The sequence below is a fragment of the Lissotriton helveticus genome, chromosome 7 (genome assembly GCF_964261635.1).
Source record: "Lissotriton helveticus chromosome 7, aLisHel1.1, whole genome shotgun sequence".
NCBI classification, from domain to species: Eukaryota; Metazoa; Chordata; class Amphibia; order Caudata; family Salamandridae; genus Lissotriton; species Lissotriton helveticus.
Window position 1 is genome coordinate 1003771550 of NC_136068.1, and position 288358 is coordinate 1004059907.

General features: G+C 45.4%; 1 protein-coding gene across 2 annotated transcripts; it reads right to left on the reverse strand.

Annotated features, from left to right (window-relative positions):
• Positions 1–45061: 45061 nt before the first annotated feature.
• Positions 45062–217120, reverse strand: LOC144769512 (LON peptidase N-terminal domain and RING finger protein 1-like). Of its 2 annotated transcripts, none has more exons than XM_078653646.1 (12): positions 215850–217120; positions 181298–181416; positions 156092–156214; positions 150405–150563; positions 149227–149338; positions 143131–143230; positions 130848–130962; positions 97355–97476; positions 96638–96796; positions 75665–75827; positions 74583–74732; positions 45062–46151 (listed from the first exon to the last, which is right to left on the reverse strand). In XM_078653646.1, the coding sequence occupies exons 1-12, from the start codon at positions 216151–216153 to the stop codon at positions 45996–45998; spliced, it is 1782 nt and encodes a 593-aa protein (XP_078509772.1). In that variant the 5' UTR covers positions 216154–217120; the 3' UTR covers positions 45062–45995. The 2 variants fall into 2 exon arrangements, with proteins under 2 accessions (XP_078509772.1, XP_078509773.1); XM_078653647.1 differs by having other exon boundaries at positions 149248–149338; positions 215850–217023.
• Positions 217121–288358: the final 71238 nt, after the last annotated feature.

Consider the following 288358-nt stretch of genomic DNA (forward strand, 5'->3'; position numbering starts at 1 on the left):
TACTTATGCAGGGGACTTACAAACTTGAGAGCTTGCCATATGGTCTGCTGCAGTCCCCAGACAGACCCAAAAACGTTTTTGGTAACCAGTCAAACATTTGTTTTTATATGAAAAATAAGTATTTTATTTCTGACTCTATGCATTCAAAACAATAAAGACATTCATAAGCAACAACACAATCCCCTTGAGGTCAAGGGCTCTACTGTTTATGTGGCAATTCTGTCCCACCCTCTTCCTTGCAATGTGGTCAGGGTTATTCCCCATTCACTGGTGGCCGCATCCAGGGAATGCTCACTAGTATGCCATACTTAAGAGTTCCCTTTGACTCAAGGAATTAGTCAAAAGTGTCTAGGTGCAGCAGCACCTTCAGCAGTGAGTACCCCGAGGCCCCACAGGCCCGATTCAAGACTGATTCAAGTCATACCCGCCCCTGCAGCACGGAAGCGTTCAGCGTTTCAGCAGGTGTCCTGACCACAGGCAGCCGCACGCTCCTGTTCTGAGAAGTCAGGCTGATTGTGGTACACACGGCATCACCCGGCAGGTACAGGGTCTCTCCCGAGCCATGCTGCCAGTGGCTGGAGATGCTCTTTGCCTGCAAATGCACAGTAAATCAGTCTTCCCCATATGGGGGAGATGGATTTTGATCTTCCAGCTCCCAACCGGAGTCCAAGAATAGTGAGATGTCTTCCTTGTAGGCCTGGGCGAAGCTCGTATTCCACGGAGTTGCCTAAGAACTCTGGCGAATTCCACGGAGTTCTGTGAGCGGGCGGAGTATTGCTCGGCCACCCCTATTGACAGAAGGGTCCTTACCATAGGCATTTGCCCTCTACTTCGTGTCATCTTTCCAATTGGGGTAGCAGTCCCTGTCATGGAATACCCATGTCGACGACACTTCCACTCAGGGCCGGACTGAGAACCAAAACCGGCCCTGGCAAAGTGCTCGGCCGGGGACGGTTTTCGGCCATTTTTGTTACAGGGCCGATTTTGCAGCTGTGCTGCAAAAACGGCCCTGTAACAAAAACGGCCCCAAGGGCCCAAAACCGGCCCCCACTCTTGCGGCACACTGGGGGATTGCCCGGTGCCCGCAACTGCCAGTCCGGGCCTGCTTCCACTTGGAAATCTCATCAACAGATGAGGCTAGGGTGTCCGTGTATCCCAAAGCACCACGCTCACCCAAAACACAAGGATAACAATTATGCAAAGACAGCACAAGTTTGCAAGTACCACAGAGCGCGGCAGTTATTCTCACACATGTCTGGCAACTTAGGAGGAGAGGTGTGGCGCCGTGGCCAGGGCGACTGATGTTGGAATCTGGGGATCACGGTTCGATCGCCAGCAGCAGATTAGCCCAGCACCATGTGACTCTGGGCAATAGCTTGCTTAATCTTCCCAACGGCCCCCAGCGCCTAGAGACCCTTACGGGTGATTGTTCGCGCTTTACAAATGTGGAATATTATTATTATTATTATTTGCATTCCAAACCTCTCCCTGGCTTCAGCCCCAGCCTCGATTTGTGGTTTTTGACATTACACGGTTCAACATAGCAAACCTCTTCATTGAATGTACCGCCACTGGGCGCCAAGCTGCTAAATAAAATAAAACAAGAGCACTTCACTTTTATATGTGGAAATGTAGGTTTGCTGATAAGCAGGTAATGCTGCTGTTAGGAGAAATAGCCTTTACAACTGGTCTGTTTAGAGCACAATTGTACAGCGAAATACTTGTTCAAGAACAGGAATATTTTATCTCTTTGTAAAATAACCGCCCACATATGCATTTTACGGATGAACTTTAAATTATGGCTGGTGTAATAATAAGCCCAATTTGAGCGTGAGTCATCATTTCACAAAGCTGACTAGCTAGAGCACCAAAGTAAACATGTTTAATGCTGTATTTTACATGCATTCAGGCAACTCCTCGGTACAGACACATCGAGCAATGCTCCCTCCCACCTCTAAGTGTTCCACTGGGTGTCACACACTTCTTTACACTGATATTCATCCTGTTTCGACGTCACTGGTGCTTGCACCTATAACTATTCCCAAGATACTCACGGAAGTCATATGAAGGTGTGGCTGCTGTGATGGTTCTGAAAAAGGTTAGTAAAATTGTATTGAACACACAATAGTCTAATTTGCCTAACTCTCCCACTCATTCCAAGCTTAGCTTTGTGAGCATGTGATCACGTTTGGACATTTTATGTTGGTAATTGCTTCTTTAATCGCGGTTTTGTTGGGTGAGCAACGCCAGTGCCAGTAAATTCCGCTCCCGCAGCAGTTGGCGGAGTAGCGGAGCGCGGAGCAGCAAAACTCCTCAAACTGCCAGAGGAGCAGAGTTTACCGCCCACCCCTGCTTCCTTGGCGTCCTCCACAGTCCTTGGAGGGTGGTCAGGGGCAGATGTCCATGCACAGGCTCGACTCACTGGTTGCAGCCTCTATCTTTTCCTGGGCAGCGGCCTGAACTCTTGGCAATGTTACTACCAGCAGTCCTTCCTGGCATACAGAGTTGTGTGGCATTTAAGGACATGGCACAGACTCCTCCGGTTCAATCACCTACACTACGGCAGACCCTCCCATTATACTGGGTTTGCCACTAAAGTGGTCACATTTCTTTGGCATGCTTGTCGCACTATCACTTCATTGTTGGCCCCCTATTGCATACGGGGTCACCGCAACGAGGCAGTACGGTTATGGTGCTCCCTGCCCGGCACTCGATGCATGGTTCAGTCCACGGCAGCTCTCTCCTGGCAGATGGGCCTTGCCAAAACAATCCTGCACACAGGCAACTACCTGCTCGGTGCACAGCAGTATCTTTACACCTCGGACTGGGAGTCCTCTCGGTAAGGCTCCCCTCTGGACCTTGCTCCATCCAGCACTCTCCTCTTCCCAACAGGGTACACTGGTCTTGGCAAGCAGGCAGGTGCTGGTGCTGCAGGGTGGGTGGTCTTGGTTTCCCTAGGTGATGTCCCCTCACCAAGCAGGGAAGCTAGCAGTCCTTGCCCCCCGTCCTTGTCATGAGCAGACGTCTTGCAGAGCTTCCTCTCCTCACACAACTTGTCTGGCTGCTTGGTGGATGACAAATTTGGGGTCTCAACCTCACTTTCTTATGGCACATTTCCAGACAACAAGTTTGATTTAGGGTCTGAGTCTTTGAAGTTTTATGTTGGGGTTCTGCTTCTTTCCTCTTGAAAGGCTGTCTGTCACAGTACGAGAAACTTCGAAGCTTATAGACCTACAAAACAGGCTATGTGCATGACTAGTTCACACCTGGGTGTCAGCCACATTGATATGTGCATTAAAAATGTAATCCCGGGCTCACAGCCCTACTCTTTATTCTTCACTTATCAGTCCCATCTGCTTCCTGAGATGTGTCCAGGCCCCTTCCTTGTGATATCTCACTGAATCAAAGAGCATCCTTTTGAAGTGTAAATAGGGAGTCCCTTCCTTACTTCCTCCAGTGTGTTCCACCCAGCTCACAGGAATGCAGCAATACACAATTCTGTCGGGGGGGATTCCTCTATTCCTCATGTCTTCACCAGGCAGGTCTGGGGTTCCCAAAAATGGCACCAGGGTCCATTATGTAATTCACAATTACAGGCCCATTTGCACTCAGTGTACATATACAGCACATCTACTGTCCTGTACTGTCACCTCCATGTATTGTGCCACCACGGACATGCATACATTCAGTACAAACATTCAATCTGCTTGCACTGTTCAGGACTACCAAGGTGTGCTATTTGCAAACACACATACTGCCAGCATATGGCCCGGCCCCCTTCCCTACTTAGCTGGGAGGTAGGCGCAGACGCGCGCAGCGGCACCCTGATCAAGAGGGCGAGCCGTTTTTGGAAAGGCTAACCATCTTTTGGTGGGCGATCAAATTCTATGTTATTCATGTGCTCAGAGCTGAATTGTGCACCAATCTTTTAATATTTTGTGTTCTTGTGAATTTTAGTTGCGCCGCAACGTTTTCTTGATATATTTTTAAAGTGTTCACTTCATTGATCTAGCAACAGTAAATTCCTGCCTAGACCCCGGTCCGCCACGGCATATGCCGCTTGTTGCGGAGGGTCGCATAGGATAATACTCACTTCCGTTTGGTCCAACACGGATGCGATTGTCAGCGCACTAGTTGTTCCGGCCCCCTTCCCTACTTAGCTGGGAGGTAGGCGCGGATGCGCACAACGGCGAGCCGGCGGCACGCCGAAGGCAAGCCCGTCTGCGCCCGTCCGCGCCAGAACGCTGCCAGCTGCCACACCACCATCGTAATTTTGCGGGCCCCCCTCTCTGGTCATTACTGCACTTGGAAAATGGCTGTTATTACATCACCTCTCATCAGGTATGCACGGAAATAACTTTTAGATTTAAATTCTCCCTTCATTGTGGCATCAGAGGCATTGTTAGCCGACATTCGGATGACCCCTTGTGTCTTTGACACAGTGCCACTAGTGGAGAGGCAGACTGAGAGGGGTGAAGTTCCGGCTGATCCCATCAGCCCAGCACAGGTGAAATATACGGCTGTATATTTCAATGGAAGATCTATTCCAAGGTATGCCCTAGAGATATGGAGCCTTCTTGACTCTGAAAACCCGGATTTGTGCTTCATATCTGAGCCATGGCTGCATGAGCATGCTATTCCCGACCTTCATATAGCTTTCCCTCAGCAGTATGCTATAGTTAGATCGGATAGAATACGAGGAAGGGGTGGAGGAGTACTGATAGCAGCGAAGGAGAAGTTAAATGTTCATATTATAGAAAGCATCGTGGTTAATGAGTCAGAGATCATAGTATTTAGAATGAATGGTCTGGGAAAAGAGGTATGGAAGGGAGCATTGTTAAATCGACCCCCGGGGTATAAAGGAGAGTTCGCAAATATTTTATTAGAAGATATAGCCCCCCATGTATTGACGGCGGACAGTTTTCTGTTACTGGGTGATTTTAATTATCACGTTGATGACCAGTCAGACGTAGAGACAGAAAAACGAATTACTTCTATGAGTACCCTTAACTTGAATTAAAAGATCACAGGTCCTACCCACCAAGCAGGCCACACGCTGGATCTCTTATTCACTAATTCTCCTCATATTAGGATGGACCCTCCCATCCCATTATTGTGGACTGACCACTACTTGGTGGAATTCACCATAAACAACTGTATGTTGGAAATGTCGGGTAGTAAAGATAAAAGGGCATGCAGGAATATGAAAAAGATCACTCTTGCGGCCTTTTTGGATAATTTTCATATAGATTCAATAGACCTGAAGGCAAATGTTAATTTAGCAGCAATTCATCTGGAGTCAGCTGTCGGCAGGACATTGGATAGGATTGCGCCTTTACGAATGGTTAAATGCAGGGAGAATTTTTCAACCTGGTTTACTGACCAATTAAAAGATCTTAAGACCTTGACTAGAAATGCCGAGAAAATCTGGCGGAAAAGTAAAAACTTAAATGACCGTAAAACCTATCAAACCCGCACACTAAATATATGAGGGAAATTAGAACTGTCAAGAGAATGCACTTAGCTGAACGGATAACCAAAGCTGAAAACTCTTCTAAGGAGCTCTATCACATTCTAAAGGAATTTACTTCCTTTAAAAGTCCACATTTAACACCAAATACTGAAGAATGGACGGAGGAACTCTCTAAATTCCTAGAGGATAAAATCATAAATATATGTAATTCCTTCGGACCGGATACTACATCAATTGAGTATTTAGATCAGGACTTATATATAAATGAATCTTCTTAAACAGACGAATCCTCCTCGAGGTGGGCCACTTTTGAATTGCTGGATAATGAAAAAACCATGCTAGTAGGGCGGAAAATTAAATCAGGCTCCCCTAATGATCAATTAACTTCTAAATTATTTGCCACCCTTGCCCCTGCGCTAGTGGATTGTCTCTCTAGCCTCTTAAATAAATCATTGAAAGAAGCGGAGGTTCCTAAAATCTGGAAAGCGGCAAGAGTTAGATCGATATTGAAAAAACCTGCCGCAGATGCAAATGCTTTTATAAACTATCGTCCCATTTCCCTGCTGCCATATTCAGGGAAAGTGTTGGAAGCATTTGTAAATGAACAACTGGTCAACTACTTGGACACTAATAACCTACTCGATCCATCACAGTCAGGTTTCCGTGCTGCCCACCGCACGGAAACAGCATTGATCGAGGTTGCTGACAATATTAGGCTTGCTTTGGACAAACGCCAATCTTCGATTCTTGTCCTTTTAGATTTGTCAGCCGCCTTTGACACCATCTCCCACCAGATCCTGATTAGAAGGCTGTGGGAGTGTGGTGTCAGAGGGCAGGTATTGAGATGGTTTGTCAGTTATTTGACCAACCGGACGACTACTGTACAGGTAGACACAACCTTGGCCAGTACTCGGCCCGTCAAAAGAGGGGTGCCTCAGGGCTCTATTTTGAGCCCCTCGCTTTTTAATGTTTACATGGCCCCCTTGGCCAAGGTGATCAGGGCATGCGGCTTTGACGTGCAGTCGTACGCTGATGATACGCAGGTACTGGTCACACTTGGCCCTGACATAAATGAGACTAAAAGGCGCTTTAGAAATTGCATGCTAGAAGTAAAAAACTGGATGGGTCAAAACCATCTTCAGCTTAACAGCAGTAAGTCTGAGGTTATGTTATTCGGGAGAGCGAGCGAGCACTGGACCCAGGACTGGTGGCCTTCAGAACTGGGGAAGTGTCCTGTTCCAAAGGAATCAGTCCGAAATTTAGGTTTCCACATGGACAACAAGTTGTCCATGAGGAACCAAGTTAATCATACTGTGGGCACCTGTTTTGGAATTATGCGGAGTCTACGAAGGGTTTTTAAATAGATGCCAGCTGAAGCATGTAAAATTCTGGTTCAGGGCCTGACTGTAAACAGACTAGATTATGGCAATTCACTACTTCTTGCCATAAACGAGTGCCACATTCAGAAACTGCAGCTCTTACAGAATATGGCTGCTCGTCTGGTCTTAGGCCTGCCTCGAAGATCTCCCTCACTGCCTTGTTTGAAAACCTTACATTGGCTCCCTGTAAAAAAAAGAATCACTTTTAAGATCTTATGTTTGGTTCATAAATACATGTATGGATGGGGACCAAAATACTGGACCCAAAAACTTACATGGTACTTGCCTGGAAGGCAGTTGAGATCAAGCACTAAGTATCTGCTCACGCCTTTCAGAGCTCAAACAGCCAGAAATGGCGGTCGTGACTTTTCTTTTATGGCACCATCCCTTTGGAACAAATTACCCCTGAGTCTTCGTACTATCGTAGAACATATGAACTTTCGGAAAAAATTTAAAATCTGTCTGTTCTGCTAAGATCTTTCTTCGGCTCATTCTCACTTCAGGACTGTCTGCATGCGCCATGAGACTCATTTGGACGTGATATGTGCGCAATACAAATATCCAGACTAGACTAGACTAGCATACACACTCCCTATATGCACGTTGCACAACCCTTCACCTTTCATGTATTGTACTTCTCGCAAGCACACATACACCCATCACATGTTTTTCACTGCGCACTCACTGCACAGTACTACATCTCTCACGTAATATATTCTTACATTCAGTACATGCACTAACCATACATGTACTGCACAGCACTGCTCTATCACTGTTCTATCGCTTTACTGTACCTTTCTCAGGCCCACATACATCCAGTGCAGTCACTACTCCAGCAGTGGAACTTTTAAAAATTGTGAGTGTGCCTGTAGGCCTCACTCTAGTGACACAGGGTAAAAAGGTGCTGTTCACCACTACTGATCACCACATGGTATGCTGCCACCACCACACTCATTCTGCTTATCCCCTGGTGAAGGCAGCAGCCTTCCATCACTATGAAGGTAGCACTTTGGGTGCCTTCTTCCGGTCCAAGAAGACCACAATCCCGGAGATAGCCTATGGAATGTAGCATATGCATGATGCACGTTTGCCTGTGACAACAAAAATCAGCATTAGGGATCCAGACAACAGTACAGTTGGGCTCTCAGGGCAGGGGTACACATCCTTCACCATGCAGAAGACTTTTCCAACCCATCACCTGGAATAAAAGAGAGAAGATAATCACACTTTCAAGTTCAATCTGTATTTTATAATCCACAGATATCGAACAGCCCAAACAGCACACTACTTTCTGTATGCAGGTAATCTAAGAACCACTAGCCTATGGTTAGCCTGGGTATTATATAGTAATATCAATTCATATATTACCCTTCTGTCCCACACTACTGCTAACAACATAACACTCCGCTGGGCGTGGTGTACTCCTCTCCTAAATCCTCTGTTGTTCACACAGCTTTTTCTTCCTGCCTGTCGTCCTTTTCTCCCTGCTCTCATAATGAAATCAACAAGCTTAAGCTTGCAATCAAGTCTGTCTCGCCACTCAACAAGTCCCCATCCCACATATTACATTTTTTTCTACTTCAGTCAGACCTGTTTTCCCTTATGACTGCAATCTCTCTTATCTCTAGTTCATCCCTATGCTTGGAAACAAGTTCTTGTCATTCCACTCTTAAAATAGCCTTCCGCTGACCTAGCCAGCCGAAGTAATTCTGGACCCATACCTCTACTAACCTTTCCCAATTAAAATTCCAAAACAAGAAATCAATTCTCAGCTGTCCACTTTTTGGAATCCAACTACATGCCTGATTTTACTGAATCCGGCTTCTATCCATTGCATAGCAGGTAAACTGCTCTCATCCCTGTCCTTTATGACCTCTGCTTAGCACTAGACCAAGGGGGTTCCGCAGCCATGATTTTATTCGACAGTCTGCACCTTCAGCATCGCAGTACACATATTGCTATTGTGTCTAATGCAAGCCAGAGTCCTAGACAATGACTTGACCTGGAATGCTGTCTCTCCCAAAGACTGCTACCAGGGCATCCATCTTCCACTTTTTCACTCTGCATTCAGAGTCCAGCAGGGTGTTCCTGAGGGCCCTTCACGTAGTCCTACTCTTTTTAATGTTTATATCTTCTCTCTTGCCAAATGTATTTGTTCTTGTAGTTTCTCTTTTGTGCCTTATGCAGATGACATAAATTCTGATGTGGCTGAACACTAAATAATATGGGGCAGATTTATGATAACTGGCGCATCCCCAGGGATGTGCCAGTTATTTTGCGCCGTTGCTCCGCCACCCAAGGTGCGCCGCATTTACAATGCGGCGCACCATGGGGCAAAAACGGCACAGATGTGTGACGCATCTGTGCCGTAAAGGTGGCACATTGCTGGAGTTGCGTCGCAAGTGCGACGCAGCTCCGGCAAGGCTCGGGGGTGCCCCATCTTTACAATGCTGCGTCAAGACCTACGCCTGCTTCAAGCAGGCGCAGGGTTTTGACGCAGCATTGGCCTGAAAGTGACTGAGTGAAATCTTATAGATTTCACTCAGCCACTTTTGCGAGGTGCACCTGCCCCGGAACGCCCACCCTGCGCCGGAACGCCCACAAGTGGCGCAGGGCTTTACAACGTGACGCATCTGCCTAGATGCGTCACATTGTAAATGGGTCATAGGAATGCGCCACGTTTACGCCGCAGTTGCGTGACGCAAACGTGGCGGATTCCCAACATAAATCTGCCCCTATGTGCTTTGATATGGAGTGTTGAACAAAGAGTGCCCTCTAAACGCACATCGAACTAATGTCCATGTCCTGGGTTTTTGACATGAAGTGGTAGTGACAGTATACCACTTTTTGGCGATTAATCATACGAGTCAAAAGGAGTCCAGTGCAAGCAGCCCCAATTGTGAAAACGTCTGCTTATATGTGATACCAAGAACATGCGCAAACATCATGCGTGTGTGTGTTGAATGCTTGTATGTAAGCTATTTAGAGTAGCAAGACTCAATATTGTAGTGAGAATATAATTGCTAGGACCAGTGTGATCAATTTGGATAGCCCCGAATTTGATGTGGTTGCTCGCGGGGAGTAAGGGTGATTCTGTTGTTAACCCCTTAATTGCTGCCGTCGGCCAACGGTCGTCACGGCCACTACCTCCCCAGTGCTGCGTGCGACCGCTGGACGTCCAGTTCAGCACCGGATAATGGACAGCGCAGCACTGGGGAGGAATTTACAACGCTCCTAAGGAGTTAAAAGTAAGGTTTGCATGCAGGGAGTAGGGGTGATTCTGTTGTTATGGGTGAGGAGGTTTCTAGGCAGGGCCTGCCCTTTTGTTTTTCCCTAATAGCTACTTCAGGAAGGCTGATTGGCGCCTGGTACTGACTCTCTGCACTTCACTGTGCCATGTTTTAAAAGCGCCTGTTTGGAGCCAGAATCATCACCACCTGTTGTAAGAGCCATCACCCTGCTCAAAGGCTGTGTCTGAACTACAGCCAGAAAATGGAATCTGGAAAGTAACCCCCTCAAAACGAGGGAACTGCATAAAGCACTAATAAGCTTCAGAGAAACCTACAGGGAGTGGTGTGGCGCCGCCGCCAGGGCGACTGACGCTGGAATCTGGGGATCACGGTTCGATCGCCGGCAGCAGATAAGCCCAGCACCATGTGACTCTGGGCAATAGCTTGCTTAATGTTCCCGACGGCCCCCAGCGCCTAGAGACCCTTACGGGTGATTGTTTGCGCTTTACAAATGTGGATTATTATTATTACAGTGGCCTGGAGGCTGCGACTACCAAAGATGTGCAACCTGCATATGGCTTCCTACCCGTAGTACCTGCAACCCCTGCCCCCAGCTACTGAACTCACCTTGAAATGCCCCTTCCCTTGCATCAATGCAGTTCATGTCTAGCCGTGGGATCCTTCCTTTTACAATGGTTCTTCATTTACTTCTCTGTTCCCATAAACTATGAAGTGCCCTGTCCATAGAGACTCCCCCATCCGTGGTGCCTTTGCCCTCTTACCTCAGCTCCCATCTTGTAAAGGAAGATATTTGTACAAGTTGCACTGTTGGTCTGTGAGAAGCATAATGATTCCTCCAGAGTGCCCCCATGTGAATGTGGAAGCCAACACTTCTTCCCATTCTGTCTTGCCTCTGTTCATTTGTGGTGAAGCTCCAGCCTGTGATCAGGCCTCTGTCCTGGATGCGTCAGGGCAGGGATTCTCATGGTGTGGCATTTGATCTTTGGCTGTGTCACTGTAGCTCTGAATTGCCTGCTGATCATTCCCATGGGGTTTCTGGAGGGCCCTTCACTATTGGCTTGAACGGTAGAACAGTCTCAAAGGGAGGTGTAACGCCTCTGGAAGGGTGAGTATGTCCAGGTGGGTTTCTTGCCCGGTACAACCTATCCCATGCTTATATTTCTCACTGGAACATTGAATTAATGGTCAATCCTTTATGCAGCTGAATTCACTGGTGGTGTTGTCGTGGACAATCATTACCACCAGTTGCATTCCCTAATCTTCCCGAATCGACTGCGCAGGCAGTGCGTAGGAAGTGGGTGCGGTGGGTGCAGGCCGCCCCGGGTGTCATCACTGAGGGGGTGACAAAATGGCAAAAAAAATGTGTTTTAAAGACATATTTTTGCCATTTTGTCAAGCCGGGGGTGACAAGAAATTTTCCGCACCAAGTAGCACCTGACCTTGCTACGCCACTGTGCGCAGGGAGGCACCAAAGTGCAGCTTTCAGGGTATAGAGTCCGAAGATGTCTTTGCTGCTGGTCGTCTGCTGGAATCACTGATCCATCTGAAGGTCAGCCTTTCCTGTGTGTTTGGATTTTCTTAGAGAGCTTTTATTAACGATTCATGGAATCCATGCCGGAGTAACTTATCTTCCTGGAGGGTCGTGCTTTCATGGGTGGCAGTGATGGTATCCTTCCTTATTGGCGCTGACCTGGTTGCAAATGTGGATGGTATAGGTTCTGGCTAAATTGTGGATACAGGTTTTGGTACTAAGATTATGTAGGGGAAAGCTGTTGATGATGTTGCGTACAGATGGGTTCTTCTCGTGTTGTAGTGCACTCCCCTCCTGAGTAAGTTTTGTCTCAGTACATAAATTTAAAGGTTCAGAAGCCCTTGCCTTCCCTCCGTGTAGCACTTCATTTTTGCTACAGGTTAAGGGGCAGATTTACGAGCCCCCTGCGCCACCAGTACGTCACCTTTTGTGACGTACTGGAGGCGCCTTTCACTACTCCATATTTACAAGGAGAGGAAAATCCAGCCTGCGTGACTTTTCCTCTCCTTGTAAATATGGCCCCATCACACGCAGCACTTTGCGTGAAAGGGGCGTTCCATGTGTGTTGCTGTGGGTGTTCACACACAACACCCATGGAACGAGACACATTTCCAGATTTACGAGGAATCGTAAATCTGGAAATGCGTGTCAATGCTACACCTCCCCAGGGCAGGTGTAGCGAGGCGCAACCGGGAGAAATGTTTTCATTTCTCCTCGTTTTTTCCTCTGTCAAAGCGTGCTGCATCAGGGCTTTAAGTGGGATGAAAAAACTAGGGGGTCTCACAGGGGCGTGGCTAGTGTCATTAGGGGCATGGCTTTAAATTACTTACGCTAAAAATCTGTTTAGTATTGTGTGCCACCCGACTTGTATTTTGCTGTTTCTGTAATTGCATCTAGATATGTGATACAAAAAGTAACATCATACCTACAATCCTTGAGGACTATTGACTTTGTCAATGGTTATTAGTTGCATAAGATAAATAAGCTGCAACTATGGTTTGTTACATATAATATTGAAAAAAGTTTCCAATTAAAGCCCTGGTGAATCTACCACAATGTTGCTGCTCTTGCGTTTTGAGAAGTGAAATCCAGAAAGAAAATGACTCACTAAAGGATTTCCCTTCCCCCACAACGCTGACTTGGCATGACGTCATGCCATAACTTCTCCACTAGTGAGAAGTGACCAGTGTGGGCATAGTACATTGATGTGCCTGCTGTCTTGAAACGGGCCTCTATCGGGCTCTGTTTTGTGCCCAGGCACTTTTTTTCTGGACTGCAGTGAAAGCAAACTGCTGTCACTGCAGTCCGGAAAAAAAATCAGACCACCTGTGCCAGGGCTCAAAACAGAGCCCGATAGAGACCCGTTTCGAGCCCCCCTTAAAAAAACTGCCGATGCTCAGACCCCTTGAGACCCGGCCCACTTAAAGCCCTGTGCTGCATTCTATAGCACGCATTGAAAGAGGAAAATGGCTTTAGTGATTGTTTTTGTGCAGGAAGGTGCCCCTTCCTGCACAAAAACAATCTCCCCATGACACAGGCATCGTTGCACCATGGTGCAAGGGTGCCTGTGCCGGCGCATGGCTGCAGTTTGTGCGCCAGCGCTGAGGAGAGCACAGGAATGCGACATATTATTGTAAAATGTCGCATCCCTGTTCTTCGGAAGTGCCGCAGCGTGGTGCAGTCAAAGGGCGTGCGTTGCCGCGCTGCGGCACTTACTTGTAGATCTGGCCCTTAGTTCCTACAGTCATCCAGGTGTATGGCTGAGTTTTATGGTTGAAATTGTTAGCAGGGGTGTCCTCTTGTAGCCCACGGCACAGTACGATGATCAGCAGGTAAGTGGTCGTTTGTAACAAGACACATGGTGGACGTTCCATCAAGCAGGATGGTTAGATATTGTGAAGTGCACATGATATGTATGTATCCTCGTGGCTGAACCCTCCCTCGTGTGGCACTTAGTGAATTGTGTATGATAATTCTGTCTTTGCACCAACCATGCTGTGCGTGCTTTTCATGTTGGTAGGTGTATGCTTCTTGAATGTGAGCACTGCGCATGCCGTGTGAAATGAAAGCTATTTTAGCCTCGCGTGTCAGCAATGTGTATGAGGTGGCATGCAATTCGTTTCCTGTTTGGTAGGCTTCCTGACAATGACTTGGGTCGCATTGCTGGAGGAGCATTCATTTGGTCACATTGCTTTCGGTGCACAGTGTATACATATGTGTTTGCCTGAGCACCGCGTTTTGTAGTGTGTTGCTTGTTGTACTGCCTTTATATGTCTGGTAAGTGTAATAGTCTTGTTTGTGCTCCTATATCGAGGTCCACAGTTGTGCGTGCAGGTCTCTAAGTTATTCTTTAAATTGTGCTTGTGGCTCTGACATTGCCGCCATTGGTTGGGTCTCGCTGTCTTCTAGCGATGCTCGTGCGGTCCTTGCGTGAGTTTTGTGGTGTGCCTCTTTGCTTGAATGCTGCATGCCAGTTTATAGATTCGGGTTTGTATTTGGAAAGATAATCTCCGTCATTATCGGGTGTTCCTGGATGCAGTCTTTTTTTCATTTCACACTCGCGCGTAAAATGTATGGGGGCATTGCAAGAGTCGAGTCCACAACATGTAGCCATAGGGTTGGAAGAGCTGCTCTCTCACAAGCTAATGGAAGTACTGGCTCGAGCGCGGCCCTGGCATTTGCACACAGACCTCCTGCCCGCAGCGCCGCACTGGCTTGGCAGGCTCACGCTGCCAGGGAGCATGGCCCAGCTCCGGTGAAAGCCAGCGCCCTGTACATAACCGAAAGAATAAACAAGCAGCAATCCATCTTTAATGAGATTCAGGCTTTGCTTTTCCCCTGGCGGAGCGACTTTTCCACTCGCTGCGCGGCTTGTACGATATAACATGCCCCACTTAATGCAAAACGAGCTCGCTAATTGACCACAAAGGATCTTCCGCCTTTTAACATTCTGGTATTTTTGCGCCGTGTCAAGGAACAGGCTGGTGTTCGGGCGGGCTCGGGGGCGAGCAAAGGAGCCGCGGCCTGGTCCCGTCATGCACTGCTTTGGGAATTAGCCAGGAGTGCTCCTGGTGCGCGCCTGTGGCCCTGGCACACCAGTGCAGCATCCTTGTTGGAACATTATGGAGTTCGTCTGCTGTGCTCCTGTAGTGATGCTGTGAGTGTTTCTATGACAACACAGATGCCTTGCACATTGTAGAGCCGTCTTACTACTGTTACAGAATGTGTATCTGGTACATTCTACTTCCGTTTTCTTGCGGTATTGTTATCTGTGTGGCACTGAGCTCTACTGCTACGGATCCGCATGAGACACAAAAGAGTCAAGTTTTTTTTTTTTACCGAAACGCGGGGCACTTTCTTATTATGTAGTAGAATTCCTACGGTAAAACTACGAAGTTGACACCTTAGACAACTGCTGCCTACAGTACTGCTGTGTGTTATACGCACTCCTTCCTGCCCGGCTACGCCTCACTTCTGCCCACTCTGGCCTGTGACTCATTGTTCCTAGAACAAGGCACTAGAATTATCAGATTGTATTCGTTTAGTGCATGGACCTGCTACATACTTCCCTCACCATAGCTCACTCACTATTGGTAATCCCCCCTGGAGATATGGTCTAGCCGCTAACTGAGGCACTTCGGATTCGAATCCCTTTTCCCGCACTTACTTTCCAGCACTGACTTAACCACAATTTGTGACAATGACTTTGGCTTCCTGTGCATTAGGTTGTAAGTACTTGCAATATACAGTGACTGTGTGCTCCCTCAATCTCGCCACCAGTGATCTAATGTGCTACAACGTTATTATTTTCGACGTTTCTGGGTTAAGTGCTTCATTCATAAGTAAACACAAACATGTCATCGTAATCTACGTCAAAAGTATCAATCCAACTACTTTAATGCTTTTCTCTAAAGTGGTGTTAATTGGTTAAGGCCTCTCCCGACTCATATGGTATATATTGCATAATTTATTGCTTAAACCCTATGCCAGATAAAAAATACACTAGAAAGTTCTAAGTAAGATGTTGCTGTGGGTCTGATGGACTGAACTGGAAAAGTATTCCACGTAAACTAGGAGTGCCCCAGAATCTGTTTCCCGGGTTGCAAGAACGATGACGCAACCTGACCACCTACATGGCAGTCTGGTATTTCCCCCTATATCTGGTGCCACTGCCAGCACCCTCCTCTTCGACTGCAGTGCATTTCTGAAACACCATGTCAACTAAAGCACGCAAATGCAAGCTGAGCCCTTCAACACCCGAGCTTGTGGACAGTTACAATCTGCTCTCCGATCCTTTCCCATCATGGAAACAGCTGGAGATTTGCTCTAACAAAGGGCTGGAGTATGTCCCATTCCAGGATGGGAAGAGGAACGGAAAACCCACAAACACTGGGAGTACTGTGGAAGATGTGTGACAAGACTATTGTGTCAAAAATATTGTCACAACAAAAAGTGAGGAGCAGAATATAGAAGCTTAGAATATTGTTTTTATGAATATAATAGCGTTTTAAAAAGTATTGTTGTACAAATGTTTTACTTTAATACCATTGTTGTTTAATCATTTTAACACCTTCCATGCTGGTGACGAAACCGCTCCGTCACCAGCCTCGGTCGCGCTGTGCTGGTGACGGAGCGGTTCCGTCACGGCGCGCCTGGGCGGCGCTGATTTTGCGCCTGCGCGGCGCGTTCTATTGAGCGGGCGGGGCTGTGACGGAACCGCTCCGTCACAAGCACAGCGCTCCCGAGGCTCGTGATGGAGCGGTTCCATCACGAGCATGGGAGCACCACGCGACCCCCCCTCCTCCCTAGCGCTAATGTATATTAGTTAGTCTATTACTTTAAGGTGTTATGAGTGTAGCTGCTCAAAAAAATTTGAACAGTTTGTACTTTTTCCATGAGTAGTTATAATTTTCTTCAATTTTATTAGTAATTTATAATTTAGTGGCGTGTAGTAGGGTATTTTGGGGATTAGAGTGGAAAGTTATTTAAATGATGAATTGTTTTCTATTTCCGGTTAATTATGCTAATTAAATATTAAATTGGTGATTAATTTTGTAAATTGATTCGGCGATTAAATGTTATTTTAATTATTTAAGTGCCGTTTGTGATTCTTAATGTAGATTTTACTTTTGTACATTTATAGTTTAGTAATTTATATTTTAGTCAAGGTTGTTGGGTTTGTAGGGGAGTAGGGTGGGGAGTTATTTAAATTATGTGTTTAATTCAATATTTTTAAGTTAAATATTTGATTGATAATGATGAACATTTTAATTAAATATTTGTTACATAAATGATTTGTGTTTTCAATTAATTGTACATTGATTAATAAGTATACTAATTAAAATTACTTTTATATTTACTATTGGTTTTCTTTTTATTTGTATTTCATTATTATTTTAATGTCTTTCTTGTTCGCTTTAGTATTTATTATCATTTATTTTTGGGAGTTTGTTTTTGGTAGTTGGGAGGGAACTGCATTAATTAGAAATTGTTTTATTTTGTGAAATAACTTGTGCAATAGTATTTGTAATATGTTTACATTTAATTTTATTTATTTTTATACTGCATAATTTTAAATATGTTTTAATAAATACATGTTTTCAGTATTTAGGGAAGGAGTATGACTTTGGAGGTGCTGATGCAAAACAACAAATTTCCTTTTCCAAAATCTTTGAGGGGTGGAAAATCCTTACAGATCGCTAATTTATATAGCGACCAGCCTATGGGTGTGAGAAAAAATCTTTACACAGGTTACCAAATTTACAGAACTACTTTTGTCAAATAACAATTGTTGGACAAGGGCACACTTTCACACATGAGCTTCGATATGTATTATTTGTTAATAATCTTGTTAAAATATCAGTACAGTACTGAAGTCACTTTATCCAATTTAAAACAAATGATCACAATATTTAAAAACATAATTGATGAGAACTTTCAAATTCACAATTAAAAAAAAAAATTCTTTGCAACACTACATTTATTAGCAAACAAACAAATTGTCGACGCAGCGTTTCGGTGATCTACACAATCTGCACCTTCTTCAGGACATTGTTGTTCATTACAAACACATCTATTGGGTCTGCACGGAATCTCCAATAGTCTGTGCGAATAAAAACTTGGGAGCTTTCAGATAAATCAGGCTAGGGAATATTTCCTTCCTGGGAAGTTTGTTCTGGTATCCACGCGTATTATTTTCCTGTATTATTTTACTTAAAACATGGTCTTGAAGCTTCTCCCGAGTTATTTATGGAGAGGCGGTATGTTCTCCGCTATTAATCTTTTAGAGAGTGTGGGGAGGATGTATTTCCACTAAAGATCATGGATTCCCTCTTTTATATCTTAGGTATTTCCCAAAAGTGTTTTCTATGGGGTCTTCTCTGTCATTACTTCCTTCTATTAAAGTGAAGTGTGAAGTCCATGTCATGCTGGAACTTGTGGTGCATGCAAACAAGGGGGAGCATGTTGTGCCCCCCTGAAAGCATCCCTGTGAGACTTGGCCATTTTTGGCTAAAGTTTCCTAAACTTTTTTCCTTTTCCCCTAGACCTTTTTTCTGACATGTGTTGCCAACTTAGATCCTTTGGACACTTTGCCACTGCTAAATAGTGTTAAAGTGCAAGTGCTCCCTGTGTACAGCGTAATGGTAATTGGTTGTCCATAATTTGTATGTTGTATTACTAGTGAAGTCACTAGTAAAGTACACTATGTGTGCCAGGGCTGGTAATGCAAATGCTACTAGTGGGCCTGCAGCACTTATTGTGCCACCCACTCAAGTCGCCTTAAAAAGGTAACTCAGGCCTGCCATTCCAGGGCCTGCTTGCAGTTTGTGAAACTGCCATGTTGTTCTTTCAAGTGCACTCACTTGCCAGACCTTACCGGTCCCTTTCTGTGCACCTAAGACACCCCTATGGTAGGTCTAGGGTCCCCACTGGACGGGGTGTAGTGCATGTGAAAGGTAGGACATGTACTAAGGTGTGTGTCATGTCCTGACAGTGAAATAATCACCATTTCGTTTTTTCACTGTTGAAAGGCCTTCTTGCCCGTTGGGGGGGCGTGGCTTGGCAGCCGATGGAGGTAGACGCGTGAGCGCTGAGCTCCGCCGTGGCCTCCTCCATTAATCCTGGCGCTGGTGATCCTGATGACCTTGGAGCCCTGAGCTTGCCCGCATCTCCTCCTATGTGCCTGGGGGCCTGACCGGAGACGGCGGGGACGGATCCCTGACAGCGCGGCGCCCGCGCTGCGCCCGGTGTTCAGTGGGCCGAGCCGGCCCTCTTGCGGCCTTGACGCTCGGCCGCATCCCCGGTCTCGAGTACTCCAGTGGCCGGCCCGCGGCGATACCTAGCCGGCCGCCGGCCGCCACGGGGCCCGGAGCCCGGGATTTTTGAGCCTGCCGCGGCGGCGGGGCTCGGACTCCCTCACTGCGGAGCATCAGCGGGGACACAGCGGGGGCCCCTGCCGGTGAGCGGTTCTGATACCAACTCGGCCCGGGGGGGGCCTGCTGCTGGCTGGACAGGGAGCGTGAGGCTGCGCTTGGACTTGGGCCTCTCTCCGCGTGGCCTGACGGGGTCGCGGCTGCCCGGCACTGCCCCTGCCAGCCTGACTTTGGGAGTTTCTACCGTGCGCCTTCTGTGGAGCGCGGGCTTGGGGTGCAGACCAGCCCTGCGCGACCCAGGATTGAGCTGGGTCCGGACCCTGTGCAACCGGCCTGAGTGGGGGTGATCCTGCGCTGCTCCCTGGCCACCTACTATTGAGGGACTCTGCCACCGCCGGGGAACCTGGTGCTCGGCTCTGGGGACTGTTTCTTGGCGCCCGGGCGCGCCTTTCCCTGCCCCTGCATCATTGACACCCTGGAGAGCCGCCCCTGCCGCCATTTTGGGCTGGTGGCCTTGTACTCTGCCTGCAGACTTTGGAGAGCGGAGCACTCAGAGGGGCTCCGTGTGCTTGGTGGACCGCGAGGCGGCGAGCGACCCCGAGGACTGCGGCCTGGTGAGTTGGACGCGGGAGAAGGCGCCGACCCTGTTGCTGCGAGGGCGAGACGTGGCCACCCCCATGGGGAAGCGCCCCCTAAAACCCCCGCCGGAGGCTGCTGGGGGGCCGGCGGATGGTCGGGACCCCACTCTGGAAGCCATCCCGGCGGCGGGCCTACCGCAGAGCCAACTGGAGCAGATCCTGAAGGCCATTGCTGACACCAGGGAGGCCCTACATCATGACATCGGGCAGGTGTCCACGAGCCTGGGCCTATTGCGTGCAGACCACGGCAAGTTGGCGGATCGGGTCAAGGAGACCGAGACCCGGATTGCTGAGCTGGAACCTTCGTCGAAAGCGGCGGACGCCTTGCTGGGGGAGCTGCAGCAGAGGGTGCACATTCTGGAGCAGCGGGCGGAGGATGCGGAAGGGCGCAACCGCCGCAACAACGTTCGTGTGGTGGGCCTGCCGGAGAAAATTGAGGGGACCGACATGTTGGGCTATCTGGAGGCCTGGCTGCGAGATGTGGTTGTTCCGGAAGGGCTCTCGCCGTTCTACACCCTAGAACGTGCTCACCGCGTGCCGGCTCGTCCCCCGGCCGAGGGCCGGCCTCCCCGCCCGGTGGTGGCACGGTTGCTGCATTACAGAGACCGGGACCTCATTCTGCAGAGGGCGCGAGCTCTGGGACCCTATCGAGTGGACAATGCCCAGGTGTCCATATATCCTGATTACTCCTTGGAAGTCCAGAGGCAGCGGTCGACTTTTCTGGCGGTCAAGAAGGCGCTCCGGGAGGAGGGCATCCGCTACTCTCTCCTATTCCCGGCCCGCCTACGGATCATGCTAGATGGCAAGTCTTCCTTCTACGACACTCCCGACGACGTTTGGAGCTGGCTGGAGCTCTACAAGACCGGCGCGGATGCTCTTCATGCGACCGGGGAGCAGCGGCGGGCGCCGCCACGGCCCAGGCGGGGTAGGAGGCGCAAGAAACGACCACCCAAAGTTCGGACACCCACGGTCTCACAAACTGAGCTGGAGCGCAGAGATGCCCTCCGGGCGGTCTCTGACATCTCCCAGACATTGGACGCCGCGACGGCTGGGGAGTCGGGATCTCGAGGTGGCACCGGCGGGGGGTCCTCGGAGGAGTCGGTGATTGGAGACCCCGCGCCACCCCATGTCACGCCTGGAACTGCTGATGGTTTGCTGGACGAGTGTGGCTAATGCACCCCTGCAGTGGTATCGTATAGACTGCTGTGTTCCTGACCGGGGTTTGGGGCTGGGGCGGTATTGACCTGTTGGGCCTGGAACTGGTGTTGGGCGGCCGACCTCTGTGGTGATGGTCGCCTTCCTTATGGAGGGGATGCGGGACACTTGGGGCACGAGGGGGAGGCCTAACTGGCCTGAAAGAGTGAGCTGTTTGCGGTCTGCTGAGGAAGGCGACAGGCCACCCCCTCTTCTCCCACACCTACTGTGGGACTCTGGTAGTTGCCAGAGACTGTTACTGTTGGGAATTGCTCATTTGGATGGGTTTCTGCTGTTGGGGACCTATTCTGGGGAGGGGTGGGACATGGGGTTGTTGGGGACTGTCGGGGTTTATTTTTTGGGGAGTAGCCAGTGTGTGTGCGAATGCTGCTTTCTTTGGGGTTGTGTTTGTCGTGAGGAATGGGGACCCTCCTTGAACTGAAATGTGTGACCTGGAATGTGAGGGGCCTGAATTCCATGCTGAAACGCCACAGGGTTCATGCCCATCTTGTTCGCAGGGGGGTTCAGATTGCCTTCCTGCAGGAAACCCACATTGATCTACCTGAGGGGCGGGCTCTGCAGCGCAGGTGGCGGGGGCATATGTTTTACACCACCTACTCGGCCTTTGCGCGGGGGGCTTTGATATGGGTCCGGGCGGGGGTTCCTTTCCAGCCTCTGGTGACGATAGTTGACCCCGAGGGGAGGTTTGTTGCTGTGCAGGGCCGCCTAGATGGGAGGGACGTGACGCTCTGCAGCGTATACGCCCCTAACGTAGACCAGCCTGCCTTCTTTGCGCGACTTTCCGGGAAGCTGGCGACTGTCCTGGCTGGTACGGTCCTGCTTGGGGGGGATTTTAACTCAGTACTGGACGTGGAACTGGATCGCTCACACCCGCCCCTAGCGCAGGCAGCGGCTCACAAGTTGGCGCAGAGTAGGAGAACGTGGCAGAGTAGCTGGGGCCTAGTCGATGCGTGGAGGACCCACCACCCAACGGCAAGGGATTTCTCCTTTTACTCCCCCCCACACGGTCTGCATGTTCGCTTAGACAGCATTCTGTGCTCACTGGACATCCAGAGCCTGGTCCGCCACAGTGAGTACTTAACTAAGACGGTGTCTGACCACAACCCTTGCCTGGTGACGATACAGTGGATGAGGCGACGCCAAGCTATCCCGACGTGGCGGTTGAACCCACTGACGCTGGAGGACCCGGCGTTTAAAGCCAGTGTACGTAGCGGGGTGGAGGGATACTTTGACACCAATGTGGGCACGGCCTCCAGCCGGGCGCTGGAATGGGACGCCTTTAAGGCGGTGGTTCGGGGCGTCTGTATTTCGGCTACTGCGGGTGTCCGAAAAACCCTACTGCAGGATGTAGAGCGCAGTGAGGACCGATTGCGCGCTGAGGAGAGGCGCAGCCACGCGGACCCTGAGGCTCATGGAGCGGTCTCCGAGGCTCGAGAGGTAGTGGCGGCAGCGCTGGAAAAACTGCGCTGCTTTGATTATAAGGAGTTCCTGGTCCGGGCTCACGCCGAACGCGACAAAGTGGGTTCGCTACTGGCGTGGTTGGCCAGCCCTGGAACCCGAGGCTCTCCTATAGTGGCGCTCGCTACTCCGGAGGGGCGCATGGTCTACACGCAACTGGACATTAACGACCAATTCCATCGGTATTACGAACATCTTTATAGGAGTAGGATGCCGGACCCCCCGGCGGAGCTGGAGGAGTTCCTGGCGGAGGCGCAGCTGCCCAGGCTCGATCCGGAGCACGCGAAACAGCTGGGCGGCGATATCTCCGTGGGAGAAATCAGGGTGGCCATCAAACACATGGCCCGCCGCAAGACTCCGGGTACGGACGGGCTCCCGATCGAATTTTATGTGGCCTATGCGGATGTGCTGGTCCCGCGACTGCAGGAGGTTTATCAAGAGGCCTGGGACACGGGGCGCTTGCCGGCGTCTACACGCGAAGCCTTAGTGATACCCTTACTGAAGCGTGAAGGTGATGCGGGCTGCCGCTCGGCGTACCGCCCGCTCTCCATGCTCACCACGGATTACAAGATCCTGAGCCGGATCCTCGCGACGCGGCTCCTCACCCACATGCGTTCCTTGGTGCATGGCGACCAGGCGGGCTTTATTCCTCAACGCACCACCGCCACTTGTGTGCGCCGGTTGCTCCGGATCATGGGAGGGGAGGCCGCTGACTTTCCGAGTGCCGCGGTCCTCTCGATTGACATCGAGAAAGCTTTTGACAGCGTCGAGTGGTCGTACCTGCTCCGTGTCCTGGAGGCCTTTGGACTGGGCGAACGCTTTGTGAAATGGACTGCCTTGCTCTACGCCGCGGCCACGGCCCGTGTCAAAACGGGGTCCACCATATCAGCCTCTTACACGGTGGGTAGGGGGACCCGACAGGGGTGCTCTCTATCCCCCTTGTTATTTGCACTGGCCATAGAGCCACTGGCTGCGCACGCCCGGCTGGGCAGAGCATATGCAGGGCTCCCGCTGAGAGCCGACACCCACTACATCTCGCTCTATGCGGACGACTGTCTGTTGTTTCTGGCAGACACGGGCGACTCCCTGCGCGGGGCCGAACGGCTCCTGGCGGATTTTGGTCATCTTTCAGGGCTGAGAGTCAACTGGGGGAAGTCTTGCCTCTTTCCGCTGACTCCGGGGGCCGGTGACGCCCAGCCGGAGGGTGCCCTGCGATGGGAACACCATTGCCTCCCCTATCTGGGCACTTTCATCTACCACTCACCTGCGGTTCTCCTAGACGGTAACGTCAACAGGGCAATTCGGAATCTTCAGGGTTGCATGGGTTTCTGGCGGACACTGCCGCTCTCAGTCGCGGGACGAGTCGCGTTGTTGAAGATGGTGGCACTTCCCCGACTGCTGTACTTGTTTCGCACCCTGCCGGTCTGGATCCCCGCGTCAGTTTTCACCAGACTCCGCTCCCTAATGACGGGGTTCATCTGGGGTTCGGGTAGAAGACGGGTTGCGCTGACCACATTGATGCGCCCCAGAGCGGACGGGGGCCTTGCTGCCCCGGATTTTGAGTGGTACTACCTGGCGGCTCAACTGCAGTGGCTCACCCAGGCGGTGGCCTTGGAGTTCCGCGGCCCGGACGATATGTCGGGCGGAGTGCTCCCGAGACACTTCCTCTCCTTTCTAGTCTTGGGCCAGAAACTGGACCTGACTCTGCTCACCCTGGAGGAACGGACGATTCGCAGCTGTTGGCTTCGGGCCAACAAGCGCTCCGGTGCCGTTCGCCCTTATGCCCCGGAAATTCCGCTCGGGATGTGCACAGCCTTCCCGCATGGCGGGGACTGGTCGGCACTGGCGATCTGGGAGGAGCTTGGCCTGCTGATGGTCGGCGATCTGTACAAGGATGGCTCGCTGATTCCGTTTCAGGAACTCCGAGACTCTTACGATCTACCGAGAGGTGGATATTTGCTACACGCTGCATTGGTGGCGGGTATTCGCCGCTACTGGAAGTGTGGGCTCACTGAACCGCAGACTTCGGAGTGTTGCCAATATGTAGTGACGGCCGCTGGCACCTACAAGGCTGTCACGTGCCTTTATCGACGGCTGTCGACTACTGCCCTGCGACCCTTGGATGGGCTGCGAGCCAAATGGGAGGGGGACGTCGGGCGGTCTATTCCTGACACGGCGTGGACACAGCTACTGCGCAGGGCATGGAAGGGCACGAGGAACGCCAGGTTCCAACTGGTCCAGTTTTTTACCCTGCACCGGGCGTACCTGACGCCGACGAAAATCTCGCAGTACTTCGAGGGTGCGTCTTCGCTTTGTCCCCGGTGTGGGACTGCGGATGCGGACTTCGCCCACATGTTTTGGACTTGCATCAAGCTGACGGGTTACTGGGAGGCGGTAATGTCCTGCCTGAATGCTGTCACGGACCGGCAGATCGCTCCTGACATGGGTACATGCCTTTTACTGTGGTTCCCGCACACCCCCCGCACTCGAGTCACCAGCAAATTCTGTGACTTGGGTTTGATTTTAGCTAAACGTGAAATCTCCATGCACTGGAAATCTACTCAAGGCCCCAGCTACGCGCGTTGGAAGACCACTTTAGAGCGCTGGGCGAGAGCGGAGAGTACATTGCGGCTGCGACAGGCTAGGAGCCTAGATAATGACAAGGCGCTGGAGGTGGCCAGGGCGTGGGAGGCCTTGGTGGTGGCGCTCCAGCAGCCGGATGGAGACCAGAGTGAAGATGAGGGAGGGACTCCAGGGTGAGGGCACTGGGACCGGGATTTCTCGCACACCAAGGCGCACACTACTTACTATTACTGATAGCAACCTTGGGGGTCTTGACACTCCGTTGTATGACACCATTTACCCTTTACTGTGGTCCCTGTCCAGGGCGGGCGGGGGTACCATGTTAATGACTGGAAGGGAAGGAAGCGGCACACTGGCTACCGGGGGGGGACTACGGGGTGGGGTGGGCAAGTTGGGGTCAGTTCTATAAAAAAGGTGTCTTGCTTGAGCTGAGTTGATTTACCGCATCAGTCACTGATGTCTGAGTTGCTTTTATGCTGTAATGTATCCTCGGCACTTGATTACCAATAAAAAATGTTTTTACAAAAAAAAAAAAAAAGAAAGGCCTTCTTGCCCGTTAGAATAGAATGGGAAGGCTGTGTAATATGTTTTCCAGCCTATCTTCCCAAAGGCTTAAAATGGAAAGGTGAAGTTTAGTATGCCTGAACTCACCCTGCAATAACACATCTTTTTAGGAAGATGGTTTTTGCATTATGTGTTGGTAAGCAACTCTTTCAGAGTGGCTGGGTGTTTTTGCCTTAAACATTTCTGTGCGTCTCTGCCTGGCTGTGGATTGACTGTGTGGATTTGAAAGCAATATGATCTGGGGAATGTCTTGACCCAGGGGAAGAGGAGAGACAGCACAGGCTGACCCGCATCTGGAGTGTAGGGGGAAGAAAAGCCCCTAGAGGTGGCAAGGCCTGGGCTGGTGCTATAAAACAATTGTCCCATCTCCCACTGAGTGATTGAGAATCCAGACCCCTACTAATCAAAGGAAGAAGGTGTCACTGGTAGGGAGGCACTCAGAACTGGTTTGAGCAGGGGTCAGTGCCCCCTGAACACAAAGCCTTCGAAGCCATTGAGGGGTATAACTATGGGAGCTGAAGCACCTGAACTTTGGAGAATGGCTTGATCAAGTGTGAAGAAGACTGGAGCTACTTCGTAGCCAGGATGACCTTTACCAAGGAAGAAACAACTGAAGAGACTGATGGATAGGACTGCTCTTGCTGTGTGATCTGGGGCTGGCCTGCAGTTTGCTGTTTCAACCAAGGAAAGGCTAAAGGGATTTTGCTGTGTGCTGTGTCCCCCTTCTTGAAGGACTTTATGGTGTGCTCAGTGGTTAATTTGTAATATAAAAAGTGCCAGGGCTCTCTAACAGGAGAAATGTGCTGGTGCAAACTGCCTCATGACCAGAGCCCCAGCACTTATTATTCTGGAGAGGACTTGACTTGGCCTAATGGCTAGAGCTGCAGATTTCGAAGTTGTCTCAGCATGGCTCAACATTCTGTGATTATGGGGGAAATCGCCCTCCTTCCCAATGGGTGTGCCCACTTCCTGTGGAATTCGCGTGCCCCCGTGGCACCACTCCTCTAAGCATGAATTCATCCACCCTGCTGGCCTTCTTCCAAAGACCCCTCACCTTACTGAGAGACCTCCAAAATGTACACAACAGTGCACTGAAGCCAGCCGGACGGAGGCATCACCCAGCGCGCCACTGGCACCGAGGAAGAAACAGCTGCAGCTCGTGCCAGCGCCCTCCACGCAAGCTATTCCAGCCTCCCCCCAACCCCAATCATAGTGTGTGCGGCGCCATCTGCACGAGCTCATATGTAACATTAGTAGTCGCCTCTGCACAGCTTCTCTGACAGTAATGTGCAGAAGTCAAAACTCAATTAGCATATATTAATTTGGAAGAGAAGTGCCGCCTGTAAGCCTGCATCTCCCCGAGCTCTAAAGCATCCACCGCCTTTCTTGCTCTCCGGAAGCCGCTCAGACAAAGACTCATTCAAACCTGGCAATGGCCACGTATCTAAACATGAAGATTTTTATGTGCCGTGCCTTTCCACGCACTCCCACTTAATGATTCCTGTCGCTGTCTGCCCTTTTACGTCTTGGTGCACCGACTGTTCTCACCTATGCTATGGGCAGAATTTCTGATCGAGAAACTTACGAAATAAATACAGCCGAGCACATCCGAGTGGCACGATGAAGAATAAAGGTCACAGAACATCTTCCAGAAGTGATGCTTTGATGACACCTAGCGAACGCCCAAGGAATAGCGAGTTACATAAGCTGTACAAACTAACAGTCAACATAGAAGCGGAAAACTTCTGAGGTAATTCAGAAAAAAAAGGTACTAAGGTGGCTGGGCGAAGAAAATGTATTTTAGCTGTAAAAGTGGGTATTCAAGCCCCTCTTTTAAACCACTACTACTAACCAGGCCGTCATCGTTCATCACCCAGTCACAAAACAATAGAGATGCTGTCCCCTCTGCAGACCAATCTGCCGCTTTGACTTCAACGCCTAAGAGAAACCACTCCGATCTGCCTCGTTCAAGACCTCTTCTCCACTATATACGGCTCCAGGACAGCTCTGCAAGGCGTCATATCTCAACAGGAGCCCATAGGGATGGCTCCTGGCATCCCTGCTAGTTATTAAATATATGTATATGCAGCTGTGAAGACTATAACATGATTTTTAATACCATCCTTGAGTGTTGGGAGGGGTCATGACCCAAAAAGTGTTGGGCCACGTTTATGGCCGAGTCACACAGTGCAGTGAGTCACCCTGCTGCGCTCTGCTGCGTGACAGGGAAAGGACAGGAATGTGCCGTTTTTAAGTCAATACAGCAGACTCCTGCTTTTTTTCCTCTGCACTGGCAACGCAGGCACCCGGCTTCATCACTGTAAGGATTATTTTTGTGCAAGAAGGGGTACCTTCCTGCACAAAAACTACCCCTGGGGCTTTTCTTCTTTCTATGTGTGCTGCACACATAGAAAGAAGAAACAACAAGAAATAAAGATATTTCTCATCCTTACGACTTACCTGAGGTGTAGGTTTATGGCCCATTCCCAGGTCTACCACTTCTTGTAAATCTGGAAATGCATCAAAATCCATGGATATTGTGTGGGAACACCCACAACGCCCATTGCAACACCTCTCTGGCAGAGAGTAATGCGACGCAGTGATTTGTGCTGTGTTGCATTACTCGAGATTTATGGAGCCACTCAGGACCACCAAGGTGGCCTTACAAGGCTTCATTATTCGAATTTTTAGGTTGCGTTACTCGTGCTCCATGTTGAGAGATGGAAGAGTGATTCAAAGGGGCCCGTAAACAGGCCCCAATATGTCTCCTTGGTTAATTACAACACGTTTATTATGAAAAATGATGTCAAAGGCAATCGTCTGACTTACAGAGAAAAACTTTTTAAAATGTCAATAGACTTTTATGGGTGAATTGTTACTACATTAGGTTGACAAATATTTTATTACATGGAATCTCAATATTACTGTACTAAAAAGTGTCTTGGAGATGAATGCCCCTCTGGCAAAGCATGCAGGTAGACGATACGGACGATACGCTGTGTAATAAAACTAGTAAGGCCTATTAGTAGGATTTGTGCAATGTTTTAGCAACTATAATTCTGGGCATATTTGTAATATTATGCATAGTGTTTTGTATTAAAATACTCTTTCATAAAGGTTTGTCAACCTTTTCTGTCTAGCAGGCTCTAGTAATAAAGAAAACTTGAAAATTTAAAGACACATTTCCAAACATGGAGGAGCTTTATTTAGTTCATCCCACTTCAGCCATAGGTCTGTTCAAGGGTCGCTCATATTCGGTTCTTGTCAACGTCAGCATATAACGTGGAGCAGCTTAGTTTAACCACTGGCTCAGAGAGTGGCAACAGTTTGTCTACTCACATGTGAACATCCACCTTGAATTAAGTGATCTTCCGTGCCAGGGGTGGGAGGCCAGTTGTTTAGTTTTCTATTTTCAAGGTTCTCTTTTATTTCTTCTTTCTCACTGCCGCTCCGAAGACAGTGCTTCTGGGCGGTGTGCTTACCAAATCTTTATTCTGGAGGGTGCTACATTCCACATGACCACTACTTGTAAACTGTGTGGCCACCTTGAAACGGTATTCATAATAGCACATCATTGTTTCACTGTAGCAAGAGGGCTGCCTCATTTATAAGCAACAAGTCATCCATCTTGGATCGTTATTATAATGAGCCACTCGCACCCTTCCAAGATGGGGGTCGTTCTGTGGATAGCTATCAAGACGGGTTACCAAGCTGAGTGCTCTTTGCTGATATCTGGTAAGACATGCAGACCACAAGGTTGAATTACAGAGGGTAACCCTACCAATGCCTCATACTGAGGTCAATAAACTATTACTAATAATTGTTTAAGAGTAACATCTATTTGCATCTTTTAAAAATGGCAACAAATGTGGCAAGAAAGCCTAGGTAGAAAACAAACGATCAGTTTGGGAGTGGTCAAAAAACATACACACCCCACGAAACATACGCGCACAGCAACAATGTGCTAATAAATCGCTTAATGCACATTTGTGGATTGAAATAATGGGTATTACCTTAATATAAAGGCAATGAGTTTTATCAGCCTCAGAAGGCATGCTGGCTGAATTTATCCCAATAGGAGTCCAGCAAGTAGCGTGTAGGTTAAATTGATCTCAGTGGCAAGTGGTCAACCATCCATACCAACTAATTGTGGTAATGAATAATAAAAACAGCAGAAAGCTCCAAGCCTTCTCACAGTCTCGATGGGCAGTGGTGGCAGCAAAGGCAGGGATGTTTCTGTCTCGGGGAAGGATTGTGCTCACCCATTTGTAGGGTTAACTGGAAGTTGTCTGCCTAAAACTCTTCCCCAGTCACCTGCTGTACATTATTCTGCCATCAGAAATATTCTTAAAAAAACAGAAAACTTTCAGTTTTGGGAGTGGGCTCTAGGTGGAACCAGTAGGACAGTGACTGAAGCCCACCATGACGCAGTAGGGGACCACCCTTTTTAGATTCCTTTCCCCCCCCCGTAAGTTTAAATTGCACGGTCTCCATTTTCAGTGTCCTTTGTCTAACATGCACTAATCCCCTGCAACAAGGGAGGCGGGAGGGTCATATGGAATTTTAGAAAGTTTCAATTTGCAAAACTAGTGTTTGAAGTAATGAACATTTTTTGCAGCCTTAACAAATGTTATATTGACATGCTATGCAGCAACTGTATCGCAGCATATCCCCTTTAATGCGAAGGGAGTGAATGCTGAGAAGTAGAACAAATGCTGTAATACAGCGCCCTGAACTCTAATTCTGGCTTGAAAAGGCACACAATCATGGTTTATAAAAGTAAATACCTTACTCCATATTGCAGCTGTGTAAATGTCATTAGGTAATACATCTCCAATGAAAGCTTTCTTATTTTGTGTGCTTTAAACCTCATCATATATGGCTTGCTTGCCAAAATGTTACATACCTTGATTCAATTCATATGCAATTCATATTGCATTTTAAGGGGGGGTGGGGTGTGAGTGTCTGAATTTAGGTTACATGATGGAGTAGTTAGTTGGTGTGGAAAAAGTAGCATTTGTTCCTTGTATGAATGATTGTATCACCGGGATACATAAAGTGTATTTACCATTAGGTACCTTGAATTAGTTGATAAATGTACCTTAAGTGAAGTTTTAGTAAGTTCTAGGAAGCATTCTGTATGTCACAATCCCTCCCTCTACTGAGTCTTGTGTGCGACAGATACTACAATGACACTGTCAATCAATCCGCATTTGTAACGCCCACCACTGCCATCCTGGGGGTATCTGGGTGCTGTTTCTCCATCGAAAAGCCAGGTTTTGCGTCTCTGTCTGAAGTCTGCCAGCGAGGAGGCTGTACCATCATACAGATATTTTCCATTTTGCCACATAACATAGCCATGTTGCAGGTCTTTTTGCTTCTTTTAAAATCACCAGTCATTTATCTGTATATGTAAATGTATATTTAAATGTCCAAGTTGAATGAAATTAGAATAAGTGGCCAAAGCCAGGCAGTTGTTCAATGGCTGTTGATTCTCTGTAACCGTGGGAATGTTGAAATCTTTCACAACCTCTATCGCAACATATTACATGCGAGTACAAGAACTGTCTTGCCCACTGTAGTGCTATTAGAACTAAGGTCATGCATGATGTTATGCAGTTGTGTGTAACAGAAAAATGAGTGGTATTTGGGGGGATGGGGTAAACCAAGCAACTGCCACATACCAATTCAGGAACCGTGCATTCCCTTGGACGGAGGTTGTAGTTGCCTTGACGCAAAGTTTTGACAGTTTGCATTTAGACTTGATGAGAGTAAGTCTATATTGTGCTTCTGATAGTTCTGGGGGTCTCTAGCTGGCAGAGGTAGGGACCACTGTCCAAATAGGGACCCTTGCTTCTGGTCAGGGCAAGGAGATAACCCCTGCTCACCCTCTAGGTAGCTTGGCACAAGCAGTCTAGGCTAACCAGAGGCAATACGTAAAGTATTTGTACCAACACTCACAGTAACACAGTGAAAACCCTACAAACTGACTCCACAACAGTTTAGAAAAATAAAGGTATTTTTAATCTAAACTACACAAGACCAAAACGACAAAAATCCAACATACACAGTTCAAGAATATGATTTCAAACGAGTTCTTAAGGTTGCGTTAAAATTCTTTAGGTTGCGATAGAAGTAAGTAAGTAAGTAAATATAAGCTTTATTCGATTTCAATGTAAAATCATGAAAGCACAGCAAATACATCAATTGGAATTTCACATTAAATATTATTAGCACAAGTATTATAAAACGTGTACAAATAATCAATGGCTTTAAAAATTAAAAAGAAATCGTAATAAGACATCAATTGTTCTTAGTTTAGAGCTCAATTCATCAGACAACAGTGTATAACAGGGTACCAGGAAAAGAAATCTTTTACCACATTGAATTACGGTACTTTATAACTGTACTTAAAAAACTTGAGACGGCAAAAATCACATGGTCATTTTCTAGCCGCAACATTCTCTGAAATGCTGGTCTACAATTCCTCAGACCCCAAAGATTTAATAGAGGTTTTAAAAATTGTTGTCTTGGATAGCTGTACAGTTTACAAAAGAACATTATGTGTATATTAGATTGCACAGCAATATTATCGCATGGGCAAACCAGCTTACTTGGTGACCAGGTGTTCACGTCAGGTAGGGTGACCATGCGAAAGAAAGTACCAAGGCGCAAGCGGGACAAAAGCATACGCTGAAACTGACTAGGGACAGTAGTCAAGTAAGTTTGTAAGCCTTCGTCCGGGGTAATTTCCTGAAAGTTTAAAACTGAATGTTTATGTTTTTCACAATTCCATCTCTTAGTTTCCAGGTGATTAATTAGCATTTTTTTAAGAGCTGATCTTGAAATACCCTCCATGGTACTTGGGTCCTCAAAAAATTCTGGGTGTCCCAACTCAGACAGGATTGATCTTACATATGAAAGCCATCTGAAATTGGCAACCCTATCTAAAGATAAACAATCTGCTATAAGGTCCCTGTTAAAGCTGGCTTCGGGGGTTACCCACACTTTGTGCCACAGAATAATTGGGGACATCTTAATAGTATCACCGAGGTATTTAACTCCCGCCTCAATATGCGCCATGAATGTTGAGGTGCTTTTTGGCACTCCCAGTAAATAACATAAAAATTTATTTTCACAGCCCTGCAGAGAGTAGTCATTCTCGGATCCCCATAAGCCCGCCCCATAAGTAGCTGTTGACACACACTTGGCCTGGTAGATCTGTAGAAGCTCCTTAGGTGGCTTACCACCAAGTCTAGCTGAGAACGTGCGCAGAGCGCCTATGGTGCGGGTGAAAGCCAGCTTTCTTGCTGCAATCGCCGGCTTCCAACAACACCTTCTATCAAATAAAACTCCTAGATAACTAAAATGATCAGTTGTTGCTATTTTCTGTTTATCTAAGAATATATTACAAGGGGCTCTATTAATCTTTCTAGTACATGGCATGGTGAACGTTTTAGATATGTTCACTCTAAGTCCTCTGTCCTTCATGTAACTAGCAAAGTTATTTACCGCCCTCTGTAGACCGACTTGGGTCTGGGACATTATGGCCGCATCGTCGGCGTACAGTAAAATTGGGACTGGTAAGCCTTTCACTGTAGGGTAATCATTTGGAGCAATTGAAAGGTTTTGTCCGACTGAATTAATATAATAATTAAAAAGCCGTGGGGCCAGGATGCAGCCTTGCCTCACCCCTCTTGAGATTGGAAATTTTTCAGTACATTTCCCCTGAATACCATACCTTACTCTAGCACCTGAGTTATTGTAAAGCTCTTTGATGAAGGTGATTAAGCGAGCATCAATACCCAGTTCAGCCAGCGTGGTCCATAATAACATATGGTCCACGCAATCGAAAGCAGAGCTTAAATCGATAAAAGTTATAAATAAGGCTCAGCTTCTGGCTTTAGTATATTTGGAAATGAGGAGAGATAAGTTTAGGCACTGTTCGGTTGTCCCGATGCCTTTCCTAAACCCATACTGCAAGTGTGATACTACTTTGTGGTCCTCCTCCCAGAATTGTAATCTTTTTAAAATGACTCTACCTGCTACTTTCATGAGGCCATCCAATAAGGATATTGGCCTATAGCAGGTAGGGTCGTCCCTATTGCCTTTCTTGAATATGGGGACCACTATGGCATCAGACCATGTTTTAATAAACCCACTTCGGTTTCCCTGATTTAAAACATTTGTGAGAAGTGGTGCCCAGAAGTCTGGTTCAGCTTTATACACATCTACTGGAGTGCAGTCTGGCCCTGGTGCCTTGCCTGATGCGCTTTCCTTTATTGCCGCAGTAACTTCTTCTAAAGAAAAGGTTAGGTCTATTGGAAATGAGTGACGAGAGGGATGTTCACGGCCACTATTGACTATAGTATTGTCTGCAGCAGGAACCCCCCCTGTTGGAAGTGTCAAGTCTTCTCTCCTTGTGTGATTATATAATTGGCTAAAGTGGGTTAACCATCTTTCCCCAGTTATAGCGAGATCAATTGTGTTGCCTCTTTCCCTCGGTTGATATAGTGATTTCACCAACTTCCAAAAGAGGGAACTATCTTTCTGTCTAGAGGCCTCCAACAGTGAATCCCATGCAGATTTTTTTAAAGCCAATCTTCTTTCTTTAATGGCCAGTTTATATAGTTTCCTGGCTTCTCGTATATTGGACGGATTTCTTGGTTTCAATTTCAAGGCCCTTTTTAAGGCTTTCAACGCTTTTGTACATTTCCCATTAAACCACCCCTCAGGATTCGTAAAGTTATTTTTAGGCATGCGAATCAACAAATTTTTAATGTGATATTGAATATTAGCAAAGGCTGCCATAGTGTTTATGGGCTCCTCGAATTCCTCTAAACAAACATTAATATCACTAACACAATGAGAAAAAAGATTCTTTAGGAACGTGCTAGGTACAATTTTTTCCCATTTGACCACGTAACCGTTAGTTTTGGCTAAATCAATCTTAAATGGGTACAAGCGGGAAGTTTCCATTTTGTCAGGGCGCCCTTTTACATTTAGCCCAATTCTTAAAGGGTAGTGGTCACTAAATATGTCTTTGCCTACTTCCCAGGAAGATATGAACCCTGGATTGGGATAAGTTGTGAGTGCAAAGTCAATGACCGTATTACATCCTCTACCAAAAAAGGTTGGCTCGAAAGGGATAGGTGGTAAACAGGTCTGATTCACAAAGAATAAATCAAAATTAAAAACAATGCCATTTAAAAGTGACCCCATCTTTGTGTGAGAAAAGTGGATAGGACCCTCCACCCCATAATCAGACAAGCCACACAAATCTGTTTCGATGGACGGGCAGATAGTACAATTGAAGTCCCCGACCCAGATTATCTTTGCCCCCTTTGAGTATTCAACAAATCGGGTCATATGAGACAGCATGTTTGACATAGTAGATTCCATTTCGCTATTAGGGATGTTGTTATAGAAATTCACCAATAATATTTTCTCATTAAAGCCCCATTTAAGTAATAAAATTTGAAAGTACAAAGTAGAAAAGAATTTATGGACCTTAACATCCGCAATGGTAGAAACATAAACACAGAGCCCACCCTTATTGTGTCCCTGTGTCGACAACACTGCCGGAGAGTGAAAGGTCTGATACCCCTGCAGATGAATTTCCTCTAACAGCCATGTTTCTTGAAAACACAAGATACCATGCCTTTGTATAACTGCTAACCATGCTTTATTTACAACTTTACTCCCTAGACCTGCCACATTCCATGATAAGAGGGAATTAAAATACGATACCGTAGTGGTGGATACATCTGAGCAGAGGGTGGTCCCCGTGAGATTTCTCAGGGGTTGGGAAGATGTAATAACAGGGTCATGAGAAGACGTGACACTAAGAGCACAGGAATCCTCAAAAGTTGGTTGGGAACGATGAGGGACGGGGCTATTTTCCAGAACAGGTCCTGTTGGCATATCCCCCTCTCGCTCCTTGAGCTGTTGCTCAATCAGTGGACTGATAAGAGTATTTCGTACGAAAATACGTTGTCGCACCCCCTGCCCCTCACACGTATTGTTTCTGTTGCTTTGCTCAGTAAGTCATTCATTCTCATCCAACCCAGAAAGAGGATGGAATAAATTAGTCAATGGTATGTTCCAAACTTCCTTGGGATTATAAGTTTGAAAGTAGTCCCATTGGTTCGAGTGAATAGGATTTTTGAAGGTTGGTGGCAGTTGATTAGACTGCCATGGTGGAAAAAAAGGATTGCTATTAGTGTTGTGGTGAGTGTGGGCCTTGGAAGTCATTGGAGACTGTAAGTGATACGAGAAATGGGATAAGTGCCTAGGGTATTGGGAATGAGTAGACGTTGATTGGGAGAAAGTAGGGACATTTCGAGTATGATGTCTTTGGTCCAACCGCCAAGGCATCTTAGGTCCCGACAGGACTTCCAGTTTCCGAGCATTCATGTGGTTTTGGGTTTTGTTCCCTAATAATGATATGTTAGGGGACGGAGGTTTCATCAAAGATTCCGGGTAAAAGTAACTTAAATTGTGCGTGGTAATCCCCCCCTCACCTCTCCCAGGGAACCAATCACTAAGGTAAGGGACCAGTCTATGGTCTTTAAAATTGATTATGATTACAACACCCTCGATGTCCTTCGGTCTAGTGCCGACCCACTTACAACGCCTCACCGAAACGATCTCACAATTTAGATGCTTCGGGGGTGGCCTATTTCTCCTCAACCAGTAGATAACCTTATTTTTTAAGTTAGAATGATACTCTGGGTTGCCCACTGGCAGGGGAGGTACACCTGTTAGTACGATGACATAGTTTAGGCATTCAGGTGGTAGGTCGACAGTATTTCTTGGACTTGATCTTAATGTGGGGTGAGAAGTTGTATTACCCAGCGGTTTAGTATTATTGGGGCGTCTGTTTAGGGTCCGTGTGTTCGGGTTAGGGTTATCTTTGATGGTGGTGTTATTAGTTGAGCTAGGTTTTGTGGTTAGTTTAGTGTCTAGCACATGTTTACAAGTCCCATCTATGGGTTTTTTAGTTGTTAAAGAGGTACCAGGCGCTAGTTTAGGTTGGATAGAGTGTTTGTTAGGCTGTGTTAAATTGTCACTTTCATCCGGTATGTAACAAAGTAAACCCTTCTGCCCTTGAAGAATTTGGTCGAGTTTCTCCCCTAAACTTACAATCCTTTCTGTGAGAGGTAAAATGAGAGCCTTTATAAGAGAATTAATATCATCTAATAACCCTGAATAACTAAGGACAGATATAGGTTTAGGAATCGTGTGCTCCGTTGAGTCCACTCTCCCTTCCTTTAGTGGAGTCGTATGTAGAGTATGCAAAGGATTAGTAAAGGTACTAATTCCACTCTGGGGTGCCTTTTTCCTTCTCCTCTTCCTCGGGGGAGCACCCGAGGGAGTATTAGAACACTTGTTAATAGCCTTGGAAGCTATGTTTTTAGGTGAGTCTATGGGCTTCCCGGCAGGAGTGTTGGAAAGGAGTCGAATTGGTCCAGTTGGGGTAAATATGGGCGAGGGTATATTTATATTGTACAATGGGGCTGGATCATTGAGGGGAGTACATAAGTCTATTGGTTGACTATCCGCTACTTGAGAGGGAATATTGTCCGGGATAGTTATAGGGTCTATCTGATCAGATAGTTTGTTCTGAAAAATGAGGGGAATATCCTCTGTAGAAAGGGAGTCGTTGTCATGCTCAATTGGGTCTGTGAGATCTATTAAAAGACCTGTAGCTACATCCGGGCACGGAAGGGGTCTTTGTTTGAGCAATTCGATAGAGAGACGTCGACCGGCTCTCTTCTCTGCAAGTGTAATGTCCTTATCAACCTCACTTTTAATTTTTGCAAAAAATTTATCCAGGGGTCCTAAGATAGTAGTCCCTGACGTTCCTGGGGCAGGATTTACCTCGGGTGAGGACATCTCCTAACCAGGGCAAATTGAGAACCAAGGAAACAAATACCTCTAAAGCGTATCTATGACAATGGTGACACTACTCTGTCTACGTTATCGCTAATAGCGTGGAAATCTCACACAAAAAGCATATGGCAAAATATACAAAAGATCTATGACACAAGAAATGGGAGGAAAGGGAGTGGGCCCAGCCCGGCCTCCTTTGGCCCCTGACGGCCACAGACGGTCCTGCCCTTGTCCCGGGCTTCTCCCGGGACGCTCCCGCGCGCTCCCGCGCCGCGGGAGAGCTAGCGGCCAGATATAGTGACTGCAGGCAAGGAGGGGGAGGGGTCGGGGAGAGCGGCCCAGGTGATCGTGATCCGGGCTGGCGGGTGCTCCTGGGAATTGGAGTCCCAGTCCAGCACACGCACTCGCTCGCAGCCCCGCCTCACGCACACACCTCCCTAGGTTCCTCCAGCAATGTCCCCCAGCAGCAATCAGGCACCCTTCACGAAGCGGGACCCGCGGGTACCGCAAGTAGTGGGTAAAAAAGCAGCAGCACAGTCCCAAGGGAAGTGTCCAAAGCAGCAAAGCGATAGAATTCTCTACGTTGCGATAGAATTCTCTACTGATGCGTGAAAAGTTCACAGTTGCGTCACGTTTACTCACAGTACCTTTTAGTTGCAACAAAGTTCCGAAAGCAGAAGCTGGTGCGGTGGAAAACAAGCGATGCGTTGCTCCTGAGACCCTGGGGAGGCGATGTGACAGCCCCGCTGCAGCAGCGGGCGTGTTGCGACATATCCGGTCTGTATGGGGAGGAAGGCCACTTGTATGGATTCCGGTGCGTAGGAAGTCTGTTCTCGCAAAGGCACGATGCGACGATCTCGTAGGGGCTGCGACGAACTCCGGGGCGACGATGGGCGGTCCAGCGGTGATCCTCTCTCTCGCAGCTCCTCGATGCGATGGTTCTGCGACGATGCTCGCAGCGACGTGATGCGGTCCGCAAGCAAGCGGTGCGGCGTTCTCACCCAGCGACGACAGGCTCTGCGACGATACTCGCAGCGATGTTTGATTCTCCCGCACCAGTCTGGTGCATCCCGGAAACGAAGGATGCGACGTCTCTGGCAGCGGCGTCAGGCGCTGCGACGGTCTCGACCTCCGTAGCGGCGGGAAACTTCTCGCACTGTCAGGGATGTGCTCCGCAAGCGAGCGATGCAACACTTTTCAGTTTCAAAAGTCACTCAAGCTTAGTTTCAAGCTTCCCAGCACAGGTACAACCTCCGGAGGCCCCACAACTGGATCAAGCACTCTAGGAAGGAAAGAACTCTCTCAGCAGAGTTCAGGGAAGCTGGGGGTGAAGTCCTTTTGTTCCTGGGACTTTAAAACAGGGAGCCAGCTCTATTCAGGCCCTTGGAGATTCCTTCAAGACAGGGGACACAGCTCAGCAGCAAAGTCCTTCCCCTCTCCTTGGCAGCAAAGCAACAGGTCAGTCCAGCAGAGCAACAGCAGGACAGTCTTCCTTCTTCAGTTCAGCTTTCTCCTTGGCAGAGGTTCCTTCTTGATTTCCAGGATGATCTAATTTTCTGTTGTCAGGGGTCCTGTACTTATACCCCTAAAGTCTTTGTTCTCTTGGTGCATGTGGGCCCTGAGCCCGGTCTAAACCAGTTCTGGGTGGATCCTGAGCACTTTGTTTTGCTGGCTGTATCTTTCCTTTCAGAGTGACGGCAGGGTCCTCAGCCGCCCAGCAGGGGGGTGGAGCCAGCATTGTGGAAGGCAGGCACAGCCCTATTCAGCCCAGGTGCTAACTCCTCCCACCACTCCAGTTGCAACTGCAGTCATTCAGCCTAGTGCGGACTCATCCAGCCTCCTGGGGAATCCCCCAGCCCCTGTCACTCTCAAACCAGACAGTCAATACACAAACAGGCCCAGGCACACAGAAGGGTCAGACAAGAGAACAGCAACTTTCTAAAAGTGCTGTTCTCAAACACAGGATTTAAAAACAACCTTTCCCAAAAGATGTGTTATTAAATTCTGAGTTCAGGGATACTAGATACGTATGTCCTATCTTGTTCCTATGGGAAGAAATGCTGTTAACCACTGTAGCAAGCATCCCCCATATTAACCTATGGAGCAAGATAGCCTTACAGTAGTGAAAAACGAAAATGGCTGCCATTCACTACCAGAGCATGTCACCTGCACTAGTACATGCTCTAACTTTTACATACACTGCACCCTGCCCAGGGGGGGGTACCTTGGGCCTTCCATAGGGGTGACTGATGTGCACAAAAAGGGAAGGGTTAGGCCTGGTCAGTGGGGACACTGACCAGGAGGACATGGCAGTTCTAAACTGCACACAGGCACTGCAGTGTCAGGCCTGAGACATCATTTTGGGGCTACTCCTGTGGGTGGCACAATCAGTGCTGCAGGCCCACTAGTAGCATTTGTGATCACCAGCCCTGGCACACCCAGTGCACTTTACTAGGGACTTCATGGTGATACAAATATGCCAAACATGTATATTCAATCAGAACAACAATTTACACAGGGAGCACTTACACTCTGGCACTGATCAGCAGTGGCAGAGTGTCCAAAGCATCTAAACCAGCAAAAACGAAATCCAGCACAGCATCAAAAAAATACAGGAGGTAGAGGCAAAAAGATAGGGGAAACCACGCCAAAGATGCCAGGTCTAACAGCTTCCATCTCCACATTACAGATGTTTTACAATTTCCTGATCTAGTTCGCACTCCTGAGTAAACACGAGTCTGCTTATTCCATTTTTAATGCTTTTGACTCCCTTGCCAATGAAGTCCAAACAAATGAGCCTAGACTAGAATTGCTCAAACCTCCTTTTCCAATTCTGATAGAGATTAAGGCGATCTCCACCTTGTTGAGTTAAACACTTGCAGTATTGTTAATTTGTGCCTGCACCAGAGGTGCCAGCATCGGTCATTGAAAAGTGCTAATTGTTGTTATGCAGATGTGCACAGCGCACCTTCACCTGGGAGGGCATCCTGGCGCTGAGCAGGAGTGTCAAGCCTAACCTTGGGCCTTCTTGAAAAGCTCGGTCTTCAGCTTCTTGTGGAATTCAAGCAGTGAGGAGACTCATGTGAAGTGGCAGGCCGGTCCACACTTTAGGAGTGATGTAGGGGAATGCTTGACCACTGGACCTGGTTTTCCATTTGTGTGGAAAGTGTGCAAGTATAAGTCAGAATGACGGAGGTGTCTGGAAGGTTTATGAAACTAGATGCGGTTGCGGAGGTGTGCTGGAACAGATTTATGTTGTTCCTGGAAAGTGTGGATGAGGAGTTTGAATTGTGCTTTTTTGTGTGTGGGGAGCCAGTGGAGCTCCTTCAGGTGTGGTATGAAGTTAGTGCAGCATGGAAGGATATGTATAATTCTGGGCGCTGAGTTCTGAATGGTCTGTAGCCTTCTGGTGAGTTTTTTGTTGATTCTAGCATGGAGGGTATTCCCGTAGTCCAGGTTGCTTGTGACAAATGCATGCATGATGGTATTCTGGGTGCTGATTAGGAGCCATTTGAAAACCTTCCTTAGTATCTTCAGGATACGGAAGCATGAGGCGGTGATGGTGTTGACTTAGCAGTACATGTAGAGTTTGCTGTAGATAACTATACTGACGTTCTTGGGATGAGTGGTGGTTGTTGATCCTAGCTCTGTTGGTCGCCAGGTGGAGTCCCATGATGAAGTGCTCTTCCCAAAGATCACAATTTGGGTATTTTCTGTGTTCAGCTTCTGACAGTGAGTCTTCACCCACTGGGCAATATCAGTCATGCAGGCACTGAACTTGATCCAGGTACTGGGGGGCGTCTTGTCCATGAGGTAGGGACAATGAGTTTTGTGGCATAGGAGAAGCTGCTGATGTCATGATGCTGGCTAGAGGGATCATGTATGCATTGAAGAGAGTAGGGCTCAGGGTGGACCCTTGGGGAAATTCTGCAGATTAGGTAATCGGCGTCCAAGGTATACAGTGACAGGCTCACTAACTGGGTCCTTCCATCCAGGAAGGAAGGAACAGATCATCAGAGTGTGTGTCCTTGGATTCCAATGTCATGTAGTAATTGGATGACAATGGGGTGCGAGACTATGTCAAATGCTGCGGAGAGGTCCAGGAGGATAAGACCCTATGTATCCCCTCCATTCAGAACCCTGCAGTTATCATCCATGGCAGCGATGAGGGCAGTTCCTGTTCTGTGGTTGGGTTTGCAACCAGACTGAATGGTGTACAGGAGTTGGTGGTCGTTGAGGTATTCAGTGAGGCACCTGTTCATGATTTTCTCTAAGACCATGGCAGGAATGGTACCAAGGAGATCAATCTGACCCCCAATGACCTATTGCTTCCACGCTATGTACATGCACCTCCACACCTTCCCAATTTTATTGTTACAATGGCAACTAATTGTGTGAATGTCCTTGCCCTATTGTGTGAATGTCCTTGCCCTTACCATGTTCCAGCCACCATTCTTGAGATCTCCACTTTGTTGGCGTCAACCACAATATACTCCTACTTTCTGAATGTTGTGACCACTGAAATGTAGGTCACCTCTATACTGGCCTCATGCGAAACAGGCATGAGGTATTAAGTGGATACATAATACCATAATTCCCCAAAAAGCACCTTTTCCTAGAATATGAAACCTTGCTTTGAAGTGTGCACATGGGGAAAACAGTTTTGTCATCTTTCATCATTCTTTCCAAAGAGGCACACACTAGTTTGTTAAAGAACTGTCCCCATTCATCGGAGCCTCAATTATGATGGTATGAAATATTTGTTTCTTTCCACATACCTGAGCCACACATGTTGTCCTGCCTGAGCCCTCCCACATAGTTCCCCCCATGCTTGAGCTGGATCTTTACCTCATTGTGCTGTGAGCCCAATGTCCCAGGGTTCTCGGTTTCAATCTTAAATACGTACCACACACGTCTGCCTTCTGGTTTCCTGGACATCTTAAATAACATATCAATTGCTTTTTGTTTGATGCAGATTTCAAACAATAAGAAATGTATTAAGCACATCATTCACCCAAAGGCATCCTGTATCTAGGTCATCAAAGCTCTACAGAAGCCCTTATACGCAATGCACGGTCAATCTACAAACGAGCGCCGGAAAACCCATTGGGTAGCTGTCGCGCTCTATAAGCTCAATAAATAAATAAACGAGGTCCTAGCTAGGATAAAGCTCCTGCCCCCTTGCTTTCTTATCTTGGGTGACAACAAATGGATGTAGAGAGGTAGTCTGCATATCTCCAAGATGCACAGTCGGGTAACAGGGATTTCTCTTAGTTTAGGCTACATGGTTTGCTCCACCATGAAAATTTAGAAGAGAAGGGTAAAGAAAAAAAACACAGAGAAAAAAGTAGTTATAAAAAAAGTCATGTTCATAACTGGACCTTATATGGTCTATCACATTGTGGGAAAACACCTTTATGTCAATGCAGTCTGTCGCTACCCAGCTTGATTACACTTCCAAAGCATTAATGAAACCTCCAGCAAAAAAAAAAACTCTGGAAAAGGATATCAGCAGATCTTTTACTCACTTTCAAAACGTATCAGCAGAAAAAAAAGATTCTGAGATAAAAGTCATTTACTGACTGTGGTCGAAGAAAAAAAGTACAACTTGTAAAATTTTTTTCAAATAATATTTCCAAACCCAACTTGTTGGAGATAACGTTTAGCATGTGAATCTGGGGTTCTGGGTGCTGCAGACTTGTAATTTACCTGCAGATGGCTAGCTACAATTTTCAAGGTAGCCGACTTACCATGCAGTCACATTCTGCAAGTTTCAAGAGAAATGAATTAGGAAGCTTCCATCTTACACATTTCTAACAAGCAACCAGGCACGGCCCGTGCAGGGCGTTATACCGGAGCGGTGACGTCAGGCGGGGGAGGGTCAGGTTGGGGGGTTGTAAAATGCGGGATATGGACCACTACAGGTAAGTACCGGGAAAAAAAATGTTGTTGCCCGCGCTGCATCACATTTGGCGATGCAGCGCAGGTAACGAAATTCGTTTTTTTCTTTTCTCTGTATTTACCTGTAATGGTCCATATCCCGAATTTTACAACCCCCCACCCTGACCCTCCCCGCCTGACGTCACCGCCCCGGTATAACGCCCTGCACGGGCCGTGCCTGCAAGCAACACAACACATCAACTCACAGAAAACAACTGACAGCTCACTTGCTCCAACCTCCAACACCAAACAATTCAGCCAATCACAAATGCTGGATTTCACAGTTGAGTGCTTCAGTCTTGTAGAGGTGCCCTAAAGCACACTGCAACAGTGCGCGCACAAGAGATAGCAAGAATAAGACACCTTCGTGGTTCGGTTATTCGTCTGCAAATGCTCCTCTCCAACAGCGGCTTAGCAGGCTCCTAAATTCATTCATCTCCAGTATCCTGGCTCCGGAAACAAGGTTTTCTAGAACGATATTACAGATTCATCCAGGGCACAAGTCCTAAAAAAAGAAGGGGGGGGGGCTCTGTCACCGGAAGTGACGTCACGACGGGAAGTGACGTCACGAAAGGTGCCGAGCTCCTCGTCCCAGAGAGGCCAAAGAGTGAAGTCCAGCGGTTAGGCAGGGGGGACGGCGTCACACCGGTAAAATAAGTGGAGGGACGCAGTCTACCCGCATGGTACCCCGACTCGAGCCCTGGATTCATCTCCCTTCTTCAAAAACCATCTATTTTGAGGGCATTTACCTTTATTCTATGTAATGAAATTGTTACAACATACCTCCATTGTAATGTACCATGAATGTTTTGTTTGCTTGTTTTTTTTGTTAATCCGAGGGCACTACGGAGTCTATACGTCGTTTGAAAGGCTCCAGATTAATTGGCCCATGTGTGTCTTCTTATCAATATTTCTCAAAATGCTTCTTTTGCTCCTGACTCAGGGCCTCGGAGTAATGCAGGCAGCAGAATCTGGGATGCAGACATAGGTTTCTTCAGTAAAGCACATAGCCACCATTAAGCGAGGTACTCACTAGAGTGAGTCCATGAACCCAACATTACATTCAACACCAGCATTACATACTTGTTTGTTTTACTTTAAATATACAAAGACCTCAACTGATTCTATGAAACAAAAAAATATTTTAATTCTGAAGGTGTGGTGTGTCTCTTCCAGAAGGGAAGTCTTCAAGCACTTTATACTTGCCAAACCCAGGTAAGGGTGTAGGTGTAACCTCCACAGGGCACCGGGATGGGGGCTTAGGCTGAGCTCACACATCAATGTGCCATGCGTGAGGTGGTTTGGTCATCATTGCTTTTTGGTAGACCTCACTTTGCATTCTAGCAAATGCAGCTTTAAACTCATAATGGAAACATCAAATTACAAGCACCACTTGGTATAAATCTCCCTCCTACTGAAATAGGTGACAATTCAAAGGGCCAGGAATCAACTTGAAGTAATAGGGCTGTAATCAGAGTAAATTTCACACAAAATTGAAAATGTGCTTTTCGAAACTTAACAGTAAAAATGTTCTCCAATGATGAATCTGTATCATTAGAAATGCAACACACATGGAGCAGGTTAGCACCAAATTAGAAATCATCTGTTTGTTTTTCTAATTTATACTATAGAAATATTCCTTCTGGGTGCACAGAGGAGCCCTTCCTGCCAGGTCTGGGATCTTGGTCAGCATCAAAGTAATCCTGCAACAGAAAACCAATCCATGTTTGCAGGAGGAATATTTTCTCACAAAAGTCAGAGTGGAGGTCAACAATATTTTAATAAACCAAAGAATGTTACCCAAATCCTAGTAGAAAGCTTGAGGTGCAAGCACTTTGGCACATGATTATTTTTGTGGGTAGTCCTAAAGCCACTCACCACTCAGAGTGCCAACAAACGCGGAACTATCATTATCCGAAATAAACAAATGTCCCTCAAGTACACCCAAAAAGCAAGAGTACAGGCAGTAGTCAGTGCACAGAGTGAGGGTATGTTAATATTCCATTTTTCATACACCAGTGACAATCAGTCCATTGCACTAATCTCAGACTGACAGAACTGCCTTCTTTGAACGTGGATGTGCAGGAAGGGCACGATTCTGTACTCAAACTGTGAAAATGGGAGTAGAAACAACAGAGCCCATACAGAGAGAAAATAAAATGAAAAAAAGCAGATTAGTAAGCGTTCCAGTCTGCCAGATTTTAAGACATCTTGGTTTTCTATTTTTGCCAGCTCTCACAATGTACTTCTTGTGTGGCACTGGACCACATCCCACGTGACGCAGCGGTGTTTCATTCACGGCGAGGTACCACCTCACTTCCTGTGTGGTGCTGCATCATTGCCTTATGCAACCTCCTCACTTCATGTGCAGTGCTGCTTTTTCCTTTCTCTTCCCACCCGCCTATGGCTTTCATTGAGATTTCAAAAGTGGCTTTTGATTCAAAACCCTGCTGGCTTATGTTCAGTGCCCAAGAGAGGGTGTACTTAGCTCACCCCACAACAACAGGCTGGACGGTACAACATCGCCATCACCTCTACTGTGCAACTCTTTAAGGTCAATGGCCTGACATTCATGAATTAGAGAATCACATTGATAAACAAACAAAAGCAAATGCAAGGCTTCAACTGATGAGGTTCCAAGTAGCAGTGCTTAGGCCTTGAGTCACTTCCAGGCGGAGGTGAGAGCTGCTGATGCCTAGGTCTGGCTCTGGGTAAAGACAGACAGGATGTGCTTCATGTGCGTCAGCCGGTCCTTCAAGGAAGTCATTGAAAGAATCATCATCTGATATGTTGGATCGAGTGGAAGGATGGCAAGCAACCACCAACACCAGGCAGGTCCATCAGGGGAAGCCTGGAAGAGAGGAACAGCAGCTTTACATTACAAGGAAGAGAAAGGAGCAATAACAGAGCACACACAGGCGCATGCAGGAAAAGCAGTCTGTGGCAGATCGTTCTCCCACCTCGCCGCCAAGACCTGGAACACCCTCCCCATCCACCTACGGCAGACCCAAGACCTGCTGACCTTCAGAAAACTCCTCAAGACCTGGCTTTTCGAGCAGTAGCAGCATTCCCCACCCCAGCGCCCTTGAGACCCTCATGGGTGAGTAGTGCTCTTTACAAATGATATGATATGATTGATTGATTGAGTGATTGAGTGAGTGAGTGTGGGTCTCAGGGCACAAAAAGCAATGGATGCTGCAGAACAGGCTGACTGCCCCAGCAGCAGGAGGTAGTTCCTTCCAACAAGTAGGTGCCTGGCAGAACTGTATGTGGAAACAGTGAAATACTAGGGGTGCTGCAAGTCAGGACTGAGGAGCATCGGCAGAGGTGTTCATGGATCCTTTTGTGGATATTTAAGGATCCTGGAGGTCAGGAGAAGAGTTGTCCTGGCAGCACGGGGAGAGACTTTCAGCACTGAAGCAATGAGGGCGTCAGCCCAGAGTGTGGCACGTGTGAGGTTTAAAATGTGCAGACTTTATTCAGTGGTGCAGCCTGTGCACATGCGCAGACGGACCCCAACATCTCTTCAGCTTTAACACTTTTACTAGTGTAAAGTCAAGGGTGATGAGTGGTGTGTTGAAATGCACTACATGGAAAGTTACACTGAAATGCATCACTCAAAATGGGTCTACTCAAAGGAATAAGATTAATATCATTTTGTAGCACATGAACATAAAGCAAGAATATTACCTTAAGTGACTAAACAGAAATGAACCCAAATTGGTTTTCAATAAAAGAGAGAAAGAAACATTGGTTAATGTTCTGCGGCACAGTCGTGACAGCATCCCTGAATGATAGTATTTTATTCGGAGCGTACTCTTTAATTTGAACTATCTGAAGATATACACAAACATGCATTTGCAATGCAATTGGTCTCGCATTTGCAAAAGTTTAAGCTATTAGCATTGAAGATGACAATGCCTTTTATTTGTTTTGCTAATTAACACATACATGAAAAACATTGTCATTTACAATGCCAATAGCTCAAACTCTTGAAATGCGAGACCTATTCAAAGAAGCAGGCACCATAATCCCAGGCTGCATGGAAAGTGGAAGCCCTTATGGCACGCTGAATGTTGCTGGAAAGCATGTCGTGCCTGAAGTAGAAGAAACTCATTAAAGAAAATAGTGCTTACAGACTAAAACAAGCATTTACAATGCAACGGTTTCGCCTTTGCAAAAGTTAGAGCTATTGGCATTGTAAATTACAACATTTTTATTTATGTGTTGGTTTTTAAAACAGATAAATAAATGGCATTGTCATTTACATTGCCAATAGCTTAATCTCTCGCAAATGGGAGACCTATTGTACCCTACTGGACGAGCTCAGCAGACAGCAATAGTAGTGTGTTTATTGCTAGGTACTAGCAGTATTTGCATTGTGATTCATGTTCATTAAACCAATATTTGAACAGGGGGCTTATTTCACGAATTCCCTAATTTTAATAGAAATTGATTTTATATTATTTGGGCTGGCTGAAAAATTGCTTTATTAAATTCATTATGTTAATAATACGTCGTGAGAGCATGTTGAGCCAGCTTCTTACATCCTTTGTCTGAAATATTTTAGCAAAAAAATATTAGACCGTTTTCTTAGATTTATTTATCAGAATTGCTGACCTTTGACCTAGAGACCTACACCAACTTAACAAAAGTTGTGTAATAGTGCAAAGAATCACTGAAATTGCAAAACGTTTCATGTAGTTGTGCAGAGTAAAAAATAAACTTTGATGGACATATTTCAGAACTCTTGCCTAATGTACACAGTTGTATCTGCCCCTTGTTCAACAAGGGGGGCATGCTTAATGAATATGAATACAATATTTATTAGCGGCAGATGAAGAAATGGTGTTCAGTCAACTCATTGAGTACATCTAACTTTAAGTCTGTTTCATAGAGTGATGTATTCATTGGTTTGTTTCTCTGGGTGTGTGTGGCTCTGGGTGTGTGTGGTTCTGGGTGTGTGTGCCTCTGGGTGTGTGTGGCTGGCTGGGTGTGTGTGGCTTCGGGTGTCTGTGGCTCTGGGTGTGTGTGTGTGGTAGTAATTGCTGTCTGCTGAGCTCGTCCAGTAGGGTAAAATAAGTCTCACATTTGCGAGAGATTAAGCTATTGGCATTGTAAATAACAATGCCATTTATTTATCTGTTTTCAAAACCAACACATAAATAAAAATGTTGTCATTTACAATGCCAACAGCTCTAACTTTTGCAAAGGTGAAACTGTTGCATTGTAAATGCTTGTTTATGTGTTGCTTTTGAAAACAGATAAATAAATGGCATTGTCATTTACAATGCCAATCGCTTAATCTCTCGCAAAGGCCACACACAAACACACAGACCCAGAGCCCCACACACAGACACAGCCCCACACACACAGTATGGAAAGACAACGACAGACAGTGCCCCTTCCTGTGGTGTGACTGAGAAGGTGGTACACTAAGCATAGGCTCAGATAACAACAACGGTGGAGGTCGACCACAGTCTTTAACTGCTCTCGGTAACGATCTCGTGGAGGGCAGTTCTAGCTTTAAATATGTTAAATTCTCCAGGCACTGACCGCTCCACCTTCCCCGGGCCGTACTGACTACAGTACAGCTGTACCCATGACTGACTGTGTACAGTATTCACACATTCAGTGCCACGGCTGGTGCTGTGCTCTTCTAAGCTCTGTGTGTTATTGAGCACACGTGTGCAAATCTGGGTTTTAAAGCGGATAATTTTAGCAGCTGAGTTCAGATTCAGACCTGTGCTTGTGAAGGGGCGCAGCACTGCTGGCGTTGCAAAGGATGCAGTTTGCTGTGCTCTGCCCTTGCTCCTCGGCTCCAGAAACTCCTCACACCAGACATTTTATATGTGTGAGCCCGACGGTGGTTTATTAAATAGATTGTTGACGCTGGAATGTGTCAACAACTTGCGAGTAAGCCTGCCCTCACCTCGCACAATGTACAGTGGATCTAGGCTGGCATGGGCGCACACTTATAAGTGTACATCTGCCAGTAGGACTGCACCATTCCCAAGAGAAAAACGCTAATTGTTGCTGTTTTAACAGTCTGCAAAGGCCCGTTTCTGGTGCTAAAGAGAACTGTAAACGAAATTGAATGCTTCCTCTGATATTTATAGGTTTCATTTTGCTTGCGAGAAAATGTCACTCAGTCGTTGAATGTCTCTGATAATTACACCAGGATTATGAAAATATCACACATAGCAATATGAAACCTTGGCAGCTGTGCTGCAGCTTGCCAGCACCCTCCGGGGACAGTACTCTGCAGTACCGGCTTCAACTGCAGCTTCCATTGCAGTTTATGTAACTGAAGATAGTCGGCGCCCCCTGCCCCCTGCTCGCTGCTCAGCAGCATGTGACAGTGCACTAGCTCCCCTCCCCCAGATCACAGACAAAGCGCCTCGATGCCAGAAGGCCTTGGTGCCACGGGGGGCAGGAGGTAAAAGGGCGAAGCCAGGGCCACGGGAGCGAGGGCCAAGCAGCGGTTAAAGTGCTCAGGAGAAAAATCAGAGTTCAGCATCCATCATTTACTCGGCCGGCCCTCGTGCTGCACGTTGCTTTAGCGTCAACATGTCAAGCACACAAACATCACCTATAGTGTATCGAAGTCGTGCAATTCATATTGTATTTTATTTAATAGACAACAATGTTGATTTCTGGTATTTTGAGCACCACGTGCAGGTTTACATGACAGCTCACTTGCCTTCTTAGTTCACTAATTCTTCACGTTTAACAAGAGACACCGGAACATCATCCATATTAATGCAATGAAATAGAGAAACCTTTTTTCCTTCATCTTTTTAAAGAAGCAACTCCGGTTTCTTAAAGTACCAGTGCTGCTTTAAAAACAAGATGTGTGGCTCTTGCCAAAGGGTCCGGCGGGGACACACGCAAACTCAGGAAAAGCACATTTGTATTATATTTTCACAGGCACGGCTGTCAATAAGTGGCGCTGCCTTCTGGAAGGGCTGACGGTCGGAATCAGTGTTTGATGTTCGCACCGGCGCTCATTTTTGGGGCTTCCTTATCAGACTTTGCCTCACTGATCACACCTCAGGGAGTGTCCTCGTTGGCTGCTCTCACAGATAACCCAGTTCGTTGAGAGTGAGTGGAGGCGCGCGCCGCACCTTGATAACGGTTGTTAAAAACGTTCCTCGGGCGTGAATTAATTGTTGCTGGTGACTTGGCGGCCTGGGCCTTTTGCAGCTTTGCTGTCTGCTGCCGGTGGCTGGTTCCTCTGGTGCATGACACACCTCCACTCCCGCCCGGTGCGGTGGTGCCAGACTGCATCCGGGCCTCGCGCTGCCTCTCGCATCCCTTCTCTGGGTAATTAGCCGCTTCCACCGCCTCCCCCCTTTGTTCCCTGACACTGATTGCCTGTTTCCTCTCGGTAAACCAGTTGGGTGTACAGCATATGCCAGTTGTGATCTCCTGCAGCCCACAGAGACTCCCCGCTGGGACTCCTGGGCCTTAACATCTGAAAACAGCCACCCCGGAGTGTACCGGCCGCACCGCTGCCCCCGGGCACACCGCCCGGCGCAGGGACTCTCGTTAAGTAATCAAGCCCATGATAAACCTGAGCCATTGTGACGGCAACAAACACAGTCGCCGATATCGAAACATTCTTATAAAATTTGACATTTATAACGCAACTAAGCAAAACATTTGCGGTTTTTAAAAATAAAAGTGCAAGCTCACATTCATTGAATATTTTTATGAAATGATTACTGCTTCTAAATTTCGTGGGCAGTCAACAATAGTAGAATATCAGTATGCATAGCTGCCAAGGTTTCAGATAGTGTTTTGCGCGGCACAGCTAACTGCCCGCAGCAATCCATCCTTCATTCCCCCTTCTTGCACCGCGGCGGGTGGCCATGAGAGACACGCGAGTCTCGTGCTGCTTGCAGTGCACTCCACTGACTCGGATTGCTCCGCCGCTTCTACTTTTTTCGGACATGAGGGCACTCTCTAACGCCGGCACATACGGATTTTAATCACAGCCCCTATGGTGCCACGGTGATTGACAGGAGCACAGTATCGACTGAGAGGGCAGCCCCTCCTCCTAATTGGAGCAGTGTGAGTGTGTGTGAAGAGTCTTAAGAGGCGCTGGCGCCGCAGCCACTACTGCCCAAATTAATTGTTTCAGCTACCCGCAGCCACAAACTCACGGCAAACTCCCAGCAGCGGAGGAAGCGGCCGTGCTCTGCTGCTGAGGTAGTCACAAGACTGCAGTCATGTGATGCGCCCCGGCCGACCCATGACGCGAAATGATCCCTGCTCCACCAGCAGCCACACCTCCACGGGGAGGCGGACACCGTGGCATGGCATTGGGGGAAAAAAACCCTTCTCTTAGAGCCAACCTCGCCCCAAGAAAACGTGACCCACTTAAATCCAGAACTGCGTCTTTGCCAAGGGCAGGGATGAACTAGTGCTGCGAGGTGGCCTCCTGGTGATATGCCAGCTTTACAAGACCGATATAAGCACGGATATGAACACCGGAGAGGGAGGAGGAGGGGGGGAGGGAGGGGAATCTAGTCCTTAAACATATTATGTGCCTTCTTTAAAACGCTTGGTACAAAGCCGACAATTATTTTTGTCACACAAGAAAAGAACAAGTCAGGTCCCGGGCCGGCAGCCAATCACAGCGCGGCCCGGGAATGACGTCACGGGGGTGTCCCGGGCCGGCAGCCAATCGCAGCGCGGCCCGGGACAAAGGGGCGGGGCTTAAAAAAAGCACCAGAAACGCCCCCGAATCGCGTTTTCAAGAGAAAGCGCGATTGACAGCCTCTGTCTCCCAATGGCTAGTCTCCATTTATGGAGCTAGCCAATTGGAAACAGAGGCGGTCCAAACATCCCTACTGAAAACAAAAGTTTTCGATCTGGGAGGGGCTGTGCCCCTCGCCAGGTCGAAACCTAAAAAAGAGGTAGCATAAAACATCCGAAGTAAAAGGGCCAGTCCTCATGTGAGGTTACAAATGAAGACATGGCGGTACTAAGGAGGGACCAACAAGCCTATAAACGAATCCGAAGCCAGCATTCATAAAGGGCAAGGACACAAGCAAGTGACAAATAGGGCTGGAGAGTGGGCAGGGCTTCTATTCCATACTTCAATAGAGCATGCCGCAGAGCAGCTGCCCAGGCTTGACCTAAAAATACCAAGGTGCAGACATTAAATTTGAAACACTGAAAAAGGCTTCTTTTACAGAGATATTTTATAGTATATATTTTTGATTTAGAGTATGGCCGGCTTCCCATTAGCCAATCTGATCAGTGAGGCTCTGGCCTCCGCCCTCCAGGCAGACAGCAGCCTGCCATATTTAGAGTTTCTTGCATGTGCGCAGTCATCAGACCTGCTGCTGTAGAATCTCCATTGAGCGCACTGAAGCTGTGCTGAATGGGCACCATGTTTGATTTCCACTTGCAGCAAAGTTGTTACTTTTCTCAAGACAAAAGCCCAAAGTGGGAGTTTGTCTTCAGAAAACAAAAAACAATAGCCCAATGTGAAGGGAGCTTTCTCCATCTGTAATGGGGACATTACGCGTTTTTACATCCCGGGGTCACCATGCCTCACAGATTCCTGGAAACAAAAAACAAGAAAAAGCTACCCTGCCCTAAAGAAGAAGGTACATCGCAATGAACTGATGAACTAAGGTGGATGGGCTTTCCAGTTGGGGGTTTATGGCAAATGAAACTCCAAGTCCACAGGCGTCAATACACTCAGTACCTTCCCACCTCTAAAAAAGGGTGGAGGAACTGTGACACTGGCATGGTGGGAGCACCTCCAGTTTAATGGGGTTCTATGGCTTTGCCAAACTCTTCAATAACCCCCGTAGTGGTTACAAAAAAAAGTGCTGTGTAAAATAGACTCAGAAAATACGCAGGCGTATATTTTAGGAGCAACGTCAATATTACTAAACCATAAACCATTTTGAATCAAATTTTGCACAGACATACTGTGCCTTTTTATTTGACAACTTGTTAATTGAATACGTGTACGCTGTCCTAATATGCTTCCACTGGAAAAGGCCGTCACTTCCAGAAGCCTTTCGCATTTGAAGCATCTATTTTTGGAGGGAATAATTTAGAACTCTTATTTTTAGAGCTGTTAATTTCAAACTACTGAGGTAATACTTTTTGCACACATCGGGATCAGCCACGTAAATGGCTTTATATGGCCTCCATTTCCAGTGCCCCGATGTCAGATGCGATAATTACCACACCCAATAAAATTCAACACTGAGGCGTTTAGGAGCGGTGATTATTTCCGACTCGTTGTTTTGCATGAAATATAGGGCATAGCATGCAATTTCGGTGCTTATCCCACCAAAATCTGCATGTCTCAGAAAAGTATCAGGCATTTTTTTCCTTTAGTGAGGATCAGCCGGTTTGAAAAATTTACGTGGGGAAAATTGCGAGGGTTCAGATTTAACCACAACACTCAGATTTCTGGTATGTGGCAACATAAGTTACAGCACTTACCAGAAGGCACTTGGGTTGGAGACAATGAGATTTCAAAACAGAACTTGAATTCAGGAAGATCCTTCCAACCAGCAACAAAAAAAAGGATCTTCTATAACTGCAGCAGTTTAGAAGTGAACTGGGAAGAACGAGATACGGTCTACATTAAGATACGGCCTTACCTCATTCCAGCCATACACAGAGATCTTAGGCAGTCACTTATCACATCACTCACTATTCCACAGCTGTCCGTCCCAACCCTTCAGAGACGATTCAAATAAAGCAATCTCCATACTTGCCACTGGGCCAGGTCTACCCTGGGCCGCTGGCCTGTTCGGTTTTGCACATCCGAAGTGGACAGCAGCAGCTACAAAACTGTTTTCTTCTTGTGTGATCAGGCAATAGACAACATTTGAGCAATCACTGGGGTAAATTCCAGTTGCAATATTTTGAAATCGGTTTACAAAGACAGTAAGTGTTTTTGGGGCATAGAAGAACATTTTTCCTTTATTCTTTCATCAATTTTATGCATCAAGTGTCATGCATCAGTTTTCTAGTCTCTATGTCATTCAACCAAGACATTCAACTTGGGCGCTAGAGTCAACCCAAGACCACGTTTCTGATCATTTTCAAGGAGTCTAATTTCAAAAGGGTTGGTATCCTATCCTATCACTCACATCCAAGATCTTTGACTAGGTCCCCTGCATGGAACTCAAGAGCACGTTTCGGTGTTTTAAATTCCCTATAGCAAGCGGTAGCTTTTTGGCCCCCACCTCAGCACACACAACAATCATGCATGTGTGCTTTGCGAGATATGATGTGCGACCCAGAACAGGGTTCTGTGGTCAGAGGATCACACCAAGTGCAAACTCCTTTTTATGAGCGTGTTCCTGTACTGTAGAGGACTTGTCACACTAGTGACAAAGACCATGGCTGGATCAGTCTGACTGCGACTAGTTCTAGGCATCTCTATATTTTTCCCCTTTCCAAGCAAACAGCTGGAATACACAAAGTCTGTCATCACCCAGGGTATAAAGTTGGGACAGAAACTTCAAACAGGTGTGCTTAGAATTACTGACCAAAAGACTGGGGTCTCACAACAGTAGCCACCAGGAGACTCCTCTGTGCTCCAGGTTTGGAGTACTGCCCGACACCTTCTCTTGCGATGTTAAGTACCAGTAACCTGGGCACAACTTGCCTACTCTGCCAGGAGATGCTACCAGGCCCTGCTTCGAGGGAGAAGCTGGATTCAACTCAGAAGTTGCATTGGAGGTGCCCTTGAATGAAGAGGGCCCTGCTCTGAAGGAAAAGGGCTGAGAAGGAGCCCAGGCAGGGCAAAGCAAAGCAAATCCACACCACTGACGTGACATGAGCCAAGACATACACCACTGTGCTACGGGTGAGGTCCATGGGCCAGAGGTACCCCACAGACTGGAAGTTATGCTGTGTAATTAGCACAACAAAGTGTCTGTAGTGCTTGGGGACCCCTGACTGCCAACTGTGGTCAAACTGCAATAAAAGGAAACAAGCAGTTTAATTGCAATAGGTCTCGAATTTGCGACCGTTTAAGCTATTTGCATTGAAAATGACAATGCCGATACCACTATAATGGTGGCCACGACCCATTTCTAGACGCTGCTTGCATATTCAGGTTACTGTGAGCAGTGTCTAAACAAAGGGGCGTGGCAACCTTTATAGTAAGGCGCATAAGGTGCTTTCACCCATAGTTTAAAAAAAAAAAATAGGTCATTTCAAAAGCTCTGTAGTGCGGCCACTAAAGTGAAAGCGTACCGCGCTGGTAATTAAATAGGCGCAGCTGCTAAAGTGAATGCGGACCGCGCTGTATATTAAATAAGCCCGGCTGCTATAAAGCGGGCTGCGTTGTAATTTGAATAAAAATATATTACTATTCAAAACAAAGCGGGTGTTACGATGCCGTGGGTGGAATAGGGGAAGAGCATTAAAGAAAATAGTGCTCACCAACTTATAAAGCAGACGTGTAACAACCTAAGTAAAAGGGCCAGTCCTCGTGGGAGGTTACAAGTGAAGACGAGGCGGTACTAAGAAGGGACTAACAAACCTATGTACGAATCAGAAGCCAGCATTTGCGCAGGGCAATGACATAAGCCAATGACAAACATGGGCGGAGAGTGAGCGGGGCCTTCAAGAGCGTACTCAAATACAGCATGCCTCGCAGAGTGTGCAGCGCATGTGCGATGCCCTTAGGCTCGAGCAAAATAAAACAAAAACAAGCATTGGCATAGCCAATAGGTCTCGCCTTTTGACCTTAGAAGTGTTTAGCCATGCAGCACAGTATCCTGGGTGCTGTGCCAATAGGTATTGAAGAGCTATACATTTACTACACACTGGGTATGAATGAAAGAGTGAATAGTTTTTGTGCATGAAAATGGTGCAGGTGAGTGTGAGCAAGAAACAGCAAAAGTGCTGTACCTTAAAGACCTTAACAGTTCCTAAGTCGACAAATCCGTGAAAAAACTAGCAAACACACAACCCATCTGTGGTAGACCACAACCCAGGCAGCCTCGTGCATCACCCTTCCACGAAGCGCCTAGAGGCGACCCAGTTCACAAGCCCTCTCAGTTCTATTCCAGGCCCCCGAGGAGGAGGAAAGTGGCGAGGCATCCAATCCCAAGCAGCGAAGGGCGAGGAGACCGGCACTCCTCTGAAGGCATGCACCTTTAAGTAACGTAAAACAGTACAGATGCCTGTGCTCGCACAACACATCATAACTTCTAAACCTTTCTCTTCTCATTTTCACTCTGTCCCAACCTTTCACACTAGCAAAATGGCGTGTGCAGTTTTTTACTGGGAGAACACGCACTGTATTCAAAGTGGCCCTCAAGGAGAGCACCGATACAGAGTTCATATAGCAGGCACCATGCTTCCCACATGTATTGATGCGCAAGTAGATATGGGTATGTCTTTTCCAGAATATCTACCTTTTAGCGCCTCCGCCTCAAATTAGAAATGCGAAGCAAATGCTTAGGCAAGCTTTAGAACGTTTTGCATAAATAACTGCACCTATGCAGTTTGTGGAATTCCGAGGAGATCGATCAGTGTGCAATTTCTACCCATTCACTTCCCAAATCTCACAGCAGCTCTTTAACCATGTATTCTAAAAACACAATATCCGTGATGTTATGTGACCCCTTAGCCAGACAGAGCAGTGCTGGGCAGGGTTGCCGGGATTTAGTAAGCGGAGGACAGGAAACATCAAAGATGCCGTCGACAGGGGAAGGAAAATAAACTCAAGAGGTGCAGTGCACGTAGGCTCCGGAGGCCAGGGTTTTACATACCGGAATCCTTGCAGGAGTGTCGTGCGTGTAGCATGATAAATAGATGCAAATCCAGTTTGTGTCTGAAAGCTAGATATTTCTTAGAAAGTATATGGAAGTATATTTGCCACAGAATGAAAGTACGATGTGAAAAAATGATGGTATGTATTGTTTGAGTAATGCTGTTTGCATGAATAATGAATAAACAGTGAGGTTGGGTAACATTGTTTTAAAAACATACTTTGTCTAATTCTAAAGTATATTTAAATGGCTACCATACCCAGGTCTCAGTAGGCGACACTTCAGAGACTATCTGCAGTCAGTAAGATAACAAGTGTTTGCGGCTAGTTGTGTCACTCTAGCTCTCTTGCTGCTGCAACTTTCTTGTATAATGAATTGAATAACTCACTGAGCCATACGGTATTCACTAAGCAGTTTAAAGCATCCGAAAGAGGGAAGGAGTGCTGGAAAGGGGCTTCTTAAGCACAAAGGTCAGTGCTGAAGTCGGTGGTAGGATTCCAGACTGTTTATATTGTTAAGCAGAGATTAGTACAAGCATTTTGAGTTGTAGGGTGACGTCGGCATACATCGAGCAGATGATTGGGAGAGGAGAATTCCATCAGGCCTGAGACCCTGCACTCCTTTATTTATTTATTTATGTGTTTTTATATAGCGCGGACTTTACCCGAAGGTGTCAGAGCGCTTCACAATAGGAACAGTAATGATACATGAGGAGAAAATGACAAGTGAACAAATTACAAAAGCAAATGTTAAGTTACATGAGACCAAAGTGACAAATGTGAGCAAACAAAATAACAAGAGGTAGCAAACGATACATTACAGGAGGAAAAAGTGACATGTGTGCAAGTTACAAAGGCATACAAAGTGCAAGTAGGGGTATAATACTGCAATAAATGGCAGACACTCAAACACAAGAACAAACGTTACGTAGGCAATGGTGGCACTTGTGCAAGTATCTAACGAAAACCAAACGTAAGAGGTAGCAAACAGTGGGTTACAAGAGAAAAGTGACGTGTGCATGTTACAAAAGAGTACCAAACACAGGTAGGAGGATAATGCTGCAATACTTGGCAGACACTCAAACCACAAGAACACACTGGGAAGGCACTTCCATAGTCATGGAGAATAGAATTTTCTATAATGGAAGTCTTCCTTCAGAGAATAGAGAGGGCGTTACTTAAATTTGGAAATGTCTTTGAAGGAGGAGAACTTTGAGGTCAGTTTTGAAGGCCTGGGAGGAGGTGGTGGTGGTGGTGGTCCGGAGCTGAGGCGGGAGTTCCAGATTCTCACCGCGTTGCCTGAAAAGGATTATGCCATCGATCTTTCCTTCTTGAAAGTGGGAGGTTCAAGCAGAAACATGTTCCGCATTACGTGATGGTCTAGAGCATCCAGAGAGTTTCAGTTTATTCACCAGGTAGCGAGGAGAGGAGGACTACAGGGCTTTTTGGGTGATACAGGCAGTCTTGTAGATAGATCTTGCCTCGATGGGAAGCCAGCGGAGGGTGGATAATATGGGTGTGATGTGGTCGCTTCTTTTGGCCCCAAAAATGAAACGAGCTGCTGAGTGGAGAACAGATTTAAGGGGGGACAGATGGCATTTGGGGAGGCCAGTAAGAAGAGAATTGGAGTAGTTCAGTCTGGAGAGGACCAACGATTGGACCAGGATTTTAAGGTCTTGCTCCGGGAAGAAGCGACGAATTCCCCAAAGAAGGTGCAGTTGGTATTGAGCAGACTTCGCAATGGAATTGATTTGGGAGATTAGATTGAGTTTTTGTAGAGTATGACACCAAGGATTTTGCGCTATCGACAATGATGGGTTTATTGCTAAGTAGATTCATCTGATCCATCCATAATTGAACCGGGGTAGGAGAAAGGGAGGAGGAGGAATTCAGTTTTGGAGGGATTCAGAATCAGTTGATGAGTTGACATCCAGTTTTGAATGGAGTCGAGAGTAGAGCTTAGGATGGGGAGATCGTGAGTGGAGGCAACCTTGAGGTAGATTTGCATGTCGTCTGCATAGAGATGATAGTGGATCCCGGATTTACTAAGAGATTTCGCAGTGGTTCTAAATAGAGATTGAACAATGTGGGTGCAAGTATAGAGCCTTGACACCTTGACCTACCGCCAAAGGAGATGAAAGACTGTTCGCTATTTTGATAATTTGGGATCTATCAGAGAGAAAAGAAGCAAACCATTTAATCACAGTGCCCTCCATGCCCATTCTCTGTTGGAGAGTGTGGAGGAGGGTGTTGTGATTGACAGTGTCAAAGGCTGCAGACAGGTCAAGGAGAATTAGAAGACAAGACCCCCCCTGAATCGATTATACGCAGCGCGTCATCAATCACTTGCAGCAGGGCTGTGTCAGTGATGCAGTTTTGGATGAAGCCAGACTGAAAATTATCAAGAAGATCATTGTCCTTGATTATGAAGAGAGAGTTGTTTCGCTACACATCTTTCTGTGATCTTCGCAAGAAAGGGTAGGTTAGTGATGGGGCGGAAGTTGAGGTCATTCGCATCCACAGTGGGTATTTTAAGCAGGAAGGGAGCCTTGAGAGAGGGAGAGGTTGACCAGAGTGGTCCAATAGGAAAGGGAATTGGTAGAGAAGTCAATGGCAATGGCACTAGGGATGGGGTCCAGGGAATGGTTGGGGGGCTTTGTTTCGCGGATGCAAATGAGGAGGGCATCTTCAGAGATGGGGTCAAGTTCAGCCAAATGGATAAGGATTAGCACTCCTCTGGAGGGGTAGGATGAACGACCTGATCCACCAGTGATTTCACTTTTTTGTCAAAGAATATAGCGAAATCTGCTGCTTTCTTTGTAGAATTCTCCAGCTTGGAGGTTGGGGGAGAGCAGTTAGGATTCTTGATGAGATGGAATATTTTTTTGGGTCTATTTTTGGCTGAGCCAAGGAGGGTTCTGAAGTGCAACGCTTTCCCAAGGAAGATGTGCTTGTGGAACTTGGATCTTGCTGAACGAAGCGTGGCCAAATTATCGGTGGAGGGCGCTTGCCTCCATTGTTTCTCCAGGAGTCTTAGGTGCTTCCTTTCTTAATAGAGGGATTTGTCGAACCAAGGTGCTGAGGGAGTGGGCTTTTTCTTTTTGCTTTGGAGAGGGGCTACGTTATTGATTTCGACTGCAAGGACTGTGGGGCATTGGGAGGTGAGTTTGTCAACATCTAGGTTCTGGTCTAGCCTTGGAAGTGATAGCAAAGCTGATTCACAGAAGGAACCAATATCAATATTTTTAGTGTCACGGAACCAGGAGGTAGCCCTCTTAGGTTGGCCAAGAGTTATAGAGTGTGATAGGTGAAGAGAGAATGGGATGAGGAAGTGGTCAGACCAGTCTACATGAATAGGGGTAGTGACAGAAAGCATGCCTGCTTTAGAAATCACGACTGCTTTAGAAATCACAAGGTCCAGGATGGAGCCCTTAGAGTGTGTTGATTCTGTGCAGTGTTGGATAAGATCGTTTGCAGAGAGGAAGGTGGCCAGCAAATTTGCAGAAGAGTCTTGCGGTAAGCCCCAGTGTAGATTGAAGTCACCCACGAAGGTCTGATTGTCACTTTGCGAGTATTGGTCGCTGATGAAGTCAGTGAGTTCCTCCATAAATGAAGGGCCGCTACACGGCGGGCGGTTAATGGCATGGAATCTGAGGGGTGAGCGGTGGTGTAATTGAAGCTCAAGAGATAGGCATTCAAAAGTGCGGAAGAAGCTGATAGGAAGAGCCTTAAGTTGAAGGGAGTTTCTAAAGATGACTGCAACACCTCCCCCAACTTTGTCAGTTCTGTCATTCATAAATATAGAATAGCCTGTGGGTAGTAGGAGATCAAACAGAGTGAGATGTATCGTTGAACCAGGTCTCTGTGGGGAAGAGCATGTCTATGATATGAAGGGTGATGGTATTGGAGATTTCAAGTTTGTGTTTAATTGCAGATCTGCAGTTGTGGAGCAGACATCGCATCTCTCTCAAGACTGTTTTGGTGACGGGGGCACTTGGGCTATGAAGGGTGATAGGGATATTATGCTTATACGGGGGTGCTCAGGAGGGGGTTTAGGTGGATGTTTGGTTCTGACAGAGGAGATGGTCGGAATAGTGTAGATAGTAGGGTTACTAGGAGATGCAGGTTGGAGATGGGTGTCATTCAAGGGCTTGTGTGAGTTGACAATATTTGCAGATGACAGGTTATGTTTGGCTATATTGGGGTGAGGGACGAGGTGCATCTCATGGGAAGGTAAGAGTTTTCCAAAGAAGTTTAGGTGAATGAAAAAGAGGAAATCTTGGAGCTTAAAAGTGAAATGGAAGCTACAAGCTGGGAAATAGATTTGATAAGAGAGCCTACCTTATTTTCCAGAGAGAGTAGGGCAGAGCACGGACGGTTGGGTGGCTCGATGGGAGAATGTGGGGGTGAAATTGGTGGTGGAAGGCAGGGAGAGGTGGGGGGACAGGAGGAGAGGTTAGGTATAGGTTCATAGGTGGGGAAAGGTGGAGCTTGAGAGCAGGAGTTGGAGTATCAGAGGTGAGGGGGAGTTGTCTTTGTTGGCATTGCAAGAAGGACAGGAATTAAGGGCACAATAAGGGGGAGATGGGTGCGGATCAGGGCGGAGGGGTGGAAGGAGGTGGGAGGACTGTGTGGAGTCATAGGAATGTAGAAGGTTTGAGAGGAATAGAGGGGAGGTGGTTGGAGAGGTCCTGTCAACTAGGAGAGGTGGCTATGAGGGAACGGGCATCTGGCAGAGTGAGGGGGGTTGGGAGAAAGGGAAGTTGAAGAAAGGAAATGGTTCTGCTGGGCCAGAGGGAGGGAAATGGAAAGGGTTACCAAGTGGGGAGAGTTGGTAGCACAGCAATGCTGGAGGAGTGGGGGGAAGGAGAGAGATGCAATGGGTTTGTGGCGAAATCGGGGTAAAAAGTGAGGGGAGAAGGGGGTAGAGAAGAGAGGGAGAAATGAGGGGAGCATACGGAAGTTAACTGGGGGAGAAGGTTGGATGAGAGGTGGACTAAAAAGGGGGGTGGCAGGTAGGAAAATGGGGGAGGAGATGAGATTGGAGTACCGGGACGGTGCAGATTGATTGAGGAGTGTATTAGCTAGAGGTAAGGCGGAAGTGATGAGGGGGGCATACTGTGAGGGGGGAGGAATGGGAGAGGAGGGCATAGGGGAGGGGGAGGGAAGAGGGCCGACCTGTGCTTCTCAAGGGTGCAGCCTATTGGAGTGTAGGGGGGTCAGGGGAGGAGAAAGGGAGTAGTGGGTGGGGTTAGATGAAGAGTCAGGGGATAACCTAGTCTCAGAGGAGGGGAGTAAGGAGGGGAAGAGGTGGTCAAAGAGAGAGAGACAGGTGTCTTTGCCTTGGATCATGACAGTACCGTTGTTCTAGAGTGAGATAGTGAGGGAGCCGTTGAATCACGCGGTGGGGGACAATTTTAGTGGTTTCCCATGAGGAATAGAGGAGGAGGAGGTGACGTTAAGGGAATTATATAAGCTGTTGGACCAAGAGGGAATGTCGTGAGTGAAGAAAATGAAATCGTTTTGAGCCTCCCAAAATGACTATGAGATTATGAGGTCTGTACGCGTGCGTTTTCGCAGGGTACATTTCAGGCCATATTTGCAGTAAGCATAGAGTCTTCCCAACTAGTAAACACGAGGCGTGGCTGTGTCTCGGCGGTGGTAGACACACTGGCACTACATGTTTAGTTCCAAGCCACTATAAATTAACTGTCTTTGGAGCAAATCCCTGCCTACTATCAAGTGCTAGTGGCCTTTCAGTACACACGTCCGTACACATAATGCGCGACACCGACCCACATCAGAATCTGGCCAACCACTGTCCAGACTCCAGCCTATGCTCACTTCTCCGACCACCACCCTGAGTATCAACTCTCTAAAGATCTGAAATGTAACCAATTACCAATATCAGCAGACCATTTTGGCTGGGCGAACCACTAGGCAGATCCGACAATTGCACTCAGATTTCAAGAGCGCTACGGAACCTTACAAACTGTAGTAACTGCTATTCACAAAAAGGTTGTGGGCGGGAGGGGGGTGGAGTGGGCAGACAGGGTAAGCCAGACATGAGGTCAAAAGTGAAATAGGTTTCTGGGGTTCATTTTACTCCATGTTTGGCTGTATATGGTGACAACATGCTGCTTAAATGGCCTCTAACTGTACTTGTCAGATGTTTTAGAATCCCAGAAACCTCTGGCGGACAGTGGCAACATGTGATCCTCGTTGTTTGTTTAATTCTAAATTTACCTCTGGGTGACTATAGGTCAGATCCAGCTTTGAGGCTGGCTCAAGACATGCCTGAGCTGTAGACCACTGGAGAACTGGAAGGAGGGGGGGGGTAAGAGGGGGGAAGGAGGGAGGGCGGTCTGAACTAAGCAGCCACAGTTGGTGAATTAAGACCCCTGCATTGCAGTGAGCAGCGGGAGTGATGTCTGCATTTCACGCTGAATCAAAAACAAAACTTCGTGGGGCTAGCAGGCGTGTAGGCTCAGTATGTTACTTTTCTGTGTTAGAATCTGAAATTCAGCCTGCTAGCCAGTTTGTCTGTGGCATGCATTTTTTGGATCATTATCCTTTAAGTAGCGACGTAACAAAAATAACCAACAAAAACACAACCAGCATATAAAACAAACAAAAAACCTCCATGGCCATAAAACATTTTAGTAAAATATTGGCAGCTGAGGTGGCCTGTAGCCAACCCAACGTTCTTGCTTTGACAAGGCAAGCAAGTCAAAGGCATGCACAGACACGCAGATGAGGAAAGACAACGACCTACAGCTCAATTCAAACATGCCATAACATGCATATGTGTGAGGTGTGCTTTGGAGCGCGTCTACAGAGGCCTACATTGTGGATGGAGCTTTACCTTGGGAAGCCCTGTACTAGAGTTCTGCTGCTACCGGATCCATGTAGGACAAGATGAATCAGGCCACCCGCTGGACTAACCTGCTCGTGTGTTGCCTGGGATGGTGTAGGCGCCCAGCAATTGCGGGGTGGGAGAGTCGTGCTCTCAGCTCACTAGTCCCCAGGCTTCCCCCAGGCCATGTCCTTCCACATCTCCCTGCGCAGCCGCCTGCTGCCCTCCATCACTCTAACCCCCACTCTGTAACTTCCCGCCTCTGCACCCCTAGCCCTACGTGCAGGCGGCATCAGCCGGCGATGAGGTTTCATCATCCGCCCACCCTGGGAGTTAGGCAAACAACAATTTGCTTTGCAAATTAATCCAGATGTGACTACCCACCCCAGCTCCCCCCACCCGCAGCATCTGTGAGGAAAGAAGGGGCAGAGGAGGCTTCAAGGCACATGATGCATACTATCCAGGTTTGGTTTGTACACAAGGTGTTATATCCAGGTGTGGATTGTGCAGAAGGTGTAATATCGAGGTGCAATTTGTGTAGTATTGAGGGTTAGATTGTATACAAGGTCTTATATCAAGGTGTGGTTTGTACGCAACATGGTTTGTACGCAAGTTGTATTATTGAGGTGTGGTTTGTATGCACAGTGTTATATCGAGGTGTGGTTTGTATACAAGGCGCTATATCAAAATGTGGTTTGTATACAAGGCGCTATATCGAGGTGTGGTTTGTACACACAGTGGTTTATCGAGGTGTGATTTGTATACAAGGTGTATTATCGAGGTGAGGTTTGAATACAAGGCGCTATATCGAGGTGTGGTTTGTACACAAGGTGTAATATCGAGGTGTGGTTTGTATACAAGGCGCTACATATCGAGATGTGGTTTGTTCACAAGGCCCTATATCGAGATATGGTTTGTACACAACGTGTAATAGCGAGGAGTAAAATAGGAGCCCAGATTGTACACATGGTATCACCTACAATAGTAGTATAATTGAGGCAGTGACATGGGTTACTGTGGAAGATGTAAAGTAGAGGCTCTGAAATGAGCCTCAGAAGGCGTAATATGGAGGACAGGAGGGTTCAGTTAGTGGGAGAAAGGGTGTGCGGGGGGGGCAGTGGGCTGAGAACTGTTGGAGTATTTCGACCCATGGAAAAGTTGCAAGACAATGGGGGCACCAAGAATAAACTAGTCTAGAAACGTTCACAATTACTCACCCGGGCACCTAGACAATTAACATGTCTGAACAAATCTGAAAATAATAGATGAGTAAGAAATCACATAGAAACCACCATAATCAGTTGCTACCCACCACACAGACAGAAAACAGATTTGCTGTTTGGCAGGAGTGACAATGCCATCGGCACCTTTTGGACACACATATATCGGGAACCAAGAAAAGCGATAATGTATGGGGACAGGGAACTAAATTAGCCGGAAACGCCCCCTAACTGCTGGCATCTACTGTACTGGCAGCCTTATATGCCAGGCAAACAACAGAACTTTGGAATCATGCTCAGCCGTCATTAGCACGCATAAACGAGATGTGTAGCGTGGCCAGACGTAGGACGAATATAAAGGGATTCAGAAGGAAACAAGGAAGAGTGTTCAACATGGGAAAGCGAGGCAGGACTGAGGAGCAAAGGAGAGCCGACACCAGCATCAAAGAGAGAAGAGCCAGGCGGGAGAGCAGGGAGTGAGGGAAAGAGCAGAGAAGAAAAAGGGGCGCGGCAGCAGGGGGAGCATGCGACCATATGGCGCCACCATATGGGGCCGCGTGCTCCCGCAAGGAAATCACCAGACGTGCACGCGTTGCCATTGCAAGCAATGCAACGCATGCACGTTTTTGCCCTCAAAGCTGTGCCAATGGTATTAGGTCTCTCTCCAATGCAGGGCATGCGCACTGCGTAGGCAAGCCCTAAAAAGACTAAGGCTGAACAATACATTCAAAAGAGACTGCATCTTCACAGTATGTTCACTGACGTAACTCACGGTGGGCATCCAGCTTGTTTGAGTGGAGGCTGTTGTGATTGGGCATGAGGATGGCCTGAATGGCAAGAAAGACCGCCAGTTCAGGGCAACCTACTTTCAACTGGTGCTTGTAGCGTGAAGCAAGATTCCATAGACTAGTCCAGAGGAAGGATAGCAACATCCCACCTGGTGGACCATGTGGAGCTCACACTTCCCGGAGTAGATCTGCTCCGACATACAGCAGTACCTGCATCCTCGTCCTGCTCAAAGGACATTATGAGCTCTACACCAAGGACATAGAGGAAAGAAGGCACTGTACCTAAAATGTAGCAGAAACAGATAGTAAAGAGCAGTCCTTTATCTGAGAGGAGGGGGTTAAGGCCCTTGATCATAGGAGAGATAACACCCATGCCAACTACCACTGACAGTACCACTGAAATCCCGACTTAAGGCCAAAGGCCTATACACAATACTCCAAAACTCTGTCCCCAAATTACTGTGGGTACTGTTCATATTAGCAACCTTGATGACAGTACTACATTTGTTGTCTACAGTAATTGTGCATTGTGTGTATTAGCATAAAATAACTTTTTTCTTTCTAAAGCTAAACTTCTGGCTAGACCTTGTGTTAATAACGGTCACCTTATGCATGTTGAGTGCGTACTCTCCAACACCACACCAACCTCTTGAGTAACCTCGCCCTGTTTGACTTCGCTACTCTGAGGGTTATGTGCTAAATGTGTGTATTTTTGGTATCACTGATAAGGGTAAGCCCCAGGACAGAAAAGGCAAAAGGCTCGGATTGTTGCAATCTGAACCCAGTAACAATTGGCTGCCCCGGGACTCCTGAAAAAGCTCCCACACCATTCATGGACATTTTGTGTCACAAATCCAGCTAAATGGAACACTATACCTAACAGCCCAACAAGACATTAAGTATTACACTAGAAAAACTTCACATAAGGCTGGCAACGTGTATTACTGGCCACACTGGAAGTGCAACTGTTGTGGGAACACTACAGCTCAGGAGGTTTTCACCAAGACAAAACACACCATAAAGCAGAGAAAATGTGTGTGTGTAATACATTCCACAGACGAGAAATATTACATTTGAATTGATGCAAAAATATTGATTCCCACATATTATTCCCCACTTCTAAGGAGCTATCACGTAATGTTACTGGTATTCATCTGCTGCAGGAAAGCTGTGCCTATGGTGTTAATACTTAAGAATGTGAAAATACCAATGCAGTGTTCACACATCCCTGTAGTCTTGTGCGTAAAGGCGAGGCATGCTTGTGGATCTGAAAAGGTCTCACAACGGTGTTTGACACCATAAACCTAAACTCACTATTGTACAGTTTACCATCCAGAATGGCAAATGATGTATGGTTCTAAAATGGCACTAAGATCTCGGTTTTGAAACTGAATTCCTTAGAATCCGTCACTCCTACTCTAACAATTCAATTTGTTCAACCCCAACTGTACAACCTTTGTATGGAAATTCCTGCAACTGTCCTCCAAGATAAAACATCCCCTTATATTAATTTTTAGATGACAGGCCACTATATCTTATAATCTCTGAACTGACCAGCATAACCAACTGACCAGCATAACCAACTTAAACATATTCTTCAATAAATGAACACATTGGTTGAACTAATTCTCCTTAAAAGTAAGTTACTTCTCAACTCCAATGCATCTTACTCCTTCAAGAATGGTTTGACTTTGTCTCCTATCGGGCTCGCTCCCAAGCTGGTCCCCTATGCCAAATCTCCTCGATTTAGAAATTATTAAAATCCAAATAGGACTGAACCGACCACCAAGATGACAAACACTTTCTCGTTCAACTGCATCTTATGACTATGAGAAACCTTCTTTCCTTGCATCAGAGGTGAGGACAGCAATGCTTGCTTTAGTGCAGTCTCACTCGGACAGAGGAAAAGCAGTACTTGGGTGCTTGTAAGTCTTTCCAGCTCATCCACAAAACTCCTAAGAGCCATCCTGGTGCTGCAGCTAGATCTCTCACCAAAACCAAGACATAACACCTTATGACCCCATCTTAAAAGACTTGCACCTACTTCCTCTAGAAGTCAGAATTTTAATTCAAAGTAGCTTCGAACACCCACAATGCCCTTCACTCTGGCTTTGCATCTTATCTAAAGGAAAATCTCCACATGAGGTGTTGCGACAGGTCTATGAAGAACAAAACACACCTAGTATTAGAGATTCCACTAATCAATAAAAATATAAACCATGTGTTTTTGTATTGCACCCATATGGAAAATTTTACTAGAACATTTCAAACTCAATGTGGACCTTACATTCAGAAGAAACATTTAAAAAAAAACCTCATTGCCCTGTCCCCTCTTACTAGCTTCTATTATCCCTAACAAATCTTCTATAATCACCCCCAGTGTTTCTGATGTTTTAAGACTTTCCTATTGTTCAGATAGTTAATGAAAAGTAATCTACTGTCCTTGCAGCTAAGTCCAATAAATGAATACATCCATAAATACAACCCCATCCTCCCACAATTCCCTCCCTACCATTGAGGAATGCCTATCGCTTAGCTGCCTGCTGAAAGTTAGGGTGCCCTGTCAGGAGGCAACCAACCCGAGCAGTTCAGATGGGATTTTTCGGATTGCCCCAACTCGGTGTAATATGAAAGTGTCATGTCATTGCTGAAATTCTTTAAATTCCTCAGTTATCCTTCAGGGTAGTCCTGATCTGACCAATCTCCCCTTCAGTGAGACAGCACAGACAGTCAAGGTATACTCAACCAAAACCCAAACGCCAATCTGAACAAATCCAGGTAGATGATATAGTCCTCGCCACCACATGGTCGGAGGTAATGCTTCCAGACCATGCTGATAGTGGAGTTTGGCAGGAAAAGGAATCTGCACACTCACCCTACTTGAGAGACCCACAGTTTTTCAGTTGCATCAAAGGGAATGCCATGTTGCGAGGTTTACCGAGAAGGGAGAAGTGTTCCTTTTAAATTGGAGATGGCTGTTTTTCTGAAAAACTGAATTCATACTGACTTTTTGAAACAGATGATTGAAGCTCATTAAAAAACAAAAAAAACATTTATTTAATAATTTCATTTGAATGAAACAGGCTATTGAGTCAGTTGGTATATTATTTGATACACTAATTATTTGTAGGCTCCTCAAAAATACTTATGATGTATTCTTTGGGGCAATATTGAGGTTGATAGATCCAAAATAAGGCAGCAACAACTGCACTACAACAAATAGGGCCCAAGAGTGCCTCCCTCAACAGGGGTTGGAACATTGGAGGAGCCATCACCTCCTTAACAAGGACCCTGACTCTGTAAGGGTTTCTTTAGGGTTATCTTCTTCTCCATCCAACCCTAGGGTCAGCGTAAGTGCAGTATGGGCGGAATCACAGAGAGGTGACCTATATAAACCCTTCCAGAGCACCATGAAGTAGGAAAGCTCTCTTAAGGCTAGTTCCAGATGGTGGAAGCTTTTTGTGTGTGATCTCGCTTATTCCAGTGGGTAGGTGCGTGGTGGAAGATTGTGCGACAGAGATGGTCTACCAGATATCTCCCCTTACCACTATGGGAGATGTATGCATATTGTTATGTGAAACCTGCCAGTGGCTTGTACCAATTCTTTTCGCATAGGACTGCCCTTAAAAGACAATCTTCATTTCCTCACTTTCATTCCCTTCCATGGATATCAACCGGTCAGTCTCACTGAAGTAGAAATTCATATTTTTATGTAGCTTCTTCCTAAGGGTTAGGTCCTGTAGGGTACCTGGCTAAGGCCTTCAATTCAGGATCCAAGGCTTCATGTACTACAGAAACTCCACCAACCTACAATAGTCCAACAGGACACTCTCATGGTCACTTATGTTCTCAAAATCATAACCATTTTCTAAAATATTAATCCATCCACATGAAAACTGCATATAGTGGGGGCGATAAGTAAGCACATTCCCCAGCATGGTACCCTCTCCATATATCCACCATGCAGAGATCATGCAGTGCCCTCTTCTGGGTTTTACACGTGTAGTTTGGAGTCTGTTCAGGTGTCGGGCTATCTAGCGTATCCTTCATGACACAATTATCAGCTACAGGGCACAGAGTTTAAGTATCTAGGAAAGAACTGACTGTTTGTTGTCCATGGCATTAACCATACAGCGGTTAGGGCAGATACACAACTGGAAGGTAGTACATAACAAGACCCTGGGTACCACAGATCCTTGCGGCCTACCACATGAAAACAAAATAGTACCTCTACGTACATCTTAATGCTATTTTCAGATTCTTTTTTTTCCATTATGTGGGTTTCCATTAAAAAGATGATCTGTACCTTACACCTTCTTGGGCATGGCCTCACTTGTCACCTCTTCACATTTGACTGCACTCTCAACACTTAATGTAAGGATCTGAAATGTACCCAGCATAGAGAAAGCATGGCACTGTTAACATAAAACATAATATAGTATCTTGTAGGAGAACACCAGTGTGAGCATTTCCACATATTCTCCAGATCAAATAAATCCCAGACCCTCATTTCATGCAAGCTGTCATAAGGGGCCTGTAGAGTCACAGTAGTACGAGAGGCAGGTATTTTAGGCCTTCGGAGGAATAAAAACATAGTATTTCAGATATGCAATTTTGTTATTTTTGTGCCAATAAGGAGATATTCCCATGAATAATTGTTTTGCACTTATTCCAAGATCAGCAGTGGTAAAATCCCAGTTTTGCACCTCAACAAAGATTGAGCGATAATGGTTCCAGTGGATGGAGGCAGAGTGTGATGGTGGAACTATATCCAGAAGTTTAGGACACTTAGGGCACTTATTCACATGTCCAACTGCGACACAATGGCAGTCACCCGAGCTCTATTCAGGATCCTGCACGTCTCTGCTATGGTCCTTAGCCACCTCCCCAGCATCATTTCAGAGCCTGGCTACTGTTAAAACATAGGGGTCAGGTCACCACCAAGTACCCTCTGAACCAAAGTGCTGCATCCCAAATTGAACTGGACACAAGAGTCACCCCCCTCCCCACCCCCAAAAGCCTTTTGTCGACTCCACCTACATTGGGACAAAAAGCAAAGGACAGCGGTCTCTCCCCTTTGTGGGTCCCCAGGCAGGTCAGTTCTCTGGCTGGAGATGTGGAATGTAGCTACTCAGAAAGGCAGGATGAATGTCACTCAGAAAGATCAATTTTGTCTCCAAACTAAACAATGGCCTCTAATCCACACCTCTACCCAAGAAGGTTATGCGGGTTCCTCAGGAATCGGAGTCGCCTGTATTGGAGGTACTTACACCAGGCAATGCAGGATTTTTAATAGGATTTTAGAGATCCTGAAGGGAGCTCTGCCAAAGAGGTCTTCTCTTGCATAGTGTTGGGGTTAGGCCAGGTCCAAAGATTTATATCTGGAGCAAGCACAAATCTTTCTGCCACATTTTATGGGCTGGAAAAAAACGTTGCTAATTCAATTGATTGATTAAAATGTGAGGGTACTTTAGACATCTATCATTATGAAAATGGAATTAAGGCACAAAAGTAACAGATACTTTTTTAGATTTCATAGAATATGGATTGGAACTTATATAGTGCAGAAATGGCCAAAGCTCTTGGGCACTAATTAAGAACAACACATTGGATGACCATTGATCCTGTGAAAACAGATTTTATTATGCTATATTATACTTTGTACATGTGTGAAGAGAAAAGATAATATTCAGTATATTTATAAAAGAAATATGTGAAACCATTACACTATTATACATGTGTACCCTGTGTGTAGCACGAAAGCAATCTTTTCATTCCGATTAGAACCGTTTCATTGCGATTGGAACCGTTGTACTGTATTGAGTTCACTGAAGGTTGCTAGGCCCATTTAGGCATGGGAGTCATTATGTCTTGTGAAGTACATTGCACATTTTAACAAGCGAAACTTTGTGTTTAAACTTGGGAAGGGAATCGAGGTTTTGTGAAAAGAAGAAGGTTCATATTTGTCGATATGAGTGTCAAGTGATACTTGTATAGCGCACTACTCACCCGCAAGGGTCTCAAGGCGCTTGTACGAATACCGCTGTGGAACCCATCCTGGCTTTCCCTGTGAGGTGTCCACTCCTGGGCACCTCCAAGGTGGAGGCCAGGCATCCTTAGCGTTGTGGGGGCCGTTGTGGAGATTAAGCAAGCTATTGCCCAGAGTTGCAGAGTGGGACTCCATGATTGGAATAGGCACCGAGGCGAGAATTATCAGGTCCGTGGAATTTTGAGCCCAAGACCCGCCGAGGCGGGGAATTGAACCCTGGTCCCGGGCTAGACCTCTGCATCAGGGTCTGCCGCTCTAACCATTGAGTGGTATCTTACATCCAAGAACTGCCTTCACAGAGAGTGACCGCAGGTGCAGGACCAGACTCCACACGAAGACCCAAGGTGCCAAAGAAAAGAGGAGAAGTTTCTCCAGCGGAATTTGGGTGTGGGTAAACAGTCCAGAGCCTAGCCTGGTAATTTTAAGAAATATAGCGCTCCGGTCAAACCAAATGTAGGTAAAAGCCCAACAGCACTTGCCACTTGTTCACATCTTGCACGGTTTGTAGTTAATGTAAGTAGTGTATTGTTGAAGGAAAAGAGAAAAACAACTCATCAGGGTAACAGACTAAGGGGAAGAAATAGAGGTTGGGCATGTAGGAATGGGTGCCAATGGGACCCCATAATACAGATCAAGAGGGCTCCATATAAGTGCTGATATGGGAAAAATAAGCAAGAGTATTAGGACTCAAGGAACAGACCCATGAAGAATTACATTTTGGAAGAAACACGCTCTGATCTAACTGCCAGACCCCTCCATGAGCCTTTCCAGGCGTAGACTGAAGGTCTGTCGAACCCAAGGTGAGCTTGGAGTACAACTGCATAATACCATCCTCCCCCGCTCCCTCCATGAGATCAGTTAGATAAACTGAAAGAAACCCTACCCTTGTTCTCGGTTCTCTCCCCCCCCCCTCTTCCCCTCTCCATGGGAGAAGTTTCAGGTACAAGGACTGCAGACCCTTTTTCTTTTATTTTTGAGTGTGAAGAGTTATCAGGAATTAAAATGGGGGCAGATGACCTAAATGTTGTGAGCCCTTACTGAGATGGACTCCTGCCCACACTATGTACCAAAAGTATGTTAATTGCACCTGCAGGTTCTTAAAAGAGTGGGTCTGGCTCACTAACGAAGACAGAAAGAAGCCTTCTGGCACAGGATACCTTCCATATAGAAAGATTAGATCATTTACAGAAAACATTGAAAGACCTTAAAAATAAAAGATATGCCAAACAGTGGCAACGTTTCCCTCCAGTAGCATGAGGAGGCACATAGGACTAAGCATGAATCCCATGTCCAGTGCATGCAATATATACAGGAAAAGTCACAGTAACACAATCAGCCTTTTCAAAGATTATAATTCCAGATTTGTAAACCGCGATTTATCACCTCTAAGGGTATCCAGGCGCTGGAGACTGTCGGGGAGATTAACTTAGCTATTGCCCAGAGTCACATTATGCTGAGCTGAGCTGCCGCCGGCAATCAAACAGCGAGCCCCGCATTCCGGAGTCAGCTGCACTGCCACTGCGCCACATCTCTCACACAAAGATAGGTCGTGGGCTTATGATCCAACAGCTCCTCCCTAAATACTTCCTCAGATATCCTATCAAGAAGAGAAGGAAGAAACAGAGGAATCAAGGTAAGGAGGATCTACTTGACATATTACCCAAGCTGGCTGATAGGACTGGGGGTACGGCCAGAGTTGCCCCTGGAAACAGAGCAGTGTCTATGGCACTGGGGACGAACGGAGCACAAGGAGGTAACAAGTAAGTGAGCATTGCACTACTAGCAATAGGTAGCAGAGCGGGTAGGGCAGAGGTTGGTTCAACTTCGAAAGACCATTCAAGAGCACAAGTGTGTTCAGCCGGGGATTTCCACGTATCGCACCTGTGCGGAAAGTTTTCTCGACTCATCACCCACAGACCAGAACTGTCTTGGAGTGGACGCACCACTTCCCCCTACAGTCCGGAATTGATGCATCACTTTTCCTCCATGCAGCAGAACTGTTGCATCACCTCCCAGAGGACTCGGGAATTGACGCATCGCTGTTCCTCGACGCTTCCCTGCTCTGCGGCTGTTTGGCCTTGTGAGTTTTAACGCATTTACAGGTACTTCGTGTAGAATCACGCAGCCATAGTTTTCTATGGACTAAGTTCCTTGAAACCTTTAAAAAGACCTATTCTTATTACATGTATGTTGGATTTTTGTCATTTTGGTCTTGTTGAGTTTAGGTAAAGAGATTTTATTTTTCTAAACTGGTGGTGTTATCACTGTATTACTGTGTGTTTGGAGTACAAACACTTTACACATTGCCTTTGAGATAAGTCTGTCGGTTCGTGCCAGGCTAATGTGTGTATCCCCCCCCTTACCCAGACCAGAATCAAGGGTCCCTATTTGGTCACATGTACCTACCACAGCCAACTAGAGACCCCTGTATCTAACACCTGGTGTATATCTGAAGAAGAGGCCACTCCACACATTACCAAAAGGTATTTCTCACTTTCTGCCAATCTGACCTTTTCTAGTAGCTACTGGAGAAAGTGGGGAAACAAACACACACAAGCATCTTTTTACAAAAACAAAAAAGTTTCAAGTTGCTACCTGGATATCATCCTCCTTCTTGGGCAGAGGTCCACTCTGCAGAAAGCTTGGCCTGGATAGGTCTGCACGGTCCTCAGATATCCAGCTTTCCACTTGCTGGTAGGTTAGATCATGTAACCTCTGCAGCTCCACTAGTTCATCCCCTTGTACCTAAAGGGGTAAAAGTGTGGAAAGGGAGAGTTCAGGACACAGTGGATGAGTGAATAAAAAAAGCCGGTGCATGAGGCAGAAGGTAGTAGTCTGGGGGGGAAAGGTGAAACAAAGAAGTACATCAAGGAACAAAAGGAAGAATAAGAAAGTGAGAGCGGGGACGAAATTCGTATTTGTTTTAGAGAACAGACGAAAAGACAAGAGTGCAAAAGTAACAGCCAATTGAAGAAGAGAGTACCTGAGGCAGAAGACAGAGAAATTCGTATACAGGTAAAACCGATGGTGGATATTAATACGGGGATAGGTAGGGTTGGAGGGTGTAGTGGGGAAATGGTAAAAAAATTATAATAATCCCGGAAATGAAAAAAGGAAATTAGTAGCATAGCACTAAAGTGGGAGAGAAGGATGACGGCAACCATAACAGAGAAAAGAGGACAGAATGGATGTCAACATGGCACTGTCAGAAAGCGATAAGTGCCGAAGACCAGCGAACTACCTGGAGGAAGTGGCAGTGGCAGCTCAGTCAAGGAGAAAGGAGAGGGGACAGTGGACCAGAGAAAAAATAAACGAGTGAAGTGAGGAATAAGGCAAATTATAAATGAAAGCAGTGATTTAACCAGGTAATTTCTACTTAACAGAAATCGGTTCTCTATTTCTATGTAAGGCATTGAGGCACCATAGTGAAGACACAGGTAGAAAAGCATCAATATTGCAACAGCCAGAGAGCCAGACTACTGAGGAGAGCATACTACGTACAAATTACTTGATTTTTTTATGCACTACTTTAAAGCCTGTCCCTTAGCCCCCACCTCCTCCAATTTAAACTAGGCACTGGGCAAGGCTTTGCCTATTTTCCCAGTGGAAATATTTTCTTCTGATGCATTTTCCATGATGCCTTTTCCCTATATGATAATAAAAACAGCAGTTCTGACCTTTTTATCCTCCAAGTATTCGACATCTGCCGTATGGTACCCATCTCGCTGTCCTCGTTTCAGCACTCTAAAACGTCGCCTTCCCACCGTATCAACAAGGGATCGACCATCGGCCAAATACTCCAACCGAAGAATCTCCAACATACAGCCAAAGTCTGCAAAACTGGTGGAATAAAGAGAGTGGGGGGAACTGAGAAAGAGAGAAAGAAGCAGGGAGGGGACTTAGAAGCACAAGATGGTTCTGAGAAAAGAGGACTAGGAAAGAGAGGAGATAAGAGCGAGAAAGCAAAGAAAGCTGGGAACACAGCAGGTCAAGAGAGTAGTAGAAAGAAGTAGGTGAAGAATGGAGCAGATAGCGAATATGGATTGAGAGCAGATGGGTGATAACCAACAAGAGTTAATGTAAGAGCAGGGGAAGGGAAACAAAGGCGACAGAGGACTATAACGCAGAAAGCAGAGCATTAGAGAAAAGGGGAATAGAACGTTTGGAAATTAATGAGATTAGGTGAAAGAATAAGGGAGCAAGAGGAGAATGAGGGGTGAAGAGAAATTGATTTAAAAAAGTTAACTGAAGAATACTAGGGGGGGGGGATTAGAGAGGAACCTAATGAGGATTAGGGAGGAAGGGAGGAGAGAGGAAAGGAGGGGAGAGGAAAGGAGGGGAGAGGAAAGGAAAGGAGGGGAGAGGAAAGGAGGGGAGAGGAAAGGAGGGGAGAGGAGGGGAGAGGTAAGGAGGGGGGAGGAAAGGTGGGGGGATGGAAAGGGAGCGCAGAGGAAAGTATTAGAAAGAAAGGGAGGAGAGACGAAAGAATTCAGGAGGGAGGGAAATGAGGAGAACAGTAGCAGAGAGGATAAGGAGAAAAACAGAGGACCTCAATTGTGTAGGAATTAGTGGGGTGCAAGATTCAGAGAGGAGGAGACTGACAGAAAGCGAGGGTTAGAGGTGGTAAGAAAGAATTGAGGAATACAGAGGTGGGAGGGAGATGTAAGAGTGGGAAAGCGAGAAATACAGAGTAGGTAAAGATAATATTAGGAAGGGTTTGAGTGTTAGAAAAGTGGGGAGTGGTTGGGAGTAAAGGTGAAAGGGTGTGGGAAGTAGAGATCAGAATGAGTATGAATTAGTGAGACATGGCGGACAAGGCTTGTATATAATGAGGAGAGGGCCAGGAGAGTAATAATGAAAAGAGACTAAAGAAACGGCTAAGGGTGGGATGTAGGAATAATAAGGGGATTGAAAAACTGTGACAAAGAGTCAAGAGTACTGGTGGATCATCAGATAGAGAAATAAATTCAACCCTTAATGGGGCTGATATAGAAGGGAAAGTGTGTGGGTACTCAAGTACTCCTGGTGTTTCCATGAAAAGTCGTGCTGCTTTATATATATATATATCCCTGTTGGACTTGACAGTGCACAGGTCCATTGGAGGTACTCCTTGACGTTTGATAGTAAAGCCTAGACAAAGTCTACTGCACTCAAAGTGGAGGGTAGCAAATGCCCCATGTATCAGGCAATGAGATGACTGTCAGTTGATGGTAGATGAATGATAGGTGTGCAGTCCATTATACCAGTACCTCTGCAGGAGAGAATGCCTACTGTTTATTGGGTCACATTTGGCTATGCCTCCAAAACCATAGTCTTAGCAGTATCTGGACAGTGTGTGGTTTACAATGTGTGGTGGTACATGTGTTTTTCAGTATAAAACCAGGAACCAATGTGCAGAGTACATGTTGCCCATATAAGACACTGTCTATTGGCCTGCATAACAGGATAGTTCCTTTGCAATTACTTTCATACTCTGGATGACTGCATGTCCTTCATTCATGGATACCTGCCCTAAAACGGTAAGTGTCCTGAGGGGATAGGAAGATGTGCATCTATCCATTGCTAAGTCCAATACTGCCCCATCACACTGTTTTGCTCAGGGAAGTCTAGAAAGCAGAGGAACTTAGAAAAGGATGCTTGGGCCCAATTTACAAAACAGCCTGATTAATTTGAACAACCATATGCTTTGGCTGGCTGCAAAAAAGCCCAAAAAGACTACGACCAATCAAGATGCACTTCTTCCTAAATGGAAGAAGGTATCACATCTTTAGAAAAATTTCCCACTGATAAATAGTAGCCTTTTAGAGCCAGTAATGCATATTTTTGGGATGTCAAGAAGCTTCTGGACACCAGGTACAAGAGGTTCAGGAGGGACTGAATCATACTGCTGTGCTCCACTAAAAGCTGAGAACAAGCCCTATTAACTGGAGTCTACCTCTGCTTCTCTTCTACGTGGAAGAAGCTGGAGCTTTACTGCCCAGCCTGAGAACGGCTGCACCCTGACGAGGAAGACCTTGCTGTTATGCTTCCCAGAACAAATCAAGAACTGGAACACCACCAATACAGTAAAGAAGCTGCAATAATCTTTCCAGGACAGTGAAGGTCAATGGGGCTCCACGGTCCATGATTTACCACACCACAAAACAGCTTTATAGGGGGTCCTTTGATCTAAAGTTACAGACCCAAAGGAGCCCAAGAGATGATCCCATTAGCACCACTGGTTTGGGAGTAGATTCCACAGGCTAAAGATTGTTGATTCATCTTTCTAGACTGTACTATTCCCTTCTAAATATGCGGCTCGACCAAAACCTTCACTTCCAGGTACCCATTTGGTGAACTGCTGGGCCTGGTGGGTGTCAGATAATGGTTTCACTCAAGGGTCTGCTGAATTTCTTAACCACAAGCAAGCCTCTAGTGTAATAAAGATCACTCAATTCAAGGTACCCCAGGGTGTTTGTTGTGGGTGTCCTTAACCTAGCACCCAGTACTCCCGCATTTGATACAACTATCACATGAAAAGAAATCCTGCACATCCACTTAAGCCTGGGTCACTAATTGTTATGGCTAATGGTGGTGCTGGAACCTCAGAGACCCTGCGGCCTCAAGGGATACCATAAGACTGCGTTCCAAAAGGAGCCAAAGGGTCACACATTCAACCTCATATCAGGAAAACACACCAAACAGAAGTATTTAACATTGAGACAGTACAACTCGGCACACAAACAAGCAAACAAAGTTATTGAGTCATCTGCGCTGTCCATCAGTTGAATTATCTGAATACAAATGTAATGTGGATCGGTCATGTGTTTTGCCTTTGTGACTTCACAAGGACTTCCTGAAACACAAAGGCAGGGAATTTGGCATATACTCTGTAATCTTAAACTTTTGACAGCAATCAGGGTGATTCAGACTGGAAGAAGTGGTTGCCTACGTGTATAGTAACCCAATTTAGTACCGTCTAGAAAGCAAGGGGAAGTGTTTGCTGTGAATACGTTTGGATCCAGCATCTCAACTTTAAATGTCTATTGTGGGTGACCACTTGTATTTGATGTTGGACTAGTTGGAGCCCCGAGTGGCACCCGATAATCTGCCTCTGTGCTTGTGCACCGTAAGATCCAGAGTAGCCACATATATTCAAGCACAGAGACTCTTGTGAACTTGGCTTTCAAACTTGTGTGAGACACATAGGGGTTTGTGAGGCAAGTTTTAGGTTTTCAAGTAATTATGTTTGGGCCAATTTAATGGGAACACCAGCCACACAGATTCACATGCACCAAGATAAACTGGGAATTACCAAATAAATATATTGTATTTCTTGGTCAGTCACCTCTGCCCCATTGACTGGCAGGACATGTACTACAATGAAGGAAAATGCTACGTACCAGTATGCATCTGTTCTTGGCATGTAGAGCTGTAGATTCGTATACTTGTGCCTAGATCGCCATCTGGTGTTGGGCTCTGAAGTTTGCACTATGTTTTTTTGTCTTCGAAGAAGTCTTTGTTGTCACGAGATACGTGGCGATAGTGCGCATGGGCATCGACTCCATCTCCAGGTTATTTTATGCCATGAAGGGTTATGTGTAATGTATCGAAGTAAGATAGTACTGGAACAGATAGAGGCATCTGGGGAGAAGGGTGGGCGTATACGAATCTACAGCTCTACATGCCCAGAACAGATGCATACTGGTAAGTAGCATTTTCCATTCGAGGCGTAGGAGCTGTAGATCGTATACTTGTGCATAGACTATACAGCAGTTAGCTCCTTAGCGGTGGCTACCTGTATCTGTTGCAGTGGTTTGAAAAAGTGATCTTAATACAGCCTGGCCCACATTACCTTGTTGTTTTGATTGCGCATCTACACAATGGTGTTTTGTGAAAGTGTGGGGTGTAGAACAAGTTGCTGCTTTGCAGATGTCATCTAGGGGAATGTTCCCTAAGAATGCCATAGAAGCCCCTAGTTTACATGTGGAATAAGCTCTAGGGGGAACGGTTAATATGCGTTTGGCTTTAAGATATTTGGATGCATTTATCAATCCACGCTTTCGAAATGGGATCACCCTTAAGAGGTGGGGAGAAATCCACAAAGAGCGGTTTAGTTTTTCTAAAGGATTTTGTCCTTTCAATGTAATAAAGTATTGCTCTTTTAACGTCTAGCGTATGAAGAGCCCGTACTGCCACCAAGTCTGGTTGAGAGAAAAAAACTGGGAGTTCAACAGACTGGTTAAGATGGAAGGCAGAAACGACTTTACGTAAAAAGTTTGGGTTAGTTCTAAGAACCACTTTGTTATGATGTATTTGCAAAAATGGTTCTTGTATGGTTAATGCCTGAAGTTCACCAACTCTTCTAAGAGATGTGATAGCTACTAGGAAGGCTACTTTCCAAGTAAGGAACTGTAATTCGCATTTGTGTAGAGGTTCAAATGGGGGACCCACAAGTCAGGTGAGGACAACATTTAGATTCCACACCGGAGAAGGTGGAACTCTAGGTGGAATTATTCTCTTAAGTCCCTCCATAGATGCTTTGATAGCGGGTCCCCGAAACAAGGATAAGTGTTGCCTGTTTTGGAGATAAGCTGCTATTGCAGCGAGAAGTTGTCTTATAGATGTATATGCTAGGTTACATTGTTGTAGATGCAAGCGATAACAGATAATGTTCTGAATAGAAGCCTCTAGTGGATTAATGTTGTTATTTGTGCAGTAAATCACAAATCGCTTCCACTTTGCTGCGTAGCATGCTCTGGTGGTAGGACGTCTAGCTTCTTTAATGATATTCATGCAGTCTGGTGGGAGATTGAGGTAGCCAAACTCTAAGACTTCAGGTGCCAGAGCGCAAGGTTGAGTTGCCAGTGGGATCTGGATGCCTTATCTCTCCATGGTTCTGAGAAAAAAGATTGGGTGAAAGGCGTAGCTTTTGGTGCCGAACAACTGATAGTTCCAAGAGGGCTGTGGACCATGGTTGTCGGGCCCATGTTGGAGCAACTAGGATCATTGTAAGGGAATGCAGTTTGAGTTTCCGAACCACTAACGGAATGAGCAGGAGAGGCGGAAAAGCATAAGCAAATTTGCCTGACCAGTTCATCCATAGCGCATTGCCTTTGGACAATGGGTGTGGATGCCTGGACTCGAAGCTTGGACATTTTGTGTTTTGCTATGTGGCGAACAGATCTATTTCTGGGTGGTGCCATATCTGAAAGAATAGAAGAAGGACTTGAGGATGAAGTTCCCATTTGTGGATCTGCTGTCTTTGATGACTGAGCAGATCTGCAATCTGGTTGTTTACTCCTAGGAGGTGTTCTGCAAGGAGGTAGATCTTTTAAGTTATGGCCCATCTCCATATGCTTTGAGCTAGGTGTGAAAGCTGCAGAGAGTGTGTTCCCCTCCCCCCCAGTTTGTGTATGTAGTACATTGCTGTCATGTTGTCCATACAGACCAGGACAGCTTTGCCTACTAGATAGAGATGAAAGGATTTTAAAGCTATAAAAATTGCCAACAATTCCAGGTAATTTATGTGTAATTGTTTTAGCTGAGGGGTCCACAAGCCCTGAAGGGTATGGTTCCGAAGATGAGCTTCCCAGCCAGAGAGCGATGAGTCTGTTAGCACTACCTGTGGAACAATTTTCCTGTATAAGGTCATTAGCTTTGTCTTTATGTTGGTCAGGAAGATGTTGCATAAGCTTTTCAAGCTCATCATAGTGAGCTCTGTCATATCTGGCCAGCAAACCTTGAGCATTGGCAATCCCACAATAATTTGTAGCCTCTGACGCGATACGTTTTCTAGATCGTTCTATGAGTTTGGATTCCTTATCAGGAGGAGGGGTGTCGCCTGTGCTTTGTGAATTTGCCCTCTTGCTTGCATTAGACACCACAAGAGAATCTAAATGGACCGGATCATTAATGTACACTGGGTCATTGGGAGCTGCCTTATGTTTTTTTGTCTACCCTGGTGTCAAGAATCCTGGCTCTGACGGGGTCCTTAAAGACTTTCAGTGCATGTTTTAGCATGCCTTTTAACATTGGCAGGGTATGTGTGGACTTTTATGTGGGTGCAAATGTTCCCAATAAAAAGTCTTTCTCTAAAGGATCAGAGTGTAATTGCACCCCGTGGTATTGAGCAGCTCTATTAATTAGTTGCGCAAACCCAATATTGTCATCTGGTGGTGATTGCCTAGACGGAAAGAGGTCCGGTTCATTGTGTGGGTCAGGATCTGTGTTGTAATCATCCCAAGGATCTGGATTGTGTGGGATGGTATGTGCGTCATCATCCCTATCTGGATCTCCATCCCCACCCTCATCAGTATAATCATCTTCATCATCCTGTGGTTGAGGGGAAAATGTATGTTGTGGGGAGTGTGCTGGAGAAATTCGCAGATTTGGATCAGCTGGAGAAGGAGAGAGGTGGAGAAGTATTAGTGCCTATCTCCTTCCGCTTCATGGGTATTTCAGAGTCTTCTGAAGTGTCCAATCTTCTCTTTTTAGGAGGCTTGGTGACAACTTTGCCAGTTTCTGGGTCAATGTAGAGAGTTTTTTGCTTTGGATCCTAAAAATCTGGTAGAGGCTAATGTATGGGTACGAGATCCATTTTTGGTGCCGAAGACTTGGGGTCAGAATGTTGTTTAGACCGTGTCTCTGAAGCATTCTGTGGGGTCTTGGACTCCTTAGCTTTTGGTAGAGGAGTTTGTGGCTCCGAGACCTTTTTCGGCTCCGAATGCTTGTCCATGGTTTGTTTGGACGCCAAGGGCTTCGGCGTCGAGGCTGTTTTCGGTGCAGACGAAGGGCGTGGCACCTCTATGGTTTTGGACTTCGGTGCCGAATGTGATTTTTCGACACCGGAATGGGATTGGCTCGATCCCTAGCTGAAAGGCTCCTTTGGTTTCATAGCGGGGCCCAAGGGCGGGGCATCTGAAATGTATTTCCGGTGTCGACCTGAGCCCAAGGGCGAAGGTGTTACTGGAGCCTTAGGTTTGGTTTTGGTTGGGAGAGGGGTCTCGGTACTCACAGACTGCTGAGCCGGGGTGACTGTCTCGTCTACGGAGTCGTCCGCTTTGGAGACAAAGATGTCTCCTTCATCAGCTTGTTGCTCGGGCTGGAGATTGGGATCAAGCTGCTTCTGCGAGACATTTCGTGACTTCAAGCCAAACGGTCACGGATGGTTTTATGCGACCTGAAAGATGCACAGGCCTCGTAGTTCTGGTCTTCGTGCTCCGGGGAGAGGCAGAGGTTATAAACCTTGTGTAAGTCTGTGTGTGGGCACTTAGCCCCACACCCGGGTAATTTTTTGAAAGAAGTTCTTTCCATGGACTGCTGGCATGGTCGGCGCGGATAGGCCCAACGGCCCGCGTCGAAGATCGAGGATTTTACATTTCTCCAAAATAGACATAGAAAAGGAAACAGGTTCAAGAAAATACCGTAGATTGGTGAGGGATTGCGCGTCGAAAGGGGTTCGAAAACGAGACTGACCCAGAGCGCAGCAAATCACATCTGAACCCGTTGGCGGAAAAAAAACAATCTGGAGATGGAGTCGATGCCCATGCGCACTATCGTCCAAAGGAGGAGTCACCTACCTTGTGACTACAAAGACTTCTTCCAAGACTGTAGTGTAGTTCCTATCTTCCCAATAGGCTCTGCGCATTGGAATAATACCTACAGCAGTAAAGGCCTAGACCAGACGTTAACTAGGTCTACTACTGTCGATACTAGACTTAATTTTTGGGTTTGCCAGCTAAGCTCAGAGTTCGCTAGAAACTTTCTCGAATGTTCAGGAAAGAATTACCTCCCCTGATTAGACAAGAAGGGATTTAGTTTCTGACAACCATAGAACATGACAACTTTGCTCTCCCCTAATCAAGAGTCAATCTCAAGAGTCGTGTGAGCACAAGGCAATTATTTTACTCAGTCAGTACGTGCATTCTTAGTCTCATCAGAATGTAGAGAAAAGGAAGAGACGGGCGTGTTCAATAAAAAGGTGTTATTTATTGATCAGTCTCTTTTCTCATACATGAGAAATGGATCGATATTATTGCAATACTTATAGTTAAGTAAAGTGCATACATTAAAAGCAATAGTATAAAATAATACTGTAAAAACATTGATATGGTTTCTGAGCCATATGATGTTTTAAAATGATTAAGATATATTTACATACACATATACATTTGACTAAACGTACTCAACTGGTGTTTCTAAATACGCCTACCCCGTGTACCTGACCTAAGTCTAATGCGTGGGCGGGAATAGAAAGTTACAGTTTAAGTTAAGTTTGTTTTTGCCAAGTGAATAACTAAAGAATTCTCTGTGAGGGGTTATTCAGTTCTGTACCTGGAATTTAGGATGAATGAGGAATGGTATCTCTTTCTCTGCTCTCGATATTCCAGGCCGCCTGCGAGGGCTGCCCGAAAGCGCCGGTGCTGGGTCTCTCGGCTTGAGATAGCAGCGCGTCAGGAAGGCGGGGCTGCTGCCAGCGGGGTCTGCTTCTGCTCTCGGCTTCGGCAAGTGTGGCTGCTCCGTCTTGTCACCACGCGTGTGTTTGCATAGGGCAAGGTCGGCAATATTTATACCTTAAAGGTGCAGAGATTGACGTAAGGATGGACATAGGTACGTCAATAAAGATGTCATACGACTTGCTCGTTAGCACATTCTTTTGCAAAAGTTCTCTGTGAAATCAAAACAATGGCCGCACGGATTATCCAGGTTGTCATAGGTTTGATTTGTTATGAGAACGTCGTATGCCTTATCAGGGGCTGGAGGAATGTCGCTTGTGTAATTAGATCTCAAGCGTTATGACCTAATCAGATAACACGTTCCTGCGCCGTAGTGGGACTGCGTCAGATAACGGTATCTGCATCATGGGGGCTGTTCTTGCCTGATGGGCTGACTGTTAGTTAACTAGCTAGTTAGTTTAACCAGAATAGGGTCAGGAATAGGGGGATCGATTCAGAACCTATAGAAATACACGACACCCACTCCACGCTAACTATGGTCATATCTACTAATCTATGCATAGTATAACATAGTACAACATACTATAGAGTATAGTGTATACCTTACCACCCCAAAATACATAAATGCATTTTGAAATTTTCAAATATACTGAAAAATTGCAGTCATATATATTGTATGCACTTAAGCTATGAATTAAATGCAAAAGTAAACACGCATTTTTATGCATTATTGCTTATTGGTATATGAGAAATACACATGAAATGGCTCTTAATATGGCTATACAGAAAGGAAGTTCGAGACCATTTCATCACATAATAAAATATATTTGTGAACATACTAGCGGGCAGCTAAAGTCTATAAAGTATCTAAAAATAGAAATCTTAGTTCTCTAGGAATAGTTTCTTACTTTAAGCAGAAGATCAGTGTCCCAGGAAAAAATATGTAGAAAAATATTTTAGGGGCTTGCTGAAAAAAATTGCTGTCCGTGAACTGGATTGTAATTGTTCATGTGACTTTATTTTTAAAGTTGAAGGCCGAATTCAGTGAACGCCGTGTGCGAGTTTACTCAAAAGTCTCTATTTCTGTTCTGGAGAGAACATCATATCATTCAGGCTTTCGAAAAAACTGTCAACAGCTTCATGGGAAAGTTCCTCTAAGTCGGGAATAGGGGTAACCATGCATTCGTGCGCATGATTGTCTCCATTGACATTCTGATTTGCATTGCGGACAGAAGGTCGTACCTGTTCGATGCTGCTTTCATCTTGAACTTCACTACTCTTCAATCGTAGTGGTGAAGATTCCAGGAATGCCGTCATCAGGATTGGCAGCCTTTGAGGGCAGCACAAAGCGTGAACCTTGGTAGGAACCAACAGTGTATCTGCATCCACCGGCGCATCCGATTGTAGCGTCAGACAGGTGTCTAACACGCATTCTTCTCCGCATAGCAGACACCTTAGTACAGGTAAAACACACCTTTGCCACATTGGTCGAAATGATAGAAACCAAGTCATGTTTAGGTCTCTAAGCCGGGAGAGTCCCAGGATTTTTGATATCCGGTCCCGGTATCCAATGGCTAGGATCGTATCTTCCATTGTCGCGAGAGTTTGATCTGTGACATGGGTTGCCATAACGAAAAATAAGGACTAGGAATAGGATTCCTGCAATTAGTCCCAGGATCAAGGGAAGTCCGCCAAAAATCGAATGGACGAAATCTGGAAAAATACCCAGTATGGCTTTGAATGGTGTTAATGCCATCGAAAATACTGTCTTAAATACCCCTGAGATCCCATTGGTATCAGAAATATTTAAGATTTCGCTCAGGATTTCCGCAAAATGTACGGGGGAATTAGTTGATAATAATGTATGTATCTCTGCAGTCGTCCTTGCGACTTGTAGATCATACGTTTCTTTTGATGACGTGAGCCTTGTAGGCGTCTGAAGAAGCACTGTTTTCATTCTGCTTAAAGTATCTATTCGAATAGAAGTAATTTTCAAATTGGGCCATGCCCTTGCCTCCCTGTCTGGAAAGGAGCTGGGGAACAAAGAACGTCCACAGCACTTGACCTTGGCCGTCGTAGTGACTAGATAAGGAGTCCCGGGCATAAGACTACAACATCTGCGGTCTACAATAAGAATGTAACTCCCATTATAGAGTCTTTGAAAGAATGGTTCTATTTCAGTTGCAGGTGCGCCTTGCTGGTGACATGAAAGGTTGTATGAATTCCCTTCACAGGCTCCTTGCAAACTAATACCGTTACACAGAAGCGTGCCGCTTAGTGACATAGCACAATTGTTGCCACTAAGAAACACTTTCTGTCCTTTATTACTGACACATGCATGTGAATAGGGCAGGTTCCAAGTTGTTTTAAGGTACCCCTTTCCCAATTTCTCGTACATGCCAGCCTGTATATATTTTTGGCAGTATTGAAACCTGAAGGTTGAGATTGGAATATTTATTATTCCGTGGATTATCCATTCACTGACAGGTCGTTCTGACATTGTCATTGGTAATCTTTCTATTTTTTCAATGCTCAAGATTGTATAATCAGCACCCTTTTGCGCCATACCGATTTGTCTATCAGTAAGGTTAAAGATTTGGAATAGTGACGTTGTGTTGATTAAACGCCAAGGCACATAGCCTGAACGCAGATTTTGTAACGTCCAGCCAAGTTGTACAATGGAACGCAATTGTGACTGACCATGTTGTAATAACAGTAAGTCTTGCGATAATATATCGATTGCTGAAGACACAATGCTGTCCAAAGAAAAAATTCTGGAGGACAGAGTCATTAACCCATTGTCCACTACAGAAAGTGATTTTTCCAAATTGATACGGTCAATTTCCCGTATTCTCTCTGCTGTTTCAATTTGAGTAACCTTCCAGGCCTCATTGTATGCTGCATATACAGAGGCTGCTATGAAACGCTTTTGACGCTGTTTGCGTGGTCCCAGAATGAAATCACGCAAGTCAGCACCATCAGTAAGTAAAGTTAGGTGTTGCTTAATTTCAGGCAGTGTGGAAGTTTGAAGCCATTGAAGGCATAATTTGCCCACACTGTAGGTTGTTATTATCACTGGGTGATGTCTTTGGGGATATCTTGGGTCTGGCCTGGTCATTTTGAACCCCTGCTGTGTTTTGTTCAGGAATCTGTCTTGACAGTTATTAGTATCTGTTGGCCAGATCAACCACTGTTTCCAATCAGGATGTGTTCTGTTTTGGTTTAATATATGGTTTACGTCTATCTCTTCATCTGTATCAGAGCTATTGCTAAACATTGTTGGATTTGGAATAGACGATTTATTTAAATCTTTGATTTTGGCTAAGCCAAGACAGGTGGTCTGTTGAACAGTGTCATTTAAAAATATCATTTGTTCTGGGATCATGCAGGCTCTAAACGAAGCTTCTATACCCTGTACTTGCCATTCTTTTGTACCCCAAACACTTTTCAAATCAACATTTTTGTCCCAATAATCAAATCCAAAAGTATTCATTTGTTCAAAGAATGAGTCTGAATAAATCAATTTTGTGTTGGTTATCATGGTTTTCATCCCGGTCTTGTTTGACAATTTAAAATAAAATGTTTCAGCATTATTTGTGTTAAAACCTGAAAAATATGAATATTTGTCGTAAACGGTTCTTGAGCTCCCTTTTGGAGGTGTAGCACAATGTTCCCATTGATTATAATTTAAAACATTTCTAGGTTGTGCAGATTTATGCAAGAAATGGTTTCCATAATGGTTATAGCAATACATACTATCATAATTTGTTGAACCTTGCAAATAATCATGTTTTGTAAATTTAGCAGACATTACTAAATCAGACATCATATTGTTAATGCTTTCGAAGTCCCAATCATCAGCAAATGAGTTTGGTTTTGCAAAATCACTCAAGGAGATCTTGATTTGGTGTGGATATTTCAGGATCTCGACCGGACCATAAATTTCATAGTCAGTGTTGTCCCAGGCTACCCCACCAGGTATCGGATTGGCTGTGAAGTTGGCTGAAGAAAGTTCTGGAGAAAGTTCTCTTTTCTCGATGTGTGACGATGTCTGTGGTTTGAGGACCAAGTTGATGTTCTGACTTGCTGTGTCCATTTTAGCATATTTTCCCTCAATGAAGCGTCCCAAAGTAAATACCATGATGAGCCAAAGTATGAGGATAAATGCACCAAAACCCACCCAAAATTCAATCCATGGAGAAATCAGATATGTTTCTTTCAGTTGTTTCAAAAGTTCCTTCGCTTTGTCTTTAAAGGATTTTGATGATGGCTGTGTCTTTGATTCACTGAAGCCGTCAGAGGAATCATTGAAGTTGATGAAGTAACCGGATGCAGTTCTGTCAATTGTTCCAATTGGTTCAGGATTTTTGTTTCTTGCATTTTCACTTGGTACTTCAGTATAGATTGGTGTGTCTCTGCTAAATGTCTTTATTTGGGTTTTCAGAGGTCTGAGTTCTATTGCATTGTTGCATAGTCCTTCTTGTTCTTCTGCAGGCGTTTCGAATGTGATGAGCCTTTTTGATAGGACCTCTGTACTGGTAGCAAACCTTGGTGTTCTGCTACTTATTGGGAGTCCACTTGGCCTACTGTTTGTTATCGGCCACATGTTGTGGTTTTACCAGGTCGATGGATACAACTCGGTTCTCCTTTTTTCCAGCAAGTGGTGGTAGTACAACTGATCTTGTCCCGTTGACAGACAAGACAGGAACTGCTTTTCTGTAAGAAGGCCCAAATTCCTTCTTTACCGCGATCTTCTCCCTGACTAGATCCCCGACTTTTGGAATCCAGACAGGTCTTGCTGGGACAGGTGGTGATTCTTCAGTGGTTGTTGGCTGTTGTTTCAACTGTATGTTGCTCAGGTCTTTTCTTGTTTTGTTTAAGTCCTGCAAAATAGCCAAACGGTCTTTGACATCAAAGGTTTTTCCTATTACCACTGAAGTCTGACTATCAAGGTCAGAGATCAACATCCTAGTTCCGAATAATAGTTCGTACGGACTGAATCCCTTCAGAGAATTTCTTGGCAAGTTATTTAGACTACGTTGGACACTTATTAGATGTTTGACCCACCCAGCTCCCGAACCTAATACCTTTGCCGTTATAGATTGCTTTATGTCACGGTTTTTTCTTTCAACAATTCCGTTCCCCTCAGGGTGAAATGGACAAGAGTACCGCAATTGCACGCCCATGCTGACCATGGCCTCCTTATGAGCCCGAGAGCTAAAAGCAGGACCATTGTCCGAATGCAGCATGCCAATTGCGTATGTGCCGATAAAGACTCGCAAATCTTTTATAACAGTTCTGGCGTCAGCCGTTCGCTGGGGCCACATCCATATGAATCTCGTGCATGAGTCCACTGCGACCAAGATATATTTATAGTTACCATCCCTTTGTAAGGGACCGCAGTGGTCTAGATAAATGCAGGCTAATGGTTTATCCGAGATTAGAAGGGGCGTCTGAGCTGGACGTCTCACTGTTGATACTTTCATTCTTTGACATATTTCACATTCTAGAACATAGTTCCTTGTTTGTCTTCTCATTTGTGGCCACCAGTATCTCTGTTTTAATAATGATACTGTGGCTGAGACGCCAGCATGGATAGAAGCAAGCCCTTCGTGTGCCGCTATTATTAGTCCTATCCTATGTTCCATGTTTGGAATTGCCCTATCCCCCACTCCAGGGATTCGAGCAAAAGGAACATTGTTTGCATCAGTTATGTATGAGTATTTTACTGGAAAGCCTTTAGGGAGTGGTTCTATCGAATCCTTTTCTGAAGCGCTGACAGCTTGTAATATTTCGCTGTCTATTTTTGTTTTTGACCGGGTGACGGCGGCTACGGAAGCCGTTTGCACAGCTGCCTTCGCGGCCTCATCAGCCAATGAATTCCCTGCAACGTGAACGCCATCACGTTGATGACTCAGTGTATGTATCACGTGAGTCTTTGGTAGTTCTTTTTGTAAAAGAGCTACTTGTTCCCAGAGCATTTTGTGCTTGATTGTGCCACCTTTCGCATCCTTGAAACCGTTCTGAAGCCAGATCTGCAAGTATTCATTATAAGACTGAACGCAATAATACGAATCGCACACTATGAGTGTAGGGAATTCTCGATCGGTATTTTCAAGCGCCATCTTGAATGCTAGTAGTTCAGCTCGCTGAGCTGTACAATCTCCTAGAGATTGTGTTTTAGTGAGGGTTGGTTTAAATTTCCCTTCGTGTCAACGACCTTTAACAATCGCGCACGCAGCACTGTAGGCTTGTTTACCCCCTACTGCGGGTTGTGCTGATCCGTCTGTATATATTATACAGCCGTAGTGATCTAGAGGCAGAATTTCGGTTGGCGGAGGACATTCAAATTCATATTGGAGAAATTCTTGTGTTTTTAAGTAAGGATCAAATTCGTACACCACGTCTGTTGCAGCAAGAGAGTTAGCCCATTGTATCCATCTCGGATGGAGTGCTTTAGCATTTGGAATGCTTGCCTTTGTTACCGCCTCTAAGGCTGGTATTGGTGTCACGATTACTATTCGTTTACCTTGTGCCAGGGCTCGTTCTTTTGCTATAGCTGTCTGTGTTGCTGTAAGAATTTTTTCCGTTGGGCTAAATTTCATTTCAGCCTTAGTATACAAGTGTGATTTGAATGCAATTGGTACCTTATCTCCCTCATTAGAGGTTAGGTATGTGAATCCGCATCTCCCTGGGATGACTCGAATCACAAGGTTGCGTGTATTATCACGTGTTTCTAATTTTGTTTTAATTAGCATGTCTGTTTGTAAGGATCTCAAAATTTCTGTGTGTGTTTGAGTCCAACTGGATCTTTTAAAGTCTGGTTTAATTAGATCGTAAAGGGGTTTGACCCTTTCTGCGTAATTTGCAATGTATGTTCTTCCGAAATTTAGGAAGCCTAGAATTGACTATAGGTTTTTTAGTGTTTTAGGAGCTTGGATTACGGCACATTTCTCTAGGAAATTGTCTGCCAGGCTTTTACCTTCACTTGATAACTCATATCCTAAGAATAGGACTGTCAGATGGGCAATTCTGGATTTTTTGAAGTTGAATTTGTAACCCTCTGCAGCGAACCCAAGAATTATGGTGTTCACTCTTTTCAAGTGAGTCTCCAAGTCATCATCTGTTAAGTAAATGTCATCGACATAAGATAATGCTTCATCATCATATAGTTGTAGTAATTCTGTTACTCTCGCTGAGAATACCCCCGGGCTGTTCTTGTACCCCTGGGCTAACCGACAGAATTGTTTTTGAGTGCCATTTACTGAGAATGCAGTTAAATATCTGCTCTCTGGTGCTATGTTTTGACAAAAGAATCCATTGGAGATGTCCAAGGTTGTTTTGTATTTTTTGCGCACTATGTTATTCATTAGTGCAGCACTGTGTGAGTTTTGCACTGCAAAAGTTTTGCAACATGTGTTAAGGTGTCGGTAATCCAAAACTAGACGATATGAGTTGTCTGGTTTGGCGACCGGAAACAAAGGATTGTTCATTTGTGAGGTGCAAGTTTCAATCACCCCCTGGTATTCTAGCTGATCTAGTATTTCATTTACCTGTTTTTTAGCTTCTTGCTTGATTGGGTACTGCCTTTGTGCAGTTGGTTGTGATTTTAACTGGATTTTGTGAGGAGGAGAATCCTCATCCCATCCTACATGATTTTTATATAAAGCAGGTGCTAAGGCCACTGCCCACTTTCTAGCAAGTGTATACTTTTTATGAATCGGGATTTGATTCGAGAAGGCAGGCATAATTACTTCTTCGCCATGAGGGCACTCCCTGACAAACTCTGGTGGCCAGTCTTTTTCAGCTAGAAGGATGTCATAGCCTTTGGATAGGTTATCCCAAAATAGTCCCCTTATTTTCCTAGTCTTATCTCCCTCTATACGTAATGTTATCTCGTATATCTTGTGGGGCTTGCTAACTCTGGTGTCTGCAGTTTCCACTTGAAGGTATTCATTCGTGTCCACTGTCTCCAGATGATTCATAAGGACTTTGCGAGCTATGCTCACCTCTGCTGCGCTGTCTAGCATTGTCTGAGCCCACTCTCCGTTTTTCAGTTGTGTCCTCAGTATTCTCGGCATTGTTAACTACCTTGATACTGGCTACCTTCTTTTTTGGAAATTGTAATTTCTTTTTTAGTTGAGCAGGTTCCTTGTCTTTGGACTTGGCGTGCTCTTCTCTTTGTTCTGATCGTCCTCTTCTTTCCGATTTCTGCGAGGAATTCTGAAAAGATTGAGAGGGACGTGTATCAATGTCTTGATATCTATCAGGTTTTTTAATATTATCCCTATTTCTAAGGTTATATCTATTCCCAGAGGGGTCACTCTGCGGTGACCTCTGTCTTTGGTTCGGAGATTTCTCTCTTCGCCTAGGAGACCTTCCTCGGGACTGGAATTTCTTTTCTTTAGGATTGGATTGTTTGTTTCCATCCCAGTTCTTTTTTGGTGAATTATTATTATTAAAAAATATTTTTTCTGGACTTGTAGTCAGTTGCGGTTTTACTGGTATTCCACCTAGACTATCTCTGCCTAGTTCTTCATAGGATTTTTCTATGATTCTGGCAATTTCAGCTGGTTGGTCTGCTATATCTGTCTCTTTTAACCTCTGGCGGATCGCCACGTTTGCTGCTTCACCTTTTATGTTGGCTAATAATATAGCCGAGACCTGCTTGAAGTCTTTCAGTAATTTCATACCAAGAGTTAAAGCAGGTTCTGGACCGTATTCATCTTGAATTTGTTTTAGCACATCTGGTATCACCGAAATGGATGGGACACCGTGCGTTTTTGTATAGATGGAAGCAAAGACTGTACCCCAAGTGTCACAGTCCTCAATGTGTGGTGCGATTCCCATTGGGAGACATATAGTCAGAATCCTGTGTTTTTCTAATGGGGTGGTGTCAGGAAACACCGCCTCTATTTGGGTGATTTTCTGTGCCAACCAGAATGGTATTTGTTCCCGTTTAGCTGGAACTTTACCTAGGCAGGATTGGATGTTCTGTGGTGTAATTTTATTTGTGTTCCCCTGGTGAGGGGTCAGCTGTGGAAGTTTAATCGCTGGCTGAATTGTTGAAGTCCGCATTACATACTGAACTAATTGTCTGTGAATTTTTAGTAATTGTTTTAGCTGTATTAACAGCTGTGGGGCAGGCATCTCGTCGATGTCTGGATGTGGTGTGTATCCGGCTAAGACCGGCCACGTTGCTCCTGGTCTTCCTAAAGGACCGAGCCTTGTAATGTGATTATTGTGTTTTAGGGCGCCATCAAATAAGAGCAAATGCTCTTGGAATTTGAGTGGTACTTCCACCTCCTCGAAAGGAGTGTATGTTTCAGGAGGTTCCTCTACTTTGTAATAGTGGAAGTACTTTGTTACAGCATTTGCTGCTGGAAAATGTATCAATGTATAGTATACCTCTGCCGATATTCGTGTGCCTCAATTACGAATATGACTGTGCCACCTCTAGGTGTCAGTCCATTTTCTATAAGTTTTAAGGTTATAGATTTCCTTTTAATGACCGGAATGAGTGTTATATTCGGGTCTGCTGCTTGCATGGTAGCATCAGCATCTGCGAGTTCAGTTGCTAATCTAACTGCCTCTCTTTCTTCATCACTGTCTCCCATTTTACAGACAGGATGATATTATGTATTTTTGCAGATCAGGTTTCTTTATGGAACAAAGATTAGATGCACAATATTTTGGAACTGTTTTTATCCTTCAACGTTGACTATACCAAGAACCATACATAGGAGTTCCCTCCTGCGAGGTTTTGGAGGATATTACCTTTCACCCACTCCAGACGTCTTTGGAGTATTTGGGAAAAGGGGTCTGAGTGAGAAAGCACGACTGAGTTACTCTAAATGTCTTACGTTAGTTTTATCGCCCTTTCCAAACGCGTTGGGCGCCATGTAGTGTAGTTCCTATCTTCCCAATAGGCTCTGCGCATTGGAATAATACCTACAGCAGTAAAGGCCTAGACCAGACGTTAACTAGGTCTACTACTGTCGATACTAGACTTAATTTTTGGGTTTGCCAGCTAAGCTCAGAGTTCGCTAGAAACTTTCTCGAATGTTCAGGAAAGAATTACCTCCCCTGATTAGACAAGAAGGGATTTAGTTTCTGACAACCATAGAACATGACAACTTTGCTCTCCCCTAATCAAGAGTCAATCTCAAGAGTCGTGTGAGCACAAGGCAATTATTTTACTCAGTCAGTACGTGCATTCTTAGTCTCATCAGAATGTAGAGAAAAGGAAGAGACGGGCGTGTTCAATAAAAAGGTGTTATTTATTGATCAGTCTCTTTTCTCATACATGAGAAATGGATCGATATTATTGCAATACTTATAGTTAAGTAAAGTGCATACATTAAAAGCAATAGTATAAAATAATACTGTAAAAACATTGATATGGTTTCTGAGCCATATGATGTTTTAAAATGATTAAGATATATTTACATACACATATACATTTGACTAAACGTACTCAACTGGTGTTTCTAAATACGCCTACCCCGTGTACCTGACCTAAGTCTAATGCGTGGGCGGGAATAGAAAGTTACAGTTTAAGTTAAGTTTGTTTTTGCCAAGTGAATAACTAAAGAATTCTCTGTGAGGGGTTATTCAGTTCTGTACCTGGAATTTAGGATGAATGAGGAATGGTATCTCTTTCTCTGCTCTCGATATTCCAGGCCGCCTGCGAGGGCTGCCCGAAAGCGCCGGTGCTGGGTCTCTCGGCTTGAGATAGCAGCGCGTCTCTCAGCGCGTCAGGAAGGCGGGGCTGCTGCCAGCGGGGTCTGCTTCTGCTCTCGGCTTCGGCAAGTGTGGCTGCTCCGTCTTGTCACCACGCGTGTGTTTGCATAGGGCAAGGTCGGCAATATTTATACCTTAAAGGTGCCGAGATTGACGTAAGGATGGACATAGGTACGTCAATAAAGATGTCATACGACTTGCTCGTTAGCACATTCTTTTGCAAAAGTTCTCTGTGAAATCAAAACAATGGCCGCACGGATTATCCAGGTTGTCATAGGTTTGATTTGTTATGAGAACGTCGTATGCCTTATCAGGGGCTGGAGGAATGTCGCTTGTCTAATTAGATCTCAAGCGTTATGACCTAATCAGATAACACGTTCCTGCGCCGTAGTGTGACTGCGTCAGATAACGTTATCTGCATCATGGGGGCTGTTCTTGCCTCATGGGCTGACTATTAGTTAACTAGCTAGTTAGTTTAACCAGAATAGGGTCAGGAATAGGGGGATCGATTCAGAACCTATAGAAATACACGACAAGACGAAAACAAAGTGCACACATCTGAGCCCAACACCAGATGGCGATCTATGCACAAGCATACGATCTACAGCTCATATGCCTCGGACATTAGATTTCGTCAAAAGTATCTGTGGATAAAATACATTTGTTCAGAATACCACAGATTACATAAATCTAATGTCTTGTGCATAAACATTGTTAAATGTGATTGAGATTGCTGGTTCTGGAGTTTACTGTAGTCTATTTACTGTGAAAAACTAGTTCTGAATTTCTAACCCATTACCCCATCCTACAGCAAGCCTTGATTGTTGAATGTCATAGCGCTTGCCTAGATAAATCCACCAGGACGTGTGGCTCTTAGATACTCACAGCAAATGACCTAACCCCACCAAAGATACTGCCAAATGTCAAATTACATCGCAGGTCTCAAATAAATTACTTTGTACAAACATAAAAGGAGTGAAGAAAAGAGTGAGGGGACATAGAATTTCACAAATAAAAGAACAGATCTAGCAAGAAACAAAAGAAAACCAGGAAAATACAACAACAAAAGCCAACAATAGATAGAAAGGCCCAGGAAGATGCTGACAAAGTAGTGCTGAGAGAAAGAAGTGTAGAACAGACTAGACAAGGAAAGAGTTTGGAGAAAGACAGGAAGATTTCAAGATGAGGAATGTAAATAGACACCCAATTTTGATTAAAACAAAGCTGTTTCAATTAGTTCAGAGAAGAAATTTTTTGCGACAAAGGAGGGTACTGAATCAGGGCAGCAGCCACATCGAGTCTGTCTTTTTTTGCAAAGGTGAAGCGGTTGGCTACATTTGGTCATAGTAGGGAGAATGTCTCAACTCCGGAAAATACCATCTACAGGGCACAAAGAATGTATACACCAAGACGAAAGCCATGGGCGTGAGCAGGCTAGAAGATAGAGGTGTGAAAATGGGGACCACTCACCTTTTTCCACGTTCGTAGATGCACATACCGAACCTTTTGGTGCCGGTCTCCTGACAGCGACGCATCATCAGTCGATAGCGGGGCTCAAAGATGTGCAGAGGGCATGCTATGCCAGGGTAGGCCAAGGTGCAAACGAAAATTGGGACATCTGTGGTAAGGCTGTTTGGGTCAAGAATGAAGGGGCAGAGGTAGTTTGTAATCAAGGAAGGATCAATGCAAAAGGCCTAGGACCATGTAACATCACGCTACATATCTATAAAGCAACCAGTGAAAGCAGCATATAGAGATCTGAAGCATGAGAGAGGCATTGCCAGCAACAAACCTCTCACAGCATCCAGACACAACCGCAGTCTACTAAGCGGGATCCTACGTCTAAAAAATCGCACATCTGATCATCCACAGACTCTTGGGTGCCCTAGGTTCTAGGCTGTGGAATACCATTAATTCAAGTCCACTCCAAATCACACTCAAAATGTCTGTTCTGGCTTCCAAATAATGAATCTACAACCAGAACAAGGTAGCGATTGAGACATATCAGAGAGGGAAGCCATGTTCACCAAATGGACTCATTTACCTGCTACCCAAAATAGGATTTTACTGTTCATCCATGGAGCACTTGCATATGAAAGACGGCATGCAACACTTTATAAAACGACTTAATAAATAAACAGTTACATAGAGAATATTGACTGCCCTCCATGCAGGTTCAATACTTACTTAGACAACTCCACCATTTCCAGGTCATGAACTTGTTTTCTTTCAGATAGTTCAACGGGGAAGGTGGTGGCCATGATGTCCTGCAGCACTGCAGTGGGTGTGTACTTCCCATCTTTCAGATACTGGAAGATCCAAAGAGAAAACTTGTTTCATCAGCAACACTGGAGATTTCTAAATGGCAACACCAGGGCGTAGAGACCACCTTTGGCACTACTACTAGCAACCCTAACCCACATCGCTTAGCGTCCCAGATGTACAATAGCACAATGGTTGCAAGAGCAGTGGTGGACCACCAGGCTAGAAAGCAATAGCAGAGTCCTAGCTCCTACATTATCTGATGTACAGTGTGGACAACTAAAAGAAATTTTGTAAACTGTAAGCACATGCTATTTAGTAATAACATTCCCCATAGGGTATATTATATGCCAGTGGGAAAGAGATCAAGTGGTCTTGATGTAGACTCCAGATTTAAGAAGCATCAATGCTTGGAGGTTCATGATGTACGCCAGCTATGCCGGTGTTCGACTCAGGAAATTTACTGATCAAGTCTTTTTAAAGAACAGTCCTTATGGTTGGATACCACCATCGCAAAATGGGTTTGCAAGTCGGTATTAGGAAGAGCAGTGTTAAGGGCCTCCCTTTCTAATAGAAACTTGTGCGAATGTTTTTCAACCGGTTGCAAAACATTTGCATGTTACCGCCTACTTCAAGAAGGTGGTAACTCATTTGTAAACAGGACGGGGTCCCCATGTTTGTAAAGGAATATGCAACTTACCAGTATGCATCTGTTCTTGGCATGTAGAGTTGCACAGTTGTACACTTCGCAATAGATCGCCACCTGGTGTTGGGCTCGGATGATTTCCGGATTGTTGTCTTCTTGTAAGAAGGCTTTGTAGTCACGAGATAGGGGACTCCTCCCTTGGACAATACTGCGCATGGTCATCGACTCCATCCTCAGATTGTTTTTCGCCATGATGGGAAATGATGGAGTTAGTAGAAGTAAAGAGAAAGGATGTCCATGCGTGTGCATCTAAGTAAGATGAGTACTGGAATGGATACAAGTCCCGGGGAGGCGGGAGGGCGTGTACAACTCTGCAGCTCTACATGCCAAGAACAGATGCATACTGGTAAGTAGCATATTCCGTTTGAGGCATATGAGCTGCAGATTGTACACTTCGCAACGATTGTGCAGCAGTGTCTCCCCTAGCGGTGGTCGCTTGTATTCGTTGCAGCATACTGAAATAGTGTTTTAAGGACAGCTTGGCCTACTGCAGCTTGCTGCTTGGCTTGCACGTCAACACAATAGTGTTTAGTGAAGGTGTGTATGGTAGACCATGTCGCTGCCTTACATATGTCCTCTAGTGGTATGTTTCCTAAGAAAGCCATAGAGGCTCCTAGTTTGCGAGTGGAGTGCGCTCTAGGAGGAACTGTTAGTGTACGTTTAGCTTTTTGATAGCATATTTGAATACACTTTACAATCCACCTGGCAATTCCTCCTTTAGATATGGGATTGCCTTTGTGTGGGGAAGAGAAAGATACAAATAGCTGTTTTGTCTTTCTGAAGGATTTAGTCCTGTCTGTGTAGTATAAAAGAGCTCTTCTAACATCTAAGGTGTGTAAAGCCCTTTCTGCAACAGAGTCTGGTTTTTGAAAAAACACTGGTAACTCTACTGATCGGTTAAGGTGAAAAGGAGTAATCACTTTTGGCAGGAATTTTGGATTAGGTCTAAGAACCACTTTGTTAGGTTGTATCTGAAAAAACGGTTCTTCTATTGTGAATGCTTGTATTTCACTAACTCTTCTGAGAGAGGTGATGGCAACAAGGAAGGCAGTCTTCCATGTTAGGAATTGCAATTCACACTTGTGTAAAGGCTCAAAAGGGGGACCCATAAGTCTTGTAAGGACCACGTTTAGGTTCCATACTGGTGCAGGTGGTAACCTAGGTGGGATTATTCGTTTTAATCCTTCCATAAATGCTTTTATCACAGGTACTCTAAAGAGAGATAGATGCTGTCTATTTTGTAAATAGGCTGCAATTGCTGCTAGATGCAGTCATATGGAAGAATAAGCCAGGTTGGACCTTTGTAGGTGTAGAAGGTAACAAATAATATTTTGGATGGAAACATCCAATGGATCAATGTGATTGTTGCTACAGTATGTTGCAAATCTTTTCCACTTAGCAGCATAACATGCTCTGGTAGTGGGTTTTCTAGCTTCTTTAATTATATTCATACATTCTGGTGGTAAATTTAAGTAGCCAAACTCTAAGACTTCAGGAGCCAGATCGCCAAATTCAGTTGGCTTGGTTCTGGGTGCCTTATTTCTCCATGGTTCTGTGCTAACAGGGATGGCGTGAGCCGAATTTCTGATGTGGAACCAGTGAGAGATCTAGTAGTGTGGTGACCACAGCTGACATGCCCATGTGGGGGCCACTAGTATTAGTTTGAGAGACTGTTGTCTGAGCTTGCGTACTACTAGTGGAATGAGTGGGAGAGGGGGAAAAGCGTACGCAAATCTGCCTGACCAATTCATCCATATTGCATTCCCCTCCGACCGTGGGTGTGGAAACCTGGCGGTGAAGGTTGGGCATTTTGCGTTTCGTGGGTGGCAAACAGATCTATCTGTGGATGCCCCCACATTTGGAAGAATGGTTGTAGAACCTGTGGGTGCAACTCCCATTCGAGAATCTGTTGTGATTGACGACTCAACAGATCTGCTATCTGATTGTGAATTCCTGGAAGGTGGTTCTACAGTCAGGTGTATGTTTTGAGGGATGGCCCATCTCCAAATGTTCTGTGCAAGCTGGGACAGTTGCAGAGAGTGTTCCCCCCTGTTTCTGTATGTAATACATAACTGTCATATTGTCCGTCCGGATTAGAACAGCTTTGTTTTGTACTTGTACTTGAAAAGTCTTGAGTGCTAGGAAAATGGCTAGCAGCTCTAAATAATTGATGTGGAACAGTTTTTGTTGGCTGTTCCATTGTCCTTCAGTGGTATAGTGCAGGAGATGGGCTCCCCATCTTGTGAGGGATGCATCTGTTGTCAGCACTATTTGTGGAACAGGGTCTAGGAACGGCCGTCCATTTGTCAAGGTTTTGGTGTTCCACTATTGCAGAGAGCGATATGTACGGCTGTCCACCAACACCAGGTCTGTGAGCTGACCTTGAGCCTGATTCCACTGTTGTGTTAGACATTCTTGTATTGGGCGTATTTGCAGTCTTGCGTAAGGAACTATGAAGATGCAAGACCCAATCATGCCTATCAGTTTCAAGAACACTCTGGCTTGAAGAGAGTGCTGGCATTGAAAAAGGGAGACTAAGCTCTGAATGCTTTGAATCCTGGCTTGACTGGGATACGCTAGAGCTGCTGATGTGTCTATGGTAGCTCCTAGATATTGGTGAACGTGCGAAGGCTCTAGGTGTAGTTTATCGTAAACCCTAAGTCGTGTAATGTTAGTATTGTTTGTTTTGTGTGTTGTACACACTGGTTGAACGATCTTGCTTTTACGAGCCAGTCGTCGAGGTAAGGGACGACATGTATTTGTTGTTTATGTTTATGGGATTTTTATTGCGCACAACTACCCTGGGGTGTCTCGCCGCATATCGAACTTCCTGGGACAGAGAGCAGCCAAATGAATCATTGATTGAATAACCAGGTTTTCAGAAGTTTACGGAAGATGATGAGTGGGACTGGTTTTGACGGACAAAGGGAGAGAGTTCCACAGCCTGGGGGTTGCTACTAATGTCGTGTATTTCTATAGGTTCTGAATCGATCCCCCTATTCCTGACCCTATTCTGGTTAAACTAACTAGCTAGTTAACTAACAGTCAGCCCATGAGGCAAGAACAGCCCCCATGATGCAGATACCGTTATCTGACGCAGTCACACTACGGCGCAGGAACGTGTTATCTGATTAGGTCATAACGCTTGAGATCTAATTAGACAAGAGACATTCCTCCAGCCCCTGATAAGGCATACGACGTTCTCATAACAAATCAAACCTATGACAACCTGGATAATCCGTGCGGCCATTGTTTTGATTTCACAGAGAACTTTTGCAAAAGAATGTGCTAACGAGCAAGTCGTATGACATCTTTATTGACGTACCTATGTCCATCCTTACGTCAATCTCGGCACCTTTAAGGTATAAATATTGCCGACCTTGCCCTATGCAAACACACGCGTGGTGACAAGACGGAGCAGCCACACTTGCCGAAGCCGAGAGCAGAAGCAGACCCCGCTGGCAGCAGCCCCGCCTTCCTGACGCGCTGAGAGACGCGCTGCTACCTCAAGCCGAGAGACCCAGCACCGGCGCTTTCGGGCAGCCCTCGCAGGCGGCCTGGAATATCGAGAGCAGAGAAAGAGATACCATTCCTCATTCATCCTAAATTCCAGGTACAGAACTGAATAACCCCTCACAGAGAATTCTTTAGTTATTCACTTGGCAAAAACAAACTTAACTTAAACTGTAACTTTCTATTCCCGCCCACGCATTAGACTTAGGTCAGGTACACGGGGTAGGCGTATTTAGAAACACCAGTTGAGTACGTTTAGTCAAATGTATATGTGTATGTAAATATATCTTAATCATTTTAAAACATCATATGGCTCAGAAACCATATCAATGTTTTTACAGTATTATTTTATACTATTGCTTTTAATGTATGCACTTTACTTAACTATAAGTATTGCAATAATATCGATCCATTTCTCATGTATGAGAAAAGAGACTGATCAATAAATAACACCTTTTTATTGAACACGCCCGTCTCTTCCTTTTCTCTACATTCTGATGAGACTAAGAATGCACGTACTGACTGAGTAAAATAATTGCCTTGTGCTCACACGACTCTTGAGATTGACTCTTGATTAGGGGAGAGCAAAGTTGTCATGTTCTATGGTTGTCAGAAACTAAATCCCTTCTTGTCTAATCAGGGGAGGTAATTCTTTCCTGAACATTCGAGAAAGTTTCTAGCGAACTCTGAGCTTAGCTGGCAAACCCAAAAATTAAGTCTAGTATCGACAGTAGTAGACCTAGTTAACGTCTGGTCTAGGCCTTTACTGCTGTAGGTATTATTCCAATGCGCAGAGCCTATTGGGAAGATAGGAACTACACTACATGGCGCCCAACGCGTTTGGAAAGGGCGATAAAACTAACGTAAGACATTTAGAGTAACTCAGTCGTGCTTTCTCACTCAGACCCCTTTTCCCAAATACTCCAAAGACGTCTGGAGTGGGTGAAAGGTAATATCCTCCAAAACCTCGCAGGAGGGAACTCCTATGTATGGTTCTTGGTATAGTCAACGTTGAAGGATAAAAACAGTTCCAAAATATTGTGCATCTAATCTTTGTTCCATAAAGAAACCTGATCTGCAAAAATACATAATATCATCCTGTCTGTAAAATGGGAGACAGTGATGAAGAAAGAGAGGCAGTTAGATTAGCAACTGAACTCGCAGATGCTGATGCTACCATGCAAGCAGCAGACCCGAATATAACACTCATTCCGGTCATTAAAAGGAGATCTATAACCTTAAAACTTATAGAAAATGGACTGACACCTAGAGGTGGCACAGTCATATTCGTAATTGAGGCACACGAATATCGGCAGACAGAGGTATACTATACATGGATACATTTTCCAGCAGCAAATGCTGTAACAAAGTACTTCCACTATTACAAAGTAGAGGAACCTCCTGAAACATACACTCCTTTCGAGGAGGTGGAAGTACCACTCAAATTCCAAGAGCATTTGCTCTTATTTGATGGCGCCCTAAAACACAATAATCACATTACAAGGCTCGGTCCTTTAGGAAGACCAGGAGCAACGTGGCCGGTCTTAGCCGGATACACACCACATCCAGACATCGACGAGATGCCTGCCCCACAGCTGTTAATACAGCTAAAACAATTACTAAAAATTCACAGACAATTAGTTCAGTATGTAATGCGGACTTCAACAATTCAGCCAGCGATTAAACTTCCACAGCTGACCCCTCACCAGGGGAACACAAATAAAATTACACCACAGAACATCCAATCCTGCCTAGGTAAAGTTCCAGCTAAACGGGAACAAATACCATTCTGGTTGGCACAGAAAATCACCCAAATAGAGGCGGTGTTTCCTGACACCACCCCATTAGAAAAACACAGGATTCTGACTATATGTCTCCCAATGGGAATCGCACCACACATTGAGGACTGTGACACTTGGGGTACAGTCTTTGCTTCCATCTATACAAAAACGCACGGTGTCCCATCCATTTCGGTGATACCAGATGTGCTAAAACAAATTCAAGATGAATACGGTCCAGAACCTGCTTTAACTCTTGGTATGAAATTACTAAAAGACTTCAAGCAGGTCTCGGCTATATTATTAGCCAACATAAAAGGTGAAGCAGCAAACGTGGCGATCCGCCAGAGGTTAAAAGAGACAGATATAGCAGACCAACCAGCTGAAATTGCCAGAATCATAGAAAAATCCTATGAAGAACTAGGCAGAGATAGTCTAGGTGGAATACCAGTAAAACCGCAACTGACTACAAGTCCAGAAAAAATATTTTTTAATAATAATAATTCACCAAAAAAGAACTGGGATGGAAACAAACAATCCAATCCTAAAGAAAAGAAATTCCAGTCCCGAGGAAGGTCTCCTAGGCGAAGAGAGAAATCTCCGAACCAAAGACAGAGGTCACCGCAGAGTGACCCCTCTGGGAATAGATATAACCTTAGAAATAGGGATAATATTAAAAAACCTGATAGATATCAAGACATTGATACACGTCCCTCTCAATCTTTTCAGAATTCCTCGCAGAAATCGGAAAGAAGAGGACGATCAGAACAAAGAGAAGAGCACGCCAAGTCCAAAGACAAGGAACCTGCTCAACTAAAAAAGAAATTACAATTTCCAAAAAAGAAGGTAGCCAGTATCAAGGTAGTTAACAATGCCGAGAATACTGAGGACACAACTGAAAAACGGAGAGTGGGCTCAGACAATGCTAGACAGCGCAGCAGAGGTGAGCATAGCTCGCAAAGTCCTTATGAATCATCTGGAGACAGTGGACACGAATGAATACCTTCAAGTGGAAACTGCAGACACCAGAGTTAGCAAGCCCCACAAGATATACGAGATAACATTACGTATAGAGGGAGATAAGACTAGGAAAATAAGGGGACTATTTTGGGATAACCTATCCAAAGGCAATGACATCCTTCTAGCTGAAAAAGACTGGCCACCAGAGTTTGTCAGGGAGTGCCCTCATGGCGAAGTAGTAATTATGCCTGCCTTCTCGAATCAAATCCCGATTCATAAAAAATATACACTTGCTAGAAAGTGGGCAGTGGCCTTAGCACCTGCTTTATATAAAAATCATGTAGGATGGGATGAAGATTCTCCTCCTCACAAAATCCAGTTAAAATCACAACCAACTGCACAAAGGCAGTACCCAATCAAGCAAGAAGCTAAAAAACAGGTAAATGAAATACTAGATCAGCTAGAATACCAGGGGGTGATTGAAACTTGCACCTCACAAATGAACAATCCTTTGTTTCCGGTCGCCAAACCAGACAACTCATATCGTCTAGTTTTGGATTACCGACACCTTAACACATGTTGCAAAACTTTTGCAGTGCAAAACTCACACAGTGCTGCACTAATGAATAACATAGTGCGCAAAAAATACAAAACAACCTTGGACATCTCCAATGGATTCTTTTGTCAAAACATAGCACCAGAGAGCAGATATTTAACTGCATTCTCAGTAAATGGCACTCAAAAACAATTCTGTCGGTTAGCCCAGGGGTACAAGAACAGCCCGGGGGTATTCTCAGCGAGAGTAACAGAATTACTACAACTATATGATGATGAAGCATTATCTTATGTCGATGACATTTACTTAACAGATGATGACTTGGAGAATCACTTGAAAAGAGTGAACACCATAATTCTTGGGTTCGCTGCAGAGGGTTACAAATTCAACTTCAAAAAATCCAGAATTGCCCATCTGACAGTCCTATTCTTAGGATATGAGTTATCAAGTGAAGGTAAAAGCCTGGCAGACAATTTCCTAGAGAAATGTGCCGTAATCCAAGCTCCTAAAACACTAAAAAACCTACAGTCAATTCTAGGCTTCCTAAATTTCGGAAGAACATACATTGCAAATTACGCAGAAAGGGTCAAACCCCTTTACGATCTAATTAAACCAGACTTTAAAAGATCCAGTTGGACTCAAACACACACAGAAATTTTGAGATCCTTACAAACAGACATGCTAATTAAAACAAAATTAGAAACACGTGATAATACACGCAACCTTGTGATTCGAGTCATCCCAGGGAGATGCGGATTCACATACCTAACCTCTAATGAGGGAGATAAGGTACCAATTGCATTTAAATCACACATGTACACAGAAGCTGAACCGAAATTCAGTAATACAGAAAAAATCATTCGTGCAGTTCAAACCGCAATAGCTAGAGAAAAAGACATAGCTGACGGTAGACATATCACAGTCAGAACAGCTGAATCAGCCTTTGAGGCATTAACAACACCGTGTAATTTACCATTAACAACATTGGATCCAGAATGGTTACAATGGGTAAATTCAATCACAACGGACAAAGTATACTACTTCTTTGATCCAGAACTAGAAGAAATGGAAAATCTAGAATATAAAAAAACATATCCTCTGCCAATCGACATTCTGCCTCTACGACATTACGCCTGTGTAATCTATACAGACGGACATGCTCAACCCTCCGTTTGGGGAGAACAAGCATACAACCCCACATGTGAGATTACAAAAGAAGTGTGGCGCGGAGGTAAACTAAGACCTCTATTAACAAAATCACACTCAGTAGAAACTAATTCAGAAAAACAAACTGAAATAATAGCTTTGAAAATGGCGCTAGATAATGCGGATCGCAAATTCCCGACACTTATAGTGTCAGATTCATATTACTGCGTCAAATCATACAACAAGGATTTGCAGACATGGATTCAAAACGGTAACAAAGATGACACAGATGCACCAATAAAGCAGAAACTGCTCTGGGAACAAATAGCTCTTTTACAAAAAGAACTACCAAAGACTCACGTGACACACTCACTGAGTCACCAGCGTGATGGCGTTCACGTTGTAGGGAATTCATTGGCTGAAACAGCCGCAGCGGCAGCCACTCAATCGGCTCCCGTAGTTCGAAAAAAGCGTACATTAAAATACATTGACGGTGAAACATTGCTGGCGGTGAAAACGTCATCAAAAGGCGACTGCTCAGCACTACCGATCAACTATCCACTCAATTATACATACATAATCGATGCAAACTCCGTCCCTTTTGCTCGAATCCCTGGAGTGGGGGATAGAGTGATTCCAAACATGGACAGGAGAAACTTGTTAATCGCAGACGCACACATGGGCGAGGGTCTCAGACACCATAAATTAAAAGATTCTCTGGAAGAATTACAATCACGGTACTGGTGGCCAGGCATGAGCCTGCACTACACCATGTTTGTAAAAAACTGCCCAAACTGCAACAGAGATCGCAGTGGGGAGAGAAGCAGTTTAATACCTCGTCGTATCAAGGCAGATAATATTACCAGCAAAAAGAATGGCTTGCGATTAACATATACAGGCTAGTTTCCACTTATAATGTAGATCCTCACCACTCGGCTGACGTCCGGACTATTATACAAGATTTGCGAGTCTAAATGGCATATACGCTAAGAGCATGTTACGTTTGACCATTGTTTTCACTCAGGCACACCAGCCTGGGGGGAAACATGGCCAAATGAGCACAGCCCAGCGGGAATCTTCTCACTTCCTTCCTGAGGGTACGGGATGGTGTAAAGAAAAAACCAAGGCAGAAAGCAATCTATAATAGAAAGGATATTAGGTTCGGGAGCTGGGTGGGTCAAACATCTAATAAGTGTCCAACGTAGTCTAAATAACTTGCCAAGAAATTCTCTGAAGGGATTCAGTCCGTACGAATTATTATTCGGAACTAGGATGTTGATCTCTGACCTTGATAGTCAGACTTCAGTGGTAAAAGAAAAAACCTTTGATGTCAAAGACCGTTTGGCTATTTTGCAGGACTTAAACAAAACAAGAAAAGACCTGAGCAACATACAGTTGAAACAACAGCCAACAACCACTGAAGAATCACCACCTGTCCCAGCAAGACCTGTCTGGATTCCAAAAGTCGGGGATCTAGTCAGGGAGAAGATCGCGGTAAAGAAGGAATTTGGGCCTTCTTACAGAAAAGCAGTTCCTGTCTTGTCTGTCAACGGGACAAGATCAGTTGTACTACCGCCACTTGCTGGAAAAAAGGAGAACCGAGTTGTATCCATCGACCTGGTAAAACCACAACATGTGGCCGATAACAAACAGTAGGCCAAGTGGACTCCCAATAAGTAGCAGAACACCAAGGTTTGCTACCAGTACAGAGGTCCTAACAAAAAGGCTCATCACATTCGAAACGCCTGCAGAAGAACAAGAAGGACTATGCAACAATGCAATAGAACTCAGACCTCTGAAAACCCAAATAAAGACATTTAGCAGAGACACACCAATCTATACTGAAGTACCAAGTGAAAATGCAAGAAACAAAAATCCTGAACCAATTGGAACAATTGACAGAACTGCATCCGGTTACTTCATCAACTTCAATGATTCCTCTGACGGCTTCAGTGAATCAAAGACACAGCCATCATCAAAATCCTTTAACGACAAAGCGAAGGAACTTTTGAAACAACTGAAAGAAACATATCTGATTTCTCCATGGATTGAATTTTGGGTGGGTTTTGGTGCATTTATCCTCATACTTTGGCTCATCATGGTATTAACTTTGGGACGCTTCATTGAGGGAAAATATGCTAAAATGGACACAGCAAGTCAGAACATCAACTTGGTCCTCAAACCACACACATCTTCACACGTCGAGAAAAGAGAACTTTCTCCAGAACTTTCTTCAGCCAACTTCACAGCCAATCCGATACCTGGTGGGGTAGCCTGGGACAACACTGACTATGAAATTTATGGTCCGGTCGAGATCCTGAAATATCCACACCAAATCAAGATCTCCTTGAGTGATTTTGCAAAACCAAACTCATTTGCGGATGATTGGGACTTCGAAAGCATTAACAATATGATGTCTGATTTAGTAATGTCTGCTAAATTTACAAAACATGATTATTTGCAAGGTTCAACAAATTATGATAGTATGTATTGCTATAACCATTATGGAAACCATTTCTTGCATAAATCTGCACAACCTAGAAATGTTTTAAATTATAATCAATGGGAACATTGTGCTACACCTCCAAAAGGGAGCTCAAGAACCGTTTACGACAAATATTCATATTTTTCAGGTTTTAACACAAGTAATGCTGAAACATTTTATTTTAAATTGTCAAACAAGACAGGGATGAAAACCATGATAACCAACACAAAATTGATTTATTCAGACTCATTCTTTGAACAAATGAATACTTTTGGATTTGATTATTGGGACAAAAATGTTGATTTGAAAAGTGTTTGGGGTACAAAAGAATGGCAAGTACAGGGTATAGAAGCTTTGTTTAGAGCCTGCATGATCCCAGAACAAATGATATTTTTAAATGACACTGTTCAACAGACCACCTGTCTTGGCTTAGCCAAAATCAAAGATTTAAATAAACCGTCTATTCCAAATCCAACAATGTTTAGCAATAGCTCTGATACAGATGAAGAGATAGACGTAAACCATATATTAAACCAAAACAGAACACATCCTGATTGGAAACAGTGGTTGATCTGGCCAACAGATACTAATAACTGTCAAGACAGATTCCTGAATAAAACACAGGGTTTCAAAATGACCAGGCCAGACCCTAGATATCCCCAAAGACATCACCCAGGGATAATAACAACCTACAGTGTGGGCAAATTATGCCTTCAATGGCTTCAAACTTCCACATTGCCTGAAATTAAGCAACACCTAACTTTACTTACTGATGGTGCTGACTTGCGTGATTTCATTCTGGGACCACGCAAACAGCGTCAAAAGCGTTTCATAGCAGCCTCTGTATATGCAGCATACAATGAGGCCTGGAAGGTTACTCAAATTGAAACAGCAGAGAGAATACGGGAAATTGACCGTATCAATTTGGAAAAATCACTTTCTGTAGTGGACAATGGGTTAATGACTCTGTCCTCCAGAATTTTTTCATTGGACAGCATTGTGTCTTCAGCAATCGATATATTATCGCAAGACTTACTGTTATTACAACATGGACAGTCACAATTGCGTTCTATTGTACAGCTTGGCTGGACGTTACAAAATCTGCGTTCAGGCTATGTGCCTTGGCGTTTAATCAACACAACGTCACTATTCCAAATCTTTAACCTTACTGATAGACAAATCGGTATGGCGCAAAAGGGTGCTGATTATACAATCTTGAGCATTGAAAAACTAGAAAGATTACCAATGACAATGTCAGAACGACCTGTCAGTGAATGGATAATCCACGGAATCATAAATATTCCTATCTCAACCTTCAGGTTTCAATACTGCCAAAAATATATACAGGCTGGCATGTACGAGAAATTGGGTAAAGGGTACCTTAAAACAACTTGGAACCTGCCCTATTCACATGCATGTGTCAGTAATAAAGGACAGAAAGTGTTTCTTAGTGGCAACAATTGTGCTATGTCACTAAGCGGCACGCTTCTGTGTAACGGTATTAGTTTGCACGGAGCCTGTGAAGGGAATTCATACAACCTTTCATGTCACCAGCAAGGCGCACCTGCAACTGAAATAGAACCATTCTTTCAAAGACTCTATAATGGGAGTTACATTCTTATTGTAGACCGCAGATGTTGTAGTCTTATGCCCGGGACTCCTTATCTAGTCACTACGACGGCCAAGGTCAAGTGCTGTGGACGTTCTTTGTTCCCCAGCTCCTTTCCAGACAGGGAGGCAAGGGCATGGCCCAGTTTGAAAATTACTTCTATTCGAATAGATACTTTAAGCAGAATGAAAACAGTGCTTCTTCAGACGCCTACAAGGCTCACGTCATCAAAAGAAACGTATGATCTACAAGTCGCAAGGACGACTGCAGAGATACATACATTATTATCAACTAATTCCCCCGTACATTTCGCGGAAATCCTGAGCGAAATCTTAAATATTTCTGATACCAATGGGATCTCAGGGGTATTTAAGACAGTATTTTCGATAGCATTAACACCATTCAAAGCCATACTGGGTATTTTTCCAGATTTCGTCCATTCGATTTTTGGCGGACTTCCCTTGATCCTGGGACTAATTGCAGGAATCCTATTCCTAGTCCTTATTTTTCGTTATGGCAACCCATGTCACAGATCAAACTCTCGCGACAATGGAAGATACGATCCTAGCCATTGGATACCGGGACCGGATATCAAAAATCCTGGGACTCTCCCGGCTTAGAGACCTAAACATGACTTGGTTTCTATCATTTCGACCAATGTGGCAAAGGTGTGTTTTACCTGTACTAAGGTGTCTGCTATGCGGAGAAGAATGCGTGTTAGACACCTGTCTGACGCTACAATCGGATGCGCCGGTGGATGCAGATACACTGTTGGTTCCTACCAAGGTTCACGCTTTGTGCTGCCCTCAAAGGCTGCCAATCCTGATGACGGCATTCCTGGAATCTTCACCACTACGATTGAAGAGTAGTGAAGTTCAAGATGAAAGCAGCATCGAACAGGTACGACCTTCTGTCCGCAATGCAAATCAGAATGTCAATGGAGACAATCATGCGCACGAATGCATGGTTACCCCTATTCCCGACTTAGAGGAACTTTCCCATGAAGCTGTTGACAGTTTTTTCGAAAGCCTGAATGATATGATGTTCTCTCCAGAACAGAAATAGAGACTTTTGAGTAAACTCGCACACGGCGTTCCCTGAATTCGGCCTTCAACTTTAAAAATAAAGTCACATGAACAATTTCACTCCAGTTCACGGACAGCAATTTTTCAGCAAAGCCCCTAAAATATTTTCCTTATATTTTTTCCGGGACACTGATCTTCTGCTTAAAGTAAGAAACTATTCCTAGAGAACTAAAATTTCTATTTTTAGATACTTTATAGACTTTATAGACTTAGCTGCCCGCTGGTATGTTCACAAATATATTTTATTATGTGATGAAATGGTCTCGACCTTCCTTTCTGTATAGCCATATTAAGAGCCATTTCATGTGTATTTCTCATATACCAATAAGCAATAATGCATAAAAGATGCGTGTTTACTTTTGCATTTAATTCATAGCTTAAGTGCATACAATATATATGACTGCAATTTTTCAGTATATTTGAAAATTTCAAAATGCATTTATGTATTTTGGGGTGGTAAGGTATACACTATACTCTATAGTATGTTGTACTATGTTATACTATGCATAGATTAGTAGATATGACCATAGTTAGCGTGGAGTGGGTGTCGTGTATTTCTATAGGTTCTGAATCGATCCCCCTATTCCTGACCCTATTCTGGTTAAACTAACTAGCTAGTTAACTAACAGTCAGCCCATGAGGCAAGAACAGCCCCCATGATGCAGATACCGTTATCTGACGCAGTCACACTACGGCGCAGGAACGTGTTATCTGATTAGGTCATAACGCTTGAGATCTAATTAGACAAGCGACATTCCTCCAGCCCCTGATAAGGCATACGACGTTCTCATAACAAATCAAACCTATGACAACCTGGATAATCCGTGCGGCCATTGTTTTGATTTCACAGAGAACTTTTGCAAAAGAATGTGCTAACGAGCAAGTCGTATGACATCTTTATTGACGTACCTATGTCCATCCTTACGTCAATCTCGGCACCTTTAAGGTATAAATATTGCCGACCTTGCCCTATGCAAACACACGCGTGGTGACAAGACGGAGCAGCCACACTTGCCGAAGCCGAGAGCAGAAGCAGACCCCGCTGGCAGCAGCCCCGCCTTCCTGATGCGCTGAGAGACGCGCTGCTATCTCAAGCCGAGAGACCCAGCACCGGCGCTTTCGGGCAGCCCTCGCAGGCGGCCTGGAATATCGAGAGCAGAGAAAGAGATACCATTCCTCATTCATCCTAAATTCCAGGTACAGAACTGAATAACCCCTCACAGAGAATTCTTTAGTTATTCACTTGGCAAAAACAAACTTAACTTAAACTGTAACTTTCTATTCCCGCCCACGCATTAGACTTAGGTCAGGTACACGGGGTAGGCGTATTTAGAAACACCGGTTGAGTACGTTTAGTCAAATGTATATGTGTATGTAAATATATCTTAATCATTTTAAAACATCATATGGCTCAGAAACCATATCAATGTTTTTACAGTATTATTTTATACTATTGCTTTTAATGTATGCACTTTACTTAACTATAAGTATTGCAATAATATCGATCCATTTCTCATGTATGAGAAAAGAGACTGATCAATAAATAACACCTTTTTATTGAACACGCCCGTCTCTTCCTTTTCTCTACATTCTGATGAGACTAAGAATGCACGTACTGACTGAGTAAAATAATTGCCTTGTGCTCACACGACTCTTGAGATTGACTCTTGATTAGGGGAGAGCAAAGTTGTCATGTTCTATGGTTGTCAGAAACTAAATCCCTTCTTGTCTAATCAGGGGAGGTAATTCTTTCCTGAACATTCGAGAAAGTTTCTAGCGAACTCTGAGCTTAGCTGGCAAACCCAAAAATTAAGTCTAGTATCGACAGTAGTAGACCTAGTTAACGTCTGGTCTAGGCCTTTACTGCTGTAGGTATTATTCCAATGCGCAGAGCCTATTGGGAAGATAGGAACTACACTACGTCTATCTCCCCAGGTAGTTGTTCTGGTACGTGGGACAGGGAGGAGGTAGGTGCAGGATGAGCGAAGTGATCTTTTAGGGGCATAGATCCGAAAAGCATCCTTAAGGAACCTGGGTCCTGAGTCATGGATGGCCTTGTAGGCGATACAGAGTGCTTTAAACTTAATCTGACTCTTGACTCTTAGCCAATGCAGGTGACGTATGGCCGAGGAGGTGGGGCGGTGACTGGGGATGCCGAGCATGATTCTAGCTGCCGCATTTTGAACTGATTGCAGTTTGGTTAAAACCTGTTCTTGCGTGCTGAGGAAGAGAGCGTTGCCATAGTCCATCTTAGAAAAAACGAGGGTGGTGATCAGTGTTTTTCCTGCAGCTGGAGGGAGATATGGCAACAGCTTCTTAATCTTCCTCAGCATATAGAAGGAGGATGCGACCACTGCATTCACATGGTGCTTGAATAACAGCTTGTCATCGAACATGACAAGTTGTCTTCTGAGATGTGCTGCTACTACTGCTAAGCACGTTGTAAACACTCGTGGTGCTGTTGTGACCCCGAATGGAAGGACTTTGAACTGATAGTGTTGTCCTTGTATGACAAATCTTAGATACTTCCTGTGCGCAGGATGTATAGGAACATGAAAATAGGCGTCCTTTAGGTCAAGTGTTGTAAGAAAGTCTCCCTGTTCTAGTAACAGGAGTACTTGTTGTAAAGTGATCATGTGAAAATGATCCGACTGTATGTAGTGATTTAGGGGCCTGAGGTCGAGAATCGGTCTTAATGTCCCGTCCTTCTTGGGTATTAGGAAATACAGGGAGTAGACTCCTGTTCCTTGTTCCTGTAAGGGGACCACTTGAATAGCATCTTTTTGTAGAAGTGCTAGAACTTCCTGTTGAAGCAGGGTTATGTGTTCTGTGGACATTGGACGCTGCCTGGGTGGTATGTTTGGGGGGGTTGCTGTGAGTTCTAGGCAGTAACCATGTTGGATAATTTGTCTTACCCACCTGTCTGTTGTGATGGAATTCCAGACAGGTAGGAACTGTGATAGTCTGCCCCCCACAGGAGTGGAATGCTGTAGGGGAGGCTGAGGGAAGTCACTGTTTGGGAGTGGAAGAGGAGCGGTTGTTATTATTACCTCTACCTCTTCCCTTATTGTTGTTGCCTCTGTACCCTCCTCTAAAGTAGCCTTTATTAGAGGGGGTTTGTGTATGTGTTTTAAAAGATGATGTTTGGTCTGCACCGGCCTGCTTGGAGCCTTAGAGGAGCGACGAAAAGAACTTCTAGTCTGGGTGGATTGTAATGCACCCATAGACTTAGCAGTGTCTGTGTCCTTTTTCATCTTCTCTAGAGTGTTATCTACTTCTGGCCCGAACAATTAGTTCTGATTGAAGGGCTGGTTCAGGATGGTAGTTGGTACTTCTGGTTTGAAACCTGAAATGCGTAACCATGCATGACGTCTAAGGATAACACTGGTGTTAACTGCCCTGGATGCTGTGTCAGCTACATCTAGTGCGCATTTAATTAAGGCATTAGATATTAATTTGCCTTCTTGTAAAAGCTCTGCTGCCTGATCTTTGTAGTGATCTGGTAGGTGCTCCATTAATTTTTTTAGTTGGTCGTAGTGAGCCCTGTTGTAGCGTGAGAGTAAGGCTTGTGTGTTTGCTATGCGCCATATGTTTGATGCTTGTGCAGCAATCCGTTTCCCTGACGCATCAATAATCTTTGATTCTTTGTCAGGTGGGGGTGTGTCTCCAGAAGTCTGGAAGTTGGCTCTTTTACGTGCATTTGACACTATCAAAGAGTCTAATGGCAGGTGTCCCTTAATGTATACTGGATCAGCTGGTGCTGGTCTATACTTTTGCTCTATTCTGGGATTTAGTACCCTACACCTTACTGGATCTTTAAAAATCTCTGGAGCATGTTTAATGACCCCTTTGATCATAGGTAGTATTTGAGTAGGCGTTTGTGACTGTTCAAAAGTGTCTAATAAGAAATCCTCCTCAATGGCATCAGAGTGCATTGGAACTCCGTGGTAGAGTGCCGCTCTGTTTAATATATGATTGAACCCAATACTATCCTCTGGAGGGGAAGGTTTGGTTGGGTAGTACTGAGGATCAGGGATGTCTGGTGCATTATTTGGTGGAAAAGTATAGGCATCATCCTCTTTGGGGTATTCTGGATTAACATATTCGTCCTCATCTAAAGGATATGTATGTGGCTCTGGTATACCATCCCCCCCACCTAAGTCATACTCTTCGTCAGTGTGGTGTGATGATGCAGGAGAAGTTATAGGCTCAATATACGGAGTGATAGGAGAGGAAGAAGGTGAAGGAGAGGGAGGGTGCATTGGAGAAGTTGCACAATCCTTTTTGGCAGGAAACACAGTTGGAAGTGGTGTGTCTGTTGGTCTTTTCTTATGAGGAATTGCTTCCACATGTCCAGTTTTTGGATTAATATAGACCTTTTTCTGTTTTGGATCTGGTCTAAAGAGATCTTCCTCTTCTATAATCTTCCTCGGCGTCGATTTCTTCGGTGCCGATGGTGGTTGTTTAGTGTCTTTTGCCTTATGAGGAGAGTTTGAGTCCTGTGGCAATTTCTTCGGTGCCGAAGGTGTTTTAGGCTTGTCTGTATCAGGCCTTGGAGTCTTTGGTACCGGTATTGAAGATTTTGGCGCGGAGACAGGTTTTGTTGGGCCTGCAGCGCCGGAATCTAGCTTCCCTTGTTTGTTTTTGGAACCGGATGGTTTCGGAGTCAAAGCTTTCGGGTCCGACACGGTTCTTGGTTTCGGCACCGATGCCTGTTTAGGTTTGGGTGGCGAAGTGTCTTTGGGCGCTGAAGGGTGTGTTAGCTTCGGTGTCGAAGAGTCCTTTGGTGTCGAAGAGTCCTTCGGTGCCAATGGAGGAGGTGGAATTGGCACATGTGTTTTTTTCGGTGCCGAGGCACCGGAAGGCGTAGTCTTTTTCCTCGGAGCCAGGCCGGAAGGCGGGGCGTCGGAGGGTAAATTTCGGTCTCGACTGGGCCCCATGGGCGGAGTGCTGACCGATGCCTTTGGTTTGGGCAATGTCTGTTGTGCAGGGGCAGAGATACTCACGGGTTTGTCGAGATGGAATCGAATCGTCAGAGTCCTCTGCTCCCGATATGATCTGGAGATCAGGCGAGTCTTCCTCGGCGACGAGTGGAGCCTCGTCTTCGGAGATATCTTCGAGTGGGTTCTCGTCCTCGGAGACGTCTTCTTCGACGATCTCCTCCTCAAAGATGGCCTCCGGTGCTGGCGCTGATCTCCTCATCTCGTGTCGACGGCCCTCCGATCCCGAATGGTCTTTTTCGATCGGAAGGCGGCATAGGTTGTGCAGGTCGACTCGTCGTGTTCCGGCGATAGACAGAGGTTGCAAACCTCGTGATGGTCGCTATGAGGGAATTTTGCTCGACATACCGGGCATCTCTTGAATGGAGTGCTGTCCATGAGGCGTAGGCCGTACGGCGCCGATAGGCCCAACGACCCGCGTCAACGCACCGGGATGTAGCTGGTGATGTCGAAAAGTGTCTTCGATGTTGAAAGTTGTTTGTCTAAAGTTTCACGCTTCGAAAATGGCGAAAAGAGTCTTTTCTAGCCGGAGCGGAAAACTTTCATCCGAACCCAGTGGCGGAAAAAAAAATCTGAAGATTGAGTCGATGACCATGCGCAGTATTGTCCAAGGGAGGAGTCACCTATCTCGTGACGACAAAGACTTCTTCCAAGAAGACAACAACCTGCAATCATCCGAGCCCAACACCAGGTGGCGATCTATTGCTAAGTGTACAATCTGCAGCTCATATGCCTCGAACACCATTTTTTAAGAGCAGGCAGTGGCACCACAGAACACTTCCTACTCTTAAAAAATAAAATGAAGAATAACCTTTTCAATTTTCTTTCAATCAAGTAGTACTTCTATAGCTCTGCTTATTACCCTAAAGGGTTTCCAGGCACTGTGCTGCAGGTATCAGTCAAAGAGGAAGATTTTGAGCCCCTTCCTGAAGAGCGTCAGCGAGAATGCGGTGCGGAGGTAAAGGGGGAGGGCTTTCCAGGCTTTGCCGGCTAGGTGGGAGACGGACTGTTCTCTGGAGCGTGCTATCTGTGCGAGGGAGAGGTGGGTGAATCAAGAGATTCCTGGTCGGTCAGTGAAGTGCAGCTGGTGGTTCATGTATGCAGGTCCTTGGTCATATAGTGCTTTGTAGGCGTGGGTCATAGGCTTTAGCTAGCATCTCTCTTCTGGACAGGGAGCAAGAGAAGGCACTTCAGGTGCTGGGTGATGTGGGTCCTCTTGAGCAGGTTGAGGATCAGTTTGGCAGCTGCATTCTGCAACATCTGGAGTTCTCAGCACAGAGAGTGTTCTGTAGTCTAGTTGGCTGGTGATGAGGGCCTGTGCCACAGTTTTCCTATTGCTGATGGGGAGCCATCTGGAGACTTTGCAGAGCATGTGGAGAGTGTGAAAGCGAGCTACGGACACAGCGAGACCTGACATTTCATAGAGAGTTTGCTGTCCAGGGTGATGCCAAGATTGCGGGAATGTGTTGGCATGGAAGTAAGTCATAGCTCTGCCAGCCACCAGGAGTAGTTCAAGAGAGTGGTGTGACTACCGAAGATCAGAACTTCAGTTTGGTACGTGTTGAGCTTCAAGCACTTGTTCATCATCCAGGCAGTGCCATTCATCATATAGTTGTGGAAGTTGCTCTTCGGCAAGGTGGGGTCCTCCGAGAGAGAGAGAGGACAAGCCGGGTATCGTCAGCCTAGGACATGATGTTGATGGTATATTATCTGGCGAGGTCTGCAAGTGGTGTCTTGTAGAAGTTGAAGAGGGTTGGACTGAGGGATGATCCTTGGGGGACACCGCAGATGGTGTGCTTGGGTTGCAAGGTGAAAGGGGGTGCAGGGCACTTTCTAGATGCGTCCCATAAGAAGGATGCCATCTATCGGAGCGTATAATCTGTGATTCCCATATGGCATAGTTGATTGATGAGTGTGTGGTGGGAGACTGTGTCGCAGGCGATAGAGAGGTCCAGGAGGATAAGGGCGGCAGATTCTCCTCTGGCGAGTATGGTGCGGATGTCATCTGTTACAGAGATCGTGGCTGTCTCGGAGTTGGAGGTTGTTGGCCATTTCCTGGACTTTGGCAGGGAACGGGAGTAGGGAGATGGGACAATAGTTCCTGAGCATGCTGGGACCTGCCGAAGGTTTCTTGAGGAAGGGTCTGATCTCTGCAGGTTTACATGCATCGGGGAAGGTGGCTGTGGTTATGGAGTCGTTGAGAATGGTGTTGAGCTGGTGGCTGATCTCATCTCTTTTGAGGTTGAAGAGTTGGTGGTGGCATGGGTCATTGGGTGCTCCCGAGTGGATTGATTTCATACGAGTGGTTGTGTTTGATGTGCAGAGTAAGCGGGTAGTCGGTGGAAGTGGTGGTGGTAATAGTTGTTGGGTTGCTGAAGAGGTCGGAGGGTTGGGGATCGAAATCTTTGTAGATGGTTGCTATCTTGTTGTGGAAGTGGTCAGCGAGGGCATCACAGAGTTCTTGTGAGGAGGGGATTGAGTTCTCGGTGGCTGACGGGCAGTTGAACTCAAACGATTGTGAAGAGTTCCTTTGTTTGTTGCCGCTAGTTTCGATCCAGTGGATCAGGCCTCCTTTTTTGCCGCTTTGAGCTGGCAGTGGTAGTTGTTGAGAGCTGATTTGTAGGTGGCTTTGTCGATGTGATTCCTGCTGGTGTGCCATCTTCTTTCCAGTTGTTTGTACCAGAGCTTCGACGTGCTGACTTCCCGGATGTACCAGCGGACTTGTTTTACCTTTGGTACAGGGACACTTAACAGAGGCCTTGTTTTGTATAGCTCCCCATTACCCCTCCCCCATCTGTCTCTTCATAGCAGTTGAAAGCAGAGGCAGATGATTTTGAGGGCTATGCATAACCTAGAATTATAGATGGATAAAAAGTGAATTACTGGGATGTTTTTCACTTCGGGGTTCGTGGTCTATTTGATGTCACTCAGATCCCTTCAGTCAAAACATCCCTAGTTCACCAATACCCATCTATAATTCTATAAACTCAACGTAAACGCAGTGTCACACACGAGGCACTGTAATGTCCCACAATAAACACATGAGTCTTCCACGCAGAAGGACAATGAAAACTTAGGACACTGAAACAAACATCTGCATGGTGAAACCGAGTATAGCGACTTGTGTTTTTCAGGGTAAATCAGTCGTTTTATTCACTGCAGCCAATCCGGATGGTGCGACGCATATGGCATTGTGCAGCACAGGTAAAGTCACAGCAATCCTAACCAACCCAAAGAACTAAATAATGGATGGAAAAGTTTTAGAAAAGTAGGTGAACTTTTCTAAATGACTGCAGGATGTGCACAGCACACGCATTGTCAAAAAGCACTACTATATTTGTATGTCTCTTTGACGTAACACAACTGTAGAATTACAGTTAGGAATGAACTTCCTATCCCTCAGATTCTAAAATCCAAATTTTTCATGCAGCTCTGGCATTTTTTAACTTACATGTGTAATTATTTTTAAGTTGGCGAGTAGTTCACAGTTTAAAACGTTTCAAGGCAGCATTTGCCAATTTCTTAGAGCACGCTTCTCGTGTTTTCTCCAAGCATTCAAGTAGACTTAAAGAGACCTTCTCAGCTTCCAGTCCTTCTCCTCTGCCGTCTGACACCTCTCACTACTTCCCTATCCACCCGGGTATCATCTCAAGATCAAGGCATCAAGCCACCTGAACTTTTGGCCGTGCTGCAATTCCATTATAATGGCAGGCCTGCCATATCATGTGGTGCCATTGTGTTTCAAATATCCGCATTTCACGTGGTGTAAGCCGATATCTCCCCGTGAGCTGGTTGGTTTCCAGTTTGTAAGTTCGAGGCTCTGCACATTTGAAGTGTATTATGGCTTTGGCATCCTCCAGTGGATACAAGAGGCAGGTTTCGGAAGACTATTTTTTTCATTTTTTTTTAAAGGGGACAGGAAAGGCATCAAGGACCATGGCAGTTTCTAAGCACCAGCCCCTTCCTATTGCTCGGATTCATCCAATGCTGCTTCATGGCTCTTTAGGCAGTGACAAGTTAAATATGCCCCACCACTGTTTAAGTCGTTCTCCTTTCACACAGTGATGACGTTTTCTAGGTTGGCAGCTCTATGATGGTAAAACACATGTTAAATTAACTTGTCAACTAAAATTGGCATCTCATTTAGAAAATATCTGATTTAGCAGTGGCAAAGTTACTTAACAGGTTCACAATAAAAGACAAATAGCCATCTACATTGGTCATCATGGTGATCTACAAAGCAAAAACAAATTCACAATCAGCAGCCCACAGCACAATATACAGTACAATGTTGTGTTTTGTATCGCACACTGATCTGTTTTTTGAAACTTCACGGCTGATGTATTCATGTACTTATCAGACTGCTTTAGGCCACACTTTGCACCTGCGGATGCACTATCATGGCCACAACTGTCATCCATGCACAGTCCCTTTACCTAGCAGGAACTGGGAATGCGCCTCATTACTGGGAAAAAATGCTATGAGGCAAAGTGGCTAAGCTTGCCCTTTCGGTCTGCAGAATTAGTTGTATGAACCAAACACATATTACATTAACAGTCCACTGCAGTAAGATTGTGTGAGTAAAAATATATTTTAGAATTTTAATGTAGAATGCAAATTAAATTCTCAAAGCAGCACCCTCTCCTTGACCAATATGAAATGAATCTTTCAAAATAGCACATAAGTGCAAGCAACCTTTTTCAAACATTTTTGTTCCAATTCATCCAAAAAAAAGAACAAAGTAGTGATTCAAAAAGAAGTCTTTTTTTACCATGTAATCTGGGATTGCATGTACATAAAGAAATACTGGGGATTAGTTATATGCTGCATGGGAGAGACACTGGGGACTTGACTAGAGCCAGAACTCAAATGGGGTCTCCTAAATATATGGGGAGCCACAGACTTGAATAATAAAGAAAAGTCCTGGGTTACTTTGGAAATTACAATTGCCAAACGGAGCATTGCAAAACAATTGACGGGGGGTGAGGGGGGGCCAAATGCATGCAAGGAATATATGGTCTGGTGTATGATATCAGAAAAGAAAATATATGAAAGCAGGGGCTGCCCGAGAAGGTGGGCACATATATGGGGTAAATGGAACTCTATTAGGGGAAACATATGGGCGTCACCAATATTTAACTCTCAACCCCCTGATAGGAATTAAACGGTCAATGATCAACAGAGGTGGGTTTAAAATGATGATACGGATTGTTGTACTGTAAAACTCATCTTTGGATGCTGTCCCTTCATAGCGAACGTACTGTAATGCTATTGATATACCCTGATTTGTTCATCAATAAAAATATATCTTTTTTTTAAATTAATCTTTCAATATTTGTGATCTCGACAGGCCTATTTCAAGCCCTCCCTGGTATAACAGATGCCATCCTGGCATAATGTTTGGCATCTCCTGCATACTGGTTGCTATCCCTGAAATATTGCTACTCATCCCTGGGATATTTCTGGAAATCCTAAGAATATTATATATACATTGGGGACCAAATTATTGTATTGGTTGGCCATGAAAAGGAAGTATTTAGTGAGACAATGTTCTTTGTCAGGCAATGAGAAGCATTTCTTCTGGAAAACGTTACTTACCCAGTTAGCATCTGTACATAGCGTGTAGTGCTGTAGATTCTTATGCTTTGCATACTCTTACCATCTAGTGTTGAGTTTGGATATTTGTATGAGAAACTGGTCCTTTGTTGCAGTAGTCCTCACACTTTATGCCTGGTATTTGATGCGACTTTGACTGGGGTGCACCTGGTTCCTGCTAACCAGGTCCCCAGTGCTCTTTCCCCAAAACAAGATAACTGGTCAATTGATCTCCAATTGACCAATACCTGTGGTACCAAGGACATAGGTACTAAAGAGGGTCCCTGAGAGCTGCAGCATATATTGTGCAACTCTAAGGGGCCCTGCATCTAACCCATGCAGACTGTCACTGCAGGCTGCATGACAAGGTGCTCTAAAAAGTGATATAACGACACGGCACACACCCTGTATGCTATTCCGCCTAGCACTCCATGCAATATTTGTAAGTCACCCCTACAGCAGGGCTTACAGCCTTAAGGCAGGGTGCATTATATCACACGTAAAGACATATCTGAATGAGCAGATATGCCTCTGTGCTGGCCAGTTAAATTACTGACAGGACAAGTGAATAGGGAAGACATCTTAAAGGTATGTACTGGACACTGGTTAAAACGAGTTTCCTGCTACATTACGGCTTTACTGAAGCCTATCGAGTTTGGTATCAAGCACCGCATATTAATAAACCTACGCTGATTCCACTGATGGATTTATTAATACATACATCCAGAGGGTAGCTTAAGAGATATTATCTGAACCAAACCAGTCCTCTAGCGTGCTGGCTGACTGGTACAGTTCAGACTGCTGGCACAGATGAGTTTCTGAACCCCGTAGGAGGTGAGAGCCCCACTCTCGGAGCACAGAAACAATGCCTGCTCTGGCAGGAGGTGTTAACACCTCCTCCAAGCAAGAGGACTGGCGATCTGAATATCAAGTCAGGAGGTTTCGAAGGCCTCTGCAGCCTTTGATATGTGACCCAAGGCTACCCCAGACAGGGAAAATGCCACCCACTGCCTGGTCCCATTGGGCAACAGGACAGGCAACAAAATTAGCTATGCAGGAGGCATGTTGCACTGCCAGGCTGGGCACACCTCTAGGGTAAACAGCCTGAAGTTAAACACGAAGTTAGGAATTCCACCATCTTGTGTGTGGTGGAATGAGGAATTCTGGGACAGGGCGATGCCCACTCCCCAAAGGAAATGGTCATCTAGGGGGCCCAGGGATAAGGACCCTGCTGGCCACTACCCCTCACTCCCCTTAATTCCCCCGAGTTGAGTATTTAGGGGACTCCCTGGAACCAGAACCGCAAATTTCGATGGCCACAAATAAGGAGTGGACCAAGAAGACTGCTGACAGAGGAGCACAACTAACTTGGTTTCAACCATGCCAGCCTGCCAGCTGCACCCCCACACTTGGGGAGCAACCAACCCATCCTTCCACTGTGCAGACTCCTAGAAAGTCAGAGGGCTGCCAGTGATATGCCAATTGGCAAAGAAAATTCCTTAGAGAAGAGGAATTACTCCCCTGCAGCCACATGCAGCAAAGAAGCAAGGTGCGGTTTACAATCCTGCCACCTACCTGGACTACCAATGCTGAAGCCACCCAAGAAGAGATCACTGGGCTCCTACAGGTCAGATCCATCCTCCGTCCAAGTGTGGGGAAGCCAGTACTGACTGGAGCAGCGCAGTACCAACACCTGGGGTTCTGGACCCCTTGCTGCAACCACGGCTTGTTGTGTCCAGTCCAAACACTAATGCGGAGGAAAAGCAACCTGCACGTTGAGGGACTTCAGGGACAGTGAGGCCCACATCAGGAGTGGTCCAGCTGACCTGTTTGCCCCCTTCTGCAAAACCAAAGACAGAGTGAGTCCCCGATCACCGCCACTCGACACCTCAAAGTGCCTCTGCACCCGCGCCCCAAAGTCCAAGTTGGAGGAAGGTAACTGTGCCCGGAGTCTCCGGAGACCCACAAGAGCCAAGGCCATCCTTGGGTCTGGTCAGACTGGGCACCTGTAGCCTCTTTCTGCAGGCCTCCTCCAAACATGAGTGACCCCATCACCGAACCTGATGCTTAAAGGCACCACTGCACCTGAAGTGGACCAACAGTGTCCCTTTGTGCCCAAGCATCTCAAGGGTCGAGCCCCCCTTTGCTAGGCTGAGGGCGTGTGTTCCCCGGACTGGTCTCCCAGTCCCAGCTTGCAGTCTCTTTCTAACTGGACAGTTCCATGTATGATGTGAATGGGTCACCAATTACCGTAACACACCCTTATACCCAGATGCTCCAGACCCTCCAGAGGTGAACTGTTGTTGTGGCCTTGGAACTTGCTCTATTATCAGCTTACATCCAGAAGGGTACGTTGGTAACAAGTGCCTGACTGCAATACATGTTTTCCCCCATAGGATAACTACCACACCAGAAATTGCACTAAGTCAACTTTTGAAACATGTAAAAATTCAGAAATCGAAGGGTACTTAACCGAATTCAATGATCTGGGTATCTAAATTCACATAAAAGTATGTTATATTTTATAAATTTGTGTTGGATTACTTTGAGTGCGTCTCCCACTTACTGCCTTTGTGTGTGTGCAATAAATGCTTAGCACTACCCTCTGATATGCCTAACTGCTCCCCCACACTACCACAAGAGAGAGAATTTGTGGTGTCAATTGTGCCTCTGTAAACCAGTTGGGGTTTGCCTGGACTCTTTACACAGTGGACCTCTCTTTGGTCCATTATATAAAGAGCCAGCTTCTACAGTTTTTCTTTGAAGGAGTCTTATGAGTCACAAGACGTACTGCAACTCATGTGAATCTGCATCACTGCATGCTACAAACATGTGCTTACATGGTAAGTAGAATTTTCCATTCGTAGCATGTGTGGTTGTAGATACACATCCTCTGCATAGACTATAAAACTATGCCCTCCATAAGCAAGAGGAAGATGCAGATGCAGATGTCTGAAATGAAGTCCTTAAAACTGTCTGGCCAACCACAGACTCCTGATGGACTAAGATACACATATAAAAGTGCTTAGTAAAAGTATGAAGTGTTGACCAGGTGGCGACTTTACAGATGTTAGCTAGCGAAAAGTTTCCCACGAAAGCCATGGATGCACCTTTCTTACTGATGCAGTTTGCCCTGGGATATGGGGGGGGGGGGGCACAGATCAGATTTGCTTAGCTTTATAGTAGCGAGCTTACATGTACTTGTCTATCCGTCTTGCTATACCGGTCTTCTAGATTAGGTGACCTTTGTGAGGCTTTCCAAAGAATACAAAGAGCTGGAAACTCTATAGTCTGATTAAGCTGAAAAGGTGATACTTCCTTGAGAACTTTATGATTGGTTCTGAGAACACTCCCATCTTTGTGAATTTGAATTGAAGGTTCTTGTACGGAGAGTGCTAGCAGCTCACTAATTTGTCTATGGGAATTAATGGCCACCAAGAAAGGAACTCCAGGGGTCATGAGTGTAAAGGCTCAAAGATGGAGTTAATGAGCCCCCTGAGGGCTACATTAAGGTTTAATAGAGGGCAGGAGGTATTATGGAAGGTATGACCCTCTTGCGACCTTCATGAAATCCTTAACTACTGGGATCCAAAATAGGGATGAAGGATTGCCATTTTGCAAGTAGGCTGAAATAGCTTCTGCATTTTCTGCAGAATGGTCATGCATTCCGCTGAGAAGTTTACATACTAAGATTCTAAGACAGCAGGTGCCTAATCCCAAAGCTGAGTTGTCTGGGGGATCAATGTCTCATTAGGCTTTAACTGTGTGTGAAGGTCTAGTCTGTGTGAGACTGGAGTATCATGACTGCAAGGCCCAAGTGGGAGCTACCAGGATGAGCATCAGGAATGTTTGACTTATTTTTCTCATGATGTATGGAAGGAGTGTGAAAAGAGGAAAAGCAAAGTCCAAGATCCCGACGAATTCATCCATAGTGCATTGCCAATGGACTGTGGGAACCTGGAGGTGAGGTCTGGGCATTCTGGTTTATGAGAGTGGGGAACAGATCTATTTGCAGTGTGCCAAAATGTTGGAAGCACCTTTGTAGTACTTGCTGGTGGAGTTCCCACTCCTTTACCTGTTGATTTGTCCTACTGAGAAGGTCTGCAAAGGACATGTCCAAACCTGGAAGATATTCTACTAGAAGGTGTATGTTGTGGTGAATCACACAATATCAGATTTCCTGTGCTAGTGCGGAGAGCTGGTGAGAGCACGTACCACCATCGTTCTGCATGGCAGTCATGTTGTCTCTCATTCCCTGAATGACCTGGAAGAAGGCTTTGAGAGCTTGGCACGTGGCTAGTAGTTCACTGAATTGATGAGAGGGCCTGTTGAGTTGCCTACACCCAGTGTGCAGTAATGGTGTTGAGATGTCCACCCAAGCCTATGAGACCGACGCTTGTGGCAATGGTCAGCAGCAGATTGGGTCTAAGCAAGACCTGTCATGCAGAAAGTTGTCATTTCTGGAACAGCGGCGACCAGGGAGTTCTGGCCTTTACCAAAACTAGACCTTCTCAGTGACAGTCTGCCTGTGACTATTGCCCCAAGAGGCGCTCCAGAAGCACTTCTGTAGAAGGCGCATGTAGAACCTGGCATAGGGCACAATGTTGATGAATGAGGCGGTTATCCCGAAGAGGAGCATCACGGTTCCAACAGAGGTCAGGGCTGGGTTGAAAAAAAAGACAGCTGAAATGGCAGAACTCTGTTGGCTATGGTCGGCTTTTACAGTCACTGTGTTCAACACCAATCTCAAGAAGGGTTCGAATTGCTGAGGTTGGAGCTGGGACTTTGTGGGGTTTATGGTAAATCCCACAGTGTGGAGCATGGAAATTGCTACTCCAGTTTGGGCTAGGCATGGCTTTCAGCTACCACTCTTGATCAGCTAATCACCGAGGTGAGGGAAGACATAAGTGTCACCTCTTTGCAGATGTGGGGCCACCACTGTTAGGCACTTCCTGAACACCCTTGCAGCCATGGTGAAAGAAGGTACTCTGAATTAGTAGCGATGGCCACTTACCACAAAGAGAAGGTAATGGTGGCGGGCAGAGTGGTTGGTGTGTGAAAGTGGGCGTCTTTGATGTGGAGTTCCATCATGTAATCGTTTCAGAGCAGATGGGTGATGTCTTGAAGGATTGCACATGGAAATGCTCCGACAGGATGCAACTGTTTAGGGGCCTGAGGTGCAGGATTGGCCTAAAGGATGCATCCTTTTTGGAAGTAAGGATGGTACAGAGGCACGCTATTGACCCTTTCTGAAGGAACATGTGTACCCCTTTTTCAAGAAGGCAGCTATGGCCTGTCTTGAGGACGTGTCTGAGGGATGGGACGCTGGTACGGCTTGTGAGAGGTTTTAAGCAGTAGCCACGGCAAACTATCAATAAACCCTTCTAGTCTGATGTGATTTCCTCCCAGCAAGAGTGGAAATCTCGTATTGCCCCACCCTCATGACAGCTGATATGTAATCAGTGGGAAGGTGGAGCAAGTCACTGTTTAGAAGTTGAAGCCCCTTGGCCGAGCCGGTAGCCCTGTATGTACCCCTGGTGTATCCTCTGCTGGCCTACAATGAAAGGTTGGCTGCTGTCTCTAGTAGGACTGTGGCTGGTCCGCTCACCCCCCTGGGCAATTGCTTACAGAAGCAGACCGAGATTGCAGGGCACCCACAGACTTTGCCATCACAAGTTCTTTTTAGTTTTCTCAAGCATCTTGTCAACATGGTGGCAAAAAAGATACTCTTCATCAGATGAGTCTTGAGGAGATGCTGCTGGACCTCACAGTATCTGAACCCGGAGATGCAAAGCCAAGCATGCCGTGCAAGGAGGATGTTGATGCTGATCCCTCTGACGGCTGTGTCCACAGCGTTGGGGGTACAATGAATGTTTGCGTTCAGCATGGTTTTGCCCCTGAACAGTATCTCATACGCCCCTTCCTGCCCTTCTCTGGGAGATGGTTGACAGGTTTCTGCATCTCCTCCCACTGGAACAGTCATATCTGGAAACAAGCCCAACAGAGTTGGCTATGCACCAATGCATGGCCGTCCCCACAGCTAACCTTTTGCCCAATGCATCAATTTCTTTTTACTCTCTTTAGGGGGTGGCAAGACATTGCATATGGCTTAGGCAGAGGGTCTGGGTATAGTGGACTGCCAAGGTGTCAGGAGGACCTTGTTTTTCGATGTACATAGGGTCACCAGTGAGAATTTGTATTTGTTCTCATCCCCAGGTGTTACTACCCTTGCTGTAACTGGCTGCTTAAAGTCCTCCGGGGAAGATTGAAGCCTAAACTTGAGCATGGGCAATAATTCACTGAATGGTCAGACTTAAAAAGTGACTCTACAAGAAAGTCTTCTTCGTTCTGAAAGATGTGCAAGTCAACGTTATGCCATGCTGCTGTATTACCTCACTGTAGGCGGTGGGATCATCCGGAGAGTAGGACTGTCTTGCCAGGGGTCATCAGAGGGTGGTCATATGGGTCAATAGGGCTACAAACGTACAGGGGGACCCCTCAGGTGGAGGCAGGGGACTGGTGGGCATGAGCATGATGGTGGAGAAGATGGAGCTGATGCAGAGGTGAGTTATGAGGAGGTGTAACAAAGAGTTTGTGCCCCTATCCCTGTCATTAGTGCGGGTTAAGGAGGAGACTTGAAGAGGGATCTTCCCATTGGCAGAATGAACATAGAGACTCTTCTGCCTGGTGATCACCTCTTCCTGGATCTAGCTGTTGACAAAGCTTTTGGCATTTATGGGATCTTTGGTGCTGACGGGATCTTCGACACCAGCTTCGGTGTGAACGGGCTTGCTTGATGCACTTATAGACTGCAGGGATTGACGGCGGTATGGGTCGACACCCTTCGGCGAAGCTTTAGTCAACTCTTAGGGCCTTTGTGACCGTGAAGCCTCTTGATACCCACCGCTCCGGTGGGTATCAAGAGGCTTCACGGTCACAAAGGCCCTGGAGGCAACAGTGTCTTATATCTGTGCTCAGGGATCAATGCCCAACACCCACTGGAGCAGTACTCTATGCCGTCAAGTGGGCTTTTATTAGACCCTGGCTTGGTGGCATAGTTTTCAGAGGCAGGTGTGGTGTTTACGACCCCGAGCAGCCCCAGGGGTCTTCAGCATAAGCTTGACATCTTCATCTTTCTTGTGCTCCGACACACTATACATTACAGTCTCAAGGCTAAGTGTAGCCTGGGCTGCCAGGATTCTGAATGGCCCTGCATCCTTGTGTCCTTTTTTTGCCAAAGGAATCTTCTTCACTGAAAATATCACCCGTTTCGGAGGATGCCCGTTGGTGCATTTTGTGATGTGCCCACCACCTTTCCCTTCAATCCCATAAAGGACTTCGAGCGGAAAGCAAGGTAGGACTCGCAGAAGGCATTATCAAGGTTGGGGGAAGGACACGTAGCAAAAGATATCTCTCTTCTCTTGAAGAAAAATGACTGGAAGAGGGTGATGGAACAAACCCTCTTCTAACGTTGCCCCCAGTACCAGAGGTCTGGTTGCCGAGGCTTCAGTGTTGGAATTCAAACAAATGGGCTCAAGAAACGTGTGAGAAACACAACAAATTGGGAGCCCACTCTGTGTAAGTCGGAAACCGATGGCAGAAAAAAACAATCTAACAAGGGGTTCGGTGCCCATGCGCATAGTTCACTAAGTTCCAATGCTATTATAATGATTTGAAACTCAAAAAGGTCCGCATAAAATGCAGTTTAATTTTTTCATTAAAAAAAACCAGTACATTTAAATTGATATATATTAAATTCTAACATACAGGAGGAAACCAATGGACATACAATTATACTCTACTTAAGTTAAAATATGCCCCAGGGACAGAAAAAAAGTTCAAATTCTCAAACCAATCAATGAAACATCATAACGCAGTACTAAACAAACTTAATAAATACAAACAACAAGTAGTGCATAATGTTTTACAGTGCAACACTACTAAAGTACTTCCATGTATGCGTTACATCCTTCATTCCAAACAAAATTAATCCAATAATTCTATTTTATACTATGCAAAATGTTATCCTCAAAAACCGTACGCCACAAAATCATAACCAAATACAATGATTATAAAATTGCTAAAATTCATATAATTCTAAAAATTGTCTAAAAAGGTTTTAAATATTTGCGCAAACTATTGCTGACGGTGGTACAAAAAGACAATTTCGGTGGTAGGCTACCGTAATTTAGGAGCCATTGTAGTACATCTTGGAACTCAAAAAACTTCTATGAAGAAAAACAACTTGCAAGCATCAGGGCCCAACACTAGATGGCAGTAGTATGCAGAGCATCTGTATTTACTGCCACATGTGCCAGGAACATAGAATTACTTACTTAAATGAGGATGCAGGGCATGTGTATCATCAGAATTTAAAAATGTCTTTACTGGCAAAATGTGTTCAGTCTCAGGGACTGATAGTCTTACATTAGGGGCAGAATAAGCGAATTTCCAAAACTCCTTCAAAGCTACCCTATGAGTGATAATTCAAACGGAGTTGGGAACACTTGTGGATAGGTTTTCCTTCGCGCCTGTATGTTACTACTGTCACTTTCAGACTTGTGTAGCCAAATTGATACCAAAAAGGATAGGTTTTAAAATCATTTAGAATCCCTCCAGCTGTCTGAGTCCTGAGCCTGTAAGTCTGATGTCAACTAAGGCATGAGCACATTGTCTGGACTTTTATTGTCTCAACCAAGGGTGAATCCTCTGGTTTATAAGTCTGTAGGATCTGTCTAACTCAAGACACTACTCTCTTACCAGTGGCTGAAGATCCCCTGGGCTGTACACCATTCCTTCGCCGATCATGACACTTCAAAGAAAGATTCTTGGGCATTCTGTAGGACTGAGATGTCAAGATGCAGAAATGAAAGGCCAGGTCTTGCTTAGCACACCAAGAAACCCTGGAATATTTCATGGAGTTTCAGAACAGCAAGGATGGGGTTAGGCCATGTGACATGATACCATGTAAATAAGCCCTCTTACCTCTCTTAAGCTCTGCTTGCACAGGGGGCAGCAGGGTCTGTGATCCAGGCATCGCTCCAAGCACTCTTTGCAGAAACTGTGGCCACACGGTGTCGTGACTGGTTCAAAAAACATCCTGGCAAAAAAGTAAAAATGAATAAATGAAGGTGTAACCAGGGAACTAACATTTCATTGAGAGGCATTTGTACTAGCTCTGTGTGCGCCCAGGGCCCTTCTGAAGGGAAGGAGAAAAGGAGGCACTGGAGAACTTCGATAGTGGAGAGGAGACCACAGCCCATTCACCCAGGGTAGCATTCAAAGAAAGAAATGTAGAAAGGGACAAGACGTGGGACACCCGGCACCTAACGGAGAGACCAGCAATTCCTCCTGTTAAAGACTACGCTGAAAGCCTTCCAACCCATCAGAGCAAACGCAATGGGGTCACAATCCAGGAGCCCCGATAAACCTCTTCTCACGGAGCCTCTAAAGTCTCAAGCACAAACCGTACCCATACAAGAACCAGTACCCACCTAACGGGTCTCCTCCAGGCCCCACACATCTAACAAAATCACAAGTACAAAGCCCATGTACCCCACAGCCTTTTCCCTTTTAGTGTTTCAGCCACAGAAAACAAGGTCTTCATCCCACTCCTGATACCATCAATTCGGATAGGAGGCTGGACCTAGAACTATCTGTGAAGGGCTTCATAGCTTACTCACGCCACGGTGCCGTGACCCCAACCCAGCCTAGCAAGTGAAGCGCTGCGGCCACGGAGCCACAGACGGCATTTAGTTCCAGAGTCTGCCAGAGCATTGAATCACCCCTGCCAGGACAGCTTCACACCATGGCCACAGCTCCACCACTATGATCGGGAATCATCCACTGGTTTGCCAAGCCCTCAACCAGCAAATGCTGGAAACCAGCAAACCACGTTCCCCCAAAGCTGAGGGACCGCTCCCAGAAAGCCAACTCGACATTCAAAGGCATTGGGACCCAAGGCAGTTGGCCCTGAGGAGGACCTAGTCACAGAATAAAGTGTAGACTTTATTTATCAAATGATATTGACCAGTAGTTCTTAGAGACAGGGAGAGAGGAGTTGGCCTAACGGCTAGGACGGTCAACCTCGAATCTGGGGAACTGGGTTCGAGTCTCGGCAATGAGGCTGAACATCCTTCGATTCTGGGCAAATCACTTAATCTCCCCGTGCCTAACAAGAATGAATGTGTCCTCATGTAATGCAACTGGTGCTATGTAAAGAGCTTCAATACCCGATTCGGGTCAAGTTTGCGCTAAATAAAACTCTGTAAAAAAAAAACTGTGGTCCGGAGACCCCCGAGGGCCTTCTCCCTAGGATACACGGCTGCTTAAAAAATTAAGTAGTATGAACAGATTAATAAAGTGTATATAAATAAGGAAGCAAAATGTCAAATTAAACCTTTTAAAACGCTCTTCAACTGAGAAGGAATTTGAAATTGGAGGCAAAAATTAAGTTTATATCCTTCTCAAGATTGATTTGTGGAAGCAGCGCACATACATCAAATGGCATGTAGTATGGACGATGAGCGGCCTTAATTACATTAGAAAAGCTCCAACATTCCCAATAAAATTTAGTTTTTTAAATATATTTGTGAATTAAATAAAGTATTTCATAATTTGTGGATTTGTTTGATGATTGCCTGTTCCTTTATTTTTTTGGTATTGTTTTGCGGTTCAAGTCATCAAAAAAGCTTAGCCTGGGTTCCTGCCTTCCATTAAAGACTTACCGGGTGTCCCCGGGTTCCAGTAATAATTAAGTGGAGGTCGACAGAAGTCAAAAGGCTAGGAACTGCTGGTATAGACAGAAGGATCAGGGGCGGCTGAACTATCTAAACAGTTACATATTCCTTGTGCTTTCATTTCCTGCTGTGAACACGCCACAACTCCTTCATTCCAGTACATACCGGTCAGACTGGTTACATGAACATCTTTGAGTTTGTTAGTTATCCGTGTCAGAGACTGCTTCGAATAGTAGGATGCAATGAAAGTAAATCCCAGTCACTTGCCCCTTAACTCATACGTCACCCAGGCATTTTAGCAGGGAGGGCATGTTCAGCCCCATCTATGGGACAGGCACGTGCAGAAAGCTATTAGAGCCATACAAGTCCTCACAATCAGACATGCGCGTGGCTATGATTTTGTCCGGGTGAAGGCTCTCTTCCCACAGCTCCCCTGTTGAGAAGGATTGTTAGAAGGTATCCTGTAACCATTTCTATAGACTGAGTCTGAGGTTGGGCAGGGAGTGTGGTGTAGTCACCTGCACGCAGGGTTTTGGTGTGTATGGTTTCCTCGCCCAGAGAACTAGAAACAAGTGTTGCACACTCCGTGTCTCTACAAGGTGGTCATTACTACCACCAGATGTCTGGAAATAAATAAAGCCAGTTTGATGGCAGATTGCAGTTCCCTCAATCGTTAATGTGCTAAGCACTTTTAAAGTGCTGATACATGAAGTGCTTTGAGAGTCAGGAGAAATGATAGACTAGGTCTGGGAAGATGATTACATCACTAAGGACTTTCTTATTCATGTACTATTATATTTTCCAATGTTACCACTCTAAATGTTTTCCTCTTCTTCGCCTTGTTTAGCGGTCATATATTTGAAATAAGCCTAATTGTGCTGTTCGAATTTAGCATCAGGAGGGCACATCATAGGGTTGTTCTCCATCTTGTGCTAAGGTATGGGTTATACAGCCCCCTCTTCCAGACTATAACCTCTTCTTGCAGTACAGATATGAATTCAAGGTTTATCATTCTGCACTTGGGAGGGTTGCTTTTCACAGCTTGGATTGGTTACAACTGCTAGTTACGTTGTCCAGCAATCCAACTCTTTATAGCAATAGCATACCACGGGTAATGAAAAAAGCACAATCCTTCACTGGCTGGGAGGTCATGGTTGGAAGGCGTGGGTTCACGAGTTCGGTCAGACGTTTGTGACACTCTACCCATCACAACATGCCCCTCTTTTACATGTGCCTGGAGTCCCACATAAAAGTCCACTCTGCGGAGGTCAAATTGCCCGCGTCTACGGACTTTGGGATATCCCCTGTACTGCTCTTTTCGAGCAGCCTGCCTTCTCTCTGTACAGGATTACTGAGAGCCTTGACAAATATTGGGAGCTGCTCCACCCCACACTTTGTGTGGATTTTTTCAACAGACTTGTGTTTATGGTGGCCAAACAAGGCGCTCCAGGGAAAGCCATGTTCTGCATAGGAATTGAACTTAGGTCTGAACCTAAACACTTGTAACAGGGAATTGTGGGGAGGGAAATAGTCTGTAGAGTTCTCATAGTGAAGTCACAGACAATCAATGCACTATTAATACAGGCTATATTTATGGTTCTCAACAGAATGCTGCTCATCAATAAGGTACGAGGCAAAGGAAAATCAAGATCCAGAACAACATTAATTTTGGGCCATCCACTGAAACCCAGGTCATCCCCTTGCAAAGTCGGCAACTTCGCCTCTAGACTTCATCTTAGGACACCTTTCGGTTTCGGACGACGTTGCCGCTACTTCTTTATTTTTGGGAGACAACTGCATTTTTCTAATCTGACCTGTTATGTCTGTAAAGGACTACAGAATCATTGCATCGAGCACGCCGAGCGAGGTAGAGGCAGATCTTTATTTTCCACCACAAGTACTCTATTTTCTTATCAGATGATGCCAAGGTGATATGCTGAATCTGTAGGAAGCTCCTCTAGGCAAGGAAAAATTGAATCGGTACACATATGAAAAGGGTCAGCAGCTGTGACTGTCGTGGTAAATCAGAATTTAACTCGGACTTTGCTGTCGCTGGCTTTTCTGTAGCAAGCGTGAGAAACAGATCCTGGGTGGTCTCCATGAAGTATGCGAGGGTTGGTCATAGGGGTGAGTGCAGATTTGGCAGGCTCAATGTGGTTATTCGCTTTATGTTCGGCGTTCAGTGATAACTGGTGTAAGTTAAAGTGCTGCCTTTTATGTGAGAACAGAAGTAAACTACACAGGAGAGATGGAAGATCCTGTTGATTCGGATGGTGAGCCTTACTTGTATTAATATTTGCAATGTCTTTGCCTATGCACAGCCCTGGCCTTGAAGGTTAAAGTATACCATATAAGTTAATGCTCGTTTTCATGATTGTTTTTTTTCCTGTTTCTTTTCCCTCTTGGTTTGGTTTCTCTCCGCACCTTGGCAGTGTTCTAGAGAAAAGGTTTATCCTTAAATTTCAAACCGAGTACATTGACTTTCAAAAAGACTGTTTCATTTATATTTTAATATTACTCTGGGTTCTCCTACAGCGCGTTCGCCCCCTAAGGTGCTCTCTAAGTGTGTAGTGTAGTCGAGCAGCCTTAGGCTTATCAGAGAGGAGTGTTCGACATCTGCAAAAACACAGTCAATAAACAGTACACATAACTCAATAAGAAGACCCACAGCAATTTTTAAATCTAGCTAATCATTATATACAACTAGCTTCATATCCGCACATGATCAGACAGTTTGGTGAAGGTGAAGAACCAAAACTACAACGGTTACTTGTTCCTAGGATCTTGGCTTTCCCACTACATTTTAATGAGTGAACCTAAAGACTGGGTTCAGTCTTCAAAGACATAATGTCTAATGAGCATGTGTTGGGTTCCAATCCAGTTTTATCACACACTTATAAAAACTCTAAGCCAAATTCTAAATTATTCCAATCTTGTAAAGATAACCAAAGACAGAAAATGAATGTCCAAGATTACACAACTTAGTTCCATTTGGGATCAGGATTAAAAACCATTCCCCCTGGTTCCACAGTTTCCTAAATGCCCACTAGAGTACTGATGTGGGGGTCGTTCTGATAGCGAGATGCAAAGAAGCCTGTCCACAGGGGTATTACACTGTTGGGGGCCAAGCCCAGATTTTAATGCAGCGTTTATTATCAGCATATTTTGTTAAAGTGGTAAAGGTGTGGTTAGATGTAATTTTTTTCTTTTTAAATAAAACTTTCTAGACCCTTCTCACTTCTATCCCTTCACTATCCTTTTCAATTCAAATAACAGACTAAAATGTCCATTGCTCAAATAAATTTCATATTTCCCCTGACGAATTTATAACTAATTATTTTTTGGTTCCGGAATAGCTTGCTCCTCACCTAAAACCTCTTCAGTGGTAGCAAGTGCAACATAAATGCAAACCTTTTGCCTCTTCTTTCCCTCCACTATCCTTCTCAATCCAAATAACAGACTAACATATCTACCGCTCAATTTAATGTCATATTTCACTGTACTTATTCTCCTCTCATCCTTTATAGGTTCTGGAGTAGCGTGCTACTTGCCGAAATAGCACTTTGACGCCTCGTCCAGGGTAGTAAGCGATTTATAAATGCAATTAAGTAAATACCCCGCATATTTACCTGTGCAGAAATTTAGCAGTGTAAACACACAAGGAGACGAAAACAAAGAAAATACACCAGATATAGAATTGGACTGTAAATGCAACACAGAGAAAACCTGCATGTCGCATAGGCACTGGTGACAGTAACTATTCATGCGGCAGCAGCTTTCTTAAGAAGGGTGTAACATGCTGAAATACCACCTTTGAAGGGAGAGGTTGAGGGGTTAAGGTTCTACATACAAGGAGAATCCAAACTGTCCATGTCAGGGCCATCTTAACAGTTATCACATTTAGCTCTACTGTTTTGTGTTTACATCCTGAAGTCTGTGCAACATCTTCCAGTGCAAACAAGTCTATACCAATAAGGATGAGGCTGCAGGCTCTTCTCAGAGTGTCAATATTTGTATGACTGGCACAGGCTGTTACCATGTAAAAGCTGCCTTTGAAGCAGAGCACAGTTTCAATAAAGGTGTCTTAGATGTTTACCGAACTTTCAGCACGAATGGTGGTTGCCCTTTGGCAAGTATAGCTTTCTGCATTGAGCCAGGACACCACCTTTGGTGGTCGGTTGGGATCTACCATTTATCCAGACGCTTTATGCGCGAACAAGAGGTTTTCAGCATCAAAGGCATTACAGGTTTTGGTCCTAAGAAGCGGCTCCATATGGATGGCGCTGTCTGGAATTTTGAGCTCTAGGGTTAACTCTGCATCATGGAGGGCTTCATAAAATCAATGCGCAATGCGATTTGAGGTGCAGGTGAATGCTGTTCTCCAACCACGAAGTGGCAGTCTTATTTAATGTCTCTTTTCAAAGAGTCAAGTTTGATATAAAAGTTGCATTAACCACTTGCTTCGACATCTGCATCATCCTAGTCACTGGACGCAATTAGCAAACCCCTTCCGAAAGCATTATCCCAGACATACCCTTTGAATGGAGGCTGGGGGCTTTAAGAATGAACTCTTGGCAAGACTTTTTATGCTGAGTTTACAGACTTCCTAGCGGTCAGCCTCCAAAAACATGTATTCTCCAAGTCAATCCAAAACATTGGTAAGATTCCAATTACAAACAAAGTTTCACAGAACCAGTCAGTAATGGAAAAAGGCAACAGCACATCTTGACACAACTATGTGGTGAGCTTCCACCAGGGTTGCTTGCATCTTCATCATCTTCATCCCCAGTGCTGCCATTGTGACATTAAGAAGAAACAGGTCTCTGGAAGAAACCTTTGGGATATGCTATGAAAATAACATACTTCAGACTGAACAGCAATTCAGAAAAGGAAAGCTGAAAGGAGGCTGAACTGAGCGGCTATGTTTAAATTCAGATAGCCCTTCCTGTCAAGTCTAAGCGTTCAGTAGTCTTCTTCCGCTCTTTCCTGGTCGGGATACGCTCTCCGCCCTGCACCTCCCATGACGCTAACTGATTACGCGCAATACACCGGACGAACGAGCACAACATGCGAGCACAAGCGGCGAAGCTAAAGACGCGGGAGAGCTGAGCTGAGCCGCGAGCTGCGAAGGCACAACAAGTATAACCTTGCTCCTAAAGGGAGAAGTGCGGACTACGGATCGGAGACCTGGAAGTTTAGGAGAAACTGTTGTATGTTGCTTTAAGAATTGCTATGTAACTAGGAATGTTCTATTCCAGAATTGTTATGATGTGAAAGAGAATGTACAGTTACTTGTATGCTTGTATTTGAAGTTACCGGTGCAGAGTAGCCGGAAGGATATATACGAGCTCCAGACAATAAACCTGTACAAATACTACATGTCTCTGTAATTTGTACATAAGAAATTGGCGACGAGGATGGGATAGAGCTGAACTTACGTGGAATTCGACTGCCTGTCAAGTATTTTTAACAATTACTTAATTTGAATTAATTCGGAATACTCTTAAGGACGAGATTCTTGGATATTCGTCCACAGCTGGGCCCAACAACGGAGGATGGAGCAATGGTGATAAATTGGTAGGAGAGCAGCTTACTTGCTCGCCAACAGGCTCTAGCGGGGCCCAAGCCTGCATTCTCCCAAGTAGAAGCCTGCATTCTCCCAAGTAGACACCCTGGGAGCCCCAGAAAGTACTGGTGCTGCAGGTCTACACCAGTGACTCTGTAGTAGTGGTAGTACGGCAGAGAAGTGGAAGTACTACAGTGGTGCTGGTTTCAGCGGGGAGAGCGTACGGCCATGGAACAGAGGTAAGTGAAATAGGCAAAGCTCTTATGAAAGAGGAAATAAATTAGTCCCAGACAACAAACAAGTAGTTGTTGCTGTTGGAGCTGGCGATAAAGAATATTGAGGGTGAACAAGGAAAATAGACGAAAAAGGACACCTGGTTTTGCCCTTGCTCTGTAACTGAAGAAAGGATCTCAAGGGCAGTGGGGGCCGTGGCAGAAGTAGAAAAAGAAAAACAATGGCCCTAAGGAAAGCTAAAACCCGGAAAACCCCTAAAAAAACACAAAAAAAAATCAGAAAATTAAGGCCTTGGGCCGGTGATTATGGCAGAAACACAGAAAGAATTGGGAGAGGCAAATGGAGGTGTGGCAGCACCGATGGGAAGAAAACAACCCGCACAGAGAAACTCCCAATTACTGAACTCGACCCCACAGACAGTAAAGGCAAGGGGTGTAAAAGGAGGAACCTAGTTTGACCAAGAAATGGAGGTAGAGGAGGAAGAGGAAGTTTTCTCTAGTATAAGACCGAGTAAAGGGGACAATAATCACACAAAATATCGTACCAAGGAGAAGGAAAGACTGGAAAGCTCTGACGTTATTGGAACTGATTTAATGGGCCCATCATTGTATACTTTGGAGGTCACTGGAACATCCAGCGCCCCTATGATTGAGGTTATGCTGATCCTTCTAAAAACTTTGAAAGGTTTATTACAGGTTACAGTTCTGAATAATAAAATCCTAAAAACACAGTATACAGTTTAAAAATATGATTGGAGAACTGACACAATTTAAAAGACTAATGCCCACTTTAGTTGGGCCAGTAGGCGACCCTCAGGAAAAGAATTTTGGGAGGGAGGAAGAAGTGGTAAGGGATATCCAACCACAGAAGGATGAACCAAGTGTATATGTATCAAGACGCCCGATGATTATAAAAAAGACGTTGGGAAAGGAGGTATTACAAGCAATACAGCCCGTGGCCAAGAAAGGGGAGAAACTACCCAAGCAAGGGCAAAACCCCAAGGCAACAGGGTAGTGGGAAGGGAGGAACGATAAAATCTACATCTACAGGTAAAAAAGTGCCCACAGAACTTAATAAGATAAGTATTACAGAAAAAGGAATACATGCTTGTAGCCTTGAACAACAAAGAAGGCGGTTAAAAGCCAAAGGAATCCCAAAGAGTACTAAAGCTATATCAAGGGAACCCCTGGGTGATGAAAAATTGGGTGAAGAGGCAAGAGGGTTGGGTATGCCTATAGGTATAGGACCCAGTAAACCCAACATTAATAGGGACCCTAGGAAGAGAGGCAAGGAAGAGGAAATTAGTAGAAAAAGGGAGAAGATAAAAGACGGGAGCCCACAGGGATCTCAGCTAGAAGGATATCAGGACCGGTGTCTCTTCTTGGAGCCAATAGAGCAGGGAAAAGGTGGGAAAAAAGCTAGGAAACGGAACTCCCTAAATTGTTCCCAATTCCTCTTTTCATTCTCAAAATGTCCAAGCCTACGTTATGTTAGCTCAGAGGACCTCAAAGAAGTAGGGTATATGGCAAACAATACAGGGGGTGAAGTATTTAACATCCTCCTTTACTCAGCATTAGTAAAAGCAGCACTTGAAAAAGCAAAATTGGAACTGCTAAAGGAAGGTATTGGTTTAATAAAAGGGGTGGATATGCGGTCTGATAAGCAGGGGGAAGTCATTTCTTAGAAATCATGCTGGGTTGGGAATACGACAAATAAGAATGAGTAATTCCTGTTGAAATAAAAAGAAAAAGACAGGAAATTACTATATCCCCTAAGGAATTAAGGGATGAGGATACAGAAGTTTTAGCCGGGAATAGACCATGGTTTGATGAGGAATGCCGTTAAGCAAAAGCTTGAATCAGGCAAAAGGAAAGAAGACTTAGAGGAAGGTTCAATGAAGAACTGTTATATAACCTTCGGAATCTAAGGATAAAATATAAATCAATCATTAGTAATAAGAAAAGATCTTATAAAGACAAAAGACAGATGCTGGACAAGGTTGCTAGAGGTAATTGAAGATAAAAACGTGAAAGTCTTATGGCGCTTGGTACAAGAAAGCTCCGGTAAAGTGTTAGGGTCCCTGCAGTGCTCTGTTCGAGGAAAAATGGGTGGATTATCTGGAGGGAATCTATGGAAAGGGGCCAATAAAAGATAAAGTAAGTACAATAGCATGGCTAGGTGTGAGGGAAGAGGTAAAAGAACACTTTACCCCCAGCCACATTAGGAAGATAAGATCTAGCCTAAACCTATCCCATGCAGCTGGCCCAGATAATTTTCCAGCAGTAATTATAAAAACTAAGCCTGAATGGTGGTCAGAGTTTCTTGTGAATATGTTCCAGGGGATTCTTTATACAGGGATTGTGCCAGAAAATTGGACAGGAGCAATTGTAAGGCCAATTCACAAAAAGGTGATGTAAATGCCCCAAAAAACTACAGATTAATAAACCTACTAGACATCGGTGAAAAAGTATTTGCCAAAGTAATCTTGGGATTACTTAAGGACTGGGCAGAAGAAAAACAGATTGTGCCCCCAGAACAGGGAGGGTTTAAAAAAGGGAAACGCAATGGTGGACCACTGTTTTGCTCTCTGGGCAATTGCGCGGAAGTCGATCGAGCAGAGGGGTAGTCTGTTTTGCTGCTTCGTGGACTTCCGAGCAGCATTTGACCTGGTGGACAGAGAGCAGCTGTGGTCAACCTTGATAGAGTACAACATCCCAGGGGATTTATTGTGCTTGATTCGAGCCCTGCATAAGGAAAATTGGGCCCAGATAATTTTGGATGTAGAGGGGAGTTTATCCCGGAAAATCCTAATTGGCAATGGGTTGAGGCAGGGGTGCATACTGGCCCCCCCGGCTTTTTTCCCTGTTTATTGCAGACTTGCCCCTAAAACTAGGAAACACAAGAGGGGCAAGCCCAAAGCAGGTGGTAAACATATCTCATGTCTACTTTACGCGGATGACCTGGTGATTAAGGACCAGACCGAGATTGGTTGACAAAGAAAATTAAACATGTTTAAAGAATACTGCCAGACCAAAAAACTTGCTGTTAACATGGAGAAGACTAAGATCTTATGTTTCGGTAGAAGGAAAACAGGGTTTTCTTGGTATCTGGGCACCGAGAAGCTGGAAAAGGTAACAGAATATAGCTACCTGGGGATGTGGCTCGAGAGAAGCCTGCAATGGCATATCCTTCTCGATGCACTAAAATGGAGGACATCGGCTTCAGTGAAGGGAATAAAAAGATTTAATAATGTTTATGGTGACATGTCCGATAGACTGGTTTTAAAAGCTTATTCAGCAATGGTTCCCCCACAATTTTTGTATGGCGTAGATACTTTGAGTGGTAAAAATAGGTGGGACTTGGAGGAGGGAAACAGTCTGAAAAATCTATTTTCCCTTCCTAAATCATCAAGGGTACAGGCAGCAAGACTAGAATTGGGAATCACCTCATGGGGTAGAACAGCTTGTATGGCACTACTACGATTTTGGCCGCGTTTGGGATCGGGTGAGGAACATAAAATCTCACAATGGTGCAGGAACAAAATTGTAAATATTGAGCTAATTTGGGCAAAAGAGACCAGTGCCACCGTCAACAAAGCATGTTGTATGTTAAAGCTTAAGCTGTGCCCCCAGTCCCTTCAACTCAAGATTGATAAGAGGGAACTTAGGATCCTGGGAAAAGAAATCTCTCGAGTACAGGACCAAGATTACGTCTTGAGGAAAACTCAGTTCTCCATTTGGCCACAGCGTGGCAAAAAGAACTACACTTCCCCTATATTGACAGGCTGCCAAGCTGCCCTTTAAGGCTAGAAGAGTTAAGGCTAAGAATTGGGGTAAACCCATGCTACGCGTACAAAGGGGTAAAAAGTTCCATGATAAATAATAAAGGAAAATGCACCTGCATTTTAGGAACAACATGTGATGTGATATACATATTTTATTGGACTGCCAGAAGTTTTTAGAAATCTGAAGAGTTTTTATGCCCGATTTTTTTACAGTACGATATTAAAAATAGGACGCATGCAGTCAACCTTCTAGTGGAAATGTTTTAGACATAGCTTGCGCCATGGGGAAATATATAAAAAAAAGTTAGAGTTCCTTACATGTAATGAGTATTGAGATGATAAGGTGTTAAGCTTACAAGGAGCATGAGCCATTAAAGGGTAAAAGATATGCGGTAACAAATATACGATGTTTTATGATATTAAAATGAAATGGTGTGTTTTAGAAATGTTAAAATAATTTTAAAAAGACCAGAGGGTTATTGGTTTCAAGAATGTGTATAGGTTATTCTAAAATTCTTATATACTTATCACTAATTGCTATGGTGCCTAATTGTATACTTTTATGGTTGTAAAAGACCGAATAAAGTTTCTACTGAACTGAACTGAACAGTCAAGTGCCAAAGGGAGCCTGTTACAATATTTATGAATCAGTTGTCAGGCCAAAACCTGCATGGCAGTTTAGTTCAAAGAATACCACCAAGTCATTCATACTGCAAAGTTTGGGTTATTCCCCCCACCCCCATCACCTCAGCTTTCCAATGCTTGTTGAGCAAATTTCACAAGATAACGCTAGTGGCTTCATTAAATCTGCCAATGATCAGTGGCCCCAGACCCTCATCACCCAACCTAACTTCAGTCCTGTGTTCCCTTTTGGCTTCTGTGAGGTCAGAATCCCTATACACAGTTGTTGCTTCATACCCCACCAGTTCTTCCTTCCCAGCTCACCTCACACACAGAGAGCATTCAAAATCCGCAGGGGACAGCAGGTCTCGGTGGACCACGTGGCTGAGGTAGGTAGATCCCACAACTTCTTCCTGATGGGTATCTAAGGGCAGAGAGTTCCAGAGAAAGAGTGAGGATGCAGCTTAGCAATGACAAACCCTCCCCCTCATGCAGCTTCATAATCATCACTCTGCAGGTTGGTGTCAAGGTGTAGGGTCTTGGTCTATGCACGCGCTGCTGCACTTTGGATTCATACTATCCTCAAACAGGGAGAGACTTTGAATTCCTGTTCTGAAAGATGAACGGGGAGACTTGACAAAAGGAAGGTGCCTTTGAAAGACCCGTACAGCCGGGGTACAACTAGTCACAGGTCCAGCATTCACACAGGGAACCTCAAAAGCCTGCTACAACTGCGGCATTGAGTCAGTCACTGATTGGGTATTCAGGATGGTGCTTATAAAACATCAAAAGCCAGAATGGATTAGGTAAAGTCCTCAAGGGCCTCACAATAATATCTATATATGTGATTTACAGGGAGGAAGTAATGGTTAGTTTGCTGAAAAGGGAGGAGGTGTATTGTTGCAACCTGTCTGTGAATAACTGTTGAATTACTCTAACAACTGGCCAGATCTGCTGTGGGGATAAATCTGCCCCTAAATATGGTGGATCGGCTGCTTGATCTACAAGGGCTGCGGCGCCACCATATGTGCTGGAGGTATCTTCCTGAAGGTCGCAATTTAAATGATGCAGACTTTCATGGTAAGGAAAGTATAGTGCAATAAACTTGCAGGGTATGAACACTACCTACCCTAGCACAATAAGTCAATTATATATTTGGGCGATGGCGATGTACTCCCCTTCTACGGTTATATAACCCATTTGAACATTTGATAAAGAAAAGTCTACCAGCAGAGACCAGCATTAGCAGATTTTACAAGAGATCTGTGCCTCCAAAGGGCTCCTGTGATTGTGGACTCGGCCACATTAGTGAAAAGTTTCCACAGCCTGGGCCAGGACAGATTTTCTGCTGCTGCCGCCTTCGAGAAGGAGATTAAGGAACTGTATGGGTGGACCGATATTCAGCCAGTTGATGGTCTTAATCAGGCCCTGCGCATCTAAAAAGCTGAGGCAGCTTTTCAGCATCAGCCACAGGCATCTGAACCAGAGACGCTACAAGTACAGTTGGGCTCAGAAAAGTTCAGCAAGTAGTCCAAGATGTGACTACCTGTTTCCCATCCCTACCAGACTTTAAGGCACTTGGTAGGAAATCATCAGGTTCTCGAATAGGTTATGGTGCTTCAATTAGCTTAAAGGAAGACGGGGGATATGAACACGAAATTTAGCAGGGCAATAATACGATCCTCTAGGCATTATTGTTAAGAGGTGCATTATGAACAGAAAATTCTATTCACTCTGCAATTCTGAAGGTACTCTCTCCTGCAGATAAATCTGGGGTAATTGCATTTTGATTATCTATGCTGTAACATTGCAAACATATTTTACAATAATAATATTAGTGGGTAAATAATGTCAAAGAAAATGACACAGCGCTGGAATGTGGTTGCAGCCCCTTTCTTTCCACTGTTCCTTCTGGAGAAAGTAGCGCCAGGGGCGAGTCAAGACATCTTGGGCACTTTAGTGATCACTCTACGCTTTGTTTCCATTTAGCCGTGTCCTCCCATTCATGTTACATTACAAAAACCTTGCAGTTAACATCTTATGCAAACATCTTTCCAGCTTAAAATGGTAAAGGCCCCTTCGAGAGTTACCGCAATAGGCTGACCGCTGCGTGCTACAAGTAGATTTTAAACATTTGTGACAATGGTTTGGAGGTTAGGTGTCTATAAAAGGTTCAAAGTCTGTGCATTATCAGGCCACAGAGTAGTTGGGTCCACAAATAAATAATGTAGCCTTTTTTGATTTAGAAAGATAGTCATGTCAGTTCTGGGCTGTCTGCAATGACACTCTGCTAGGAGGCTGACTGAATGCCACAATGGCAATGTAGCACAGAGACACTCCTTGCACGTAACGTGTGCAGACGTCATTGTGCTGATAACTGTGACTCTTTAACCTCTTGGATGCTATGGGAATTCCCCTGCTGTGCTGGGATTTCGCGATCCTCGCACATTCATGACGAGCTGGGCTCGTCATGAGCGTAGCAGGAGGCTACTGCATGACGAGCCCAGCTCGTCATGAGCGTCGAAGGGGTTAAATAAGGCCATCAGCTCAAAGGTTTACTTTACATAGAAAGTAAAGACGTCTGGTAACTGAGATGCCTTCTTCTACGAAGGATATAATGCTTTGTAAAGCCAAACTCCCTTATTACTGTGCCAGCAGGTCTCCTCATTTCACAATGGAGTAATGTGGATGTGTTGAGTAATGATGCAGACTAACCTGTCTCCACTGAAGATAGAGTTACCATCACTACCCTAACTCAAACGCATTGATGTACAAGTACCCATGGACCTGGTTACACTTCATTTACGTTGTCAGGCCCACTATGCGAGTTTGCCATCTATGTGCGATTATGGTAACTTGGAAATTGGATCTTTTGAGTTCACTCGAGTTCCTTCAACTGATCAGGTTAGTATAAGGTCATTATTAGGGTTCCCCAAAACGTTTGGCACCAAGTACAGGATATCTCAATGCCCAGCTTTCTAAGCCTTCAAAAATCTGCGTGTTGGGACGTGGAAAAAAAATTCTGGAACACTTGTGTTATTAGGCAAAGAGCTTGAAACATCTAGTATGACACGCAGTTCGTTTGAAAATTGTAGTTTAAAAAACATTTGATGGGGCAAGGCCTCTGATTGTTACAGCTTAACAATCAATGACTTGGCTCTAGCGTTTGAACTGGCTAAGACAAACGTTTACAAAAAATAGGCCCGCTTTGACAACATGATCTTTTATGCCAAAGTTAAGGCCAGATCAAAGCTGTTAAATAAAACAAAAGTAACGCTTTGTAATAAACATAATTTTATTTGGTTTGATTTTGCTTGTTTAACAATTTCCAACAGTTTTCTGATTACAAGCTTTTTCCTTAGAAAGTGTAGGTTTTCTAACTAAGATTTTGATCTTTCAACCTACATTCATGAATATACCCTTTCATCCAGGGTGCATACTAACACATAGTTTGGTTGCACTGTCGCCCCAGGAAACTCATTCTACTCTCGGTGTAAGGAGTATTTCTTCAAGGTTTCTGAGAACACAGCACTACGTCTTGTGCACAAGAGGAGTTGTGACGGGGCATAAGCATCCTTCAGTCCATTATTGCCACAAACCCGTGGTTCAGTGGTAGTGAATGCTGCATTGCGCTCCTCCTGCACTTCTGCATTCATACCCGTGTCTTCAATTGGCTGCAGTCTGATACTGGCAGAAGAATACCCTTTCTTTGGGATGAGGAACCATCCAGTAGGTATACAAGTGGTCTCATTTATGCCCTCGGTTCTACTTTAATTCCTCTTTGTCTACCAGCATATTCACTTCCTCCGCAAGTAGGTGAATGTGGCGTTTCTACAGCGCTTTGGGTACTTGGCATTAGTCGTGGGTCTATAATTAATTTACATTTTATATTGGTTATTTTTTATAGCATGAACTTGGCAGTAGGAGAGAGGAAGTTAAAATGTGTGCCAGGATTGTATGGTTACAGTTAGCCTAAGAGGACTTTAGGAGAGCCTAGGTTACTTTTTATGTTGCAAGCGCTTCTATTGCGATGCTTAATAGTGCTGAAAAAAGGTGGCGGAGTGCTGGCGGCAACAAAAGGTTGAAAACTAGGCCTTGGATTTGCAGGCAGAGCTTTGGGGTAAGATAGAGAATTACGTCTGGGATTTCTGTATTTTCCATCAGAAAGGGAAATGTTTTTTCCAGCAATGCCCAATGCTACAGTAACACTTTAGTTTTCAACATGAAAGGTGTGGATATTCACATTTGTTGTGATGCTAATGGAAATGACCCTCACCTGTGAGTTTTCAGCGCTGCAAGTACAGAGTAAGAAGTGTCTGTGGCTTAAATATTTTGAGGAATCATGGAGTTTCTGGCTGACATGGTCTTGCAAGTCTTTAAAGTGAAAGGTTCAGATTGCTTCTTGTCCTTTGTGGGAGTCATTTGTGATTCTTGTAATCTCTGTATTCTGGCCACTTAGCCTCTACACCCCAACCAGTTACCTTTCATTCACTACTATCTCTACTAAGTCCCCGATTGAAGCTAATGGCATCCGTTTATTAAAAATTATCTTTAACCACATATTCCGCTCACAGGTGGATGCCAAATACGTTTATTGTGTACACGTTGTTCAAGCAATCGTAATTATTAGGGTTTCCAGTTTTCATTTTAACGATTGTAATCAATAAAACTCCATCGAAGGGTATACAACCTTTTTAGCACACACTGGAAGAAATTAATTTTGATTTGCTTTAACTGCTCTATATTCCTCCAGTGTTAAACAGTGTCAATAAGCACTTTTCTGTAATGGATAATCCCACTGAGACCTACTCAGGTCGTGTAAGGCACTTAATATGCCCTTATGGCCATTTGTGAATTTACTTGACTACCAGGACCTACTTCCACTTCAATTTTGGGAGCATAGCTGAACTCATATGGCTTCAGCTCACTGTTCATTGCATGTTCCCTCGTAGAGCCAGCAAGTTCGCAGCTGAAATCTGAGCAGTCTCTCAGTGCAAGGCAAACTGCACCTTACGGATGTCATTTCTCTTCAATGACAGAGGGAGGCAGCCCACTTTCTGAAAGCTAATGTATCAGGATTGAGGCAATAAAGATCACTGAGCATATAGAGGTCTTCAGAATTAACACCCTCGCTTAAAACATCGCTCACAGCACTCCTGATCTTAGGTTTACTCTGTGATGATCTGAAAAGCATGTCCGTGGGCGCTGCATCCGTCATAGAAAAGGATCAGGGGCCAGATGTACTAAACTTTTTGCAGGCGCAACTTTTTAGACCGGTTTGTGACCCCAAAAAACATGCAGCCCGTGTACTAATCCTATTTTGCGAGCAGCAAATTAACTTGTGATTCGCAAAATAGGATTAGCAACTAGCTATAAGGAAGGGGCGTTCCAAGCGCGTTCCTTCCTACTAGCAACTCCTTAAGCTATGTATGAAAGTCGCAGTTTACCACCATTCAGAGAAGGGTGGTAAACCACTCGCAAAAGGGGAGGGGTCCCCAGGGGACCCCTTCCCCTTTAAGAGTGGCTCTAAGAATGATTTTTAATCGCAGGCAGTGGTCCCAGGGACCATTGCCTGCCCTTAAATAATGAAACTGAAAAGTTTATTTTTATTTTTTAAATACATCCCGTTGCCCATCATAACAACCATCTCCAGTGCCTAAGCACAATGTAAATAGCTCCATGCTCTGGTTTTGATAAAACAGTGTTGCATTTAGTGCGTCTGTTAACGAAAATGTTGAGTTAGTGTGCTGTACTAGCAGTAGAAAGTACAGCTCAAACATGAAGAGGCAATCACAGCTCTTTGTTTCCTAGTATATGTTGCAGATCATGCATGTTCCACACCTATCATGGCCTAAGGACCAGCTAAAACTTTCTTGTGCACCGCATTCTACTCGGTACTACAAATCTAATGCATCACTGAACTTAGATTTGTGATAATAATGTCGCAAAGTTGGTTTTTATAAAAGTATTTCACTTTTCATTGATTCATAATTGCTCTGTAAATTGATCGTACCAGGCTCCACCCCCCTTTAGTGGCAGTGATTTGGTTTCCCCGCCTCCCACTCCATCCAGACACGATACACCCTTAGGAAGTGCAAAGGTATGTCTACCTGGATTTTGTCAGTGAAATCAAGAGCAAGCCGAGGAGATTTTATTGCTTTTGCCACTCACATCTCTTGTATGTCGTGTCTTGAAGAATATTAAGTGCCCTAGTGATGCAAGTGAGGAAGGTTCACTGATTGTTTTATACTGCTTCTACCCTGTACACTACCAATCACTTCCTCTTCTATTGCTCGGGTACAGGTTTGCTATCTAAAATCAGTTTCATAAATGAATGTGTTGGTCATGAGCAAACTCTTAAACGCTTAATTTGCAGTGTACCTATTTGCAAAGTACTTCACAATGGGCGTCATTACTAACCTTCAGTCTTAAAATGCTTACTTATTCTTTGTTCCCCAGAGTCTTCGCCACATTCACGCTCCTTGCGTTTAGTAGGCTCGCCACTCGGGGCTCCTTGCAGTCGTGGATCAGGCTGGCAGAACAAGAGCAGAACCTAGATATCACTACGCACAATCTTTACTGCCATGCTCAACAGCTTGTGCACAATTTTAAGATACAGAGTTACAGAACAGCCCAGTTTAATTATAGTAGACAGGACAACACAGCCAAAAGCACAAACTATCTGATCAGACAAAAGGCTGACACCTACCAACATGGTTGAAACCAATGTGCATCCCCGGACACCTGCAATGTAAGCATACAACCACGTAACAAACTGCACATCCACATGGCTGACCAACGCCAAGACTGCTGATGCACTTACCCACCCATACACTTGCGAGGCACACTTAACTGGTGTGCATACGTATACATACACACAGCGGAGATAAACAATTTCGAAACAAGCCAGAGAGAGAGAGAGCCAGAGAGGGAGAGCCAGAGAGGGAGAGCCAGAGAGGGAGAGCCAGAGAGAGAGAGCCAGAGAGAGAGAGCCAGAGAGAGAGAGCCAGAGAGAGAGAGCCAGAGAGAGAGAGCCAGAGAGAGAGAGCCAGAGAGAGAGAGCCAGAGAGAGAGAGCCAGAGAGACAGACAGAGAGACAGAGAGACAGAGGGACAGAGAGACAGAGAGACAGAGAGACAGAGAGACAGAGAGACAGAGAGACAGAGAGACAGAGAGACAGAGAGACAGAGAGACAGAGAGACAGAGAGACAGAGAGACAGAGAGACAGAGAGACAGAGAAGAGACAGAGAAGAGCCAGAGAGCAGAGCCAGAGAGCAGAGCCAGAGAGAGCGAGAGACAGAAAGAGGGAGACAGAAAGAGGGAGCCAGAAAGAGAGAGTCAGAGAGTGAGCCAGAGAGAGACACACACACACAAACACAGGTTTAGGAAAACAGTTGACAATGAATGTTGTCAGATAGACTGCAGGGACAAATTGAAAATATGAAATAAGTTTTATTCCAATTACAGATTTAGCTACAAAACAAACAGACATACAGCATTGGCAATCAGGCACACAATCAGGCAGTGATAGATTCAAAGATAAGACACACATGGTGTGCTACAGCAAAATGCAAGACACGCTGACACAGCAACAGTACCTTGCTGTCCAGAGGACCATCTGCATCTTCCACCGAAGTGGCACTTAATGGCACAATCAAGGCTTTTGTCTCTGGACTCCAATGGTCAAGGTACTGTGTGAGCAACAGGAGAAGAGCTTCAGCAGCTTCCGGAAGCGGTGACACATCAGGATGGAGAAGCTGAAATCCAGGAAAAAAGAACAAGGTGCATAGTTCAGACAACCGGACTCATACCGATGCAACTGAATGTCCACGGTCTTGGTCAGCAACAGTGGAAATCTATGCAACATCAGTCCTCACTTATGTCGAAGGGACCTACTCAGTACACATAAGCCAGCTCTTCTATATATGAATTCAACCTGCAAACACATAACATTCACACCGATTCTGGTACTCAAACCCACAATAGATAGTGCAAACGAATATGGATTGGTTCCAACACGCAACATCTCTTCCTTTCCACCACAAGACCCTAAGTAAGACCTACAAAGACATGTAAACTGCTACTCAAATTCTAGGTCTCCTTATAATATCAATGTAACTGGGCTTAGCCAGAAGATATGAGCACTGTGGCATGTCAATAAAATCAATCAACTAATATTTTTAAAGCGCTGCTAATCATCCATGAAGGTATCCAGGTGATAGGTTGCTTGGTTCAATTGAACGTCTTTTCCTGAATTCCTCCAGCGAGGGTGATGTCCGGAGGTGGAAGGGAAGGCCGCTCCAGGACTTGGCAGGGAGGTAGGAGAAGGACTGGCCTCCGCTGGGTCTTCGGTGGATGCATGCAGTCTGTGCGAGGGCGAAGGTGGAGAAGTGAAGGTCTCTACATGATTTATGGAGGGTGAGACGGTGGTTGATGTAAGCTGGTCGTAGGTTGTGGAGGACTTTGTAGGCATGTGTCAGTATCTTAAATTGGCATCTTTTCTGGACAGGGAGCCAGTGGAGGTTCCTAAGGTGTGGGATGATGTGGGTCCATTTGGGCAGGTTAGGATGAGACTGGCCGCTGAGTTCTGCGTCGTCTGTAGTCTCCTCATGAGTTCGGTGGTGGTTCCTGCATACAGTTTGTTGCCGTAGTCTATCCGGTTTGTGATACCGGTTTGAGTGACGGTTTTCCCCTTGTAGATGGGGAGCCATTTGAAGATTCTTCTAAGCATTCGGAGAGTGTGACAGAAGGAGGAGGAGAATGCATTGATCTGTCATTTCATGGCGAGTTTACTGTCCAGGATGATGCAGAGGTAGTGGGTGTGGTCTGTCAGTGTAAGAGTGGGTCCAAGTTTGGCAGACCAGCAGATGTCCTTCCAAGAGGAGGTATTGTTGCCGAAGATCAGCGCTTGAGCCTAGTCAATGTTGAGCTTCAGACAGCTGGTATTCATCCAATCAGCGACATTCTACATACAGTTTTGGAAGTTGGTCTTCGTGGTGGTGGGGTCTGATGAGAGAGAGAGGATGAGTTTGGTGTCGTCGTCGGCGTAGGACATGATTTTGAGATTGTGGGTTCTGACTATGTCGGCTTGAGCAGTCATGTAGGTGTTGAAGAGGGTGGGACTGAGGGATGACGCAGATGGTAGTCTTGGGTTACAAGGCGAAGGGAGGTAGGCAGATTCTCAGACTTCATCATGTGGAGAACGATGTGATCCATCTGAAGGCATCTCCCTGGATCCCGATGTGGTGCAGTCTCTTGATGAGTGCATGGTGTGATAGTGTTAAACATTGCAGAGAGGTTGAGGAGGATCAGGGCTGCCCATTCTCCCCTGTCGAGGAGGGTGTGGATGTAGTCAGTAGCAGCGATCAGGCGTCAAGAAGGTGGTTTCCTTCCAGTTATTCGGTGAGCTACTGGTTGATGGCCTTCAAGGACTTTGGCAGGTAACGGGAGCAGCGAGATTGGGCCGGAGATCTGGAGTTCGCTGGGGTTCAGCGGAGGGTTTCTTGAGGAGAGTTTTGACTTCTGCATGTTTCCACGAGCCGGGAAAGGCGGCTGTGAAGATGTATGCATTGAGATGGTGGTGATTTGGAGGCTGATCTCCTTGCTTCCTAGGTTTAAGAGGTAGTTGGGGTATGGGTCTGTGGGTGCTCCAGAGTGGATGGAATTCATGTTCGGAATTAATGATATCTGTGGTGTTTGGTGTGGTGGGGTGAGCTGTTCCAATGCAGTGAGGGCTGGTAGGGGAAGGCTGTGGAAGTTGGTGGTTTGGGGCTTGACGTTCCTGTACATGGTGGATATCTTGTTGTGAAAATGGTTCACTAGAGCAGCGCCGAGTTCCTGTTAGGGAGGGATTGAGTTGTTGATGCCCATTGGGCAGGAGAACTACCGGACAATGCTGAAGAGTTCCTTGGTGTGGTTGGTGCTTGCTTTGATGCGGTTTACTAAAGCATCTTTTTTACCACTAGTTGTTGGTGGTATTTGAGAAGGGCTGACTTGAAGGCTGGTCAGTCTGTGGTCTCACTGCTGGTGGGCCATCTTCTCTCCAGTTGTTTGCAGCTGTGTCATTGTCCCGAGTTCTGGTGTGTACCTGCTGGCTTGTTTGGTGGATCTGCAGGTCTTAGCTGGTCTGATGGGGGTGACTAGGTGATCAGCGTTAGTGATCAAGGTGGTGAGGTTCTGGACTGCTTGTTCCAGGTTGGCTGTAGCATCGAGCTGGGTGGTGTTGAGGGCGTCCATTTACTGGGCCTGTGTCACTTTGTTTCAGTTGCAGAAGGAGGCGTTGGTAGGGCTGGTGGTTGTGACCGGAGATCCTGTGATGGAGTGGTCGGTTCAGGTCAATTCGGTGGCATGGCTATATTTGACTCTGTTGCAGACTGTGAAAATCGGGCCCAGTATGCGTTATGCTCTGTGTGTGGGGTCTGTGAAAAGCTGGGTGAGGCTGATGTTGCCCAATCAGTCCTGGAGGTTGGTGGAGTTTGTGTATGTGGGGTCATCCAAGTAGAAGTGGAGGTCACCGAGGACGATGTAGTGCTTGAACTCAAGGGCTAGAGGGGCGATTAAGTCAGTGATGGCGTCGCAGAAGCCAGTGCAGTCCTGAGGGTCTGAAGGCAAACGTGCCTCTGACGGTTGTTCTGTTGTATGTGTGGAATTTGAAGTGGAGGTGTTCCATGATCGGTGTGGTATCATTTTAAGTGGTGGTGCAGCGGATTGTTTCTTTGTGCCTGATGGCGATGCCTCCTCCGTATTTGTTGGTGCGGTCCCGGAATGTCATCTTGCAGCAGTTGGGCGTTGCGGTGCGGATGTTGAGGGCTGAGGATGGGTTGAGTCAGGTTTCCTTGATGAAGATAATATCGGGGACGAGGGCGGAGATGGTGTCCCAGACTTCAGTGGCGTGTTTGCAGAGAGATTGGGCATTGAGCAGGAGGCATCAAAGTGGTTCGACCCGATTGGCAATAGCTCCATTCTTTGGTATGTGACTAACATCAAAGCTTTCATGGTCTTTACTGTCCAAGGTCTCAATCAGCAACACCTGCTTAAAGACAGCTCTGTATAAAGTGCGACATCACCATAATATCAACCTTGAAATGTTTACAATGAACCTACTACCTCTGTTTGGTTTCCATATCATACTAATATGATAGACTCAAAAAAGTTCATTTGTTTAAATTGTAGTCGATAGAACACCTAGCAACTTTATTGATTAATTATGCAACTGGAATACTTTTATTCCACAGTGTGGAACAAACTACACATTTCTGTAATATCGTGATAAAAACAATAAATCTATTTTTAAACAAGACTGCCTAAAGTGTGTTGTAAAGGTGCAACATTAAAACATCTGTTCAACTTCAGAGATAAAGCTACAGTCTAACAGCATTTATTTGTAAGCCACCTGGTAAATAGGTCTTATACATACAGTTCCAGCCTGAAGTATATGACACATGCCAGACACAAGCAATGTTACTTCTGTCGTGGACCACCTGACACCTATATCTTCCACGCTTCAGTTTATCTGTTGTGATCTCTTACAGTCAATAAGGAAATTCTAGGACTTCCTCCCTGTCAAAATGTGGTTGACTGTGGTCCAAGCTTTGAATTCCTTCCAGGTTGCATTATTCAAACTCTCTAACATTTGTGTGCCAGACTATTTGACCCAAAAACTGCAAACATTCCAAAATGCAGCCACCCGATAGAGCAGGCCTGTCGAGAAGGGTCGCCGTCCCCGCAGTGCTGCGTAAACTGCACTGGCTACTGTAAAAAAAAAAAAAAACGTTTTAAAGGATATTGTTCAAAGTTCTTACACTGCATAGCGGCTTTTACTGCCAAGGGCCTTCCTACTTGATAAAGCTAATTTCCCCACTATAGCCCTTCCAGAGTTTTGAGATCTGCTTCATGTTTACTCGTTGGATTCCCAAACCTCGTTTGGTACGAGCTGGTGGTCGTTCCTTCTCCGTTCTAACGGGCAGGGCAGAAGATGGAATAAAATCCTGCGTTATCTACGAGCCTTTAACTGAGAGACAGTTCAGGAGGGAATTAAAACACATCTCTTTGGGTTAAACCTATAGGTTTCTGCAGGCTGACTCAGAGCAAAAACTCCTTGGAGTTGCTGTGCGTTTTATAAATTGCTTCATTCATTCATCTTACAGATGGTAATGCCATATAAATTAGAACGTGTCACGGTTCGGGTTCCTCAACCCTGTTATCTATACAGGTCACCACAGCCCTTAGCTCCAATAAAGGATCTGGTAGCCCTACATGAGGACAGGCAGGTGTGTAGGGAGAACGTGGTGCAAAGAGGAACAGAGAGCACAGGTACTAGTGTGGAGTAAGGGAAGCTTTGTAGAAATGCGTGACTTTGAGATGCCTTCATTAAATACAGAGGGCAAATGAGGAGGAGTAGTTTAGGGAGGGGTAGCAGAAATTAGAAAACACGGCCAGGAAAAACAAAGTCACATAAATGAAGCAGGAGAAACCCCACAGATATGTGACAGATACAGGGGTAAATTGTGGATTTAGAATAGAAATGGGGCAAGTAGAGCAGGTAAATATGACACAGGCCTGAAGAAATCACACACGTGGGACGGGGAGTGACTGTGGGGGGAAAGAAATAAAGAAAAATAAATAAAGGATACGGAATGATGAAATGAAAAGGGGAGAGGAAATACAAAACCAGGATTGTGGCTGTGACAATCAAACATGCGAGATGAGGTAGAAAAAAAATAAAAAAATTCACAAGTGTAGATAAAACTATCCATGAAAATGAGACAAGGGTAAGACAGAAGAAATGAGAAATGGCAACTTCGAGATGCGAGTGGGTCAGGTGAAATGAAACATTGACCTGGGAGAATTCTGAAAAACTTGGCAAATCTGGCGCGAGACAGTGATGGGGGAAGAGAACAATGAAATGTAGAAAAGGAAGTATTGAAAAATTTAACATGTCGAACAAGGCAGGAAAAATCGATCAAAAGGAAGGGGCAGCAGTAATCAACTACAAAAATGTCACCAGCAAAAGGCAAAAAAGGCCAATTTTAAACAGAAAATCAAACAAGAGACGGGTAAAATGGCGGGTGACAAGCAAAAGCGACGAGGCAAGGGGAATTTGAAATGTAATAAGGGAGGGTAAAGTCGGGCACAAAAACAGGGGAAAACAGATGAAGAAAGCCTCAAGAATTAGACAAGTGGGAAGGAACTTCATTTGGAAACAAGTATAGGGATGCCTCTATCATCTTTCCCTGTGTTGATCCCAGGAGAATGTTACCCTGTGCTTACGCCTGGAAAATTTTACCTTCTTGACTTCTTTCTGAGCAGCAACAAAGTCAGGTTTGAGCGTCAAACAGTGCTGGAAATGGCGCAGGGCTTCCATCCTCTGCCCCATCAGAACCAGGACCTCGCCTTTCTTGCAGAAACCCTGAAAATAACAAAGCATAAGCACCAACGTCATTGGGCAGCAAAGACACACATTCAAGTTAACAGTACCATCCATGTCTGAGTATCTGCAGTGCCTCCCCTATTCAGGTCTCCCCAATGGTTCCTTGCGTCCATGTCTCCCAAAGTCATATACTCATGTGTTTCCTTCAGTGTCCTGGTCTATTAAACGTCTGTCTGTCTCAATTATGCCTGTAGAAGTGAAGTCAGGTGGTTTCCCATTATATTTAGTGCAGCCAGGTTGGGCAGCATCATGTATGGCGGGTGCATTTAGACATGGCATGATAATTAACACCACAAGCAGTAGGGCACCGTCTTGTAGTCTGAGGCCAGTTAAACCATTAAGTGGAGTGGAGTAGGGTGGAGACAGGTGGTACCGCCATGTAGAGTGGGGTGAGGTTACCAGCAATAAGAACCAATCCCATTGGAGTCTGGCAGAGAACTAAATACTCCAAATGCTCCCATGAAAGATAAGCCCACAAACAGAAAGAGACTCCAGAGTGGCAAAAGGGAGATAACAAATGCACTCAAAAAGAACTCTCACAAAATAGCAAACAGCCATAAAAAGAAGAGCAAAAAACAAGGGATATCGGCTCTGAGAAACAAGAGGTGAGAAACAGTCCTACTAGAGCTAGTCCCCAGCCCCACCTGCAAGCACAATGCAAGTGACTTACCAGAAAAAACAAGTTAGTTAACTTTAGGAGTAGTTTTACAACTTAATTCTTTTATAGATCGGCATGCAGTGCAGAATTCAGCCACCTACTGGGTGTGCTCAAAATAGTATCTAGTGACATCAACGTGTCTCGAATGGATCACTGTGTCAATGAGAAACTCACAATTCATCGCACCATAAATGTCATCTTGAGACTGTATTTCGCCTCAACTGAGAAGTAGGGGGAGTTGGATATCACTCTATAACTGGAGCCAGCTGCAAACCTAGTGTTACATGTAAGCAACTAGTTTCTTTTGCACTAGTTATAAAAAAAGAGATATGATGGAATCATCCAGGGCCACCTTCACCAAACCTACTTTAACAAATCAGGGTGCTGGCTGACTAGCGGCCTCTGTAGGTCTCAGTGACAGAACGAGGGGTGCACACTACGTCCACCAAGTGTATGGCTGGTCTGTTTGTTGATTGCTGCCCATTAGTGTGGACTTCAATAGGATAATTAGAACAACATCTCACAGGAGCACCAAAGAGAGCACAGTTGGAGAATAAGTATGCCATGGGCTTAGGGTGACCACCTGTCCACTAGTTACACAAGACAGTCTAATTTTGGGTGGCAGTCAGCGGTCTGTTATTGAGTGTATTTGGTTGACGTTTGTCCTTAATTTATAAGATGTATTTAGTAACTTAAGCCAGCTTGGGGTACTGTTAGAAATGGGGGATCTAGTTGGCAATGGTTTGCACCGTTGTCCAAGTGGGTACCCTTCTTCCTAGACAGGTTAAGGGGGATTCACTTCTAAAATAACCCCTGCTCACCCCTTGGTAGCTTGGCACGAGCAGACAGGCTTATCTCAGAGGCAGTGTGTGAAGCATTTGTGCACACAATACAGTAATACAGTGAAAACACTACAAATGGACACCACACCAGTTTAGAATGATAAGCAATCTTTATGTAAACCAAACTAGACCAAAACAACATAAATCCACAACACAGTTCTCAAAATATGACTTTTAAAAAGGGTAGAACAAGTTCTGTCCATAGCAAACTATAGATGCAACACTTTCAACACGAAGTACCTTGGATGCGTCAAAATCATGAACGAAAATAGTCGCAGGGAAGGGGATGCACCAGTTCGTTATGCGCAGGGAAAGTGATGCGTCAGCTCTTTACTCCAGGAGAGGTGATGCATCGGTGTCTTACTGCCACGCAGGGAAGGTGATGTGTCCGTTCCTTACTGAAGGGGAGGTGATGTGTTGGTTTCTTACTGCGGCCCCAGCGCTGATGTCGACTTGGTACCACGGTGCGATGAGTGAGGCTCAGGGATGTGGCGGGACTCGATGCGGCAGCAGCAACGGCCGCGGTCCCACGATGCGTTGGTTCTTGCAACCGCACAGCAGGGCATGCATTGGAATCGGCACAGTGATCTCTGACTTCGGAGATCGGTGCACTCGATGTGGTGTGTGTCGATTTCTCCAGGTGCAGGCAGGCACTGCGCTGGTTTCTTCAGCGATGCGTTGGAACCAGGTGTGGATGCGTCACGCTTCTCGTTGTTGCATTACTTTTCTAGCTCCCAACAGCAGGAACAACCTCCAGAGGCTCAGAACAGCAATCGGCACCTCTGGGCAGGTCAGAACTCTCAGCAAGGGAGTTCAGGGGAGCTCAGGGTGAAGTCTTTGTATCCCTGAGACTTCAAAACAGGAGGCAAACTCTACTTCAAGCCCTTGAAGATGCACAGCAAGGTCCTGGTCTTTGTTCTTTCCTTGGCAGAAACAGCCAATGCAGGCCAATCCCAGACAGCACACGGCAAAGGGGAAGTACTTCTCATCAGTTTCTCCAGCTTTTCTCCTTGGCAAAGGTTCTTCTTGAATTCCAGAAGTAAACTGAAAGTCTGGGGTCTGGGCCCCACTTTTTATAGTACTAAACATTTTGTTCTCTGAAGGCAGCGAGTGTCTTTGCCCAGACAGAGCCAGTTCTGTCCGCTCTGGTGCAGCTGCTTGGCAGGAGGTGGAGACAGCATTGTCCAAGACAGACCAGGCCCATTCAGGTGTGATAGAAATCTCCTCCCTCTACTCTGAATGCAGACAAGGTCTATTCAGCCCAGCCCTGATTCACCCTAGAAAGGCAGGACCCCCTCCCCACCCCCCAGGGGGCTGCAAACACATCCCCAGCCCCTGCCACTCCAAAATCAGACAGTCAATACACAAACCTAGCAAAGGCACACTGGATGGCTAAGGAAGAAAATACCTACTTTCTAAAAGTGGTATTTTTAAACCCAGAATACAAGAACCTTCCTTCCGAAAAGATGCACCTTTATATTCTGAGTTCAGGCATACTAAACTCCATTTTCCTATCTTGTCCCAATGGGAAGTTAAATTTATAAGATGTTATAATTAAACTCCCATTCTGTCCTATGGAACAGATGGCCTTTCCATAGTGAAAAACACAATTTGCAGTATTTCACTATCAGGCTATGCCACACACATCATGGCATGTCCTACCTTTCACAGACACTGAGGTGGCAGGTCTCAGTTACATTTACAGGCTGCTCATGTGGGTGGCACAATCATTGCTGCAGGCCCACTAGCAGCATTTGGTTTACAGGCCCTGTGTACACACAGTGCACTTTACTAGGGACTTAATAGCAAATCAAATAAGCCAATTATGGAAACACTAATCCATGACAATTTACAGAGGGAGCACTTGCACTTTGGCACTGGACAGCAGTGGCAAAGTGCCCAAAGCATCTAGACCAGCAAAAACTAAGTCCAACACACAGTACAAACACAGAAGGCAAAGGCAAAATACAGGGGAAACCCATGCCAATGATGTCAGATCTTACAAGTACTTAGAAAGAAAGCATCACCATGTGAAAACTGCTGTTGAATGTTTGTTTTGGTTGGATGCTTGTCTCGGACCGTGAGCTGCAGAACATCTATTTAGGTGAGAACTTGTTGATGGCAGCAGCATGAAACTTTTGCTGCTCTGGAGCAGCAAGGTCAGGTTGCACTGAAGAGTTCCTCTGTTCAACTGTGCCTGCCACCTTGCCTGTACGTATGTTCTTCGGTAAGTGACAGGCCTTTTTGTGAGGGGGTAAAACAAGCACATTTATGTGGAAGGCAAGCAAGTCACTTGTCTGGCTGAATAAGCCAAGGAATATGTGAAGTCAAGTTAACAAAAGATTCTGCATGTATCTGATGATTCAAAGTTCAGGCAAAAAACAGTAAAATACTCTTTCAGATGGGGAGTGGCCGACCGTCTGCACAAGATGTCGGCTCCTCTTTAAGAATGCCCTAACCCTCTACACCATACTGGTCCAAGGACGACCTGACTGTCCCAGATTGCATGGCTGCATGTGGTGCTGGTCTTCATGACTCCAGGGATGGCTACAAATGAGTGAGCGTGAACTCTGACAGCTGCCGGCTTGAAGAGAAGGAATGGGATCGCAATCAAGTGCACAACCGCGCAAACGTCTCCTGCTCAGTAGAGCCTCGAGATCGTCTTGGATTTTCACCTTAGTCACAGTGGTGCGTCCATGGGTACAATCTTTGTAAATGCTTTTTAAGAATAGCAACAGTACAACACCCTACAACGGCTCCTCAGTGGACCTAATGCTTGCCTTGTACTTGCTGGGGTTCTATTTCACAGGACATCCTCCTTGGGAGCAAAGCTGAAGCACTCTTTGGTGTAAATCCCCATCTCTAACTTGTCGATTTTGTTGCATAAAGTGCCTATATACCGAACAGAGGGAGCCATGCAGAACTTCAGCAATGATGAATTTGACTTCAGTTTTATTGAAAAAGGATTTTCTCAGAGAGATAGCCAGGAGCAAAAGATAAATTAGATGTCTTCTTGTGGCGACAAAGATGCCTTTTACGTCGCCGATCTTCGTGACATTGTCAAAAGTGAGCGTGTTCCTCTGACAAGAGCTTTTGCCCCCTGGCTTGCAGCTTTCCTGACCATACAACGCAGAAGACAAGATGGCGCGCCACGCTGAGTCTGAACGGATCTTTACTGTGTATATGACCTTCCGGGGTGCACTATTTGCCATCGGAGTAGGGCGGGGTGGCCTGGAGGGATGCATTGGTGCCTTAAGGAGACTCACAGCTCCCCCAGTGGTGTTGCACTGATACTTTGTCCCGGGCTTTTGAATCCAGAGGACAGGCAGAGTGGACCCCGCTGAAGGAGCACACCATCACCGCCAGGTACCTTGCGCCCTTGGGCGTTTCCCACTACCGCAGGTCCCTAAGGGCTACACCATCGCTCACTAGGAGCACTGGGACGAGGCAAAGCAACTCGTATTGTACCAACCAGTCTCTCCTCAGCTGCCCCAGCCCTCTTTATAAGATAACTATCACCCCGCACATGGTATGTGGGCCTGGGGCCTGCGCATGTACAGGCTCGAAGGGTCTTGGTGGCCTACCATACTAAGCGCAACTGCTGGGCTTGTGAGCATTGCTTTTTACACATACATAATGGCTAGTGACATCTGTGCATCCAGGACATGGCCCATTTTGTTCCAAATTTGGGTCATTGTTGGTGACACTTATCAGCTTGCTACGTAACTATGTTTCCGATCCCACAGCTCTTGGGAAGTAATTGGCTCACACAGCCTTGAAACGACGGCTGCGATATCAAACTTTCTTTGGTCCAACTTGCTGGGAGTATTAACCCATACCCTGACATTAAGAGTACTATCAAAATGGTGGATACGAAGGATCACAAGGAAAAAGAGGGGAAGGAAGAGAAAGGCAATCTTAACAGATCAAAACTGGAACCCCCGTTCCACGACTCCCCAATAAAAGAAAATGCAGGACATTTCCACTACACTTGAAGCTATTAAAAAAAAAAAAGTAAACTACGTACCCAACATAGCTCTAAAACGCATACTTATCTCTTTGCAGTTTTGGAGATCAGGAACAACGTTAAAGACCTCGTCCTCAGGATATCAAATGCAGAGGGCAGGATTGGGTTGGCTGAAGCCTGCATCTTTGCACAACACACACAGCTAACCAAAACCGATACTGTGCTAACCTAGCTCAAATGTGAAATCAGCTAATAGATGGATTGAAACAGACAGAGCAACTTGAGAATTTTTGGCCTTCCTGAGGGCTCTGAGGATGAAGCTCTATCAGAGATTACAGTCCTTAAAAGCTGGCTTCTGTCAGTCCTCAGCATCTCGTTTGAAAGAGACTTTGAACTGGAGTGTACAAACCAGATACCCACCCATAAACCCAAGAATGCTACATCTTCTCGAGTGCTCATCTTCAAACCACTTCAGCATGAACATACTGAACTTATACTGGAGCGCATGAGGAAAAACAAGTATTTCAAATGGCGAGGCTCTAGGATCTCGATTTCTCACGATTTTGCTAGAGATCCTGTCATCAAGAGGAAAGGTTTCTTAGCACTTAGGAAAACTCTTACAGAAAGAGTGATCCAACACTCCTTTGTCAGCCCACCTAAGCTCAGGATCGTCTTCGAAGGTCCAACCAACATCTTCTCAGAACAGACAGAGTTAGAAACTTTCCTTGATAACACCGTCTAATCTCGTATGTATCACAGCAATGATAAGCCGCATTGATAACGGGATAGTGATGAAGGTGCTTCTTCACCGTTATCCTCTAGCTTGGACTTGGGGCTCTGACAATATGATTGTTCTGTCCCGAGGTTCATTCTCATTCCTTAGAATGTTTCAAAGTCGTGACTTCTAGTAGTCTTCATCACTCCACTACACAAATACCTTGTGAAGCAAAGGTGTCCATTTAGGTTGGCAATTTAGACCAGTTCTCACTACTAAAGTTGTTAACATGTCTTTTGATGCCACTCTGGATTGTGTGGGAGAGGCTGTTCATTACCCAGGGTATACTACCGGATACATTCAGTTCCTGTTAATGTTGTATTGTAATTTGGGGTGTCGTGGCTGGTTAGCCAGCCCTTATATTTCGTATGAATGATGGTGAAGATAAGCCTGGTTGACATCGATAATGAGGTGCTTCTTCACTTCTATTTTCTAACTTGGACTTGAGACCTGGCAATATAACGTTTATCCTATTCCCGTGTACATTCTCATGCCTCAGAGGGTTTTAAAGTCTTGTCGTATAGTAATCTCAATTGCCCAGCTAAACTAAAACCCTTGTGAAGCAAAGAATACCATGGGGGTTGGCAAATGGGATCAGTTCTAACTGCTCAAGTTGTTATCACGTCTTCTATTGCATGCCTGATTGCACGGGTGAAACTGTTCGTTAAGCAAGATATACTATATGATACATTCAATTGTTGTATTCCATCTCATTAATAATATTTTTAATGCTATTTTGAAATTTGGGTTGCAGTGGCTAGTCAGACAGTTTCTACAGTATGTCGGGAGAGGCGCTTTATTGGGGACCTCTGAGTTACATTTGTGTATTCTTGCCCAGCTAGACCAGCATCCTGGATCAATAGATTCCACAAACGATCACTATATATTTTAACCATTTCCTATGGACGTTGCCTACTGTTCTACAGTTTTAATATGGTAATTAACCTCAGTCTACATGCCTCAGACTGTGATGAAGGCCGACCCGAGCAAGAGTGCACTGATCCTTGTAAGCTGGAATGTACAATCCGCTGACAGTATTTACGATTGTTCCTTTCTCCAAACTTTACTGGTAGATCTCTGGGCCCCTACAACCTACCGTTCTGAGGTTGCAGTTCAATCTACCCCAAGTGTGTACTGCCCTGATGTATGTATGAAGGAGTTGGCCCTTCAACAGACCGAAGGGTTATTTCAGTGCTGTACCCGCACTAGACAGTTAGTGTCAGGCACGCTCATTTACTTAGAAGGTCAGGGTATTGACAGGTAGCAATAACGCAGTTATTCACTTGTACTCAAATAAATTTGGTTGTCTAATTACCTCTGTTGCGCATATATTGGTGTGGAGGGCTTCCACTCCCTGTATGCATGAGCCCCATTGCTCAGATCACCTTATCTCACCTCCTTGAGGCTCTTCTGGATTTTAGGCAGACTACTGTATTTGCTCTCCTCCCTCTCCCTCCTCTAATTATTTTCTTCCTCAGAGAAATGTATCTGTCTCTGTTACACTTTTTTTTCCAGTCGATAGGTAGGTTCAATCAAACCTTACTCCAAACAGTACAGGCATTGCAATTAGTAAGACTGTTTTATTTCCGCATCACTCCGCTACGAAGCTTAATCTCCTTATTTGCCCTGGTCAAAGTGAATAGGTTACAATTGTCACATGGAGCAGGACTTCGAGGAGGAGGTCAATTTCATAAGGTCTGTGGGTATTGGTGTTTCTTTACAGATCTGTAGTGAACCAGTGGATCCCTCAGATTGCGGTTTCTTTTTGAACGAATATATGAGGGTAGGAAGGCACCACCTCCTGAATTTAAACATATGCTAGTTCTGTAGGTTGATCATCTGAATCCTTGATACCAGAGGATCTTATGTTGCAACTAAGTGAAAGGATACTTTTTGTCCCGGATACAGGGAGTGCTCAGTGCTCGTTTAAAGGCTCGATGTATCACCCGTCATGGGTAAGCTTGTTCATGAAGGCGTTGTTCTAGATCATTGGCGTAGGATGAGAATGTTGACCTATCACTGCAATTTCTGCAGAATCATAAAAATAAGTCCAGACATAAACTATCGTCGAGTGCTAGGGAACGGAGCAACTTGCAATGAAGATGACATTTTTTCAGTGAGCTTCTGATGTACTGCCATTATCAATGTTACTCAGACTGTTCTAAAACCCAGATCAAAAAAAGCCACCCCTGAGTAACTAATGGACTAGATGCATTTGCCTACTTTATACATTTAGTCACTGCAAAACGTATTGAAATGCATCATAGGAAGCATGCCAAGTACATATAATAGCGTCTGATGACTCACACGCCACATTTGACCCAATATAGGTTAAAAGGATGGAATACAATGTTGTCTTCAAACACACTATTGTATATGCTGGTCATACTTTGTGCAAATGTTGGTCTCATAGATGGTCCAGAAAACCGAAGACAAAGGTTTTATTCAAAAGCGAAAGGATTTCTGCTTAAGACAGTTCAGTACATACGAGTACAAATGACTGTGGGGTATCATAAAACCATTCAGTATTTTCAAATGCTCTCCTTACAGCTTGCAGTGTAGCCATCTGGAGGATTTAGTGTACAGTTTCTTGATGTCAAGTGTCACCAGGAATTCACTGCTGGGGTCAAAAGCTAGTTGTTACACAACAGGAAGTATATGAGAGCTATCCTATATTTGTTGTACCACACATTCCCTCAGGAAACTAACATCTACAAATTTGGATAAGGATTCCAATACCACACATTACCAGAGATATGGGATGTCCTGGTGGCTGAGTAAATCCTTTAAGGATTTAAGAAAGTATGAAGAAAGCCATTATGGGTGATTATCAGTTACCAAAAAGTCGGTTTCTTTCGGTGTGATCCATTTTGCTGAAAGTGTGTCATACCAATCTCTTTTAGGACGTTCTGTAGTGCTGGGCAGGATTTTAAAAAAAGAGGTTGATTAGTCTTTCAATCACCCAAGAGGCAAAGGTCCTCCTGCCAGAACTCCGAAATGTTGTTTACATCAACAGCCCAGCCGATACAGTAGGAGGAGAGCCCAGAGCGCGAGGAGGAGCTGGGAGCCATGGATGAGGAGAAAAGAACCAAGGGAAGGCACAGCAGATGTGGTTGCTGTGACTCCAGTCGGGAGTCACGGCTCAGGCAAGTACTCTACCCGAGTGAATGGTTAAGATGGGCTGGGCTTGTCTTATGGGTACTTGGGTCTGTTTTGGAAAGACCGCGGGTGGGAGTTGTATCTGAGGGGAAGCCGGGATCGACCCCTACCATATTCCTTCCCTCCTCACCCAAACGGGAGAAAAACAAGAATAGACAGCACGGACAGGAACACTTGTACAACTCACAAACAGTGACTGGTGGAGGGATATTCAGATAAAGAACACTGTAACTAATTGCCACATATCAGTTTATGTTTCCCGAGGGCCTGAAGAACTAAGGACGGAGAGAACAGACAAGAGAGTAAGAAAAGAAGAGTGACGATAACTCAATTCCTGTACAAAAAGCATACGAAAGAGGACAGAGGATAGAATAAAACCTCTTGTTAAAGACACTGGAGTCTGCCTTTTTCTTGTCCTGTCACACTTGTATTTATGGTTCATTAATTGAAAGCCTTTATTATTATGGTGAGCACTCTAAGTAAATGTTGTAAGCTCCAACTGCACTACTGACAATGGTTCCAGAATAAAATTGTGTACACAAGTTCTCAAAGTTTTGCAATATGAGGCTATGCATAATGCTGCCAGAATGCTCTATGATTTGATGCAAATATTTGCAGAAGTTTGAAAGCAGATTGATGATTCTTTGCTTTCAAAATAAAATGTTCATAAAAAAATGAAAGCAGGAAAAAAAAGCTCAACTACTGTAAAATTTCAGGTACCATTTCTTTGCAGCATCATTTAGTAACATGTGTTGATGAATGCTAGTATTTTCCGAAAATATTCATAATAGAAAATGAGTGTAACCAGTTTCAATAGCATTAGGGGAAACAAAAATAAACAAGCATTGGCAAAGCCAGTAGGTCTGAAGCACAAGTTACTACTTGTGTAACGATAGATCTGTAAGAGACATTAGTTAGTGATAGATTCCTTACCTTAGAATATCCCCAGGCGTCAGACTGGATCCGGAAATTTTTTGCGTAGCAGTACCCTTGCGCGTCGGTAGGCGTCGTCTGCGGCTCCGCGTCGTGGGCGCCGTGATGACGTCGGAGTACTTAGACGCCGCCTCCGCATGCTGACGTCAGTTCTTAGACACAGTTTTTCCGCGCCAGAGACGCAGAGCCATGTTAAAAACCAACACTGGTGCCATTGAAACTAGGGCCCTGAAAGGGGATGACCTTAACCCTAGATATCGGTTCGCAGAACGGGGAGGATGGGTGGGTCGGTAAGGAATCTATCACTAACTAATGTCTCTTACAGATATATCATTACACAAGTAGTAACTTGTGCATCTGAAAGAGACACGTTAGTGATAGATTCCTTACCTTAGAATAGATACCCCAGCAATACCAACCCCGGTGGTGGGTCTGCAAACCAATAATCACACCAGAAAGTCCTGGAGGACGGAACGGCCAAAGAAGCCATCCCTCCGGACTTGGCTGTCCAGGCAGTAGTGTCTCGCAAACGTGTGCAGCGAGGCCCACGTAGCTGCCTGACAAATGTCCTGCAAGGGCACTGCACGGCCTAAGGCAGTTGTAGTCGCCGTGGCCCGAGTGGAATGAGCCCTCAGCCCAACAGGTGGTTCCTTCTTAGCCAAGGAGTAACACGCCTGGATGCACAAGATGATCCACCGAGATATGGTCCTTTTGTGCACCGCCCGCCCCTTCTTAGCGCCCACGTAGCCAACAAAGAGTTGGTCATCCACCCGGAACTGACATGTGCGATCCAAGTAGAATGAAAGCGGACGTTTTGGGTCCAGACGGTGGAGCCGCTCTTCCTCTTTAGAGGGATGCAGTGGCGGAAAGAAGGTGGGCAAGGTTATAGACTGCCCGATATGGAAGGCCGTGACAACCTTGGGCAGGAAAGATGGCTTAATACGCAACACAACCTTGTCCAGATGGACAGAAAGAAAAGGGGGTGTACATGAAAGAGCCTGGAGCTCACTCACTCTCCTGGCAGAGGTGATGGCAACCAGGAAAACAGTCTTCAGAGTAAGAAGGCGGAGAGGACAGTTGTGGAGTGGCTCAAAGGAAGCGCACATCAGAAACGTAAGAACAAGGTTCAAGTCCCACTGAGGCATCACAAACGGAACAGGAGGGAACATGTGTGTGATGCCCTTCAGAAAACGAGTTACAATAGGGGACTTGAACAAAGAAGGTTGATCAGGCAGCCTTAGAAAGGCTGAAAGGGCAGAAAGGTAGCCCTTGATTGTGCCCAGAGCAGAGCCCTACTGGGCAAGAGAAAGAAGGAAGAGAAGAACCTCAGAAAGAGGGGCAGAAAGTGGATCCACAGCCTTTGCTGTGCACCATGCCACGAATTTGTTCCACCTGCAGGCGTATACCGATTTTGTGGAGGGACGCCTGGCTGCCAGAATGACATTACAGAGTTCAGGAGGCAAGTCAAATGGCCTCAACTGTCGCCGCTCAATCTCCAAGCATGGAGGTGTAGACAGGACAGGTTCGGGTGGAGGACCGTCCCCTGCTGCTGCGACAGAAGGTCCTCCTGAAGAGGCAGACGAACCGGGGGATCGACTGACATACTGAGTAACTCTGGACACCAGTACCTTCGTGCCCAGTCCGGAGCCACAAGGATGACTTGGGCCCGGTCGCGCTTGATCTTCTTCAGCACTCTGGGTAGAAGTGGTATAGGCGGAAAGGAATACAATAGACCGCAACTCCACTCGCGACGAAAAGCGTCTCCGAGCGAGTGCCGCCTTGGAAATTCCAAAGCGCAGAACTGATGACATTGCGCGTTCTCTTCGGTGGCGAATAGATCTGACCAAGGCTCTCCCCACTGCTGAAAGAGGCCTTGTGCCACGTCCAAGTTCAGACGCCATTCGTGATCCATCATGCACCGTCGGCTGAGTTTGTCCGCCCTGGCGTTCAGAGAACCTGCCAGGTGTTGAACCACCAGGGTCACGCCCTGATGTTCCAGCCAATGCCAGAGGCGCAAAGCCTCCTGGCAAAGGGTCCACGACCCCACCCCGCCCTGTTTGTTGCAGTACCACTTGGCGGTGGTGTTGTCTGTGAACACCTGCAATACACTCCCCCGAACAGAGGGGAGGAATGCCTTCAGTGCTAGACGAAACGCCCGCAGCTCCAAAAGGTTGATATGGAGCCGGGACTCCGCCGGAGACCAGAGGCCTCTGATCTCCGCCTCTCCCATGTGGCCTCCCCAGCCCTGTAGGGACGCGTCCATCACAACTACGTGCTCCGGTTGGGGAAGGGAGAGGGATCTGCCACTGACCCAATCGCGGTCCGTGAGCCACCACTACACAGCTGTCTCGCAGTGCCCTCCGAGATCAGGACATGGTCGGATAGGTTGCCCTGATGCTGGGCCCACTGAAACTTCAGGTCCCACTGCAGAGCCCGCATCCGCCACCGGGCGAGATGCACCAGAAGGATGCAGGAGGCCATCAGCCCCAGAAGCCGCAGCGTCAACCTGACGAGACCCGGGACAAAGGCTGAAAGAGTGGAACCAGAGCCTGAATGTCCCGAACCCGCTGTTTGGGAGGATAAACCCGAAACTGCGCCGAGTCGAGAACCGCTCCGATGAAGAGGAGCTTCTGAGAGGGGCACAGGTGTGGCTTCGGCACATTGATGGAAAACCCCAGCAGGTGCAGGAGGTCTGCCGTCGTTTGGAGGTGGCTGACGACTGTTTGGGGCGAGCCCGCCTTCAACAACCAGTCGTCGAGGTAGGTTAAGACTGAAACCCCTAACCGGCGCAGATGAGCTGCGACCACAGCCATCACCTTCGTGAACACCCGTGGGGCGCTGGTAAGGCCGAAGGGGAGCACGGTAAACTGAAAGTGCTCGTGGCCTACCGTGAACCGCAGGTAACGCCGGTGGGCCGGCAGGACGGGAATGTGGAAATAAGCGTCCTGCAAGTCCAACGCTACCATCCAGTCTCCTGGGTCCAGGGCAGCTAAGACCCAAGCCAGTGTCAGCATTTTGAACTTCTCCTTCCGGAGGAAGCCGTTGATGTTCCGTAGGTCCAAGAAGGGGCGTAGGCCCCCTTTGCCCTTCTTGGGTACCAGAAAGTAGTGGGAGTAGCAACCACACCCTACTTCTGGCCCAGGAACGCGCTCGATGGCCCCCTTGGCCAAGAGGGCCGTAACTTCCTCCTGCAGAAGTCGCAAATGATCCCCGATACGCGGTGGTATTGCGGTGGCATGGCTGGAGGGGTCGCCTCGAAGGGGAGGGAGTAGTCCCTTCGGACGATTTGCAGCACACACCTGTCCGAAGTGACAGTGCGCCAGTGGAAGAGGTGATGGCGAACCCTGCCCCCCACTGGCGTCCCATGGGCCTGAAAGCACAGACTAGGAGGGTTTTGAGGCGGAAGCTGCAGGGGAAGGTGTGGACTGACCTCGCCGTTGTCCCCGACCGCCTCCATGGTGGTTTCCACGGCCGCCACCGCGTTGGATGTTAGTCTGCGGTGCGTGGCTGGCAGCATGTTTGGGGGGCGCCCCTTCCTTGGCCACGAAAGGAGCGAAAGGCACCAGTTTGCTGGCGCGGGGCCGAGAGGCCCAAGGACCTCGCCGTAGCCCTGGAGTCCTTAAAGCGCTCAAGCGCATGGTCTGCCTTGTCGCCAAAAAGGCGACAGATAACGGCATGTCCATTAGAGTATTCTGGAAATCAGCCGAGAAGTTGGCGGACCTCAACTAGGCGTGGCGACGAATCGCCACCGTCGTTGCCATCGCTCTGCCCAGTGAATCGGTGGTATCCAGCCCACACCGGATAGAATATCGTGCTGCATCCCGGCCTTCCACAAGGGCCTAGCCGAGTTTAGCCCGTACCTCCAATGGGCATTCTGGCAGCACTTCCGCGACCGTGTCCCACAGAGAGTGGGTGTAGCGGCCCAAGAGGCATGCGGTGTTGGAAGACCGCAGTCCCAGACTCAGGGAGGAGAATACCTTCTTGCCGTACTGTTCATACCTCTTGGATTCCCTGTCAGGCGGAGCTGTCGGGAATGCGGACTGGGAATTTGAAGCCTGGATGACCAGGCTCTCGGGGGTGGGGTGGGTGGACAGGAAACATGGGTCGCCCGGGGCCAGGCGGTGGCGTCTGGCCACGTTCCTATCTACAGGCGAACCTGTAGCAGGCCTGGACCAAGTGCACAAAGGAACGTCAGTCAAGGCCTCATTAAACAGCAGCAGAGGCTCAGCCGAGCTTGACTGCGGTTTAAGGACCTCAGTGAGGAGGTTAGTCCTCACGGCCGCGACAGGGAGTTCAAGGCCCAAGGCCTTGGCCGCCCGCGTCAGCAACACACTGTAGGCTGCCCCCTCCTCCGTAGCCACGGTAGGAGGTGAGACAAAACCAGTGTCTGGCGAGGTGTCCAGACCACTGGCATCCCCAAGTCCACCTGTCCAGTCCTCCTGGGACTGACACTCACGTTCAGAGGGTCCTCAGACCCCTCCCAATTCTCCTCATCACCCATCTCCTGGTACTCAAGGGTGTCAAATGATGGGGCCGGTTCGTTGAAGTAGAACTCTCCAAACGGCGTCGAGAGCGCCGCTCAGCGGCGGCGCTCCGGCGCCGGAACCGGGGATCGAGGGAGGCATCGGGGGCGGCGCCGCCCGAAGACGGCGCCGGAGGAGACACCTGAGGGACCGGCGCCAGTGAGGTCGTTAGGTCAACCGGCGACGACCTGGATCCAGAGGGGCCCTGCGGCACCGGGCCCGAAGGTGCCGGTGGCATCGGGGCCGAAGCCCCCGACCCGCTAGGGCCCCCAGACGGGTCCGCTGTGCCCGAAGGCGCCGCGGAGCCCGTCGGAGGAGTGAGAGACCTCATGGCCATGAGGAAACGTTCGATCTCCTCCGGCGTCGTGCGTGGCCCAGGGACCGGAGGGTATGAGGCCGGATGCGATGCCCGCGACTCCGATGGAGCCGCGTGGGCGGTGTCACTCGAACTCCCGGCCGCATCGCGCAAGCGTCGGGGGGAGTCGGAAGAGCAATGACGTCTCTTCGACTTCTTGTGCTTACCTAACGACTTCGACCCTGAGGAGTGATGTCGACTCCCGGAGCTATGGTGGCTCCGCTCCCGCGACCTGTCCCGCGACCTCCGTCCGGACCGGGACCTCTCACGGCGCGGGGCCGACTGCCGGAGCTCGAGTCACTTGCGGGACCGCTCCCGCCTAGCTTTCGAAGTCAGGGCCCGGCAGTCGGAGCAGGTCTTGTTGTCATGATAGACGGCGAGACAGTGGAGACACCGACGGTGAGGGTCCGTGACCGACATCAGTCGGTTGCAATCCTCACAAGGATTGAAACCTGGCATCCCTACCGGCACCGTTCGGAGTCGAAGACTCAAAAGAACGATCAAAACGGATCAAAAAAGTACTAGTCAAAAAATGACTAAGGTACCACTTTTTCCGGATCTGCGCTGCTGGCGCGGAAAAAAGAAGAACGGACGTCAGCACGCGGAGGCGGCGTCTAAGTACTCCAACGACATCATCACGGCGCCCACGACGCCGACGACGGACGCGGAGCCGCAGAAGACGCCTACCGACGCGCAAGGGTACTGCTACGCAAAAAAATTCCGGATCCAGTCTGACGCCTGGGGATATTCTAAGGTAAGGAATCTATCACTAACGTGTCTCTTTCAGATATTGGTGGTCAGCGTTTTAGTTTTGTCAATGTGCGACTTGTTTTGGCATGGTTTTTGTAAAACCTTATTGGTGTAGGAGATGCCAGGCTCTCGCCAGTATATCAAGCATTGGCAAAAGCAAACATTGCTTTTTGGTCTCTAAATGCACACACTGCCACAGTAGTAACTGGCACTTAACAAAACTAATTTGTGCGCCGATATGCTCCTTGTGAAAGAGCAGAATGCGGTCACTCACAGTGAAACCAGCTGATACACAGAGAGAGAGAGACAGAATTCTGATAAACACAAATGCACCCATGGTATATGCCCTTGCATTCAGTGCAGCTATATGGCTTTCGTGAATTCCCAAGAATTTACATAAGTAAGACAAGAAATGTACTCCTAGAAAATATTTGTGAACGGCATTTTAGCATGAGCAAATATGCATGTGTAGATTTGCTCATGCAAAAATCTGGGTGTTTGCAAGTTCACTTTCCCTCCAACCACTTTTTTCCCAACTCTGGAAGAAGGTTTACGTCTGCCTTTTTCAGGGGTACATTTCCAAAAAATTTCCGTATGGGAAAAGATTAGGGAAGAGTTGTTGAAAACCCTTAAAACGTGTGAGTTAGTAGGTTTGCACTGACTCAAAAGGGCATTCTAACACTGGAACTACTACTTACCACTACCTTTAGCCCCAGTATGGAACTGCGTAAACTTGGCAACATAAGGGGACTGCAAGTATTCAAACACTACTATGGGATGAGACACGGCATAATCGGAGAGGCTATATCAGAGCTCTTATAGAACGAGATTGCTGCCATAATTTGTCGCTGCAATACAGGGCATAAAAGGGGCAAGTGGATTTTGTTACAGGACAAGTAGATTTATGAAGCAAGCTGCCCCATGGACAAGTAGGTATTTTAATTAAAGTCCACTCCCCTAAGTAACCTCTGGGCTTAAATAGTGGATGGTGAGGAGAAAGTAGAAGGTTTACTGAGGCTTGTGGTGAACTGAAAATGTGGCTCCCTAGGACGACATTGAAAGAATGTTTCTCTTGGTGGAATGGAATTCCATTCTGAAAAGGAATAAGGTGTGCTTCGGGATTGGAACAAAACGGAGTCTTCTATAAACCACATTATATTCTACTGGTATGTGCGTGTCTACCCTACCACTGCCATGTGCTGTCTGAGTAATCACACAATAATGCCTTGTCAACGCAGGTCTTCACAATGAACGCCAAGTTTTATTTATTTGTAGCAAGAACATTTGATCTGTCTTCTAAGGCCTTGCAGGCAGACAATGAACAATCCATCATACAATTTTAACGTTTTATCCTGATGCGATGAAGCGAAGGCATAAAAAAAATTAAAAAAAGAGATGGTCAGCAATGAAAGTCCATACAAGACATGAGATTACCTTTCAACTAGTGAATTACAAAAAATGGGGAGTTTTCACTGTTTAACAAGGAGGAGAAAATGTATCTACGGTAAGACCTAGGATGACTCGTAAAGGTAATATTTTTTAATTGTATTAATATGAAGGGTTCCTTAATGGTGAACGTTTGCATCGCTCCACCATCCTTCATGGTTATTATGGCAACTAAGAATGTAATGTTAAATGATAATGCTTTCAAAGTATACTTACTCATGACTCGTCAAAAATGTCAGTGACATATATCGAATTAGCAAACGTATGATTGGAATGTTACATACAACTTTGAAATGTATTACCAATGTCCTACAAATTCAAGCCCTCATGATGCCAAAGTTGTCTTGTACATTAAAGGCTGAGATAACATAACACTTGTATTTGTAAGGCTCACATTCACACCTTAAATAATTGGACCGACTAACCAGTGTTTTTTACCCAACTGAATGTTACTCATTTTATCAACCTCAGAAGGATGAAAGGCTGAGAGGACCTGCCGGCATTTGAATCAGTCGGTGGCCATGAAGCAAAAAACCGTTTCCCTGGATGGATGCATTAGTCCACTGAGCCACCAGACCCATTTTAAAGATAGAGAAATAGAGAGGAGAGAAGTGAAATAGAGAAAAAGTTGACTTGCCCAGGGGATCTTGGGAAGGTGGAGGCCCTGGCCAAATGCCGGTTTTACCCATGCCTTAAAACATGTGTCTGTGTAGAGGGACCAGTCTCTTAAAGCCCTCCAGAAAACCATGCAATGCCAGTATTATGGGCAAAGAAATACCGGGGGACTCTTCATATAATAAATTAAAGCAGCTAAATGCACTCATTCTGAGGGGTAATTCTAGTTTTCATCTACCAAGTGCATGACCTGCATAAAGTATCCGTGTATTGGAGTTTCGCAAGGTGTCTCTGGTATCTTAAACACCAAGCTACAAATCCTATCCATTATGCATTGTATAACTTCTTATTTTAGCCCATTTTTCTTCCCTAATACCATCCATACATCCATACATTACTATAGCAGGAACAAAACTTCAGAATTGAGTCTTAGATGAGTCACTGGTCTTTGGCTCACGATGAGCGTCCGTGTTAGGGTCAGTAATTTTCTAAGTGCATCCATGGTCTGCAGTATCGAACAAACATTCTATGTTATGTGCTTCCTACCACGGTTGTGTGTGGTGCGTCAATACTATTTCTTATCAAGCACTGAATCATATGGCAAAACAACATATTTAGACCGTTCATGACAGAAGATTGCGGGATGGTGTCAGCTTGAAACGGTTTGTCCAACCAGACAAGGAGATTATGAGGTTGTAGAAAGAGCATCAGTCTCTCAATAACCAGCTTCTTTGGAATAAGAAAATATATGGAGAAAACTCGGACCAGTTGTTCCTTGAGGCAATTAGTCTTCTGCCACCTTTGCCAGCAGTGGCTATCTTTCTTCCATCAGAAGATGCAACAAATAGTGTTCTCTGGTCTTTTTGCTTTGATCCAGGATTATTTGATTGAGAGGTTAACTCTTACTCTTTCCAGACAGTTTAGAAACATATCTGTCAATGGGCTGATATCATATTGCGACACATTTTCTCCCTCTTTGGCGCTTGCGTCACAGGTACCTGTGTAGAATCTTCTCCATTCTTTTATTCCTTTCTCGACTCACCTTATTTTTTATTACAGGAGATAGTAAAGTGTTTAAAGCATCTTCAAATTATCTGTTGCTTCTTTTGCAAATGTTCAATGCAACATATTTCAGCTCTTCAAGCCCAAGGTGTCTTTTCAGCATTAAAATCCAACATGCGCCCAGGTGGCAGCTTCAGGACAGACATCTGTGAGTCTTCAAGTTGTATTTCAACTCATGGCCAAAAAGTGTCTGTGCCTCAAGGTTGTTGACATCGATAGGACAATTCATATAAAAAAGGTTTGTTTTCGGTCTTTCCCTATCTGACCTTCTTCACTCGTTGTACGAGCTAACGGTGTCTTCGCACAAGCGATGGGATTAATATTTCTTGGTAGGTTTAAAATATCCGAATAACATTTTCATGTAATTCCAGAGACGAGTACTAAAAGTCTTCACTTTCATTGCTTAAAATCATGTGGTTAGGAGTTTATGGAAAGGGTTCTTCTTCGATCGCCAAGTGTTCAGCATCAGAGCGGATAGCATTTCACTGAATCTGAAACAAAGCCTAGAGCTAGACACATTGGCTGCCTCCATATCATGGAATGGGTGTCTACCTCCAGTAGACGAGGACCTCTGTATAAAATGAGTGCAGGCTTGATACTGGATGTCCTCGTGGTTCAAGAACCAACAGAGATTCTAGATGCCAATCTATCCAACAAAACTGACTGACATTTAAGGGAAAATGTAGCGGATTCCTAGTCCTTATTTTTCTTTAACTTAATTGTGGACTAAATGGAAATACTGGATTTTGTATTCTTTATTCTTATTCGATCTGTACAGGCGATTGCCTACGTCCAAGGCTAGTTTGCTCCATTTCCAGTCCCAGACATGCCACTTGCACTTCTGAACAGAATGGAGAGAAAACAATCTGAAGATGATGTCGAAGATGAAGTCTATTGCAAGTTTCAAATGAATATCACAATGAGTCACTCGAGACACTAACGTCAGCACCTACTAGTAATGAAAATGATAAGATTCCAAATATGATCACTACAAACTGCAATCATGCACGGTTTGTTAAATTATAATAATTTATGTCGCAAAAAAAGATTCCATTAACGAAGTGTGTAGAAATGAGGCCCTGTAGGGCTAGATCTCAGACTCAAACTGCACCCACAGAGCAAAGCTATCCACGGAACAAGAAGGAATGCAGAATAGCAGGTCTGATGAATCAGATTCAGATGACAAACTACTACACACCTGCTGGTAAAAGACAACATATTTCCTTTTAAAAGGTTGCACAGATTCAGCTCACATTACCTGCTGGATAGCTGTACCAAATGCTTTGTCGCAAAAGTAAAGCAGTCTGTTACCCTATGGCAAGATTTACGAAACCTGGCTACCGATTTTAACACAAACAAATACGGTTTGTGAATGTAAAATATCTGTGCAGTAAACAGTGTTCATAGCCTACTCTACGACATGCACCGAGCATACTTAGCTAGCTGGCAAGGGCTGTATATGCGGCTGCCCGAGGCCTCCGCAGGGGGCCACTCAAGAGGGCAACCCTCTAGTGGCATCGGGCTACCCCCCATGCCCCCTCCTCTTGGGAGGCTAGCCTGAGTCGCGGGCGTGCTGCATCATGTCCGGTGAACCAGGTAGGGTATGGGGTATATAAGTCCCCCTCACCAGGTTTTCTACCTCTTGCTGCACCGGACACGCCACGGACACCAGGGAGCTGGACGATGAAGGAGGAGAGTCAGCGGCCTTACAAAGGTAAGCGAGTTTTAATTTATTTATTTACACCCCCCCCCCCGCCCTGCCATTCAGTACCAGCCGCCACTGGTGAGAGCTAATCCCACCTGCTATCAAAGGAAAAGCAAAGCCAGCAGTACCAGGAAGGAACAGTGGGCTTTTGTTTGGTATACAAGGACTGTCCTTCACTGAACCTACCTTGCCTGCATCAGAACCGACTATATTTTATACAATGAAGACGTTTAATATTAGGAGTATGAGCCTAAACTGTAGAAAACACCTAGAGAAAACCAACACACTGGCAATGGGTTAACAAGCATGACCAACTCTTTCAAGCAAAACTCCTACAAGAAGACATCAAGTGCTACCAATCAAGCAGACGCAGAACAAATACCTCACTCAACAGGGCAGGCAAAGAGAGATGGCAGGAAACATCAGCAGGAAAACATCTTAGAATCATATATACTACTTTATCTACCCGACTGACACAAATTGAAAATGCTGCCCACTAATATCTCTTTGCTGCTTCAGTGGTCATATAAACCAAAAATTGTTACGTGTTTAAAAAAACGGATATTGAACTTTTTAAAACAAACAGTTGGCACAGACTAAAGGGAGGATAACTAAATATTGAAAACTGCATGTGCACATTGTAGACTCTGAACAAACAAAACACATCAAGGACACAAGGAGACACAAGATTTGTTTTGTGTATGGATTTGGACTGGGTGGTGGGGCGGGGAATACACCCGATCTGTTCCCTGGGGATAAACATTAAGTGACAGCAAGCTGGGCCAAGCTGAAACACCTGTAGACTAATAGTGGTCTATGTGCAACTCCACAGGTATGTGGGTAAGTCAAGCAATATGGCCCACATGTTAGGAGGACACAGCTACACAACTACCTTGTCAGCTTAATATGTGCTGGCGGTCTCTTGAGAGGAGTCTGCTGCTTAACCTTTACAAAGCTTCACCAACTGCAGTTTAGTTTGATGGTAAATGGATGCTCGGCACACAAATCACTAGAGAATTCAGAAATTGAGATCAAGAGTTCCGAGTGAGGATCTGCTTAGGGTTGTGAATTATTTGCTAAATAGTGGACTTGTATATGTAATTGGACAAAATTCTCCTCCCTTTAAAAATAAAAAACAAGCATTATCAAAACCAATCTCAGCAATGCGAGAGCTATTGGCTTTGTCAATGTCAATATGTTTCAGCATGGCCAAAAGCTAGGGGTTCCCCAGGCACATGCAGCACGCAAGCGCCCGCAGCTGATGCCTCATTACTCCTTTATGTAACTATGGGTAGACATGAACAAGGCATCCCAAATTAAATTTACCATTTGATAGAGAGCAAAACACAATATGAAAAGTCTAAATTCCCCTTTAATAAGTGCTGCCAAAATTGCCTAGTGAAATAAGGATACTTATTTTATTCACCTCTCAAGAACAGAAGGTACTGTCTTCATTAGAACAATTCATAGGTGTGACTTGCATGTTATACACAATGCCTCCTACAGGCACTCAACCCACTGAGCTATCTGGGGGGCTAGAAGTGTCATGGCCAATAATCATCAACATGCAGAGATCTTTGCAGGAGTAGATTCAAATTCAGTAATCCTTCATTAAATCTATCCCCTCTTCCTACTACATGGTATTTTGTGGGTCACTGTTGTGTCTATCTGGTTTGACATAAACATGGTATAGTCTGACCGTACCTTCCTTCCAGTCAGTGAATTGGATTTCACACTGGGGCACAGGATGGAGAAAGCAACAGCGGTAGGAGGGTGACTGGGGACGGGACAAGAAACGAGATCAGAACATGATTTATAGGCCTGTTTACAGAAACGGCACGGCGCTCTGAGCAAGGGAAAACACTACAGCTCCCGAGCTGGGCTCTTAAAGAAAAAGGAAATTCCTAAAATGATCGTTAAATGGGAGGAGTGGATGGATAGAAATAATAGGTCCCTGCTCTCAGGGAAGGGCTAAATACAGGAAGAGGAATGACCCATGCATGCCATGGACAAAAGGGGAGAAATATAAGGAGAGCGACGATGGAGCCAGCAAATAGGAAGCCTATGGTCGGACTGAAACCCACAAAGTATATACAGTATGTCTCTTTTGAAATAGCGCGTGCGCCGTCTAGAGCGGAGACCAAAATACCTACACTAGATTCACTATTTCCATTTAACAGGCACTAAGAGTAGTACCTAGTAGGTTCTGTTACACATTGTGTTTACCAGAATAGACCACCATGCACCTGGCTGTTACAGCTACCAGTACAGTTGACTTTGGAGGAATTCTTTTTCTGTTTGGGCTACTAAGAAACAGTAAACCTGACTAACAAACTTGTGTAATAAACCAATCATCTAAAATTTTGGAAGGACTTAAAACCTTGCTATACAAAACCATGCTAGCAGTCTTAATCCTTTTTTATGTTTTGGAAGCACTAAGAAGCCTGTAGGTGACCAGAAAAATCAAAACAAATCCTAATAACAAAGCGTTCACATACACCCAGACAATAACCATTAAACCACTTGTTGGTGGGGATTAGGACGCTGGCGGATCACTATCGCCGGCCCTGTGGTGGCATTCTGCCCACCATCTATACCTGATTTACCCCCCCCACCACCATATTATATTGGCGGGGGTATCACGGCGGACACAAAGTGCGTCCATCGCTTTTCAACCGGTCGGCAATCGTTCAGATTGCCAGGCGGGCAGACTTGGGCCACAATATGGTGGCGGTGCCTAGCAGGCACTGCCATCCATATTAGTATATGTGGCTTTTAAGGCCTTTCCATGGTGGCGATGACGCCATGGAAAGGCTGGCGGGAATTGGCGGGAATTGCTTTCGGGCCCATTACAGGCACCCGGGGGTTTGGGAGCTGAACTTGGGGGTACCCCCTACATTGCCATGCACAAGGTGGCAGGCACTGCCACGTTGTGCATGGCAATGCACAACATGGTACTTTGGCATTGCGGCGGGTGCTGCTTACAGCAGCACCCACTGCAATGTCAAAAAAGCGGAATGCGACTGCCAGGGTGGCAGCTGCATCGTAATTAGCGGTGCAGGACTGCCGCACGTTTGGTGGCCGGTCCAAGCACCGCTATGGTGGCGGGCGGACCACCTGCCATCCTAGTAACCCCCGTAGTCTCTAGGTACAGGTTATACATAATCTCGAGGTTGGTTGGATTTAACAAAAAGGCCCTAACTTTCGGGCAACTGAGAAAATCAGTTTGTATGTGATCAGCCTTCAAGGGTGCATTATGAATTAGAGATCCCTTCAGCCTTTGGATGCAGTGTGTAGACCTTCCAGGCAGAGACATTCTACAATGCAACCATTTGCAGTTTTATTTGTGCACACAATCAGCTCCTATGACCATTATCACTCACAATACCAACCAACCTGATTCACTGGAGCTCCAAAGGTCTTTGTGTACGAGATCATGCAACAGAGCTGCTAATGATCCCAACAAAGTAGAAATGTAGATGGAACATGTGTGACATGAGTTCACAAAACCCTCCTCACTGATGAAAACCACCTCCTTCTCAGCCTAGACTAAGTAATTATTAGGTCACACTAGACCACAACATCGACCTCACCGCTGTCCTCATTTATCATGCACACAATTTGTATCTTTCCAGACATTCGAGGCCTAGAATAGCATCAAAATATCTCCTACAAAACATCCTTATATGGGCCTACACTCTGGAAGACACACACACTAGACATAGTTAAAGGGTTTGTACTTGTCCTGAGAGCCACCTCACAATCCCCTCCCGTACCCCACATGCTACGGTACAAGACCAATAAACCTCAAATATTAATTCAAATTCCATCCTCCCATCAGAAACTCAAGATAAAATATAATCTTCAGAAAACATCCTCAAATTCTATTTCACCAGAACGAGCAAACGTAGGTCCTACTATGCAACACACAAGAGCATAGAACCCTTGACTCACACACACACAGATCAAATGACAAACACAGAAGCTTCAGACATAGAAGCAATACTTCAATTTTTCAAAGCACACCCCAAATATTAAGATCAGCAGACCTGATACTGTGGGTCTCCTCTTCAAAGTGCATAGAACTAGGTCCTGCCTTGTGTTGTGTGATATAATTATCAGGGATGCATAGACAGAATACCTAGAACTAAACAAAATCCCTGCACTTTTTTACAGGCGTGTGTTGTTTCTACTCTCTGGGCTGCAAACGACTTCCAGTATTTATCAAATCTCCATGCCAGATACAAGTGCCTCTAAAATACAGATCATCACCTCAGGGTTGTCTGGTTCCATTTTGCACACCATGTCCAAGTCCTCCAAAGCCTGCGGATACTGCGATAACGACGTGTAAACATCCGCACGCGTTAACCTGAGAGAAATATCCTGTGGTGCTGTGGGGACAAAAAGAAGAGTCATTTAACTTCAGGTAGACACTACCTTGTCAAAGCTCAATTACTGTCGACCAAGGCAAAAGCACTTGACAATCCCAATTACAGTACAGGCACAAAACCATAGAATGTGGCTTGTTCATAGTGAAATCAAGTCTGTAAATGAAAACTAAGGAGGGGACCTTATACCCATTAATAAGGCGCACCAAAAATAATATACGTGTAGGATTGCACTTGGCAGAACATTAGAGATATATATATATATATCTATATATATATATATACACACAATCTGACTTTGTCGTCAGAAAAACGGCAAGCACGCAGGAATTCCGATGTTGAAATCTTTTTATTGCAAACCCCCTCACCCCAGACAGACACGTTTCGCTATAACAGCTTCGTCAGTGTCAGTGTGTCTTTGTGAATAGGTGCCATTTTAAAGCCCACCTGACCTACATTCATTCATCAACATAAAAGAAGGTTCATACATAAAAAAGGCGGTGGCCATCTTGGAGTGCATATGTCCACATACATTCCTATTACTTTTAAATGGCAGAATAATAAAGTGCTTCAAGTGCGTAATTTAAAACTTATTAACAACAACACACATTTAACATTTATGTACATACTCTCGTTTTTCAGGTCGGAATTTCATTTTTTACACAGTGACCGATTTCATACTTCTTTTCATCTGTTAAATATTGTAGTGTTACATATAGGGGTGAATCCCCAACGTCAACTGTTCTTTTACCGACTCTTTTAATTTCTTTAACTGTCTAGCCCTATATGGGCAAGGTTTATTATTCATTAGAAATGCAATAGAACTGCCGCACAGGTTCGGACATAGGTATTGGGAGACTGCTATTTTCTGTTTTCGTTTCTTTAGAATCTTATATCTGTATTACTGCACAGACCAAACAAAAGATCCCACGTATTTTTTTCTCTATAAATGGACCCACATCTCCTCATCGTTGTTAAGACCCCAAGGTGTTATAGTCTTAAGGTCAATGATGTATTTCGACTCAAAGATTCGGAGTGACTTCTCTCTGTTCCCTCCTCGTTCTACTCTGGATACTTGGTCCATGCAATAAAAGCTGAGGAAATCTATTGCTCTGATGGTATGCAGCAAAATGGCGAGCGACCGGGTAATTTTTATCCTTATTTGTGATCGCTCTCATGTGTTCTAAGATCCTCAGCTTTGTAGCATTAATAGTACTGCCAATATATCTTTTCTTACATGGGCACTCCAGACAGTAAATAGTGTAATCAGAATTACAGTTGAGGAGATGTTTTATTTTTCTATTTGGTCTTTCTTCCCCTGTTCTTCCTGGGAACTCTAGCACTTTTTTACTGTTTTTGCAGGCCTTACATCTTAAACAGGGAAAAAACCCTTTAGTTTTGGTTAAAGATGTATGTTGGGGCTTGGACGAAAAACGACTACGGACTAGATGATCTGACAACGATTGACAGCAGCGATAAGTTATTAGAGGCCTGTCTGTCAAATGCTTTTTTTAAACGTTGTCAGTAGTTAAGATGTGCCAATTCTTTTGAAAACTGCGGACTAGATCACCAGATTTGTTATTAAAAGTTGTGATCATTCTCACATGGTCATCATCTTTTGGTTTATCTTTAGCTACCAGGAGATCCCTCCTATTTACAACAGAAGCCTTTTTAACTGCTTGATTAAACAGGTTGGTAGAGTATCCCCTGTACTTGAACCTCTCACCTGCTTCAGTTTTTACTCTTGAGAAGTCTTCATCTGCCGAGCAGTTCCTCTTTAGCCATAAGAGTTCTCCATATGGGACATTTTTTATAAGGCTCCTAGGGTGGTAGCTCGCCGCGTGCAACACGGCATTGCCCGCTGTAGGCTTTCTATAGAGACGTGTATGCAGGGTTTCGTTGTCTACAAAAACCTCCAAGTCTAAATAGAATACACTTGTGCTGGTAAATCTTAAGTTCCACTGGTTGTTATTTAGAGCCGCGATGTATGCCTCAGCCGAGGTTTGATCCCCCCGCCACACTATAAAAAGGTCATCTATGTACCTAGTCCATAATAATAAATTGTCACTCCAAGCTTCGTTGGTCCCTCCCCATGCCTCGTGCTTCTCCCACCAGCCTACGAATAAGTTTACATAGCTAGGGGAGAAGCACGAGCCCATGGAAGTACCCCTAATTTGTTTGTACATTTGGCCTGCAAAAAGAAACATGTTGTTAAACAAACAGAAACACATCATGCTTAAAATCATGCTACTACGAGTCCGATATTTCTCTGGCTTCCTGTCCAGGAACCATTTAGTAGCTGCTAGACCATGTTCATGTTTTATACATGTATATAAATTTACTACGTCCAGCGTGATTAGAAGCATGTCAGGCTCCCAAGATACGTTATCCATCATACGGAGGAAGTCTTGTGTGTCTCTCACGTACGAGGGTAGGTCTTTAACAATAGGAGACAGGAAATAATCAATGAAGTGAGATGTGTTCTCTAAAAGGCTTCCAATCGAAGATACGATTGGACGCCCTGGTGGTCTTTTTGCATTTTTGTGGTTCTTAGGAAGATGGTAAAAGGTGGGTAGTACAGGTGCATCGCATTTCAAAAACAAGAATTCTTCCATGTTGAGCATGCCATCATCTTTCCATTTCCCCAACATTAAATGGTACTCAGTAATACTGTTGACATACGCTCTTTTTATAGTCATATAGCACTCAGTATCTTTTAATTGTTTTAGTGCTTCTTGTTCATAATCTTCTTTGCTGATGATCACTATACTTCCACCCTTGTCGGGAAAAAAAATATATATATGTGGGGTGGGGTGGGATAGAAACGGAAGAAAAGCATAAAAGGACCACGTCTCTATAGAGGTAGTAGGGGGACCTCATAAAATGACAGAAGAAACCTCATGAATACAGAGGCACCACAAAGCCCTTATGCGCTGGAGCATGGAGATCTCATTTATAAAGGAGCACTGAGCAGCTACAATGTGTGACTACATGCACAGAGGGAAGACCTTGTACATATACACACAGGAGTCCTGTGCAGAGGTACCCTGAGGAGGGTGGGAGTATTGAGGCATTCAGGAAACACTGTGCGTATACTTTAGCACAGAGAAGAGTGTATACTAATAGATGCATACAGGAGAGTTGCTTCGAACGAGTCGTCAGTACAGCATTTGCAAGAGTTGTAGTCATTTTACAGTCTCAATGGACTGCGGAGCGGTTGCCAAATATGGGAGCATTACTAGGGAGGGGCTTTCACTCCACCCACATGTTGGGAGCCAGGAGCACAAGGTTTAATTGGGCAGAAGTTGTGTGCTTCCGCTAAAAAAGTGCTTTCCCTCCACACAGCTGTGATCATTTTGTTTGCTTATCCAGCGGCATAAGCTTCATCTTTCATGGGTACACAAATGACACGGTAATGCTATTTTAAAATGTTTTAGATAACTAGATAATGTAGGTTTTCTTTCTCTGGCAGCAGCACAGATGGAGAGCAATCATTACCCTACATAGACTTTTAAATCTGGCTTGACAGTGCAGCCCATCATTTGACCTTTTAACTTCCAACAATATTAATATACAGCTCTTTTCTTCCGCACAAACACATCTATTCACATGCTATTTACTTGTAGTGCTTTACATTACAATATTTCTTTAACGCCAGACATGTTGGCATTGCCAACAAGCTGAATCAACCAGTAGAAAAGAAACACCCAACTGAAGAATGGCGAAGGTGAAGTGTCCATAGATAGCTATTAAAACAGAAGGATCTAAGTAAACACTCCAAACACAGCAAAGAGAAGTGGGGGAGGAGATGGAGTGAGAGTATGTGATTAAGGGTCATTTGAAGGTCGTCAGTATCAGACCTGGGCGTAGTGCGCAGAGTTTTGCTACCCGAAACTCAGCGAAGTTACCAAAAAACTCTGCGAAGTTCCGCAAGTGGCGGATTGCAGAGCGAACTGCAGTGTGTGCTGGTATTCGTGCCGCTCGGGTAGAAATTCTACAAGAGCGGCAGGTCGCGAACTTAGCGTTCGCGATCTGCAACTTACCGTTCGCGATGTGCAGCAGAGTTTTTTCCCCGCTCGCGATCGCAAAGCAGTTTTCTGCACTCCACAGAGTGCAGAAAACTCAGCAAACTCCGCGAACGGAGCGAAGTACACTGGGCCAGGCCTAGTCAGTATGATGTGAGATCCTAGTTCAAGTAAGAAAGTCAGCGTTCATTTTTTCCCTGTAGTTTTAGGCAGTTGGCATCAGGCTGCTGGCACCAGTACACTTTTCTGGGGACCAGCGGTGAATTTGTATCATCAAGCTTTGATTGAGAGCAAGAGAGACCAAGGCAGAAACAGGGGAAGGAGGAAGAAAACTGTAGGAAAAGAGTTACGTGGATAAAAACGAATCTGCAAGAGAAATAAAGAGGCAAAAAGTGAAGGGTGGTAGAAGAGAGGCGCAGTGGCAGTTCCAGGCTCCTAAGCAAAGCAGTGGCCCCCTGCATTTCGTTTTTTTCTTTTTTAAGCAAATTCTGTACCAGAGAAAATATTTGAGCAATGGGTCTAAACTTTAAAGAGATACGTAGGATTTCAATTTTGGTGTAGTGGTGGTTTGTTTGTGCTCACAATGTGGTGCCTTAGTATTTAAAGGGAATTTGTATGTGCAAGGTAATGGCTAGTGAGACCATGTAAGGATCTGAATATTAGAACGTGCATGTTTTTGGAGTCCTGTGCTGCTGTGGGAGCCAACCTCAGTAAATGCAGGAACCGTAGATGGTGGTGGCTGTGGGAAGCTAGAACATGGTGCAAGTGGCTGTAAGTAACACAAATCCTGGGAGGTGGAAGAAGCAGTGGGAAAGACTAAACTAAAAAAAAACGGTAATAGGCCAGTTGATGTGCGCATTACACAGTCTTTGCAAAGTAGGAAATGATGTTGAGGCAGAATCTAAGAGACATCCATTATTTTTTAAACAAATACTGCAGGAGAGAGTTGGAGGCTGGTGGCTCTGAGAGGTTGATGTTGGTTACTTTAGATAAGATGTTTATGATTGGCGGGATTGGCGGGAAGGAGGTGGAAGGTGGGAGGGCCTAGGAAGAAAAAACTGGGTAATGATGTTTTTATTCTTTCCAACTTATGACCGGTACGAGAAATAGAAATCTCTTCTGTAATCAACTGTAAACAATCAACACTTCCCGCAGCTGCATCTGCAACATTGACCGGCTTCTGGCAGTAAGCCTGTAGTAGCGGTCTAGTGTTCCGTCCCCGGAACAGGAAGTGCAGGGATGGGAAGTGGAAGGCGGCCATGTTTGTGTTATTGTCGCCGACCGCTGAGAGTAGGACGCAGCTCCCGGCGCTCCGGAATAAAGAGTTTAAAATACTTACCTGTGTCAGTGCAGTGCATAACAATCACCCTACAATGGCGACGAGGAGTGGTCTCTAGACCCGCGCACGCACGACTTGCACAACGAAGGAACGGGCGAGGAAAAACGCCGACATCTACCGGAGCGTGGCAGAGGAGCCGAGATTTGGCTTGGAAAAGAGGGCGAACGGACGCCAGCGCTTCCGAGGGGCCAATAATCAAAAAAGTAATACGGACTCCAATCCTGAGGTGAGCCCAGTGGCGCCACGTTATAAGGCACAGTCTGAGTGAAAGCACAGGACCGCGGTGCTACACAGGACACGTGCAGGGGACACAGGGCCAAGGGGAGGTACACCCCATCCCAGGCTGCAGTAAAGGCGAGCCCGGCATCCTGGCGGAACAGCAAGTGGTGGAAGTGGTGCCTGGCTCAACGAACCGATCCGAGAGGAGCGGCCAACGGGCGCTGCAGGGTCCCTCAGCGAAAGAGAGGGGAGGAGACGGCGACAGTGAGCGCAGTGAAGGGGACACAGCGGAACAGCACACGCCGGGAAGTCCCCCTGGTCGGACGATCCCCGTTTCTGCTAACCGGAGTGGAGCACCCAAAATGGCTGCCCAGTCCTCCTCCCTCACGCAATTGGTGCCTTTCCTGACAAAGTGCGGAGAACCGGAGATGAAATGGGAAGACTGGAAGAGGTATTTCCTCAATTATCTGGACGCCCTGGAAGAAGAAGGTGATACTCCGTTCTCGAGCAAGAGGAGAAAGAAAATACTATTACACAACTTGGGCCCGGAAGGGATCAGAGTGTACGATACCATAGTCAAAGGCGAGAGGGATGCCACGGATACAGACGTCTTCAGTCATGCCCTTGCAGACCTCGACGCACACTACAGACCGGTCGTGTGCGTCGCGATTGACAGATACAACTTCTTTCAGAGGAAGCAGAGGAGCGGTGAAACGGTGGACAAGTACGTCGTAGCCTTGCGGAAGTTGGCCCTCACGTGCAAGTTTGACACGCTTCACGACGACCTAATCAGGGACCAAATTATCATGCACACGTCCAGCTCCCACATCCAGGAGAAACTGTGGGTGAATGGAGACGCCCCACTTAAAGAGATATGGGCGATGGTCAAGAAGGCGGAATTGTCAAGACGTTGTGCACAAGCAGCCAAGAAGGAAGCATGAGAGACACAAACAGTATGCAGGATAATGACACCATCGAGAGGAGAACGACCGAGGCAGAGGGACATGCAAAGGAATCAAGATAGTAGAAGACCCAACAACAACAACAACCACCCGATGGACAACAGGAGGAATAAAGGTGGCAAGCCGAGCTGCTACAGGTGCGGCAGTACTGCACATATGGGTAACGACAAAGCGTGCCCTGCGTTTAGGGCGAAATGCTCATATTGCAGCGTCTTCGGGCACTATGAGAAGGTGTGCCGCCGAAAACCCAAAAGCGCAATGGTCCGATATGTGGACCAAGAGCACAGAGAGGATGCAAGCGACCGAGAAGACGCCGAAGACCTAGAGGAGTTCCTATATATTGATGTCCAGGTGTTGGAAATGGAAGGAGCGGACACGGACAAGCCCAGACTGAACATGCACATCGGCGGGATACCAATGGAAATGATTGCAGACAGCGGAGCACCCATTTCCATCATACAAAGACAAGTATGGAAGATAAGTTCGCAACCAAGGTCGAGGAGAAACTGCACCCGATGGATTTGAGACCGGTTACATATACCGGACAAAGAATTCCCATGCTGGGATACTACCCTCTCCTGTTCGAGTTCAGAGGCCGCCACGCAAATTGCAAACTATACGTCGCTGAGAAAGGTCCCTCAGTTCTGAGCTGGAAGGACCAAGGAGCGTTGGGTATACAACTCAACCCAGGGGGCGTTGAAAAAATCCTGCTAATGGACTTGGAAGGGAAGGATGACGTGGAGTTATGGCAGAGGGCATATCCCAAAGTATTCAATGGACAAATTGGGGAACTGGAAAAATACAAACACCTCATAAAGCTGAATGATGGAGCGAAACCCGTTGTGCACAAGGTGAGGAACATCCCGTTCTGCAGCAGGGAGGCAGTGCAAACGGAGCTGGACAGACTAGAAAAGGAAGGAGTGATCAGAGCCATAGAGTGCAGAATGGCTTTCACCTCTGGTGGTGGCCCAGAAGCCAAATGGTAAAGTACGGCTGTGTGTCGATCTCAGGGAATTGAACAAAAACATTGTCATTGATAAATTTCCCTTGCCCCGCATAAATGAGATGCTAGCGAAAACCAAGGACATCAAATGGTTCTCCACGGTGGATTTGTCGTCGGCATACCATCAAGTACGACTACATCCATCGTGCAGCCCTCTCACTTCTTTCATCACGCCTTTTGGATGCTATGAATTCGTGAGAATGCCGTTTGGCCTGGCAGCGGCGGTCTTTCAGAAGCTGATGCACAGGCTACTGAAGAACATGAAAGACGTACAGTTCTTTCAAGACGACATCCTAATAATGGGAAGAACAAAACAGGACCACAATGAGAAACTCCACAAGGTGCTGCGAACATTGCAAGACAATATCCTAACAGCGGAATGGTCAAAATGCAAGTTGGGCGTGCAATCCGTCACGTACCTGGGCCATGAGGTGAGCGAAAAAGGGATTAAACCTAAGACGTCCAACATGAACGCCATTCTGGGAGCCCCCACTCCCAGCAAGAAAGAGGATGTTCGGTCATTCCTAGGAATGGCCGAGTACTACAGTAAATTCATTCCCCATTTCGCCTCGAAAACACATTTCATACGCCAATTACTGAAGGAGAAGAACAGCTTCCTGTGGGGCCAAGAGGAACAGGCGGAATTTGAAGCCCTTAAACAGGAGATGAGTGTCACCATTCCCCTTAAAGGATTTGACCCTAGTGCGGAGTCCATCCTCACTACGGACGCCAGTGACCGTGGCCTGGGGGCAGTCCTAATGCAGAAGTCGGAAAATGGAGACACATCGACGGTCAGCTTCGCCTCGAGATCGCTTGCTCCCAACGAAGAAAAGTTTAGTGTTATCGAGAAGGAGATGCTGGCAGTGGTTTGGGCGATGGAAAAATTTAGGCAGTACTTGTGGGGAGCAAAATTCCTAGTGAGAACGGACCACAAACCCTTGGTCCGAGTACTGACTTCCAGTGGACACGATCACGCGACCCCAAGGATTGCCAAAATGACTCTGAGACTGTTAGACTTTGTGTACGAAGTAGAACACATTCCGGGGCCGCAGAACAAAGTGGCGGACTTCCTGAGCAGAGCAGCGGCTATGGAAGAAGCAGAGAGCTGCGAGAAATAGAATTGGGAGGGATATGTGGTAGCCACCATCCAGGATACGGAAGCAGTGATCAGTGCCCAAGAGTGGGAAGATGCTTACAGGGAGGACGTTGACTTGGAGGCCAATAAAGGATATGTGGTTCATGGGTGGCCCGAAAAGAGACACCTCAAGGAAGAACTGAGGAGATACTGGGAAGTAAGGGACGAGCTATCGCTGGCGGAGAACCCTATTTTCCTGCTCAGAGGGGACAAGGTAATCCCACCCCAAGGCATACTGGATCATCTGATGACTTTACTGCACGAAGTGCACCAGGGCATCACAAAGACAAAAGCCCTTGCCAGACAAGCGTACTGGTGGCCGGCCATTGATGCGCAGATGGAACGATATGTGCGACAGTGCGAGTCATGTGACAAGGCTGACAAATCACAGAGCATGTTAAGACCACCCCTGGGAAAGTTTCCAGTACCAGATGGACCATGGGAAATGATATCAGTGGACATTATGGGCCCCATCCTAGACAAAGCAGGAACTCAGAAGTATGCTGTAGTTCTCATCGACAAGTATTCCAAGTGGCCAGAGGTAGAGGTGATGGAAAACGTGGACACGGATGCAGTGGTGCGCTTCTTACGTGCCACATTTGTCAGAGAAGGAATCCCAAAAATCATCACGTGTGATAATGAGCCCCAATTCACCTCGGCGAAGTGGATTGCCTTCACAGCCAGGAATGGTATAGAGGTGAAGCATACGCCCATCTACCACCCCGCGGGAAATGGTCAGGTGGAAGGTTTCAATCGAGTGATCATGGGCACCATACAGGCGGCCATTAATGATGGACTGGATTGGGAAAAGGAATTGGAGAAGATGATATGGGCCTATCGGATCACCCCGGGGAGCACGGGATACAGCCCATTTAAGGTTTTGAGAGGAAGAGAGGCTTTCACCAAGGACAACATGGCATGGAGGAAATTAGTGGTGCAGAGTAAGTGGTCACCAGCGGTGGTCAGAAGAAATCTGGAGAAGGCACAAGGAGTATACACGACACATTATAACAAAAGACGGAACACCCAGGAGGTAGGACTGGAGAAAGGCGACTGGGTCCGAGTAAAACTGGCCATCCTAAAGAGGAAGGGAGAAAGCAAATTTTCACCACCTTTGAAAGTGGTGGAGCCCTATGCCCGATCAGCCCTGCTCAGTGACGGGAAAGTGTGGTCACAGGACAGAATGGCTAGATGCAGCAAAATCTTGAAGTGGGGAGATGAGACTAATGAAGGAACTGAGGATGTAAACGAGGAAAGCGAAAGTGAACATAGTGGAAGGTGTGATGAGAATGTAGAAGAAAGAGTGCAGCAAGTGGAAGATAGGGAAGGTGAAGACGGTGCAAGAGGAAGAACGAGGAGCGGGTGCAAGGAAGAAAGCAATGAGGAGGTGACGGACAGAGAAGGAGGAGGCGCAGGCAAATGGTCGGGAGAAAAGAAATCGGGAGTAGAAGGAAGCATTGAGAACCAGAGTGGGAAGGAGTGTAAAGGTACCAGAGACGTTCAAGGACTATGACATGAACTGGAAGTAAGGACTGCAAAGTACATTTGTTTTGTTATTGCATAAAGGGGGGAGATATGTAGTAGCGGTCTAGTGTTCCATCCCCGGAACAGGAAGTGCGGGGACGGGAAGCGGAAGGCGGCCATGTTTGTGTTATTGGCGCCGACCGCTGAGAGTCGGACGCAGCTCCCGGCGCTCCGGAATAAAGAGTTTAAAATACTTACCTGTGTCAGTGCAGTGCATAACAATCACCCTACAAAGCCATTGTTTGATTGTCACAAAAAGCCAATAAATGTTGAAAGTCTCAAACAAATGCAGCCAGAGTGATGAAACACATTAATTGTGCACTAAATAACAGTCGCACAAGTACCTGCATTCGAGTGGCGGAGGGATTTGCCTTACAGATCCCTTCTCTTGTGAGTTACGGTGTGAAAAAATAACACTTTGCAAAAAGGTTGGAGTACAAGGGTTAAAGGCTTGGCTCATTACTTAATCAACGGAGTCAACGTAGATCGTTTTATGGAAGGGACATTGCCACTGGTCTCCTTGGTGCTTATACTTTCCCCAGTGCTGTCCAGCCACTTGAATTTATGCTCATGCACAGTTCCTCATTCAACCATTTATTCACCAATGACCAATGTATTTTTTAATTTCTGATACATACGAATGGAATCAACACAAGCTGTCTAACAACGCAACCTCTCCACAGAAAATCCTCCTCGGCTCTTCCGTCAGACAGCAAAGAACATATCAATAAGTCTTTTAATCAAATAGGGGACAACTTGGAAATGCCAGGCTCGGAGATGGAATAATACCCTGGATCAGGAGCTCTGAAGTACGGAAGCAGAGAGCACCCCTCCCCGCTCAGCGAGGTTTGAGAGGTCTCAGAGAATGCGCCCACCGGGCCACTGGAATACGGATCCTGCTTCTGATGTCCCAGTGTCCACCAACCCCCGCCGGTGCCCAGGTCCTTTCTGCAGAAATTAACGTAGGGGCGCAAGAGCCTGGTGTAATCAGTACTCACTCAACAAATTAAAAAGATCCATGCTAACTCACGCCTATTCCACATGAAAAAAAAAATACATGTGTGAATTGAAAGACCTAATATGTGTGGGAAGATATCCTAACCTCTAAACCGCTTTATGGTAGGGTGGTGAATGTTGGCCTGCGGTGACTGCACAGTGTGGACACTGGGTCCCACCTTCTACTGAGTTCACAGATGCTTCTATTGCAAATGTGACCACAATTGGCAAAGGGTGGAATTTGTATGGCAGTGGGAATGTTTTCAACTCCAGTTGGAACTAGCACCCCTGGTTACATGCTTTAGTTTCTCGTGCACGAATAGCGCATGGTCCTCATCATAGGATCTTTTATAGTCACATGATTTTGAAGGATTCCTAACCTCCAAGCTGTAAATTGTTAGTGAAAGACTCCGCTGCAGAGATTCCCAAACCTTCATGAGGCCATGTAAATGATCGAAATGTAAGATACAGGCATGACGGTCACGTAAAGCATTAAAATTGTTCGGTAAATACTGCAACTTTTCCACCCCAGGCCTGCTTTTTCTGGCTACTTCGGCAGATGAGAGCATGGCCCCTGCCCAAAAGGTTATCGTCAGATTCCAACAATCATGAGTCATGCGGGTCCCCATAGATGGCTTTATTTTTTTCATTCTTTTGTGCAGATACATGAAAACGTATTTCCAGAATTGCTGCAAGGGAATGACTGACTACATTATACAGGTATTTCAACCTATAAAGACGTTTCCAGAATGTTTCTCCTGTGTGGTGCAGGGGCCTCCAAAGGCTCTGCTCGGACGAGGATTGTTTGAAGTAACCCTAGTCGAATCTTAATTTTTCTCTGCGATTGTGATCCTCTTGATTTAGAGAATGCAAGATTGCTAGATTCATGAAATTTGCACGAGACTCACATATTGAACTCATCTAGTGCAAATTCCACGGTGATATAGTGTTAAAGGGGCGTACAATATGTTATGAGGTTCTGTGTAACACGGACCCGGTACAAAAGGACAACAGGTCACGGAACTTAAAGATGGTTTGTTAGCTGGTGCCATACAGAAATAAAAGTCAATCGCCGGTGAACTGGCCTTGAAATGGCGTCTGAGGTCCATGGGAGTAGGTTTATAAAATGGCGGGGCTGGCGAGTAGCCTCACACACACGGATTTATGGCCAGTACAGGGAGACGAGTAAACAGATATCAGCTCTGCTGCATAAGTGACTAAAAGATAAACAGGAAGTAGCCTGGTTATATGACGCCGTGGGCAGCCTGCTGCTACCAATCAGGAAGCAGGTTGAGGCAGGCAGGCCTTGTATAACAATTATGTAATGATCTGTAATCACATTAAAACACGCACCACCTCCTTATCGTTTCCAAGAATACATATATTCGCTCAATTCCAAGAAGGGTCCCCAGTCCCCAGAGAAGTAAGTACTGGTCAGCCTCCACCCCTACCCCCATCTCCCGGAGGAGAATCAGCTATGCCCCTCCACCCACGACAACCCAGAGTGTAGCACTGGTGGTGAGACCACCACCACCTACACCCAAATGGAGCAACGGTTTGACTCCACCCGCTTTCTTCGAGTGAGCCACATAGTTGAGACCACCAGAGTGGAGCAAAAGTCTGAATGCCTCAGATCATACGAGCACATGCCCTGAATAGATAGCCGTCACCCCTTACCCAAGAAATGAAAACAGATGCAAATATATAATGCTAATAGGGAAACAGATGCAACCCCATTCCCCCAACTGGGGCGCATCCACACCTGCAACAGTTGTAAGTGTCAGATCTCTCCCTCACTCTCAACAAACTGTCTCATGGGTCAGACCCAGGATCATATTGCATCTGAAACAGTTTCAATCTTGAAATCTCAATTGCAATCTATCACAAGGCAAACACCCAAACCCGTGAACTTTAGAATGACAGGCGCAAAAATTCATGTGTACCATACTGCCTAGTTTGAGCTTTAAAAAAAATGTAAAAACTGGCTCTGAGGTTTCCAAGAAACTCCATCAAACTAGTCTGACCACTGTTAGAGCCCAGTGACCTAACACAACAACACACAGCCCATCACCTGCAAGGTGAGAGCACAACCAGGGCATGTAAAGGCAGTCCTAAGGATATTCTAACCTAAGCCATTACCTTTTCCCCAAAAGGGCAAGTTAGGATTTCTACTAATGGCGTCAAGGGCGTCTTCATAGAAGTCTTCAACTGAAATCCCAATGCACCCAAAAAAGGCAAAGAACCACCAGCAAAACACACACATGGGATCTAAGGGAGAGCTTTCCATCAAGACCAGGGCATAGAATGGAAGGTCATCAAACGAAATGCAGATGTGGCAGAGTACTGAAGGGTTAAGGACTATGCGTGTGCAAGAGTTCCACAAACTTAAATACTATACAGTCCTTGCATCCATCCATCTTGTTGATGAAATAAAAGCATGTCAGGATTGAGGGAAAATACGGGATTGTTTTTCTGCGATCATGGACCTCGACTTATAAAAGCTAAACGCAATAAAAGCACAAGAACCAATAAGACAAGAAAACAAGTGCCAGTAAAGCCAATAGGTCTGGGCTATTTTAAGTGAATATGTGGAAATGGCTGCATGTTAGATTGAGTCTTCACTTGCTGAGCTATGCTATCAGCTACGAGCTCTGGTAAAAATAGGACTTGGCCACAGATCCCTTCACCCCACACAAAATGTCTCTCTAAAAAGGGTGCAAAAGGATAGGTAAAAAAGGCACAGAATGATAATCCGAGGAAGGGGCTGTAACAGTACTGTCGAGAGCTTCCAAAATCCCTAGCTTCAACAAGCCAAAGTGTGGATGAATAAATGAGTGAGCATATGGCGAGCCAAATTAATTGGTGAAGGACTTCTTGGATGGAATGAATGAGCGAACGATTCCTACATTGGATAAATGAAAGTATAGATGGGTAGATGAGGGCATGCACAACTGAAACACTGACAATACCTGGGCAGATAACTGAGTGAGCAAGTGCATGGATAGATAGAAGCAGCGCTTAATTTGTAAAAAAAATATATATATATATATATATATATATATATATATATATATATATATATATATATATAAAATAATAATAATAATAATAATAAGTGCCAGTGCCCTAGTCAGGGAGGCCACTGCATCACACTCATACACGTGTGACAATTCAGACTATTCCAGGCCCCCAAAGCTGTAAGAAAGGCTTGGCAGCAGGTACTAGTCATTTTTTTTTTTAAATAAACAACTGTTGTTGTGCTCATCTGTAAATTAGACAAACAGCCCCGCCATGTGGCAGACTGTAATAAATGCCACTGTGGACAACCAAATGGCAGTGCTGAGCACCGGAAACCACCGGTTCAAATTAAGAATTGTCTAGAAGTGATAAATAAGCAAATGATTCTATAAATGGTAACCAGTGTCCTTCGTGTACTATTTGAATGAATAGGGATATTTCAAGAAATAGCACAATGTTGTTGGTTTTTTGCAGCATATTTTTTGTAATCACTACATCACTATGTACATACATCATTTAATGGAGTAAGTGGAGGCCTGGAAAATCTATGTATTTAGAAAGGACGAGTTTATTAGTCTATGTCTGAAGAGAGAGAACTTGTGACAAAAAAGGGTGCACTGATCAGTATAAGGAAAGGGTGAAGTGGAAATGTATACTATACATCAGCAGTTCTTAACCTTTTGACTTCTGTGGACCCCCACTGAATCTGGGGATCCCCAATGAGCCATAATTGGGGACCGGGGCCCACAGTCTCAGCAATTTCTATGACTTGAACCTCAAAACAATACACAAAAATATAGAGAAACAAGTATACATCAACCAAATGCTCAAATATTGAAAAATGTTGCTTAATTCACAGTCAACTATAGAAATATTTTTCAATTTTGCATCTCTATTTCTATACAGTTTATTAATGTTATTCATTTTAATTGTGTAAAACATTAACAGACCCTCTTAGTAGGTATCGCTGACCCTCATGGGTCCTCGGACGAACAGGTTGGGAACCACAGCTATACATAAAAGACCCCTAAATTATGTTACACAAGGACAGTTACATAGGTTCAGGTATTCAGGTGTTTAGTGAAATCTGATGGTAAAAAAAGGGCATCAATGTTTCAACCTGGTCAGGATGGTCAGAAGCAGCTACTTACGAGGGTAACCATTCTATGCCAAATGGGACATGGAGCTTCTAAGGCAAACACCCAGTGAATGTGTGCATGCCAAATACAGCATAAGGTGGCAAAATACTACCAAACTCAGCTAGCATATGGAACAACACTGGCAGTATAACTTAGCATGTGTACATGAGATCCATACAAGGTACATTAGAGAGGAATCTAATAATGTGGTTCGTAAAAATAATAGTAAAGTGGACAATGCACCAAGTATGAGGTAGCCCAGGTATAAAAGGGCATAGTTTACCATCGTGACAAGGTAAAAATGCAGACCCTACAAAACAAAATTGTAGATGAAAAAACATGCAAAAAATATAGGGTCTAAAGGTCATGTGGCTATAAAGCTAAAATATACAGGAACAACAGGGGGGTCTGTAATGCGTAGGATCAAAAAGTCAAAAATTAAAGCCAGTATAAGATTATCACAGAGGAATCTCCTGGGACTCACAATGAGGAAGAGGAGTGCGGGAAGCCATACAGCAGTTGTTTAAATGAAGTACATGGGAAGTGAATAATTAGTAGAGGGTATGCAAAATGGAAGTCATGACAACAGGCATGTATAGAATGCAAGGCATTGCTCCTGGAAAAAGCCATCCGAAAGAATAAGAAGATCATTAGGAAAATTATAAAAAGTATTTAGGTGTGCTGTGGGGAAACTGAATAAAAGCAGTCAATGTTAGAAATTGTGTTGTTGGGTTGTTGGTTGGCTACAGTATGAGCCCAATTCAGGCAGCAACTCCAATCCTAGTCAGGGTAATAAACAGGCAAACTGTAAATGAAACTGTGCTCACCATCTGGCAGCTTGGCACAGAGCAGTCAGGCTTAACTTTGAGGTAATGTGTAAAGTATTTGTGCAACACTCCAAACAGTAGAACAGTGAAACCACCACACAAAGATACCACAACAGATTAGACCCATAGAGCTTCATTTAATAAATAAAACAAGACCAGAACTACAAAAATCTAATCAGTACAACATGCAATATTGGTTTTCAAAGGTTTTAGGTACAAATAGTGCTAAGAAGTGTAAAGGGGTAAAATAGAATATATCTGGTCACACCAGACCGGGACAAAGTCAAAAGTTCAGGCCGATAGAGCGTGGGCCAGACACAATACCCAGTTAGGCCCGGCTGAACAAAAGTACCCTAATCTGAGGTTGCGGAGCGTTGCGTGGGTTCAGGTTGAGGATGCCCGTAGCAGCAGAAGCGAAGCCGGGTTCCAAGCTGCGAAGAGGCTGCAGTGAGAGATCCTGATGCGGCGATGTCGAGGATACTGTCAACAGGGCTTGTGACGTGCAGACAGGTGTCAAGGATGAGTTGTGCAGATGATGCGTCTGCTTCGATGAACAGGAAAGCTGCGATGCAGTTTTGGCATAATTCACGATGCGGTCTATGGGGATGCAAGGATCTTGCGCCGAGAAGAGCACTGCACAGTGGTGGTTCGAAAGGCAATGTGTTGAGTCCAGTCCACGTTGCAGCAGCGAAACATCAGTGCCGATTCAAGCAGTAGCAGCGATGCTCTGGTTTTGATCTGTGCAGCGGCTACGATGATCTGGTTCTGCTGGGGCAAAGACCTTAGGCACACTTCCAATGGTCAAGGACAGGGGTGGCACCCCTTGGCAAGGCAGACTCAGATGGCAGAGTCCAGGTGCAGAAGCAGGATGGTTCGAAGTCTTTAATGTCCTTGAAGCTTCACATCAGGAGGCCAGCCAGCTAGCCCTTGGAGTCACTCTGGGTTCAAGTGATGCAGGTCCATTCCTTCTCACTGAGGCAGAAGACCAACAAGCATCAGGGCAGCACAACAAGACAAGAGTCCAGCAAAGCAGTAGTCTAGCAGAGCAGCAGTTCTTTCAGCAGCACAGCAATCCTTCATGGCCAAGTAGCTACAGGTCCAGAAGTGTATTGAAGTGGTGGTGTCAGAGGTCCACTGCATGTATCCAGCTGTGACTTTGACATTGGGGCGATTTCAAAGATATGCCTCTGAAGTACACAGGAGGTCCTCCCTTCCTGCCCTGGCTCCAGACTCAATACAGGAGGGTTTACATCCCTTTGTGTAGGATAGGAAACAGCCTACTCAGGTTTAGGTAAGGCTGGTTCCAGCACCTCCCTCCCATCCTATCAGGATGGACCATCAAGACCCTGCAGAGAGGGCCACTTTCCAAAAGTGAACATGTGCTTATGTAAAAAAATGCAAACTCTGCTACAAGCCTAATGAATATGTAATGACATCCCTGACACTAACACAGAGTGACATGGTTTGTATTCAAAGCCTACCTCCGAGATTACTCTAATACACAGCTCATAAAGAAGCTCTTGCACTAGGGATTTCATAGCAACAACCCAAAATAAATAAGTTAAGCCCCACCAAAAGTCACATTAAAATCCATGATTAGTAGGAACTGTTTTCATACATAGTTGACAATCAGCAGAGTACCCTGGTGTTTATTCTACCCATTTAACAGCAGAGAAAAACACATTTGAGTGACACAATGTCCATTTTGAAGAAGTGACTCTTTACCCCAGGTCCAGCATATAGCACGAATGGGCATCAGCATGGGACCTGTAGGAGAAGTTTTAAACAAGCATTTGCAATGCAATAGGTCTCGCATTTGCAAGAGTTAGAGCTACTGACATTGTAAATGACCATGTCTTATCTATGTGCTTTTCTTTACAGTACAGTGGCCTTTAGGACCTTATACGTGTTTAGCAATGCAGTTTATCATCCTGGGTGCAGTTTGTGGTGTTCATCGGTGTAATCGGCTGGTTAGCGCCTAGACGCCCTTGGGTATTCGAGCGCGATATAAATTATAAATTCATTCAAGAATTTAAGCGGTTGTGTGTAATATCAGTAAGCACTGCGCTCTTCCAGTCTTGAGCATTTTTGTATGCTTGCAACCACGTGCTCAAGAGGTTGGACGGCTAAGGATACACTCGGCGAGGCTTACGGCCATACCTGCTCATATCTAGAAAGCTTTTTTACGCAGCTTTGAATATTAAACAAGTTGAACAAACTGTGCGATCCTGAGCAAACGACTGTATCTATTAATGCTGCACTACCGCTATCTGCTAAACACAGGTGCTGAGAAACACGGTAAGTGCAGCATTGTTTCTTATATTTCTTTGCATTTTAGGGACTGCTGAGTGTACAGATGGAGTGCTAGGTGTACGGAGGGATCAAAATCGCAGGGCATTTGGGCTGCTGGACAGATGCTGGCAATGGTTCTTTAAAAAGTGTTTAAATGGCCCGGCGGTAGTGTGTTGGAGGTGACAACACTACGTTTAGTTTAGCCTTGCTAGCTCCAAAGAATCGAGCAGGAGGCTCTCTCTTTTTGACTGCTGTAAATTATCTGTTATGAGGTCTTCTGTGAATCACTGGCACACGTGCAAGTAATCTACGACGAATAGAGAGGCAGATTGGTAGTCTATTTGTTACACCGACAACACTAAGATGACTGTACCTCCTCTGAGACACGGATACAGTTAAAATGTGCATGTGTTGTGCCTCAAAAAGTAAAAGGCCTTCTTACCCAACTATAAAATCGATCCTGCTGAAGCACAACTGTTGTGACGCTGAACCAAGCAGAAACTGACTTCTTCCCACGGGGTGATTCTTCAGGCGAAGCACCCCACCTTTCTGGAACTAATATCCCACTAATGTTAGGGCTGAAAACAAACTCCTGACATTTAGCCAACTACCTGTTCAAACAGATCCTAACCTATTCAACGGAAGCCATGCTGCTTGTAGGCTGTCTCTCTACAGTGTGCTGTGGTCTAAAATGTTCTGTTAGGCTGACTGCCTCTCATCTTCGCCTGGAGACCCCAGATGTTTCTTTCTCAGCAATTGATGAAAAGCATATTTTCCAGGCTCTTTCTCGATGGCCCCTTCTAAACCACGCACTCCCGCCGTCTGCCTCTCAATACATATCAACTCTTAGTATGGATTGGCCACTTCACTTGCGGGTCATATTAAAACGACTATTTTTGACCCATTAAACTTAACTTTGAATTTAAATATTAATAAATGTAACAATGTGACGCCACTGTATGATATTTCTTGTTACCCATTAACCGGTACCGTTTCCTTAGGGACAAAATACAAAAACATGAAACTTGCAAGATTATTTAAATATCTGAGGCTTTTACTTTACACTCACCATTGGCAGCAGCCCTCCTTGGCCTCAAGGGTGAAGCTGATTGGTGTACCCCAGCCATAGAGGCAGCAGCAGTCCCTTGGGATTTTAAGCTTGGAGGCCAGTGCCAGGGAGAGCAGCGGGACTTGGGAGGAGATAAAGGGAAAGGCAGGCATATGGAGCTTTGCGTGATGGGCTATGCTGCTCCTAGTGAACGAGACGCCAGAGCCTGGGATCACCTCTGCCACTTTGAGAAACAGCCAACTGCCCAAACCAAATTACGGCAGCCCCGTGCCATGGAAGGAGAGACCCAGCTGACTTTTGGCACAGGAAATAGGAGGAAGCTGCTGCACGTTGCACGTGTGCCTTAGGTTACAGTGGTTGCTCCCAGGGCTCGCAAGTACAGTATGGTGGCAGAACCACCATTATTTTTTAAAACAAGGAAAAAAGGGTACCGCTCGGAGCAGATCAGAGAAATATTGAAAACGGGAGTGGCCCGCGACGCACGGCCGCTATTTAAGTATGTGAATATGACACTAGATTTTAAAAATTAAGGCAGCGCCCGACTTGCGGGCGTTTGTGCAGGGGGGCGGGGAGTTTGGAACGCAGCGTATAAGTATGTCTGTGTATGTCTAGCTGGGCCACCTGGAATATAGTGTGATCTTGCTAGCGGTTCGCGCATGCCCATGCCTAGGTGAAATACGTGTTATAGTACACTATGTTTAGGGTCCATTTATTTAACAAGTGAATGTATGCACAGCTATATGGACCTGGTGGCACAAGTGGGTCATTCATGATATCTACAAGTGCTCGTATTTTAAAAATATACATTAGCAGATGTATAGGTATGTATTTGTATTTGAGCTTGTAAAGCGCACTGCTACCCGTCCGTAGGTTTCCTGGCGCTGTATAACTCTGGGGAACCCGTCCTGGCTTTCCCTGTGGGATGGTCCCTGCTGGGAGTCCCCAAGGTGGAGCCAGGCATCCGCGGAATTGATGGGGCCGTTGTGGAGATTAGGCAAGCTAATGCCCAGAGTTGCTGAGTGGAACCCCTGATTAGAGTAAGCATCGAAGCGAGAATTATCGAGTCCGCTGACCCAAGTCCACGACCCTGCCACGTCGGGAATTGAACCCTGGTCCCGGGCCGACTTCTGCTCCCGGGTCTGCCGCCTCTAACCAGTGAGCCACACTACTCCACAGGCACACTTCCAATGTAGTAGGTCGTACAAGCGCTTTATTATACTATTCAGAGATAACGTGCATTTCAAAATATATACATGTACATCCCTAGTGACCTGGTGGCTCGAGTGTTATATTACACTCTCATCCTCTATTTAACACGTGTACACTAGCACATCTATAGGGGACAGGTGGTGGTACAGGCACAGTATAGTAGTATATACAGGTGCGTGTGTTTAACAAGTACATACTGGCACATTTCTAGGCACCAGTAAGTTAACACGAGTATCCAGAGGTACCGCATGGTACAAGCAGACATCGGCACATATACACAATACCTGGGCTACTGTGATGTCACTTTATACAAAGTTACCCAGGATCCGCAGATGAATGTTCACACTTCCAGGCGAGAACAGTCGAAATTACTTAGAAAAATGTCCGTTGAAGATAATGCGCCTAGCTGATCAGAGGCACCCATTGTGAGGCTGCATCATCACTGAAAGAACTGTCCTCCGATTCCTCTCAGAGGGAGCAAGCATCTTCGCAAGTAGAACAAGAGCCTTAGAGGTAGTACACCCCAGTGGACGGTGCCTGCCGAGCGAGACGTATAGAAAACAATGCCCCAGTCTGCATCTCCAGTATATTTATTTACCTGTCTGCACGCACTGCCAGCTTCCGGGTGATCTGTGACGTTGCACTTGACGATTGGTGCACATTTAACTAATTAGAAAGCATGTGGGTGGAGTGAGGAGGTTGACGGGATGACGTCACAAGCGAGCACCAAGGACTTCAGACAAAACACCACTCAATCGTCTGAGAAGGGTAAATGCATTGGTCGGGTCCTGTAGGGGGGAGGGAGGGGGGGGTTGGCGGGGGGGAGGGGGTTTGGCGGGGGGGGTGTTGCGGTGCGCTCGGGTGTGTGTGTGTGCGCGCATGTGTGCGGCGGCGGGGGGGGTGTCTCTGTATGTGTGCGTGCATGTGCGCTCGTGTGTGTCTCTGAGTGTGCTCATGCGTAAGCAAGGTGTTAGAGCTTCCCAGGAGATGTGCACACGCGCGCGCGGCCCGCTCCGATCAGATTATGCACGCGGCCATCTCTTGTCTCCTGGGAAGCTGAGCCGGTGACAATAGGTCACTAGCGAGATCACGCTTTCGCGCGGTAATCGCCACGAGACCTGAAAAGAAAGGGTCTTTGAACTTCAGTAATTTAAACAGCCCTTCCCCTCCTGAAAATACAATGTAAGAGTTTAGAAATGGAAACAAGGAAGGGACAATCATCTTTACATACACCTCCCTTCTTCTAATACCTCAAGGCATTGCCCTGTCTAAGTAGGGGTGTACTTTCACAGGCAGTGTTTTGGGTGTTACACCCCTCGAATAAATATATTATCTAGTAAATAGTTGGGTACAGGTGCTTTCAGTCAGGTATGGTGAGGTGTCTGTCAATTTAACCTAGAGTTTTTACATGAACACACTGACTAAAACACACACACTCACTCACACTCTCCATTTTGAAGATCTTAAATAATGTTGGTTATTATACAAAATATTTTGTTTTAAGTACCGCTAACAATCCGAACAGCTTTTCCTTTCCACTGCTCTTTAAGCCCCAGTCATGTCCCGATTCCTCACATAATGTATTTTCAAATGATATGCCAGCGCATCTGTTGGGAAATCTTACTGACCAAGCTAAGCCCCTGTGTCCGAGTGGTTACAAAGCGTATTGCTTCAATACATCTGACCAGAGTTGTGGTCACGGATATGGCAATAATTAAATGAGCACTCGACCGGCGTGTTCCCTAAGCTGTTTACACACGACCAGATTAGGACCAGGCAAGGACACGACAGCTCGCTGATGAGCTGGGCAGGTCTCCAGCTGCCAGTACAAGGCACAACTGTGTCCCCTGGAATGATGGGAAGTGAAATGGTAGTGGTGACAGAGAAACTCTTGTCCGCCACAGTGCTTGCCTTGGTCCTTTATGAACCGTACATATATGTAACGTGAAAAATTGTGACTGACAATGGAGGCACAGCCAATAGTTGAAGATGGTTGACCTATTGATCACTCTATGTATGCTGACCTGTGGACTGAACAAAACTGACTGAAACTCCAACAAGCCAATGGCCGCAGGACGCTAGCTCAAATTCCTTCTCCATGTAATATTATATATTCAATGTATTTTTGATACACAAGTCTGGAGTGGAGCTAAAGCCACCTCTAATTCAGTCTGTTAAATAAAAAAATGATGAGCTACAGACACTAAACAATCCATGCAAAAGAAAATAAACACATCCACTTTGAAATGGAAATGTTAGGAATGCAGGTAGCCTTCTCCTATCCAGAACGCAGAACCTGCACAACTAGAACGTTACTTGCACTGGTTATGTTAGGATCCACAGCTGCACTTGTGCCAAGGCAGATATCCATGGGTTCCACCTGCACTGGAGACGCCTTTTGCTGAAACTATGATTGAAGGTAGACCTTCAAGTGAACATGGTCATTTGACAAAGCTCCCGTCCATGTAGAGCGGTTGCTTATGTCAACAGATCCCAAATGGCTCATTGATGATCTACCAGCGAACTGTTTTGTTCGCACCTCTGGTCTAAGTTCCCCACAGATCATTTAGCACACTATGGCAGTGGTTCTTAACATTTTCTCTTCTGTGGGCCCCCCACTCATTCTCTACTTGAACACGGGGACCACTACTAACTCAATTTTTGGAATAGAGGGTTGCTCGCTGAGCCATTACTGGAACCCGGGGACCCCAGCCTAAGCATTTTCGATTATTTGACTCATAAACCAATGCACAAAAAATACATAAACAAACATTCATTAAACAAATACAAAAATGTTGAAATATTGTTTTTAATTCACAGAGATTTGCAAAAAAATATATATATTTTTTTTAATTTTAATGGTAAGGTTGGAGCTTTTCTGAATCCAATTGTGAGCACTCATTCTCTATACTACATTAGGTTTGAGCCACTTGCTTTGGTACCACAAATCAATGAAAATATTAACTTAATTTTTAGCCTCTAGTTTCTAATACCTTCACATTTACAGAAAGTTTTAAATATTTCTAGTTTACATTTTGCTTCTTTATTTATATACATTTCATTAATCTGTTAATATAGCAGTCACGGAACCCTTGAGTAGGCTATGCAGACCCCAATGCCCCCACCCAAGGGTCCCCGGACCACCGGTTAAGAACCATTATGCTATGGAATAAGTATAGGTATTAGGAGTAAGGTGGAAGTGGAAGACTTGCACTGGGGATAATGCGGCACCAGATACAATTGAGTCGATTCTCTAAAAGCAGCTACGGGAAGTGTTCAGAACTCAGGGCGTTACCAGTAGCTATTTTTCGAGACATTGCTGATCTGGGCGTAATCAAGCAAATGGGGTGCTGATCTGGGCGTAATCAAGCAAATGGGGTGCTAGCAGGACTCCTATGGCTGGTACGAAATCACAGAAAGAGCTGTCTGTTACTGTGGTCCATTCACTTTGCTATTTTAAGGGGAAAAAGCATTGATGTCTTGGCTATGTATCAAAGTGCAGTGTTTTCTGGATTGTCGGTATCGAGATCCTAAGACTTGACTGAGCCATTCAAGTTTCCTTTGAAGCACATATTTCATATGAAGATGTAATGCAATTGATGATTCACGTTGAACTTTGGCTACAATTTATTTGATCGAGGTAAGATCACAGAAATGTCATTGGCTGATCTGCCCATGCCTTATATTAATGGAATGATAAGTCTTAATATTGGTTGTTTAAACCTAGGATTCATTTTACCCACTTGGTTTTGCTACTAAAGAATTCAGATTTCTGTGCATATGGTCCACATTGTCATCTTCTGGGCTTCGAGTATTCTTTCATGGGAAAAACTCACAGTGAGCAAGAAATCCATGTTCTTCGCATTATTTTACCTCACAAATCTGACTATCTGGCAACACCTTCTAAATTAGTTTCTAAGGAAGAAAGAAACCTCAGAATTATCATGAACTATTAACTATCAATGAATACCCAAGTGGACAACTAGCAAGATCCATCTTGATCACTATAAATAAATCTACGACGCATCTTCCTCCACCTGTGATTTTCACACAAGGTCCATACTATTATCTCCCTTGTTCTGTCTAAACTATTACGCCAATAGCATCTACCACAAATCATCTGTAACAACTATGAAAAGATTACAACAAATTCAGAACTCTGCTGCAATACTACTCTTACATATCGTGGAAAAGGTGGTCAGTAGATCCCTGTCAGGATATTTGGAAGACAACGGTCTACTGGACAAGGACCAATTTGGCTTCCGCCCAGGCCACGGAAACGAAACTGCATTGGCAACCATGTTGAACACCCTCCGAATGCGAGCCGACAATGGCAACTCCTCAGTCTTGGTGCTGTTGGACATGTCGGCCGCATTCGATACGGTTAGCCATGCAGTTCTGCTAAGTAGGCTGGAAAAACTGGGCGTGAAGGGCAAGGCCCTGAGGTGGATTCAATCCTACCTGACAGGTAGACAACAGGTAGTTACCCTAGCACCCTTTTCATCCCCCAAGTCCCCAGTCAGTCATGGAGTACCCCAGGGCTCCTCGATCAGCCCTATTCTTTTTAATCTTTATTTGCAGCCCCTGATCCCCATGATCAAATCCTATGGAATAGATCTGATAAACTACGCCGATGACACCCAACTGGTGTTCTCCCTAGAAGGAAGACAGGCGGTGACTATGGAGACCTTTCAGAACTGCATGAGCAGGGTCTCCAGGTGGCTGAAAACAAACTCCCTCCAATTTAACGAGGGTAAAACAGAGGTAGTTTACTGCTCATCAGCCAAATTGAGTCAGCAACCCTCCTATGAGATCAGGCTTGCGCCGGGAGCTGACCCTTGCATCCCAGTCACGACCGTGCGCAATCTAGGGGTAATGTTTGATGCAGATCTCCAAATGACTTCTCAGACCAATAAAACCCTCAGTGTCTGCTTTGGATTGCTTAAAGCACTCAGACAGATGTTGCCCCTTCTACCTGATGAGTCTAGACGACTATTGGTTAGGAGTGTGATCCTGCCCAGACTGGACCACTAACTCTCTATATCTAGGGGCCCCCTTATACATCTTACAGGGGCTCCAGAGGGTCCAGTCTATAGCGGCCAAGCTGGCACTTAAAAGACCTCGCAGCTCCTCCACTACGTTGGCGCTCAGAGATTTACACTGGCTGCCAATCGGGAGTAGAGTTGCTTTTAAGTCCTTATGTATTGTGTATAGAGCCCTGCACAACACGGGACCTATTCCCCTACAGGAAAGGCTCAATTGGTATAAGCCAACCAGGCCCTGCGTTCTTCTAGCCTGGGTTTGGCAGCAACTACCAGGATCAGGAGATCAAGGATGGGAGGCAGAGCTTTCTGCACTTCCGCATCTAGGCTGTGGAACGAGCTTCCCCAGAACATCAGGCAAATTGACACTCTGCTAGGATTTAGAAAGAGCCTGAAAACATGGCTGTTCGCCAAAGTATAATTCCCCTGATTCTATTTAATAGATCTGGCGGCTGTTTTATATATCATGACAGCCAGTGTATTGTTGTTTCATCTGACTACTTCCTGTTTGGGCGCCAGGATACCCGTAGGGTGACAGCTGCGCGATACAAATAATAAATACAATACAATACATATAAAGTCACATGCCCATATCTTTCCAATCTTGAAGGATGTATATTGGTCACCGGTTACCAAAAGATCCACATTCAGCAGCTTTGAATCACCAGCAAAGCGATACATGACTGCTCTTGGAGAAGTGTGGCTCACTGGTTAGAGGAGGCAGACCTGGAAGCAGAGGTCAGCCCGGGACCAGGGTTCAATTCCCGGCTCGGCGGGGTATTGAGTCCTAAAATGTCCATGGACTCGACAATTCTCGCTCCGGTGCCTACTCGATTCACGGGTTCACACTCTGCGACTCTGGGCAATAGCTTGCTTAATCTCCACAACGGCCCCTCGCGGCGGGATGCCTGGCTTTCACCTTGCGGATACCCTGCCGGGGTTATCTCACAGGGGAATACCAGGACGGGTTCCCTAAGCAAGCGCTTAGAAACCGCTTGGTGATTTGCGCTATATAAATTCCTGTACATTTACATTTACATCTTCATCGGGAATGACAAGCACCAAAACATTCTAAGAAACCGCCACTCTAGATTAGCACCTCGTCTCCCCTTCTTATGGCGCGCGCGCCTAGGGCAAGCCCATCTGCGCCCGTCCATGCCTGTACCGGGCCCAGCTCCAGACCCCCTGGCCCCCGCAAACACCACAACGCCCGACTCCGCTACGATGCGAGCATCCTCCACGCACTGAAACCCGGATGAGAACACACCTGCCACCAGGCATCCCCGAAGTGCCCCCAAGGACCCTTTCACCTACCGGAACTGCAGCTTCACCAGCATCCGGCCCACCAAACCGCCAACCAAAGAACCCAACTACCTCAGAAGCATCCTCCTCAAAACCCGCTCCACCAGCAAACACGCCGTCGAACTCTGGGACCTTCTCGACTCTATCTCCCCAGAAGTCACCTTCCTGACTGAGACCTGGCTGAACCCCACCTCCGCTCCAGACATCGCCATAGCCATCCAGGAAGGCTACAACATCACCCGGTGGGACCGTACCAACGACGGAGGAGAAATCGCCATCGTCCACAGGAACACCCTCAGAGTCTCGACCAAAACCGACGACACCCTCAGCACCGCCGAACACATGCCCTTCCTGATCCACACCGACCCCCAACACCACCCTCAGAGGAAATCTTGTCTACAGACCCCCCGGACCCCGACCACAGTTCAGTGACTCCATCGACGACTTCATCAGCACACACACCCTCACCTCCACGGACTACATCCTCCTCGGGGACCTGAACTTCCACCTCGAGAACAACAACGACGACACCAACTCCAACACCCTGATCGCCAACCTCGCCAACCTCAGACAGCTCGTGACCACACCCACCCATGCCGCCGGCCACACGCTCGACCCCATCTTCACCGCAAGCCCCCACGTCCCCTTCAACCACACCACCGAACCCCACTGGGCCGACCACCACTGCATCCACTTCACCATCAGGAAGCCCACCACCGCACCCAACAGATGCCTCAACGCGGCTGGAGCAAAGTCGCCGAAGACCAGCTAACCACCACCCTCGTCCAGAGCCCACCCGCCAACTCCACCGACCCGGACACCGCCGCCCGCAACTTCAGAGTATGGATCGACAACTGCGCCAACACCCTCGCCCCGCTCACGACACCCTCCCACAGCCACACCAGCAAGAAAGCCACCTGGTTCACCGAATACATCCTGTCCTCCAAACTAACATGCCGAAAACTGAAGAAGAACTGGCTCCGCGAACGAACACCGGACAGCTACGCAGCCCACAAGAACACCACTCGCAGACACCATCAACTCATCAGAGACGCCAAGAGGGCCTCATTCAAAGACCGCCTAGATAACAACGCACACAACAGCAAAGAGCTCTTCAACATCGTGAAGGAACTCTCCAACCCCAGCTCCAATACCAACGACACCCCGCCTTCACAAGACCTGTGTGACTCGCTGGCCACCTTCTTCCACCGCAAGATCGCCAACATCCACGACAGCTTCAACGCCACAACATCTTCAACAAAGCCCGCACAGCCTTCGCACCCGATCTCCAGAAAGTAATCAACACCTCCTTCGAGACAGCAACCTTCCCGGAAAGCTGGAAGCACGCAGAGATCAACGCCTTACTCAAGAAACCCAAGGCAGACCCCAAGAACCTCCGACCATCTCCCTGCTCCTGTTCCCGGCGAAGGTCACCGAGAAAAATCGTCAACAAACAACTTACCCGCTACCTCGAGCAGAACAGCATCCTGGACCCGTCCCAGTCTGGCTTCCGAAGCAATTACAGCTCCGAAACTGCCCTCATTGCCGCCACCGAGGACATCAAGACCCTGCTTGACAACGGAGAAACAGCGGCCCTCATCCTCCTGGACCCGTCAGCCGCATTCGACACGGTCTGCCACCGCACACTACGAACATGCCTACATGACACCAGAATCCAAGAGAAGGCCCTGGACTGGACAACATCCTTGCTCGCCAGCAGAACTCAGAGCGTCCGCCTCACCCCCCCTTCCGCTTCAGTGCCACCGAGATCATCTGCGGCGTACCCCAGGGCTCCTCCCTCAGCCCGGCGCTGTTCAACATCTACATGGCACACGTCGCCCAACAGCACGACTTAAACATCATCTCCTACGCCGACGACACCCAACTGATCTTCTCCCTCACCAAAGACCCTCACACCGCTAAAACCAACCTCCACGAAGGCATGAAGTCCGTCGCCGAATGGATGAGGAACAGCCGACTGAAGTTGAACTCGAACAATACGAAGGTCCTCATCCTCTGCTCCACCCCTTCAGCCTGGGACAACTCCTGGTGGCCAACAACACTAGGAACAGCCCCGACACCCACCGACCACACACGCAACCTAGGGGTCATCCTCGACTCCACCCTCTCCATGACTAAACAGGCCAACGCCGTCTACTCATCCTGCTTCAACACTCTCCGAATGCTCCGCAGGATCTTCAAGTGGATCCCCACCGAAATTAGAAGAACAGTCACCCAGGCCCTCGTCACCAGCAGGCTGGGCTACAGAAACGCCCTCTACGCACGAACGTCTGCCAAGCTCCTGAGACGACTGCAACGCATCCAGAACGCCTCAGCACGTCTGATCCTCGACATCGCCAGCCGCAGCCACATCACACCCCACCTGAGAGACCTGCACTGGCTCCCTGTCAACAAGAGGATAACCTTCAAGCTCCTCATCCACGCACACAAAGCTCTCCACAACACCGGCCCAGCACACCTCAACAGACAACTCCGCTTCTACACCCACACCCGGGAGGTTTTCTCAATGCCTCCCAAAACTGCAGGTTCCAGTGAAGATCATTTTTCAAGCCGTCTGTTTTCGTTCCTTGGGCAGGCCTCCACATGACACTATGAAAATCTTCACCCGGCACTTCTTCAAGACCTTGCTTGTGGTGTATCGCATGACCCAAGGACCCCTGCGGTCTTCTTTCTGTCCAAGGGCCTCCCTCGCTCCTCCATGGCTCTTCATCTACTGCTTCCTAATGGCTGCTTCAGGATCGGGTGCCTCTAGGTCCCTTTCACGTTGTGTTCATTCCGTATACATTACCTTCATACAGTTGGATGGCACAGTCTGCTGTTTAAAATGGTACGGTAGTTTTATTTTTTTCAGCAAAGCTTGGCTGAGACCATATTCTTATGGATCCACACTTTCTTGCAGAGAAAGAATTTTGGCTTCACAGTGAATCATATTGTGCCCCTCTACCAAAGTGTGACCTGTTTTTGCGCTTAACACAAGGTGGAACCAGGTCGCCAGCACTAAACTGAGGAACGCAACCTTGAAACGTCCTAGTCTGGTAAAGATGAATCCTCATCCAGTCCATTTCTAAACCAGTTCTCTTTGGAATAGTAGCTGTGCTTTTAGCTAGTAGTACCTACAACATAGTGCCCCCATGAAAAGTCTTACTGCCTCCAGCAGTCTCAACTAACATATGAAAAAAGTTTGATCACATCACCTCAACCACTGCCCATGCAGCTGAAAATGTGTCCACTTATGGTAGAGTAAACCAAAACCATAGCGAGCCAGGGGTCCAAAAAAAGAAGAAAAAAAGCGTGCATACAAAACTTCTTGTTTAAGCTCCCAGGGCACATTCCTATCAACATGAGACTTCAACCTCCTCCAATTCAGAAAACAACTGAAAAAGGCATGTTCAAAGAAGGCTGCGTTTATGAAAGTATCCCCCAGCTGGATATTGTGCAGCACCCCACCCCCTGCCCCCAATCACACAGAGCATGTACAGCACTCTATTGCTTCAAGTTAGATGAGGGATATCTAAATGCATTTCCTCAGTAGTTTCGTTTTAGCTCCTTCAATTAAGTGACCCTTCTCTTAAGCAAGGTCTGTATTTTTAAGCATCTCTCACATAGGCCATTTCACATCTCTTCTCCACCTATCTGAGGGCCCTTCATGGACCTACTGGTGGTCTTCAATCGTCACTCTTTGGCGGAGTCTTGAAGCAATGGCGGCAATGACAAGTTGAAGTAATGCTCCGGTTAGGTGAATCTCTAGTCTTCCCTTCCTTGTTTTATAAAAAGTGTGTACAATGCTTTATTCTGGGTCAAGTTTCACAGTGGTGCATCATTAAATTGTATGCAGGACTGTGATTTTTAGTTTAAAGTTTACTAGGACTAATGTACATCCATCGCTATGCAGCAGGCAGGGACTGCTTCTGCTGTGCTCCGCTACTGGGCTCTGTATTAGGGTGAACAGGGAGATATTCTTTGTGTACGTGCCAAAGGTGAATCCCTTTCAAGTCATTCCAACCAGTTGCCACCTTGGGCAAAGAAATTAGGCTTGGATTATTTCAAATTTGGAAGACGCACATAAGAGAATTCGTAGGAGTTGCATGACCAAAAAAAACTGTCTACAGTGTGGATGTCTTGAACACATACATTTTGAGATAGGGTATTCAACTGTACGCTACACCATGCTATATAACTGTACACCACTACACAGCAATCCACTGCATGCTATTCCACTGTATGCCACTACATTGTACCTTACTCCATTCTACGCCACTGTATGCTATTCCAATGTACCTTCATCATCTCTACGCCACTCCACTGTACCTCACTCCATTCTACTGTATGCTATTCCACTCTATACCACTCCACTGTACCCTATCTCACTGTATGCCACTCCACTGTACACCACTCATCTCTACACTATTCCAGTGCATGCAACTCCACAACACACCACTGGATACAATTCCACTGTATGCTATTCCAGTCTACGCTATTTCAGTGTACTCTATTGTACACTATTCCACTGTAAGATACTACACTCTATGCCACTCCCCTGTACGCCACTCCACAGTATGCTATTCCACTGTATTCCACTCTATACCACTCCACTACACTCTACGGCACGGCACTCCAACTCATTCCACTGTACGCCTCTCCATTCGATGATGCTCCGCTGGACGCTATGCCACTACACTCTGCGCTAGTCTACTCCACAGCATTTTACTGTATGCTATTCCACAGTAAGTCACTCTACACCACTACTCAACGCCACTACACATTATTCAACTGTATGCCCTCCACTCTGCACTTCTCTAGGCCCCTCCAGTGTAAACTCCTCTACTGTACACTATTTCACTGTATGCTACTACAATTCATGCCACGCCATGCTATTCCAGTACACGCCGCTCCACTCTGCGCCACTACATGCTACACCACTATAGTGTACACTACTCCACTGTATGATACTACACTCTACACCACTCCACGCCACTCTACTGTACCCTACTTCACTCTACTCCATTTGATTCTACGGCACTCCACTGTACTCTACGCCTCTCTAAGCCACTGCATAAAACCAAAAACAATCAAGAATGTATTTTCTGGTACCCAACAAAATATTGTTTTTAATAATAAAAAACATACACATTCAAAAAAAAATTTTTTAAACAAAGGTTACAGTTGAGTTGCTTTTAAGAACATGTTATTTATTCTTTCTATAGAAACCAAGTTAAAACTGCAAAAAATTAGAAACTATAAAGTTATATTTTCGATTTCTAGTTTACGCACCTCCTTCAAATTAGTATAACTCAAGAACCTCTGTACATAGTGTTGTCAACTAGCTAAACACACTGTACATGAACTATAACTTGCCCTGTTAACATGCACACTGTTCTCATTAAATATGTAATTGGAGATGTGATGAGTGTTATGAATTAGCGTAGTAAAAGTGATGTAACGTGAAAGCGTATAAGCTGTGCATGGAGAAGTCTTTAGTTATATTTCATGTACTGTTGGTTAGCAAGTTGACAACACTAAGTATGTGCTTGAGTTATTCTAATTTGAAGGTGGTGCGTAAATTAAAAACTGAAGGTAGTACTAGAAGTTTATAATCGTTAATCTTTATGTAGTTTAAGTTTGGTTTGTATAGAAAGAAAAAATAAATTTTTCCCAACTATAACTAAGCTTTAACCTTTGTTTTTGTCAATATATATATATTGTATATCAAAAATCAAAACAATACGGCTTAGGCTTAGAGTGCAGCATAAATGATAAAAGAAAAATAATGGAAGCAAGGAACTCTGGGTAGTCCCCAAGTTTATGAGAGCAGCTCCTATACAGAGCACCCTACAACACCAGCGACACTCTGAATCTTCTCATCTCAAACGTCTGTTTTTCTAGCAAAGTGAAATGTACAGTTCTACTGAAAACTGGCATTCTTTCACCAATTTAAGAACATTTTGATATTCGCCAAAAATAAAAAGAATTGTTCATTCAATTAATATATAGCACAAGGTCTGGTGAAAGATACACTATCTTGGTTGTGTTCTCCAGCACCATAAACCAGTTAGTCTCAAGGATGAGGGGTGCAGAGCCAAGCAAGAGAGTGTGCGCCTTGGCACTTGCTATTGCCGCCTACACAAGACTATGTAACTCAAGGAGCCCAGTTTACGTAATTCTCACATTAGCAAGTCATGTTTTGCAGACATCCTGGGTCTAATGTGCTATGTCATCCCAGCATGCACCGCTCCGTCACATACACTGTATGCCTGACAGGGGACCATAGTCCCAGGCGATGGGTGTCATACTCGGAAATTGATCATGCCCAGAAATCTGCTAAAAGCCACAGTTCGTAATCAGAGAGAGGCTTGATGTACTATTAAAAGGCACGCGCTGCTCTAGGCAAAATCCAATACAGTAGTAGTAATAAATATTGTGAGAACACATCACTTACTATACCTCCCTGTACTTCCGCAGTGCTTGGCAATTACAAATATTTACATTTTGCTGTGCAAGAAAAAAAAATCTTTTTTCACAATACCCAGCAAGATTGTCACATAAATAATCTCAGTTTGGAGTCAGAGAAAGAAATGTAAACACCAACCTCCCTCTGAAGACTGAGCCTGACGTTTGACCCCGGTTATTGTAAGCACAGCAAATGTGACAAGATGAGAACAAAATTAAAAGGCCTGTTTTCAGAGAGCAAGGACTGGTGGAAGAATACAAGTAGTGATGGAGAACAAGCATTGCTCTAGGGGAGGGAGGAAAATATGCTGGACAGCCTAAGACAAATAAAGCCAGCAAACAGAAAACCTGAAAAGTTGAGTTACAAACCACAAAGCCAATGGCAAGCAATGTGCGGAATGTATTCCCAGGGAAGCTTTCAGGATGCCCACAAGAAATGTTTACGCAACCAGACAGCTGCCCTGTCCGGTAGGCTTCGACCTTAAAACAAGTATGAAGTGGAAGAATACGGGGTACACAACTTGGACGGTAGGTGTTCTTCAGTTCCAGGAGAAATCATGCTACAGAAGATAGGCGAATGAGTGAGTTAATGAATAAATGGCATACTGGAATGTACACTTGTGCATACGATAAAGTATTGATCAAAGAACGCGTGCATTAACAGTGAGAGTGTAAAAGAAGGTTGATGGCAGAACCAATATATCCATGCATTTTACCTGAATGAATGCATATTTAATTATTCCAATGAATACATGAATGAATGAATGACAAGTAACATAGGAATCAAACAATGGTTGCGCAGTCACCTTAAAGCGCTTTTCCTTCATTAAGGGGTAAAGCGGATTTTACACTTGGCCACTGCCTTACCCATCTCGACGGCTCTCTGTGCAGCTCTCAGCGCCTCTGTGTAGTCCCGTGTCTTGAGCAGCTCCCGCAGGTCGGCCTTCAGCCGCGCTATCTTGGAGCCAGCATCTAGGCACTTGTCGAGCAGGCTGCCCAGCAACACATTGCACCTCACGCTGCCCCGGTGGCGCAGCCGTTCCCGGCAGCATGGGCAGCGAGAGAGCCCTTCGGAGCCCCCCAGGCACAACTTGCAGAAGGAGTGTCCGCAAGACAGCGTCACCGGGTCCCAGAGGACGCCCCGGCATGAGGGGCAGCGCAGGAGGTCCATGGCACCGCGAGGAACGTCTCAAGGGTCAGAGCCGCCTCGGTGGCATCGGAGCTCGCGATCAGTCGAGGCACATGGCACCGTGCCACCTAACGAAGAGCACTGTCCTAGGAGGCACCGATGCCCAGTGACATCAGGGGGGAGGGGAGGGTCTCTTACTCTGTCAACACGTCCCTCCGAGGGCTGGTCCCTTCACTAAACTCTGGCAAATGAAGCCCATTCTGTAGGCGCCCCAGGCATGACTTCGTGTCCACTCACCAACTCAATTAACCACCCCACCGCCAACTTTACTTGCAGTTTCTTAAACACTCGGGTCATCCCTCCCAATGCGACCAGGAGAGAACAAAGGGGCTGCTGTGGGCATCTGCCCTGCCGGCTCCAGCCCTTTCAACGCGGCCTCACACACCAGTGACAGCTACAATGGTCCAAACTGGATGCCTGGTCGCCCCCAGGCGCTCACCCGGAAGGACGCATCAGAGAGCCCAGGGTCCAACAAGGGGAATACCCTAAGAAGGTGGCATCATTTATGTGGGTGCTTCGTGAAGGGTAAAGGTGATGAGTCTGGCTTGGGGGAGGGGCGATGGGGCAGGGGACCCCGGTTCCAGAGACCCAGGGATTCCCTCACCAGCGTATTTCCTCCAATGCCAGGCCCTCCTCTGCCTCCGTCTGAAATGCTCCCACCGCCCCTCCTACCTCGGCAAAGACCCCCGTGCCCACCCTGAAGGTCTAAAGTAGTGGGGCTCCGCTCGCTTGGGTTTCGAGGAGTGAGGCTGGAGCCTGGATGGGCTCTCGGACCCGCTGCCCTCAGAAAGACTCGAGAGTTAAGCTCCTGGGAGAGCCTCCTGTTCCAGCCGAGGGACGGATTTCACTCTCACACCCCCGTGTCCAGCACCCACTGCTCTCTGCCCCCTGTGCAGCCCAGACACAGGTGCTCCTCAGCACCCCTCCTCGGTGTGCTTGCATACACATTACATAAACTGCACCCATGTGATGTTATGGGGCGGGCTCCCATTGGCAGCAGCCGAAGCCCCGCCCTCTCCTGTTGTGAAACAAGACACAGCAGTCCGTGGTTTCATAAGCTGCACCGAGGGGGCATGGAACCCCCTCCTTTTCTTAGGTAACCTGACAGAGTTTATGTCAGTTCTTCTTACTTCAGTTCAATATTATTACCTCGAGGATAGAAAGGACGTGCCCGTTGGTAAACCCGCCTGCAAACACGTAACCCTGCCGGCAAAATAGCTTTTTTTTTTCTCCTGGCTTGTTTTTAATGGCTGAAAATGTGTCTTTTTTGTATTCCAGCAAACAGATCACAAGAGAAGACCGACCCCCTAGAATGGGGTTGGGGGTGGAGGGAGGGGGGCGGGTTTCTCCGTGGTGCTGTCAGCGCACGTCTGCTGGTTAGGGAGGGGCCATTACATAAACTAGTTATTTGAGGAATCGGCAGGTTCACTTCTGGCCCCGGGGTTTCGCAGAATTACCACGGAGTTATTATGTTATTGGTTCAGCCTAATTAACAGGGCATTACCTCCTCGTCCTGTCTTCCTCGCCACAGTAATTACCCATGAGCCTCCGGCTCCACACAGAACTCCAAGTAAAAAACAGCGCTCTAGTCTCCCTCTCCCTCCTCCAAGATGGCCCCCAGTGGCTCCAGCCAATCCCATAAAGGGACACAGAAGCACCAACACGACCTGTTCTTTTTTTTCTGCACTTCTCCGAGTGCTGTGTTCCCTGCTGGTCAGGTGAGTGAATGTTGTTGTTTCTTTGAAAGAAAAGGCTGGGGTCTTGCTTGAGCAGCCCCTTTTGGCCTTGGGTATTTCGGTGGGGGATGTGTTATCGTTTTTGTTGTTGTTTCTGGATTCGATATGTTTATTTATTTGTATTTTTCATGCTTTTATCCCCCATTCGTTTGCCTCCGCGCTCCGTGTCCTGCTGTAGCGGACCTTGGGGGCGTTGGTTTGTTTGTGCTCGGTCGCTTTGGACCTCACGCTATGTAGGGGCTCCTGTGGTCCTGCTGAGCGGGGCCGTTTTCGGGACTGCTCTTTCCGGGCCGCGCGTCGTGCTGAGCTGACTTGGCGCGGCCAGGTGCGATGGTGTTCGGGACCGGCGGGTTCCTCTTCCCCTCCGCTTCCCTTCTGACGTGTCTGAGCACCGTTCTTCGGTGACGTTGTTCCTGTAGTGATATGTGTGGACTCCACCGTGGGTTTTGGCTTTAGGTCGAAGCGCACCGGTATGCATGCGCTCTTATTCTTTTGCAGGGCGTGTATTATGGCGATTGGGACGGTTGCCTAGCGACCTCGGATCCTTTTCTTACCGAACGTGTGGATTTCACGTATGCCTGTGTTTGTTCGATTCTGTGGAATGGACATGGAGCGTGTTACTTCTGCCGTGCCTGCTCTTGGGCCCTTCTCTGTAACTTCTCCTTCTGGGATGGTGTTTCCCTCTATGGAGTTATTGCAGCGCACAATTGTTTCTGCTGTGACTGCTGCTTTTACGGAGTCGTGGGCCGGTGCCTGCTCTATGTTGGGCCGGTGTTGGTGACGTTCCTTCTGTCGGTTCGGCTACTGAGGAGGAGGTTGATGTTATGGACGCTTTGTGCTAGGGGCCGTTCTTACGTTGGTCCTTGGGCACATTCGCGAGCTCTTTGTACTTCCTGATTCTGTGTCTCCTCTTTATGATGTTTTGTTCTCTCACGCTGGGTCTGGTGGCTCAGTGGACTAGAGCTACCACTGCGGGGGTCTGTGTTTGACCTCATGGTCGCAGGTTCAGATCCCCGCAGGTCCTCTCAGGCTTTCATCCTTTTGAGGTTGATAATATGTGTACCATTGGTTGGGTTGCAATTAACATCTGTTATTCAGTGCCAGGACTCCGTCGAGTGATCATGCGCTTTACTGATGTTTCTGTCTTGTTATGTTATGGTTCAACGATGCGCACTTTTTGCAGCTGCGATTTTCTGTCAGGGCTTCTGCCTGTTCCTCTTGCTCGATCCTGTCTTTGCTTGGAGATTTCATTCTCTGGCTAATTTCTTGGATCGAGGGGGGGTGTTGTTTCTTCTACTATGGAGATGTTTGGCCAGCGTGTACGCCTGCTGTCTGGTGTTTCCTTTGATTCGTTGGGGGCGGCGGCTTCTGCAGCTGGGTCGTCTGTCGCTGACAGGCGTCAGTTGTGGCTTCATTCCGGTATGGCTGATGCTGCGCAGTGGCTTCTCCTGCTGAGGGTCCCTTGTTGGGTTGTTTTTTGTTTGTTCCTCCTTTGAATGACATGGTGAGGTGCACTGCGATGGGCCGTGGGCTCGTTGCTCCTGTGCATACTGGTCGCTTCCGTGCCTGTGATTCCCAACTTGCTTTTGGTCATTCTGGGTGGGGCCGTGCTGGTCAGCCTTTTTCGTGGGCGGGGGCGTAGCCTGGGTGCTCCTTCCTTTGGCGGATTCCAGTTCTCTGGTGCTTCTGCCTCCTCCACTCCCGCTTCCGATTCGTGACTGGAGTGTTGGTCCGGTTGGGGGTCGCCTCACTTGATTCATGGACTCTTGGCGGATGACTGTCAGCCCGATGGGTTCATCAAGTGATTTCGGCGGGTTTCCTTCTTGCCGTTACCCGGACTCCCCCGGACTGTTTCAGTTTCGCGCCTTGTCCCTGTGTCCCTCGTGGGAGGTTGGCACTTTTGAGGGCATCGATTCCCTGGTGACCACTCATGCGGTGATTCCTGTGCCCAGCGATCAGTTGAGGTTGTGCGTGTCTTTCGTCCCATTTTTGTGTCCACACGCACCGGGGTTCTTCGACCTGTGATGGTCCTGGAGTGGGTCGGTCCTTCGTCCCTCGCCCCTGTTTCGAACGGGTTTCCCTGTGGTTGATCCTTCCTCTGGTGTCTCTGGTCGGTTCCGGGCGTCCTTGGACTTGGGAGGTACTTGTCTGCTTGTGCCTGTTCATCCCGTCTCTCGGCGGTTTCTCCGGTTTTGCGTCCTGGGTCGTCATTACCGGTTCCGAGTTTTGCCTTTTGGACTCTGCTATTCTACCGGGTTCTTTACTGTGATTCTGGCCCCTGTTTTTGGACACCTGCATGGGGATGGCGTTTGTATTTCTTCCTTTTCTGGATGACATTTTGCTTTCTGCTTCTTCGCTTTCTGAGGCGGAGTTGCATGTCCGGGGTGTGTGCCATGTCCTGGGGCACCACGGTTTCCTCGTTACTGTGCCGATGTCCTCCCTGGTTCCTGCACGGGACTTGACTTTCATTGGGCACTGTTCGAGACTCCTTTGGGGATGGTGTTACTGCCCCTCCCCGGATTCTGTCCCTGATGTCTGCAGTTCGTTCTCTGTTGTTGTGGCATTTTCGTCCCGTGTACCTGTGGTTGGGGGTTCGAGGTCTGGTTCGGCGTCTTTTTTGATGGGGGCGTAGGCTCGCCTCCGCGTGTACCCGGTGGTGTCGCGCATTTGTCGCTTTGGGACCCCTATTCCCTCGTTATGGGTGTTTTTGGTTCCTATATCGGAGGTTGTTCGGGTGGTCCTGGGTTGGTGGTTGGCCAAGGGTCTTCTGTCCTGGGGCCGCTTTTTTTCTGATTGTTCCCACCCGCGTGGTCGCTGCCCGCCTGCTGGTATGGGGTGCTACTCTGGGGGATTCGACGACTCGGGGAGTTTGGCCTCTTTCTGGGTTATCGTGTTCCTCCACCTACGAGGTGCTGCTGACCGTCCTTTTGGGTCTGCTGGATTTCTCTGTTCTTCTTCGGGGTCGTGTGGCTCCGGTAGACGGTTCTGGTGGTGCTGTCTTCTGTGATCCTTCTTGGGGGGTGCAGGGTTCTCTCCCTCGGTTGCCTCTGCCTTCGGTTTTTGTGGTTAGGCGGGGGTGGCCCTAGCCTACCTGTCTGCCGTTTACCTGCCTGTGGCGGATTGTCGGCACCGGGTGTTTTCCTTCCGTGGGGTCTTTTGTCCCTCACGCGGTTGCTGTTCGGGTGCTTGCGGGAGATGTTTGGCTGTCCGTTTGTGGACCTGTTTGCCTCCCGGTGCTGTGCCAGGCCCCTCTGCTTCTGCTAGTTTTTGACTTGCCGGGTTGCCTGGAGGGTGTCCTTTTGGCCTGTTCTATGCTCCCTGTTCCCGTTGGTCTTGCAGGGGATCGAGAAGGGGGGTCGTTTCTCCTTCTGGTTGCTCCGGGGTGGTGCTGTCATTCTTGATATCCCCCGTTGCTGGATTTGGCTGAGTCTATGGGCTGGACGTTGCCGTTCGTGCCCTTTCTTCTGATGGTTCCTCTTCTTCCTCTGCCTCTGTTCCGGTCCCTGGGTCTGCGGGCCTGGCTCTTGTGTGGGGATCGCTGTTGGATGCGGGTTGTTCTTTTGCGATTGCTGGCGTCGTTACACTGTCTCAGAGGCCTTCTACTCTTGTGTCCTATGCTGAGCATTGGGTTGACTTTGCCTCTTGGTGTTTGTGTCACGGGTCTATCGTTGGTTTCTTTGGACCCTACTCGTCTTCTGGATTTTTGGATGATGGTTTCCTTTTGGGCTTCACCATTTCCACTCTCTGGGCTCGTTGGGCCGCCTTTCGGGCATTCCATGTCCTGCCTTTGGTTGGTTTGTCCTTTGATGTCTCGACTTTTTTAGGTCGCTTTCTTGGCATCGTCCCCGTCCTTTCTTCTGTTCTCCTCCTTGGGACCTTCCTCTGGTGTTGCATTCCTTGCAGTCGGCTCCTTTCGGGCCTTTGGTGTCGGTGGTCATGGAGTTCTTGACACTCACGGTGGTGTTTCTTGTGACTCTTGCCTCTGCCTGGCGTCTTGGTGTGCTGGATGCCTTCCTGCGGTCTGCTCCGATTTTGGTCCTTTGTCTGATCGTGGGTTCTTGCGCCCTCGTCCTACTATTGTTCCTGCGGTGGTTTAATTTTCACCGTTCTGCTGGAGTGGTTCTTCGGCTTCTTTGTCCTGGTCCTTCCTCGACAGGGGATTGCCTTCTCCTTCTGTTGGATGTGCGTGGTGCTTGTTGGTTTCTTCATCTCGCACTTCTTCCTTTGGTGTGGTTGCCACTTTCTTTGTCATTTTGGTTTGTCTCGCCAGGACCTGTGGCCCTCCTTGTCCACTGTCGGTCGTGGGATTCAGGGTGCCATGCTGTTGGCTTTTGGTTCTGGTTCTGCCCTTCCCCCTCTTCCTGTTCGGGGTCGGTCCAACGGTTCTGTTTCGGTATCGTGGGCCACTTTTTCGGGTGTGTCCATGGTGGGTGTTTGCCGGGCTGCCACTTGATCATCCCCGCTTAATTTCATGTCCCATTGTCGCATTCGGATTGGGGGTGGAGGTTCTGTTTTCCTTTGCCTCTTCTGTACTTCGTACTTCGGCTGGGATTCCTTGAGGTGTATGTTTCTGTGGGATTTTTATGCCTCTTGTGCTTGCAGGATGTTTCTCTGCATGTTTCTGTGGAGTGTTTTCCTTGCATGAAGCTGATTGCTTTGGTATCGGCTCATGGGTAATTACTGTGGCGAGGAAGACAGGACGAGGAGGTAATGCCCCGGTTACTTACCGGTAATCTTCATTACTCCGAGTCCATGTCTTCCTCGCCACAGTATAGTTTCCCTTCCCTCCCGGCCCTGGTGGTGGCTTCATGTCTGCGGCTTGGTTCTTCAGGTCGTGTTGGTGCTTCTGTGTCCCTTTATGGGATTGGCTGGAGCCACTGGGGGCCATCTTGGAGGAGGGAGAGGGAGACTAGAGCGCTGTTTTTTACTTGGAGTTCTGTGTGGAGCCGGAGGCTCATGGGTAATTACTGTGGCGAGGAAGACATGGACTCGGAGTAATGAAGATTACCGGTAAGTAACCGGGGCATTACAAAGAGACAGATTTGCTTCGACCTACCAAGGTCTCCCACATGATAGATGACAAGTTCAGCCACTCGTGGCTATTTAGGAGCAGCGTGATGCACTCTGGGTCTTGTAGTATACATTTGAGCATTGTGAACAGGGCCTGTGGACGAACAAGTTAAGACTGGCTGAAGGTTTCTCCGATGACATTGGAACGCTTGGCTGTTTTGAGCAAGTGAAGGGTGTGTGATAAAAGAAAAACACCCTAGATTAAGAGCTGTAACACAAGAAATCTTTCACAGAATCGCTAGCGACTAAGGAACCTTGAAAGTGGTTGCTCACAAACAGCCCAGCCAATTTGCACTGAATGAGTAAGGCAGGCTGCCCACCCCCGCAATACCACACCCCTAGAAAAGAAAAGAAAATCGTGGCCAATGGTCCACCTGATGCAAAATTCAGGGGTGTAGTTTTTTTGGGGGGGAGGGGGGTAGGGGTGCTGTGTGCCCACCCCCCAAATAAATGCATTCTTGGCTTGGCAGTTGGGTCTAGGGGTCCTGAGGCAGGTCTTCTAGGTCTGCGTTGGTTTTTATCATTGTTCTGATTTCGCTAAAAGTTTTTAACTTGTTCGTATATATATATATATATTCACTGAAAAAAAGATAGGTTTCACACATGTTATAGTTAGCTGGACATTTCACTCATACAAAACCATTGAAATTCCCCCGTTATAGTTAGTTTCAGCTAACTATAACTCGCGCGCCCGCAATCCACTGCTGATGACGTCACTTATTACATCACTCGTGACATGGTCAGTGACATCACTCGTGACATCACTCATGACATCTCAAATGACATCACTGATGACATCATCCAGAGACTGTGTGTCTTTCTGAAAAATTAATATTTTTTATATATTTATAACTAAAGGTCGATGGAAGAATAAATGGGTAAATAAGTGTCTAAATGGATGTTTTTTTTGTAAAATTGATTGTATAACTGACTTATTAAGTGTATCTTAGTGAATACATGTATTAGCGAGTAATGTTTAAATGTTTAAATATTTAAATATCTCAATCAGTGTCTCACTTTGTGTATAACTGGCTGCATGGGTTGGTGAGTAGCTACAAGAGTGTGTATATGGGTTATTAGTTGGTTTTTTGAGTATCAGTATGACTGTCTGTATGGTTCGCAGTGGGATATTAGTGCATAGATGCATGAATAAGTGACTCACTGTTTGTATGTGTTTTGAAGACAGCATGTGTGCAGGACTGTATGGGTGGATGAGTGTGTGTATGGGTGTGTTAGTGAGTGAATGACTATCTCAATAGTGTTTTTATGAGTAAGTATATATGTTTTAAACTAGTATATGTGAGCCTTCATGTATGTAAGTGAGTATATATGAGAGTGAAAGATTGGAAGAGTTGCTGTATAAATAACTATGTGTTTCTATAAGTGATTTTTTAAGAGAGTAAGTATGTGTAGGTTTCTGTTGAAGTAAGTGTAGTGGTGTATGTATAGCTGTATATGCAAGTAAATGGATGTTTGATAGTTTTTTTGCATGTGGGAGTATGTGTGTGAGTAACCCTATGGATGACTATTAGTGTGTAACAGGATGTATAGGTGTATGAGTACATATGATGAGTGACTACACGTATGAGTGACTATATAGAACTGTTGGTGAATGAGTGGATATGTATGTAGATTTTGGAATTACTGAATAGGTTCTTCTAACTGGTAAAGGTATCTCCATTTTTTAGAAAATTTTAGTTTCTATTTTTCAATCTGTTTATCTCAAAGGTTATATTAGGGTGAGAGAAGGTCTGCCACTCTTTCACAAGGATGATGTCATCAGTGATGTCATTTGAGATGTCATGAGTGATGTCACTGACCATGTCATGAGTGATGTAATATGTGACGTCATCAGCAGTGGATTGTGGGTGCGCGAGTTATAGTTAGCTGAACTAACTATAACTGGGGAATTTCAATGGTTTGTATGAGTGAAATGTCCAGCTAACTATAACATGTGTGAGGGGGCGCTAGAGAGCACTCAAGCAGTATGGCCGCACTGATGTGAGGCTCCTGCTTCTTGGGACTGTTATCCGTTATTCATCCTATGCAAATGAGAACAAACATCGCTGAAACTTAAGCAACGGGAAGAACTGGTCTCCATAATCACTCGGTGCGACGTGGAAGAAAATCGGAGATTGCCAGACACCGGGGCGACCATCGGAAGCTGGGACCGTGCAGACCGCAGGAGCTAAGTGAAGCCGTAGAGCGGCAGCAGCAGCCACGTGACACCGAGGCTACACACGCGGCTGTTAGGCCACACGTCTGGCGGCCGTCTAACGGAGAGCGCACTGACCGGAGGAGGTAAATTTGAAATGACGGCATCGGTACAGCGAAGGACGGAGTCAGCAGCGATAGCACCCAGCACAGAAGTGTGACGGACAGCAGAGGTACGTCGGAACAGACCTCGGCTGGGTGCGACGAGATAACTGCATGCCCGCATCTGCCGCCATCGTGGAGTGCACAGCAAGTACTCCGTAAGCGGCCAGCTCCGAAAGAGCAATCGAGCGCCTTGACGGTCAGCACAGTCAGGGAGATGCCGTGGGGGCGGAAGAGCAAGCGCAACTGGGGCAACGCGCTAGAAGCAGATCAAGTGCCGACCTACCCCCCCCCCCCCTGTAGTGTGGATTTCAATGTGTGCCCACATCCACCCCCCCTCCCCTCCCCCGGCAGATGAACCCTATGAGGGTGCTATAGAGCGATTAACTGATTGTTGATGAATGAGGAGACACCCCAGTTCTACACTTGCATTTTGTGGGTACTATCTTGGAGGCAGTGACTACGGGACCGGGTGACTGGCAGTTGAGGTGCCCGGTGGAAGACCCAGGGACAGTCACTGTGCCTGGAGCTTCCCGGAGCTGAGTACGGCACATGCCCCATTGACGCAGTAGAGCTGTGAGTGTGAATACGAGGCTGTGGTGCGGGGGCGAAGGAGAGGGACAGGGATATAGAGACCCGCACTGGGGAGAACTGCATAATATCAGGTGACACGATGCTGGCCCAGGCACGATCCTAGGAGCTCACGACGAAGCTACATAAAACTCGGGTCTGACACAGATGCACGAACCAAGGAGGAGGGAAACTGCTTGGGAATACATAAGTGCCACATCGAGGACACACACTCATTGAAATATGGGAAGCCTGATACAAGGCAACCAAAATAGAACTTTGATGCGGGGAAAAAAGGAAATAAACCTGCGCAAGAGGATCCGGAGCAAGAGTCTATGGCGCACAGCAGTGGAGGTGCTACCCCGCAGGCGTCGGACATGAATAATATTTTGCAGGAGATACGTCAGGGGTTTGCGACGGTGGTGGACAAAGTGGACCGCATGTCATCCAGAATGGATGCAATCGCGCATAAACTGGACGGACACGAAGACCGGATTAAAGAGGCGGAACGACGCATATCTGATGCTCATGATGTCACTGCCGGTCGCACAACACAGCTCACGAGCATGGACAAGCTCTTGCGAACAATAGCGGCCAAAAACGAAGATTTGGAAGTGCGCAGTCGGCACAATAACATCCGCATCATAGGAATACCAGAATCGACAAACACTGGTCGAATGGAGGAATATGTTGATAAGTTATTGCTGGCAACCGTTGGGCATGAAGCATTCTCCTCACAGTTCATTGTAGAAAGGGGGCATAGGACATTTGGACCGCGGCCGACTCCTGGTAACCCCTGCGTCCCATTATTGCGAGATTATTAAACTATCAAGATCGGGATGTAGCACTACGAGCGGCACGGAACAAGCAGACATTGTCATATGATGGGAACACCTTCTCAATATACCCAGACTTTACACCCATAGTGCAGGAGGAGAGACGCAAGTTTATGGATGCCAAGAGGAAATTACGCATGGCGCAAATCGACTATGCACTCCTGCGAAACTCAGAGTGACACATCAAGGGAAACAGAGATTCTTCACGAATCCGCAACAAGTTGAAGATTTTCTTCGGTCAGTGAAACGTGCAAACAGGGGAGGAGGAGGCCAGCAACCCCCGCAGCGCCCGTACCACGTTGCTGACAATGAAGATGTGGAATGATTACTTTTCAGGAACATTTTGGTATAATAAAGGGTAATAGGAGGTCTGGCATATCGCACTGCTCGTGCTACCTGAAGGAAGGTGAGACCTTTCCAATTGACTCATTTACATGTATGTTATGGACGTCCCAAGCTCCGTTCCCCCCATCCAGGGCCTGTCGTACCATCATAGAGAGGCTTGGGGGGAGCGGGGACACTGCATGGCTGTCTAGACATGTCCCCCAATGGGTATTCCCCCACGAAGGTACGTTACATACTATGTAAGGGGATGATGACATGGTGTTTGTTGCAGTTGAAGGATGGGGTGGGGGGTGGGATCAGGATGCTGGCAAGATTGGGTTGCTTCAGTGGGAGGGGTATGTGGGGGGTTTGGTCGGGGGGTTGTTTGGTACACATGGTTGTCGATACACATAACTAAGGAAAATTTAGTTTTGGGTCTTTTTGTTTTTCTCTTACGGCTGTACACAATGGGCAATGTCACTCTGAAAAATTCTTTGTTGTACTGGAGCTGCAGATATCGGTCAAGTGTGGGTTGCGGATTTGAGACAGGGACGCTACTCTCCGATGGAGCACTGTAGGGATGTAGACTGCCTAACCCATGCCCTCCATTGACAGCACTACACTGAATATCATTACATGGAACATACGGGGGCTGGGAGATCCGCGTAAGAGACGCCAAATACTATCCTATCTTGAACGGCACTAGGTACATGTAGCAATGCTGCAAGAGACACACTTCGACCCAAGACGTAACAATACATTTGCCTGTAAATGGGCAGCCCACAGAATCTTCTCTTCCTTCTCTTCATATGCTAGAGGAGTGGCGATTCTGGTTAAAAAAGGCACGCCATTCACGCTGGCGGGAGCTACGGGTGATGCCCAGGGGAGATACTGCCTGGCCTGGGGGAAGTTGGGGTCGGACTCAGTTACCCTGACCTGCTGCTATGGTCCAAATGTAGATGACCCGCATTTCTTTACGGAATTATGGGCAAAGATTGTAGATATTGGATCCAACCATATTGTGTGGGGTGGAGACTTTAACATTGCGCGTAGTCCGGACATTGATAGATCTCACCCTGCCCCCCATCATTACACAAAAGCCCGCGCCATGCTCCATTCCACAATCACGGACCACAACCTGATAGATGCGTGAAGACATTTGCATCCTAACGACCTAGACGGTACCCACTTTACTGCACAGACAGCGACATGGGCGCGACTAGACTATATATTCCTGAGCGTCGGGCTATGTCCGGCGATCCTACAAGTGCAGCATCTAGCCAGGACTTACTCGGATCATTTACCGATCCGGCTTACACTGTCCTCCACAGACTATGGTCCCCCAAGAAATAACTGGAGATTGCAACCTACTATCTTACTAGACACTGTGTTCCAGGAAGAGCTCAGGGAGAAGATCACAGATTTTTTTTTATGTAATAAGGACTCGGTCGACAGTGTGGAGATTGTATGGGAAGCGTTCAAAGTAACGCTGCGAGGCTTTTGCATAGCCAAAGGAGTTGGGGTACTTAAGGATATTATGAATACACTCCGTACGCTTGAGGTCGAACTTAAAACATTAGCGGGAAAATTGGCTATAAGACCAGATGGCATAACACAATCGCAGTTTCAAACAAAACTCACAGCCTATATGGATGAGGCTTGTAGGGAGGTGAAATTTTGGGGGAAGTACTGGACGGCCCGCCGCTATGGCGAGGGGGAGAGACCGGGGAAGGCGCTGGCGGAGACGATTAGGAGGTCACGAAGTTCTAATATAATCCTGGAATTGGAAGGTTTAGATGGTATTATGTACAAGGACACTGCAAACATACTCAACACCTTCACTAAGCACTACACAGCGTTTTATACAACCACGAGGACGGAGACACTGAACCTAGACGAATACTTGGGGGATGTTTCGCTGGGTTGGTTGAGCGATGAGCAACGGAGCTTTCTGTGTGCTCCTTTCGAACTCGATGAGGTCCGAGAAGCCATCATGCATATGCAGTCGGGTAAGGCTACAGGGTCGGACGGTATCCCTGTTGAGTTTTATAAAACGTATATTGACATAATGGCTCCCATACTGCGGGAGGTGTGTGAGGATGCATTGGAGGTAGGTCATCTCCCTCCCTCCATGAGGGAAGCAGTCATCATCTCCCTTTTAAAACCAGGGAAGACACCGCAACACTGTGATTCATATAAACCCCTGTCGCTGCTAAATTGCAATGTTAAAATATTAGCTAAGCTCATAGCTAACCGCCTTCGTCTACTCATGGAACATTTAATACTGCCTGACCAGTCAGGCTTCGTATCCGGGCGTGCAACATCCCATAACTTGCGGACCCTATTCACAATCTTGAATAATGTGTCTTCGGAGTTGCCTTTGGCGGCGGTTTTCCTAGATGCCACAAAGGCCTTTGATTCCATTGAGTGGGACTATGTGATTGGTGTAATGTCCTGTATGGGATTCCCCCCCCCCTTTTTCTCTGCTGGATACGTTTATTGTATTGTTCACCTATAGCTAGAGTGGTGGTTAATGATAAAACTTCTGAGAGTTTTTCGATAACGAGAGGTACTAGGCAGGGTTGCCCCTTATTGCCCCTGCTGTTCGCGATTGCCGTAGTACCGCTGGCGGCTAAATTGCGACAACACCACCGTGATAGGGCAATGCAATGTAAAAAGAAGCAGATATTGGTTTCCCTCTACGCGGACGACATCACACTTTATATATGAAACCGCCAACAGAATTTGAATATTATCCTTCGAGAATTTATAGTATTTGGAAGGCTCTCTGGGGTCCAGATTAATTGGGGCAAATCTTGCATCTTCCCCCTTACTGATGCAACAAGTCGCTTTCCCTTGTATTATCCGATGGCATGCTGCGAGGATGAACTAAAATATTTGGGCATCCGCGTAACAAGGGATAGAGACGAATTGATGCGTCTCAATTATGGCACCATTATGGTGCGAATCGCAGATAATGTATCAAGATGGATTGCCCTCCCTCTCTCCATGGCGGGACGTGTGTCTTTGATTAAGATGGTTATATTACCACAAATACTTGACCTGTTTCTTAATATACCTTTTCACCCCGGGACATTCTTTTTTAAACAACTATGATCGGAATTGACACGATTAGTGTGGGGGGGGGTAAAACCGCAAGATTATAGTGGAATATATTAACAAGGCCATATTCTCAGGGAGGGTTTGGCGTACCTAATTTTGAATTGTATTATTACAACGCACAGGTGCACTATGCCCATTTTTGGGTACATCAGCCACGCTATATGCCCCAGGTAGCAGCGGAGCATTGGCTCGCTCTCCCTATCCCCATTGAAGGGGCCGTGTGCACTCCGATCCCCTCGCGGGATGGGGCGCCGACCACGGTGAGTTGCACGGTGGCTGCCTGGGCGCATTTGAGTAAACTGTTAGATGCGCCTATGCTTTACTCGCCACTGTTGCCACTGGTGTATCATCCAGCCATGCCTCTGCTTCAGGAGGCACTCTTCCACAAGTTTAAAGATCGAACTCGGATACAAAATTGGGGGGATATGTACCACGAGGGAAAATTTCGCACAGTAGGGCATGTATTCCAGAATATAACACAAACGCCACTAGATACTTTCTTGTACATTCGCTTACGGCAGGGAATTCGCTCTATTACTCCTGATTTCCCTTCGGAGCCACCGACTTTTACACCACTACAATTGACACTTCAGAGCGAGAAGGCCAAACGACTGGTGTCTATACTATACAAGGCGGTGCATACACAAAAGATTGAGCAAACTGCGGTGGCGAGGGAAAAATGGGACCACGAACTAGGTACAGCACTGACGGACAAACAGTGAGAGTTCTGTTCGCTACAGAATGAAAGAATCTCAGCTAGCAGTAGGCTTCGGATTATCCACTATAAATTCCTATATAGACTGTACTATACCCCAGCCCGAATGTATAGATACAAACTAAGGGATACTGATTCATGTGACAGATGTCGAGCTGAAGGCGCTGATTTCCTACATCTGGCATGGAGTTGTCCGGAGGTGTACGAGTATTGGACGCAGATTTTTCAGGCACTGTCCACTATGATAAATGCCCAGATTGATATGTCACCACTGATGGCTTTGTTGGGGTACGTAGAGCGGCTACGAGCGGAACATCGTAAGTTTGTTGCTCTGGCGCTGCTGCTAGCTAAGAGTAGAGTGGCGTGCAGCTGGGGGAGAGGTAGGGCGCCCAAGTTTAAGGTGTGGTTTAATGATTTAATATATTGTCAGGAGCAGCTGGCGGTCTATGCGGAATTCCTACCATCTGCATCTAGCCCCCGGGATATTTCGGCACCACTGCAATGTTACCTACTGTCACACTCTCGAAACAGTCCTCCTGTAAAGGAGTGAGCCTATTGAAGAGCGAGAACTGTTACACAAAAATGTGGAAAATCGAGAATTGGACATACCTGCTGATGCTATATTGTACAGATTTGACTTGAGCGGATGATTGAGTACTAAAGGTCTGGATGGATAATGCCCTCCTGGGCTGTGGAGGGGGAAGGCCTTTTTCCCTGCCTATCTTTTTTCTTCATATGACCTGTGCTCTTCCCTGGGTTTTTATTTTTTCACTCCTTTTGTATTGGATATATGCTATATTTGAATTGCTTTCCCTGTTCTAATAACGTTGGCCATTGTAAAGAGGACTATTCATTTTTGCTGACGACAATTGATTGTATTATTATGAAACATTAAGATAACTGTAAGTGAATGACTACTTGTGTACCATGTTTGTGGTGGTTTTTCAATAAAACAATAAAAAGAGTTAAAAAAAAAACTATAACATGTGTGAAACCTATGTTTTTTTCAGTGAATTTCTATGGTTTTTTAAATGCTAATTCCTAACTATAACATGCCTAAAACCTATGTTTTTTTCTGTGAATATAAATATATATATATATATATATATATTACCTACTGGCGGTCGCCAGTAGGTATATATAGTTAGGATTTTTTCTCTATGGGATTTTTGAAAATTCTATGTCTAATAACTTTGGCGTTTGTGGACGGAATTGGCTGAAATTTTCAGGAAAATGGAACATTTTGTTTCTGAGCAGCCACTGAAAATTTGGGGGAGGTTTGTCAAGGGGGGGCTGAGAAAAAAGGGGGGTCCCAAAACGTGTTTTTAACATTGAGTTTTCCATAGGGCGGTTGGCCTCACTTTTAGCCCGAACGGCTGAATGGATTTGCACGAAACTTGGCAAAATTGTAGGGACTGGTAGCCCGATGTGCCTTTGCTAGGTCTCAATATATGTGCTGCAGTGGATTTTGAGAAATTAATGTTCAAAAAAAGATATATATCTGTAACAGCGGACCGGGCAGCGCTCCAGTTCGCGTACTTTTCGCGTTACGGAGCTTTGTGAAGCAAAGCTGATTGGTTCTCCGGCGTCTGTAAACATTCCAAACAGTCCGTAGCGGCCGCCATCTTGTCTCTCGGTAGGATCAAGAGACAAGAGGAGGCCAAAGCGAAGGGGCAAATGACCATAAGGGGGCATAGTAGATCCTCCCTGACCCCCTAGGTTTGATGTGGAGGTTTTAAAAGGGCCCCGCGGGGCAAAAAAAAATAAATAATAATAATCGAACGGCTGAATGGATTTGCACGAAACTTGGCAAAATATTACGGACTGGTAGCCCGATGTGCCTTTGCTAGGTCTCAATATATGTGCTCCAGTGGATTTTGAGAAATTAACGTTCAAAAAAAGATATATATCTGTAACAGCGCTCCGCTTCGCATACTTTTCGCGTTACGGAGCTTTGCGAAGTTGATTGGTTCTCCGGCGTCTGTAAACATTCCAAACAGTCCGTAGCGGCCGCCATCTTGTCTCTCGGTAGGATCGAGAGACAAGAGGAGGCCAAAGCGAAGGGGCAAATGACTATAAGGGGGCATAGTAGATCCTCCCTGACCTCTTAGGTTTGATGTACCATTTTGCCAAGTTTGGTGTAATTCCGTTCAGCCATTCAGGCTGTAGACGTATCTAAATGTCCTATGATGAAAGTTAATTGATTATGTATATATCTAAAATGAGAGGAAACCACAGCCATTTTGTGATACTACTGTCTGAGGTATATTTGTGAGGAATTTTTGGTGCTCAATTTCTGGTGTTTGATTTACACAGTACTAACACTTCTCCTACTTTTAAAAAGGTGAGTTGTTAATTTGTAAGGGGAACTATGTTGTACACTTTAAGATAATTTGAAAAATGTTTTCTGTTATTTATTTACAGTCCTTCTGTTATACTAAATACTTGATAAAGTTAGTTTTATATTATGTATTACTAAAAACGATAAATGAAAGTGATTATTCTTTTCTGCAATTTACAGCAAGCAATTTCAAAATAAAATGGCTCACAATGAAGAGACCGTGGCAATTTCTTTTGAATTATCCACTACATTTATTGAAATTGACAGCACCAATAATGAAATATTCTCACAAGGAGGAGATGACTTGAATGATTTTTTTGATCAATCTCTTGATGGCGAATTTATCGAATGTTTGGAGACCATAGAGTTACAAGAATCATCATTGCAGACTTTTCATGAGGAGATTCCTGATGAGATGATTGAAGAGGAAATTCCTGATGAGGACATGTTACTAGTTCTTTCAAATTTTGAAAATTCAGAAGAATAAATTTATATTTAGAAATCAAAAATTGTTTGAGACATTATTCATTTTTATTTTTAATTTATGAGGTTGTAGCGAAGTGATTGTAGTATAAAATGAGACTTATAGTATAGAGTGCAACATTTTTATGTTACATGGTAAGTTTACTCATATTTACTTTCCTTCTCCCACTATATTATCTCCAATGTGTATTTGACATCTCTTCTTCATCTCCGGCCTCCTTTCTCTCACTGTCTGTGTCTGATGCATCTTATCGCTGCCATTTTGTGTAATTACAGAAGAGAGTAAAATAAAATAGTTCGGAACGTGAAAAGGGGGCAAAGTAGAGTACCCCTCACCCCCTAGGCCTTCTCAGGCGGTCCCAAAAGGATCAGTTTCTGTTTTCCTGAGAGATTATGGTATGAGTTCCATATACCACAATAACTTGCATTACAACATGCAAGATATCTATCTCCTATTACCAACTTTTGGAGATATTCGCGCTAAGTGCGAATATCTCCAAAAACTAACCCCTGCCCTGAGCAGTTCTTAGCCATGTTATCCAATGGGAGGTGGATAACATGGCTAAGAGCATTAGCTCGGTAATGCATGAATATCGCGGACTTTTTAGCGATATTCATGCATTGCGGCCGTTTTTTATCGCATTTGCGATAAACCTTGATAATAGCAAGGTTTATCTGCGATAATTTCTGACGATGCTTAGCGGTAAAAAATTCGTTGCTAAGCATCGTTAGCGATAAATATCGCTTAACTTTGGTAATATGCACCAACGTCTGTTAACGTTCGATTCGAAGGAAATGAGGAAGTGTTGAAAAACATTGTCTGCGCCATCTTGCCTTTTTTGAAATGCCACACTTTTGTCGTGCACGGCAGCCATTTTAGATGCCTTGCCCAGACCCACTCTCTGCACGCTGTTGATCCGTAGCATGGCTCCCCACCCTCGCAAGCATCTTCCCCAGGCACTGGTCACCCCCGCTCTCTGTCTTATGCATCGGCAATAAACCTCCCCCCATCTGCGCTGCTCTTCCCTGAGAATCACACTCTGTGCCCGCCCGACACCTCCCTTTCGCCCTATTCACTACCGCACCCTCTGACACTCCTCTTCCTCTGTGTCCGATTGTCCAGGCTATCAGCTAGCCCTGCAGATGTAGTTTATGGCCCCAGCTGTAAAGAATCACCCCTCTTCAAAGGAGTTATAGTAGATCAAGGCCCACACCCGATGAGATCCGTCAAACCACACGCGTTCCTACTATCTGAAAAACATCCTGTATTGTGATTGGGGAGGGGACCGAGCCTGAAGCGGAAGATTCCAGGGATGACTCTTTGTACATCAAAGTTTTTACAATTATGTGTCACATTAAAAATATATAGCACTCCAACAAAGTAGTAGGAATATAAAACTTTAATAACTTATAAATATATACAACAAAACAAAAACAGTAAAAACATTTAAACAATGAAGAGACCGTGGCAATTTCTTTTGAATTATCCACTACATTTAATGAAATTGACAGCACCAATAATGAAATATTCTCACAAGGAGGAGATGACTTGAATGATTTTTTTGATCAATCTCTTGATGGCGAATTTATCGAATGTTTGGAGACCATAGAGTTACAAGAATCATCATTGCAGACTTTTCATGAGGAGATTCCTGATGAGATGATTGAAGAGGAAATTCCTGATGAGGACATGTTACTAGTTCTTTCAAATTATGAAAATTCAGAAGATGTTGCCTGGGTGCCGCACTGATTTGAGTATCCGGCGTGGGGCGTCCCAGGGGGTGGGTTGTCAGTAGCGGTCTGTTGTGCGAATAGTTCCAAGGCAGCAGAACGCGCTGAAATCTGGATGGCACGAAGGTGATGTCTAGTAAGTTGCCGCCCAGCAAATAACGGCGTGGGGCGCCGCGGGGGGGGGGGGGGGGCAGTCCAAAGTTCCGTTAAAAGGGCAAAGGAAAGGATCGGTGGTTTGAACCATCAGTCAAAAAGGGGAGGGGGTGCAACAATTTTTCCTACCGGGTCACACTGTGCTTTCACCGGAACTGAGGTCTGCAGGTTTCTAGTCATTCAAACTGAGGCTGGCGCCAGCATGGGAGCGCCGACGTCCCGCGGCTACAGTTTCGTCACTCCACGGGCCATCATGGCAGTCATTCCCCATCGGGGGTGTCTGCGGGGGTCGGGGACTCCTGCGGCTCCTCTAGAATCTTCAAGGTCGTGGAGGACTACGGTGGTGGAGTCAACCAGTGACCGGGCCATTTCTTTATGCTGGGCCCGCTCTTGCCAGGTCGACCGCCATTTTGAGAGTTCGGTAGCTACTGGCGATCGCGGGGTCAAATGAGCGGACGGGCTCCACCCTGCCGGGCGAGACGTTGCAGCATCGCCACAGTGGAAGAACCCTTTTCCGGGCGCCTGGAGCGCTGAGGGTGCAGCTGGGAAGCCTCCACCTGGGGAGGCGGGAGAGGCCTGTTCGCACCGTCTCTCCCACCCAGTGCACCCCACGGCGTCTCGCTTGACATTTGTTATGGCCGGACCAGGCGATGAGGACGAGGGGGGGGGGTCGGAGGCATGTGCAAGACATCCCCCCCCCAGTGTTGTCGCAGCCATTATAAAAGAAAGAAGAAATGTCCCGTCCGTCTTTGGGCCGGACCTCCGGTGGATGGCGGCCGGACGCCCTTTGCTCTGGCCCCATGAACGGGTTCCTTGGCTCATCCGGTGGGGCAGGCCTTGGCGTGTGGTGCCTCTCCTGGGCCTTTCGTGCAGTGGCCTCTCCACTCTCAGGCCCTCCATGGATGCTGGCCCAGACTGGGAGAGAGAGGGTCTAACCTGCAATTCTCCAGGGTTACCGCCACCGCGGCCGGATCCCGTCGGCCTCGGCCTCTGGTTGATGGTGGCCGGACTGGGAGAGAGAGGGGAGGGTCGAGGACACGGACATTCCCCCCCCCTGCAACTCTCCAGTGTTGTCAATCCCCCTGGCCGGGTCCCGCTGGCCTCGGCCTCGGCCTCTCCTCCGGCTACACCCTACGTGATGATCTCCTGGCCGACGGTTGGCAGCAGGACCCACCTTATATGTGTTGCTTCCGGCTGGGCGTAGCCGCAAACCTGTTGCACTTTGGAAGTTTCCAGAATGGGGCGGATGTCTGCTGACTTGTATCTTTCCCAGTTTGCCGTTATTTGGCCGTGGCAGGCGGTGGGACAGACACGTTTTGGGGCAGTGAGGGGCGATGAAGCCTCGTTGCCTTGTGGCCGTTGCAATGTCACACTTGGTTTCTCTTACTGTTTTCAGGTTTCTTATTACGGGCTTACTTCTAACGTTTCTTGTTTCTAGGACAATAATAGGTTTTATCATTACGTATTGTTATCGTTTCTTTGTTTGTTATTTAATAAAAAGTTCATCAGTGGCCTACTGATTTTCGTTTTCCTATTCTTTTCTTTCCAGGTTGTTTCATGCTAAAGTTTCTGTTAACAGGATACAGTGATCACTTCGTTATTATTGCATATGTCCTTTTCACTAGGGGTGGTCTCTGGTCGGGCCAGATGACCTATCTCTAGTAAATGGTCCGGGTGAAACAGGTGCATCTATCAGTGGGGAGTAGATAGGCATGACAGATTATAACGGGGGACAAAGGTCCGCATTACCTACCCTTTCACTACTTGCAAAGATTTTCCTACGTTTATTTGCAAACAGGGAATACCTCCAAAAAGAACCAATTCCCAAACAGTCAATGTTCGGGCAAACAATCAATCAATGAGGAACGAAATAGGCACGACGTGTTAAAGGTTTGCGTTACCTACCTTTCACTATCTGCAAAGGGAGAGAGAATATTCCTATTCTTCCTCGTTTGCAGGCAGAGAAGATCCTTAAGAGAACCAACTTCGAACAATTCAATGCTCGATTCAAACAATCAACAAGGGGTACTGTGAACACAAATGAACGCCGCTTATGTACATACACATTGCTATTTTCAACAGGTTGTTCCTAATGTTTCTATTTTAGCCAGGTCAAAAAGAGATCCCATTAGTGGCCTACTGATTTTGCTCGATTCCTTTTGTTTTTTTACACGATTTTTCGCTATCTGCAAAGACTAAACAGAGTATTGCGACTCTGTGCTTGTTTGTAAATAGAGAATGAACCAAAGAGAACAATCAATCAAATGGAGAGAGAAGCAGGCACGACGGATTACAACGGGGGCAAAGGCCTGCGTTAACTACCCTTCACTATCTGCAAAGAGAGAGTACTCCTAATAGAAATGAGGGGGGGGGCAGCATTCAAAGCAGATCAGTGTGCATAAACACGAAAATGTTTTTACTTACCACGTACTTGACATTCGACAGCTTATGATATTTGCTATTAAAAAACCATTGAAATTCACTGAAAAAACCATAGGTTATAGACCATATATAGTTAGGAATTAGCATTTACAAAACCTTGAAAATTCACTGAAAAAACCATAGGTTATAGACCATATATAGTTAGGAATTAGCATTTAAAAAACCTTATTTTACTCACACAAAACCATTGAAATTCCATATATAGTTAGTTGTACTAACTATATATCGCGCACCCGCAATCCACTGCTGATCATGTCACATATTACATCATTCATGACATGGTCAGTGACATCACTGATGACATCACTGATGACATCTCAAATGACATCACTGATGACATCACTGATGACATCTCAAATGACATCACTGATGACATCACTGATGACATCTCAAATGACATCAGTGATGACATCTCATTTGACATTACTGATCACATCACTGATGACATCATTCATGTGATAATACGATGAACCTCTTCAGACTCTAATATAACCTTAGATACACTCAGTGTAAACACAGACTCACAGATTGTCATTCATCCATGAAGTTACACACACACCTAGTCAGTCATGCAAACAATCAATCACACCTCCATTTTCCCAACTATACAGTTATACACACCTTACTTATTCAAACATATACTAAAACATATTTACTCTCTTATACAATCCTGGATACAAGTTCACAATGATGCATACAGCCACTCACACATTCACTGGCTCTTATGCACAGTTATTTATATATGTCAAGTCTCACATGTACTGTGTTTTACATATGTACTTACTTTGACATGTAGCACTGAGATATCCATTCACTCACCAATACACTGATGCACACAGTCAACCGCCCATACAGCTGTTTCCACATGCACTTTTGAACCCATACATCTAGTGAATCAACTGCTCACACATCTATGCACAGAGTCATACACCTCCCAGCCACCCACACACACACTCAGTCTCCCATACAAATACTTGGGCAACCAATCAATAACCCATATAGTTACTCATATAGCTACTGAACAACACATGCAGCAGTTTTCAGAACAACAGACATAATGATGCACAAATTAAGACAGTTTAGTCACTAACCCATGCACTCAGTGAGACACATTTAATCACTCACTCATACAGTCAGTCATGCACCTACTAAATCCTTCATCCAGACACTTATACATCCACTCAAGACATATTTTAACTTTACAGAAAAATACAGTCACTGGATGTTGTCATCAGTGATGTCATCAGTGATGTCATTTGAGATGTCATCAGTGATGTCATCAGTGATGTCATTTGAGATGTCATCAGTGATGTCATCAGTGATGTCACTGACCATGTCATGAATGATGTAATATGTGACATGATCAGCAGTGGATTGCGGGTGTGCGATATATAGTTAGTACAACTAACTATATATGGAATTTCAATGATGTTGTGTGAGTAAAATAAGGTTTTTTAAATGCTAATTCCTAACTATATATGGTCTATAACCTATGGTTTTTTCAGTGAATATATATATATATATATCAAGGAAAGAGTTGCCATTAGCTTTCAAAAGCGGATTCAAAAGCGGAACTTGTTGCGAAGCAGCTGCCACAATCAGTTCTGGTCCGTGATCAAGAGACAGGAGCCTCGAAACGCGTAGGACCTTGCACAAATAACTTTGAAAAGAATGTCGGTCTCTAATGTATTAAAAAGGACCTCTTAGCAAAAGAAGAAATGAGTCCTACTTGTGTTTTTGTGTGCGCCTCCAAGCTAATGGCAACTCTTTCCTTGATATATATATATATGTATATATATATATATATATATTTATATATGCACTGGAAAACTAAACACCCACTTCCCTTACAAAGAAATCGAAAGTTTGCATCTCTGCAGCCTCTCTTATTTTTCACCTTATTCATCTTCTGCTCAATCAACACTTCATCCACAAATACACACACCTACTTGCTGCCTTTCTTGGCTGGGCTTATCAATTATTATTCTTTAATTCAAATACAAAGTTCAGGCCCTTTATTCAGCATTCTTGGTAACTACTACCCGTGAATAGCAGTGGGTAATTTGCACACTTCCATCCTGTCTTGCGTCCTTTCTACCGCACACTGTGTGTACTTTATTCACTAGCTTGCTTCCTTAGATGTGGTACTCGTTTCTCTTGCTCCCACTGCGGAATCCAACACCCTATCTGTGTAATGAGCTGGAAATCCAAAGATCCACTTCACTGACAAGGCAGTGGTTAGTTTGCGTGTCTCCAGCCATTCTTATTTTTCACCTTTTTCATCTTCCACTCAATCAACACATCATCCACACATACACACAACTACTTGCTGCATTCCTTAGCTGTGATTATCAACTATTCTTCTATTTCATATTCCTATTCAAAGTGCAGGCCTTTATCGAGCCTTTTTATTGTAACAACTACCCCGGCCGAAGGCACTGTAAATTTGCACACTTGCTCCCGTTCTTGGCTGGGGTTATCAATTATTCTTCAATTTCATATCCTGATTCAAACTCAAGGCCCTTTATCAAGCCTTTTTGTTGTAACTACTGTTGCAGGAATTCTGCTCCTACACTGAACTATGCATAAAGACTTAGGACCTCAGTGAATTACGGTGTACCAACACCCACCTTAGTACCCAAACCCCTGACCAGACTAGCAATCAGTGACTCATTGGTTCTTCGTCCTATAGCAAAAACACCAATGACTAGTCAACCCAGAACATGTGACTTAGATTACCTCAAGTAAGGTGGGTAAAAAGAGCACTCTTTTGTTATAGTCTTACACCAGTCCAAAACAAGGAGTAAATAAAGACACGTGCAAGTTTGAAATGTTTATTTCTAACGCCGTAATCTCATGCGCAGTACCTTAGATAATACAACCAAACATATTATCAGAAACAAGGTTGTCAGCATTGTTACTATTCCATTAAATACAAACGGAGAAAGCATCCTATAATGCTAAAGTGAAACAGATTTAAAACATACCTACATTTCACCCTCCCTACCTACCAGGTTAGTTTATAACTACAGAAGGTCTCATAGGATTACATGGGCGGACCCATACCTCTGGTACTCAGCAGTAGTGGATCACATTGAGTTCTGCACAAACTGTCAGGATACAAATGTTCTCCAACTGTGTGTAATTATGCCTCCACAATGCATTATTAAACACGCCAGTATCAGAGGTGGCCACAGCTGCATATGTGTTATGGGTCGAACGTGCGAGGATCATTCCGAATAACAGACACAGTATCCAAGATAACCTTGATGTTCCATGCTCTCACTATACACACTAAACTAGCGAGGCAGTCTAGAAATGTAGCATAACAAATTATTCTCATGTGAAGCAAAATACTCAGTGTTCTCTAAACAATATCACAAGTGCGTGTCGTGTGCAAAGCAGAGCAGGAAAGCAAAAATGGCGTTTAAGCTTCTAATAAACCCATGCTAACTTAACACGGTGTGAGTGCAAGGCTCAGCCCACGACACCCTCCCTCGATCGAAGCACGTGATATAAACGTGGGCGAATTAGGAACGCAGAGTCCAAGCCTAAAAAGCAGACTCAAGTTCAAATTTGCAAAAAAAATTATTCGCTGTTTGATAGAAAACAGTAACTAAGTAATAAAGATTAGGTAGAAAAGAGTCTTAATCCAACAGCGTATAAGCACAGTACGTAGCAACAGCCTCCAAGAAGAAGTCATTGTTCTCATCTGAAAACATTTCAGCCATCCAATTCAATAGTGAGAATGAACATACATGTTCCTCAACGACCGGAGCCTCTATCACCATCGGAGGAAAACTCGGGTCATCTTCAATGTAACTGCATGCCAAGAAGTCATGCGCCACTGCAAAAACATTCCAACGTCCCAGTATTCCATGTATCGCTGCTAAGGCCATAATCCCGCCGCCAGAACAGAACAAATCATGAACCACTAAGGGGCTCATCTGCTGGTCATAATCCGCGTTGGGAGACACCGTACAGCAGAGACATAAATCCAGGGCCCAGTCGAAATCGCAGCTCAGGCAATGGAAGACAGGTTGAACGCATATGAAAAAGGAGAATCGAAACGATAATCCATGAACTGCACTCAATGTAGCCAGAGGCAGCGCTCCTTAATAACTAAGCATTCGGTTGCGGACCAGCAACAGCCGGGACATATTCTCGTGTGCTGCAGGATGTGCATCCATATTTAAATAAACAAATTAATAGAAGCACACCGGCAACTAATGCGAGTATTAAGGGGAATCCACCAAAGATGCTGGAAAAAATCTAATGGAAAAATGCAGAGAAGACACCAAATATAGTGTGAAAAGAAGTCAAAAGGCCACTGCTTCTAACTTTAAAAAAGTAAGGTAACCCCGTAGTCAAGGACGCATTAAAGATACTCTGAATTAACTCCCCAAAATGCAGAGGCACGTCTGTATTTAATAAATCATGCACTTCTATGCAGGTGTTTGCTACATGAAGGACAAATGTTTCTCTAGCAGATGTAAGAACGACCTATTTTTGAGACAATAGCGCTCTTATACGGCTCATTTGGTTGACTCTTCTTTCAAGGTCGGAATCGACTGCCAGATGGAAACATCCAGCTTCCCATGCAGAGGAATATACAAAACTTTTTTTTAGCAAACCACACGCTCAGTTACCGTAATCATGTAAGCGATGCCTGCTAACATTGCACAACAATCTGCATTATTTCAAATTAAATAACTCACTTTTCCAGTAAACTCAACGTTGGTATGATAGCAGGTGTCGGAGTGCCTTTCAAAACTCAGGCCAAATTAGGCACATCTTGTTTATAAGAGCCAGGGTCGGATTGAGATTAAAAAGCGGCCCGGGCACGCTAAAAAAAGTGGCCCACATTTGCATATCGCCTTTCCGCAGCACACTGTTTTGGCGAAATTGTATTAAAAAAGGGGGGGGTTAAAAAAATGCACGGATCAGTTTACACTAGTGAAATACACAAGAAAACAAGTGTGTCTACTTTTGCCCAGGCCCCCTGCCCCCACTCAAAATGCATATATTAACGGGCCAGCCCTGCGAGAAAAAGGGAGTGACACCACTCACTGCCTGTTGATAAAAGGGAGGTAATTGAAGCATCTACCTCCAGAAAGGCCAATCAGGCACCCACTGGGCCTCTTTTGACATGAACAACACAGACACTGCCCAAATCGGCCCCCCAGGCTGCCCAAAAAAGCAGCCCACGGCTGGAATTCGGATACTGGCCCCTCGGCCATTGCCCGAGTGCCCCCGTTGCCAATCCGAGGCTGACAAGAGCCATGCAATTGTATGTGTCTACAAATTAAGGAGTGATCTGGCGCTATTCTGCAATCCTCGCCATTCAGATAGACTTCTTTTCCCTCCCTCAGGCACCTATATGTAAATGATAATAACCAAGCTTCATGGAGATAAGCACTGCCTAAAGATCCATATCTGCCTATAGCATAGTATTTCATGCAAAATGTAAATGTAGTTGAGCTTATATAGCGCACAGCTACCCGCAGTGGGTTTCCCGGCGCTTGCTTAGGGAACCCTTCCTGGTATTCCCCTGTGAGATAGCAGGGTATCCACAAGGTGAAAGTCAGGCATCCCGCCGCGAGGGGCCGTTGTGGAGATTAAGCAAGCTATTGCCCAGAGTCGCAGAGTGTGAACCCGTGAGTCGAGGAGGCACCGGGGCGAGAATTATCGAGTCCGTGGAATTTTTAGCCCAAGACCCCGCCGAGGCGGGGAATTGAACCCTGGTCCAGGACCGATCTCAGCTTCTGGGTCTGCTGCCTCTAACCCCTGAGCCACACTTCTCCACCTCAAACCTCAAACTTAAACAGGCTAAAAAGTAACGTTATGATACCGTGGATAAGCCACACAGCTGAATCGGAACTCCAATGAGTGACCACTTCTAACCATTCTAATAGCGCTCCCTGTGCTCTGATTTGACAGTGAGAGAGTTATCGCACCATAGTTTGTACTGCTAATCATTCTCAGCATACGCTACGAATACGCTTTCACAGTACACGTCGCATCAAAGCTTCCGTGTGACATCATGTACGGCGCCCCGTACGCAAAGACGCAAATGTTTTTAATTGTTTAAAAACATATATTTATGTATTTAATGAACATAGTAACAGAAGACATTATCTAGGATAATTATGAAAAAAACATTTTTTAAGTTCCAATAATCCTATATTACTTTTAATAGCAATTACACAAATCACGGTGGAACTTCATGCGTACTCGCATCATAAGAGCACCGTAAGCACAGCGTAAGTGTATGCAAAGCCATGTGACTTTAAAGAGATTTGATTGGTTCATAACACTTCCTATTACAACTGTTGAAACTTCCGTCCCATTTTAATAATTCTACTTTGACTTTCTAAGAAGAAGCATCTCTTCTGAGAATCTTGTCAAATAGAACGAAGTTTACCATAATAACAGCAAATGACTCATCTTCCAGCCATTCTTCAGAGGAATATTTCATTCCTGAAGAACCTCCAAAGAAGTCCTGACCAGGCCGCGCAGCGGATTCAGCGCTGCCGCGGAAGCTGCACAGGGTTACTCTTGCCGCCATCACCGGCGTTCGCTGAGGCCACGCCCCTCATTGAGGCCACGCCCCCTTCGAGCCCATATAAAAGGCGTTGAATACAAACGGCGTCAGATTGACTGATCTCCTGAGGCGGAAAGCCGGGAGCGCGATTTGCTTTTAAAAACACTTGAGAGTCACAATTTGCTGTATTTTTAAAACTCACCCCTCTTCTCCTCCAGCACCTCTCAGGACACTTGATTGCTCCTGACCAGGCCGCGCAGCGGATTCAGCGCTGCCGCGGAAGCTGCACATGGTTACTCTTGCCGCCATCACCGGCGTTCGCTGAGGCCATGCCCCTCATTGAGGCTACGCCCCCTTCGAGCCCATATAAAAGGCGTTGAATACAAACGCCGTCAGATTGACTGATCTCCTGAGGCGGAAAGCCGGGAGCGCGACTTGCTTTTAAAAACACTTGAGAGTCACAATTTGCTGTATTTTTAAAACTCACCCCTCTTCTCCTCTCAGCACCTCTCAGGACACTTAATTGCTCCTGACCAGGCCGCGCAGCGGATTCAGCGCTGCCGCGGAAGCTGCACAGGGTTACTCTTGCCGCCATCACCGGCGTTCGCTGAGGCCATGCCCCTCATTGAGGCCACGCCCCCTTCCCTGTTCCCTTCTCTATAAATCATGTGCCTCTTCCAGACGCGCAGCGGACGAGCGCGGTGGGAGCACCGTTTGCGCGCCGAAGGCGCGCCTAAGGCAAGCCCGTCTGCGCCCGTCCGCGCCAAGGTAGCGCCTTGCGCCAGTTACGCTGCCTGTTTTGACCCAAGTGGTTCTAGCCTGTTACCTTCTGGCCCTCCCTACTCGAGAGAGACGCTCATACAAATTGGTGAGCTACATGCAAACAAAGGAACTTTTTCATTGCTACATGCGGCCCTTCCGCGAGCCGATTTTCTGGGCAATAATCTGTTAAAATGTGGGCTTCTGAATGTAAGGTCCCTGCCTAGGCACAGCACAGAGAACCAGCTACTTATTGAAACTCATGAATTAGATGTCCTTTTCATGACCGAAACGTGGACTCGTCCTGACTGCCTGGTCGATCCCGGTTTTGCATGTCCTCCTGGGTTTAAATTTCTACACACTCCTAGGGCTAGTGGGATATGCGGGGGGTAGGTGTGATTTTTATTGCATCCTGCAACATTAAGGTTCTTGTTCTAGATCCGACCGAAGGTACTGAACTTTTAGGCTTATCAATTCAGGCCCACTCCGGGACTACTGTTACCGGGATAGTATGCTATCGCCCACCTGGTGCGTATAGCCTTCAGCAACAACAAGCACTCTTGGTCACTCTGACTAATATCGCACTTTCAAAGAAGTTGAATGTGGTATGCACCGCTAGTTTAATCAAATGATAATCCAATGTTAATGGTTTGTAGCGTGCTAGGGAGAAATCGCTGTCTGGTCCACACCGCGTAAATAATACTCAAACTATTTCAAAGCTGCCCCTGTCGTGAGGCAGGCTTCTCCTTGCACTGCAAAGTAGACTATGGAGTCTTGTTCACTTTCAGTGTTTTTAATAAAGTTCTTTCAAAAAATTATTTTCAAAGTCTTGATTTGTAGCTCAACTCATTATTTTTATGGTGGCCAAAAATATATATGTTGTTATCTTAACAGTCTGTTCAACAAGGTTGTAAATCACTTCATGATAACAAATCCCAATGCATTTCGGGCTATGGGGGAGCCCTTCATCAGGGGGTTACTCTACAAGAAGGAAAGAGATGGATAATCGCTATAAAATCGGTGTATAATGTATACTGCGTGATAAGAGGTTGATTGAAACTAACATGTAATGGTGAAGATATATGACTAAGGAGTTACTGAAAAAAGTGAATCGAGTATGGTGCTCCGTTTAGTAAACGCGTGATAAGTAGACTAAACAAACCGAAGTGAAGAACCGAGTCCCTACAGTGATCGGTCAAAGCTTGGAGTGGTCACGGGTGGGGTGATGCCGAGTGCTCAATTAGTTGAAACATTGGTGCAGGTAAGTGCAGGCTTTCCCATTTGTGCCAAAACGGATGGATTCATGCATGGCTTACTCACGGTGTGCCGTCACTGTATTATCCGGTTACCTATGAATACACAGGGAACCCGAATTGAGAATAAAAACAGCTTGACAAGGCTGTAGTGGGTTGTAAACTCCAACGACGGTTAGTTTACTTACTTAAATCGGCCTCCGTGGAGTGATGTTAGTCCCTGCATGCGGCATTACGAATGCTTCAGGACTGTGTGTCGGGTACTTACTGCGAGTCTAGCGGTGTAAACATAAAAGACAGGCTCGGCCCGAAATAATGGGCGCAATCCTGGAGTGGTGCAAAGTGTTCCGTGTGCGATGTGCATCTGGGCTAAGGGCATAGTGCAAGTAGTGAATCTACTGCTGAATATAATGATCGAATATACAATCATTAAGAGTACATGATAAATAGATGTGAACCTTAATACCTAATCAAACATGCAACATTATGCTTCATATTGTTAACAGTAGTGCGTGGCACGAAATGTTCATTGTTAAAAATGTAATCAAAGATAACATAGAAATTCCATCCTATCATTTAGCCCGTTCGGCTGCATCGTGGCCATATAGCGGATCCAATAGTTTTCTCGTTTGAGGAGTGTATTCTTGTTATGTCTGGTGGGTTTGATTTGTTCCAGGATCAAATATTTCAACTGGGCTACAGAATGATATTTTTCAGCGTAATGCGCTGCCACAGTGGATTTGACGTTTCTAGTGCGGATGTTGCTTTTGTGCTCTAATATGCGAACACAAATCTTTCTCTCAGTGTGGCCTATGTAGCACAGGCCACATGGACATTTGAGCATGTAAATTACGTTGGCAGAATTGCATGTTGCATTGACTTTTAGTTTCACTCTGTGTCCTTTCATCGGATGGTTGGTGTAGTTACCTGGTATGGCATTGTTGCAATTGCTGCAATTATAGCATGGTAGGAGCCCTTTATACATTTGAGTATCCGTCGTATCACAAGGTTTAGTGAGGATTTCTTTAAGGTTGCGTCCTCTGGTGTAGGCAAAAATTGGATTCTGAGCAAAAATATTTTGAAACTCAGGTTCTGTGCTGAGTAGCGGCCAGTGTTTTAAGATCATTTTTTGAAATTGGTTGCTGGTGACCGTGTACTTGGACACTACCACCATGCGAGTGTTCTCCTGTTTGGGTTTGATGCGTAGCAGATCTTCACGTTTGATGTTCTTGCATCGTGCTGCTGCTTTGTCTAAAGTTTCTTGTGGGTACCCACGTGCTTTGAATCTTGCTAGCGTTTGTTTCTGTTGTTTGTCACTTTCCTGTGAAGAAGACACTATGCGCTTGACTCTCAGTAGTTGTGAGTATGGCAGATTGTGTTTGAGTCCTGGTCGGTGAAAACTGTTGAAATGCAATATGGAGTTGCGATCAGTGGGTTTACGAAAAATAGTCGTCGATGTTTTGCCATCCTGTCTGTTAACTGATACGTCTAAGAAGTGAATGTTGGTTGTGTCATAGTTCCAAGTGAACTGTATACGATCGTTGATTGGATTCCAACTCTGTAAGAAATTTAGTAGGTTGGTGCTTGAACCTGCCCAAAGGATGAATATGTCATCAATAAATCTGAGATATAATTTGCCGTAGGTTTTCCATGCTGTATTGTTTAAAATGTGTGTTTCCTCAAATGTCTTCATGAAAATGTTGGCATAGGACGGAGCTGCACAATTTCCCATGGACGTGCCACATAATTGGTAAAACCACTTATCGTTGACTGCAAAGTAGCTGTGGTATAGCGTGAATATCAGGAGTTCCATCAAAAATGTCTGTAGGTCCACATCCAAGGTGGATCCAATGAGAGCTTTCTCTACTGCCTCTATTCCTAGGTCATGGGGTATAGACGTGTATAACGAACACACGTCTACTGTGCAAAGTATCAGATCTTGGTCTCCTAGGGTGTTGATGCTTCTGTCTAGTTTCACCAAAAAGTCTGTAGTGTCACGGATGTACGATTCGGCCTCCGATACGAACGTTTGGAGGTATTTGTCAATTAATTTGCCAGTTGTCTCATGGATACTTCTTTTCGTCGATACTATGGGCCGAAATGGTGGCCGGGTTGGGTGCTTATGTATCTTGGGCACCAGATACATCCTGGGTGCTGCAGGATTGTTGGTGGTTAAGTATCGTCTTGCTCTGTCATTAATGGTGCCGTTATCAAACGCTTGTTGTAAGATGGCATTAAGGATTGCAGCGTATTCGTTTGTGGGGTCTTCTGAAAGTGGAGCATATGTGTGAGCAAACACTGGCATACACTGAATGTAGGGTCTCTTAATTTGGAACGCCCATTATTTGCTTTCAAGAAGTCAAAAAATATCAAGGAGCATTTAGTGAGGGCGGCTGTACCAACGGAAAAAATTGGGAGTACACTGGAAGATATATGGGGCCTTCCACCACTAACAGGTCATGCTCAGTGTGGTTCATGTATTGTTTGTGAAAGTACAATCGAAGGAAAAGATTTTGTGTTTCAACATTTAATTTTCCGTAGACAACATTTTACAAACTGTAACAGCTCTAATGTTATCTATGCGGTTTTTTGTCCATGTAATTTAATATATATAGGGCAAACCACACAAAAAGTCCGCCTCCGTATTGGACAACACAAGGGCCGGATTCGATGTAAAACACCTAACGCACCGCTAGTGGATCATTTCTCCGAGAAGAACCACAGTGAATCCGAACTAAAATGGACAATCATTGATGCAGTAAAACGCCCTCCAAGAGGAGGGGATATTGGTTGTCTACTCAATAAGGAGGAATTAAAATGGATTCTGAGAACCAAAAGTATCCATACTGGCCTGAATCGTTTGGAGGACTGGACCTCATTGCTCTAATGAACTTTGAAACCAATAATCTGATATAAGTCTCTGGTAGAATTTGCTTCCATAATTTGCCAAAAATAGTGGTTGCTGCTTTAAATATATTGAGATGACAAATGGTGATTATGAATTTCTGTTAATGTGTAAATATTCACTGGACATGTGCAGGTGGTTTGCTTATTGTGATTTTGGTGCTTTGGATTTTCGCAAAATGTTTACTTAAAGGTAATTCCCTTGATACTGTGAATTGATGATGCAATTTTAATCTTATTTTGATACCATAATTGGTTCCATAAGACTTTTTAAATGTAAATTGCTCCACTTTAAAATGTTTTTGATCTTTATTTGTTGTTGAATGGAATTGTTTCAAATGACAGTAGAAGTGTACTTTGAATAGGGCCACTTATGGTTGTTAAACTCACCACTACAAAATGGCCGCCGCAATAGAATGCTCTGTCCCCATTGTCTGTTTGCTATTTTTCACCAAAAACGGCTACTCAGATATTCCATCGGACCTACAACTTGCCTGAGTTGAGCCCCGGTAACTTGATACTGTGGTGGCTGTTAGCCCCAATGCTGTATTAAAATTTGGAATTTAATCGTTTTTAGTTCACCTTATGCCGGAAAATTACATTACAGACTGTAGGCATGTAGCACGAGAATTGGGTGGAGTATAATGCCCTAGTGCCTCTTTCCTCTTTATGGGAAATGTCCTCACACTATAAAATTCAATTAACACTACTCTTTACAAAATGGCAACTACCGGGACCACTGGATGTCCTTCTTTTACTGTTACGCGTCACGTGACCATGACTACGCGATTGTTGGCGTTCTTTAAACAATGTAATCAGCCGCTGTGCATGGATTGAGTATTTTCTCACCGGACGCACTAGACCCCCTATTACGGGAGCTCCACGCTATACTACCGGTAAGACGCCCTCTCATTCCATAATTAGTTGTCAGAGCGGTTGAGTGGGTTTATCGATACTGAGTGCCCCTTTGGCTTGTCCTGTTTTGTTTTATTCTGTAGGCTTATGACCGGACATTACTCGAGCAATTATTTGGGTGGAAGCTTTATTTAATTAATCTTTCCGTCGTCAGAACGCATCAGACTCCTCATTTTCGGAGCTGTCCCATTAATTTACTGGTAAGAGGTTTCTTCGAGTAATGTTATGTTAGTCACCGAACCTTTGACGTAGCCTAAACTGAGCACGCCTTGTATCACTTTCCTTGCAGGAGTGCAACTATTAAAGTTTTTTGGACGTTAGTGCATAATCATTCATCTCCTTTGGTAAGCATCTCGTGGTGTTTTATATTTCCAAATAAATAATTAATTGCCACGCATGTATATTTCCCAGATTTCTCTGGCCCTTCAACTTTGCTCTTATGCTTTTTAGATGCAAACTGGTCACCCTCGCTTAAAAATCATTAGGAGAGCGAGATAAAACTAGAGGTATGTGGCGTCTACTTACCTTATGCTCTATAGGTGCGGTCAAGAACTACTCTGTGCCCTACTCAAACTGTTAATTCCATACCTAAGTACCACACTACAGTTATTGAAATTCCTTTCCCTTATTTAGATACTCTGCGGGAGCCCTGATATTTAACTTTTTTCACGCATGGTTGCCTATATAGCCATAAAATCTGAGATGCATAGATTTTGGTTTACAGTGTTAATGTAATTGTTCACATTCTGAGTTGGATAGACTTCAGCGTATATTGATTGGTTTTTTCCTTTTTAAATGAATTGATCCTTAATGGAAAACTTCGAAATGTATTAATCTGTTGATTTTTCTTTTTCTTTTTCTTATTTTTGTCTGCACTGTTTTTCTCCTTCAATGTATGTCTTGGTATTTATGTATGGCAAAATTTTAAAATATTCAGTAAAGGCATGTACTGATATGTCCTGATGATGGTCCTGAATTAAATAAGGATCGAAACGTCGTCGACACTCTACACTTGATGATTTGTATATTCTTCTATTGTGAAATCACACAAAGTGTATCTAATTAATAATTGTCTGTTCCAATTTTTTGATGAATTTATAGACTTTTCTCTTGCCTTGTATTTGTTTGTTTGTCTACGGTTATGTATTTGTGGTAGCTGGACACAGGTTTGTGTCCCACTTGGAAATTGTCAGATATTTTGCCACATTAGATTGTATTTATTATTAAAGCATGTCCGGCTGGACATTGAACAAAGATTCCAATTTCGTTTTTTTGTAACTCTGTTTTTAAATTCAGATTGAAGTTTGGGACCATTGTTTTGTGAAATAACTTAAAAAATCTAAAGCAGGGTTGCAAACAAGCCGAGAGAAGGTGGAGACGTGACTATACAGAAACCTTTAAGGAGCTGTGGAAAAACAAAGTTCGTGAATATAAGAACCTGATTAAGAAATCAAAAGCAGATTACTACTCCTCCATGATTTGTAACTCCACCATTAGCTCTAGAAGCATTTTTAATATACTGAATAGCGTTACCAACCCTGAATGCGCCAAAAACGCCATCATCCCGTCCCAAGAACTTTGCGAGAACCTTGCTGTTTTCTTCAAAGAAAAAATTGAACACATCATTAGGGACCTGGAAGTCTCGCGAGACTCTGTCCCTTCCCCCGACCTGAGACTGGGATCTTCAGTGGACCAGCCAGCAGGGCCAACCTTGGTTCCGAATGATCATCTACTCGAGTTCCCACCTCTTACGTATGAGGCCTTCTGTAAACTAGCCAGAGAGATTTCTTCTGGGTCTCCCTTAGACCCTGTTCCGCATAAAATTTGGAAGGAATTTGAGAATGAACTTTTCCCTTCACTCCATCTAATCTGTAATCAATCCCTTGTGACTGGGATTATCCCAGCTCAATGGAAGCGGGCGTTAGTATCTCCTTTGCTAAAAAAGCCCTCTCTCGACCCGGACTGCTCTAAAAACTATCGCCCCATCTCCCTGCTACCATTCCCAGCCAAGATTGTTGAACGTTTGGTTAGCAACACCCTCTCCAACCATCTGGAACCTCATCAACTACTAGACGTTGATCAATTTGGCTTCCGGCCCGCCCACGGAACCGAGACTGCCCCAATCACCGCTATGGACGAGCTTCAGAGGCGTGCAGACAGAAGGCAGGCAGCGTTTCTGATCCTGCTTGACATGTCTGCCGCCTTTGACACGGTGAACCATAAGATTCTGCTGAAGCGGCTGTTTGAGGCGGGAGTAAGAGGGTCAGCAGTGCAGTGGTTCCACTCATTTCTGCAGGATAGGCAGCAGGCGGTGTCTATCCCCCCTTTTCAATCAGCATTTACTCTGATTTCACATGGGGTTCCCCAGGGCTCAGCAATTAGCCCAATCCTTTTTAACCTTTACCTCAGACCTCTGATTACACTAATTAAAAGCTTCAATATTAAAATTGTCAACTATGCTGACGACACGCAGATGATCCTCTCCTTAGAAGGAGAGGACTCTACATCTGTCGAGGTTTTCCACAACTGCCTGCGTGATACGTCTCGCTGGCTAAGGGACAACTCCCTTCAGTTTAACGCAGGGAAAACGGAGGTGCTCTTTAGCGCTGGAACTAAGATTCCCCGGCCATTCCCAGATAACTTCTGGCCCCCTGAAACAGGGACCTCAGTCTGGCCGGTGGAATCAGTCCGTAATTTAGGGGTCATGCTGGACCACAGCCTCAGTATGGAGACGCATATACAAAAGACTACTGCTTGCTGTTTTGCCATCCTCCGATCCCTAAGGAAAGTCCTGCCTCTCCTTTCTTCCCATGCTCGTGCCCAAGTGGTAAGATGTACCATCCTTAGCATATTGGACTATTGTAATGCCCTTCTGCTAGGATCCCCTGGGTTCTTGCTGGATCGGCTCCAAGGGTCCAATCAGCAGCTGCTAAACTGGCCTTGGGGCTTCCAAGAAGAGCACACGGGCCGTCCTCTCTGAGCAAACTACACTGGTTACCGGTAAGGCAGAGAATACAATTCAAGGTCCTTTGTATAGCATTTAGGGCGCTCCATGGAATTGGGCCGGCTTCCCTACAATCGAAATTTGCCTGGTACACTCCAGCTAGGCAGCTCCGTTCTTCTGAGGCCAAGCTGACAGTGGTTCCCAGATTCAAGAAAGTCAGATCCGGAGGCAGATCCTTCGAGGTAGCAGCTGCCAAACTGTGGAATACGCTCCCTGCCGAAATTAGGCATATTACTGAACTTCTTCCATTCACAAGAAGGATTAAAACCTGGCTATTCCCCACGTTAACCGCCTGATAATTCCCGCCCCTGTGTTTCACTTTCTTGCCTCCCTCTGATCTAGTCAGCGCCAGGATGCCTGCAATGGTGACAGCGCGCTTAACAAATGCCTAAAATAAATAAATAAATAAGAGGAAAGAATCTCTTATTTGGCAGTTTTTTACTGTTCCAGAAGGGCAAAAAAAGGTTAATGCTCCAAAAGTAACCTGTAAAATTTTCTAAACTCTTTCAAGGGGTGATCCATCTAAAAAATACTCATTTGGCACAGCAAATATGGAGCGACACGTGAAGAACTTACACCCCAACAACTTTGCTCGAGCTGCAACACAGAGGTTGAAGGACAACCCACCTGCTACTGCACCAAGCACATCAACTGCTGCAGCAGCATTTTCAGCAAGCAGTCCACACCCACAAATTGATCCTGATTTTGCTAAAGTTAAAATTCTATACATTTATTGCAATAAACGTTTGTGTTATGGGAAACAGTCTATTGACCTGATAAAACGCAGGAAGCAGGAGCATCGCTGTCCTCGACATTAGTTTTTTCATTCTTTTGTTCCTGTTGGACCCTTCCAAGCCCCCCATTATAGAAAACAATTGCCCCTGGGATTTCCCCCCCCCCAGGAGCTAATTAAGAATAAAACGGACTAGTTTTTTTTCCTTTTCCACCGCGTACGAGTACAATACGCGTACCCCGCGTTTTTTTTATTTAAAAAAATAAAATAAAATTTGCGCCTAAAGATCCATGAAAGGATTTACACCATTTAACAAAAAGCACAATCTGCGAACGGAACTCTACCTCCTTGCCAAATTTGGTGTAATTCCGTTCAGCCATTCGGGCTGTAACCCTGGCTAAAGGTCCCTATGGAAAATTGCATGGAGGAAGCACGTTTTGGGACCCCCCTTTTTTCTCAGCCCCCACTTGACGTATCACCCCCAAACTTTCAGGGAAGGAGCGGAGCAGGCCATTTTCTTGGTGAAATCCGCGAAGATTCGTCCACCAGCGCCAAAGTTATTCCAAATAGAATGTTGTGGATTTCCTATGGAAAGTAGGTCCTAACTATAACTACCTACAGGCGACCGCCAGTAGGCTATATATATATATGGCGGTGGTGTTGGGCGGAAAATATAAATAAAAATATTTAGCACGACCTTGGGTACGCTTCGTCTCTTGGGAGAAACGATTCCTGTGTGCTGGAGGCGATAACAAGGATATATATATATATATATATATATATATATTCCTCCAATCCCGCCTTCGTTAAAAACGGGCTGACACATGCTTGACAAGTTGACCAGGTAAGCTTTATTTTCACCATCAGGGTAATCTACTGCTTGCAAAATAACGCCATCGCTGTAATTCCTGGCAGACGCGTTTCGGCTGGTATGCCTTTCTCAATGCCAGTCTGTGGTGGCAGAACACGCTAGTTGGGGGGAGGGGGTTTAAAACAGTCAGTGGTTGACTCCTATTGGATGGTTCTTTGCGGCCATGGAAAGTGGACTGCAGACTCGGCTCAGTGCTCCTCGCTGCATGCTGGTACAATGAGTCCCTTTCAGCTCGCAGCTTTTAAAGCCCCCAAACAATGTCAGTAGAGATCATTATACCTTTTACAGTTCAGCAGGTCAAAAAGCGCTCGTCCAAGTTCGTGAACACATTACAGTGACTGTGTAACAGGCATAACCTTATGCCCTGACATCGTCAGTCAAACTGGTCGCGCTCATCTTCCTGCAGCGCTGAGATGGTGATTTGGCTCACCTGAAACTCGTCGTACGGCAGACGATCCGCCGCTCTCTCCCCTGCCGGGCTTGTTGAGACCCGCGCTGGGGGGGCGCTGCGATGCGCACACACTACGCCATACCAAAGATTTGTTGGACTTTCGCAGAGCTCCAAATCGAGAGGCGTGCCAGTTGTCAAGCTCCAACTGCTTGACTACATACTCCTCCAATCCCGCCTACTTTAAAAACGGGCTGACACATGCTTGACAAGTTGACCAGGTAAGCTTTATTTTCACCATCAGGGTAATCTACTGCTTGCAAAATAACGCCATCGCTGTAATTCCTGGCAGACGCGTTTCGGCTGGTATGCCTTTCTCAATGCCAGTCTGTGGTGGCAGAACACGCTAGTTGGGGGGAGGGGGTTTAAAACAGTCAGTGGTTGACTCCTATTGGATGGTTCTTTGCGGCCATGGAAAGTGGACTGCAGACTCGGCTCAGTGCTCCTCGCTGCATGCTGGTACAATGAGTCCCTGTCAGCTCGCAGCTTTTAAAGCCCCCAAACAATGTCAGTAGAGATCATTATACCTTTTACAGTTCAGCAGGTCAAAAAGCGCTCGTCCAAGTTCGTGAACACATTACAGTGACTGTGTAACAGGCATAACCTTATGCCCTGACATCGTCAGTCAAACTGGTCGCGCTCATCTTCCTGCAGCGCTGAGATGGTGATTTGGCTCACCTGAAACTCATCGCACGGCAGACGATCCGCCGCTCTCTCCCCTGCCGGACTTGTTGAGACCCGCGCTGGGGGGGCGCTGCGATGCACACACACTACGCCATACCAAAGATTTGTTGGACTTTCGCAGAGCTCCAAATCGAGAGGCGTGCCAGTTGTCAAGCTCCAACTGCTTGACTACATACTCCTCCAATCCTGCCTTCGTTAAAAACGGGCTGACACATGCTTGACAAGTTGACCAGGTAAGCTTTAATTTCACCATCAGGGTAATCTACTGCTTGCAAAATAACGCCATCACTGTAATTCCTGGCAGACGCGTTTCGGCTGGTATGCCTTTCTCAATGCCAGTCTGTGGTGGCAGAACACGCTAGTTGGGGGGAGGGGGTTTAAAACAGTCAGTGGTTGACTCCTATTGGATGGTTCTTTGCGGCCATGGAAAGTGGACTGCAGACTCGGCTCAGTGCTCCTCGCTGCATGCTGGTACAATGAGTCCCTTTCAGCTCGCAGCTTTTAAAGCCCCCAAACAATGTCAGTAGAGATCATTATACCTTTTACAGTTCAGCAGGTCAAAAAGCGCTCGTCCAAGTTCGTGAACACATTACAGTAACTGTGTAACAGGCATAACCTTATGCCCTGACATTGTCAGTCAAACTGGTCGTGCTCATCTTCCTGCAGCGCTGAGATGGTGATTTGGCTCACCTGAAACTCGTCGTACGGCAGACGATCCGCTGCTCTCTCCCCTGCCGGGCTTGTTGAGACCCGCGCTGGGGGGGCGCTGCGATGCGCACACACTACGCCATACCAAAGATTTGTTGGACTTTCGCAGAGCTCCAAATAGAGGGGCGTGCCAGTTGTCAAGCTCCAACTGCTTGACTACATACTCCTCCAATCCCGCCTTCGTTAAAAACGGGCTGACACATGCTTGACAAGTTGACCAGGTAAGCTTTATTTTCACCATCAGGGTAATCTACTGCTTGCAAAATAACGCCATCGCTGTAATTCCTGGCAGACGCGTTTCGGCTGGTATGCCTTTCTCTATGCCAGTCTGTGGTGGCAGAACACGCTAGTTGGGGGGAGGGGGTTTAAAACAGTCAGTGGTTGACTCCTATTGGATGGTTCTTTGCGGCCATGGAAAGTGGACTGCAGACTCGGCTCAGTGCTCCTCGCTGCATGCTGGTACAATGAGTCCCTTTCAGCTCGCAGCTTTTAAAGCCCCCAAACAATGTCAGTAGAGATCATTATACCTTTTACAGTTCAGCAGGTCAAAAAGCGCTCGTCCAAGTTCGTGAACACATTACAGTAACTGTGTAACAGGCATAACCTTATGCCCTGACATCGTCAGTCAAACTGGTCGTGCTCATCTTCCTGCAGCGCTGAGATGGTGATTTGGCCCACCTGAAACTCGTCGTACGGCAGACGATCCGCTGCTCTCTCCCCTGCCGGGCTTGTTGAGACCCGCGCTGGGGGGGCGCTGCGATGCGCACACACTACGCCATACCAAAGATTTGTTGGACTTTCGCAGAGCTCCAAATCGAGAGGCGTGCCAGTTGTCAAGCTCCAACTGCTTGACTACATACTCCTCCAATCCCGCCTTCGTTAAAAACGGGCTGACACATGCTTGACAAGTTGACCAGGTAAGCTTTATTTTCACCATCAGGGTAATCTACTGCTTGCAAAATAACGCCATCGCTGTAATTCCTGGCAGACGCGTTTCGGCTGGTATGCCTTTCTCAATGCCAGTCTGTGGTGGCAGAACACGCTAGTTGGGGGGAGGTGGTTTAAAACAGTCAGTGGTTGACTCCTATTGGATGGTTCTTTGCGGCCATGGAAAGTGGACTGCAGACTCGGCTCAGTGCTCCTCGCTGCATGCTGGTACAATGAGTCCCTTTCAGCTCGCAGCTTTTAAAGCCCCCAAACAATGTCAGTAGAGATCATTATACCTTTTACAGTTCAGCAGGTCAAAAAGCGCTCGTCCAAGTTCGTGAACACATTACAGTGACTGTGTAACAGGCATAACCTTATGCCCTGACATCGTCAGTCAAACTGGTCGCGCTCATCTTCCTGCAGCGCTGAGATGGTGATTTGGCTCACCTGAAACTCGTTGTACGGCAGACGATCCGCCGCTCTCTCCCCTGCCGGGCTTGTTGAGACCCGCGCTGGGGGGGCGCTGCGATGCGCACACACTACGCCATACCAAAGATTTGGCGGTGGTGTTGGGCGGAAAATATAAATAAAAATATTTAGCACGACCTTGGGTACGCTTCGTCTCTTGGGAGAAACGATTCCTGTGTGCTGGAGGCGATAACAAGGATATATATATTTATAGACTTCTATTCATTATTGATGGGGTGGAGATCTTTTGGTTTGTTAAGCATGGATGAGCTTAAGTACTTGAAAAATGACAACCCGATCATGCCGGTCCTTTACCTAATCCCAAAGGTTCACAAGAACCCGGCCAACCCTCCGGGAAGGCCGATCATTGCAGCTTGCGGGGGTCTACTAGAAAAAACAACTATCTATGTAGACTCATTCCTGCAAGAGCATGTACAAAGCCTACCGTCATTTGTTCAGGATTCTAATGACTTCGTGCGCAAAATAGATGGCATTGAGTGGGATCCTGATTTATGGCTAATAACACTAGACGTAACGTCTTTGTACACTAGCATTAATCACCAGGATGGCCTACGAGCTACGGAATTTTTCTTGGGACAGAGACCGATTATAATGGCTGATCATAATCGTATGCTGTTATCTATGATCTCATTCTGTTTGTATCACAATTTCTTTATGTTTAACAACAGATATTACCAGCAGGTCAGGGGTGTTGCGATGGGGGCCTGTTTCTCTCCCAGTTACGCCTGTCTTCATATGGGCTATTGGGAGAGACAGGTCCTCTATGGTGAACACTCTGACATTGCTATGCGGTCTATTGTATGCTGGTATCGTTTCATAGACGATGTGTTCCTTGTCTGGAGGGGCACTCGTCTGGAAGCTGAGCAATTTATTGAGACTTTGAATTGTAATAACTACAACTTACAGTTCACTTCTGATATCAGTAAGGAACAGGTACATTTCCTAGACATGACAGTATCAATTGGACAGGACAAACTGGAAACCAGGCTGTATAGGAAGCCCACGGCGGGCAACACAATACTCCATGCCAGTAGCCACCATCCTTCCCATCTCATACGCAGCATCCCCTATGGGGAGATGTTGCGTATTAGACGGTTGAGTAGCACTGAAGCTCAATGTCATCTAGCACAGCAGGCTAGTAGGACTAGATTCTTGGCAAGGGGGTATAATCCTGGGCTAATTGACAAAGCTATGGCTAAAGCCAATGCTTTGTCAAGAAGCGCAATCCTACAACGTAAGGTTTCTGCAGGGCCAACCATCTCCCGAGATCAACCAGTTAGACTGATTTGGGCCTACAACAGGCAACACAGGGTGCTCAGTAAGATCATTTCCAGACACTGGGACTTAATTAAATGGGACCCTATCATAGGTGATAAGATTCCAGCTACACCACCTATCGCCTATAGAAAAGCATATTCGATGCAAGATGCATTGGTCAAATCTAGCCCAGAGGTTACAAACATTAAGAACTGGCTAGATAAGAGCAAGGGCTTCAGGAAGTGTTCTTCCTGTAAAGCATGCCAACATGGGCTTAACAAGACAGAATATGCAGTCCCATTTACCCCTGGTGCATGCAAAATAAAGAAACAACTGACTTGCAAAAGTGAATTTGTGGTTTATGTGCTGGAGTGTCCGTGTGCCCTGCGGTATGTGGGTAGCACCAAGCTGCAGGTGCACAAGAGGATACTCCAGCACATAAGGGCCATCAATACCAGTGACCCGGCATATCCGGTGGCCCGCCACTTCAAGGAGCACCATAACAATGATAGTACCCTTCTGAGATATTATGCCATTGATAGTATAGGCCCATTGAGAAGAGGAGGGGATAGGGAAGGTGCCCTCAGGAGGTTGGAGACCAGGTACATACTGGAAATGGATAGCAGATCACCGGGGGGGTTGAACTCCACGGAGGACTTCTACACCTGTCTCTGATCCATAATTTTGTTTCAATTTCCTGTTTTTTGGTTCTCCCACCCTCCCATTGTGCCAGTAATGATAATTTTGTAGGACGCTACTATCCATATCTGCCTATGAACATACTTAGCCTGGTTGTCCCTTTGTATGACTAGACAGGGACATACGGTTTGTTCTGTATACTTCATGTCCTGTGCATGTCTAGGGTTGCAAGTGACTCAGTTGTGAAATGTAGCCTAGGCTTAGGTTACATTACTGTCCAACAAACGCTAAACTGTACTCTAAATGAGAAAAAGTATAAAAGGCAACAAATAAAAAAAAAAACTAAAAAACAAAATAGAAAAAATAAAAATTGATTGATATTACTCACTCATAATGCCATTTTTTGAATGTTAAATGATGGGTGCACATCTCAATACAGGTGAATGAGAAGAGAGGCTGCGATAATGTTATCTCCTCTCTTCACTATTTCACCTTAGGACACAGACAAACTGCGGGCTTGTGCAATAGAAATATTTAAGTCAGGAGGCTGTGATTCCAGGGATGGGCAAATGCATTTATGCATCTATGTATTTTGACCACCTGATATTCCATCCAGTGTAAATAGTGTATGATCATTGTAAATATATTAATTATCAATGTATTGATACATATATATATTTTACATTTTTTAACATTGTGGTGTATATGATGATAGACTTGTTATTTATTTTTGACATTACAATTGAATACATGACTCTATCTGCACTTTAATGATGGTTGCACATTGCTGAGTTTGCACTTTTCAAACTTCACAAGGGATTATCCCGTGATGCAAGCCTGCTGAGTATTAGAATATTGCCTTGATCTAATGTTGAAGGTATTTTGTATTTGCACTTTAAATATATCCTGCACTTTATTAATTAATTTGTCAAAAAGCCGGTAAGGGATTATCCCAGAATGTGAGCTTTTTTTGAATTAACGACAATGTTGTCTATGTCCATTACTGAGGTAACCTCACATGTGACTGTATTACACCAATAACGTTACATTTTCGATGCCATTTGCACTTTAAATTTTGCCTCCTCCCTTGCATGCGTCATGTGACCAAGGGCTCCGTGAAGCCCGAAACGTTATGCTGAGGTGTGCCGTTTTCTTTACTAAATAAAAACACTGCTCACCTGCACTCTGGGTCTCCTCTCTCCTTCTGCGCCGACGGTATCCAGGACTGGGCTCCAGGCGAAAGAAAGCTGAGATTGTTTATATATATATATATATATATATATATATATATATATATATATATATATATGAACAAGCTCTCTTGTAGAGTGAAACGCGTCACCCTAAATAAAACGACGTCTTCCCTGTTTCCACTGGTGGATTTATTTTCCTTGAGGCTGTGTTTGCTGCTGGTTGCGAGGCATTTTGAGGTCCCGACCGTTGATTCCGACATCAATTCGGAATCTGGACTGCTTTCTTCATATATATATATATATATATATATATATATATATATATATATATATATGTATATGTATATATATATATATATATATATATATCGTGTTCCAGCACTTCCCAACTACGGAAGAAACAACACGGACACCTTGCATGGATTGCAGGTAGTTTATTCAAATGTCAGACTGCACCGCAACGCGTTTCACCTTTCGGCTTGATCACGCTAGAGAAGCATAACAGTATACACATTTAAATATGCATCAATGATAAACATAAACAAAGGACTCAACCCTAGTGAAAAAGTAATAACTCTGTGGTGGTTCCGCCATTTTGACCTAGTCATTCTCGTTTTACAATATATATACAAGAAAAGCCACAAGTAGTTCATTAGAAGTCTATTTGATACAGAAAGCAGTAGTTTGATTCGGCATAATATATCGAAACAGCATAGATCATATGCTAACATTTCAGATTAAAGTCCAAAAATACCGCCCATGTGGGCATTCAACAATCCGCCATAATAAATCAAATAAACCAATAAGCTGAATCTCTATCACTTTCTGATGCCTGAGTAGACAAAAGCATAACAATCCGCCCAAGTGGGCACGAACATAAAGGGTTATTCAATATCATAAATTATGAGTTTACAAATCAAGGACGGTCCAATTGGCGTACTTCACCCTCACCAATAATGTGCCATCACCTGAAATTATTGGCGGCAATTGATGAAATAATTTCTGAGTTGGAGAAAGTTACTACTAAAGAAGCGATTGACGGCTTTATGGTGACTCTATCTAAGCGTTTGGAGGCTCTTGAGGCTGAAATCACCGCCAAAAAGCAAAGAAAATTCATGAGGGACTACAAGGATTATGAGTCTGGGCGTACACTCACTTTCCACAAAAAGTATGACCACCTCTTCGAGAAAAATGGAGGGGGGTTGAAGAAATCGTTTGTGAGTGATAAGAGCATTACCGTCTCTGAGAGTGATGTATCTGACGGAAACATTTCGGATGGCTCTGTAAAATCAACACGTGTTACACCTAAACAAAAGAAGATGCCGAATTTTTTAGATCAGTTCCAGATGATCTATCAAGGAAGGACAGAGCAACACTCTCAACAACAGGGTCAAAACTTCCAGAGGGGAGGTGGACGAGGAGGCAGAGGCAAAAACAGAGGAACAAACAAGCCAAAACAAGACGCAAGAAAAGATGCAACAACCCCAGTGGGAATGGTAACAAGGGGGAAGAAGGTTCAAGTATGACGGTGATGAACCTCTCTAAGCGGATGCTAACAGCGGAAGAGACTGAACTACTTGGATTAGGTTTGTCTTTTTGCCCTACCTCCAATTTTAATTTTCCCCAGACTCCTATTGATTTGTTTTACTTTTCGAGAAAACTGAAGTTAAAAAAATGGTTTGACACTAAACATCTTTCGAATAGGGTTGAAGAAAATGAAACATACAGCAACCTAAATACAAATGATGTTGAATTGTTAAATGTATTGACATCGCAAGAGAATGTGAATAGTGATGATGTTGACCTGTCACAGTATAATCTGAGGGGTGATAGCAATCCTTGTAGTGGATTTAAACCCAAATCCATTTTCCTCCCCTTAGTGGAGTGTGACGCTATTGACGTCTTTGAAAGAGGAGTACTACAGGATTTAAAAAAGATGAGATACTACAAAATACCAGGGGGTGAGAAGAACTTAACGTTAGGACAGTGGCAAGCTTTGGACAGACTAAAATCTGATACTTCAATTGTGATACGTCCTTCTGATAAGGGAGGAAATGTTGTGGTTCTCGATAAAGATGCCTATTTGAAGGAAGGGCTTAGACAACTATCTGACACTACATGCTATACAATATCTAATAGATCCTGTGTTATTGAATCCAATAGGGTCTATGGTGAAATGCTAAATGAATGGCAAGAACAGGGGCTCCTAGAGTGGGAGGAACTTAATTACTTGAAGTGTTTAAATCCTCGTATCCCTGTACTATACTTGTTACCTAAAGTTCACAAGGACCCCACGAATCCACCAGGGAGACCCATTGTGTCATCCATTGGGTCGCTCCTAGAAATGACTTCTAGATTTATTGATCATTATCTGAGGCCATATGTTGTCAGCCTGCCCGCCTACCTTAAAGATACCACCCATTTCCTTACAATTATTGAAGGAATCCACTGTGAAACCAATTACATTATGGTTACCCTGGACGTGTGCAGTTTGTACACGTCCATCAGACACGATTTTGGTTTGAAAGCTGTGGAATATTTCCTTAAGAGACGCTCGGTTGCTTTCATGTCCCACTCCAAAATGATTCTAAGCATGATGAAGTTTTGTTTGGAAAATAATTTTTTTCTCTTTGATGAGGTGGTCTATCATCAGTCACAGGGCACGGCGATGGGCACCTGCTTTGCCCCCAGCTACGCCAATTTGGCGATGGGCTGGTGGGAGGAGCGGGTGGCCGCCCAGTTGGAAGATCATGATCGCTGTGTCCTGTGGCTGAGGTACATAGACGACATTTTTTTGATTTGGGATGGAGACATGGAATCTGCACGAAATTTTGTTAAACATCTGAATGAAAATGAATACAATCTCAGATTCACAGACCATATGAGTGAAACTAAAATTGAATTTCTAGATGTTTTAGTAGAGATTGTTGACAACACCATGCAGACGAAACTATTTCGCAAAACCACAGCTGGTAACAGTATTTTGAATGCCGCTAGCTCCCACCCGAGACAACTAGTGTATAGCATCCCCTATGGCGAGCTATTAAGGGCTAGACGCAACTGCAGCTCGGAAGAAAATTACCAACTGGAGAAACAGACTATGATTAGTCGATTTCTGGAAAGAGGGTACAGTAACAAGAACATTCTAGAAGCCTGTGCTAAAGTGGATATGGTGAGTAGAACCAAATTACTGCACCCTGACGTAGAGACCCCAGAGAAAAATACCTTAAGGTTTACAACTAAATTTTCTGGGCAGGCATCACAACTTCGCAAGATACTACACAAACATTGGCATGTATTGCTAACTGATGTGAACTTGGAGAAGCATCTCAGTGTAAAACCACAGATTACATTCCAAAAATGTAATTCTCTCAGAGATGAGTTGAGTCCCAGCTTAATTACCAGCAAGCAAACGAGGGACAGGGTAGTACTTGGGGGTTTTACCAGGTGCAGGAAGTGCAAGGCTTGCAGCAATAGCTCTGATTGCAAGATTCTGTCTATTGCAGGTACAGAAAAGAAGCTGACTATCAAAAAGAAACTGAATTGTAATACCATGTATTGTGTGTATGTGTTACTGTGTCCTTGCAATAAGGCCTATATAGGTAGCACTATCAAATGTGCTAAGAAACGGGTCTTAGAACACATGAGAGCTATCCGACACAACAACAGACAGTACCCAGTTGCCCGACATTTTTTCGAACAACATTTCCAAAATGAAAAATTGTTGAGAATGGTTGTTATTGATGAAATCCCCATTAACATCCGAGGGGGTAACCGTAAACTGGCCCTTCGAAAACTTGAGTCCAAATATATCATTGACATGGAAAATATGATGCCGCAGGGCCTCAACTCGAGTGAAGAATTGTCAATCCACCTGCACTGAGATATGATAAAATCATTTGTAGTTATGTACATAATGAAATGTAGCTAAATTAGTCCTACGTAGGACCCAGGAGGTTTTGTGTAAATATACATAATATGTACATTATTATAGTTGCTGCCGTTTTTGAACTGTTTAGGAAGACCTTTTTTATGTATGTTAGGATTTTTTAGTGTATGACACTTTTTTTAAAATTTTATTTCCATTTCAGGTGATGGCACATTATTGGTGAGGGTGAAGTACGCCAATTGGACCGTCCTTGATTTGTAAACTCATAATTTATGATATTGAATAACCCTTTATGTTCGTGCCCACTTGAGCGGATTGTTATGCTTTTGTCTACTCAGGCATCAGAAAGTGAAAGAGATTCAGCTTATTGGTTTATTTGATTTATTATGGCGGATTGTTGAATGCCCACATGGGCGGTATTTTTGGACTTTAATCTGAAATGTTAGCATATGATCTATGCTGTTTCGATATATTATGCCGAATCAAACTACTGCTTTCTGTATCAAATAGACTTCTAATGAACTACTTGTGGCTTTTCTTGTATATATATTGTAAAACGAGAATGACTAGGTCAAAATGGCGGAACCACCACAGAGTTATTACTTTTTCACTAGGGTTGAGTCCTTTGTTTATGTTTATCATTGATGCATATTTAAATGTGTATACTGTTATGCTTCTCTAGCGTGATCAAGCCGAAAGGTGAAACGCGTTGCGGTGCAGTCTGACATTTGAATAAACTACCTGCAATCCATGCAAGGTGTGTCCGTGTTGTTTCTTCCGTAGTTGGGAAGTGCTGGAACACGATAGTGCACAGGGCTGCCGGTTCCCTGATCACGGACCGCCCTGCTAGACGGCTTCTTTCGGAACCGGAGTTTGTGGACATATATATATATATATATATATATATATATATATATATATATATATATATATATATATATATATTCACTGAAAAAAACACAGGTCTCAGGAACGTTATACTTAGTTGGACATTTCACTCGCACAAAACCAGAGAAATTTGGCCTTTATAGTTAGTTGAGCTAACTATAACTCGCGCCCCCAAAACGCACTGCTGATGACATATTACATCATTCATGACATGGTCAGTGATATCACTGATGACATCTCAAATGACATCACTGATGACATCATCCATGTGATAATCTGATGCACCTCCTTAGACCCTAATATAACCTTTGATACACCCACTCTAAAATACAGACTACCATTTTCGAAACCATAGACACACCAATACCAGTTACTACATACCCACTCACTGATTCTTAGGTCTACACACACATCCACTCATTCACCCATACAGTCACTCATACATGTAGTCACTGATCAATACAACACTATCATATGCACTCATAGACCTATACAGGCACTCACACACCGCCACTCATCCATAGAGTTACTCAAACACCTAGTCAGTCATGCAAAAAATCAATTGCACTCCCATTTACTTACCTATACAGTTATACACGTCCCACCTCACTTAATCATACAGCTACTAACACATACTTACTCTCTTATACAATCACTGATACAAGCACTCACTCATCCATACAGCCACTCTCCCAATCACTCAATCTCACATATAGTCATTTATATACTCCAACACTCACATATACTGCCTTTCACATATATAGTTACTCATACATGTACCACTCAGACATCCATTCACTCACCAACACACCAATACACACACTCACCCACCCATACAGCCCTTCACAAATGCACTCTTGATCCATACACCCAGTGAATCACCCATTCACACATCTATTCACAGAGTCACACACCCCACACCCACCCACACAGACACTCAGGCACCCATACAGATACTCAGACAACCAATCAATAACCCATATAGACACTCTTGTAGCTACTCACCAACCCATGCAGCCGCTTATACACCAACTAACAGACTGATACAGACATTCACACAGTTTAGTCACTAACCCAAACATTCAGTAAGACACGTTTAATCACTCACTTATACAGTCAGTCACACACCTATTAAATCATCCATTCAGACACTCATACAGCCACTCATTCTTCAATACACCTTGGCGCATATATATATATATTTCCCATTGAAATTCGCATATATAGTGATCATGTCACATATTACATCATTCATGACATGGTCAGTGACATCACTGATGACATCACTGATGACATCTCAAATGACATCACTGATGACATCACTGATGACATCTCAAATGACATCACTGATGACATCACTGATGACATCTCAAATGACATCACTGATGACATCACTGATGACATCTCAAATGACATCACTGATGACATCACTGATGACATCTCATTTGACATTACTGATCACATCACTGATGACATCATTCATGTGATAATACGATGAACCTCTTCAGACTCTAATATAACCTTAGATACACTCAGTGTAAACAGACACTCACAGACTGTCACTCATCCATGGAGTTACTCACACACCTAGTCAGTCATGCAAAGAATCAATCACACCTCCATTTCCTCAACTATACAGTTATACACACCTTACTTATTCAAACATATACTAACACATATTTACTCTCTTATACAATCCCTGATACAAGTTCACAATGATCCATACAGCCACTCACACATTCACTGGCTCTTATGCACAGTTATTTATATATGTCAACTCTCACATGTACTGTGTTTTACATATGTACTTACTTTGACATGTAGCACTGAGATAGCCATTCACTCACCAATACACTCATGCACACAGTCAACCGCCCATACAGCTGTTTCCACATGCACTTTTGAACCCATACATCTAGTGAATCAACTGCTCACACATCTATGCACAGAGTCATACACCTCCCAGCCACCCACATACACACTCAGTCTCCCATACAAATACTTGGGCAACCAATCAATAACCCATATAGTTACTCATATAGCTACTGATCAACACATGCAGCAGTTTATAGAACAACAGACATAATGATGCACAAATTAAGACAGTTTAGTCACTAACCCATGCACTCAGTGAGACACATTTAATCACTCACTCATACAGTCAGTCATGCACCTACTAAATCCTTCATCCAGACACTTATACATCCACTCATTCTTCAATATGTAAGACATATTTTAACTTTACAGAAACATACAGTCACTGGATGTTGTCATCAGTGATGTCATCAGTGATGTCATTTGAGATGTCATCAGTGATGTCATCAGTGATGTCACTGACCATGTCATGAATGATGTAATATGTGACATGATCAGCAGTGGATTGCGGGTGCGCGATATATAGTTAGTGCAACTAACTATATATGCGAATTTCAATGGTTTTGTGTAAGTAAAATACGTTTTTGTAAATGCTAATTCCTAACTATGGGGCCGATTAGGATGGCGGACGGACTTGCGTCCGTCCGCCACCCCTGAGTAGGAGGGACCGTCCGCATGGGCAGCGGCGGTCCCTCCATGGCAATTAGGATGTGACCGCCAGGGTGGCGGTCACATCCTCTATTATTAACATTGCGGCGGGTGCAGCTTCAAGCTGCACCCGCCGCAATGTTAAAAATGCATGTGTTGCATTTACATGCACAAAGCGGCAGGCACCGCACGGTGCCTGCTGCTTTGTGTACGCAAATGCTGGGGGGTACCATAGGTACCCCCCATGTGCACCCCCCACCCCCCATTCACCCAGCGGGCCCGCAACGGGCCCCCAAAGTGAATGTCCGTATGCTTTTCCATGGCGGAAAAGCCGCCGTGGAAAAGCATATTTACACAAACATCATAATATGGCGGACGGTGTCTCATAGACACCGCCTGCCAAGTTATAGCTTTTCCGCCGCGGTCGGAAGCCGACCGCGGCGGAAAAGCGGCGGACGGAATTCCAGACCCACCAGCCATCCTAATTTGGCGGTGGGTCTTTGGAGTCTCCGCCGCGGTTTTTCCGCATCCTCCAGGCCGGCGGACACTTCCGCCGGCCCGGAGGATGCGGAAAAAACGCCATCCTAATCGGCCCCTATATATGGTCTATAACCTATGGTTTTTTCAGTGAATTTTCAAGGTTTTGTAAATGCTAATTCCAAACTATATATGGTCTATAACCTATGGTTTTTCAGTGAATTTCAATGGTTTTTTAATAGCAAATATCAAAAGCTGTAAAATGTATTCTTCTTTTAAAGGAAAAATATATTTTATATGTATTTAATATAATTTTTTTATGTATATACATTTTTTGAGGGAACAAATTTATCAACTATCATGCTGAAGAAGAGTGTGGGGAAAAAAAAACAAAGAGGAGGACTAAGAGGAAAGAACAATCAGTTCAAAAATACAATTGCTTTAAAGCATGAAGTGCTTTTCCACACATTAACATTTAAATAACCCATATTAGAACATACAAAATATCTACAGAGGAGACGGTGTACATTGAATTTTAGACTCTTCATTGGTACCTACATGTTGGTACTTACATCACCCACACAACACAACAACCGGGACGCTGTCACAGATATATATATTTTTTTTAACGTTAATTTCTCAAAATCCACTGGAGCACATATCTTGAGACCTAGCAAAGGCACATCGGGCAAACAGTCTCTACAATTTTGCCAAGTTTCATAGAAATCCATTCAGCCGTTCGAGCTAAAAGTGAGTCCAACCGCCCTATGGAAAACTCAATGTTAAAAACACGTTTTGGGACCCCCCTTTTTTCTCGGCCCCCGCTTGATGAAACCCCCCAAACTTTCAGGGGACGCTCAGAAACAAAATGTGCCATTTTCCTGAAAATTTCAGCCAATTCCGTCCATCAACGCCAAAGTTATTCAACATAGAATTTTCAGAAATCCCTATTCAAAAAATCCTAACTACATATACCTACTGGCGACCGCCAGTAGGTAATATATATATATATATATATATATATATATATATATATATATATATATATATATATATATAACATTTCTATGGCAAAATGAAACCCCTCATTTTGTTCCTTTTCAAATTAAATGTATTAAGAGTTACCACTTTATTCCAATCAAGATGACTTCAGGTGTGCCATACTTTTGTCATAAGTAAGACTGTTAGCGTTCTAGTCGTTCTTTAGAACACTCTGGGACATTCTGTCATTGGGCTATAGTTGGGCTACATCTGGCTGATATTTGGGCTACATTTGGTTTTTTTTGTCTCTGGTGGCCATCTTTGGGCTACATTGGGCTACATTGGGCTACATTGGGCTACATTCGGGCTCTAACATATATATAGCCCAATGTAGCCCAATATATATTTTTCAAAGTTAATTTTCGTAAAAACCACTGGAGCATATATCTTGAGACATAGCAAAGGCACATCGGGCTACCAGTCCCTACAATTTTGCCAAGTTTTGTGGAAATCCATTCAGCCGTTCGAGCTAAAAGTGAATCCAACCGCCCTATGGAAAACTCAATGTTAAAAACACGTTTTGGGACCCCCCTTTTTTCTCGGCCCCCGCTTGACGAAACCCCCCCAAACTTTCAGGGGACGCTCAGAAACAAAATGTGCCATTTTCCTGAAAATTTCAGCCAATTCCGTCCATCAACGCCAAAGTTATTCAACATAGAATTTTCAGAAATCCCTATTCAAAAAAATCCTAACTATATTTACCTACTGGTGACTGCCAGTAGGTAATATATATATAGATATATATATATATATCAATCATATTTAAACTTCACAGAGACACACAGTCACTGGATGATGTCATCAGTGATGTCACTGACCATGTCATGAATGATGTTTGGGGTGAGACGAAACCCCGCTGAGGCCCGCCATTACAAGTGGCGCGGGCTGGTTTACCAAAAAAGAGTAAGTCTGCACTCATATAAGTATTCCTTGAATGGATGTAAATGTACTACTTTTTGGAATCCACAAACAAGGAGGGACTACTAAGGAGGGGGTCCCAGTGACAGGGTGCGGGGATGTGCCTAATGAGGCACTAAGGGGGCCACCCTCTCACAGGGCCCACTGCATGCCCCGCAGGCAGCCTCATCGTGCCAATATCTGTAACCCCCCCGCTCAGCAGTAAAGTCGCGCTGCCAAATAATCAGTCCACACAAATTTTGTTGGAAAACAGTTTGCTGCAGGTGTATTTCATACAGGGATTATGCCAATGTGGTGGGACGATCCAAGGGCAGGAAGCGGTGATGAACCCAAACTGCCCTGCCGCCTGATGAGCCAAACTGCGCCGTGGCCAACCCAATCAGTGCTACCATTTATGTGGGGATTATCCCCCATAAATACCATGGACCATCAGTTCATAACTTTACTCATGTCTTTTTAGAGGCGGGCCGTGGCAAGGCAAGTCCCCGGTGGCTCAGGCTTACAACCGCCCGAAGGACAAGCGGGGCGCCATGGTTTTTCATCCAGGGCCCTGCCGTAAAGACTCCTGGGATTTTGGCAATCCCTATGTACCAATCAGCCTCCGGATAGCCTGTTCCAATTTTTCCTATGGAAATTAACATGAAGCAAACGCGTTTTGGGACCCCCCTTTTTTCTCGGCCCCCGCTTGATGAATCACCTCAAAACTTTCAAGACAGGAGCCAACCAGAGTGCCCCTTTAGTCTGCAAATTTCGCAAAGATTCGTCAAACGACGCCAAAGTTATTGGCAAAACAAAAAAGGCTTTTCCTATTTAAAATAGGTTCTAACTATAACTACCTACTGGCGACCACCAGTATGTAATATATATATATATATATATATATATATATATATATATATATATATATAAATACACAGCAAAGTCGTCCAGATATCTTTCACAAAGACAACAAGCTGAGGCCCAAAATGCATTCATGGTGAATATTTATTTAGCGATAACACCCAACGCGTTTCGCAGTCGCAGCCGCTTGATCACGAGCGGCTGCGGCTGCGAAACGCGTTGGGTGTTATCGCTAAATAAATATTCACCGTGAATGCATTTTGGGCCTCAGCTTGTTGTCTTTGTGAAAGATATCTGGACGACTTTGCTGTGGATTTATTGGGGTGAGACGAAACCCCGCTGAGGCCCGCCATTACAAGTGGCGCGGGCTGGTTTACCAAAAAAGAGTAAGTCTGCACTCATATAAGTATTTCTTGAATGGATGTAAATGTACTACTTTTTGGAATCCACAAACAAGGAGGGACTACTAAGGAGGGGGTCCCAGTGACAGGGTGCGGGGATGTGCCTAATGAGGCACTAAGGGGGCCACCCTCTCACAGGGCCCACTGCATGCCCCGCAGGCAGCCTCATCGTGCCAATATCTGTAACCCCCCCCGCTCAGCAGTAAAGTCGCGCTGCCAAATAATCAGTCCACACAAATTTTGTTGGAAAACAGTTTGCTGCAGGTGTATTTCATACAGGGATTATGCCAATGTGGTGGGACGATCCAAGGGCAGGAAGCAGTGATGAACTCAAGCTGCCCTGCCGCCTGATGAGCCAAACTGCGCCGTGGCCAACCCAATCAGTGCTACCATTTATGTGGGGATTATCCCCCATAAATACCATGGACCATCAGTTTATAACTTTACTCATGTCTTTTTAGAGGCGGGCCGTGGCAAGGCAAGTCCCCGGTGGCTCAGGCTTACAACCGCCCGAAGGACAAGCGGGGGCGCCATGGTTTTTCATCCAGGGCCCTGCCGTAAAGACTCCTGGAATTTTGGCAATCCCTATGTACCAATCAGCCTCCGGATAGCCCTGTTACTCTGCCAATGCCACGGATGTGGCAGCTTCCCTATCAGGGCCCCCCCCGACCATGGTAGGCTCCATAATCTCTTGCAACCTGCTGTTACCAGTCCTTCTAACCAGTCCTTCTAACTGGACAACTCCGTTCTACCTCTTACATGTGTGTGCCCCCTCCCTATCAGGGATACCATGTGGTGTTTGCACTAAGGATGTCACGCCTAATTTACCAAGCCATTCTTATTTGATTTTGAAGTTGAATAGAACCAAGCACTCATGCTGGTTGGGTTTGGGCATGGCTTATTTCACCTTAGAAAAGACTGATGGCCTCCACCGAAATTGGGAGCTACTTTTCTCTGTGTTAACCACAGCTTTATTTAATCAACCTTACGAATGTTCGATATCCTCCCGGAAGTTGCGAACTGCTGTTCTCTTCTTTAACCACAGTTCCGGGGGATGGCCCTATGATACCCTTTGTGCCAAAGAGTGTCTTCTGGTTGGGATTGTCGAGACGTTTATGTACCCTTCATTGCCCAGGCCCTGATTTAAAGATTTGCTGGTAAGCATAGTGGAGTTTGCCTTCAAGGCCCTCAGTATATTTGTTAACAAGTTTTTGGGTGTGGTCAACACCATACCCATATCTCTACCTGCTGACCTCCGCTTGTGTGGGAGTACAGCGCCGGCAACATTTTTTACCCCGAAGGGAATTTAAAACTACTGCTCTCTTCATAACCACAGTACTGTCTTATAGGATCCATTGTGCATGCTGTGCACATTTGTGCATTTGCATTTGGGGTTGACTAAGCCCTTGATTACCCTCCCCCCACATGGTTGACCCCTAATTAGAGGGTCAAACAGATAACCATGTGCTCTCCAGCAAGTGAAATAGCAAATCTCCCCTGATAGGGTCATTGGGCGGGTGCAGGGTGAAGCCTTGTGACCAATGGCACCCCCCCTTGCCAAAGCTAGCACCTAAGGCCTGGCCCTCTCCCCATAGGAATCATTTGACATGTATCAAATTTAAGTTGTTTCATGTCCCTTCGGGGATGCCAGGTGAGGTTCCCCACCTAAACCCAGACAAAGGTAGATTTAACAACCGGGGGGGGGGGGTTGAGGTCTCCTGAGGGTATTCCTCATATCCTGCTACATTTCAAGTCCTTGTTACCTGCAAAACCCATCCATCTGACTGTGTCGCTAAGCTGGTGTCCCCGCCCTGGTGTTTGTAGCCCTTAGCCAGATTTTGCTAACGGTATACCAGATTGCCAAAAAAGATGATACTGCAAGTGCTTTTTGGATTTGGGAGAACATGGAGTAAACATAGAGCAAGTGTACCTGCACCTTCTAACTATGAATGCAAGATGTGTTCTGATAATTATCAGTCGTTGTGCTCCAAACTCATATTTCTCCACACTATTGGAGTCACAACACACTTCCCTGGAATGACAAACTTACACAACCCACTAGGCTGAATGGTTACCCCTACTCATGTTTACAGAGTGCACATCTTTTATAGAAATGGCCAAAAGGAAAACCTCTTTAAAAACCACTCTATTTACAGGTTCTTGCCAAAGTGTCCTTCTGCCCCAACATGGGCGAATGTTAAGCCTATAGCATTGCGGGTCCCACCGCCCTACCATCTAATGTGCTCAGGAGGCAAGGGGGAAGCCTGCACCCACAGTATCCTGCTTCATTTCATGTCTATATTGCATGTAAACCCCTCACCGACTGACTGTGATTTGTAGATGCTGTGTCACCATGCAAATGTCCCCACCTTAGCGTAGGTCGTCCAATTCCAGACTTCTGCTACTGTTGACACCAGGGAGCAGACAAGTGAGTGGGAACAGGAAGAGAACAATGTGTACACATACCTGCCTTTTCCTGGATAATGGGAATGCCAAATGTTTTTTTAATACATTGTAGCCTTTTTGTGCTCAGTGTTTCCCCAACTTTTGAAACCGCAGCCCACTTATCAGATGCCAACTTCCCCAACTCGCCTAGCCGAATGGCGATAGGCGGGTAATTTTAGCTTAACTGAAGCAACCTATAACATTCTCGTTTACGGAGTGCACGTAGTTTGCTGAATTGACCAGACATTTGCACAGACAGTTTTATTGATAAACTATGGCGAACAAATTAATGGTGTCACATCTGGTTTCAGTGAATGTTTGTCTGTTGTGCATCTGCCAGTGAGACCTTGATTTGCTTTGGCTGTGTTAAAGTTGGCGCCTGCGTCTCACTTCAGGGTTCTAGAATTGTGCTAAATCTTAACTTCCTTCACTGCGGAGTGAGCCCAGTACATTCACAGATATTACATTACATTATTCCGTTTCTGACTGCAAAAATGGAATGCGATTGTAAGCACCAATCCCAGGAAAATAAGGTTTAGCATATTTTGTCAGGGGCATGGCCTTGTCTTCAACTTCTGTGGTGTGATCTGGACTGCTATGACAAAGCAACAATGAAGCCTTAGCAATGCTGTGTACCAGTTCATCTTGTGATACACCCACGGGAAAACTAATATGCTCCCTATCCATGGTACTATGCAGTGAATCAATGATGACAACAGCAGGGCCTATACTGGGCTGTAACCATGGAAGCTTAATCCAGGAATTGGACCTAGTTCAAAGGTATATCCCCAGAATTGATTTCCCTCCACCAGAATCAAAGGCCTGCCTGTTTACTGGTTTGCTCCTAGTATCCTTCTGATTGGTGATACAAAACATTCTACTCAGCATAAGCTGACAGTCTTGCATTGTCTTTGCCAACACACAACCTCTGCCTTTTGTAATCACTCTCCATCCTTCTGTGCGGTAGTAATTTGTCTGAAAGCCAAGGGGACCCTTAAATGCTCTTTAACCCTCATATCCTCTGCAGTAATGGCAAGCGCCACTCACTGTTTCCCACATAGAGAGGCTCTCATTAGGAAGAGTGTGAAAATGTCTTGCTAGAGTGGCCACCACAGGCTATTAAACGTTTGTGACCGTCCTCACCAAGCTAACTGCCTGCCCAGCTTCTGGTGCTTATAAACTAGTGGCTTTGAGAAATGCATGTCTGTTTAATACAATCTATCCATTAATTCCCTAAAGGAATTTTCCACGTGCAGTTGAATCCTGTGCTGTTCAACTGAACATCATCAAAGGCCATTTAACGCAATATGAGGGATGCGGAGATATTATGTCAGAATCTACCAGTTGTAGTTTCATGTTCTGGTACAGTCCCCATTTATGTGGATCCTACTGGAACCCCTCTGCCTAATGTGCGTGACCTAGGTACATAGTCCAGCTCACTTGCGCGCGCCTGTTTCTCAAGATAAACTAGCCCTCAATAGGCATGCTGCTGCTGGCAAAGTCTTGCCGCTAGGGGTGGAGGAAGCATGTCAATACCATTGATGCTCCCATTGATAAAAAGTGTGTGCCAAGATGACCCCCCAAGACCGTTATTTCTTGGTGCCTGTCCCCACTTTTATACATGATGGCACAACTTCTGATGGGATGGCCTTAAGTAATGGATGCCCATATACCCTGCTTGACTAGATTGTGTGATCCTCAACAATTGTCTGAATTTTTACTTTGTACCTTCCTTTGTTATAAGGGCACCTTGAAATACATGTGGCCAAGATATACACTGTGTAAACTTTCTCTTGTGTTTGAATATTGAACTATAATATTCTTCATCTATCATAACAACCCCGAGGGTTCCTGCTTGATGCCCTCTGAGAGAGGCCAGTAATGTCCCACCAGGAGTACTTCTGTAAGTGGGGTGGGGAAGGGGTGCACGCAACTGATGCTGTTAAAATGCCAGTTTTTCATTACAACAAGCGCGTTTTACCTTGTGCTACAGACTGTGCTTAATCGTCTCATTGCTGAGATTGGCAGGCGCACCTATCTGTATGCATTGCTGTATTAACCGGAACAAGGAAGTGGACAATCAGAAGAGAGTGTGTCAAGCCTGCAGGTATTGTGGGTGGCTGTGCTAATCGCAACATGTATAAAATGGGGTAAATTTAATACCAGGGCTTGGGTCGAACCTGTGGGTGCTGTAGACCTCCTGACAACTACCCTTGCTCCATCTGGGTTTCCTAAGCACCAGTTTCACACACCTCGTAATACCTCCTTGAGGTTAACAGAATTGACACCACCAACCAATAAGTTCAGCTCCACTTTTACTATCAAACTCTGCAGTCCTTTTGCCTGTACAAGAAAAGGAGTTATTAACTTCTGCGCTCTTTAATCACTCATCAATGATGTTACTTGAAATTTAAATAAAGGTCTGAAACCAATCATTCCACATATTCTGGTCACAATCCTAACCCAAACTGTGAGAAAGTTGTCTTCCCTTCACGCTGGGCCCATCTAGCCATAGAGATGATGCTCTGTAATCCACCATAAGGAACAAGTCTGGCCAGCTGTTTTATTAACAAGGTTGCCCTAGGAGAGCAGAACCAGAAAAATGTTTACGAGTTTGCAACAAATATCTAGAAAGGCATGCCAACAAACTAACCATCTCCAGCACCAGAGAGTCATGCAGCCACTCCTTGTTCTGATTACTAAACCAGGTTAAGTTTATGGTGTTGCTTGGTAAGGAAAAACCATCTACCAGCGCATGCCTGCAAAAAAATGCAATGCATCACCCTAGTCAGTTAAACCAAATGCAGAGTAGCATGCAAGGCTGACCCCACAAAGAAATCACCTGCCCATGCGAGCAGACTGAGCATCCCTTGCTCCACGAGCCTTCCACTCTGTCAATGATACATATCAGCTGTTAGGCAACTCGCCAGACCCAACTTAAACAAGTTGGACATGAACCAATTTCAAGTCGAAGAACAATTGTCAGGGGCATATCAGAATTAGGCAAATCATCCCTTTTAATCAAAACAAAGTATTGTTTAACCCCTTGGGCGCGGCCGCGATTCTGCGCCTATGCGGCACATTCCGATCGCGGGTGCGGTCATGACGGCCGGGAGCCGTCATCAGCACACGAGCACTGTGTGCCATGACGGCTCCCGGCCGTCATCAGCATGGAAGGGGTTCAAACAAGCATGTTCATCTATTGTACAAATCGTCCCCATTTGACTGGCACAAGATAGACCTTAAGGAATAATTAGCCTGCACCATTTTCAAATGTTCCACCTGCACGTTTAAAAGTACTTTGTGGTGCCACCCGCTGGCATAATGGTTCGAGCCCGAACACTTGAGACTCTCTCCTTGCCATTGGATTAAAACATGTAAGCCAAAATCTTTGCTTGGCAAAGTGTGCCAAATAGCTCAGCCTCGTCTTTCATTGTATCCATGTGTATAATCAACACGTAACATTAGCCTCCAGCAAGCCAGGACTATTGACTATGTCAATTGTTGATAGTTGCATAAGGTAAATAAGCAACAACTATGGCTTCCTTGTAAGAATATTGAAAATGCTTCAGTTCTGAAATGATGAGACTGTGCAAGATCTATAATGAGTCTCTAAGTTACATCACATTCACAAAACTACAACTTTATCGCAGTGTTACTCCAGGGCACGCACACTGCATGTGGGCCACCAACGACACTCATAGGAATAAGCCACAGGGCAGCTACATGTGCACTGAACTGGAAGGGGGAGGGGGTCGGCATGGCCAGGGACACACATCTGCACCACTGTGCTTAGCCCCTGGCTGAGCGCTGTTGGAAAGTGGGTTATTGGTAGGGGCAAATGTAGGTCTGCCACTGGCAATAAGGCCACTAACGCATGATAGGACTCAGCATAGGTCTTGGAAAATTATTCCTATGCTCAGCCCTTGGTAACGTGGCTACAAGCAGACAGGCTTAGCTTCAAAGACAGCTATGTAAAGCATTTAAAAACACAATTTCAGTAAATAATTAAGACACAGCACATAATAAAAATCCAACACCAATTTATAAAAATAGGTAATATTTTTATCTTTAAAATTACTCCAAAATGACAATTTCCAATGTAGGAAACCGGAGATATGAATTTTCAAAGATTTAATAAAATATAGCACTTAAAAGGTTATAGCACCATATTGTGATACCTGCTCACGATAGACCGGGCCAAAGTCAAAGTTTCAGGCCGGGCGCGATGGAGTCCTGAGCGGCTACAGCTCACGGCAGGTCCCGGTCTCAGTTTCTTCCTTCACGCTTGGATACTTTTCTGGAGCTTTTCTACTCGAGGCCCCTCGAAGCTCCCAGCCAGTCCGGATTCGGTGAGGGTTCGTCGGCTTGACTTGTGACGAGATCCCGGTCAACTTCCCTAGAGCGGATGTAGACATTTTCTCAATATCGCTTTGTGGAAATTAGCCTTTTTAGGGGCTCACTGGTGCAGGGGTTCACCCTTATTTGTTCCCTGGTCCTTAAACCAACAAAATAGAGATTGGCACGGTGTAATCTACCTGAAGTCTCGGGGTCGGCGACAGACAAACCAGGACACAAAATGATAGTTATACCTGTGAACACAGTCAAGGCAGGTTTATTAACTTTTTGTGGAGAAAAGAATAGTGAAAGAATACAGTATAAAACCGCTAATTCGCGGTATACCAGTATATGAAGCACAATAGTGTGTAAATGAAAAGATAGTAATAACGATACCCATTAGCAGCCAGCTCCGCAATTCTTGTGCGGTCCAACCGTCCTCCACATGAATACCGGTCCCGGTATTCGCCATCGGAGGGCATTGTGCTTAGTAACGGCCGACAATGCCGTTCGAGCGCTGCTGCTAATGTTTTCGGGGCAAGGATCTCCAAGGTCAGAGTAATTAGGATCCGCCTGTTGATGGGGCGAGCTCAGGAATGCCCAGCTGGGCGTTCCCCTTTGCTTCAGGGCAAGTAAACAAGGGAGCAGCCGCTCTACCTTAGCAGCCTGAACATGGTTACCAAGCCAAGTAAGTAGTGCCCTCAGGCAAAGTGAGGGAAGCCCCGACTCAAGGGTGATCGGGCGGAGACGCTGCAAACACCTCCGTGGTGTGCGTCCCCACCGCCAGAACAACCGGGCTCAAAGGAAGGGCGGGGCGCGGCAATCACCTCCGTGATGTGCGTCTCCCTTACTCACAACAGAACAAAGGAAAGGCAGAGACGCGGCAAACACCTCCGTGGTAAGCGTCTCTACCTGTGTAACAATCGCCAGCGCGATATCGTGTCCTCTGGGGTCTTTAGGCAAGCGAGCCTCCGCTTCTCTAGACGCCGACTTTCAACGTGGGTCATAGGAACAGGAAACAAGACGGCCGGCGTTGATCAGAATATCCGACGCCTTCCCTCGGCCGGCTATCTGTTTTATGGGCGTGTCTTCCAGGCGCCAAGCAGGCTGGTATCTGTAGTTCTTTGCACGTCCGCCGTTAGTGGTTTCCTCTCAGCTCCCGGCCCGTGACAGGGGCACGGGGAGGATTTCATGACACACGGAAGCTGGAATATCAAGTTTATTAAGTTTATTAAGAATAACAAGTTTATTCATCACTCTGGGACTACATCAATACAACACCCTCGGGCACTGTATGAGGTAGTACATGGAATACTGAAACCAAGGTTCTTATATACCCTATTTGTTGCTGAGTAAGCATGGAGACTCAAATAGAAGGTACAGGCCTACACAGGAATAGGTACTGACTAACATGGACAGGTAGAAACCACTTTGTCAGCAGAGTGGGAGGGGAGATAGAACTGCTTATGTCAGTTGAAACAGCCTGCCCGATACATTCTAAGACAGGTACATTCTAGCAGCTACAGGCCTTTCTGAGCTCATACATTGCTCAGTACTGAAGGAGTTAACTACAGTTGATGACACAAGGAGAATAGAAAGGCAGGCAACAGTGAAGACGGCAGAATCACATGGCTTAACAAAATAGATGCCACAACTAAAATGGCTTCAGCTCATGCTAAGTCAATTATCTGTGATTTCCACAGATAGTCCTTTTAGCATTAGCTGAAGACATTGCTATGCAGTAGAAGGAGCATGGAAGTTATGTCCAAATAAAAACATTATCTTGATATACCTTCTAGTATTCTTTTTTATGAGGGCTAGAATACCAATGATATGTTCGGGGAGGGCGGAGTAGTATTTATCGAAATGTGCACAAAATATTTGTCTTGCAGAAAAAACAGTATTCCAAATATGAATACAATAATTGTCACAAAACAATCTTTGTTTTGGGGGCCAGGAGGACCAAATGGGGCCATGGGAATTAGTACGAGGAGCCGCAAAGGGCTGCTCCTCCTCAAATTTGGGATGACCAAAGGGGTACATTGTTAACAAAAACAGTACTTGGGAAATTGAAGCCTCTGTACAACCAGCCAGAGGGGAGTCTTCTCCCTGTGTCTGTCTGAGCCTCACAGGCAGGCTCTTATCGTTCATCAAGTGTTCACTTCTCCCACGGTGGAGCTGCACAACTTGCAACCCAGAAAAACAATCAAGGCCCAGGCTAAGGGAAAAGTTATTTCAAGAAAGAGCAATCACCCTCCAGGGCAAATACCCTTAACGATCCTATCCAGTGTCTCAGGCAGTGCACCAGTATTATTTACTCTAATCTAACAGGCACCAGAGGCACAGCACCTGTACCCTGAACTCAAGTCATTCCCTAACTCCTGTGTTGCTCCGCTGGCTCACTGCTCTTTCGGCGGGGCCACAGAGTGTACCCAGTGTGCCCAGGCACCGCCTTATCAACAAACAAAGGTGCAGACTTGCTTTCACTTGGGGACCGGAACTCAGAGGCCTGATGTATTCGAAGCAACCCTTGTTTCAGAGGGGGTCACCTCAGGCAAAACCTCCTTGCTCTTGTTATTAGTCTGTGCCTCTCTCAGCTGGGCATAAAAAAACTGCAACAAAGCGAATGATCAGTTCTCCGTCCTGATTTGTGACCCTGTCTTTCACCCAAGATTTATCCGACAGTGGTAGGAGTCCACGCTTCTTCCGGTCTTCCACCTTCACCTCTGTCCTAATTGCCAGCAACCCCTGTGCTGGTTCCCTTCACCTCGGCTCCAAGCTGGATTTGGCCCCTCTGGCAATGGTTGTAGGGCAGCAGATATCTGTTAGTGAACAGAACAGAAATCTTTAGATACAACATACCAATAATTAATCAAAAGAGGATATTCTATTTAAAAAATGCCCCTATATTATTCATCTGAGGAACCTCAAAGAAAAGGAATTTCAAAACAACTATTCTTTTTCACGGTACAGCTTCTACTTTGTGAACTTTCACTATTGTCCAAAACTGAAGACTCCTCCAAAATTATTTTCCTTGCATAAGAACAACCATGTTTTGCCCTTTATGACCATGCTCTCATATTATAGGTGTAGCGGGAAACTCTAAAACTATGAATGAAACAGAGATCCATATTACAGGAATAACGGATAAATTAGACATAACCTAGTAGGTACATGAATTTTCCAGCATAACTTGTTTGTGGCAGACAAGAATACAAGCAAAAGAACATTTTGTTCTTAAAAATGTGTGCTAAGGGCATATGGGTATCTTTCCTAGCATTGTGAACCATATGTATAATACTTTTCACGATCTGGGCCATGTAATATCAAATTGAGGGGAGAAACCTATTCACCGGCTCTAGCAAGGGCTGTCAGCTCGATTATATGGAATGACTAACGAGGGACTTGTGATGCCTCTGCGACTTATCTTGTGGTGTAATAACATCAACAATAATTATGTTGCCATCTGGGAATTTGGAACTAAAACCCCCCAACATATAGTTCCTCTTAAAGGTCAATTAGACATGCACTGGTGAGGTGATTTGTCTCTATTTATTTAAGAACATATTCACAGCATCCTGTGAAATGAATGACTAAAGCGAGCCCAACCAATTGTCTCATGGCCGTTCCTAGACATCTTAGACAGGCCCGAGAAAGAGAGAGGGAGAGAGAGCTAGAGAGAGAACACAACAACAAACAAAAACCCCAAAAAATACAGTGTGTTACTTAATTGTGCTTACCCTTAATTTGCCCAGGAGCTACCCCCCTTCGACAGTAGGAAGCCTAAGCAGGTGACCTCCTGTCGTCAATACTTACCCCTTTAGCAGCTGGGCACAAACAGACTTGTAAGAGGTAGATAGCTAGGGGAATCCATACCAAGGAGGCCATGTCCAATACTATTGGACTGTACCACTTTGTACATTTTGTGTACAAGCACATTGAGCTAACTAGAAACCATTAGTCAAATAACCAACTACCAATTCCTTTAGCTATTGTACTGTCTAACATGATGGCGCATGAATACAAACTTAATTTCATTGCCTCGTTATATTAGCCCTAGCACAGTAATCTTAAGTTAAAACTATTATTTCTGTATGCATGGCAGAGCTGTTCTGTGCACATGGCCCACAGATGCTGCTGCCCCTTGATAATGTTATTCAATAGGATAAACCCCACCCTGCATATCTCCTACACTTGTATTATTTCTCAAGGAAACAGTGATATCCCCATCTGCTCCTAACATAATATGCAATATTTCCTTTAGCTAATGTTACCTAAAACTGATCTGTGGTGTCCAATCTTGTTCCAGAAAGGCTTAATCAAGGTCATAAGTTCATTGAAACAACTAAGTAAATTCTTCCACTTCTTAAATGTAGTTAAATTACTAATGAAGCTATCCTAAATATTATTAACATGAATTGAAAATTAATTTGACACTAATTTTCCTAGGCACATTATAGCCTCAGACATTGTTAGAGCAAAGTTTACATTACCTGTAGTGTTTTATCCTACAATGTTAGAATCAGGAAATGCAATTAATACAAAGGAATTAATTTGTTAAACTACTCTTCAACATTACAAGCAGGTATTATATCTATGTTTTCCTATTTAGAACGCGTGCCACTGGACTTTGTGTTTGCTTAACACGTGTTATTTGCTGTACACCAAAATAGAAGCAAATCTGCTGAAAAGCATATGCTCCCTGTTCAGTCAAATACAGCCCTGTTTATTAAGTTGTTTGTATTATTATTACAAGGGCTATAGACTAAATGTACAACTTGCATTTACACAATTATATATGTATATGTACACATCAGGAAATGCTGTGATGCTTTCATAGTCTAATGTAGGCACCTAAAAGTGGAAATCACACACTGTCACAGTGGCTAACCTCAGATAAAACAAATGCTCAAAAACTCCCTGCGTGGACATTTTGCTTTCAGTAGTGATGGTCTGTTCTAAATACAGAACTTGGCCTCTGACCCTTAAACTGTTGTCCCCTGTCTGAGCAAGGCTATCCCCTTGTGGCCATCACAGTTCAAGTAACTCTCAAGAAGCATAACTGAGGGGCTGACTCCGGTGGTGATATTTTAAAGCTAGGATGTTAGTGTACTGTCTTATTTTTTTGCTTCCTGTGCAATGTGTTTTCTAGCACCTAAAGAACTTGCTCAAAATGTTAGTTTTCAGAACGCTATAATGCGCTCAGAACTATTGTGCATTAAGGCGTGAGATGTAATTCTCATGTCTCTAGAGCTACTCTTTTTATATAACTTTTATTTGTATTTGAGACTGCAGCCATCAGGCCATACTAGAAATCATATCTTAAGTTTGTCACTAAGATACAATAATATTGTCATTGCTAGAGTAACTAATACTCACCTTTTTAATTTTGATGCACAATATATTTAACCATTTAGACATTGAAATCTTATGCACACTTTGCACAGGGTAATTTTGTACAGTGCTAAATATTATTGAATTTTCATAATAGCGTTATTAAACATTATAAATATCATGATAATGCAAAAACGATTTTAGTGCAATGACTTTTAATAGTTTTTTCATGTAGTAATTTTTTAAATAATGATCACTAACCCTTTTGTTGTTTAGTCATATGAAAAGCAAGCCTCATTCCTTTCCTTTTGTCTTTAAATGCATTTATTTATAATACTTACAAAACTTCTTTTGAAGCTAAGCACAGAAGCTTTACTGAAACACAAAAAGTTTGTTTCACTTTTTTTAAAAAAAGCAGTGATTATTTACTATAAGATCCACAGATGTGCTTCTTAGGAATGCAACAAGAAAGAAAGTCCTTACTTTTATCCTTCCTCTTTTATCCACAATAATGAAGCTGTATTTCTAACTTTCAAAATGAGTTGTCTTTAATGCATGTGTTGTTATGCCATTTTGTACTAACTTAAAACCTGGTTGCCACAGCGTTCATTTGTAGCTTGTGCCTGGGTAAAGCCTGTGTTATTTATTCAGCTATGTGTTATGACCGGCAGGCATTAGCTTCTACACTTTTTCAGGAGAGAAGGCCTTGTACTCTAGGACTGATAAATCCTGTCTGACATTTACTGGCACAAGGCCCCTTATGATGCCATCTGTTTCCAATATGACAGCAATGTGCTGTATTCTAATGTCCTCACAGAAACCCCAAAAAGTTGATAAACCACTCATTACCTCCCTCTGCTCTGATAGACAGCTTCCTTCGGACAGACAACTTGAGCAGCTGTTAAAAAGCTCTCTTTCTGGTGCTATGAATGAGGCTCTGTTCATTCTAAAAACCAGGCATTCCAAGCCAGTCAAAATCTATTGTTGGCAGTGTGGGAAAAGGAAGACACTTTTATTTTAGCAGCAACCAATTACTCATATAATGTGAGCGCCTTTTAATATTTAATATGAGGTATCTAAGGATAGTGCTGTAACATTTTGCACAGCTTATAGGTAGCGCTAACAAAATATTGGGCATCTATATTTAATTTTGTTAAGTCCTAGTTGTATATAACACCCAAAATCAGTTTTCTCTATGAGGCCTACTTTTCCCTATTGATTGCCTTTTTTTCTAGGTAAAGTTAGTTTTAACATTATATAGCTCTTGCTATACCCAAAGGTCTCAAAGCATTTTATTTGTTGTGAGATAACATTTTCTCTTTTTATATGGACTGCTAGGCAAATCTGCTTCAAGTTTTAATTCTAATTTTTTACCATTGTAGCAATATAATAATTGAATGTTCACACATCTATACTTTGTTGCTGCTTTTACTTGCCATAGTAGTGTGCAGTTACTTAACATATTTTATGTAATTCATTCTTTGAAATTTAAAGTATACTTCTTCCAATGGCATCTGCAGAACACAATGACAACAACAAACCAAATTGAGCTCACTCCAGACATTTTCAAGAAGAGGCCACACATTCATAACACACAACACAGTTTGCAAAGACAAGCCATCCTTACACAAAGAGTACAGTCGCTACTCACTCAAACAAGTACTTCACAAGCATTACCACCGGTGTCATTTCACAAACCTCATAGACACTCAAACACACAATCAACCCACAAATCAACAGTAGGACAAAAACAAGAGGCAGCCCACAGACTGTACTCAAACCAAACCAATTGTAAATACACAATCAAACATATCTTGTCAACTCTTTCTCTGAAACAGACACTGCTCAACATACTGAATCTTCTTAAACTCAAATCACCCATTAACTGGCCATCGTAGATCAGGATACTTTTTTTATATTTGTTCCATAGTGTACTATACATTTATGGAAGAAATACCATATTTAATATGCATAAACCTATTAAGTGTCCCCTCTAGGGGAGCCGGCTGATTGCTTTCTAGATCCATATTGGTACTTCCAAGACAGCAACACATTTTACGAAGTGTGCTAGGAGCAGGCATGCCAAAAATGTTATAATAAAATATAATATTATAATCAAATAGTATTTATCCCAAGTATAACAAGTAGAGACAAAAATCTCCTCATTCCCTGCCTTTGTTTATTACAATAAACAAACAAACAAAAACCAGAATCTTGGCCAAGCAAATCCAAAATCAAGACTGCCACTTCAGCGACCTTACCAAAGAAGACAGGCTCTAGGCCCAGACCTTTTCCAAAATACGCCGAATTACCAGTTGGTCTGGCAGAGTGTTTGCAAACACTCTGTGTCTGTACCAAATCATAAGGCATGCCAATTACAGGGGTCTGCAGACCCACCCAAAAAAAGATAGGGTAAAACCCCCAAGCCTTTACAAGATGAGACGGAATTACCAAATGGTCTGGTGAAACACTCAAGAGCGCTCCGTATCTCTACTTACGAATATTACTAAATGACAAAAGTCTTCCACCTCCACCTGCCAAGCTCTGGGTTGACCTAATGGTCACTACAATACTTACGCCAAAAGAGATCTGAGTCAGGACCGGCCATCACCTGAAGGGTCACATTAGGAAAACAGGAAAACACGTCAGTCTGCAAAGACAAAGGGTCTCCTCGTGCAGGGTACCTCCTAAGTAGATTCCATTCCTCCGCTCTTTCGGATGGCCGCATCTCTGATGAGAGCCTGTTCGGGCGCCAATTTGTGGAAATGAGCCTTTTTAGGAGCTCACTTGTGCAGGGGTTCACCCTTATCTGTCCACTGGTCCTTAAACCAACAAAAAAGAGATTGGCACGGAAACTGGAATATCAAAGAACAAGTTTATTAATCACTCATGAGTCGGACTACATCAATACAACACCCTCGGGCAAAGTATGAGTTAGTACATGGAATACAGAAATCAAGGGTCTTATATGCCCTGTTTGTTGCTGAGTAAGCATGGAGACTCAAATAGAAGGTACAGGCCTACACAGGAATAGATACTGACTAACATGGACAGGTAGAAACCACTTTGTCAGCAGAGTGGGAGGGAGATAAAACTGCTAATGTCAGTTGAAACAGCCTGACAGTTACATTCTAAAACAGGTACATTCTAGCAGCTATAGGCCTTTCTGAGCTCATACATTGCTCTAGCTCAGTACTGAAGGAGTTAACTACTGTTGAGGACTCAAGCAGAACAGAAAGGCAGGCAACAGTGAAGACGGCAGAATCACATGCCTTAACAAAATTTTTGTACCACTTTAACAAAATGTAATGTAAATGTAAATTGATACTTGTATAGCACACTACTCACCCGCAAGGGTCTCAAGGCGCTTGTACGAATACCGCTGTGGAACCCATCCTGGCTTTCCCTGTGAGGTGTCCACTCCTGGGCACCCCCAAGGTGGAGGCCAGGCATCCTTAGCATTGTGGGAACCGTTGTGGAGATTAAGCAAGCTATTGCCCAGAGTGGGACTCCATGATTGGAATAGGCACCGAGGCGAGAATTATCAGGTCCGGGGAATTTTTTAGCCCAAGACCAGCCGAGGCGGGGAATTGAACCCTGGTCCCGGGCTAGACCTCTGCATCAGGGGCTGCCGCTCTAACCATTGAGCCACACTTCTCCACATAAAAAATGGATGCGACAACTAAAATGGCTTCAGCTCATGCTAAGGCAATTATCTGCGATTTCCACAGCTTCAGCGGGGCAACCCAGGAATCCAGGCCGGCACACGATAGAAGGCAGGAGGCTTGGCGTTCGCGGTTGCTCCAGGTAACCTTTTCTATGAGCAGACTTAGAAACTTTTCTGGAGCTTTTTCTTGCGGGGTCTCTCGATGCTCCTCATGTAGCCGGTTCCAATGAGAGTTCGCAGGCTTCAGATTTCTTCTAG

What these genes read in the sequence shown, in the direction of transcription:
- LOC144769512 (XM_078653646.1), bottom strand. Translation starts at nt 216,153, where the DNA reads ATGGACCTCCTGCGCTGCCCCTCATGCCGGGGCGTCCTCTGGGACCCG. An exon ending in ATCTACGAACGTGGAAAAAG is followed by an intron (nt 75,828 to 96,637) that starts GTGAGTGGTCCC and finishes TTATTCCACCAG; the next exon opens with TTTTGCAGACTTTGGCTGTA. An exon ending in AATACTTGGAGGATAAAAAG is followed by an intron (nt 74,733 to 75,664) that starts GTCAGAACTGCT and finishes TTACCCCTTTAG; the next exon opens with GTACAAGGGGATGAACTAGT.